Raw genomic sequence first — 246694 nt, 5'->3', positions numbered from 1 at the left:
TGTATGACTAGAGTCTTGATTCCTCAGAGAAAGCCTTGCCTAAAAGAAATGGAAACAGTGAAAAGTAGAATAGAAACAGATAATTGAGAGATCAGCTGACTGATGGATCTGGTGAAGATGAATAAGCTACAATATAATGAACAAAAGCTAGATTTGTTCTTTTGTGACAGCTTTGACCACATTGTTATGCCAATTAATTGCATTAGTGGTGGTGATAACATCTATCAATCATGTAATTCAACACCCATTTGTGATGGCTATTAGGGCAGTTCGTTTTGTGTATAATATCTTGTATGCTTATAGATATTCAAGCTGGTACTTTTGGCTGTGGATACTTTTAGGTCAAGTAATGAATTTTATGTGACAGTAGAACCTACATGTCCTGGTGCCTGAAGTGCATATAGTAATTGCGGTTACAACATCAGCATCTCCCACATCGGCTGGAACAAATATTCCAGGTGTAGTATCTACAAGCACAATAATTACACGCTTGCCAATGTGCCCACTCTCTCATATAATTTGGACAATAACCTATAACCTAGGTGAATGAATAAGCACCTACCTAGCCATTTAAAACAAACTGCTTGAGATTCTCAACCAGTAGGTTTCAGAAAATAAGGGTATACCTACCAATTAATTCCCTATAAACTAGTAATTCTCAATTCTGGATGCACATTAAAACCATCTGGCAGAATTTTTAAACCATAAGTTGCATGCTCTCCATCTCCAAAGGTTATGGTTTAATTTGCTTGAGTTGGCATTTGGGGATCAGAATCTTTTGAAAAGCTCCTTTGATGATTCTGTTCTGTGTAAACTAGTATAAAAAAAAAAAACAGAATCCATACAATAAACTAGTGTAGTGTTCTTAGAATGTGGTCCTTGGACCAGAACCAGCAGAATTGCCTGGAAATTTGTTAGAAATGCACATGTTGTGGTCCCACCTTGCCTTGACAGAGCCAGAAGCACTGGGTGCAAGCCCTTCAGTGACTTCACATAAGCTGATGTTTGAGAACCGCTGCACTAGTGAAATGCTTTGATTTTTTTTTTTTTTTGAAAAACACAAAATGAACTGCCCTAGTAGCCATCACAAATGGCTGATGAATTACATGACTGATAAATGTTATCACCATCACTAATGCAATTAATTGGCATAACAATGTGATCAAAGTTGTCACAAAAGAACAAATATATCTTTTGTTAACAATACTGTAGGCCGGGCGCTGTGGCTCAACAGGCTAATCCTCCGCCTTGCGGCTCCGGCACACCGGGTTCTAGTCCCGGTCGGGGCGCCGGATTCTATCCCGGTTGCCCCTCTTCCAGGCCAGCTCTCTGCTATGGCCCAGGAAGGCAGTGGAGGATGGCCCAAGTGCTTGGGCCCTGCACCTGCATGGGAGACCAGGATAAGCACCTGGCTCCTGCCATCGGATCAGCGCGATGCGCCGGCTGCAGCGGCCATTGGAGGGTGAACCAACAGCAAAAAGGAAGACCTTTCTCTCTGTCTCTCTCTCTCTCTGTCTCTCACTATCCACTCTGCCTGTCAAAAAAAAAAAAAAAAAAAAAAAAAAAAACAAAAAAAACCAACAGTATTGTAGTGTCCTCTTTTTCCTGGTTTTAAAATATTTATTTATTTATTTATTTGAAAGTTAGAATTACACAGAGAGAGAAGAGAGGCAGAGAGAAAGAGGGCTCTTTCATCTGCTAGTTCACTCCCCAATTGGCCATAATGGCTGGAGAGGCAAGGATCTGAAGCCAGGAGCCAGGGGCTTTTTCCAGGTCTCCCACAGGGGTGTAGGGGCCCAAGAACTCGGGCCATCCTCCACTGCTTTCCCAGGCCATAGCAGAGAGCTGGATCGGAAGTGGAGCAGCCAGGACTAGAACCAGTGCCTATATGGGATGCCGACACTATAGCCGGCAGCTTTACTCAGTATGCCGCAGCGCTGGCCCCTGATGGGGTTTTAGCAAGCATCATTTTATTTCTACTAACGAGTGACAAAGACAATTATTACAAATAAGCTGGAGAAGAACTCTGTGGTCTGATGCTATTAGTTGCCTTTGTACAGAAGAAATTAGTTGTCCTGAGGCTAATGCTTGATGCATTTCCATGAGAATTAAATTTTTTTTTCCAGAAGGGCTAAAATTTAGCCACGTGGCTGTTTGGCTAATAATACTTTATCAGACATCTTTTTCTTCCCGCTCTTTTTCTCTACTTCTTTCCCTTTGTTCTTTCCTCCTCTCCCCCTCAGCCCCGCCCCTTGCCTTAAGAAGTGACAGTAGAAAGTTCTGCCTTTGAGATCAGAAAGATAGAGACTATTTGCCATGCAGTTACCATTTTCAGTACTCATCATTCCCTTGTGGAGTTCGTTTTTAATTTCTCTTCAGCTGAAAAGGCTTCCTTTAACACAGATGTACTGTGAGTCTGAGGGTGACGGCTTCCTTCAACTTCTCTGTGCGTGAAATGTCTTTTCTCCACCTTCATGTTTGGAAGATATTTTCACTGAGTATATCAGTGCTTTTCAGATAAAGAGTAAATAGGATACACGGAGAGATATATAAGAGGAGATTTATTATAGGAAATTGCTCACAAGATTATGGAGGCTGAGAAGTCCCATGACATGCTACCCACAAACTAGAGAACCAGGAAAGCCAGGGTGTAGTTCCATCTACAGGGGCATAGTTCCATCTAAATTTAGGAACATAGTGATTCTTCCCATCCTACCCTTCCTTCCACCTGCACTCCCATCCATCTTCCTCCTCCCTCTCCTATTCTCATTTGCATTTTTTTACTAAGATCTATTTTCAATTAACTTTATACACACAAAATGAGTCTTACACTAAGTATTCAACAAATAGTACGAAAAAAATGTTCCTCAACAGTCGAGACAAAGGCTGTTCAGTTATTGCATCTCAAAGTGTCAATTTCAATTCTATAGATTACTTTTTTTAAAAGAGATTTATTTATTTATTTATTTGAAAGGCAAAGTTAGAGAGAGGTAGAGGCAGAGAGAGAGAGAGAGAGAGAGAGAGAGAAAGAGAGAGAGAGAGACAGAGAGAGGTCTTCCTTCTTCTTGTTCACACCACGAATGGCAGCAATGGCTGGAGCTGGGCTGATCTGAAGCCAGGAGCCAGGAGCTTCTTCCAGGTCTCCAACGTGGGTGCAGGGGCCCAAGGACTTGGGTCATCTTCTACTGCTTTCCCAGGCCATAGCAGAGAGCTAGATCAGAAGTGGAGAAGCCGGAACTCAAATAGGCTCCCACATGGGATGCTAGCACTGCAGGTGATGACTTTACTTACTATGCCACAACGCTAACCCCTAGATAATCTTTTAGGTACTTTATTAGTTACCACAGATCAGGGAGATCATATGGTATTTGTCTTTTTGGGAATGGATCATTTCAGTAAGTACAATGTTTTCCAGTTGCATACATTTTGTTGCAAATGACAGAAATTCATTGTTTTTTACCACTGTGTAGTATTTCATAGGGTGTATATCCCATAATTTCTTTATCCAGTTTTCAGTTGATGGGCATTTTGGTTGATTCCATTTCTTAGCTATTGTGTACTAAGCTACAATAAACATGGGAGTGCAGGCAACTAATTTCATTTCTCTTGAGTAAATTCTGAGGAATGGGATGGCTGGGTCATGTGGCAGGTCTATATTCATATTTCTGAGGTATCTCCAAACTGTCTTCCATGGTGGTTTTACCAGTTTACATTCTCATCAATAGTGGATTAGGGTACCATTTTCCCCACATCCTCTCCAGCATTTGTTGTTTGTTGATTTCTGTATGAAAGCCATTCTAATGACGGGGGTGAAACCTCATTGTGTTTTTGATTTGCATTTCCCTGATGGCTAGTGATCCTGAACATTTTTTCATGTGCCTGTTTGCCACTCGGATTTCCTCTTTTGAAAAATGTCTAATTCTTCAACCATTTCCTAACTGGGTTGTTTGTTCTGTTGTTTGTTGAGTTTTTTGAGCTCTTTATAGATTCTGGTTATTAATCCTTTATCAGTTACATGGTTTGCAAATAATTTCTTCTATTCTGTCGGTTGCCTCTTCACTTTCCTGAGTGCTTCTTTTGCAGTACAGAAGCTTTTCAATTTGATGTAACCGCATTTGTTAATTTTAGCTTTGATTTCTTGTGCCTCTGGGGTCTTTTCCAAGAATTCTCTGCCTGTGCCAATGTCTTGCAGGGTTTCCCCAATGTTTTCTAATAATTTGATGGCATCAGGTCATATATTTAGGTCTTTAATCCATTTTGGATGGAATTTTGTGTAAGGTGTAAGGTAGGGGTCCTGCTTCATTCTTCTGCATGTGGAAATCCAGTTTTCCCAGCACCATTTCTTGAAGTCTGTCCTTGTTCCAGGGATTGATTTTAGTTCTTTTGCCAAAGGAAAGTTGATTGTAGATGTGTGGATTAATTTCTGGAGTTTCTATTAATACTGTTCTGTTGGTCCATCCATCTGTTTTTGTGCCAGTACCAGGCAGTTTTGCTTATAACTGCCATGGAGCATGTCTTGAAATTTAATATTGTGATGCCTTTGGCTTTATTTTTGTTATGTAAGATTGCTTTAGCTATTCAGAGTCTCCTGTGTTTCCATATTTCAGAATCGATTTTTCTATATCTGAGAAGAATGTCCTTGGTATTTTGATTGAATCTGTAAGTTGCTTTCAGTAGTAAGGATATTTTGGTATTAATTCTTCCAATCCATGAACTTGAAGATTTTTCCATTTTTTGGTGTCTTATTCTATTTATTTCTTTAGTGTTTTATAATTTTCATCATAGAGATCTTTGATGGCCTTGGTTAAATTTATTCCAAGGTATTCAATTTTTCTGTAGCTATTGTGAATGGGATTGATCTTAGAAGTTCTTTCTAAGGCATGGCATTGTTTGCTTTTTGTGTGTTGATTTTATATCCTGCTAGTTTACCAAACTCTTTTATGAGCTCCAATAGATTTTTGTTGGCGTCTTTTGGATCCCCTGTATATAGAATCATGTCATCTGCAAATAGAGATATTTTGACTTCTTACTTCCTAATTTGTGTCCCTTTGATTTATTTTTCTTGCCTAATGGCTAGCTAAAACTTCGAGATCTATATTGAATAGCAATGGTGAGAGTGGGCATCCTTTTCAGGTTCCAGATCTTAATGAGAATGCTTCCAACTTTCCCCATTCAATAGGATGCTGGCTGTGGATTTGTCATAAATTGCTTTGATTCTGTTGAGGAATGTTCCTTCTAAACCCAATTTGCTTAAGGCTTTCATCATGAAGGATGCTGTATTTTATCAAATGATTTCTCTGCATCTATGAGATAATCATACGGTTTTTGTTCTTCAGTTTGTTAATGTGATGTATATTATTGATTGATTTATGAATGTTGAACCATTCCTGAATACCAGGGATAAATCCCAGTTGGTCTAGGTGAATGATCTTTCTAATATGCTGTTGGATTCAATTGGCTTATTTTGTTGAGGATTTTTGTGTCTATATTCATCAGGGTAATTAGTCTGTTGTTCTCTTTCTCTGTTGTATCTTTTCCAGGTTTAGGAATTAAGGTGATGCTGGCTTCATTGAAAGAATTTGGGAGAATTCCCTCCCTTTCAGTTGTTTTGAATTACTTGAGAAGAACTGGAGTTAGTTCTTCTTTAAATGTTTGGCAGAATTCGGCAGTGAAGCCATCTGGATCTGGGCTTTTCTTTGTTGGGAGGGTCTTTATTACTGATTCAATATCCATCTTGGTAATGGGTCTACTTAGGTTTTCTTTGTCTTCATGGCTAAATTTAGGTAGGTTGTATGTGTCCAGGAACCTATCCATTTCTTCTAGGTTTTCCAGTTTGTTGGCATATGGCTCTTTGTAGTAATTTCTGATGATTATTTTTATTTCCGTGGTGACTATTGTTACATCTCCTTTTTCGTCTCTAATTTTGTTGATTTGGGTCTTCCCTCTCCTTTTTTTTTTTTTTTTTTGTTAGTTGGCCAATGGTGGTGTCAATTTTATTTATTTTTTCAAAAAACGAGCTCTTCATTTTGTTGATCTTTTGTATTTTTTTTGGGGGTTTCAGTTTTACTGATTTTTTTAATTTTAAACATTTCTTTTGTCCTACTAGTTTTGGGTTTGGTTTGCTGTTGTTTTTCTAGATCCTTGAGATGCATTGATAGCTCATTTATTTGATGCCTTTGCAATTTCTTGATGTAGGCACCTCTTGCTATAAACTTTCCTCTTAACACTGCTTTTGCTATATCACATAAGGTTTTTTTTTTTTTTTTTTTTTTGACAGGCAGAGTTAGACAGTGAGAGAGAGACAAAGAGAAAGGTCTTCCTTTTGCCGTTGGTTCACCCCCCAAATGGCCGCTATGGTTGGCGTGCTGTGGCTGGCGTGCTGCGCTGATCCAAAGCCAGGAGCCAGGTGCTTCCTCCTGGTCTCCCATGTGGGTGCAGGGCCCAAGGACCTGGGCCATCCTCCACTGCACTCCCGGGCCATAGCAGAGAGCTGGGCTGGAAGAGGAGCAACCAGGACAGAATCTGGTGTCCCAACTGGGACTAGAACCCAGGGTGTCGGCACCGCAGGCAGAGGATTAGCATAGTGATTCATGGCGCCGGCCATCACATAAGTTTTGATATATTGTATTGCCATCTTCATTTGTTTTCAGAACTTTTTGATTTTTCTTTTGATTTCTTCTATGACACAATGTTCATTCAGGAGCGTGTGGCACAATGTTCATTCAGGAGCATGTTGTTTAGTCTCCATGTGTTTGCTTATGTTCTAGAGATTCCTGAGTGCTGATTTCCAGCTTCTTTCCATTGTGGTCCAAGAAGATACATGGTATGATTTTGATTTTTCTTTAATTTGCTGAGACTTGCCTTATGGCCTACCATGTGGTGAATCCTAGAGAAAGTTCCATGCACTGTTGAGAAAAAAAAGTGTATTCTGTGGCTGTAGGGTAGAAAGTTTTGTAGATATCTGTTAGGTCTGTTTGGTCTATAGTGTTGATTAACTCTGCTGTTTCCTTGCTGATTTTCTTTCTTGTTAATCTGTCCATTGCTGGAAGTGGGGCATTTAAGTCCCCCATTACTACTGGAGTCTATGCCTCCCTTTAGAGTCATTAACAATTCTTTTAAATAGCCAGATGCCCTTTAATTGGGTGCTTATATGTTTATTATAGTGACATCTTTATGTTGAATCGAACCCTTAATTATTCATGCAAGACCAGTTAAAAGTACCTGACCAGGGCTGGCGCTGTGGCATAGCAGATAGAGCCGCCACCTACAGTGCCGGCATCCCATATAGGCATCGGTTCTAGTCCAGCTGCTCTTCTTCCGATCTAGCTCTCTGCTATGGCCTGGGAAAGCAGTAGAAGATGGCCCAAGTCCTTGGGCCCCTGCACCCACGTTGGAGACCTGGAAGAAGCTCCTGGCTCCTGCTTTTGGATCAGCTCATCTCTGGCCTTTGCAGTCTTTTGGGGAGTGAACCAGCGGAATGGAAGACCCCTCTCTCTCTGGCTCTACTTCTCTCTGTAACTCCGCTTTTAAATAATTAAACTAATTCTTACACCGGGTTCTAGTCCCGGTCGGGGCACCGATCCTGTCCCGGTTGCCCCTCTTCCAGGCCAGCTCTCTGCTGTGGCCAGGGAGTGCAGTGGAGGATGGCCCAAGTGCTTGGGCCCTGCACCCCATGGGAGACCAGGAGAAGCACCTGGCTCCTGCCATCGGATCAGCGCGGTGCGCCGGCCGCAGCGCGCCTACCGCGGCGGCCATTGGAGGGTGAAGCAATGGCAAAAGGAAGACCTTTCTCTCTGTCTCTCTATCACTGTCCACTCTGCCTGTCAAAAATTAAAAAAAAAAAAAAAAAAAAACAAGACACATTGCTATAGTATTGGAGTGCTGCATGTACACGTTAAAGAATGCAGAGGATTGCCAGCAATGACCAGAAGTTGGAAAGAGGCAAGATGACTGCCTACCCCTTACAAGTTTTGAAGGAACAATGGCACTGTCAACATTTTGGTATCAGGCTTCGAGCCCCTAGATTGTGAGATACATTTTATTTGCTTTATCTCATCTGGGTTCTTTTTGGTTTGTTTTTATTTGTGCAGTTATGGCAACCCTAGGAAACCAATAACCATGTGCTTTACAGATGCAGTTGATTGGAGCATTGCACAGGTCCCACTCAACCATGTTCTGAACAAACGAGTTACAAGACTCCATCAGCAGAGATATAGGAGTCAGGGGTAAAGAGGAAGGGGGGTAGGGAGAGAAAGAAAGGTAGCTCTTCCATTGACTGGTTCATTCCCCAAAAGGCCACAGCTGCCATCCAGGTCCCCCACATGGTGCAGGGGCCCAAGGACTTGGACCACTCTCTGCTGCATTCCCAGGAGCATTAGCAGGGAGCTGGATGGGAAGTGGAGCATCTAGGACTCGCATTGGCACCTCTATGGGGTTCTGGTATCACAGGCAGTGGCATAACCAAGTTGCACCACCAACATTGGCCCCTCATTTAGTTTTTGATGCGGCAGAACTAGCCCCTGAAACCAAGGAACCAAACTGAGCCCAGATGGAATTGCTAACCTCCCAACTGTGAGATAAGTAAATGGTTTTCGTTTTAAATCACTACATTTTGGAGTGTTTTATTATGCAGCAGAAAACAGATATGCTCCTTTAATAACACTTTTTCCTTAAAGTTTGTGTTTTTCCTATATTATTGCATTTACTTCATTCCCTTTTGTACTGAATTTAGCCCATCAACAGTCCTAAGTTGGCAAATATGTTCCATCATTTCTCTGAGGATATTTCATAGGTTACTTACTTCCAGGATTATTGTGATCTATTACAATTTCTTTGGAAGAGATTTGGAAATTATAATTGTTTGTAAGCCTTTTTTCTCCCTGGATAATTCTTTTTCTTTGATACACCAAATTCTCACACTGGTACATCCAGGGGTGATATATGCCCTATCTCAAGAAACATTCTTCTGGGGCTGGCGCTGTGGCATAGCAGGTAAAGCTGCCACCTGCAGTGCCGGCATCCCATATGGGCGCCAGTTTGAGTCCTGGCTGCCCCACTTCCATCCAGCTCTTTGCTATGTCCTGGGAAAGCAGTGAGAGACCCAGAAGAAACTCCAGGCTCCTGGCTTTGGATCGGCTCAGCTCCAACTGTTGGGGTTATTGAGGGAGAGAAACAAGGATAGGAAAACCTCTCTCTCTCTCTCTCTCTCTCTCTGCCTCCATCTCTGCCTTTCAAATCAATCTTTTTTTTTTTTTTTAAAGGAACTTTTTTTTTTTTCTATAGGACCTTCTGATAATTTGGCTTGGTCTAGTGGTAAAGATTCGGGACATTCATGATGGTATGAGGATAATTTAGCTCTGCCATGCTGGCTGGGGGCCACTATTGGTTCTTGTAAGAGTAGCAGGTTATTTTGTGTGATATATTTTTTTATTGAAATCTCTGTAAAGTCATCATAGCATATATAGCTTCAGCTCTGCTGTGCTGCGAATTAAGCAAGATGTCTGCCACAAATGGAAGGGAATTAGAAGGGGGAGAACAGTTTTCTCTTCCCCATGTCCAGTGGTAAGACAGTACCGGGTCACGTGTAGTGACAGATGGAGGAACCTATTCCTGGCCTATGTGTGAAAGCACCTTTGAGAATTTTCAGAAATAGCAAAATGGGGCCAGCCTTGTGGTGTAGCAGGTAAACTGCTGCCTGTGACACTGGCATCCCACATGGGTGCTGGTTCTTGTCCTGGATGCTCTACTTCCAATCCAACTCCCTGTTAATGGCCTGGCAAAAGTAATGGAAGGTGGTCAAATACCTGGTTTACTTGGATGTCAACTCCTGGCTCCTGGCTTTGGCCTGGCCCAGCCCTGGCTGTTTTAGCCATCTTGTGAGTGAACCAGTGGATGGAAGGTATCTGTCTCTCCCTCTCTATTTCTCTGTAACTCTGCCTTTCTTTTTTTTTTTTTTTTTGACAGAGTGGACAGTGAGAGAGACAGAGAGAAAGGTCTTCCTTTGCCGTTGGTTCACTCTCTAATGGCCGCCGCTGCTGGTGCGCTGCGGCCGGCGCACCGTGCTGATCCGATGGCAGGAGCCAGGTGCTTCTCCTGGTCTCCCATGGGGTGCAGGGCCCAAGCACTTGAGCCATCTTCCACTGCACTCCCGGGCCATAGCAGAGAGCTGGCCTGGAAGAGGGGCAGCCGGGACAGAATCCGGCGCCCCAACCGGGACTAGAACCCGGTGTGCTGGCACCGCAAGGTGGAAGATTAGCCTGTTGAGCCACGGCGCCGGCCTGCCTTTCAAATAAAATAAAGCTTTACCCACTACGCCACAGTGCCGCCCCTAAATTTAATCTTAATAGTTTAAGAACTGTTGAGAAGCAGTGATTTCTAGCCATGAACCATGGCCATTTGGTTATTAAATCAAATGTGAACTTAATCAGGAGAGGCCAAAATATTAGGCTTAACTTGTAAGTGGTGTTTTGAAAAGTGCCCAAGGCCAGAATTTTTTGTTTTCTCATGTATGTAAGAACGTTGGTTATTTTGCCTTATTAACATTTTTAGCAAAATTTCCTTCATAAATAATGCAGTGGTAAACCAGTTTTTGCAAGGATCTAAAGATTATAATCTCTAAAACTGTGGAGTCCTAAAATAAAAGAAAAAAGTAAGTAGGGAATGTGACTATGTGCACATAAACCTCAGTGAGCTTCAGCCTGGAAATGCCACACATTTGGGGGGCATTTTTTTAAGACTTTATTTATTTATTTGAAAGTTAAGAGTTACACAGAGAGAGGAGAGGCAGAGAGAGAGAGAGAGTTCGTTCTTCCATCCGATGGTTCACTCCCCAATTGGCCGCAATGGCCACAGCTGCGCCAATCCAAAGCCAGGAGCCAGGAGCCTCCTCTGTGTCTCCCATGCAGGTGTAGGGGCCCAAGAACTTGGGCCATCTCCACTGCTTTCCCAGGCCGAAGCAGAGAGATGGATCGGAAGAGGAGCAGCCAGGACTAGAACCAGCGCCCATATGGGATGCCGGTGCTGCAGGTGGAAGATTAACCTACTGTGCCACAGCGCTGGCCCCGGGCATATTCTTCTGAAATCAGTTTATTTTATTTTATTTTTTAAGATTTTATTTATCTATTTGACAGCAGAGTTACAGACAGTGAGAGAGGCAGAGAGAAAGGTCCTCCCTCCATTGGTTCACTCCCCAAGTGGCCGCAACGGCCGGAGCTGCGCCAATCCAAATCCAGGAGCCAGGTGCTTCCTCCCAGTCTCCCACGCGAGTGCAGGGCCCCAAGCACTTGGGCCATCTTCTACTGCTTTCCCAGGCCATAGCAGACAGATGGACTGGAAAAGGAGCAACTGGGACCAGAACCAGCACCCACATGGGATGTCGGCGGCACAGGCGGAGGATTAACCTAGTGTGCTATGGCATTGGCCCCTGAAATCAGTTTATGATACATGTGGGAGGTTAAAGCTTTGACATGTTTGCTCAATTTATTAATGTCATTTATATGCATTTATACTTTGTGCATGTAACACATAACAAAGCAAGATGCCTAGTACTGAGATTGCTGGACTGGAAGGAAGGAGACAGGGTATGCCACTAACAAATAAAGAAGCATAGGCAAGTCATTTAACCTCTTTGACTCACAGTTTTTTCAACTGTAATAGTGATAGTTGGTGTAGTGGGTAAGGCAGCTGCCTTGGATGCTGGCATCCCATCTGGGTGCTGGTTCATGTCCCAGCTGCTCCACTTCCAATCCAGCTCCCTGCTAATAGCTTGGGAAAAGCAGTCGAAGATGGCCCAAGTGCTTGGGCCCCTGCCATCCATGTGGGAGACATGGCTGAAGCTCCTGGCTTCAGCCTGGTCCAGCCCTGGCTGTTCAGGCCATCTGGGGAGTGAACCAGCAGATGGAAGATCTCTTTGTCTCTCTCTCTGTAACCCTTTCAACTAAATAAATAAATCTTTTTTTTTTTTTTTAAGTGAGAGTTTAACACATTTACTTCTGATGCACTGTTCAACTTTAATGTGGTTAAAATAGAAACTAAATAATTTTTTCAGACAGATAAACTAGGTTTTGAGTTCAAAAGCACAAACCCTATCTTAGATTTGTACTCCCCAAGGAGCACATTGTAATTCCTTGGCCATAGCAGGTAGTTAAGGGAACAACTGTCAGGTGGGCATTTGGCCTGCTGCTTAAGCTGCCAGCTGGGAAGCCCATTCCCAAATCAGAGCGCCTGGGTTTGAATCCTGGCTTTGCTCCCCATCCAGCTTCTTGCTAATGTTGCATCCTGGAAGGCAGCAGGTGAAGGTTCACGTTCTTAGGTCTCTCACCCTTGGAGGAGACCTGGATTGAGTTCTCGGTTCTCAACTCAGTCTGTCTGAGCCAACAGTGTTGCAGGCATTTTGGTAAGTGAGTTAGTGGATGGGAGCTCTGCCTCTCTCAATAAGTAAGTGAATACACAAATAAATAAAGCCCCAAACTCTTGATTACATTTAAATTGTTTCTGTGATTGGTATCTCAGATAAGTGGACAGAGTTATTCCAAAGGTTCAACTTTACTACTAGACGCTCAAAATATACATTTTAAGTCAGATCAATCAGGTTTAAACATCAAGGACAGAAAGTTCGTCTATGTGTTCCCTTCAAAGCCTCAAATTTCCTTCCACTGAAGGTGATCAAAGAACTATCTCTGGATTATAGTTATTTTATTTGCTTGCTTTTCCAAGCAAACATTTTAATATTAAATTATGAGTTATTTTCAAAATCCATCATTAATCATCATGTTTTTCTATTTCTTACTACCCAAACCTACCTCACGTGAGTGTGGGCATTTAGCCGAGTGTTTAAGGAGCCAGTGAAGACCCATATAGGTCACATTGGAGTACTTGGCTTTGATACCAGGTTCTGGCTCCCAGCGCCAGCTTCCCGCTCATGTGGCCCCTTGGTGTAACGCAGACCCAGGGATGGCTCAAGTGATTAGGTTCCTGTCAACCATGTGGGAGACTTGGGTTGCGTTCCCAGTTCCTCTGCTGCTTTTACCCAGCTCTAGTCATTGTGGGTATTTGGGTAACAAACCAGAGAATGGGAGCTGTCTCTCTCTGCCTCTCTTTGAAGCAAAACAAATAGAAAATTTAAAAAATCCAAAAAGCAAAAAATAAGGGAAAAAATAGACAATGGGTTCCTGGATGAGCAAAATAGCCTGGTTCCTGAGTTTCTCTGAATGTGACTTTTAACTAGCTTTTGAGATACTACATTTCATGAAGAAAAAGTTGAAAGCGTGATCCTGTTTCATTTATACTAGTTGTCTTGGGTTTTCTATATTACAATTAGACATGAATTCAAATAGCTACAGAGATTATACTCATTTAACATCACTATGGTATATGTTCCATGGAGAACTCATGGTTAATAACTTAGGAGGGCATTTTTCAGACACATAGCATGGGATGAAAAAGGTGATGTACTTTTTGTAACTTTTAAAGGCAGGACTTAGAATATGAAACACTCAAGAGATTACAAGCAGGAAAAAGGGAGCAGGGAAACAAAAATTCATGTGCCCCCTCTACAGTCATGGAACTCCTACAGCAACACATACAATAGAAACACATGACTTTACTCATTCACACTTTATGCTTCTTTTTAATAGAAATTAAATTAGTCACAACGTACATAATGTAGTGTTTTCCAGGCTAGTAGCTTTTCAACATTCACCATTGAGTCTCACGGGAAACTGTTATGCAGCAACATGATGTGGCTTGGTGAGTGAACAGTGTCAGTATCAGCTGTACTTAACAGCAGACAGCAGGGTTTGGGATTACTCTGTAGCTAACAACGTGGAAAAATAAAAAGAAACACACACCCAAAATAGTATCAACATGCATTATTAGGCCAACAGTCACAGTGAACCCAACCCACACAGATTTCCTCTGAGTACACATGGACAGGGATGACTTCATCGCGATCCAAAGCCGTAGTAGTAAGGTTCATCAGGGCGGAAGCCGTAAGCTGTGGCAGGGCGTCCAAGGATGCCAACTGGTTGGCCAAAGCCATCCATTCCAAGGCTGAAAAGAGAAAAAGACACGATAAGGAATGTTTTGCATGGCATATCCACAATGCGGGTCGAGTAATAGGCCTGGAATTTTACACCTCCAAGAATCTCTTCCACAGCAGCAACAGTGACTTGTGGGATATTGTTTACCTTTTTTCTTCTTTAATATAACAATTAAAATGTTTTTAGTAAAAGATTTACTTTAAAATGTATGTTAAAAATGCCAGAAACTTCAGTCAGCATATAGTGTTCCAAACAAAGTAGAAGAATCAGGTCAGAAAAAGTTTTACTTAATAAATATATGACTATATATGCCAAAAGATGAAAAGATTTTACATGCTAGAAATGATCAGTAATACAGTGCTACGGAATGGTAAAATTAAAGCTGTAGTGAAGTGAGTTTTGCTATTTATATTAAGATCTCTATATGAAGATGTAGGAGTAATCCAGTATTAGGAAAGACATGCAATTTCAATTTTAGTAGTGAGCCCTTACCCAGGGCCAAATCATACCAGGAACCCATGGCTGAAAGAACGAGACAAGGAATTCTAAAACACTTGACAATTAGCCAGATTTGATTTTCAAATCCTTCTTCTGGTTCCTTAATAAAAAATGTTAAACATTATATATTTCTATTGAAAGACAGCAAGTCAATTATACATTTTTTTTCAATTTGTTAAAAGAAAATAATTGAAGCCTGAAGATAAGTTACAGTTGGAAGGAGAGCTTGAAGCCTAGATATGCTTTATGATTATTACAAAAATTATTCTTTGGTCTGTTAATAATTCAATTAGAAGAAAATTTATTCTCCAAAGCACTTCTGAAGGATCAAGAAATTATCCAGCATTTAGAAAAACAATCAAGTAATTAATTTTGCCAGGCAAATATGACAGCTGTGACATGACATGCTCATGCATAGCTCATGCAGCGAATGCCAGTGAGCTTGATTTCCAATCAAAGGAAACCACTTATAACGCAGAAATGTAAGCTCTGAAAAAAAAATATATTCAAAAGATTGATGCTATTTGAGATTATGCTAGATAAGTAGATGGAAATATACTTTTTACTAGAAGAAAATCTCAATAGATTTTTAAAAAATTACTTCCTCTCACACTCATAGTGAAATTGACACATATAGAAAAATTAACTACTAATATTTTATGGGGTTTGTGTGTGTGTGTGTGTGTGTGTATTTAGGACAAAAGAGTAAAGAATCAAAATACATATAGGGCATATTGTTCATGTGGATCTACTTCTCAGGGGACTAGAATTTCTGTAAAGTGAGTTTTAGGCTAGCATTTGTAGTGAATGACCATGAACAAATCAATTTTTGAGCTCCTTCTATAGCAAAATCTCTGTGTCTATACTTTTTCAGTTGGCTGAAATTTTTAAGTCTGCTTTTTTTTTTTTAAAGTGCTGCAATACAAGCATTTCTTCCTACTTTAGCCCTGTTGAAAGAGAGATTAAATTTGTGATGAAGGGAAATATTATTCCAGAGGCAGTTAAAATGATGTTTCAGTAATTAGTGGAGTCAATGAACTATTCATTGATAATATACACTCATATCACTTTAAAAGTAGAGGAAAAGTTGGATGTTGTGAACTTTTCTCCTGATGCACTAAGGCTGGAAAATACTCATGCATCTAACAACTCTGATTTACATACGGGTTGATTATACAGCTGTGGATCTCAATGTGTTCTTCCTGCATCTTTCTACCCATTAACTGCCTTCAGCCATTGCTCACATTTTTTGCACCTACTCTGAGTCCAAACAGGAGTTCGACTTGGGTTAAACTTTCAAGTGAATTTTGTCCTTGTTTCTCCATCTAGAGGCTACAGGGAGATCTCTTTCAAGGATCTGGAAACAAGAGGCACGTAGCGGGTCAGTGAAGAAATACGCAAAGGCATCTTTGGAACGGAGGCCCTTCCAGCATTGTCAGTGAAACTCCATCTAAACGTGATCTTCAGAAGGGATTGTCAGCCATGCTGGCACAGAACAAGAATCTTCTCAGCTGCAGTGTTGGTAGGGGCAACACAAGCAACACTTGGTTGGTGATGTGGCTGCCCTGTCACAGGTCAGGAATATCTGACCTTGTTGGCAAGTCTGTTCTGAGTGACAGAGAATTAGCAGGATCTCAGAGTCTGAGGTCATTTTATGCTCAAATTTCACCTCTCTCTCTCCCCCTCTCATTTCTATAACTAATGGCAAACTTCTTTCTGATCATTGTTCTCCCATATGGTTTCCCAATGTCTAAGCTTAGACATTACCCAATCTGCCAAATGTTGGTCTTTATCATTGTAAATTAACAAATAATCTCCTTCCCCCCCCCCCCTTCCAAATTAAATCACTCACACTATTGTTAAGATTCTGCAACTCTAAGTCAATGAAAGTTAAGAAAACTCTTGGACACTGAGTCTGAGTTTGGGAATCTGCAGGTCTGACAGTTTTAGACTATGTGGTAAAGTTGTACTCATATAGTCAATAGCTCACCCAGAGACATCTGTATTACGCTGTGCAGGATATCATTTAATTCTTTGGACTTTCATATACATCATTTGGGAAAATTTTAAGGGAGAAAATTTTAAGGGAGCTCTTTAAATGAACTTTTGTGGAATTAACCATCACACATCACAGATGAACTTGTTGTTTAAAGAATACTTAAAAAACATAGTGACCAATTTGGAGGGCACTATGACATAAGCCCTGGGTCCTTTTGTATTATGAAAATTACTATATCTAATTAATATCCTTTTAATTAAATTCATGCTGAAACAGTAGTTGGATTCTTTCGTAGCTCTTCCTTGATTCTTTCTAAAATAGTGGGAAAATTGGGCTTTCCCTGATAACAAACCCTAGAGACAGACAGTCCTCTGGAAAATGTGGATACTTTATGAAGTAGTCTTGCTAATGCTAAGTATTGTTCAAAATTCAGAGAGCCTGATCCTAAGTTTTCCTTTAAACAGAAGTGCACAGATTCACTGTATATATATATATATATATATATATATATATATATATATATATTTTTTTTTTTTTTTGTGGAAGGGGAGAGGAATCAGGAACATTAAAGAGCAACAAAAATTGTGATTGTGCTTTTCTGATCCAGAAAGACCTTAAAAGGTATCACAGGCATTGGTACGGACTCTGGACTCTGAACCAAGAGAAAACCAAGCTGCGCTATGCTGTATCTGCTCTCGCTCTGTGTGGCCGCTTTGCTTCAGATAAGGAGATTGTGAGGTTGGCTATTCCTATGGAATTTAATCCAAGTGGGCGGCCTTGTGTGTGTCTTCGTATGCACATACACTCCCAACCTACATAAAAAGTTACGCATTTATCTCTATATTAGCATATGCCACATTTCTTTTTTCTTTACAGGACCAGTTGCTTAGTGTCCATTAACTTTTATTCCTAATGTATCGATAACATATTTTGGATCTTTCAATTACCAAAATATGATATCTTTTTCTGAAAATACATAATTCTAGTCCAAAGAAAAGGATTATTGTTTGTTATGAAAGATAACTAGGAATGGTAAGGCCAACAAATCAATCTACTATTGAGCTTTATGCTCAATAATGCAGAATAATGATTCTGGAAAACGTAGGAAGGGAAAGGAGGAATTCTCTAAAAGTGAAAAATTACTCTCAGAATTCGATGACAAACATAAAACCACACTCACAATTTGTTTTTAAACGGCTTCGTTTAAAAATCCAATTAAGCATTCAGCAAGCAGAATGAACTTTATATCTACAAGACTCCAAATACATTTTTAAGGAGCATTCACTAAACTTCTGCACTTGAGATGACTCAGAGAGGGCGACAGGAGGAATCTGAAAATGGCAAGTGACGCTTCACATGCAGCACATTCCAAGGCAATGGCAGCCAGAAAGGCACCTCGGGCCCTCAGGCTCTCATTCCATTGCTGTGCCAGAGCTGACATTCCTGTAGGAAGGGAAGAAAATCACCTACCTCTGGCTGCTTGGGAGGCTTAATTAGTGCATGTTTGTAAAGCACTTTGAAATCCTTGGATGAAAAGTGCTGCATAAGTGAAAAGTATCATCATTATTTTATTAAGATTAAATAAAACCAACACATTTTTCTTCACTTAAATTCCTAAGTCAGCAATATGAATGAAGAGCAAATAATGAATTTATTAGTGGATGCTACAAAAAAAGATAAATTAAAGACACATTTTTTATAGGCTCAAAGAATCTTGGAAATACTTTTAGAAATAATTATGTATATATTTCTGCTCATAACATCCTCAACACGTCTATCTGGCTCTCATCTGAATCTCCAGAAAAGGAGTGCTCACTGCTTTGTCAAGGCATTTCATTCCATTTATAGATATGTCAAACTCTCGAAGGCTCTTTATTATCTTGATCTGATATTCAATACAGTTAGTCTTAGAATTACCTCGCAGAAACATACAAAAAGACTAATTCTTTTTTTTTTTATTTTAAATGCCATGTAACACTTGCACATTTTTATGGGGCACTGTGTCATATTTCAACACATGAATGCAGATCAATCAGCACCCCAATTCTCTTATCTTTTAAGTTTGCAGCATACCAGTTACTCCCTTCCAGTTCTTTACACAGTATGCTATTGTGAACTATACTTATACAACTGAGCTGCAGAACATCAGAACTTACTACTTCTATCTAACTGTGACTTGGCACCTATTATCCAACCTCTCCCTAGTAAGTTCACATTGACACTTTATTAAATGTCTACACAGACGAGAGAACATTCGGTATTTGTCTTTCTGTGTCTGGTTCATTTCACTTAATATAATGATCTCCAGTTCCATCCATTTTGCTGCAAATGTCACAAATGTCAGGATTTCTTTCTTTTTACGAGCTATGCCACAATACCAGCCTTGATTTCTTCCTTTTTTTATGACTGAATCATCTCCCATTGTGCATATACACTGCATTTTCTTTATTCATTCATCCATCAGTGGACCCGTATTTTGATTCCTTATCTTGGCTGTTGTGAATAGTGTTGTAATGAACATGGGAGTGCAGAGATCTCTTTGATAGGCTCTCTTCATTTCATTTGACCATATACCCAGCTGGGTCACATGGCAGGCCTACTGTTAGCTTTCTCTCTATGTCTTGAAGTGTCATTCCCCATGGGTTTTTTTTTTCAGGTCTTATATTTAGATCTTTGATCCATTTTTAGCTGATTTTTGAGGAAGGTGGGATGTGGCATATTTCTTAGTTTAACCATCTGCATAAGGTCTACGGCCATACCACCCTGATCTCAGAAGTTGAGCAGGGTTGGGCCTGGTTAGTACTTGGATGGGAGACCATCTGCATATGGATTTCGAGTTTTCCCAGCCCTGTGTATTGAAAATACAGCACTTTCTCCAGTGGCTTTACAACTTTGTCGAGAATCAGTTGGCTGCAGGTGCATGACTCACTTCCGGAGTTTCTATCTGTTCCATTAGTCTATGTGATGTCTTAAATGCCAGGACCATGCTGTTTTCAATAGCTTTGCAGTATGTCTTGAAATTAGGCATTATAATGCCTCCAGCTTTGTTTTTATTTACTTATTTTTTTGTTCAAGACTTCTTTTTCTTTTTGGGGCCTTTTGTACTTCCCTATGAATTTTAATATTTTCTTTTTTATTTATTTATTTATTTTTTGACAGGCAGAGTGGACAGTAAGAGAGAGACAGAGAGAAAGGTCTTCCTTTTGCCATTGGTTCACCCTCCAATGGCCGCCGCGGTAGGCGCGCTGCGGCCGGCGCACCGCGCTGATCCGATGGCAGGAGCCAGGTGCTTCTCCTGGTCTCCCATGGGGTGCAGGGCCCAAGTACTTGGGCCGTCCTCCACTGCACTCCGTGGCCACAGCAGAGAGCTGGCCTGGATGAGGGGCAACAGGGACAGGGTCGGTGCCCCGACCCGGACTAGAACCCGGTGTGCTGGAGCCTAGTGAGCCGTGGCGCCGGCCATTCCCTATGAATTTTAAGAATGAATTCTGTGATTCTGTGATGAATGTCACTGGTATCTGATGAAGACTGCATTCAATACAAAAACTAATTTGTGTAATATAGATATTGAATAATATTAATTCTTCTAATCCCTAAAAATGAGTGGTCTTTCAATTTTTGCGTCTTCCTTATTTCATCAATGGTTTACACTTTTCATTATAGAATTTTTCACTTCCTCAGTTAAATTTATTCCAAGGTATTTTATTTTTTAAAGCTATTGTGAATGGGAATGTCTGTATAATTTCTTTCTCTATAAGTGCATTGCTGGTATATATAAATGCTACTGATTTTTCCTTAGGTTTACTTATTTATTTATTTGAAAGAGTTACAGAGAGACAGAGGAATGGACAAAGAGGAAGAGATCTTCCATCTACTGCTCACTTCCCAAACAGCCAAGGCTGGGCCAGCCTGAAGCCAGGAGCCAGGAACTCCATCTTGGTCTCCCACATCGGTGGCAGGAACCCAAGTACTTGTGCCTTCTTCCAGTGCTTTTCCAGGTGTATTATCAGGGAGCTGGATTGGAAGCAGAGTAGCCGGGACTTGAACCAGCACTCTGAAATGGGAGGACGGCGAGGCTTAACCTGAACCTGCTGCACAAGAATGTCACCTCCACTACTGACTTTGCATGTTGATTTTGTATACCATGATTTTACTGAATTCATTTATCAGTTCTTCTAATTTTTCGTTGATATGACTGTTTTATAACTGTTGCTCACACAATTCTTATGATATGATCAAAAATATTTACCATCTGCTCTCTAAAATTACTTTGATTTTCTAGTGTTTACCTTAAAATGAAGAATCTGAAATTAACATGATACTTACAATGTAGTCAGAAGCCAGCAGAACGTAATGAGATATTATGTTTCTCTCTATTAATGTAGGCTAAAACTATATTGATCTTAAATAAAATGTTAAGTCATCATCATCACAAAATCAACTAACACTGTGTGAATATACAGGTACACAAATTTTACTTGCAAGTATCATGTTAAATTTCATCTTTAGTTTGTATCTATCTTTTGAGATTTAATTCTTAAGACAAAATCCTCTATGACTACTTTATTTATAAATATGGAATAGTTATTAACTACCCCTTCTTTGTGACTCATAAATACCAAAGGCCAGATTCTTAGCATTATCAAGTGAAAGGACTTAACATGAGCTAGCTCTCATGGGAGGAAACTTCCCAAGATATCAGAGAGCAGCATGAAATGATTTGTTAATAAATTTCTGGAACATTTCTCTCTTTTCATCAATTTCTCCAATATACTGAACACAGAAGAAAAAATCAGTGCATTTATTTTTCTAAGTAGATTATAAATGATAATCAAAGTAACTTCAGCTTAAGTATGACTTTTCATGAAAAATTTCAGTTTATGTAAAAGTTATTTGTTGTACATTCATCAATCTACCTATCCATCCACTCATCCATATAGTACACACATTTACTGAATTCCTACACTACTAAAAAGTTTTAAGTAAGTATAGTTTTTAGGGTCAATATAACAAAAAGACATTGTGGTGTAAGGCAACGATAGTAAGACATGGCCTCTATCAAAGAAGGAGGCACTTTTCTCTGAAACGAGGAGAGAGCTTCCACTTTGATTATGGCCTTGTCTAGATAATGTCGGAATTTGTGAACACAAGAGGCTTCCATAGTTTTAGCATCTCATGACAAGAGCCTCAGGTGATCACTGATGTCATAAATAAGAGTGTCAGCTGTTAAATCAACAGGAGTCACTGTGCACTTGCTTCCCATGTAGGACCTCTGTCCTTAATGTGTTGTACTATGAGAATTAACGGTAAAACTAGTCTTCAAACAGTACTTTATACTTTGTGTGTTTGTGTGGGTGCAAATTATTGAAATCTTTACTTAGTATAGAGTTGACCTTCTGTATATAAAGATAATTAAAAATGAATGTTAATGAAGAATGGGATGGGAGAGGGAGTAGGAGATGGGATGGTTTGTGGGTGGGAGGGTGGTTATGAGGGGAAGAACTGCTATAATCCAAAAGTTGTACTTTTGAAATTTATATTTATTAAATAAAAGTTTTCTATAAAAAAGACATGGCCCCTGAATATAAGCTTTGGAGGCAGAGAATATGGAATGAATATTCTGATAACAATATGAGGGTGAAGTACCCCACTATCTGCACCAATTTCTACAAAACAATCTTGGCAGATAAAGTCTTCATAGAAGATACTTTGATTTTAATGTTTCTGTTACTTCCTGGAATTCTATTTTATTATCTTCCTCTTTGTAACATAACCACCATGAAGGGTAAGGACTGTCTTATTCATTGCTATATACCTGACATTGAATCTGACAGAGAGTGGGCATTCAAACAGTGTTTGAATGTACAAAGCTAAGAATCCTAACAAGGAGCGAATTCTTGACAGTGAAGCAACCTGAGTAAGACAGAGAAGGGGGTTAAGAATAGCAAATGGTTTTCAAGGATAAAGTCTTAGGGTCGTGATGTAGCAAATGGCAGGAGATGGCATTAGAAGAAGAGGCAAAGGTTAAGCACTGAAACTCTTCCTATGCCATGCTAACAACTATATGCTTCTGGAGCGCTGTCAGCAGTTTTTAAGAGAATGAGCTGATTCTGTGGTTTAGAGAGAGAACTGTGGCAGGAAGGGCATTGAGAGGCAAAAGCATGGAAAACATTTAAGAGACTATTACAGCTGCCCGAATGTTATGCAATGAGAGCCTACAGAAGGACATGGAAGAAATAACAATAGAATGCTACATTTCACAACAAAGAGATTATCTTTTCTCTTTTGAAATGGGTCTTTAATTCTTCTAGACTGGTTAAGCTCAGAATTAAGGGGAAGAATTTAAAAATTCATTGGAAGCTTTTAAGGTAACAGTAGGATTGAAACAATTTTTATCCTTTTAATAATGAAATACGTCCATCAATTAACTAGGGGACTGTGGTATACCACGTAGATGAAATCAGATTGTAGGAGACGCTTGCCTCTATGTTTAATAGGAACAGCTGGACTAATGTGGAAGCAGAAAACACTATCTTAATGAAATTCTTATAGTAAGAAAAGAAGTGTAGATCAAGTGCCTATAAAGTAATACCAAACCCTTGTAAAATGATGCATTATTAAATTGAAATCAGAATGCTTGTCATTTATAGGACAGCCACTAGATGGCGACCTTGTCTTACCACTGAGTACCACGCAAGGCTTACATTGATAGAATGTGGTTTCCATGGCTTTTTCAGATAACCAATGTTCTCTTTTTCTATAAGTGAAATAATTTGATTAGAACTAAATATAAATGACCATCAGCTATATACAAAAATATTTTGTTATTGTGGGGAATAGGTTAAAAGATGCTGATTGTCTTGGACATTGAGAACTATATTAAAGATGCATATTAAAGTACTATAATTATAGCGTAGCTTCTAAAAGTTTCATTGAACTGATCAACAATGGCATCTTGTTTCTGTAAATTTATACATCTTAAGTATACATGTATTTTACATTGCTCAAAGGAATTACTTATTGATTTGGACTTGAACCTTTGTATTTTTGAGAAAATGAAATCGAAGAACACAGTTAAGTATTCTTTTAGTGTGTTTCACTAATACATATCAAATTGAGCTGTCATTTTCCATTTTAGTTTTCTTTATTCTTAATCTCAAAAATGCCCAAATTTCTTTTATTGTGGTAATCTAAATGGCTGAAGCATCTTAAAATCACATTTTTATTAAAATCAAACTAAGTATTTTTCCAAAAATTAAGGGCAAAATACACATATTATTTAAAGTACTTATCTGAAGGTTATTGAAAAAATATTTTTAAAGGATACCCATCAAATATAAGCTTGGGAACAGAGCCTTTCAATGTACTGTATTGAGATGCTTCAGATAAAAACTAATTTGTATTAATGATGAGGCATATGTAAAATAGCCTCTGATTTATTCCAAATGTTGAAGAAATTACATTCCACTGACTCTAATCTGATTCAATTTGTACTGCTCTTCTTAACCACCTTAATCTGTTTAACCCATCTGCAGAGTCTACTTAATGATATTTTTATGAGATGTTACAGCTGATACTTTTCTCATACTATGTCATCATCACATTAAGTTTTCTATTAAAATTTATTTAACTTATTTATTCCACTTTAGAGTCAATCCTCCTGGATTTCATATATACAAATTTAGGAACATAGTGATTCTTCCCATTCTACCTCCTTCTCGCTTATACTCCTGTCCTTTTCTCTCCTCCCACTCCCATTCCCATCCTTATTTTTTTACAAAGATCTATTTTCAGTTAACTTTACGCTCATAAGACTAATCCTATACTAAGGAGAGAGTTCAACAAATAGTATGAAAGCAAAACAAAACAAGCAAACAAATAAAAAACATTCTTTCATTAATTCTATTTCTTGGGTGTCTTAACACTTTTCTTGTGTCTGATTCTCCTACAAGATGGCCCTTTCTTTTGTAATTTTTAGTTATGAATACAATTTCAGTATCCCCCCCCCCCCCTCATTTCAGTTGGCACTGAGCTGTGGAAGTATTTCTACAGAGAGGTTCTGACCTTGACTAAAACACACTTCAAAATTCTGGGGAGATCATCTCACTGCACGGGGATAATCACAATGGCAGTTTCCTGGTGTGGATTCCCTGAATTAGCTGCTCAGTATGAATTCTGAACGTATTCATCTGCACGGTACAAGCGTGTGGTTTCTCTCACAGGTGACCACCCTCTACCACCTTGGGCCTTGGGGCCAAAGACAAATTTTCTGGGCTGAGAATTAAAATCACCTAGTCCTCTTTTCAACTTTTAAGGGAAAAAAAGGAAGCCTTTAAGTTACAGGCTTTACATAGGGAATTCAGTTCCATTTTCCTGTTCTATATCAACTACAATACTCCTGTTAGTGGCTCTTTTTCTTTTCTTTGGCATATGGAGTGTTCCCTATCTTCCTTATGAGGTCTTTCATTTTGCCCACCACCTCCACATACCTATATAGAAAGGGGTTCTTCCAAGTTAACTTATGTACCACAGTGCTGGAAGTTCTTGCCATTTTACTCTTATTTCTTTACTCTGTACATCCAAGAAAAAATTATAAATATGCATTCTTGTGATTTAAAACTAGCTTTCTTGAAGATACAATTATTTGAAAGAAATAACTGAAGCAATTACAATTTTTATTTCTCCTTATTTGTAGCTATTAGCAACAAAATAATACTCTCGTAGGCGTCTAATAGAACTTGTCAGATGTGATTATCAAGCTGAAGTGAATATTTACTCAAACCTATAATGATATCAGGCTTTTTATGGCAATGCTTAATGAAGGCATACCATCTAGTCATCTTTAACTTATATTTCTTCAATTAAGTATAAGAACATTTTAAAACTGGCAGTTCTGTAGTATCAAGCAATGCTTCATTTCACACCACCAAATGTTCAGGGAACTTACTGAGTGGCTTAAATAACCCCTGGGTCAATAAACTGAGTCATTAGCACCTCTTTTAAATAATTGTTTGTCTGTTACTGGTTCAACATTTATATAATCTGTCATAATACCTTGGTTTTTGAAGGTACAAAAATTACTGCTGTAGGCTTAAAGCAGAGCATATCTTAAGTAGCAATATTTTCTCAGTGATAGTTTAACCATACTGTCTGGTACTGAGTGAGTTAAAGCCTGAACACCACAACTAATTACTATGTAATGCTAACCTTAGTTGCTGGTTCATTTTGAGACTCTTTAAAATATGAACTGTGTATTTTACCCCTATGCACTCTCTTAATGATTTGTTTTTTTAGACTGAAATCACTTCCAGCCATCAGTTATACTCTTGGTCTCTACATATGCACTTCTCCAAGCACAAATATTTCTTTTTCCTATTGGTCTGCCAGCCCTGTCAGAGCAAATTTCACTTTAAACTAAATGCTATGATACTTAAAACCTCTTGGATTACTCAGGCTGCTAGTGTGATCTATGACCTTCCAAGAATGACAGCTGAACTTTCCAATTTGCTTATACTGCTTGGGGAACTCGAAAGCACATGCCAAAAAGGAAAATGTTTCTGATGTTGAACAGAGAGGCGAGTTCTTGTTGGAGGTGGGGGCAGGAGACTATTAAGTACTGAAAAATACTAATAAGAAATGAAAAGAAACTAAACATGCTGTAAAGTCTAAGACCTCAAACATAATTCAAAAGTTAATGCTAGTACTAAAAATTCTTGAGCTGGACTAACAGGTTAAAATATGAATAATGACCTTTAGTTACTGTAATTTAAGCACCAACCAGAATCTTGAAGTTATAATACACCACCGAAATAACAAGTTTAAGAAATGGAATGGAATCCAACACTGTCCTGAGTACTTACTATACAAAATGGGCTCTATCAACTCTCCATCTCCATGGAACAGACTGAAATCTGACTAATGAACAAAGTCAGAGACAGCATGATCAACCCATATGCATGCTACCTCCATTGAAATAATGCCCTTCTCTCTTAAACACAGATTGTAATGTTAGATTCCTTTAAAAAGATCACGTCTCCAATGCCCTTAAATATTTGGGGAATATTCTGTTGTAGTTTGGAAACTTTTCACTTTCTCTCACTACCTTACACGAGAGGTAGACAAACGTATGTCCCTAAAAAATTTTTTTGATGAAAATTTTACCAAAGGATGGTTTAAGCTTCAAATTTATTCCTGACTAGTTGTTTCAACATTTTTTGGGTTACATAACAGACAAACTATGCTTTGTTCATAAAAATCAAATAGTTAATACATAAAATTTTTTTGTGTCTAAGTGTATTTTTCTAAAATTCAGGGCATAAATATGCTTAATAGAAATATATATACGCTTAATTTTATTTTCATTTCATTTGAAAGGGGGTAGAGAGATTGCATGACAGTGAGTGAAGAAAGCAAGAGAGAGAAATGACAGGGATCTTCCATCCACTGGTCCACTCGCCAAATGCCTGCAACAACCAGGAGCCAGAAACTCAAGCCAGGTTTCCCACATGGGTGGCAGAGACCCAAGTATTTGAGCCATCAATTTGCTGCCTCTGAAGGGAGGCATTAAAAAGAAACTGGATTGGAAGTGGAGGAGCCAGGACTTGAACCAGACACTCTAATATGGGATACCAGTGTCCCAAGCAATGACTTAACTGCTGAGCCAAATGATCACCCCAGAAATTATATTTATACTTTAAAAATGCATGCTTTATAATAGCTAAGCATGAAAGTTTGAAAATATGATTCTAGATAACTTTAGAATTGAAAATATACATACTGGGAAGTGTTATTTGAAATTTTTTAACCAATAGTTCAGTAATTTCAGTAATAAATACAAGTCAGACAAGTATTTCAGTTACTCAGTGACCTCTAAAACATTTAGGATCTCAGAATACTATAAAGCATACTGGCATTGCTAAATGCACTAAAACAGGCACTAAGGTAAATCTGCATCTATCTCATAAGCTTTCGTGGTCCTGAAGAATACATTTAAATATTACATTATGGCTATCTTAAAAAAGATAAATTCATTTTTTTGCTTAGGTAAAGCTACTTATAGATTGTTGTATTACAAGTCTTCTATTGATGAAACAATATATTGCTGCTTTATCTTCCAATAATAGACTAAGCACTCTGGGCGGACACTTGGGTTGATACCAAGCAAATTCAGTGTAGGCTGGAATGTAAAGTATAGGATTCTGACAACTGTTTTTCTGAATTGTACCCTGTCAATTTTAAATTAAAATGATTTTCCAAGTAGTATTAGGAAATAATACACTTGTTTTCGACATTTCCCTCCTTAATTTAAGGACTGGCAATTAAACTTATTAAATTCAGCAAAACTCAAGAACAAACTTATCAACCAACAACTCATGAACTTTATTAAAGTTAGTGGGGGTACAATGACCTCAAAGGTAGAATATCTGGATGAGATTTCTGTCTCTACTGATAGAATTTGTCACAGTCTGCATCTAACTTTATTTGTCATGATTTCTTTTTCTGTAAACAATGGCTATCCCTTTTAACATGACTATACCCTGAGGTTGTATTTTCAAGACTCTTATAAGAATAATACACTCTTTTAAGTATATATTTAGTTTTGTTATTGTTATGACATGAATACCATGTAGCCTTCCCTAAAAATGCTTAGGAAATTCTGGCTTCTGCCATGCAATGTAGGCATCTAAGAGGTACTCTATCATACTTGGCATGCTTCTTGTGCATGCTTTCTGTTTGTCTTTACAGGACTCTTACATAATTCATAGAGATTTATGCCTGCACACTGGCATTCTAATTGCTGTTGCACTAAAATTATGCCACAGCCAATCATACCTTGCTTTTCCATAGTGAGACTGGACTGCTTATACAAATAAGGTTTTTCAATCAAAACCTTTCAGACTCTATGTCATGCTTGATGTAAATGATACAACTTCTTTAGGCATGAAACACTAGGAGCATCTCTTTATATTCTTTTTCATCTTACTTTGTATTCAGTGAGCCTATTTTTAAAGAAGTAAACCAAAGGTAAAGTTTTTAGTATCTCACGCAAATCACCACTTCCCACACTGCACACATTCCTGTGCTCAGGTTTTCTTAGAAAAGTGTACAGGTCATGAAAACTTTTAGGGTAGGATATTTTCACTCTGTGGTGTTCGCTGTCTTGGGGTTGTGCCAATCTGACAATCTGGGACTTAGAAGCAAATCCGGGCAATTATGAGAATTCCTCAGGGAGAAGGGAATACACCATGCATTTCTGGGATCATCTGGGTTTGGGCAGTATTCCAAACCAGCTTCTAGGTGTATCCACATTGTTTCAAGAGTACAGGGCAAGGAACAAATTGATTCAATTTGACGAAACTTCGATTCCCACTTGCTGATAGCAAAGAGCACCTCCCCTTACCTCAGATTTTGAGGTAAAAAAGGCAAGATGCAACTATAAGAAATAGTTCCATTTTTCTCCATACTGTATACAGAGAATCAGATAAGTTAATCAGCTCCATATTTGTAAAGGCCTTGAAACCTAAAAATCTTTTCTAAGAAAGCTCTTAGGAATTCTTATTTATTTATCACCTCAAAAGAGATCTCAGCATGAAGTCTGAACACCCATGTAAATACAGTTTTATGGGGTTTCCTGCATCACTTTGGAAAGATGTAGTTTAAAAATGTGCTTGCTTTACTGTGTTCACAGAAGCCTTTTGTCGTCCTTTCACTTTGGAAGGGCTCTGAATCAGCCACTTGAGATTGCCCACAAAAATCTGGAGTTCTTTCTAAGACTACTTTGCTTTTTAATTTCTGATAGGCCAATATGAAAGTATTTTGGTTGTGGGAGGAAAACAGTTTCTGAAAAAGTGGGATGTATCAACTTTAGATACATTTTTTTCTAAAGCTAAACAAAACAAAACATATACACAAATATTTTATATAACATGACATGGAGTGCTGACTTGATATCTACAAGAGAGATATTCACAAAATCATTGATTATGTTTCTGTGAAATTGTATTAAAAACACCAAGATCTTTTATCAAGGGCACAAGAAAGCATTTGTTGATTGTAATTCTCTAGTCTGAAATGAAACCAGAGAAATATGTAACTTTCACTTAAAGGCCAATGTAGATATCAATACATTATATATATATATATCCATAATTAACTTTAAAAATAGAAGTATGAAGTTTAGAAAAATCAAATACAAAACAAAGTAGCATTTGGAAATAAATTCCACCACAGAAAGCCACATTTGTCCCTTTGAAGTAGGTCTGAGTTCCAGCTCATTCATGGAGGCACTACAGATATAAGATTATATTAATCTTTTTAACTCTATTATTATTAATCTATTAATAATATCTATTATCAAATGGCCAAAAATTGAAGTTTATAATTTATAAAAATGAGAAAACAATGCATTTAAACAAATTCATTGCAATCTATAACTCTTCCAATGAACAGTTTTAAGAATTTATTAATAACTATGTTAGTGTTAAAGAAAATTTGAAGACTAGAATGTTTTGTCACTTGTTCCCCTGGGAATATGTAGGTGTGTTTGTATGTATCTATCATGAAAAGTCAGTTCCTACTCAGTGAATCTTTCACTCATGAGTTGGGAGGCAAAGAAAATAAACAATGTCTGTATTCCTGTGAACAGTTGGTCTTTCTACTTTTTACTTGCTGAACATTATGGTTAGTGGTGCATTAATCCTGTGATTGTAGAGTGAACTGAAAGTATCTTATTGCAAAGATTAAATGAAGAAAAAAAGAAAGGGGGGGATACAGAGGGGAAGTATGGTTAAAAAAATAAGTATTTACATCAAATTCTGATAGGATGGCTCTCCCCAAACCTCACAATTATTCAAGTTACATTTTGTAGGCCACTGATGTATTTCTGAAAAGGCAATATCTCTATTACAAAGTCACAGCAGGCTGTTCTCTGGACTAATCCCTTCAGCCTGCTTATTGTTATAACAGAGTAAACTAAACTCTAGTGAATTATCAGACCAGAAAAGTACACTGCTTTATGAAATCTCTTCTCTTTTGAGAGTAATAAAAAGTACAATGTTTTACTAAACAGCCTGTCTATAATTCAGAGTTTTTCTTTGTCAAATATCAAATGGTTTAGCTTAAAATGCAAAAAACTTGTATTTATTTACTTTTTTTCTAAGAAAATTCACCTACTTCATCTGATTATATTTTTTCCTACAAGAAAATATTAAAGGTCTATAGTTTTTGTGACAGAAGTAAACTATGAATGACAACATTCCAGATGGCATGCTCTCCAAAAAAGGTAGATGGGTTCATTATTAGGGATGTGGAAAAAAAAAAGAAAAAAATAGAAAAATTCTGTTTCCTCTAAAAGTTAAAAGACAATTCAGGAATGTTTAGGATGTATTGGGAATATGTGTGTGTCTCTGTGTGTGTGTGTGTATACTCATTTATATGTGAATAAGATTGCTCTGGTGCAAAAAAAATTGGAATCCAAGCACACTAGTATGGATATATACATACAAGATGTGGAATAACACAAAAATGGGCAGAAACAGGTAAAAAACCATTGGGCAATGTTCTTAGTATTAATTGCTTTTCTAAGCCTCATAATACTATTATTTTTAAATATATATAAAAAAAAGAAAGTTGGAGTAAAAAGTAGGATGCCGCAAATCATCTCAAAAAATTCTTTGTTATCTCTGAATTATAAGATTCTCAAAGAGAAAGGGAGGGGCCGGCACTATGGTGTAGAAGGTTAAGCATCTGCCTGTGTCACCATCATCCCATATGGGCACTGGTTCAAATCCTGACTGCTCCACTTCCTATCAAGTTCCCTGTGGATTGCTTGGGAAAGCAGTAGAAGATGACCCAAGTGCTTGGGCCCCTGCACTCACGTGGGAGACCCCGAAGAAGCTCCTGGCTTCTGGCTTCATCTCAGTTCAACTCTGGCCAGTGTGGCCATTTGGGGAGTGAACCAGTGGCTGGAAGATCTCTTTCTCTCTCTCTGTCTCTTCCTCTCTCTGTCTGTAACTCTCCCTCTCAAGTAAGTTAAAAAAAAAAAAAAAAGAGCAAGGGAGTATTTCTTATTGTTTTCTATATCTCTATATCTCACCCAGTGATAACTAAAAAGGTTATGAATAAATGAAATTTCAAGTGTAAAAGAAATTGTTAAACGCTTTACCTTGATTATAAGTTAAATATTAACTCTTTATCATGATTATATGATTACTTTATGTTCTATAAAGTTGATTTTAAATTAAATAAGTGACTTTAAGCAAAATTTAAAAGGGTATTTTGGAAATAAGAGCAGCAGCAACAACAAAAAATCCCCAAAAGCATATATGGTATAGTCGGATCTATCACTTATCAACAGGTCATAAGTTACAATCTGGTAACAGGAAGGGAACAAGATCAAGAAAATCTTTCATTCATTTTTAAGTATGGGGTAGGATTTGTTGCTATATAACTTAACTACCTGTCAGCAAAAATTAATAATATTCTAATTATAGCACCATCCTGTAAAAACAGTTTTAAAAACAGAAAATTCTCCCTGATGTTTAAGGATGGAGCTATGCCTCCAGAAAAACAAAACATGAAAAAAGATTTACAGCAAGTCAGCAATGAGATTGACTACACCTGAAATTATGTGACTTCTAAACATACATTCTGCTCATTTTTCTGTACAAAAAGTTTATGTTCCAAACATATTATCACTGAAGGATAATCATTATTTTGCAATTCTGGCCAGCTGACTATTGGTATTACTAATAAGAATTTTAAATGTAATAATAATCTGTCTTCCTTTGTTGTGGTGAACCTGTGATGCTTTCTTTCAGCTAGATGAAATTGGATGTACCTTTAATGCAGTTTTATATACTTGCAATTTATAATATTGGGACATTATAAGAATTTCCTTTGGAAAGAAAGAAAAATTTTTCTATCATACCAGACTGTGCAGTACAGACAAGTGTTTCTCAGTATACTTATTTAGATACATAGTATTATAATACAAGTGTATTATGAGTCTTAACTGGATCTTAATTTTGAAGATAAGCATATACATATATATATAATAATTCAAAAGGCAGTTTTTAATCTTATCTAGGTTATTAAAAATTTCCCATGTGGCACATGGGAAATTTATAAGTATATAATACCATAATACTATATAATACTATGTGCAGAATATATAATACATATAGGTCTTGATTATGTACTTAATGCTATGCATTATTCATTTGAAAAGATGATACTTAAATAGTAAAGACTGGAGCTGGTGCTGTGGTGCAATGAGGTAGCCCACCACCTTTGGCACTGGCATCCCATGTGCACACCAGTTGGAGTCATGGCTGGCTGCTCCACTTCCCATCCTGTTCCCTGGGAAGGCAGTGGAAGATGGCCCACGTGCTTGGGCTCCTGCAACCATGTGGGAGACCCAAAAGAAGCTCCTGGCTCCTGGCTTTGGGTCAGCCCAGCTCCAGCCATTGTGGCCATCTGGGGAGTGAACCAGCAGATGGAAGACCTCTCTCTCTGTCTGTAACTTTGCCTCTCAAAGAGATAAATAAATCTTTAAAAGATAGTAGAAAATAAATCTAAATTAAGAAATCATGAAAGACAGTTTGCATTAAAAATAAAATACATCACATGCAATGGAGTAAGACATATCTGTGTCTGAATACTGGCTCTGCCTTCATAAATTATTTGTTAAACAAATATCAATTGAGAAGCTAGTAGTGTATGCCAGGTACTGTGGATACAGCTTTGACTAGGATAGTAAAGTTCTTGCTCTTTTAGAGACAAAGGAGGAAGATAATTGAACATAAATACATAAATAAGTAAATAAAGAAAACATTTGTAGGAGATGAGGCTATCGACCATGGTTAAGGAATCTGTATTTTATTCTAAGATTGCAAGAAGTCATTAAAGACATGTAAGAGACCTTATCTGATTTACATGATCTGACTTATCATGAAGGATGCTGTGGAGAAAAAAATGGAGTACAGAAGGAAGGCAAGTGCAGAAGCAAAGAAGCAAAAGCAGGTTCAGCTGACAGGCGGTGGTGGTCTGAATGGGAGTACTGATGTGGAAATGGAAAGAAATGGCCATGAGACATGGTCTAGAGATGAAAACAAGACTTGCAGATGGTTTGTACACTGACGAGAGGATGATGAGGAGGAGAAGGGAGGAATCAAGGAAGATTCAAAGTTATGGTCTGAATTACTAAGTGGGTGGTAGTGATGTTTATTGAAGTGGGAAGATTAGGGAGGAATCTATTTAAATGTGGTTAATAAAAAGTTAAGTTTGATAATTTAAACATTCAGCAAGACATGTCTAGTACTCAGAGAAGTTTCAGCTAAAAAGTATAAGCTTACATACGGTACTTTGAGTCATGGGACCTGCAAGATATCCTACAGGTGACAGAGTTACAAAAGAGGATTCCACATCCCCCCCCCCCTCCGGGGTCCCATAAAGGATATATAGAGAGAACAGGGCTAAAGACCTCAAGTAACTAGCATCTGAAGGTGGCAAAGTGACAGAAGAGCCAATAAAGATTATTGGGAAAGAATGGAAAAGGGCTTAGGAGGAGTATCAGCAAAATTCGGTATTTTGAGAGCTGAAAGAAGAAGCTAGGCCTAAACAACTGTGTGGAACAAATTTGAGAGTTAAAGAGAAGAAGGTCCACTGGATTCGGCAAAATAAAGACGAATGGCGATTTTGACAGAACTGGAGAAGATGGAAAGTGAATGGCAGTCCTCTGAGAAGTTTTGTGTGGAGGAAAGTGGCAGTAGCTGGAATGTAAGGTGCAGCCACAGAGAGTTTAACTCTGGAGATTCCCAATCATGTATATATGCTGCCAGGAATGTCCAGTAGAAGGTAAGGAGTGACGACATGAAAGAAATCCTTGAGAAGGCAGGAAGGGAAGGGGGCTGGGAGTCCAGAGTGAACAGAGACTGATGGACTTGGATAAATGGACCCATCCTTCAAAAGGGAAGAAAGAAACGTGGGTAATCAGAAGAGAAGTTTATGGACTGGGAGGACAACTCAGGCTCGTGGCTAAGAGCTCTGGTTTTCTTAATAACTCAGTCTCGTTATTGATCAACATATCTCAGATTGTAGAGAGATTCAAAACCATTTAGGGAATAATATTTTAAATATTGTAATTTGAATAAAGACTAAGTCCAAATGGCATTCAAGCCTGTATTGCTTCTACTCCTTTCCAATAATTTCATTTAAAAATGTACTGGACTGTTCATATTCCAAAAACAAACTCTTTTAAGCAGTTTCACTTGTTTAAGACAACAAGATTTTTTGTTTTTGTTTTAAGAACAACACCAAACTTAAAAAAAAATCAATGGTTACTGTGTGCACTGTTTACTGTGTGAGGATTTTCAAGTCCAAAATTTTGGGCTAAATCTGTATTTATGTAAGACTAAATCTATACTTACATAACTTAAATTTAAGTTGCATAAAAAAATCATGGGACCAGTGCTGTGGTGTAGCAGGCAAAGCCTCTGTCTGCAGTTCTGGCATCCCATATGGATGCCAATTCGAGTCCCAGCTGCTCCACTGCCCATCCAGGTCCCTACTAATGGACCTGGGAAAGCAGCAGGATATGGCCCAAGTAGTTGGGCTCCTGCTCCCACGTTGGGGACCAGTAAGATGCTCCTGGCTTTGGACTGGCCCAGCTCTGGCCACTGCAGCCATTTGGGGCATGGACAAGCAGATGGAAAATATTCTTTCTTCCCACCTCCCACCCCTACTCTGTAACTCTGCCTTTCAAATAAGTAAATAAATCTTAAAAAAATATATCAAACCACAGATCAGGTGCCCAGATACGGTTAAAATTGTTTTAAGCTTCATCTTTTTTTCCTCTCCATGCAAATTATGATGTTACAGTTTAAGTAGCTGTAGATAAGCTTATGTGTTTTTTTTTTTTTATTTGCTTGGACACCTTTATCCATTTATTTTGCAACAGCTTTCATGAGGTATAACTTAAATATGACTAAATTCACTCACTTTAAGTGTACAATTCAATGATTGTTAGTAAACTATCAGAACTGTGTCATCAACACCAGTTCAATTTTACATTTCCTTCATGGAAAAGACCTCTTGTACTCATCATCGTCTCATTTTAAATTTTTCTGGATTTTCCATTTAGCCATACCTCTCATATTCAAAGATACTGCATAGTGTTGGAATTTACTTCCAAAAATCTGTATGAAAGATGAATTGTATCCAGTTTCATTTAACAGTATAATTGATGTTTGGCCTTAGTTCTATCACTATTTTATGTCCTATTTATTTTTATGTCTCATATACTCTCATATATTTGTAAATAAAATATCTACTCTTGGGGCTACTGCTGTGATGTAGTAGGCTAAGCCTCTGCTTGCGGCATCAGCATCCCATATGAGTACTGGTTTATGTCTCAGCTGTTCCTCTTTCGATCTAGCTCTGCTAATGGTCTGGGAAAGCAGTGGAAGACGGCCTAAGTGCTTGACACCTGCACCTGTGTGAAAGGCCCAGAAGATGGCTCCTGGCTTTGGATTGGCCTGGCTCTGGCCATTGGGGCCATTTGGGGAGTGAAGCAGCAACTGGAAGACCTTTCTCTATGTCTCTCCCTCTCTCTGTAGCTCTACCTCTCAAATAAATAAATAAAAAATCTTAAAATAAAACTAATCTTGTTATGTGATCTGTTTAAAAATTTATTTGAAAGATAGAGAGACAGAGACAGACAGAAATTGCTCATCCTCTGGTTCACTGCCCATAAACACACAACAGTCAGGGCTAGGCCAGGTAGAAACTAAGAGCCAGGAACTCAGTATGGGTGTAAGTGGCAGAGGCCCTCCTACTGGAGCCATCACCTGTTGTCTCCCAAGGTACACATTAGCCGGAAGCTGGAATCAGGAGTAGAGCTGGGACTTGAACCAGGCACTCCAGTACAGATGTGGGTTTCACAAGGGGTGCCTTAACCCCAGTTAAGCTTATTTGAAAACAAGAATTCTAGGAGTATAGGTTAGAATTTTAAAGCTCTACATTTTTACATTACCTTTAATACTTTCTGAAAAGGCCTAAGTAGTGAGTGCTGCACCTCTCCCTCCTTTAGAAACTTCAGGGCACTCCTCTGTCTTGCCCTCCTTTCTTACTGGTCTGACAACTAGCACTTTCCCAAAAGTGGATCTTCTATCTTATCAGGAGATCTGACAGTACTATCTTCAGTTCAGAAGCATTCTTTTGAATTCTCAATATACTTTTTTAAAAAACGATTTTATTTATTTATTTGAGAATCAGAGTTACACAGAGGGAGAGACAGAGAGAGAGGTCTTACATCCCAAATGGCCAGGAGCCAGGACCTTCTTCCGGGTCTCCCACCCAGGTGCAGGGACCCTAGCACTTGGGCCATCCTCCACTGCTTTCCCAGGCCACAAGCAGAGAGCTGGATCAGGAGAGGAGCAGCTGGGACTTGAACTGGCACCCACATGGGATGCCAGCACTGCAGGCGGAGGCTCACCTTACTACCCCACAGTGCCAACCCTTCAATATACTTTTAGTTACTATTTTTATGGAAGTTATATAAATAAGTATATAGGTTTTATTGTTGACTTGTCCCACATTTTGATTTTTCATCAGAGTAGAAATGATTTATTCTGTGAACGCAGATGGCTATCATAGTAATTGTGACTTCAATGGTGAAAAACTAGGAACTGATTTATTTTATATATTTTATAATATTTCATATCTGCAAATATACAGATGATCCATGTAAACATTTAACAAAATAAATTCATCAATAACCATCATCTAAAATGGCCTACTGAGAATGAATTTCTTTTTTTTTCAGTGTGTGTGTTGGCAGCCATTTTATTTTTAAATTTTATTTTATTTTTAAATTTTATCCAGTGGTGGAGGAGGGAACAGAGAGACAGAGACAGAGAGATCATGAGAGAATTTTCATCTGTTGGTTGGTTTATTCCTCAGATCCCTGAAACGGCCAGGGCTGGATAGGGCTGAAGCCAGAAGCCTGGAACTCAATTCAGGTCTATCATGTAGGGGCAGGGACCAAGTACTTAATCCATAACCTGCTGACTCCCAGCGTGTGCATCAGCAGGAAGCTGGATCAGAAATGCTGCTTGGGGGCTGGTGCCATGGCCTGCGGCACTGGCATCCCATGTGGGCGCCAGTTCTAGTCCCCGCTGCTCCTCTTCCCATCCAGCACTCTGCTGTGTCCTGGGAATGCAGCAGAAGATGGCCCAAGTCCTTGGGCCCCTGCACCCGTGTGGGAGACCTGGAAGAAGCACCTGGCTCCTGGTTTCAGATCCGTGCAGCTACAGCCATTGCAGCCCTCTGGGGAGTGAACCAGTGGACGGAAGACCTTTCTGTCTCTCCCTCTCATTATCTGTAACTTTATCTCTCAAATAAATAAATAAAATCTTAAAAAAAAAAAAAAAAAAGAAATGCTGCTGGGACTGAAACCCAAGGACTTTAATATGGGGGATATGAGATGAGGTATCCCAAGTGGTAACTTAGTAACTGTGCCAACCAAAAAATAAGGCAGAAGAATTATAAAACGTGGGGGCCGGTGCTGTGGCATAGGGAGTAAAGCCGCTGCCTGCAGAGCCAGCATCCCATAGTCCCAGCTGCTCCACTTCTGATCCAGCTCTCTGCTATGGCCTGGGAAAGTAGTAAAAGATGGCCTAAGTCCTTGGGCCTCTGCACCCACATGGGAGACTGGGAAGAAGCTCTTGGCTCCTGGCTTCAGATTGGCACAACTCCAGCCATTGCAGCCATCTGGGGAGTGAACCAGTGGATGGAAGATCTCTCTTTCTCTCTCTCCCCCAACTCTGCTTCTCTGTAACTCTGCCTTTCAAATAAATAAATAAATAAATCTTAAAAAAAGAGAAAATATGTAAGTAATATAAAATTAACATATATTAATACTGAATCAAACCATGTCTTAACTGAGAGACTTCATTATAAACAAAAAGTAATGATATATGGGATTTTATTATACTTCACTATGAGCCATGCATATATTAAGGTATAAAATTCAAGTTATTTACATTTTTTTGAGATTCCATTGATTTGTTCAATAGATATTTATAATATTTCTTCTATGTGTAAGGACCCATTTATAATATGTTCAGTGGATGTTAATTATGTTTTTAACTTCCAAAGAAAAAAAAGTTATTTTTAACTTCAAAGATTGCACTTACAAGGTGGAGATCAAGATTTTCAAAATTCTTCAAATTCCTTTAAGTAGTATGATATAGTCTCTGTAATCAAATGTGAAGAATAGGGGGCATTGTGCTGCACAGGTTAGGCTGCAGCTTGGGAGGCCTACATTCCAGGCTGGAATGCCAGTTGCTGTCCCAGCACCTCTTGCTTCTTATCTAGCTTCCTGCTAATGCATTCTGGGAGGCAGTACATGATGGCTCGAGTGTTTGGGCCCCTGCCACCCATGTGGGAGACCTTGATGGAGCCCTGGGCTCCTGGCTTTGGCCTGGCCCAGACCTTGCTTTTGTGGCCATTTAGGAAGTGAACCAGCTAATGGGAGATTCTCTCTCTCTGCCTTTCAAGTAGATGAAAATAAATAAACATTCTTTACCAAAGTAAATCATAGTATTCTGACTCATTAAATAAACTCAGGAAATACAGATTTATGTTGAAACTAAACACACAACATAACCAGGGAAACAAACTATTTTATTTAAGGATAAAGGCTTGGTCTTTTAAAAGCATTAAACAGATCCAATTTGAATCTTAATGGCAGTATTCATGCATGTCCACAAGCTCTCTCCAGTCCCACCCCAGGCACACCTCCTCTTAGTTTATTAACATTCTAAATCTTTTTCCAGGTTTGGCCTTGCAACCACTTGACATGATAAAGTAGGTCACTTGAAAAGGAAGAAAGCCCAATAAAATGAATTACGAAGACAACAAGATTAAACTGATTGTACTGTTTTCATACATCCTAGCAGAAATTCTGCAAATATGTAGTTGGCTGTGGTTTGGCATTTAACAGCATGTGATCAGTAAGGAGGAGGAAATTTTATTCTCATTAACTGTTGCAGATTTACTGCAGTGAAAAAGGGCTATGTAACCCGAGATGTGACAGTACAGAAAGATCAAAGCCATGGACTGGAAACTAAATAAACCCTCTGGCTACTTCCTGCAAGGAAAATTCACTTTGGCAATGTAAAACAGAGCCCAGTTAAAAACTACTCTCAGTTTTATGAGCTGTCCTAGCAGCTCAAGTGGTTTGGATCGGCTGAGTGTAGAACATTATATTTCCTTGTTTTTGTCTTAGATACTTCTATAAGCAGTTTTATGGATGTCCCCTCCCCCTCTTTAAAAACACAACAACAAAAAACTCTTTTCTTTTGGCTGAAAATGAGAAGGTAAGCACTAAACTTATTAAAGTGGGTAGGTCTTCATTTGCACATTCCTTTCTCATTTACTACAGCTTAATATTTTTCCCTCTTAGATTTATTTGGCAATATAAATTTACTTTAATAATTCATCTACAATCTGTACAATTCCTATTCAAAATAAGTGCAAATCAGTTTATAGTGCCCATAAGGCTTATATCAGGGGCTGAGTTATTTGTAATAGCACATCTGGAAGGACTGTGGGCAATATAGAGAATACAGGAATTAATATAATATTTAAAACCTATATGCCCTAGGTTTCAATTTTTTAAACACTTTCCGAAAAAAATATCTAGGGAGTAGTGTTTGACCTAGTGGTTAAGATGCAGTTAAGACACCTGCATCTCGTATCAGAGTGCCTAGGTTAAAGTTCTGGTTCCAACTCCCCATTCTAGTTTTGTGCTAATGCAAACCATGGGAGCCAACAGCTCATGGATTAGGTACCTGGGTCCCCTGCCACCCACATGGGAAACCTGGGTTGAGTTTCTGGTTCTCAGCTTTGGTCCAGCCCAGCCTAGCCTTGTCAGTTGCATTTGGGGAGTGAATCCACAGAGGGGAGTTCCCTTGTTGGTGGGTCTGTCTCTCGCTCTCTATCTGCCTCTCAAATAATAATAATGAATAATGATAATAAAACAAATGAAAACAGAAAAAGTTGTAGCTTAATACTTTTAATATAAGAAAATTTTAACAATTGTTCGTAAATACTTAAATCATACTGTTAAACCAAAACACAGATATGGTAGAATAAACTACCTTCAATTAGGAAATATTCTTGAGTTAGAGTAAGCTCAATAATTACTGAATCTAAACTTTAAGGAGATGAGAGATTACATACTCTATTTTTCTCACATTTTTGGAAAATGTAGAGGGGCTTATCAATCAATTACATGCATATGAAAGTGAGACTTTGTAATAGTAATTTGCATTTTATCCTTTAAAGTCATTTTCCCTTTTAAATAAATACATTTCCTAGATCAAATATGGCATAAGAGCAGTTGTCTTCATTCAAAGACCTTTTATTTTCTTTCAATTTAATTTGCAACTAATTTTAATGTCTGCACAGACAATAAAAATATAATACCCATGAGAAATGCATGAACTTTAACATTAGATAATCACTCTTAAATGGTGGTGATATAATTAACTTCCTACTTAAAACTGGACTAACTCTGATGTCATTTTTTCTAGTACAAAGCTACACTGTAATTAATATGTAAATACTTATATAGGCCCCAGTCTTATTTGGATTAGCTTTTCTATTTACAGACTCAGGCTGAATTTCTTCTCTTATTTTAAAATCCTAATAAAGTGACAATAAATTTTATTTTCTTTAGTATCATCTTTGATAGCTAATGCATAACCCTCCAAAAACTGTGCTCAGATTACCAGATTTAAAAACACTAACTTGATGTGGGCAATTCTGTCATCAACTTCTCTTGTTTCTAAATTTCCAGAGGACAGTAAATCACTTAAAATATTCTTCCAAAGTGAGGACTATGAGTTCTCCAGGATAAAACATCTTCCCACGTTTCCAGATTCTAAGCTTTGATATTTGGCTCATATTTCTACATTTCAGTAAAGTTTACAATTTGCTAATGCTGATGTGTGATAATCTAATAAAATCTGACCGTAATGGGTTATAGGCCCAATTTACTAATAAAACCTAATTCAATTCTCTTTGGGAAACGCAAATCATTAGTGTCTAAGCAGTAGAACTGATTTTCCACAACTTTTTGATACTAGAAAGAAGTTGTCTCTATAAAACATCTAAACAAATGGACTAATACATATAATAAACCCAAGAGAATTCATTTGCAGCATAAAACAATAACATCATGTCTGTAAAAAAACACATTGGTTAATTAGGTGAACAAATGATCTGCACAAGGCATTTACCCCTTTAGACTGAGATTATCCCACCCATTTCATTCTCATTTTTAGACAACTGGATTCAATCTGTAGAGAATTTAGTGGGCTAAAGAGAATTTAAAGGTAGTGGACTAATTATTTAATGTGTTAATAAACTCTCAGCAGCTTGCCTCCAAGCAAATTTAAAGCATCATTTTGCAGTAAAAACATGTCAGATGTATTAAAGCAAAAGAGGTAAACAATATGTTGTATTGCACAAGACCGTCATATCTTACTCTGTGTTTTAATACTTATTCTAAAATTTCATTGACAGATTTATATATTACTTGTCATCTGAAGGTGGTAATGGTGCAACAGTAAGCCTACCAGCTCTTAACCATACTTAAAGGCTTCACTATTTATTAGCTACCTGGTTTTAGGTTAGTCCCGTTAAAATTTCTGCATCTTAACTTCCACATTAATTAAAATAGGGGCAATACTATTCTGTGTCTTATCTATCTCATGCATTTGTTGTCAATCAGATGAGATACATGAAGGTACAAATGCTAGATAAATGCTGGTTATGAGTCTTTGTGTACTGTACTGAAATTTTGACAAAATGTCTTGTTTTATTATTTGAAACTTTTAGAAGGCCCTAAGACACTCTATCTTCTCAAATAAGAAGTAATTTGCACAATCAGGATGGGAGTATTCAGAAAGAAAAATGAGATTCCATGAATAGGACTGTGTTAGCAAGATTGTTAACAGTGCAAAAAGTTTTTACTGGTCTTGGTTTGATTTTCTCATCAGAACCCTGTTGTTACACAGCCACTGCCACACTTGTCCTTCTGATTTTATTATTTCAGAAGTTTCAGAACAAAATGACTGCTTTATTATTTTAGGTATACTTTTACTTGAGATACAGTATTATTTCTTATGGATGGTTTTTTCATTTCAAGAAATTTTACCATAAATTTTTGTTTTATTATTACTGATGAAGGAGGGAACAACTTAAAATGATTCCTAGTGGTCAGATGTTGTATTTATTACTGGGCTTGAAATAAATATTTATAGTTGAGGGGGCTTCAAAGTTTGTGAAAAATGGGATTAAAAGGCATGTTTTCCATGAACTTTTTAAAGCCTCCTCGTTTTAAAAAATTCTGTCACTTGGATAATGGAATATAACTTATAATAAAAATCCGCACAGATCTGATATTTTTAAATCAAATTATATACCTACTTGAAACAGAGAAACTTTTTAAAGTAAACAACATGTTGTCTTCTTACCCAAATCTGCTGTTGTTACAAAGAGGTTTTACTATATGTGTTTTAATCACTATTTAATAAAATTCTATTTAAACTGAGAAGGAACACTTGCAAATATCTCAAACTAGATCTAGCTAAGAACAAATATTAGGGATCCATATAAATGCACATATCAAGAAAAAAAAAACAAAATCTGTAACAGTACCTTACATACACAAGGCATTCTATGAGTTTTTATTTTTTAATATTATAATAATTTAATAGGCTTGTCAAAATGAAAACATGTTTAACATGGTAACAGTAAATAAAGAGATCTTTTATCATGTTTTAACACATGGAAATGAATATGAATGGAACAATCAAATATTCTTAACCATACTGCCTACTTTCAGTTAGTAGAATTACAGATGTGGCAGTTCTGTATCCAACTTAATGCTACCAAAATATCAGATATGAATAACATTTTTGTAAGAAAAGACTTTTCAATAAGGAAGAAGAAAACTAAAAGGTCTCTGTGGCCAACACTTCAAGTGGAGAATTTTATGTAAATGAATATTTACTGTTAAATATATCTATTTTGACCTATGTACAGGGTTACTTAAAGAACACTACTTTAATGCATTCTAATATGAGGGTAAAATATTGTGGCACGAAAGCAGGTGGTGAAAACAACATTTAATCCACAGATACATATAACTTACTATACTTGATGTATCTATTTTCTTTGACACATAAAAAATTTTTATCTATTACTTTATAAAATTCTTAGAAATGAAATTATGATATTAAAGGAAGTGAACAATTTAAGGCTCTTGCTCCATATCCCCAAATTCCTTTCATAAATTTTTATCACTTTAAATTCTCACAAGTTCATAAGAGTACCTCTTTGCTCCAATATGTGGGTATTAGCAATAAAAAGTCCCTGGCAATTGATACATAAAAATACTATCCGGCTGCTTTCTTTTATAACTACTATGTCTAGAAAAATTACTAAAGTCAGTTATTTTAAAAGAAGGCTTTGTGAAGTATGTTCTCACTGAGAAGTAACAGAAAAAGAAATCCATAAATAACAAAAAGCTACCATTATCTTTGCTGTAAATTTAATACCATAATAAGTAAAGCTGTGTTTTAGCTAAAGATTATCTTTAAATAATTTCTTAGGTATTTACCAGTTATTTTGGTTTTTACAAACCTGAGGAAAATAATTGTTCTAAATATCTATCAAAGCAAATATTTCTGGGAGTTCTTTTCACTTTTTTTTACCCTTCCATGTAATTTCTATACTTACTGACATAGTAATGAAGGCCCAGTAAAACTTAAATTATTAAAACAAATAATAGAGTTTGGATGATCAATTGAAAGTTGATAAAGGAGTTATCAAAGAAGGGATTTTGTAGGCATATTTAGTTTCCTCTCAATATAAAATAATTTTTGCTTCGGCAAATTAAGGGTTTAACATGGAAAACAGTTTAATTTTTCTTTAACTCCTATCATGTAGTTTTGGTAGTAACATATAAACTACACAATGCTTTTTAGACAGAGAACATGAAATTTTGAGGTTGCTTTTCTCAAAAATAATCAAGTAAACTAAATAGCTGAATATAGTTAAAGTGGCCTTACAGCTAAAGAATTAAGCCTAACTTTTACATGTAGAATTCATATCTTACGAATATTCATACATTAAAAATGGTGTAAAATATTTCTTATATGTTAAAGAAATAATTTTGTTACTTCTACTTAATATGATTTTTAAAGTGCAGATAACATTTTAACTATGATTTAAATTTTGAAAAAAATGACAGAGATCAGAAGGTATATATATATATATATGTGTGTTTGTGTGTGTATATACTAACGTATTCTAAGAAAGAAAAAAAGACAGTATTCTAAGAAAGAAAAAAAGACAGGCTATAATATACTCCTTGAAATATACACATAGAAAATGAAAGTCTAGAAATCAGATGGCTCAGATAATGCACACATCTAGTTCATCTTTGACCTTACTGAAATGGTCAGTCAATGACATCATTGTGCCAACCACAAAGGCTTCAAGCTCTCAGAAAAATATTTTTCAAAGCCCCAAGGAAACCTAAGCAGTCTCTGCAATTTTTTTTCCAGTTTATGAAAATTGGATTCCTATAAAAGAAAAATGGACCATTTTTACTGCAACAAAAACTGATTTGTAAAAGCTGGAAGCAGTTTAAAAATACTCTTAACATGAGGTTCTTGTTAGTCTTGAAAAGTAAGAGTTATAATAAAAAAAAGGTCCAAAAATATGGCGTGGATATATGGTATATAACAGGGAAAAAAAAAAAAGCTAGCCTTGCTCCTATTATTTTTAATTAGCTTCAATAATAAGTTCCACTTTACTTTCTAACACCAGTTCAGATCTGGGGAGGGGAAGATTTACATTTGACACTCTGGGATTGGCAACTCCACAGCTAATGCCTTGGAGCCCTAATGCATTTTGCATTAGCTCTAAATGTCGGGAAATCCTGGCGCCAAGAAGTTCAAACCAATAGTGACACATGTCTAAAATCCAGGATTCGCTGTCCAACTGCCAGTATCTATTTTATCAAACATCTAGTCTCTCCTGTACAACAGGAGAGATGAGTTTTACAGTTTTCACTGTTTCCAATTTAACTGCCTTGCTATATTAGAAAAATGTAGGCATTCAGATTAAGAAAGACCCCTGACTTGAATTTTAAGAAAAATACCACTTTGGACGGCTCAAACACTTCTCTAAATCTGGCTTTGTTCCTCTGATTTTAACACATTTGTCCTGGTACTAAACTGCCATCTTAGAAAAAAATAAAAAAAATTTTTGAACAATTAAAAATCCCCTCATATCATACAAATTAGAAATTTATTCCTTACTTGGCAGGAGTTTGGGATAATATACTTTGCATGAATATAAGCAAGCTGAAATGTGGTGCAAACCATTGAAATCTTTACTTAATTTATACTAAACTGATCTTCTGTATATAAAGAGAATTGAAAATGAATCTTGATGTGAATGGAAGGGGAGAGGGAGCAGGAAAGGGGAGGGTTGTGGGTGGGAGGGAAGTTATGGTGGGGGGGAAGCCATTATAATCCATAAGCTGTACTTTGGAAATTTATATTCATTAAATAAAAGTTAAAAAAAAAATACAACAAAGACCAAAGTACCCTAAGAGCTGGCTGAGGAGTAAGCCACTTGGCAGTGTCATATTGTTTCATGTTTCACCCACACACTAATGTCACTCAAATCACTGAAAGCATTAGGAATGATAAAAATTCACCTTTTATATATTTATTTTCATTTTTTTCCCAGATAACTTGACAGTACTTATTTATCAAAGGTACATGATAAAGAAGTAGGGAAAGAATTTATAAGTTATCTGGACCATTCCCTTATTTAAAAAAAAAAATACTCTCAAAATAGATAATGGTCCCTCTTTTCAAGGGTATTTAGAGAGTCAGCTTTTTCAATATTTAAAATTCACTTTAGATTTTATTTTTTTCACAGTTAACCCGAAATTTTCACAGTGTCCATTAAGTCTGCTTATTGTCATCTTCTCAGTAGAGATTAATGAGTTCGACAACTCCTCTTCAATGGACTTGTATTCCTTGAAAAAAAATCCCAATTTTTAATAAGTTAAAATAAAAACTAAAAAAATGTTTTGAGTCAATGTATTTAACCTAACAGGTTTAGATTTACTTACTGGATATCAGAAGGTGAAAAGTAGCCACAAGTGTAAAATTTCACGTCTAGGATATTATGCAGCAAAAATCATCATACCAAAATAAGAGAATAAGTATGTAACAATTCTAAAATACCTAAACGTTTCTGCAGAATTAAAAACTATGCCAGACTTACGATCCATGGTTTGTTACCATCAAAGAGCACAGAAGTCCTATTAAAGGAAGAATCGTAACCAACCAAAAATTACTGAATAAAAGGAAAAAGTAAATGATTCCAGAGTTGGTCAATAAAAAATGCAGAAAAGCACAACTATGAATTTTTTGGCTATACGGTATATTCTGTATGTCTGCTGATACAATTAAGATTCTATTTCCATTTAATCTATTGGGCACAAAAATTTGAAGAAGTTCATTGTAAATTATTTCCTCTGGAAATGAAAAAGGGATACAGTGATCTGCTTAAGACCTGATAAAGTATAAAAGACAAGGCACAAAAGACTTTCTCAGGGAAGTTCTTAAATGGTAAACAATTCACAAATCAAAATAATTATGATATCATTCTTTTGATTTGAAAAATAGTCTATAATAAGTTTTATTAACTAACCCTCAAGTCAAAATTACTATATATGTCCTTTATGAGGAAAATACATTATTTAAATATTTTTATCCTTGAAAAGGAACTAAAGGTTCAAAGGTGAAATGATTCTCTCAAAATAATTGCTGAATCAAGCTTGCAAAATCATTATTTTGTATATTTTAGTGAAAATGTTTAGTTTCTTAAAATTCTATAAAAATGGAAAGAATAGCCTCAAGTACGTATTACATGATTAATAGCAGTCTGCTTGCTTTATATTGGCAGTGTCTGCAGGAGATACAAAGACAATGTACAAAACCTTTGTTTAAATAATTATAGCAAATATAGCCAGAAGCATCAGAAGTAATCAAAAGTCATATGTTTTCTAGTATTTAACCATGTTTGGTTTTTATTTCTTAAGGCAAGGAATTTCTTACTATGACAACCCAGTACACCAATGAAACTATTTCCGAAGTTCTATTATTTACTTAAGTTTATTACAGAACAATGTACTATGTATTTCATGTAATACTCGCATGATTTTCCATCATGTCCTTAAACTTTGGATAATGTTCTTTAGTTAAGTATGAAATCAAGTTAGTGGGTTGCAAACTGCATTTTGAAAATGAAATATATTAGAAAAAAAATCATTGTGCATTATAGGCAGCTAAGAGTTAGAACCCATTTAAGAAATTTTTTTTATGTGTACAGGTAGTTATATGTATATAAACAAATATGTATGTGTGTAGTAGGCTGCAATATGAAAGATATTTCTTTTCAATGTGGACTGTAGTCAAAAGAGCTTAAAAGTCACTGTATTATGTCTTGTTTCCTCCAAATTGGGGTGGAAAGAACACAGGCTTTAGTGACATAGATCTGAGATAAAATATTTTCTTAACTTATGTGAGTTACTGAAACCTTGAATTTTTAGATTCTTGATTTCTTCTGTAATATGGAAACAATAATATTTGTTTAAAAACGTTGCTCTTCAGGTTAAAATAAATGAGTAATGAAACATTTTATAAAATAGATGATCAATAATGGTTGTAGAATTATTATAATTATTATTAGTTTAAAAATTTCTTGTCAGCTTTCAGATTTATAATAATATTGGTCACAATTATATTGTTCATTTAAAAAATATTTAAACACATCTCCCAAATAGAAAATCACCTGTGTGATGAAAAGTAGAATTTTAGAAGAGGAAATTACATAAATAACTTAAAGAAAAATATATAAGTTTAAAATAATAATAATTCACCAAATTCACAGTCAGCCTAACTTAAAATACTACAACTCTAGGAATGATATAAGGAGGAAATTACTGTTTACGCTTTCTGGCAAGATTTTTAAGATATATGATACCATTAGTAAATGAGGCTGAGTACCTGCTCTGGATAACTTTATTATAACTGTACTACAATGCTGGCCTGTCAGATTATTTCCTTCAATATTTCACTTGAATGACATCTACAAAGGAAAAGTCATCAAAGTAGCAACTTTTTAAAACAGTGAAGTCTGAAAACTGTTAAAATACATGTCTTATGTTCTCATTTTGTTACTCAGTTGGCTTTGGGATGTAGTCAGGAAACAATCTGCTCACTAATTTGGCACAAGTATTGCCTGCTTCCATAGACAGCCCCTATTTCCCAAAGCGATGACGTGTATTATTTTCAGACCTGTGATCTCTGTTTATTTTTACATAGAAAATATGACTTTATAAATTAATTTAAAATCAAACAAACATGTTATTGAACAGAGCAAAGTCTCTTTTTCCTCCTTGATGAAAAATATAGAGAAATGGGGAGTGAAGAGAATTCTAACTTTTCAAATATAAAAGAAACAACATACATTAGATTTGCCTTGGGAGACTGTTTACCTGCCAGGAAATGAATGCTGCCCAACCACATCTCCATTTTGAAGATGAAAATCACTGAAGAAATCTGGACTTATGGCTCCTTCAGAGGCAATTAATCCATCTAGAAAGAAAGAAAATGGTAACTAGTGAAATATATTTGCAGAGAATAAAGGAAGCAATCTTTTCTTGCAACACAGTGAGAAAACAGCCTGTATATTTAACCTGAAAAGAAATATGTTACCACGACATGCTTTTCTCTCTGGGAGTAAGAAGACCAGGTGTTACTTTAGTATTTTGTTCACAACAATTGAACACGTATTGAATATCTACTATGTTCTAGATTTTTTTCCTTACTGTAGAGATTACAGATTGCTTTCAAGGGGTTTGCAATTTTGTGGAGAAGAAAGATGGCAAAAACAAGGAGGTGAGGCAGAGTAGGAAGGGATAGTAAAGATGATCTAGGCCAAAAAAACACACGAATAAAGGAAGCAGGCATTAAATACAGTGTTGGCAGAGAGCAATACGTACATATATTGAACATTTTATACCTAGATACTGTCATTTGTGTGCTGTGATTACTTTTAAAAACAGGTTTATTTATTTATTTGAAAGGTACAGAGAAGGAGGGAGAGAAAGAGAGGAGGGGAGGGAGAGAGAAAGAGAATACAGAGAGAGAGAGATAGAGATAGAGAGAGAGAGAGAGAGAGAGAGAGAGAGAGAGAGAGAGAGAGAGACTGCATCCAAATGGCCATTACAGCCAGGGCTGGTTCATGCTGAAGCCAGGAGCCAGGAGCTTCATCTGGGTTTCCCACGTAGGTGGCCAGCCTAAGCACTTGGGTCTTTTGCTGCTTTCCCAGGAGCATTAGCAGAGAACTAGATCGAAAGTGGAGCAGTTAGGACATGAAACAGTGTCCACATGTGATGCCAATGTGGCTGGCAGTGGCGGCTTAATCTGCTACACCACAATGCCAATTCCAAAATAACTGAACTTCTAAATAAGTAATACACGACAATTCAGGTGCCAAACATTAAAACATACACATAAACTTATATTAGAAATCTCCATAAATATAAACTCCCTGTGTTCTTAAAAGGGTATTCTGCACATAACTTAAATACTTCTTTGTGACTTGATCTTCATCACAAATATCAAATATCAAATCACAAATATCAAATACAGTCATGCGCTAGGCCTAGGGTTATCAGATATATGAGAACTTGACTAAGCATGCTAAATGGCTCTATGCTACTATGCTTATGGATTCTTTTTCTTTGCTTATGAAATACTTCTTTTCCTAAATCTAAGTCTTTGTTATTACCTTTTGCTTAGTAAAAATTATTTATTTTAGAGGAAAGAGAAAGAGAAAAAGAGATGTGTATACAGAGGTTGTATCACCAGGAAGCGGGAGTCAGGTATCAAACCCAGGAACTCCAATAAGGGATGTGGGCATCTTAACTGGTATCTTAATTGCTGGGCCAAATGCTTGAACTGTCTTTGGTTGATTTTGGAGTGATATTATTTTCTCATATATGCTAATCTAAGAGCCTAGATAACTTATTTTTGATAGAATGATGAATAAGTTTAGAATATAAAGGACCTGAGGAAAAAAGATCTAAGTTATGGCTTCAGCACTATCCCATGAGTGCAAATGAGTGCATGAGTGACCTTTTATATAACGACTTGGGTAGCTCTGAGGTCTTTCAACATTTTTTTTTTCTGAAAGTACATCTAGTTGTTGAGTGACCTCTAGATAAATGTTGGCTATGTCACCCTCACCACATTTAAAATGTTGGCATGCAGGAGGCAAATTTATTTAGTCACCAGTGATTATTTTATACCTAGCACATTAATGAAAATACTGTGCTAAGCTCTGTAGAAAATATATAAAATGATATTATATAATCTGTCTTTAAGATGTAATTATATAATTTATTCATAAACAGATAAACAGGAATAGAATAGTGAATGAGTGGGGAAAATAGTGAAAGTACTGAGGGATTACTGTACTCTGTAGGGCTTGGAAGGTCTCACTTAAGGAAAGGAAGCAGCATTTGATTTACATTTTGAAAGACAGGTAGGATTTAAATGATAAAATCCATTTGAAGAGTAAGAGAATTAAAAATTGAGTGAATGGCAAAACTAAGTAATAAAGTTGGCAAATGAGTAAGTGAGATAATTTACAGTTCCACAAACTCCTGTAATACTCATTTGGTACATACTCATATATCCATTTGTTACATATCACATTAATAATTTGTATTATTATTTAACTGCTGAATTGTTAATGGAGACCCTTGGTATCTGTCTTCTTTATTAAATTTAAAATACTTAAGAGAGAACTTGAGTTTCCACTAAAAGTGTCAGTAGTATTTAGTCCAGTTTTTATGTCCACTAGAAGTTAAAGATTCTATAAATTGAAAGCAGATAGACACTGAAAATTTACAAAACAATGAAATAATGGGAAATGTCAATACACCATAGATTAAGAAAAAAGCAGATGAAAGAAACCAATTTTATGTGGATCTAAGGTTCTATTAAAGTGTAGCTAAAATTAACAAAGCTAACATTACAAAAATCAGTAAGTTCTTCTGTTGAACTAAAATCAAATAATTGAGGATCAAGGTTTAGGGAAACTGCCAATTTTAGAGGAACAAAGCTAAGTAAAATGCCAAAATTACACCATACTTTGAAAATGAATGCAAAATATTCAGCATAGCAGCTGAAGAAAAGATATCAACTGTAAGAATACAGTATTTCAGATATAAATACCACCAAATGAAAAGATGGGTCGATTATGTTAAAAAAATGAAAAGATGAGTCAATTATGTTAAAAAGTTTATGTTTATAAAATGTGACCCAATGAAGTGAGCCAGATTAGGAAGACTATACCAAAAACTGAACAAATTATCAACTTCTTATTTTTGATTCAGTGCTCCATTGACTTCAATGGCAACAGTGAGTACCAAAAAGATAAACAGAATTCAGGGAAACTGAATTCAGGAAATGACCAGACTATCATCAAATAGAGATCAAGCTAAAAATCCCCGAGTTTAAAAATTCAGTTAGGAATTTAAAAAACCCAGAACCCAACTAGTTTAATAATACAATAAACCTAATAAAATGTGAATTTAAAAATAAATTTATACCTTTAAAGCTCATTTTCTATAATCTGTCACTGCAGCTGACTCAGTAACCTGCATGGCTCGACAGAAGTTATGTAGTTCTGACACCAGCAAGCTTTCTGCACTAGCATGAGGTATGTAAGTTAAGCCCTCACCTCAAGTACCTCAGCTTCTTAAAAAATATTCATTTATTTCTCAGAATCATGCATCCAAAATTACTTCTTTTTAGATAAATATTAAAAAATAATCCTGATTACAAATTCAAGGTGAATTTAGGAGAATCCTTCTTAAGCTCCAACTCCATCCTTGGTCTTTCAAAGACAGCAACAAGGAACCGAAGAATTTCATGGCCAGAGAAGAGAGAGAAAACAGAGCACTCTGTATGCTATACAGTATTATATACATTTTGGATATTAGATTTTATGAGGTTGTCAGGGCATAGTTATGTTAACCCATCTTTCTGAGATGATTCAAATAATGATAAAGAGTTACAAACACAAAAAATGATGAAATCATAGCAAATTTGTTTTTATCATAGGTAACATCAACTTTCTGATTTCCAAGAGCCAGATATAAATATAAACACTGTGAATCAAAGTAAAAAAAAAAACCACAAAATTTTACTATTTCCTGGTATGTGAAGGCACTTCAAAAAGTTCATGGGAAAATAAAAGATAAGCTTATTTTGATGCAAATATTTTTCAAATCCATGTATAGTTTTGTGTAATATTAACTTCTATTAACTTTCTGAAGCACCCTCACATTGACACTGAAAAAAAACTTTATTTTTATTTCCTAAATGAAAATACAATATTGGGTTCTTTGATGAACTAGCCAAAAGTGAAAATGTAGCTTGTAGGAGAAAATGGATGTCAATAATATAGAAAATGAAAAAAAGAAATGACTAACATAAATCTCATTTGGTTATACCTGATAAAACATATCACAGAAATACAAGGTAAATGAACATTTTATTATTAAGAATGCTTCTGAGACAGAAACAAATCATTGTAAGCGTTATATACCAGGAGTTTATTAACATACCAAGAGTATGATTCACCACAATCAATGAAGAATAAAAAGTATAGTGTTATTTAGAAATGTGCAGTAGCAATATAGCTTTATAAGTTTTCATGTAGTTTCTTTATGGGTAAAAGCATTAAAGGAAACATTAATTTTCAGTAATTTCAGATTCTAAGGAAAAAAATACTATAACTAAAGGAGATGCTAGTTTCTTATTTCAGTTGACAACAATAAGATTTTTTTAAAAGCAAGAGAGGAACACATACGTTTTGACTGATATTTGATAGTTTGAAAATATATAGGAATATTAACAATTAGGAAGCAGCAAATGCCATTTTACTTTAAAATAAGAGTTAAGTACTGAGAATCATGGATCATTTAGTTGAACCTTTGTGGTGGAAAAGCTACAAAGCCTGCTTTAGGGGCCAGCACAGTGATATAGTAGGTAAAACTTCTGCCTGTGGAGCTGGCATCCCATATGTGCGCCGATTCAAGTCCCAGCTGCTCCACTTTCCATCCAGCTCCCTGCTAGTGGCCTGGGAAAGCAGAATAGGTTGGCCCAGTTGCCTGGGCTCTTGTACCCACACAGGAGACCCAGATGAAGTTGCTGGTTCCTGGCTTCGGTCTAGCTCAGTTCCGGCTTTTGTGGCCACTTGGGGAGCAAACCAGCAGATGGAAGACCTCTCTGTCTCTTTCCCTCTCTGTCTATAACTCTGCCTCTTGAATAAATAAATAAATCTTTTAAAAAAATCTGTTTTATCAGAAGTAATCTGACCTAGTGGCTTTCATGGAGACCTAGTGGCTTAATACAATGTTTCAACAAGCATTCACCAAATATGCAATGTTATAAATTCATCTGTTTCTGAAGATACAATTGCACATGATAAAAGAGGCTGACATTACTTTTAGATTTCCATGAGATATACTGAAAAATGCTATAGAAATTCATTTGGTCCTAGATTATTCATAGAAAATGAAGTTGGTAAAATATTTAATAAACTAAAAGAGAAAAAGTTTACAATGAGAACCATATCTTTAAACTCATTGTATGTAGTATCCACATATCACCAGGTTTACAGGTGTTAAAAAAATCATAAGGATATCTAATGATAATATTTTACTTCTCAAATACTTAAATTTATTTTCCAATACCTATTGCCTCTTCCAAATTTTGGTATATAAACTATACATGATTTAGATTTCTCATGGAAGTATGAATTATATAATTATAAAGTATCTTTATGAAAAATATGATTTAAGAGGTTAATTTAAATGTGTTAATTTGGAAACGTGGCCTAACTTTTTAGAAATTTGTTCTGAAATTTAAAAATTCATTTATGTACCTATTTATTTTGAGAGGTAGAGAGAGTATTAGTAAAATGGTGCAGTCTTGTCTATGGTGCAGTCTATACCCTGGACACCGTCCTAGGCTCTAGTTACCACCGCCATTGCTGGAAGCCAAGTGACTACATGGCTCAACCACAGGTGTCAGCTCCACTCCCACCCTGATGAGATTCACTGCTCCTACTTCCCCGCCCGCCCCTCCCTCCCCCAGCAAAGGTTTAGCAGGACCTTTTCCTGAACACGTGGCTCTCTCTCTGTCTCTCTCTCTTATGCTCTCCTTCTCCCTTCCTGTTTTCCCTCTTCACTCCTTCCCTCGGTCTGTCAGGTTTCTCCACCAATAAACCTTACTCTGGTGTTTGGTGTGTTTTGTGACGGCCTTACAAAAGAGAGAGAGAGAGAGAGAGAGAGAGAGAGGGAGGCAGGGAGAGAGTCATCCCATCTCTAGGTTCCTTCCCCAAACGCCCACAAGGAGCCAAGTCAGGCGGAAGTCTGGAGTCTGGAACTCAGTCCAGTTCTCCCATATGAGTGGCAGGGACCCAACTACTTGAGTCATGACTGCTGCCTCCCAGAGTCTGCATTAGCAAGGAAGTTGGAGTCAGAAGCTGGAGTTGGGACTCAAACCTAGTACTCTGGTGTATGGTGCAGGCATTTCAAGCAGCTATGCCAAATGCCTGTCACTGTTCTGAAATTTTAATCTTAATAACACAACAAATTTGATTGCTGAGGTGGTTAATAGTAGTATTTGGTTTTAGAAATTGGCAACTGATTCACACTGAGAGGTGGCTATCAATCTTCAAAGCAAGAAACATGATTCTAAAAATATTATGATCTCTATTAACAAAAATTTAGATCACATATATTTTACATATTTTACTTCATGAATACAGAATATGCAAGGAACAGCTGCTTGCCATTACTGAACTAAGAAATTCTGGTTGGTTGAAATTAATGATATTCTCCATCTGGTTTGAAACACAAGGCACCATTTCATAACTACTGTGAAGTTCAGTCAGGAAGAAATCTATTTGATTTTCAAAGTAAAGCATAAATTTTCCATGATTCAAGTACAGTATCTACATCAAATATAAAGTAATATATAGTATCCATGGGAAATGTGCACAATAAAATTATGAAAACACATGAATGAATATGTGAATGGTATTACTAATGTGTTTACAGTGATAATATGTAATAATTTATGCAAACATCTAATCACTGATTACACACAAACTGTTGTGATAAAATGAGATAAAATATTTAGAAAACGTCTATTGAGAACATTTAACACACTGTAGGAATACAAATAGAAAAAACAAAAAGTAACTAATTCAGATACAATTAATATTTTTTGAAAAATTTCCTGCCTGCTAGAGAGATCCTAGGTAGAAATTCCTTCCTTCTTCTCTTTAACTAAGTGGCTTTAATAAATTTAATAAATACTGGTAACAGAGAAAAACATAAAGAGCCAGAATATGAAAAATTTACCAATTTCTGTGCCAAACTCATCCCTGGAAAAAGGCAGTGTGACAGAATCAACAAGGTTATATAATACATGAAAGACTCATATAAATATTAAATTTTACCTTAAATACATTAGCAGAATTTAGATGGCAAACAAGATTGCTATAAAATGTCTACATCTTCTCAACAGTCAGAAAATAGAGTTTAGTAATTTGAAACTAAAGCAAAATCATGACAAAATTAAACTGTTATGATTAAATACATTGGAAAATAAAACATAATAGTTTATACATTTTAATAACTGCAGAACAGAAAAAAATAGAAACAATTTCTCAACAGAAGTCAGGATCCTGAAGACATCAGTTTAAATTAAACATTTTAGAAAGTAATGAACTTCTAGCAGTAATTAATTTTCCTGGCCACGGACTTTTTTATAGAGATGCATCAAAGGTTAACTTGGAAAACAGTAGTAAGTTAATAAGTTAGCTTGTTGAATATATATGTTACATCTGAAATCATTAGCAACAGGCCACTTTCATACTAAGGAATCATTTACAAAGCAGGAGTGTGTGCAAGCTGAGAACAAAACCCTATTTATAGCACATGGACACATTGTTTATTATTGCTTCGGTCATCACCTTACCTGAGCTGTAGAAAAGGTCAGGTCGTTCGAGAATATCTCCTTCATGGATGTATGGCTCAATTCGATCGTCACCATACAAATACTGCTCACTTTCATCCATCTGACGACTCTCCACCATCTCTAGCCACTGAGAGTTATGCCAGCGAAACTTTTCACTCTGAATTTTCTTAGCCCATTCTTCATCATATTCCTATGGAAAACAAATAGTCAACAGTTAAAACTGTTACTGTCCAGACTTTCTGCCTTGGAACTCAGCAGCACTTGAAGAAAATTTTGAGGACTTTAATTTGGGTTAAAGGGAGTGTTAAAAAATTGCTCATAACTAATAAAAAACAATTAAATACATTTTTTAAAAATTTATTTGACAGGTAGAGTTATAGACAATGAGAGAGAGAGAACAGAGAAAGGTCTTCCTTCTGTTGGTTCACTCCCCAAATGGCTGCTACAGCCGGTGCTGCGCCGATCTGAAGCCAGGAGCCAGGTTCCTCCTCCTGGTCTCCCATGTGGGTGTAGGGGCCCAAGCACTTAGGCAATCCTCCACTGCCTTCCTGGGCCACAGCAGAGAGCCGGACTGGAAGAGAAGCAACCGGGACTAGAACCCGACGCCCATATGCAATGCCAGCACTGCAGGCAGAGGATTAACCAAGTGAGCCATGGTGCTGGCCCTTAAATACATATATTAAGGATGTATCTGGATTATTGATCAACAATGGCAATGCAAACATCAGAGAAATTTAAATTTCATAAAGTCTTACTTAAATATTAATTATTTCCAGAATTTCAGTAAGCGATCAGACTTCAGATTCCAAAGATTCCTATGGCTATAATTACTTGTGGCACTAATGACAACATGTGGTTAGCATTCAGATGATCTCTTTTGCTATGTCTTAGTATAGATAAACAGTAGGGGGCAGAATCACCAATAAAGTATTTCCTTTGACTGCTGAAATGGTTTACCACAGAAAATAGCATAATTTAATTTAGTTTGGTTTTTCAATTACACAATAATGATGTTTTCTTATTTAGTGATACAGCATGAGCATCTCTAACCTGAAAATCCAAAATCCAAAATGTTCCGAAATCTGAGACATGTTGAGAATGAACATGATACTCAAAAATCTTGGACTTCAGATCATTTCAAAAACATTTATTTATTTGAAAGGGAGAATTACAGAGAGGGACAGACAGACACACACACACACACACACAGAATATCTTTGATCCACTGGTTCATTCCGTAGATAGCTGCAACCAGGAGCCAGGAACTCCATCTGAATCTCCCACATGGGTGGCAGGGGTCCAAACACCTAGATCATTTTTTGCTAGTTTTTAAGGCACATTAGTAGGGGGCTGAATTGGAAGTGGAGCAGCCAGGACTCGGACAAGCACTGATACAGGATGCAGGCATTGTAGGTGGCAGCTCCATCCCCTGTGACACGATGATGGCCCTGACTTTAGACCATTTTGGATTTTGGATTAGGTTTGCTGATCTGGTAAAGTCTATGAAAATATTCCAAAATGCAAAACAAAACAAAAGCCAAAACCCCTAAAATCTGAAGCACTTCTAGTCATAAACTTTTCAGATAAGGGATCTTGAACCTCTATTTCTTTAAATGTCTGTGTTGTGATCACACAATCCTTAGAAGCAAGACTGACTTTTTCCTTGACAAACGCATCTGTAACACCTGTCACAGAAAAAGCTCTTGGTAAATGTCATTGAAGAACAAATAGATCACTTAAATCTATAGTAGTACCTATGGCCTTACCTTTCCCATAGGCTGTGGCTACTTCTGACTAATATGAGCACTTTACAGTTAGCAATAGTACAAAGGTGGGAAAAAAGTGTCACATATTTGACATCCTAATTCTAGGGTTCTTGGTTTTAAATTCCTCTGTCATATTGTGTACTGTGTGGTTGTAACCGCTGTAAAAGAGAGTCAGAGGGATGCCAGGCAACAGCACTGTCAAGATGATCACAGTAACTGAGAGATGGATCCAATATACATTTTAGTCAAATGTTGAATAACTTTTAGTCTAAGCTAAGATTCAAGTAAAAAATCATTACCATAGAATAAATGTCTGGGGTATTATAATTTTCTCACTAAAATTTTAAAGTTCAATTTTAAGTAGCATAACTTAAAAGAGTTTATCAATAAATCTCTAAATACTGTCAGCTGTTAGACTGCATGTTCTACATTGGCACAGTTTTCAAAACAGTTAGATGGTCTCTTTTAACTGAGGTTGGTGAAAGTAGAAAATATATATATTTTTTGGCCATGGTCATGCTAATGGAAATTCTTCCAAGAAATTAATTAGACTTTCCTTCTTTTAGTTCTATTCTTCTATTAGTTTTTCTTTTGGTTCTACTCTTCTTTTAGTTCTATTCTTCTATTTAATTCTATTCTTCTATTAGTTGTCTATATATTTATAACTTAATTAGTTAAAACTAAATTAGAGTAAGAGCTGTTATTATTGCATTTTTACTTTAATAAAACATTTGTTATTCAGCTTAGAGAATTTCAATACTTAAACCATGGAAGATCTTTTTATTTATTTATATTTATTTATTAGAAAGGCAGAATTACAGAGAGGCAGAGAGAGAGAGAGAGAGAGAGAGAGAGAGAAGGCTTCCATCTGCTGGTTCACTCCCCAAATGGCTGCAACAGCCGGAGCTGAACTGATCTGAAGCCAGGAGCCAGGAGCCAGGAGCCTCTTCCGGGTCTCCCATGCGGGTGCTGGGGCCCAAGCACTTGGGCTATCTTCTACTGCTTTCCCAGGCCACAGCAGACAGCTGAGTCGGAAATGGAGCAGCTGGGACTCGAACAGGTGCCCATATGGGATGCTGGCAGTGCACACCAGGGCTTTAACCCCCAACACCACAGTGCTAGCTCCTCCCCCCATCTCACTCCCCAGGGAAGATCTTTATCCCCAGCTGCATCTACAATGTTAACTATATAAAGTGACTATTCAGATATAAACAAAACCAAATGCAGATCTTGTTTTTTTTTTTTTTTTTTTTTTGACAGGCAGAGTGGACAGTGAGAGAGAGAGAGACAGACAGAGAGAAAGGTCTTCCTTTTTGCCGTTGGTTCACCCTCCAATGGCCGCTGCGGCCGGCGCATCTCGCTGATCCGAAGCCAGGAACCAGGTGCTTCTCCTGGTCTCCCATACGGGTGCAGGGCCCAAGGATTTGGGCCATCCTCCACTGCCTTCCCGGGCCATAGCAGAGAGCTGGCCTGGAAGAGGGGCAACCGGGATAGAATCCAGCGCCCCGACCGGGACTAGAACCTGGTGTGCCGGCGCCGCAAGGCGGAGGATTAGCCTGTTAAGCCACAGTGCCGGCCCCCAGATCTTGTTTTTATTTTTGTGGTCACTGATTAGATCTGATAGTAATTAAACCAATCATCTAATCACTGATCACACACAGACTGCTGTGATAAAACTAGAGCGTAAACATAAAGCACTTAGAAAATTTATATTGAGAACACTTAATAAATGTTAGCCGTTATTGTTTATTAGTTCAAGTAACAGCTTTCTGAAACAGGTACTATAATTACTGCCATTTTACAAATAAGAAAATGAGGCCCAGAACACTAGAGTAACTTGATCTAGGACATACAGCTGGTTCTATTACAGCAGTTCATACCTTGGGCCAGCAATGTGGAAGACATAGTTAAATGGAGGATAAATGAAGATTTGTCAGGGTCACTAAAAATGGACTCTTCACTGAATGAGATTATACCAAATGACCTCTAAGGTCAACTTTCAGCTCTAAGATTTTGTGAATGAGTTGAACTGTTGACTAAGCAGTGATAGGGAGGCATTAGCTGCTGGTCTGGTAAGTGTAACACTGTATTCTCAGTCATGTTTTCTCTGACCTGGTCACATTCAGGAGTGTAGTAGGAAAGAGGGAGTTGAAAATAATAAGCACCAACATGCTGTTACAAGCAGTTTTGTGGGTGACAGATTTTGGTGGTTCACTCTGGGTTTGCAAAATGAAATAAAATATTGTGATGCCTAATTATGTGACAGCACTGTGATCAGTTTCAAAGTAATTTAGCCTAAATGCTTGATTTAATGAACCTTTTTAAAATTCATGTCTTCAAAAGTACAGATTTTGGTTCTGTATGTGACTTGATAGATGCTCAGTTAAAAAGATCTGTAAGAAGATATTATTGTTACATTTGAAATGGCCACAAATTTACAAAAGTATCCTGACAGTATAAAGAATGAACTTACTTATAGCCATTTTTTCACTATTTAATACACAAGCAAAAAGCAAAACTGTATTTTAGGCAAGAATTTAGGCAAGAAAAATTGGCTTTTCTTCTTAAAGAGAACTTAGTTACAGGTGACTAAGACTCCAAGAATATGCCTTGTAATATTAGCAATCACAATAAGGCCACATTAAATACTAGTACTAATTTGAGTGTTATTATTTCTTTTAAGAATAGCTGCTTGTTTCACTTGGCTCAAAAGGCATAAAACTATCTTTGGTGGGGAGCTGGAAGATGGGCACTGTGGCACAGTGGGTTAAGCCATGGCTTGGGAGATCTGCATCTCATACCAGAGTGCCTAGGACTGAGTCCTGCCACTGCCTCTGATCCAGCTTCCTGCTCAGGCGCACCCTGGGAGAAACAGGTTAGTGGCTCAAGCACCTCGGTCCCTGTCAGTTACTCAGAGAACTAAATGATGTTCTAGGCTCCTGGCTTCAGCCTGGCCCAGTCCTGGCTGTTGTGGGCATTTGGGGAGTGAACCAGCGGATGGAAGGTCTCTCTTTACATCTGTCACTCTGCCTTTCAAATAAATACAAACAAATAAACTTTAAAAGTAACTTTTCATTTTAGTAGATTTATAAATCTGAATTATCTGAAAAAGTATTCATGGAAGGTAACAGAAGCACACAGATATCTAGTATAAGAATAGGAATTAAAATTCATTCAAATGTCAAAGCCATATGAAATATGAAGTTTGCTATTTCAGTAACAGTAAAAATTACTTCCTAATAATACTTGTGAAATGTTACATAGTAGTAACATTAAAAAAAGGCTTAAAGTTAATATCCATAAAGTGTATTTAAGCCTAGTAAGTAATGCTCAACAGAAAACATTCCTGCTTACTCAGTTACCATTTTACACTATCTTGTGAGATTTTATTACATTAATTTAGCAGCAACAAAAAAAAATCAATAAATATAGATATGCATAACAAAGATGTTACATCACAAACATGTTTCTAACTTAAGCCTTATCACCCTATATGCTCATAGCAATAACCATTTTTTCTTAATTTTTAAAAAATATATTTGAAAGGCATAGTGATAGTGAGTGAGAGGAGGAAGCGAGAGAAAGAGAGAGAGAGAGCAAGCGAGCGATGGAACACAGTGAGAGAGAGAAAGATTTTCCATCTGCTAATTCAATCTGCAAATTGTAGGACTAGGCCAGGCAAAACCAGGATCCAGGAACTCCATCCAGGTCTCCCACATGAGTGGCAGAGACCCATGTACTTAGGCTATCATGTGCTGCTTTCCCAGGAGTATAGGGAAGTGGATCAGAGGCAGAGCAGTGGAAACTCAAACCAGTGCTCTGATATAGGATGCTGGCATTCCAAGCAGTGGCATAACCTGCTATGCCATAATGCCAGCCTCAGCGATATTCTTATTAATGAACTTAGACATAGAAGCTTAAGGTTGTTTTCCTTTAGGAAAGAAAAACACTATCTATTTAATAAAAGTCCAAAAGTCCAAAATCCAAACACACACCAAAAATATTCATGAGCATCCATGGCTAACTTTTGATGACCTCTTGGTAAAACTGATTTTCTAACCTAGTTAGTAAAAGTACAGAATCAGGCCGGCACTGTGGCTTAACAGGCTAATCCTCCGCCTTGTGGTGCCGGCACACCAGGTTCTAGTCCCGGTCGGGGTGTCGGATTCTATCCCGGTTGCCCCTCTTCCAGGCCAGCTCTCTGCTATGGCCCGGGAAGGCAGTGGAGGATGGCCCAAATCTTGGGCCCTGCACCTGCATGGGAGACCAGGAGAAGCACCTGGCTCCTGGCTTCGGATCAGCGAGATGCGCCGGCCGCAGCGGCCATTGGAGGGTGAACCAACGGCAAAAAGGAAGACCTTACTCTCTGTCTCTCTCTCTCACTGTCCACTCTGCCTGTCAAAAAAAAAAAAAAAGAAGAAATGGCAAAAACTTTAACATAACACTATCAAGGCCTTAAAAGGAGGAGGAGGTGGGGGAGGGGGAGGGGAAGAAGAAGAAGAAGGAGAAGAAGAAGAAAGGGACACACACACACAATCTTCCATTTGCTGGTTCACTCCCCAAATGGCTGTAATGGCTGGGGCTGGAGCTGGGTCAGGCCAAAGCCAAGAGCTAGAAGCTTCTTCCAGGTCTCCCATGTGGGTGGGAGAACTTGGACCATCTTCTGCTTTCCAAGGCACATTAGCAGGGAGCTGGATCAGAAGTAGAGCAGCTGGGACTTGAGCTGGTGTCCATATGGGATGCTGGTAATGCAGACAGTGGCTTAACCTGCTGTGTCACAACACCAACCCCTAATGACTTTCTTAATTCCAATATTAATGACAAGTGTTGTAAAATATTTTAGAATATGAATCATTAAAATTTAGAGATTGAATATGAAACATTAAGGTATGAAAGGTTTACAACAAGTTCATGGAAGGGGGCTGGCATTCTGGTGTAGTGAGTAAGGCCACTACCTCTGACACAGGCATCCCAAATGGGCACTGTTTTGTGTCTTGGCTGCTCCACTTCCCATCCAGCTCCCTGTTAATGGCCTGGGAAGCTAATGGTTTGGGTACCTATCACATGGGAGACTCAGATGAAGCTCCTGGCTCCTGGTTTTAGTCTGGCTCAGCCCTGCCTGTTCCAACCAATTGGGGAGTGAACCAGCAGATGACGACCTCTCTCTTTGTCTCTCCCCCTCTCTCTATAATTTACTTTAAAATAAATAAATAAATTTTTAAATAAAGTTTGTGGAAATGGATGTTATGAAAAACTATGCATCTGGGGTCAATGCTGTGTCGCAGCGGGTTAAAGCCCTGGCCTGCAGTGCTGGCATCCCATATGGGCTTCAGTTTGAGTCCCAGCTGCTCCACTTCCGATCCAGCTCTCTGCTATGGCCTGGGAAAGCAGTGGAGGATGGCCCAAGTCCTTGGACCTCTGCACCTGTGTGGGGGACCCAGAAGAAGTTCCTGGCTCCTGGCTTTTGATCAGTTCAGCTGTAGCCATTGCAGTCATTTGGGGAGTGAACTAGCAGACAGAAGACCTCTCTCTCTGGCTTCACCTCTCTCTATAACTCTACCTTTCAAATAAATAAAATAAATCTTTAAAAAAATGCACAATTTCAAAAATGTTTTTGTAGAAAAATAAACCTATTTTTAATTTCATTTTTCCATGAACTTTTTGAAGTACTCTTTTATTCTTAGCTCTTTCTCTGCCATCTCCAAGCTGCACGGAGGCAGGGACTCAGGTTTGTTCAGAATTCAGCTTTTTTCATTACATACACCCATGGCTGAGGACAGCATTGCTGCTGGAGCTGCAATGAAAGTTATCACTGCTTTACAGGAGGTGCCCTTCATCCATCATGACCTACAACATGGACTCTGTGAAGCTGCCAATGTCTTAGACAAGAGCCAATTCACCACGGTGTGCTGGCATCCAACTGTGATGAGTCTATCTACGCCAACCTGGTGGAGGCCTTCTGTGCTGAACACCTCCTAAGCAACCTATAAGGCCTCTGTAAAGTCCCTGTAAAATTGACAGAGAGAAAAACTCCTATGTAAGTGGTTGGTTGCAGTTGTGTAGTGGTGAAGAACCTTGGCAAAGAATCTAAGGCCCAAGAGTCCTCACATGCAAGCAATGAACACATCTAAAAAAACTGCTTATGTAAAAAAATAAAAAAAAAACCCACAATATTTGTGCCATAAAAATTTGCTCTAGTATGTGGTGGTGTAGCTTTGGGTTTTCAAATGTTTACCAAATAAAATATCTTAGCTGAAATATTCCTGGAGGAATACAATATTCGTTTAAATATTTTAATTTCCTTTTCTTTAGTAGTAGACATTACTCAGAGTCAAACAGTAGCAGTGTTTTCCTCTATGATGAAGGCCACTGATCTCAAAGTTTCTGAAAAGGTTTTCAAGATTTTCTTGAAAATCAAATGCTTTAGCTTTTGGCCTGGATAGTGGCTCCAAAACTTTCAGATTTCAGGAAAAGTTCAGAAGTACATTTTGGATACTAATCAACTGCCATCTACTATTATTGTTTTATCCATTTTAACAGTAAAAATGTGAGGAGGGAATCCCAAAAATAAAGATGTATTTTCCAAGAGAAATCAGATTAGGCCTTATATCCCATCTTCCTTATCCCCATAAGCACAAACATTTTTCCTTCTAAAAATTTTTTTCTTCTAAAACATTTTCCCTCTCCCATTTCAATGAAAGCCAGAAGAAACTTTATTATATTGCAACAAACCATCATTCCAGAATCTCTAGCCTCAGCTACATTCTATTTATATTCTGGGTCTACTCAATGAATATGGTTTAAGTCATAGCAAAGTCATAGTTTCGTTGCATCTCAGAGTCTGAATTTGTAGATACTGATAATTCAGTGTGGTATAACACTAAGGATGCAGCTTAGAAGTCAGGAGTTTAGTTTCCATTTCTCACTTGGGTATTAACTGAAGAATACAACTTTCAAATGGTATTTTACTGTTTCATCTCTGTCTCAAATTTCATTGGTAAAATAAAACAATCTAAGACTTAGCCTTATGATTCGCTTCATTACTTCATAAGGTTGTAGATATAACCATCTCAAGTAACTGAAAAACACAGGTAGTAGACAAATTTCTTTTAAAAAATTAAATAGTAACTCCAGATGAATATCAGTGTCAACATTTTAAATAAATTCAATATATACCAATTAAAATAAACTCTCTCTAACACCCCTCTCTTCTAATCTCTGTTCTTCTCTTATACCCTGCCCCCATACCAGGAAATAACTATGAGAATTCACAGCTCAATCACAACCAAGATATATTATTGGACCCTAACAAGCTTTTCTGGAAATACTCTAGGGATATAGTTGTTTTTTTCTTCATTTTTGAAATACTTCTTTTTATAAGCAGTTGCACCCTCATGTTCTGGCTTTGAGACTTGAGTTTACACCATCTTTAAAGGAAAATGTATTTCTTCTTTTATTTTCTTCTCTTAGCTCCCAACATTAGGATCTTATTGCACTTAGCAGTTCCAATAAATTCTATAAATTCAATAAATTTACAATAGCAAAAAAGCATCATGAAAGACTATGGTTTGATATTACATGGAATGTGCCATCCTTTTTGAAGTTCTACATCATTTTACTACTTAACCAGTGAAACATTATGAAGCCTTAACCAGCCTATTATCAGAGCCTGTTCACTATCAGGAAAACTCTTTGTCACTGGTTTCCGTCACACCTTGTATCTGATTAACACACTATAGGATAACATAGAGCTACATAGATCTGCTTTGTGTTCTGACATAACTGATATAAAACAGATTTTCCTTGCTGCTTTAATGTGGCAGCCCCCTAATTGAGGCTGTAATATGGTTTATTTAATACAATTTTCATACTAAATTAAAGCAGGTCTAGAGTAATTTAGTTGCTCATTAAGATTGAGGTGGTAGTGGCTAAAAAGATGCTTTTTATATCTCGGAAAATATTTCTGTCAGTGATACATATACACAGATATACACATGTTTAAACACAAACATAGTCAAGTAATTGATTTTTATGCACATACTATTTCTCAACAGAATTGTCCTGAGTGTTGACCTTTAGTCTTGATTATGGCATTTTCTAACCAGACCTCTAAGTACAATTATCTCCTCAAACAACCTCTGCTTAAAGCAATGGGGAGGCTAACCTGTGCAAAATCATTCTACATATCATGCCAAGTCAGACCACAAATTAAAAAGATAAAACTAAAAGAAAGTAAGAAATCATGAATTTTCTCATTCATACTACGCTTGAGATCTCCTAAGTCGAACTGCTAACAATTAAAAAAAAAGCAACACATATAGGAAAAAGTGAACATATTCACATTCATGTATATATAAATTCATAAGTGTGTATTTGAGTTCTAAGAATCTGGAAAAATATCCTAAATTCCTGCTCTTTGTTTCTGCAACATAAAAATAAATAACAAAAGATGGTAACCAAGCTTCTCTCACTGAACTCCATTTGACTGCATGGAATTAAAAAAATCAAACGTATACTAAGAAATTAAAATTTACCAAGACTGTAAAAGAATTTTCTGTCAACAATTCACTTGAAAAAGCCATGTTCTGTGTCCACACCCAAACAACAGACCAATAAAAAGTGTCTACTATCTACTCATTTTACCAATTCGTGCTTTTGAAAGCCTGAATTCTAATCCTAACCCTAACCTTAGCACTATAAAACATTCTCTATTACTTTCTTTCTTTTTTTTTAAACTTTTGTTTAATGAATATAAATTTCCAAAGTACAGCTTATGGATTACAATGGCTTCCCCCCCCCCATAACTTCCCTCCCACCCACAACCCTCCCCTTTCCCACTCCCTCTCCCTTTCCATTCACATCAAGATTCATTTTCAATTCTCTTTATATACAGAAAATCAGTTTAGTATATATTAAGTAAAGATTTCAACAGTTTGCACCCACATAGCAACATAAAGTGAAAAATACTGTTGGAGTACTAGTTATAGCATTAAATCACAATGTACAGCACATTAAAGACAGAGATCCTACATGATATTTTTAAAAAATTGATTAAATTTCTATGCAATTTCCAATTTAAAACCAAGTTTTTTTTTTTTCATTTTCAATTATCTTTATATACAGAAGATCGATTCAGTATATACTAAGTAAAGATTTCATCAGTTTGCACCCACACAGAAACATAAAGTATAAAAATACTGTTTCAGTACTAGTTATAGCATCATGTCACATTGGACAACACATTAAGGACAGATCCCACATGAGACGTAAGTACACAGTGACTCCTGTTGCTGACTTAACAATTTGACACTCTTGTTTATGGCGTCAGTAATCTCCCTAGGCTCTAGTCATGAGTTGCTGAGGCTATGGAAGCCTTTAGGGTTCGCTGACTTCGATCTTATTCCGACAGGGTCATAGTCAAAGTGGGAATTCTCTCCTCCCTTCAGAGAAAGGTACCTCCTTCTTTGATGGCCCCGTTCTTTCCACTGGGATCTCACTCGCAGAGATCTTTCATTTAGGTCTTCCTTTCTTTTTTTTTCCAGAGTGTCTTGGCTTTCCATGCCTAAAATACTCTCATGGGCTCTTCAGCCAGATTGGAATGCCTTAAGGGCTGATTCTGAGGCCAGAGTGCTATTTAGGACATCTGCCATTCTATGAGTCTGCTGTGTATCCTGCTTCCTATGTTGGATCGTTCTCTCCCTTTTTGATTCTATCAGTTAGTATTAGCAGACACTAGTCTTGTTTGTGTGATCCCTTTGACTCTTAGACCTATCAGTGTGATCAATTGTGAACTGAAGTTGATCACTTGGACTAGTGAGATGGCATTGGTACATGCCACCTTGATGGGATTGTCTATTACTTTCTTTTCAAGATATGGTAAGATAGTTTTTATAGTGTTCTCTATGACTGGGGACATTATAAATAAATCGAGATTTTCTGTCTCATACAACTGTTCCTGATAGTGAGGAGCATCGATGACAGATGCTACTTTTAATTTATACTTGTTGATCTAATTTTAATTAACTGTTCTTATTGACTATGATTTTATCTGACCTTGGCTGAAGACAACATCTTATTTCCCAAGTTTAAAGTACTAGAGCTAGGCATTAATTCAAAGTTATTAAAACATACACTCTCCTCATGATTAATATTAGAGTTACTAAAAACTGAGGTTACTAAAAAAGCAATTCAAATCAATTGGCAATCTACAAAAAGAGTTAAAGATTTTAAAAGCTATTATTAAAAATGCTATATTGGTCTATTATGCTATGTTATATGTGTGTACATATTGTATGTCCACATGGGGAAATTTTATTAAAAGTCCTATTTTAAATGGCTTATAGATAAGATTGTCCATAAATTTAAGCTGCTAAAATCAATCAAAGATACATTTTAATTTGAGTGACCTGAATCTGTGTATCATATGTTTTAAACTTGTTGGTAAAAAGAAACTAAAAACATTTTATATGGTTGTGCTTAAGTTTGCTGGTTAAACAAACTACACCATGTTAGATATTTAAGAGGTGTTTTCAAATACATGATTCTTAAAATTTATAGAAGGCATTGGACCTTCTGGTAAATGTTTTCTTAAGTTGTTATCTAATGGTTAAAACGGTTTGCTAAGTATTCATGTGATATTGCTATTGTCAGCAAGCGATCTAGGACTTGCTCCCTCATTTCTCTATTCTAAGCCCAACTTGTTCTTTCATTTCTCTATTCTCTTCAAGATAGGAAACTAAATCTATTATGAAGGAATCTGTAGGACGCACAATTTAATCTTTAGACCTTATAAAAGAGATGGCTAACATTTTTCTGTAATAGCATACCCAAAATAAGAACTTAAATAATAATCTCATAGCTAGATTCACTTCGCCATCAGCAAAGTATACAGTAAGTAGAAAAAACCTCCCTTTCAGACCAAAGGGAAAGAAAGTTTTAAAGTGAGAATATAATTTTCCTCAAGGGCATTGTCTACCTTAGAAAAACTACTACAGAACATGCCTGTGACTATAGACTTGTAGTTCAGGCCACCGAAGATTAGAGATGGGACACGGGCACTCCCTTGACTTGCATCCTCTGGTCTGCTTTAACACAAACCAGGAGGAAAAGAAAGCTAGGCATCAGAAGCAATGGGTGGCAAGCCTATTAATGGCTGATCTATACAGTGATCTGCCCTCAAGGAGACCCAACAGGCCAGTCCACTGCAGTGGCTTTCAATGTGGTAAGCCTGGGCTTCAGCAGAAGTCAGCTTGTGAAGAGCCCTGGCAGCTCTGCCAAAAGTTGGATCACTGGAAATGGACCTGCCCTGGAGTCGAAGGATGCCCAGGTCAGAGCCACAGATCTTATTGGCTCTAAGCTGAAAAGCCCTTCACTCAGCCCAACTTCCAAAGTGACCACTGCAGCTGAGGGTGTGGTCAAGTAGGGTCAGCAACATTGCAGGCAGAACTGTAAATTTCTTGTTAGAGATGCCCCCTGCCTTTACCTGGCCAGCTCTCCTCCCAGGCCAGCCAAGTAATGAAAGTCAACAGAGTGCCTTCCCCTAGGAGGTTCACACCTCCCTTAGGATATACCCCATGTGAAGAGATAGATAGGTCTGGGCCTCTTAACTTACAAGGCCTAAAGCCCACCAGATTATTATCAAGCCCCTTCTATCAGGTTCTATTTGCCTCTCAATCAGAAAACTTAATTGTAGCTTAGACAGCACCTTTCTTAGCTCCTCTAAGAATGACTCTGTCCTTTGTTCTAGACCCTGTCTAGTGTACTTGGGCCTCATTCCTTTGTAATCATAACCTCTACTCTACCACCAATGGCTCTACTCCCAACCTGTGTGTACTGATGGTCCTCTTCCCCACTTAATGCTGTATAATTGTTCAAACCTGGTTAATGCCACTCTTAGGATCATTGGTTACTATTCTCACTCTGTCTTTTATGACCTTCTCTAAATATGATCAGAGTCGGCAAACTTGGAAGGCTTCCATAGCCTTGGCAACTCATGACGAGAGCCTAGGGTGGTTACTGGCGCCATAAACTAGAGTGTCAATTTGTTGCGTCAACAACAGGAGCCACTGTGCACTTGCTCCTCATGTGGGATCTCTGTCCTTAATGTGCTGTACATTTTGATTTGATGCTATAACTAGTACTCAAACAGTATGTTTCACTTTGTGTGTCTATGTGGGTGCAAACTGTTGAAACCTTTATACTAAATTGATCTTCTGTATATAAAGAGAATTGAAAATGAATCTTGATGCAAATGGAAGGGGAGAGGGAGTGGGAGAGGGGAGGGTTGCGGGTGGGAGGGAAGTTATGGGAGGGGAAAGCCACTGTAATCCATAAGCTGTACACTGGAAATTTATATTCATTAAATAAAAGTTTAAAAAAAAAAAAAAAAAAAGAAGGGCTCCCATTCAAAATCTTGGTGATACAAACCTATGACTGCACCAATTAAACATTGGCCTGTCTCAATTCCCCTCAGATATGGAACAAGATAAGGATGTCCACTTTCACTGCTCTTATTCAATACAGTACTGGAAGTTTTAGCAAGCACAATTAGGGAGGAAAAAGAAAGAAATGGCATCAAAATTGTAAAAGAAGTCAAATTATTCATGCTTGCAGATGACATGATGTAAAAAAAAAGTAGCTTTTTTGTATGCTAATAATGAACTCACAGAGAAATCAAGAAAAAAATTTCATTCACAACAGCAACAAAAATAAAATATTTAGGAATAAATTTAAGAAATCTCTACAATGAAAACTGTCAAACACTGATGAAAGAAATCATCAAGGAAAAAAAAAAAAACAGAAATGTATTCCTTGCTCACGGATTGGTAGAATCAATGTCATTTTTTTTTTTTTTTTTGACAGGCAGAGTTAGACAGTGAGAGAGAGAAAGAGAGAAAGGTCTTCCTTCACCCCCAAATGGTCACTACGGCCGGCGCGCTGTGCCAATCTATAGCCAGGAGGCAGGCGCTTCCTCCTGGTCTCCCATCATGGGAGACATAGAGACAGAGAGAAAGGTCTTCCATTTCCGTTGGTTCACCCCCCAAAGGCCGCTGCGGACAGCACACCGCGGTGATCTGAAGCCAGGAGCCAGGTGCTTCTCCTGGTCTCCCATGCGGGTTCAGGGCCCATGGACTTTGGGCCATCCTCCCCTGCACTCCCCAGCCACAGCAGAGAGCTGGCCTGGAAGAGGGGCAACCGGGACAGAATCTGGCACCCCGACCAGGACTAGAACCCGTTGTGCCGGTGCCGCAGGCGGAGGATTAGCCTATTGAGCTGCGGCACCGGCCAATCAAATCTTAAAATGTCAATTTCACTCATATATGTTATCTTTTTTTTTGTACTCTGTTACCACAGATCAGGGAAAACATGATATTTGTCTTTTTTATGTCACTTAGTACAATGGTTTCCAGTTGCATCCATTTTGTTGCAAAAGACAAGATTTCATTTTTTAAAAATTATTATTATTATTATTTTGGACAGGCAGAGTGGATAGTGAGAGACAGAGAGAAAGGTCTTCCTTTTTGCCATTGGTTCACCCTCCAATGGCTGCTGCGGCCGGCACATCTCGCTGATCCGAAGCCAGGAGCCAGGTGCTTCTCCTGGTCTCCCATGCAGGTGCAGGGCCCAAGGATTTGGGCCATCCTCCACTGCCTTCCCGGGCCATAGCAGAGAGCTGGCCTGGAAGAGGGGCAACCAGGATAGAATCTGGTGCCCCAACTGGGACTAGAACCCAGTGTGCCGGCGCCGCAAGGCAGAGGATTAGCCTGTTAAGCCACGGCGCCGGCCAATTTCATTCTTTTTTATGGCTGAGTAATATTCCAGTGTGTTTGTGTGTGTGTAATCACATTTTATTTTTTATTCTGTCATCAGTTGATGGGTATTTGGGTTGATTCCATATCTTAGCTATTGTGAATTGAGCTGCAATAAACATGGGGGTGCAGATAACTTTCATATTCTGATTTCATTTTGTTTGGGTAAATTCACAGGAGTGGGATGGCTGGGTCATACAGCAGATCTATTTTCAGATTTGAGGAATCTCTATACTAATTTCCATAGGATTATACTAGCGCACATTCCCACCACAGTTGATTAGGGTACCTTTTCTCCCACATCTGGCCAGCATTTATTATTTTTTGATTTCTACATAATAGCCATTCTACCTGGGGTGAAATGATACCTCAATGTGGTTTTATTTGCATTTTCCTGATGACTAGTGAGCACTTTCTCATGTGTCTTTCAGCCATTTGAATTTCATCCTTTGCAAAATGCCTGTTCAAGTCCTTTGCTCATTTCTTAGCTGGATTGTTTCTTTTATTGTTGTTGAGTTTCTTGAGCTCTTTATAAATTCTGAATCTTAATCTCTTAATAGTTGCATAGTTTGCAAATATTTTCTCCAATCCTGTCGGTTTCCTTTTTAAACTTCTTATTCAGTAAGTATTAAGCCTTTTTACTGTATTGTAAATTCAAAATATGCTATCTCAAAAGCTAAAAAAAAGACAGAAAGAGGGTGGAAGGAAGGGAATATCATTATGTTCTTAGAATTATATCTAGGCCGGCACAGTGGCTCACTTGGCTAATCCTCGACCTGCAGCACCGGCACCCTGGGTTCTAGTCCCAGATGGGGCACCGAGTACTAGTCCCGGTTGCTCCTCTTCCAGTCCAGCTTTCTGCTGTGGCCCGGGAAGGCAGTGGAGGATGGCCCAAGTGTTTGGGTCCCTGCACCCGCATGGGAGACCAGGAGGAAGTACCCAGCTCCTGGCATCGGCTGGGCGCAGTGCCAGCCATGGTGGCCATTCGGGGAGTGAACCAATGGAAGGAAGACCTTTCTTTCTGTCTCTCTCTCACTGTCTGTAACTCTCTCTCTAACTTTGCCTGGCAAAAAAAAAGAATTATATCTACAAATCACATCAAATCTATTAAAAACTAATTAAAATTTAAAAATAAGCAAAAATAGCATTTTTGAAAACATTAAACCAATTTTAATAACAAATTTTGTTATTAATTTTTATCAAATTTTTATTAACATAGTATGATAACTAAAAAAATTAACATATTAATTAATAAAATTTTATTATAACATCTTATTAATTAACATCTTAATAAATTTTATTGCTTAACATATTAATAAAATTTTATAAATTTATATTTATATTTAAATTTATATTATGAATTTATATTTCTAAATTTTTATTAATTAACATATTAAACAAATGAAACAAACAAAAACAACAGATATCAGTCTTTTACTATGGAATCCACTCTTTTCCTGTAAACACTTGCAGATACATTGTTCCATTACTACAGAATATCTTACTGATAGGGCCATTTGGTAGTATTGCTCCTCAGAGGCCAATCCATGTTTCAGTGAGAGCCTTGGTGTTCTCTAGAGTCTAGATTGTAAACTTATTCTAGGGTCTTTGTGTTTTGTACTCCGAATGTCTGTCTTAGTGTTCTAAACAGAGAATTAAGATGTTTTAAATGATTGGCAACCCAGATATGTCAGGGGAGGGATATGTTTATCAATAAGGAAGGAATTTTTGAGTTTCTCACACATTTCACACAAAGCTGAGGAAGTACTAAAGAATAAAAACCGAATTGGGTTTTCAGAAGCTCTCTAGATTAGATGTATAGGTTCTGTTCTTCCTTTCATGATTCCCAAGGCTTGGAAGAGAAAAGGCAATGGTCAACTTCCTTACTATCCCCTTGGAAGATTAAGTAGCTAGGCTTCTCTCTACTTGCCCCCCTGTTCCTCTCCATGCCCACATATCATCCCCTGACTCACCAAGCTACAAGTTACCTAGTCACAATGCAACTAGTTGTTAAGGACACAGAGACTGCATCACATAATACATGTTTAGTAATCCTATTTAGCACACAGAATACTACCACTACACATCTGTTTCAATTCAACTTCAATTGGGGGCTGGGGCCTAACTGCATTAAATGAATCATCACTAGTGTTACACTTGCCTAATTCTGGGATAAGACCTTTACTGAAGAAGTCATATTTCCCTAACAGTTATAGGCATGCAGTTTTTCTTGGTATTTATTCTATATTGTCTGTCTTGCATGGCAAAAATTTTATTTCCTTAAAGAAAAGTCACTTTGAGTTACAAACATTCCCATTCTCTCTTTACATTTTAGATTTTATTATAAAATATAGTGATTTTGACAATAAGAGGAAATCGAAATCTAGAGGTAAAAAGCCTTAAGAGATCATTTACACTGTCCCTATGCAGGTTTCTTACAAACTTCTTAAAAGTTTATTTAGTCGTTACAAATGCTAGCTAGACAGACTTTCACATTCTCGCTTGATAGTCTTTTTCTAGTTTTTAACCATTTTTGCTGTGTCTGATCAAAGGTTCTTTTGCTTCAAATTAAGTCAATTTCCTCTCGTTTTACTCTTTGAAAAAAGGTTCAGGACAAACAATTAGCACCCTCAGGTGTGATCTGTAATAGAGTCTGGGCTCAAAAATCCCAAGCCTGGTGGCTATTTTCCAAGTGGAACTGAGAAACTGTTCTCTATGTGCTGATGTATTAAATGGTTCACACTTCCAATGTCTCCCAAGAATGCTCAGCAAGTTAGGAGTATAATTTTGGTCTGACAATTTATAAATTGAGTCCAAATCCAAGTAAATCACCATAGACTCAGAATCTATAGATAATCTAACAGATAAGGCTTTCCAAATTATAGAGACAGGTTCCTATTTCCTATTTAAAGGTCCTAATCAAGGCCTTTCAGTTAATTGTCTTGTTCAGTTAATGGGTATGAAGTAGAAAGTGGCAAATTCAGCCATTTTGCAGGACAACTTCAAATCTAAACTGTAAGTAGTAACATGTCTGGCCAAAATACATTCTCCAAATATCTTCCAACAGTTAAATTCCAGACACTAAGTGGGAAGTCTTCCAATGTCATTTAAATAATTAAAATAACAAGAAAATTATATAGATACTTAATTTTCCCAAGGAAGGTAATGTTGGTCAAGATATATAATCTATGTATAAACTCAACTATGTTTGAACTGTGGTCTAGATTAAACAAAAACACACTGAATGATCATCACATGATAGATGCTTTAAATATATTTTCTTGAATCATTAAAATAACTCTTACTTCAAAAGTGTTATTGTAAACAGAATCTTCAACTAGTTGACTGAGTTGCCTGATAATATTCAGCAGGTAGGCAGAATTAGAATTAGTTGTATTTGGGATGTAATACTCTATTAGATCAAGTTGCCACTTTATCAAGACAAAGGATTGACTCTAGTACCAGAATCCCTACTCAACAAAGAAGAGAAAAATATTTGTGGATATACAACCTTTCCTTCTGTCTAGAGAAAATCAATATAGATGCCTACTGTCTAGCTAAAATGGAATCATAGCCTTGATCCTTAAAGAAACAGAACAGTGGAAAGGTAAAGAAACATTCTTCCAGCAGCATGTGGGATGTTTCCACTGCCTGGTGTCTTTGTATCAGCTGTAACAGATTCTGTTCTAAGAAACAGCCATGAACATCATTCAGTTGGGCACCACAAAAGTTGCAAATGACATGAATCTTCCACATGTGGACATCTTTAAATATTCTCAGTTTGGATTTTCTAAATAACTTTTTTAGACTAATGTTTCTAGAAGTGTGAAACAATCCATAAATTATTTGGTATCATATCCAATACATACTTTATAAATCCACTGCAGAGAATCAAAGAGAGTTTAGATGAACCAAATCTGTCAACTTACTTGTTCAGATTTTTGTTTTTAATACTAACTCAAGCGATCAGTTAGCTTCTTAGGAGCCCATGTATACATAGCCAACTGTAGTTTTTTTTTTTTTTTTTTTTGACAGAGTTAGACAGTGAGAGAGAGACAGAGAAAGGCCTTCCTTTTTCCGTTGGTTCACCCCCCAAATGGCTGCTATGGCCAGCACGCTGTGCCGATCTGAAGCCAGGAGCCAGGTGCTTCCTCCTGGTCTCCCATGCAGGTACAGGGCGCAAACACTTGGGCCATCCTCCACTGCCCTCCCGGGCCACAGCAGAGAGCTGGACTGGAAGAGGAGCAACCGGGACAGAATCTGACACCCTGACAGGGACTAGAACCTGGGGTGCCGGCACTGCAGGTGGAGGATTAGCCAAGTTAGCCATGGCGCCGGCCAATAGCCAGCTGTTAAACTACCAGTTTTGTTATATTAATTCTTCTCCTTAGAAGTCCTCATGTTAACAAAGCACTTTGTGATAAAATCTAACACAATTTTCTTTGTGACTTTACATTTAAACATTTTTTAAAATTAATTAATTTTAGAGGCAGAGAGGAAGAAGGAGTGGGAGAGAGATTCTATCTGCTGGTTCACTAATGAAATGCCTGCAATGGTCAAGATTGGGTTGAGTTGAGGCTGAGAGTTGATAACTCAATCTAGGTCTTTTATATGGGTGGCAATGACCCAACTACTTGAGCTGTCTCTGCTGCCTCCCAGGGTACACATTATCAGGAAGCTGGAATCTGAAGCTGGAACCCAGTCACTGCTATGTGTGACCTCAGACTTTTTTTTTTTTAATTTTTTTTTTTTTTTTTGGACAGGCAGAGTGGATAGTGAGAGAGAGAGAGAGACAGAGAGAAAGGTCTTCTTTTTTGCCGTTGGTTCACCCTCCAATGGCCGCTGCGGCCGGCGCATCTCGCTGATCCGAAGTCAGGAGCCAGGTGCTTCTCCTGGTCTCCCATGCAGGTGCAGGACCCAAGGACTTGGGCCATCCTCCACTGCCTTCCCGGGCCATAGCAGAGAGCTAGCCTGGAAGAGGGGCAACCGGGATAGAATCCGGCGCCCCAACCGGGACTAGAACCCGGTGTGCCAGCACCGCATGGCGGAGGATTAGCCTGTTAAGCCACGGCGCCGGCCGACCTCGGACTTATTAACTGGTGATTTAAATGCTGGACCAAATGCCTGCCTGTGACATTACATTTTGATGCTTACTAGGATTTTTAAGTACTTCCAAGGAAGATAGGATCAACAAAGCAAAAGGAAGACTGAAAATTCTCACTGTATTTTAAAGAAATGAAGGGCAGGATTACTTTAGTAAGCCCTTCACCGCAGCAACAGAAGAAGCCAGAATTAGCAAAGGTTGGAAGGAAGATGGGAAAAGTGAAGAAATAAAGTAAAACACATTAAAAAAATCCGGTTCTAGAAAGGAGAGAGTGTGAACAGCATGCAGAACAGAAAGAAGACACAGGATAGGGATGGCTCAAGTTTGAAAAGAGACTTAAGGGGCAGGTGTCTGGTGCACAGGTTAAGTTGCTGTCTAGAATGCCTGCATATCACTTTAAAGGGCCTTGTTTAAGTCCCAGATCCTCGGCTTCTGATCCAGCTTCCTGCTAATGTCCACACTGGCAGGCAGCAGATGATGGCTAATGCATATGGATGGAGATCCAGGATCCTGGTTTGAGATTCGCCCAGCTCTGGCTGTGGCGTGTATTGGAGGAGGGAACCAGTGGATGGAAGATCTCTCTGTCTTTCTGCCTTTCACATAAAATGAAAAGAAATGGGAGGCCGGCACTGTGGTGTAGCAGGTGAAGCCGCTGCCTGCTAGTGCCAGCATCCCATGTGGGCCCCGATTCAAGTCCAAGCTGTTCCATTTTGGATCTAGCTCTCTGCTGTGGCCTGGGAGGGCAGTGGAGGATGGCTCAAGTCCTTGGGCCTCTGTACCCACATGGGAGACCTGGAGGAGGCTCCTGGCTTCAGATCTGCACAGTTCCCGCCATTGCGGCCATCTGGGGAGTGGGCCAGCAGATGGAGAACCTCTCTCTCTCTCTGCCTCTCTGTGACTATGCCTTTTTTTTTTTGTATTTTTTTAACTTTTATTTAGTAAATATAAATTTCCAAAGTACAGTTTATGGATTACAATGGCTTCCCCCCCCCCCCCATAACTTCCCTCCTACTCCTACCCCTCCCATCTCCCGCACCCTCTCCCATTCCATTCACATCAAGATTCTTTTTTTTTTTTTTTTTTTATAGGCAGAGTGGACAGTGAGAGAGAGAGAGACCGAGAGAGAAAGGTCTTCCTTTGCCGTTGGTTCACCCTCCAATGGCCACTGCAGCTGGTGTGCTGTGGCCGGCACACCGTGCAGATCCGAAGCCAGGAGCCAGGTGCTTCTCCTGGTCTCCCATGCGGGTGCAGGGCCCAAGCACTTGGGCCATCCTCCACTGCACTTCCGGGCCACAGCAGAGAGCTGGCCTGGAAGAGGGGCAACTGGGACAGAATCCGGCAGCCCGACCGGGACTAGAACCCGGTATGCCGGCGCCGCAGGCAGAGGATTAGCCTATTGAGCCGTGGTGCCGGCCAAGACTCATTTTCAATTATCTTTATATACAGAAGATTGATTCAGTATATTTTAAGTAAAGATTTCATCAGTTTGCATCCACACAGAACATAAAGTGTAAAATACTGTTTCAGTACTAGTTATAGCATCATGTCACATTGGACAACACATTAAGGACAGAGATTCCACATGAGACGTAAGTACACAGTGACTCCTGTTGCTGACTTAACAATTTGACACTCTTATTTATGGCGTCAGTAATCTCCCTAGGCTCTAGTCATGAGTTGCCAAGGCTATGGAAGCCTTTAGGGTTCGCCTTCTTCGATCTTATTCAGACAAGGTCACAGTCAAAGTGGAAATTCTCTCCTCCCTTCAGAGAAAGGTACCTCTTTCTTTGATGGCCCCGTTCTTTCTACTGGGATCTCACTCACAGAGATCTTTCATTTAGGTCTTCCTTTCTTTTTTTTTCCAGAGTGTCTTGGCTTTCCATGCTTAAAATACTCTCGTGGTCTCGTGGTCTCATGGTCTCTTCAGCCAGATTGGAATGCCTTAAGGGCTGATTCTGAGGCCAGAGTGCTGTTTAGGACATCTGCCATTCTATGAGTCTGCTGTGTATCCCACTTCCCATGTTGGATCATTCTCTCCCTTTTTTATTCTATCAGTTAGTTTATTCTATCACTAATCTTGTTGGACTATGCCTTTCAAATAAATAAATCTTTAGAAAATACTGAAAAGAATGTTTTTTAAAATATTTTTTAAAGGAAGAGACTTGAACTCAGAGTTTAGAAATAACAATAAAATTGTTTTAAATTTTATAACCAATATATTCATATTATATATAAACTTTCTCTTTTTTAAAATTTTATTTATTTGAAAAGTAGAGTTACACAGCAAGAATATATCTTTCATCTGCTAGTTCAATCCCCAAATGGCTGGATCAGGCCAAAGCCAGGAGCCAAGGGCATCCTCTGAGTCTCCCACTTGGGGACAGGGGCCAAGTACTCAGGCCATCCTCTGTCACCTTCTTAGGCACACCAGAAGGCAGCTGGATGAGAACTGGAGTAGCCAGGACCGAGATGGTGCCAATATGGGATGCCAGCACCATAGGCAGCAGCTCCACCTGCCACGCCAAATGCTTGTCTCCTAATTTTCTTAATATTATGGCTGAGCTGGCATTTTGGAACCATCATTAACTTACCTTGTAACCAAAGACACCAACTCAGTAAATCTAAATATATCATCTCCCATATGCCTGTCCTCAAAAGAAGGTAGATAAAAAGTATACTAAAGGTAATTTATAACATATGGACAACTCCTAACTTCATTGTTTAAAGTAAGATAATAGCAATAGAACTTTAAGAAGTTTCTTAGTTTGTATTATATTCCTCATATACAACACAGTAATTTATTAGGAAATAATACATGAACCATGATATTGAGCTCTAGGAGTATGAAATAGTCTATATTCCTAAGCTCTGTGACTAGAAGTCTACATGTATAAAATATTTTGGGACAGCAAGTATTTAATACAGGCATTTTCATTATTCTTGGAGATCAAAGCTAAAATGTCAATGTTACCATTTAGTTCCAAACTAGGAATAAGGTACTTAGTCAAATCTAAAAAGCAGATGATAGCAAAATTAATTTCTGAACTAGCAAATGGGAAATTGACAAGAAGTTCCTGATGGTTAATGTCCAGGTTCATAAGAAAATCACTGGAAAAAATGCCAGCTTAATCATTTCCAATGAACCTGTTAATTTATTAAAAATGTTATTCTGACCTATTTAAAAGTCTGTTATTTCAAAAAATAATTATATTATTTATTTGAAAGGCATACAGAGTATGACAGAAAGATTTGCCAATTTCTGGTTCATTCCACAAATGCCCACAACAGCCAGGGGCTGGGCCACATTGGAGCCAGGAGCCACAAACTCAATCCAGGTTTCTCACTGGGTATCAGGGGCACAGCAACTACAGCTGCCACCTGTGCCTCTCAGGGTGCATGTTAGGACTCCGTACACAGGAGTAGAGCTGGGACTCTAACCAGGCACTCTCATATGGGTTGCAGGTGTCCCAAAAGACATGCTAACCACTAGGCCAAACACCGGATCAAAGTTAGAATTTAAAACTACTGAATAGGCTACAGTCAGTGAAGCTACTTTTTAAAAGGTGAACCCAAATCCAGTACAATGAAGGGAGCAAAGTATACACCATAGGTGAAAACAATACTCAAAATAATCTAGTATCAGGAATATCCCTGGTGTAAGGCCTACATCCAAGCAGAAGAAGATGATGGGCAGCATAACTTCTGGAGAGACGTCGGCAGGGTTATAAAGTTTCCAATTTCAGACTTAGATTATCTCCTCTGTCTGTATCCCTCTACTCATGTATTTTTCAAAACCTCTGAAGTCATGATTGACATATGACACATTACTCTTACACAACTTATAAAACAAGTCTATGTAAGTTGCAAAAATTATCAAATATCTAAAAATAGATGACACAACATTTATTTTAATGACCAAAATGCAAAGTTGATCGTATGAGTTTTGACAAAAATGTCACCAAAATTGCTGTTCCTATACAATAATTTCTCAGAAAAACAAGTGTAGATCAGACTTAAACTCGGAATATGCATAAAACCTCTTTAAGGAATTTATATTTGAAAGTCAAAGGATTGAGTGTTTTTAAAGTAAATTTAATATTATCGGATTTCCTGAACCTTCCCAAAATATAAAGTTATGTTTATACTCAATGATAGCTTAAAGTAAGTTTATAATTTCTTTATCCCCCCAACTGAAATCTTATACTTTATGAAGAAAAGATAATTACTTACCGCTATAATATCTAATGTATTATCACAGACCTTTCGGATTTCATTATTTTTATCATGCATCAGGTCTATGAGATATGCTGGAGCCTCTGAATAAAAATAGTTAAAGACACAAATTGCATTTTAGATTTTGGATGTTCAATTACATTAGAAATCCCCACATCTCTCTAATTTTAATTTCTAAATTGAAATTTGACTTTACGTTTTAAAATGAAGTCATTGATGCAAGATGAGAAGAAACTTATTTCATTGGTTTCACGAAACAGGAATAGGAGACACAAAAGAGAAAAATCTAGATACAAATAAGTAAATTGTTTTTTCTTCTATTGAATTCTTTAATTGGTGGAGGGTTAATCTTATGATTATAAAAAAAAACTGAAAGTATGTCATTATAAAAATTAAAAGAAAGAATAAGAAAGGAAGGAAGGAGGGAGAGAAGACTGGCAAGAGGGAGAGTAGGGTAGGAGGGATCACTATGCTCCTAAATCTGTATATATGAAAGACATGAAATGTGTCATCTGCTATAAATAAATAAAAAAGGCCATATTCTTGAAAATGTACAAATAATTGAAGAAGGAGCTCTAGAGTTGTATCGTTACTAAAGCTTTCTTGATCTATTTTTGCCTTCCTTCATTATGAAAGGAAATTAATTCAGATGAATAGTGGAGTGGATTCAAAAAAGGTAATAAACAGGGAATAGGTCAACATATTGTAAATTTTATATAAGCAATGTTTTTTTTTTAAAGCAACAAGTAAAATAATGATTAGTTTTGAGATGTTATAAAAATGTTATAAAAGTGAGGTGAAATTATTGTGCTAGTAACATGAAATACAGATCAATGGGATGTGTGAGCTGCAAGAGATTTTGGAGATATAAAATACTTAGCATATAGTTGGTAGCTGCATTAAGAATAGCCCTAGGAAGCTCTGATACTTAAATTATGTTCATGACAAAGAATTTCTGGTAAGCTTGTTAAATTTCCTTGAACCATAACCTGACAAGTTAATAGATTCTTCTCATTACAGATTTGGGGTCAACAGCGTTAATGGAAAATAGTTGTCTTCTATGTTTATTCCAAAGTTTGGTGTGTTTTTAACATTATTTCCACATTTGCAAGACAAAAAGCACAAAGATGCAACTTTAGGAATATGTGAAATGTCATTATCTAATGTAAACATTGAAAGGATACGTGTTTCCTTGATTATAACATCTCTGGTGGCTTGGTGGAAAACCATCTGGTAGAACACATAAATTATCTGACACACAAATTCATCATCTTCTTGTTGAGCTAAACGAAAGGAAACACAATTTCGAATGAAAAAATATTACATTTACATACCAATTGAAAAACATTGAGGGGAGTCCTGGAGAAGGAAGAAAAACTGAAATAGAGAAACAAGTACATTTAGTTTAAATTAGTTATAAGATTCAGCAACATACTATCTATGTCTAAGGTGTTCATTTTAAATTATATAACCACGATCAGTCCAGAAGTTTCATAAATTCTGCTGTAGATTTGTCAGTTATGTTTCTTTGAAATACAAAGAAAAATATGAAGGAATATCATTTATGAATAGGAGTATCATTTATGAGTTGCTGGGTAACTATTTGAAATAGGTTCTATCAAAACATCAGCGAGAACCCAGGAAGAACTGAGACAAGACTGGTGAAAGGGAACAGAAACAGGGTTTCTCTATGATCTTTATCAATAGATATAAAGAAATGGATTAAATTAGCTTCTGTTCTAATGTAAAACAGTAACACTTAGCACCAATGGATTTTTTTGTTTACATAAGTCTTTTTTTGAAAAATTCTAACTTATGAAATAAATATGGTCCTATTTTGTCTCACAATGTTGATTTCACATGAGAAAGGAATCACATCTTTTAAATCCTAAGCTTTTGGTAGAAACTGGACTATTTATATAAAGGCATTTAATTTTATTGAATAAGGCCGGCACTGCAGCTCCTTTGGCTAATCCTCCGCCTGCAGTCGGGGCGCCGGATTCTGTCCCGGTTGCTCCTCTTCCAGTCCAGCTCTCTGCTGTGGCCCAGGAAGGCAGTGGAGGATGGCCCAAGTGCTTGGGCCCTGCACCCGCATGGGAGACCAGGAGGAAGCACCTGGCTCCTGGCTTCGGACTGGCGCAGCACACTGGCCGTAGCGGCCATTTGGGGGGTGAACCAACGGAAAAAGGAAGACCTTTCTCTCTGTCTCTCTAACTCTGCCTGCAAAAAAAAAAAAAAATTATTGAATAAAGTTCACAAAAATTAAGCTTTACAAAAGGCATAAAATAATAAGCATTTTAGTTTCAATCTAATTGTAAAAAGTGTTATGTAATTATAAAAGCTAAGAATAATATAACTGACTAGTTGATATTCATTGATTAATACATAGCACCAAAGGCTAATTACTTATAGAATCCAATTTTATGAACTGATAATAAAATTGGATCACAAATAGTGTATTTTGCTATCAATTCTTGGCAACAGTTCATTGACATATAAGAAACAGATTTCCAGGTCAACACAGTATTTATCTAGTTCTGAGGAGAAAACTCTGGGCTTCTTAACATCCAATCTACCTCAAATGATCTCCTTCACTAACTCACCAAAGCAGTATTCTCCAAAAATACATGGACTCAAATTATATTTTTTACTTTTTTAATTTAATTTACTTTCGAAATTATTAACATGTAATACTTATACATCTTCTTGGAATGCAGGGCAATTTTTCAATATACGCAGGCAACATCCCCACATTCCTATCCTTCCTCCATGTCTGGAGTCTGCTAGCTCCTCTTGTCCAATTTTTTAATACAATATACAGTACTTTGTTGTGAATTATAACTGCCCCCCATGCTATAGAATACTAAAACCTATTATTTCTATTTAAGCATATTTTAGTAGCCTTTACCTCATCTTCCTCCCTCCAACCTTCCTGTTCTCGTTTAGTCACTACTCTAAGTTCAGATTAACTTTTTTTAAGCTTCTGCATATGAAAGAACTTGTTGTATTTGTCTATTATTTCACTTAACATAATCATTATCTTCCATCCATCCCGTTGTAAATATTCAGGATTTCCTTTTTTAATGGGTAATATTCCAATGTGTATTATATACCATATTTTACTTTTCCTTTCGGATGATGGGTTCAGTGTATACGTAGGCTGTTTCCATATCTTGGCTGTTGAAAATAGTGATGCATTAAACATGTGAGTGATTTCATACACATACACACACACACACATTCACACATACCCAGAATTTGAATGGTTGGTTCATGTGGTAGACGTTTCTTGAGGAACCTCCAAACTGTTCTCCATAATGGATGTACTAATTTGCATTCCCATCAACAATGTTTGTCAATTTTGTTATTTTTTGTCTTTCTAATGATAGCCATTTTAACTGGAGTGAGATGATACCTCATTGTGTTTTTTATTTTCATTTCCCTGATGGCTATGATATTGACCACTTTTGCATGTGTTTGTTGGTCACCTGTATTTCTTCTCCATTTTTTAATTATATTGTCCGAGTTTAAGTTTTTTGAGTTCCTTATACATTCTTTTTAAGAATTATTTATTTATTTGAAAGTCAGAGTTACAGATACACACACATACATAGAGAGAGAGAGAGAGAGAGAGAATCTTTCATATGCTGGCTCACTCCCCAGATGGCCACAATGGCTGGGAGTGGGCCAGCCCAAAGTTAGGAGGCAGGAGGTTTTCCTGGGTCTCTCACGTGGGTCAGGAGCTCAAGCACATAGGCCACTTTCTGCTGCTTTTCCCTGGCTGTTATTAGGGAGCTAGATCAGAAGTGGAGCAGGTAGGCCTCAAACCAGTGAGCAGATATGGTATTTTTCCATTCACTGGTTCATTCTGCAGATGGCTGCAAACAGCTGGGACTGGGCCAAGGACCAGTAAATTCATCTGGGTCTCCCACTTGGGTGGCAGGGGTTCAAGTACTTGGGCCATCATCCTCTGCTTTTCCAGGTACATAGCAAGGACCTGTTTCAGAAGTAAAGCAGCCAGAACCTTTCTCTCTGTCTCTCTCTCACTATCTATATCTCTACCTGTCAAATAAATTAAAAAAAAAAAAAAAAAAGTAAAGCAGCCAGGTCTCAAACCAGCACTCAGATATGGGATGCCAGTGTCTTAAGAGGCAAATTAACTGCTATGCCACAACACTGGCCCTATAGTTCCTTAATAATCTTGATATAATCCTTTGTCAGATGAATACTTTGCAAATATTTACTCCCATTCTGTTGGTTGTCTGTTCACTTTGCTGTTCTTTTGCTGTGCAGTAGCTTCTTACTTTCATATAATCTCATTTGTTTTGCTTTGCTTTTGTTGCCTGTGCCTTTGGTTTCTTATCCAAAAAATTATTTCCTATATCAACATATTAAAGTATTTTCCCTATGTTTTCTTCTAGTAGTTTTATGGTTTCAGGTCTTATACTTAAGTTTTATCCATTTTGAACTGACTTTTTTTGTCCATACAACTGAAAAAATGTACAGATTCAATGTAGTTCCTATCAAAATACTCATCAAAGAAGTATGAAAAAAAATCCTAAATTTCATATGGAAACACAAAGTCCCTGAATAGCCTTAGCATTTTTGAGCTAAAAAGACAAAACTGTTGGCATCACTACATCACATTTCAAAACATACTACGGAGCTATAGTAACCAAATCAACATGCTACCAGAATGAAAACAGACAACATAGAATAATGGAAGACTAGCAACTCAAGAACTGAATCCACACATCTACGGCCAACTGCCTCTTGACCAAGTAACCAGAAGCACATGATGCAGAAAAGACTTAAATGGTGGTGGGAAAACTGGATATCCACATGCAGAAGATGAAACTTGACCCCCTACTCTTCTTTTTTTTTTTTTAACATGAACAAAACAGATGACTACATTTAGAAGATTTCCAAAGAGAATTTTTTCTAGGGAAGAATATTGTGCCATATATGTCCTAGGAGATTTAAGGAATTCGTAATACCCTAGAATTAAATCTCAATCCCAAGATCATTGTCTAATTAAAAATCTTCCCATTATCCCTGTTACTCTCTTGGTATAGTGCTTCCTCATTCAACACAAGTGTTTTAGTCTTGAAAATTTATATATTTCTTAAAGAGAGTATTATATAGCTTGTGGGTATGATAATTTCATGTTGGACAACATCAAAAAATAATAAAAGCATCGTGAACTGGCTCTGGCAGCTCACTGTCAGCTCTGTTGATTAAATCATTGTGGACAGTAATTCCTGGACACAAGTCATTTTGCTCCAACTTTGTGCAACTTTTCATTCCTACTCTGTCAACTACATAGACTCTCTTCTAATTACTGTTAATCTGAAAATGTCTGGCTGTGACATGGGTGTACCAATTAAACACATATATACCACAATTCTGAGAAGGAATGCTTATATGGGTGCCTTATTTCTAGATGATTAAAGTTCTACACATCAAATTATAAAAGGACTCTAAGAAGAAAAATGTGCAAACGTCTTAAGTAGGCACTTGATTTTAATGGCCATAAATAAATGGTCACTAAATACAAACACGTGCTTGACTTCATTAGTCATCAGGGAAATACAAAATCAAACCACAGTGAGGCACCACTACAGGAAGGCTGCAATTAAAGAGACTAATGACACCCCAAAGCTGGTGGTGATGTAGAATCACTGCAACTTTTTTTTACATTATAGGTAGGACTGAAACTTGGCACAACTACACTGGAAAATAGATTTACACAATTTACAAAAAATAAACATAGGCCAACATTATGTCCCAGCAATTCTACTCCTAGGTATATATCTAATATAAATGAGTACATATGTTCACCAAATGAAAGGTTTATGAATGTTCATTGGAGCATTATTTAAAACACACTTTCTCCTCCCCTGAAAACTCTACTATTTATCAATAGATAAATGATAAATAGTGGTAAATTTGTACAAATGCAGCAATGAAAATGAACAAATTTCTATATACCAAACAGATGAATCTCAAAATATAATGTAGGACAAAATGAATCATATTTCACTTATCTAAAGTTCGAAATCAAGTCAAACAAATATGTTGCTGATAAAACAGAGGTAGTAATGACTGGGAGAAGAAGGAGGGGGTACTTTTAGGATGCTGGTGATGTTTCATTTCTTTATGTGGCTGATAACAGCACAGGTGTGCTCACTCTGAAAACATACTGAGGCATGCATATTTAACTTGTATATTTTTCTGTGTGTTATATTTAAAGAGTTATTAAAATTAATACAGAATGCATATACATATTATACAAGATACAGAAAGGACTGAGATGAGTATGTTCTTTGATATATCACATTAGCATATAAACATTTTATTTATTTTTCATTTTATTTGCAAGGCAGAGAGAGACAGGCAGAGAGACAAAATCTTCTATCTTTTGGTTCATTCTCCAAATGCCCACAATAGACAGCAATGGGCCAGGCCAAAGCCAGGAGCCTAGAATTCAAACTAGGTCTTCCAGCAAGGGTGGCTGAGACCTAAATAACTGTACCATCATCTGTTGCCTCCCAGAATGCATGTTAATAAGCAGCATGGTATGTGTAGTAGCCTGGACTTGAACTAGGCACTACCATTATGGGATGTGGGCATCCAAAGTGGGGACTTAACTACTGCACCAAATACCAGATTCCATTAGTTACTTTTAGTAAACATTTTTTTTTTCACAAACACATAAGAATGTACATGTTTATGGGGTACTATAAGAATGTTTCAATGCATGTTTACATTGTGTGATATCCAATCATGGTAGGTAAATATATCCAGCTTATCATTTAATCTTTATGGTAAAAACAGTCAAAATCCTATTTTCTAGGTTTTTTTAACAGAGAATTATATAATATATTAGCATTACCTATATTCACCCTACTGGGAAAACAGAACTCCAGAACTTTATTAGATACTTTTAATGAGTAAGATCCTAGAGAGGCCAGCGCCGCAGTTCACTTGGCTAATCCTCCGCCTGCAGTGCCGGTACCCTGGGTTCTAGTCCCGGTTGGGTCGCCGGATTCTGTCCCGGTTGCTCCTCTTCCAGTCTAGCTCTCTGCCATGGCCCGGAAAGGCAGTGGAGGACGGCCCAAGTGCTTGGGCCCTGCACCCACATGGGAGACCAGGAGGAAGCACCTGGCTCCTGGCTTTGGATCGGCGCAGCACGCCGGCCGTAGCAGCCATTTGAGGCGTGAACCAACGGAAAGGAAGACCTTTCTCTCTGTCTCTCTCTCTCTCACTATCTAACTCTGCCTGTAAAAAAAGAAAAAAAATATCCTAGAGAACTTGTACCTCATACAATAATATTAGACCCAGATAGCTTTTGTATGCCATATGAAGAATAATGAGCCCTGGCCACTGAAGAGAAATACAAATATAAGGGGAAGATTCTAGGCCTGCACTGTCAAATATTGTAGACAGAAACCACTGCAGCTAATTAAGTTAAAAACTCAGTTACACTTCAAGTATGCAACAGCTGTATGTGGGGGCTGGTACCGTGGGTAAAGCCAATGCCTGCCCTGCCAGCATTCCATATAGGTGCAGGTTTGAGTCTCAGCTGCTCCATTTCCTATCCAGCTCTCTGCTAATGCACCTGGGAAAGCAGTGGAGGATTGCCCAAGTTCTTGGGCCCAGGGCACCCAGGTGGGTGACCCAGAAGAAGTCCTGGCTCCTGGCTTCAGATTGGAAGAGCCCCAACTGTTTTTGTTGTTGTTGTTGTTGTTGCCATTTGGGGAGTGAACCAGCATATGGAAGATCTCTCTCTCTCTTCCCTTCTGTCTCTGTAACTCTACCTTTCAAATAAATAAATAAATCTTTAAAGAAGAAACAACTGTATGTATTGGTTAGTACAGACACTGACATTTTCATCATCCCAGAAAATTCAGAGGAGAACATCTTCTGGAACTCGAAAGAAATAATGATGTTTGGAATATGCTTCCAGGTGAACTGTCCTACTAAGAAACAATATATAAAAAGCATGCTTTGCATAAGATAGGAGATTCAACTCAAATCAACAAAATGTTTAACAGAAAGAAGAAATGATAGACTCTCAACTGTTTAAGGCTAGTGAAAGGAGGGCAGAATCTGTAAAATTGGTGACAAATTACTTTTTTAACTTTTTAAACTTTGCAACCTGAAGTTCTTTGATATTATTCCATCTAATCCCTAATAATGAAATATTTAATTCCTTTTTCTTAACTATATAGATTTCTACAATTGATGAAACAAAATAAATAACATTTCATGATTGCAGATTCTGCATTTTATAGTTAAAAATGTAAACAACCTGCTTACACATCAACATGAAAATGAATCAAGTTACCATTTAGCAATTCAATGAGTGCAGGGATTATCCCAGACTTAGCTAGCAAGGCAGCACAGGAGTCGTCCATGGACACGGTTCCGATCATTATCACCACTTCTAAAACAAGGTCATCCTCCGCAGCACCTGGTGAAGTCAACACGCGGAAAAGTGTCACTGAAGTGTCGAGTCCCAAATCTACTGAAGTTACCAATGTTCATTGTGCAGAAATGAGACTAGAAGCTATTAAATTAGTTCCTGGGAATTCTTGAGACACTTCTTAACTGTTATTTTCCAAATTTCCATTTTCTTTTTTTAATTTTATTTCTTTTTTTAATTTAATAAATATAAATTTACAAAGTACAACTTTTGCATTGTTGTGGCTTTTCCCCCCATAACTTCCCTCCTAAATTTCCATTTTCATAGATGACAGTTTATGACGGTGAGTAGCAGTCAGGAAAAACAGAAATAATTCCTTGAAAATGCACTGAATGACAATGTAGACACAGAAATTAAGACTCACTTAAATGCTTCAAATAGTTTTGATTGTGTGTGTGTGTATAAAAGTTAAAAGTTAAAAAAGCAAGAAAGGTAGGATAGGGAAGGGAAATTAATATTAAGAAAACATATATATTAGCAAAAAGAGAAGAGAACATACACATAAAAAGAGACCCAGTGACCACTGTCTGGGAGAACACAGGTGAGGGAAGAAAATGCTTTGCCTAGTGTAATAGGTACATAACACTGTTCTAGCAACCTTAACCACAACAGAACAAAACGATATAGTGATTATGCAAAAGTAAAATACTCAGCACAAACCGGGTTTTAGTTTATCCTTCAGATATGGAACCAATTTGTACTCCTTAAGAACCAATTCCCAATCCAAGTCTGGAATGGTCAAATTTGCAAGAGTTCCCAAACATTCAATCACAAACTCCTCCTCTTCATCATTAGAGATCTGGGCTGCAAGGTCCCCAACATAATCCTGAATAAAACAGAATTTCAATATAAATTTAAAGCATTATGTGTTAGAAATAATTTGATAATTTAAACCCTAGGAAAAAATAAATATCAAATATCAAATGTGGTTACCTTATTTTAATAATCTTGACTCAAATTTTTAACAGAGACTGTGATGAACTGGCTTAAGGCAAGAAGACTGTAGGGTGTATAGGATTAGGGGTAGGGATCACAAAACAAAAATAGCAACATTAAAACATGGGTTGAGATATCCAAGACCTACACTTGGGAGGAAGTTCATAACAGAAGAGTCAAATAGGGTCATGAATTAACATTTTATAAGAGACCAGTAAATGTTATTTTCTCAAATGTAGCAATTTAAAACTTAAATTTCCAATCTATTTGAATAGATAGAAAGCCAACAAACTATACTTACAATGAACAAATTTTTAGTTGGTCCATCATGCTGGGAAATGTTTCTAATCATTTTCATCAGTAATGGATCTTTGAACTTCAGGGCCCTCTTCATGAGCATCTTCAGCCCATTTCCTGAAACAGAAAACAGAAAATTCCCCCAATGAAGGTCAACTTAAGTTTAATATTTGTCTACTTCTTAAAACAAACCATTTTATATCCAATAAAATGCATAAATCTCAAGTGTACAATCTGATTAATTTAGATAACTATATTCACTATATCCACATATCAACATACGGAATACTTCCTTTCACTTCAGAAAGTCCCCCTTGAGTCCCTTCTCAATCAACCCTATTCCCCAGGTAAAATCACTTCTTCTTTTCACTTCCTCTTCTTCATATCTTTTCTTCTTAAAGATAGATTAGTTTTGTGTGTTCTAGAACTTTGTGTAAATACAATCATATTTTTTGTGTCTTAAATATCTACCACAAATTTAAAATACATACTACTGACCCAGAAAAACTGTACTTTTAGGAATTTATCCTAAGAATATAAAAATGGAAGCATGTAAAGATTCAGAGAAATTATAATCACTGTAACACTGTTTGTAAAACACGATATGTAGCAACAAACTAAATATCCAAAATTGGCAAACTCCCTTAATGGACTATTTCATAGCTATTAATAATCATGCTTCAGAAATGTACTTAATCACATGAAGTGATGTTCAAGATATCTCACAACATGTAGAAAGAGAATCACATTTTTATTTATACATACACAAAAGCTTTATACCATACTTTTACCTATGGTTATTCCCAGATGGTAAGAATAAGTTTTTTAAGCTTTTTCCTCTTTCCTTATTTGTATTTTTATAAGAAAAAAAACTACTGAACAAACTCTGAAACACCATATTCTACAGTAAGCCATTTTACGAAGATATTATAGTAACAATAACCTAGAATACCTGTATGTTATCACCTTAGATTTTTTTCAACTTTTATTTAATAAATGTAAATTTCCAAAGTACAACTTTCCATTATAGCGGCTTTCCTCCTATAACCTCCCACTCACAACCATCCCATCTCCCACTCCCTCTCCCATCCCATGTTTCATCAAGATTCATTTTCAATTATCTTTTTTTCCCTTTATTTTCTTGAAAGATTTTTTTTACTTTTACTTAATAAATATAAATTTCCAAAGTACAGTTTATGGATTACAATGGCTCCCCTCCCACCATAACTTCTCTCCCACCCACAACCTTCCAATCTCCCGCTCCCTCTCCCATTCCATTCAAATCAAGATTCATTTACAATTATCTTTATATACAGAATATCAATTTAGTATATATTAAGATTTTGAGTACTAGTTATAGCGTTAATTCACATTGTACAACACATTAAGGGCAGAGATCCTACATGAGGAGTAAGTGTACAGTGACTCCTGTTGTTGACTTAGCAAACTGACACTCTTGTTTATGGCGTCAGTAATCACCCTAGGCTCCTGTCATGAGTTGCCAAGGCTATGGAAGCATTTTGACTTTGCCGACTCCAATCTTATTTAAACGAGGTCATAGTCAAAGTGGAAGTTCTCTCCTCCCTTCAGAGAAAGGTACCTCCTTCTTTGATGGCTTGTTCTTTTCACTGGGATCTCACAGATATCTTTCATTTAGGTCCTCTTTTTTTTTTTTTTTTTTTTTTTTTCCAGAGTGTCTTGGCGTTCCATGCCTAAAATACTCTCATGGGCTCTTCAGCCAGATCGGAATGCCTTAAGGGCTGATTCTGAGGCCAGAGTGCTGTTTAGGACATCTTCCATTCTATGAGTCTGCTGTGTATCCCACTTCCCATGTTGGATTGTTCTCTCCTTTTCGATTCTATCAGTTAGTATTAGCAGACACTAGTCTTGTTTATGTGATCCCATTGACAATCTTATCATTATGATCAGTTATGAACTGAAGTTGATCACTTGGACTAGTGAGATGGCATTGGTACATGCCACCTTGATGGGATTGAATTGGAATCCCCTGGCATGTTTCTAGCTCTACCATTAGGGTAAGTCCGAGAGAGCACGTATCCCCTTAGATGGTAATAAGACTGTTCTGCAATAGGCCATTCTGTAATAGACTATTCATTCTATCTAGGATTTTTAAAAAATAAAACTTTCTGGACAGGTGCTGTGGTACAGCAGGCTAACCCACTGCTTGCAGCCCCTGCAACCTATATGGGTGCCAGTTCAAGTTCCAGCTGCTACACTTCCTGATCCAACTCCCTGTCAACTGCCTGGGAAAGCAGCAGAGGATAGCCCAAGTGCTTGGACCCCAGATGAAGCTTCTGGCTCCTGCCTTCAACCTAGCCTGGTCATTGTGACCATTTGGGGAGTGAATCAGTGGATGGAAGATGGATCTCTCTTTATTTCTCCCTCTAACTATGCAACTATGCCTTTCAAATAATTAAATCAATCTTTTTTTTTTTTTTTTTTTTGGACAGGCAGAGTGCAAAGTGAGAGAGAGAGAGAGAGAAAGGTCTTCCTTCCGTTGGTTCACTCCCCAAATTGCTGCCATGGCCGGCGCTGCACCGATCCGAAGCTAGGAGCCAGGTGCTTCCTCCTGGTCTCCCATGCGGGTGCAGGGCCCAAGGACCTGGGCCATCCTCCACTGCACTCCCGGGGCCACAGCAGAGAGCTGGTCTGGAAGAAGAGCAACCAGGACAGAATCTGGCGCCCTGACCGGGACTAGAACCTGGTGTGCCGGCGCCGCAGGCGGAGGATTAGCCTATTGAGCTGCGGCGTTGGCCCAAATAAATAAATCTTAGACAAAATTCAGCTTATAAGTGTTTTATAAAATGTTTCTGAAGGATAACTGTCCTCATTCATGATGCAAGACTATTCTATCTGAAGTTTAAGGATTATAACTATTTAAAAAGGATTTATAAACTCACTGTAATTCATTATTTTTATGATTAAAAATTATTAACATAAAGAGAACAGATTTCTTATATTTCATAGGTACAGAACTAAGACAACCATTCTTTTCATACCTCTTTCTCTCCTTCCCTCAATCCCCCTCCTTCTTTATTTTTTCTTTAATTTTTACAAGAACATATTTTGAATTTACCTCATAATCACAGATTTAATGTAACACTAACCATAATATTCCCCAAGTAAAAAGTAGAAAGATCCATTACTACACAGGAGTATAGATAAGGGCTAAAACAATAATCAAATCATAAGATGTTTGTTTTATCCTTATAAATTTTTTGTATTCTATTTTAAGTAGCACATATCAGAGAAAATATATATTTGTCTTTTGGGACTGGCTTATTTTGCTAAGCACAATGGTTTCCAGTTGCATCTATTTTGTTGCAAAAGACAGGATTTAATTCCTTTTTTGTGGCTAAGTAGTATTCTATAGTGTATATATACCACATTTTCCTTATCCAGTCATGAGTTGATGGACATTTGGGTTGATTCCACACCTTAGCTATTGGGAAGTGAGCTGCATAAACATGGGCTTACAAATAAGTCTTTCATATGCTGATTTCATGTTGTTTTGGGTAAATTCCCAGGAGTAGGATGGGTGAGTCATATGGTAGTACTAGTTTCAGATCCGAGGAATCTCCATTCTGTCTTCCATAACAGTTTTATTAGTTTCTGTATGCCAGTTATCGTATCCTGAAGAGATTACCTATGAAAATCAAAAGTACTAACCTTCGCAGATAAGTTGTACATTCCTCTTATTAGCAGCAAGATTAATGCAGAAAGAAATGAGCTCCAAGTCAATTCGTTCATCTGAACATTCAAAGAGCATCTTCATTAACTATCAAGAAGCACAGGGCATATTTTACTCAAAAAATAAAAATAAAAACGAAAACCAGAAAACAGTATCTTACAATGTGTTAGACTGTACATTGGAAACAATGTAATATACACATAAAACTGGCAGGCTTTCATTGTTCAATATCTGAATGAATAGTTAATGAGGTACTAGTGCTCTGTATGAAATATAAAGTTTCAACTGACAGCTCTAAGAGAAATATTAGAAAGAAAACAATTGATGCAAAGGTCACATAATGCAGGAAATAATACGATTCTTCTGAAAGTGAAAATTAAAAGAAAGTGAAGATGACTAAAATAAGGGAAACGGTACTGAGAAATTAAGTAAAAGCCAGATCAGTCTAGGCTGTGGAATACATATTAAAGATTTTGGGCTTTACCCTAAGGATAAGTAGGAAATTTTAGGATAACGTCTGTGTCTGAGATTTGGACAGGGTAGCAAATACACTAAAAAGAGGACAAGAAACTGCAGGAAACCATATAGAAGGTAAGAAGGAAAGTCCAGGTGAAATCATGGCACGCAAGGACCAGCTAGGGGAATGGGGATACTGATATAAGGATTTATTAGAGACGAACTTAGGAAAGGGAATCAAAATGAGACTTAAAAATTGATTAGACTTCTGATGCCTAGCTTTCTTTTCCTCCTGGTTTTTGTTAAAGCAGACCAGAGGATGCAACTAGGCATCAGAAGCAATGGGTGGCAGGCCTATTAATGGCTTATCTGTACAGTGATCTGCCCTTAAGGAGACCCAACAGGCCAGTCCACTGCAGTGGCTTTCAACGTGGTAAGCCTGGGCTTCAGCAGAAGTCAGCTTGTGAAGAGCCCTGGCAGCTCTGCCAAGAGTTGGATCACTGGAAATGGACCTGCCCTGGAGTCGAAGGATGCCCAGGTCAGAGCCACAGATCTTATTGGCTCTAAGCTGAAAAGCCCTTCACTCAGCCCAACTTCCAAAGTGACCACTGCAGCTGAGGGGATGGTCAAGTAGGGTCAGCAACATTGCAGGCAGAACTGTAAATTTCTTGTTAGAGATGCCACCTGCCTTTACCCGGCCAGCTCTCCTCCCAGGCCAGCTAAGTAATGAAAGTCAACAGAGTGCCTTCCCCTAGGAGGTTCACACCTCCCTTAGGATGTACCCCATATGAAGAGATAAATAGGTCTGGGCCTCCTAACTTACAAGGCCTAAAGCCCAACAGATTATTATCAAGCCCCTTCTATCAGGTTCTATTTGCCTCTCAGTCAGAAAACTTAATTGTAGCTTAGACAGCACCTTTCTTAGCTCCTCTAATAATGACTCTGTCCTTTGTTCTAGACCCTGTCTAGTGCACTTGGGTCTCATTCCTTTGTAATCATAACCTCTACTTTACCACCAATGGCTTTACTCCCAACCTGTGTGTACTGATGGTCCTCTTCCCCACTTAATGCTGTATAGTTGTTCAGACCTGGTTAATGCCACTCTTAGGATCATTGGTTACTATCCTCACCCTGTCTTTTATGACCTTGTCTAAATATGATCAGAGTCGGCGAACTTGGAAGGCTTCCATAGCCTTGGCAACTCATGACAGGAGCCTAGGGTGGTAACTGGCGCCCTAAACTAGAGTGTCAATTTGTTGGGTCAACAACAGGAGTCACTGTGCACTTGCTCCTCATGTGGCATCTCTGTCCTTAATGTGCTGTACATTGTGATTTAATGCTATAACTAGTACTCAAACAGTATGTTCACTTTGTGTTTCTATGTGGGTGCAAACTGTTGAAATATTTACTTAATATATACTAAATTGAGCTTCTGTATATAAAGAGAACTGAAAATGAATCTTGATGTGAATGAAAGCGGAGAGGGAGCGGGAGAGGGGAGGGTTGTGGGTGGGAGGGAAGTTATGGGAGGGGGAAGCCTTTGTAATCCATAAGCTGTACATTGGAAATTTATATTCATTAAATAAAAGTTAAAAAAAATGATTAGACATTGTGGGTAAAGGAGAGAAGGAATAAGAAGACTCCCAGGATTCTGCACTGAGCAGCTGCATGGATGGTGATGTTAATAACTATGAAGGAAAAAATAGAGAAAATCTTAAGGGAAAGACGGTTATTTTGTACTTTAGATATGTTGACTTAAACTGCATAGGTGGTAAGTCGAATGTAGATGGTCAGTAGGAAGTTATGGCTGCAGGACTGAGTTTAGAAGATGCCTGGACTAGAGGTATAAATTTGGAGACTGTCATATATGGTTGATAGCTACAGGCTAGATTCAATAATTTGGACATGGTGTGATTAGAGCAAAGAACTCTAATGATAAGCAAAACGGAAGGAGGCTCTGAAAGCAGTATTCAAAAAGGTAAGAAGGAAAAGGTGGGCCACCTCTGTCATTTAGCAGTAATCTAGATTTGTCATGTTGAGGACAGCTGTTATAATAAATGGGAAGTGAAGAAGTTTTATGCCATATTCTGGAAAAGCTAGTTTTCTCTTTCTGATCTATCACCAATTAACTTAGCATATATTAAATAAAGATTTTGTTTTCTTAAGTTGCCAGCAACATGTTGAAGTTATTCCTGTTATTTATAACCTAAAATTTTCTTTTTAGAATAACATGCCTTCATGAAGCCAATACAGTGACCCCCTCCAGATATATTTTAGAGCCCATTCTGTTAAATCTTGTTTTTATTACTCTCTGTTAGTTCCAGATGACTTTTGAGTTTCAAAAAGGATACACAGTCAACACATAAAACTCATATTTCTATGAGTTAACAATGAACAACTGGAAATCAAAATTAAAAACACAGTACCACTCCAATAAAATGCACTGATCTGTTTGCTGAAAACTACAAAACTGTAGCAGGTGAATGGTGATCAGACCCCTTCCCAGAGGGCAGTTCTTCAACCACAAATTTTGCCACTACTGGAATCTCTTGGTAAAGGATCATAAACACTGAATAGTGCTACAAAATAAAAAGATTCTATGGCAGGATAAAATACTTTTAATTTACTGGATATATGTAGTTAAATTTCACCACCTATCTGCCATTATAAATAAAATCTCCAATAAAAATTAAATTACAAATAACTCAAAGTGTAGAAGGCATTCTTCTAAGTATGTTTTTTATACTGTAATTCAAAACCTACTATACATTTCTTCTATATCTTTTCTGATAAAATGTTACATTCAAGGAATGCTTTAAAAGAAAGCAAAACACTTATTGATAGCAAATAATTACTTTAAATTAACTCTTGTAGTATTAAATTGCCCTTTAAAAATGGGGTTACAGGTGGTTTATTTAGAAGGTGAGTATTTTATAAAAAGTAATTTCCAAATTAGATATTGTGCAGAAATAATCAGGCATAGGGTTTTTCAAAAAATAATGGATGTTTTAAAAACTTACCCAACACCACCCTAAAGTCAAAGGAAATTAGGAATAAATAAATAAATTCAAGTGGAATGCACTGATATAGAATTATTTTTTCATAAGAAAGAGAAACACTTCAGTTTTAAATAAAGAATTCAAACTTAAAAAATAGTTTAGTTCAAACTCTACATGTAACATTATATCTTTAATTTGATTGCTACCCATGGCACTTCAAAAGTAAGTGTAATTGCTGACAACTAGGAAATATTAAAACTAGATTTGTTCTATTTTAACTATATCCATTGTCATCTTTTACTAATTTAACAGGAAGGCACTAAAAAGGCTTCAGCCTGTGCAATGAAGAGGCAATAGTGTTCAATCAGACAAGTCCCATATTGGGTATCAGATACCAGAGACTCATGACTGAAATCACTGTGTCTAGACTCTCTGGCACCTGACTTCACTTATTTACCAGTGACCAGAGGCCAACCCCCACAGCTCTCTGTGTTCACATACACCTCCACCACCCCCACTCCCCTACCCAAACATCTTTGAATGATTATGCCAGAACTGTGCATGCCTCAGGAATCTCTTCTGACTGGCTACTCCCTAACTCTCCTGTTTGAAGTGATGCTCTGGTTTCTGAACTTCAGCAGATAATGGCAGGCAAGAGCAAAGGGGGCTGTCAGAAAGGACGTTTACCAGCATTCAGCTAAAAAGAAGCATGCAGATCAAAGACAGGCCAAATAGGACAACTACGGTGGAAAACATGTGGATCACTATGAAGACTCTCGCACACTGTTCTCGGGTTAAAATATTAAATAACACCATGACGTCACTACCTAACCATGTCTGTTGATTGGTCATTCTCTTACCATTAAATATTTTTATATGCATCTGGATGGCATTTGCACCTATTTAAACAAAACATGCATCTTACAGGTTTAAATAACAATGAACTGTTAATGTGCATTTTAAACTATTATTAGAATACAACCATTAACTCCTGGTTATCCCCAACTATGCATACCTGGAACAATCCACCCACTGAGACCATTAGAATAATGTATAAAAAATGACATGGGCCGCCCCCAAATTTTGCAGAATAGTAACATAATAGGGGCAGAAAATTAGAGTACATTGGATAATTACAGGCAACAACGTACAAAGAAAGGAAAGCAATATAATATTGGGAGAGATTATGAGGCATGTGGTATACATAATCATTTATTTTGCATGTTAAATTTTTTCTAAAAAGCAAACTCTAATTATAGGCTTATTTTATAAAACACATAAAGGGAAAGCAGCATTTAAACTGAACTATGAATGGTTCCAAATGATGAGTAAGACTCAATATTTCACTAAGAGTACCTTACTTTTGTACAGTGATTTACAGTTTATAAAGCTCCTCTATATGTTACCTAATATCATAAAAAATATGACCATACTAAACATTTTTTTGTCACTGAAAAATGTTAATTACTATTAAGCCACTGATTTCCTACCTTCAAATTTTAGGCTTCTCTTTGAAAAATTCTTGAAGTCCTTTACTAAACAAAAATCATTGTGCATACTCTCAAAGAGAACAGGATATTACACTAATTCTAAGATGTCCCAACTTTGGATATGGCTTTGATAAGCAGATTAATCAGTTACTTTCACAAATGAGGTTAAAGCTTTCCAAGAATTATAAACCTTATTTTGAGTAGACAGGATCTCTGAAAGGACTGTATTTTTTAATCTGCAAAGGTAATTTGAAAATTTCATTTACTTGCTAATTTACTTTCCATGATTCTTTCATTTTGTAGTGAGCCTGTTACTGAGTGGCAGTAAAACTATGTCAACTTTTCCCTAACTAAGTCAAAATTGGATACCATTAAAAATGTATAAGATATAGGCTGGATGGCACTTAAGGAACATATATATGCTATAATATCATTTTTGGTTTTCTCAAGATATATCCTCCTACTAAAAAGCTGCAGGATATTTATAATATAATTTGGTAACATAACCTCATCATTACCACAAGAGCTACAATTTGAAAAAGGAAAAGAGAAAAGTTAAAGCTAAAACACAATTCCCTCAATGACTTTTGGAAAATTTTGTTCATGAAATGTAGATCATCAATGTTTTGAAAACTCTACAGAAGATATTTGATTTTAGAAAACTGGCAAGGAAACATGCATAAGTATTCTGCAAAGGTTTGGGAGAGGTTTCTGTAAAGTTTTAATTAGCAATAATAACAATGTCCAAAAAGTAATCCAAACAAGCTCCTTTAATCTTGATTCAGTTATTTTAAATAAAACAGTAGGATAACTACAAGTTCCAAATTCAACATAACAAGCTTTTTTTTTTTTTTGCCCCTTTTTGGTTTGCATTTAATTTTTCTTTTATGTAATGTTATTCTCTATAAAATCTGAATCTGGATAAAAACAGTCAATCTCAGCAAGAATATTATTCTTTTTTGGCTGCTTTCCAATTCATATCCTGTAGTCAATGAAGTTCTGACACTAAATGGGATCAGCAAAGGAACACTCTTTGAAACTGCAAGGCAGAAACCTTAGAACATATGGCGTGAGACTGTAGTAAATCACCTGTAATCTCCCTTTGACATGGCTACTCTTTTATTGAAAACTTGTTTGACAAAGAGTTTGATTACACTTTGCATTGGCTACAGCCTGACATGCGTTATCTCTATAAGAAGCCCTGCTTTGTCAGTTAAGATGTGCAGCATAGTTTTAGGGATGTCTATTTCCTATAAACAAGCATAAAGAGTTTATCTCATAATATGAAATTATCCTTTAGAGTGTATCAATTTTTCAATTGTTTGTAAATAACAATGTTAAAATCCTGGAATAGCAAATTCAATTTAGTGCTTTCTCACTAATTTGGAATATAGAGAAGGACAGACAATTAGAGTCTATACAAGAGAAGTTATGTGTACTTTTACTATGTATTATTTTTCAAATAACACACATTCAGTAGTTCATCTTAGCTAACAAGGAATTGTCTACGAGGAGTCTTAAGACAAATTATTTAAGTATGACAGTATATTCTTCAAAAGTGCTTTTAAAAGTGTTATTTTTATTGTATATTTTGTTATACATGTTGCAATTTTTACTTTTTATATATTTAGATAACTATTTTATAAAAAGTAATGTAACACTAAAAAGCAGCCCAACCACTGTTTCAATGATTAAATATTCAAATTGGCTGAATATTGTTTAATGGTATAATAGTGTTTCTATGAATGTATATTCCCTAAGGGTAAAAGAAGAAACAAACATACATTATATATATATATGGTTAGAGAAGAGTGCTATGAAGAAGATAAAATAATTTTGGTGAAATGTTTTCCTATCAGAAATGCAAACAAGTTAAAACAATTAAACATAAACAAAATCAAAAGGCAACTAATAAACTTGGGATATATTCGTAACGTGACAGAAGGTTAAGGTATAGTTATTATACACATTGATCTTATTTATCAGTAGTAAAAACTTTAACATGCTAATAGTACAACTGAAATTTTTTTTTTTTTTGACAGGCAGAGTGGACAGAGAGAGAGAGAGAGACAGAGAGAAAGGTCTTCCTTTGCCGTTGGTTCACCCTCCAATGGCCGCCCAGCTGGCGCGCTGCGGCCCGCGCACCGCGCTGATCTGAAGGCAGGAGCCAGGTGCTTCTCTTGGTTTCCCATGGGGTGCAGGGCCCAAGCACTTGGACCATCCTCCACTGCCTTCCCGGGCCATAGCAGAGGGCTGGCCTGGAAGAGGGGCAACCGGGACAGAATCTGGCGCCCCGACCGGGGCTAGAACCCGGTGTGCCAGCGCCGCAAGGCAGAGGATTAGCCTGTTGAGCCGCGGCGCCGGCCGTACAATTGAATTTTTAAAAATATGAGTAATAAACATAAAATGTTCAGCCTCATCAATATTTATGAAAATGCAAATAAAAACAATGAAATATATTTAGAGAAATGACAATATCCAGTGATGTTAAAACTGAAATGCTAGTTGGTAATATAAACTTATGCCTTCTTTTTTTTTTTTTTTTGAGAGGCATAGTTAGAGAGAGAGGGAGACAGAGAGAAAGATCTTCCTTTTCCATTGGTTCACCCCCCAAGTGGCCACTATGGCTGGCGCGTTGCGGCCTGCGCTGTGCGCCGATCCGAAGCCAGGAGCCAGATGCTTCCTCCTGGTCTCCCAGGCAGGTGCCATCCTCCACTGCCCTCCCGGGCCACAGCAGAGAGCTGAACTGGAAGAGGAGCAACCGGGACAGAATCCGGCGCCCCGACCAGGACTAGAACCCGGGGTGCTGGCGCCGCAGGCAGAGGATTAACCTAGTGAGTCACGGCGACGGCCAACTTATGCCTTCTTAAAAGGTTATTTAGCTAATTGTGTCCGAGACAAAAGTATTCTTGCCTTTTAAGCTGGTTATTACACATTTTTGGAATTCAAGCTATAGAAAAATAGGTAAGCTATTATAATAAATGTTTATGCCACATAATTACATTATTTTCATTTGCTTAATTTGTTTACATATGTTTTAATGTAATAAACTGGAAAAAATGCAAACATACTATTTTTAACAATTTTAAGTTATGTTATACTGAAGCAACAGAATATTATATAACCACTAGAAATAAATTTTAAAGAATGTTCAATAATGAGTGTTTTTATGATCTACCAAGTAAATAAAGCAATATATAAAATTATAATTGCAATATTATCCCAATGTGTTTTTTAGCCTTTCAGTACGTAGAAGGAAGTATTCCAAAATGTTAAACAGCTATCTCTGGTTTGGGATAACAGAAACATATTTCCATTTTCCTAAGGAAAACACCTGAAAAGTCAAGAGAAAACAGTAAAATGTGCATATTTCTTAAATGCTTTGCTCAGAACACCTAACCCTCTTACCTGTGGTATACAGTCAGTGTATGCAAACATTGATTTAAAGCGGTCATCCATGCTTATGTGGTACAGAACACACATTGCTATTTGTTTGTAGTTTTCATTGCCTAAAAATAAAAATCATGGAGAAGGTGATATGTACACATGATATAACATATTCAAATTAATGCATTAAAATTTTTTAACTACTGAAGCAAATCTTTATGTAACCTTAACTTGCAAAATATTTTGAGTCCCCTATTTCAAATCCAAAGTCTACAGCACGTTATTTTTATCTGTGAAACACCACTGATTCCCAAGACAATTGCTATTGTACATGATATATTTCTCAAAAAAATTAATCACAATTCAATGAATTAATCACTGTCTGTAGTCAAATATAAAGTAGATTGGTTCATTGGTCTCTCTGCTCTCACTTTTTTATTAAAATATGTGACTGTCAGTGATGAAGTATAGAGACAGCAAACAAAAAAAAAAGTGCATTTGATTCCTATGTATCAGAAACTAGAGAAATACAAGGATACAAAAAGTAAAAAAGTATTTATAATAGAAAAAATTACTTGACAATAAAATACTAAAGGTTATAAACAAAGTATGGGAGGGGCTGGAACTGTGGCATAGTAGGTAAAGCTGCTGCCTGCAGTGCTGGCATCCCATATGGGTGCCAGTTTGAGTCCTGGTTGCTCCACTTTGGATTCAGCTTTCTGCGATGGCCTCGGAAAACAGTGGAAGATGGCCCAAGTCCTTGGACCCCTGCACCCACATGGGAAGACCTGGAGGAAGCTCCTGGCTCCTGGCTTTGGATCTGCACAAGCTCTACCCATTGCAGCCAATTGGTGAGTGAATCAACGGATTGAAGATCATCAACGGATTGAAGACCTCTCTCTCTCTGCCTCTCCTTCTCTCTCTCCGTAAATAAATAAATAAATAAATCTTTAAAAAAAAGTATGGGAATGTTTCAGAACTACTTTTTTTTAAACCTTAAAAAATATTTACTTGCATTTGAAAAGCATTCACACACACACACACACACACGCAGAGAGAGAGAGAGAGATCTCTGTTTGCTGATTCAATTCTCAAGTGTTTGCAACAACCAGGCTGAATCCAGGAGCCCAGAACTCAATTTGTTCTTCTATATGGATGGCAGGGCCCCAAGTATTTCAGCAATCTGCTGCCTCCTAGGGTGTACATTAGCAGGAAGCTGAAATTGGAAGTGGAGCCATACCTGGAATCCAGGCACTCTGATAAGCCATGTTGGCTTCCCCAAGTGGCGTCTTACCACTGCACCAAATATCCACCTCATTACAGAGTTTCTGAGGTAAGATTATTCTAGTCTTATATACTTTGGAACTAAAAAACAAAAAGACAATGACATTGTAGATTTGGAAAATAAAATGGGACTTTTAAAGTAATGTAATTTAATTCTTCTACTTGCTCTCAGATAAGCAATATTGTTATGGTCTATTTATGATGTCAAAGTCAGTGACAAAACTAGAGCTAGAAAAATTTTCTTAAAAGTTTTACCTTAAAAAAGTAATATGCCTTTTGAAAATTCTGGGCTATGAGAAAACCTTGAAAATATTTGGAGCTAAAAAACAAATCAAGCATTCAAAGTGAATTTAGTGATAAACAATGTAATAAAATGATGCACTAAAAATATTTTACAATATATTCTAACATATTCAGTACTTTCATCTTGTGTGTACCATAGTACAAAATTATTAAAATGCTTATAAGTTTTTTTATAAAAAATTATGTACTTATTTATCTGAAAGGTAGAGAGAGAGGGGGGGAGAGAGAGAGAGAGAGAGAGAGAGATACCAATCTTCATTCTCCAAATTCCCCAATTGACCCCAATGGCTGGGACTAAACAAGTCTGAAGTCAAATGCCAGAACTCCAGGGGCTGGTGCTGTGGCACAGTGGGTTAACGCCCTTGCCGGAAGCGCCGGCATCCCATATGGGCGCCGATTCGAGACCGGGCTGCTCCACTTCTGATTCAGCTCTCTGCGATGGCCTGGGAAAGCAGCAGAAGATGGCCCACGTCCTTGGGCCCCTGCACCAGCATAAGAGACCGCAAGAAGCTCCTGGCTCTTGGCTTCGGATCAGTGCAGCTGGCCATTGCGGCCACCTGGGTAGTGAACCAGCAGATGGAAGACCTCTCTCTCTCTCTCTGTCTCTCCTCTCTCTGTGTAACTCTGACTTTAAAAACAAAAAAAATCCAGAACTCCGTCATGGTCTCCCATGTGGGTAGCAGAGGTCCAAGTACTTGACCATCTTTTGCTGCTTTCCCAAGTGCACTAACAGCTGGATCTGAAGCAGAGTAGCCCAGACTTGAATCAGTGCTCTGATATGGAATGCCAGAGTCACAAGCAGTGGCTTAACCATCTGTGCCACAATGCCTGCCTTGTGCTTAGTGTTCTTTAAAAATATTGTTTCACTGAATTTTTCCTGTATCAGTTATATCTTCCCACGGTAGCTAAAAATTCTTTAGAGGATCTAAACTTTGGTATTCTTACAAGGTTTAGCACAGACTTGGAAGTTGCTCAATCAATATCTGCTGTGCTTTTAATTTTTAAATATGAAAACTGATAAAATAAACATTTGATGAAAGATAAAAATTGTTAGTTCTAAAGGAGTTTCAGCTTTCAGGAATGTTTTAAGGCATGTTAAGGGTCTTTAAAAAATTATTTTTTATTTTCAATTTTAATTGAGAGGCAGAAGAGACACAGACAGAAAGAGATATCTTCCATTTACTGCTTCTCTTTCCAAATGCCTGCAACAGCTGAGGCTAGGCCAGATAGAGGCCAATATCCTGGAATTTACCAGTGGGTGGCAGAAACCCAAACACTTAGGCCATCACCTGCTGCCTCTCAGGGAACTAAAAATGGAAGCAGAAGCAGGGTGTGAACCCAGCTACTCCAATAAGGGATGTGGGTATCCCAAGTGGCATCTTAAAAACTGTGCAAAATATCCACCCCAGGAATCTTCTAAAAGTAAGTAACAAAAACAAACAAAAAAAGGTGACCTTTAAGGAACCCAGAGGCCCAGGCAATCAAAGCCAAAATTAACAAATGAGATTACATCAAATTAAGAAGCTTCTGTACAGCAAAACAAACACTTAGGAAAGTGAAGAGGCAACTGACAGAATGGGAGAAATTATTTGCAAACAATACAACTGATATAGGATTAATACCTAGAATATGTAAAGAGATCAAGAAACTCCACAACAACAAAATAAACAATCCACTTACAAAATGAGCAAAGGACTTAAACACATTTTTCAAAAGAGGAAATCCAAATAGTCAACAGACATATGAAAAAATGCTCAGGATCACTAACCATCAGAGAAATTGTAATCAAAAGAACAATCAGGTTTCACCTCACCCCAGTTAGAATGGTTTTCAAATAGAAATCAACAAACAACAAATGCTGGCAAGGATGTGGGGAAAAAGGTACCCTAATCCACTGTTGGTGGATGAAGACAGTTTGGAGATACATCAGAAGCTTGAATATAGATCTACCATATGTCCCAGCCATCCCACTCCTGGGAATTTACCCATGGGAAATGAAATCAGAAAATAAAAGCATTATCTGCACCCTCTGTTTATTGCAGCTCAATCATAATAGCTAAGACATGGAATCAACCTAAATGTGTGTCACCAAAGAGTGGATAAAGAAATTATGGGAATACTCTATGGAATACTACACAGCAGTAAAACAAAAACACACTAAAATCTGGTCATTTGCATCAAAATTGATGAATCTGGAAAACATCATACTTAGTGAAATAAGCCAGTCCCAAAGGGACAAAAACCATAAGTTCTCCCTGATCTGTGACAAGCAATAGAGCACCTAAAAGGAAATTTGTAGAAGTGAAATTGACACTTTGAGAAGCAATGACTTGAACACCGCTTGTTTTGGCTGTAGAGGAACAATTTTTTTCCTTAATGGAGAATGGGACTGGGAATGGGAGAGGGAGGAGGATGTGGGGTGGGAGGGTGGGTATGGTGGGAAGAATTACTATATTCCTATAGTTGCATTTATGAAATTTGTACTAATTAAATAAAAGGTTTCTTTGGGGAAAAAAAGGTGAACCTTTACCTCCCAACTTTGTAGTTCCTTATCATCAGATATATTTTAATCTAATATATAAATTAAAGGAAAGCAAGGACTTTATTTAACTACATTATCTCCAATCATAAGAATGGCAACCATAAGAAAGTAGTTACTTAATAAATAACTGTTGCTTGGCCAAGAATGATAATTTATTAAGTATTTGTCATATATCAAGAGCCATTCTAAACAGACCACATGGCACCTATTCTTCAAACCAATCTGTCAAAGAGGTGTTAAGATTTTTATGTTTCAAATGAGGAACCTAAAGCTTAGGAAAAAAATAACTTGCCAAACAACCTTGTAAGTGGTTGAGCAGGGATTTAAACATGGGTCTCCACCAGGTTTTTGAATAAACATTTTAACATCAAAAGGTGCTTTTCTAAGTAACTTATTATCTTATGGTATAAAAGACTTATATACACTGATATATATTAGAATAAAACAGCTTCAAAAATAGAATTCTTGGGGTTGGCGCTGTGGCACAGCAGGTTTAGTCATTGGTTCAACTCCTGGCTGCTCCATTTCTGACTCAGCTCTCTGCTGATGCACCTGGGAAAGTAGTGGAAGAATGCCCAAGTCCCTGGGCCCCTCTACCTATGTGGGAGACCCAGAAGAAGCCCCTGATCCTGGCATTGGCCTGGCCATTGCAGCCATTTGGTGGGTTAACCAATGGAGGGAAGATCTCTTTCTCCTTCTCTCTCTAACTCTACCTTTCAAATAAATATACACATTTTTCAAATAAGTAGAATTCTTTTTAATCCAGACACTGAAATTATGCATCTTTTAGAATGGTTTTGCCAAATCCCGTTTCCTTTTGCTCACAACAACAAAATTCCTTGGGGTCAAACAAAAACAACTAAATATTTTATGTTTATCAGATGAAACACTTATAAGCATTTTCACTTAAACTAAGATCTATGAATTCACTAATTCCGCTACTTATAATGTACCATATGCAGGGAACACATCTTATAAGTGAAATAATATTTACTTATCTATTTTCTACCTTTTTTCTTTATACCATTAAAGTTTATAGGAAATTTGTAGAATAGAGTCAAATCAAATCACATAAGGTAAAGTTCTGGTCACTTCTACTGTTTGAGGAACTTTAATACACAATTTATGGGGAAGAGAGAAACTGAATGAGAGAGAGAAGCTATAAGGGTAACAACTACTGACTTAAGTGCAAAGATAAAATAACACTGGAGAAAGTAATACTTAAAATTGTAAGATGTATACTAGGAGGTCAGAAATACAAGGAGTGGCTGCAGAAAATATAATATTTATACCGATTATTTAGGTGTGAATATTTTGCCTGGAGAGAAATAAAATGCAAAAATTGTGAAATTACTTCCAGTAAGAGAAAATTAGAAACAAACTAGGTGGTCTTAAACTCAGCATTTTATTCTTGAGATCAAAGCAATCTAAATGTAAGAAATTCATAAATTTTAATGTTAGATTGTAATAAATCACATTTCTGCACTTGTTGAAGGCACACTTATTTTTCTACCTCAAAGCATACTCATATAGGTTTTCATGATATGCAGGTGAAAATGCTAAATTCCAACTCTATACACCAAGTAATAGGCTTCCTTTAGATTTTAGTCAGGCAGTACTTTATAGTATTGAGCTTCTCCCTACCCCTCTATCATCACCCTGGGACTAAGATATTTTGAAATCTTTTCAAATGATGCCTGAAAACAAATACATTCTGAAGGTAGGTTTCCCTTTTCTTGCCATTACATTCTTTCATTGAGCTGTGGGTATGGTTTGATCCTACTTAAGCATTTTCTCTATTGCAATGGATTCCAAGTCATGATGCAACTTACTACATAGTAAAAGAAACAGATATCCAGCCGGCGCTCCGGCTCACTTGGCTAATCCTCCGCCTGCAGCGCTGGTGCCCCGGGTTCTAGTCCCGGTTGCTCCTCTTCCAGTCCAGCTCTCTGCTGTGGCCTGGGAGGGCAGTGGAGGATGGCCCAGGTCCTTGGGCCCTGCACCTGCCTGGGAGACCAGGAGAAGCACCTGGCTCCTGGCTTCGAACTGGCACAGTGCGCCGGCCGCAGCGGCCATTTGGGGGGTGAACCAATGGAAGGAAGACCTTTCTCTCTCTCTCTCACTGTCTAACTCTGCCTGTCCAAAAAAAAAAAAAAAAAAAAAAAGAGAGAGAGAGAGAGAGAGAAAGAAACAGACATCAATATTAAAAACAGAAGATTCTCTCCACAGTAAAGTAAACCATCAAACATTAAAATAATGTGGGGCTAGGAATGAAAAAACTCTATGGTCCAGGAGAGTCTGCTGCTGGTGTCAGAAGTCTAGAAAACAGTGTCCTGAGATAGTGCGATATTCCTGTAAGGTAACAGAAAGAAACACCGCATTTGGGGCCAGCACTGTGGCATAGTGGTAAAGCTGCCTCCTGCTGTGCCGGCATCCCATATGGGCTCTGGTTCGAGTCCCGGCTGCTCTACTTTCGATCCAGCTCGCTGCTATGGCCTGGGAAAGCAGTAGAAGATGGCCCAAGCCCTTGGGCCCCTGTACCCATGTGGGAGACCAGGAAGAAGCTCCTGGCTACTGGCTCCGGATCAACACAGCTCCAGCAGTTGTGGCTAACTGGGGAGTGAACCAGTGGATGGAAGACCTCTCTCTGCCTCTTCTTGTCTCTCTGTGTGACTCTGACTTTCAAATAAATAGATAAATCTTAAAAAGAAAAATAAACACTGCATTTTGAGATACGCACTCCATTAAAAGGATAACAAGAAAAGCCCTCTATAATTAATGATTTATGTAGCTTCTAAAAGGCTAACTCAGGATAAAGGTATATGCTACAAAAGAAAGTAGGAAACAGTCATGAATTAGGAAAAAATTCTAAGAAGTAGAAGAATAAGTTTCAGATATAATAATTATACTCCTCTTACACAGAAAATTATTTTTTATTTCTTATTTTTTTAAACTTTTATTTAATGCATATAAATTTCCAAAGTACAGCTTATGGCTTTCCCACCCATAACTTCCCTCCCACCCACAACCCTCCCCTCTCCCAATCCTTCTCCCATCCCATTCTTCATCAAGATTCATTTTCAATTCTCTTTATATACAGAAGATCAGTTTAGTATATATTAAGTAAAGATTTCAACAGTTTGCACCCACATAGAAACACAAAGTGAAAAATACTGTTTGAGTACTAGTTATAGCGTTAAATCATAATGTACAGCACATTAAGGACAGAGATCCTACATGAAGAGTAAGTGCAAAGTGACTCCTGTTGTTGACTTAACCATTTGACACTCTTGTTTATGGCATCAGTAATCACCCTAGGCTCTTGTCATGAGTTGCCAAAGCTATGGAAGCCTTCCAAGTTCACCGACTCTTATCATATTCAGACAAGGTCATAGTCAAAGTGGAAGTTCTCTCCTCCCTTCAGAGAAAGGTACCTCCTTCTTTGATGACCTGTTCTTTCCACTGGGATCTCACTCGCGGAGATCTTTCGTTTAATTTTTTTTTTTTTTTTTTTGACAGAGTGTCTTGGCGTTCCATGCCTGAAATACTCTCATGGGCTTTCAGCCAGATCCGAATGCCTTAAGGGCTGATTCTGAGGCCAGAGTGCTGTTTAGGACATCCGCCATTCTATGAGTCTGCTATGTATCCCGCTTCCCATGTTGGATCATTCTCTCCCTTTTTTGTTCTATCAGTTAGTATTTTCAGACACTAGTATTGTTTATGTGATCCCTTTGATTCTTAGTCCTATCATTATGATCAACTGTGAACAGAAATTGATCAAATGGTCTAGTGAGATGGCATTGGTACATGCAACCTTGATGGGACTGAATTGGAATCCCCTGGTATGTTTCTACCTCTACCGTTTGGGGCAAGTCAGCTTGAGCATGTCCCAAATTGTACATCTCTTCCTTCTCTTATTCCCACTTTTATATTTAACAGCGATCACTTTTCAGTTAAGTTTCAACACTTAAGAATAACTACACAGAAAAATTAAACGTGTAGTTTCAAAAAGTAGGATAATTCATTCTGGAGCCAGTCCTAATTCTCTTCACGTGTTTCCTCTTTGTCCTTTTCTCTTCACACCAGGGTCAAAAGTGAAAGCCCCTTTAGTTCTCCCACACTTTCCCAATTCTTTCTCAATTTGTGGCTCCTCTAATAAAAACCCTCTAAATATGTCTCCAGTTTCCCATAATCTTTACCTAAAATGATCAGAATATCCAAAAGTTTGCTGAAAATGGAAGGACCTGAAGGAAATAAGTTCTAGGGGCACAGGTTATAGACAATCTAATACCACAGTTCTTTAAGATAAAGGGAAAGAGGCTAAAAAATTGTATTTTTCCCATGTGTGTGTCATGTTCAGTACACATTTTCTCATTTAGCCCTAACAATTAAAAAGGCAGATGTTGTCTCTGATTAAAAGATGAGGCAATGACATTCACTCACATGACTTTTTCAACAAGAAAAGCAGCTATGAATTTGGTGCTCAAACTTAGCTCTGAGTATAAAGCTCCTGCATGTACTTTTTACCAAGCCTACCAGGAGGCAACACAAAGTATGAAAGAATTCATTCCAAATAAATATAAGTTATTGCCACCATTCTGTAAGTCAAAGTATAGGAAGGCGAGACCTCCCCTAATGTTGACTCTGTAGGATATGGAATTCTTGTGGAACAGAGTGAGAAAATTGATAGTGGAGGAGAAGGACATGAAAGGCAGAAATGCACTGAGATATTTCTGTGCCCAGATACAGTAGGTTTCGATGGATCAAGGAACTTCAGGATAGTGCCAAACTCCTAAGCAGTTCTGGGTAGTAGACATCTAACAGCCTATGTTCTGAAACTTACTCACTAAATTGGACAATAACTGCAATCACTTAATGATTTTATGAGAAAAATGAAGTGCTAGAAGCTTAAAAGTAAAAATAAGGGAGTAGACAGCAGCAGTGTAACATTGTGATTATTAGGCTGTGGAAGCAGAGTCTCAGGTTAACTATTGGCTCTGCCATTCATTATTAGCTCCAAGGCTTTGTGAATGTTAGTTAAATCCTGTGCTTTAGTTTCTTTTGAAAAATAGGATGATAACTGTACCTATCTCAAAAGGTTGCTGTGGGAAAATTAAGTGAGAGAATCCTGTTAATTATCACTGATTCTGAAACATATTAAAACCAATTCAATAAATATCATGTTATTATTGACATGGATATTTTTCTTTACCAATAGAACAGTATTATCCCCTGTTCATAATATACATGCTGCTTTGTATTTTGCTATCCTCAAGTTTAGAACTGTAGTTAGAACTGAGGCAGAGAAGCTAGCAAGACTTCTTTGAGATGAGATAGAGACAGGGCTCAGTGGTATATTCTGAACCTGTGACTGAGCTACTTGTCTCACTCTAATCATTTTGCTATAAAGCTGCACTATCCCCAAAATAAGAGCTTAGAGGAGTCGTTTTATGCCCAGGCTCCACTTAGTGACCTGTCATCATTCTCTCATTCTCATGCAGTTATAAGTTGCTCAATGAAAACAAAGAAAATCTTGAGGAAAGAAACGGACTCTCCTTTTCTTAACTCTCTTTTCTTATTTCTTAAGCTTTCACCCACCTCCACACACACATTGTGAATCTCTTCTTTTTGGCTTCCTTATTTTTTTTTTTTTAAAGATTTATTTATTTGAAAGTCAGAATTACATAGAGAGAGGTCCAGTCATCTGATGGTTCACTCCTCAATTGGCTGCAACGGCCAGAGCTGCACCGATCCGTGGCCAGGAGCCAGGAGCTTCGGCTGGGTCTCCCACACAGGTGCAGAGGCCCAAGAACTTGGGCCATCTTCCACTGCTTTCCCAGGCCATAGCAGAGAGCTGGATCATAAGTGGAGCAGCCGAGGTCTTGAATCGGTACCCATACAGGATGCCGTCGCTTCAAGCCAGGGTGTTAACCCGCTGCGCCACAGCGCGGGCCCCTCGGCTTCCTTGCTTGTAACAGAGATTACTTTCATTCCAAGAGTAGGGAATGGAAATGGAGGTAATAGGTTACCAAGTAGAAGAGACACAGAGAGAAGTCTGAGAACACTACAGACAAGTCTCATAATTAGTTACCTTACTTCATTTACTTTTAAACCACACGTCCCAGAGAAATATATCCTATATGAGCCGAGGTGTTTCCCCAATGTTTGAACTGAGTAGAAGTGAACAAAAGAAACTGAAATACAACTAGCACTGCTCCAGAAACATATTTTTTTTCCTTGAGGAAAGTGTGTGGAAGTAGGTGATGACAGATCTAAGGGACTATCATATTCAGAGGTCTACCTAACCAAAATTGCTGATTTGTACTCTGTATTTTGTCTGACACACAGAATTCAAATAACTGACTTGCATATACCTATAAAACTAATTTCCCCTTTTTATATTTAATTAGGAAGTGAAAAAAGATATAAGCTAGCATTTTCCCTTTTATTCTGAAAATGTATTTTATAAATGGCCTTGTTACCCATTACTGCTTTAATGATTCTAGTTCAAACACTACTGTTACAAATCATACATTTCCTTTTTCCTCTAAAGAAATGCAATATATGTATGAAGACTATAGCATATAAATTACAAGTATGTTATTCATTGAATTAGGAATGACTGGTGTAGCCCACAGCTTTAAGATATTTAGCAGATATCTGAGAGATACAAAAAACTGACAAAGTATTTTAGGAAAAAAGCAAACACATTCGGTGGGGGCAGAATATGTCAGGCAATAACCTGAATTTCTCTTTTCAAACACAGCTACACAGAGAGTAAAGGCTCTTTGGTAGCCAACATTTGATTATTGCCTACAGGCTAATTTGCAGATCATATAGTAATAAACAACCATTAGAGAGAACAAACGGTCCAAGTAAAATTAAGAGCTTATCCGTTACTATAAGCTAATGGTCTTCTTCATTCACTGGAAGAAAGGATACCGAGTTCTTAAACAATACACCTTAAGAAAAAAATCTCATGAATCCTTGTATGAAATGAGCTTTGGAGGGGATGATTTTCCCTTAAGAATTCATGACTAGAAGCCATAAACTCTAGCTAAGCAGCTATGATTCCTTCACATCCCACAAACGGCAGGCATTTCAAAAGGGCTCCTTTAAGACTTCTACACACATCAATTATTCCTTAATGGCATCCCAAGTAAAAACAGGCTGCCAACAGTCGGGATGCTGGCACAGCACCAAAGGCTCTGTGAATTTTGAGCAGAACAGTGAAAAGATGGAATATTTTGAGCACTAGGTTCTTAATGAATGGAAGTGGATTAGTCAAATCTGTTCAAGTAATAAGGGCACGGTGGAGAAAAATGGCCTTGTCATTATGATTCCTTTGGTATTTGTGGTAATAAACATGAATCACGATGAACTCACTGACTATTAAATACAGAGGTCATAAGTACTTCGATAGGATTTCCACAGGAATTCACCGTTAATTAGCTAGATCATTATTTGAAAGTGTTACTGAATTATCTTAGCATTTGTACAGCCATTCCCCCAAAATTGGTCATTCCCAGCTGAGGGCAGTTAATGCCTTAACAAACTGGTCATTAACTCTAATAACTGATTTTGTGGGAATTATTGTACTTAGAAAGCACATTCTAGGGTTTATAAGAAACGTTGCCTTTTTTTTTTTTCCTTTTTAAAGAAATTTACAGCTGTAGTTCAGTGGGAGCAGCTGAAGGAGAAAAAAAATCAGCTTTGTGGGTTGCTCTCACAATCGATTTTCTGCCGATTAAAAGGCAAAACATGGTGATAGGTTTTGAATTTTAAAATGTCTTCAGTTTTTTTTTCATCTCTGAAGTTATTAGTAAAAACACCATTAAGCTACTAATTTTGTAAGACACTTGGGATTTTCCATTCACAGTTCAGTCAAGCAGAAATATGAGTTTTGAACACCAGAACTCAAAGCCAAATTTCCGCTTCAGCAGTAGACCCAGCCCAACAGTTTGTGAAAACAGAGTGAGAACACAAGTTATGGGTCACATTATTAGCCAGATTCTCATTCCCTTATGCACCCCATGTCTTTGTTCAAAGTAGAGTACTTGCTTTGAAGTCAGAAAGCCTTCATGCAAAGATAAGAGAAGTGGGAATATAAGCACACCTATATTAGAATAGACCACCATTAAGGTGATATATTACCCTAGAAAATATATATGACTACAATATGCTTCAAAAATCACAGGTGTCTTTAAGTTTACTAGGGAGTGAGAACCCTTAAAGCCCTATCAATACAGTATAATTAAAATGAAATGGGCAAAACCCACCATTTAAAAGACAATTTCAACAATAACTCACAATATATGTTGACTGTATCAAAATATACTAAACACATATTAAGTTATATTCAAATATCTTTGATAAATGTTTCCAATGTTTCCATATGCTTTTATCCTTAACTTATTAGAGCATATACTGCAATTACAGACCCAGTACAATTAGGTAGTTTAAAAGAATGTTGACTGATCCAATCTTTAAGATTACAACTACACTAGATGATCTTTTTTTATAACGGATTTGTCTTCAGTCAAATCTAATAACTTGAGATGAACGGAGAAAAATCAATAGTTTTTAACCAAGGGTTAAGGGGGAAGCAGGCCAGATTTTATAGGTTATAATGGTCAATGTGAAAACATCAAATATAACAGCAACTTTGTGTTATGATGATGCACAGATAAGTGGTTTTTGTATCCAATTACTTAATTCTATTATGAGAAACTGAAATTATAAATCTACTATTAAAGTCTCTACATTAAATGCTATTCACTAAATGAGTAATACCCGGCAATGAATCAATTTTCATTCTTTTTAAATGAGTACAACCGTGCTTTCAGCTATGCAGCTTATTTTTCAGCATGTCCTTAATTATTTTATCACCTCATCTGTAGAATTCTTTTATTACACTCAAAATATACTATAATATATTTGTAATAAACCTTACAAAATATGCATGGTTGGGGTACAGATGATAAGGGACAAAATAAAATCCTTAACAATGAGTGCTTTCTAGCCATAGGTCCACATCATTGACTTAATATGCTTTAGTCAAATTTTACCATCTAGGAATGGAGACACCCCAGGCAATATTCACACACATAGTATTGGAACCAGCTGGTGATAGAAGAATCTTAAGAAAAAAGGCTTTTTGATTTAATTGGGAAAACAGGAGGAAGCATAAATTTTACTGCCATTAATAACTTCAAGCAATCTTGATACGACTCTGCCTCACCCTGACGGCAAGACATGTGCTTTTTGTTAAAGTGTTTGCCACATCTGACCTCTATTGTTTGCTCACTTGATCAGGTAAGAAAATGTAAGTTTATTTATAGGATAAATGAGGCCTATTAAAATTGAGAAACAGTGTAGTAGTCTATGAGGAACTGCCTTCTAAAACAGATGTGTGAAATTCCATAACAGTTTGGTAATAAACAGTCCAAACCAAGTTAGTTTTTTAAAAATCTACTTTGTTTCATTAAAAACAAATAACCATTAAGGGAACCTAGGTTCAAAAAATGCAAAATACCTCTGTACTTGGTTAATATATTATTGTTTCTAGTTTTTAATAAACAAGTCAGAAAAGGCCATTTAGAATACTGTTCTCAAAATTAAGACATTTTATGATGCTGCTGATACATTAAAATTATGCCAATTAACATATAATAAAAAATGATTTTAACATTGTGGGAGAAATTCAAAGGCGTTCAGAACTTAACTTTGTCGATTTTCTTTTAAGGACATCTGACAGAATGGTCAAAGGAAATAACCCTTAATTTCTATGTGATCAAAGTTAAGAGTCCAACAGTATCTGTTCAGGCAATCTCCAACAATAAGGGAAATCAGACTTGTCTAAAGCGGAAGAAATCAAGCATTTATCACTTAACTCTTGACCTGGTCTGATTCCCTACATGCTGATGAAATCTTTCTACAGTCTTTAAAATGCCCTGAAACCCAGATTACCTAAATATGATCTAGACAAAAATGAATCAAGTGCCATTCTTAACTCTCAAAGCCAATTCAGGGAATGCACAGAGTATAGAAACATTTATATCAATTTGGAACACCTTACAAACTCTAATTTGTCTTTCAATGAAGACAATATGGCCTAATATTACTCTGACTAAAAATCTGAGCCTTTTTGCAATGATGTGTGTGAACTTGTGAAATAGATATGACATGTGCTATTGAATTTAGGAATCCCAATTTTCCTGCCATCACCATTAAAGTTAGTTTCTGCACACATTATCCATGCAAATAAGCACGGATTTACAACTGGAATGTGGATCAGATTTAAATTACAACTCAAACCATGAAGCCAGTAATATTCAGTATCATGCACATATCACCAATCAGAGTGGCTCTGGTGATTAAATTTAAGGAAGGCTATGTTTTAAGAAAGATATTTGAGCTATTTAATTTTTTTAGTTAAATTACATATAGGTTCATGAATTATATGTGAAAGTTTTTATTACAAGTTAAGTGCTTGATGGATATTTATTATAAATCTTGATTTATAGCTATTACAATATTATAAATATTCAAAAACTTAGTAACTACTAATTCCTCAGTTCTTAAGAAAATATTCTCATTTCTGTTTATAAATGAGGTAAAGGAGTATTCAAGTCTGGGTAATCTGTGACACTGGGTTCAACACCTTTTGGATTTTCAAATACTTCTAATGAATAGTTTGCTAATCTAAGATTAAACCTGTCATTTCATCTATTTGAACATGTTTCTCATACTACCTGTTGTGGAGGGCCAGGGTTTTATTTTTCCCTTCCCATGTGTCAAGTACCAATACTTTAGTAAAATATAATATAAATGAGATTAAACAAAAGCTAAACAAAATAGAAGCCACTTTTTAACTTACATTCAGGAGACAAAATCTTATTTGGTCAAACTGCTGTACACGTCTAAATGCTTACTTTCAATTTCTGGACTTAATCATTACAGGCTAGCAACAAACAGCACAAATAGACCACAAATTGTTCTGTGGGCCATGCTTTGTCACTTTATTAGAAGACTGCTGCTGCAGCCAGCTTTGTTGCACAGCTGGTGACAGCTGCCACCTGTGACACTGGCATCAGAGTGTCAGCTTGAGTCCTGGCTGCTCTGCTTCCTATCTCCTGGCAAATGCATCTGGGAAGGCAGTGGAAGATAGTTCAAGTACTTGGGCCACTGCCATCCATGGGGGAAATCTAGATGGAAGTTCCTGGTTGCTGCAGCCATTTGGAGAGTGAAAAGTGGATAGAAGATCTCTTTCTCTGCCTTACTCTGCCTTTTAAATAAATAAAACAAATCTTTTATTTTTTTTTTTTAAAGACCACTGTCCGAGGGGGCGGAGCCAAGATGGCGGATAGTGAGGACGTGCGCCATTAGTCTGCGAAAATAAAGTTTCATAAAAGTGGAATTACTGTAGCCTTAGGAAAAGACTCAAGAAAAAAACTGCAGAGGAAACGCTTCCGGATCTAGTGGATGTGACACAGAGGATCTACAGAGAGCCCACTGCGTGGAAACCCAACCGCGGGAACTGAGCCGCAGAGTCTCGCCAGCGCGGGAACCAGAGGAAGACAAAAGCCTCAGAAACTCTCCTCTTCCCGCCTCCGCCTGCAGCTCTACTATACTACAGATAAAGGATTGATAACCAGAATCTACAAAGAAATCAAGAAAATCCACAACAACTAAACAAACAACCCACTTAAGAGATGGGCCAAGGACCTCAATAGACATTTTTCGAAAGAGGAAATCCAAATGGCCAACAGACACATGAAAAAATGTTCAAGATCACTAGCAATCAGAGAAATGCAAATCAAAACCACAATGAGGTTCCATCTCACCCCGGTGAGAATGGCTCACATTCAGAAATCTACCAACAACAGATGCTGGAGAGGATGTGGGGAAAAAGGGACACTAACCCACTGTTGGTGGGAATGCAAACTGGTTAAGCCACTATGGAAGTCTGTCTGGAGATTCCTCAGAAACCTGAACATAACCCTACCATACAACCCAGCCATCCCACTCCTTGGAATTTACCCAAAGGAAATTAATTTGGCAAATAAAAAAGCCATCTGCACATTAATGTTTATTGCAGCTCAATTCACAATAGCTAAGACCTGGAACCAACCCAAATGCCCATCAACAGTAGACTGGATAAAGAAATTATGGGACATGTACTCCATAGAATACTATACAGCAGTAAGAAACAACGAAACCCAGTCATTTGCAACAAGATGGAGCAATCTGGAAAACATCATGCTGAGTGAATTAAGCCAGTCCCAAAGAGAAAAATATCATTTGTTTTCCCTGATCGGTGACAACTGAGCGCCAAAGGGGAAACCTGTTAAGTGAAATGGACACTATAAGCAACAATGAACTGATCAGCTCCTGTCCTGACTTTAGATGTACAATGTATCCTTTTTAGTATTTGTTGTTGTTGTTCTAGTACTATTGGTTGAACTCAGTAATTAACACACAATTATTCTTAGGTGTTTAAATTTTAACTGAAAAGTGATCCCTGTTAAATCTAAGAGTGGAAAAAGAGAGGGAGGAGATGAACAATTTGGAACATGCTCAATCGGACTGGCCACAAATGGTGGAGTTAGAAATGTGCCAGGGGATTCCAACACAATCCCATCAAGATGGCATGTACCAATGCCATCGCACTAGTCCAAGTGATCAATTTCAGCTCACAATTGATAGCTCTGATAGGTCTAAGAGTCAAAGAGATCACACAAACAAGACAAGTATCTGCTAATACTAACTGATAGAATCAAAAAGGGAGAGAAAGATCCAACATGGGAAGCGGGATACACAGCAGACTCATAGAATGGCAGATGTCCTAAACAACACTCTGGCCTCAGAATCAGCCCTCAAGGCATTCGGATCTGGCGGAAGAGCCCATGAGAGTATAGCAGGCATGGAAAGCCAAGATACCATGGAAAAAAAAAAAAAAAGACCTAAATGAATGATCTCTGTGAGTGAGATCCCAGTGGAAAGAACGGGGCCATCAAAGAAGGAGGTACCCTTCTCCGAAGGGAGGAGAGAACTTCCACTTTGACTATGACCCTATCGGAATAAGATCAAAGTCAGCGAACTCTAAAGGCTTCCATAGCCCTGGCAACTCATGACTAGAGCCTAGGGAGATTACTGACGCCATGAACAGGAGTGTCAAATTGTTAAATCAGCAACAGGAGTCGCTGTGTACTTACACCCCATGTGGGGTCTGTCCCTAATGTGTCGTCTAAAGCGAAGTGATGCTATAACTAGTACTGAAACAGTATTTTTATACTTTGCGTTTCTGTGTGGGCACAAACTGATGAGGTCTTTACTAATTATATACTGAATTGATCTTCTGTATATAAAGAGAATTGGAAATGAAAAAAAACAACTTGGTGTTAAAATGGAAATGGCATAGAAAATTAATTAATTTGAAAAAAAATTATGTAGGATCTCTGTCTTTAATGTGCTGTACATTGCTATTTAATGCTATAATTAGTAATCCAATGGTAGTTTTTTCACTTTATGTTGCTATATGGGCAAAATGTTGAAATCTTTACCTAATATATACTAAACTGATCTTCTGTATATAAAGAGAATTGAAAATGAATCTTTACATGAATGGAAGGGGAAAGGGAGCGGGAGGGGGGAGGGTTGCGGGCGGGAGGGAAGTTATGGGAGGGGGGAAGCCATTGTAACCCATAAGCTATACTTTGGAAATTTATATTCATTAAATAAAAGTTTAATAAAAAAAAAAAAGACCACTGTCCGAATAACACAATTCACTAAAGAAAGATGTAGAAAGTAAAATTAGGGTGCTCGATATTTCAAACAAACCCTTTATAACCAGGCTTGGAAATACTGAAAATTGTGAAAACTGTTTTCTGAGTCCCTGATCCCTCATTCAGGAACTGTTAGCTCTCTGAAGTCTTTCTTTTCCTTTTCCTCTTGTGTCATGACTAACAGCTGAACAGGGCTTTACAGTTACGGCAAATACATGTTTATTCTGTCACCTGATTTCCATATCAATTCTGTGAGACAGGTCCTACTTTATTCCCTTATTTCCCAAATAAGATTAAAGGTTCACTAAAGATCAAAGACCAACTGATTTACCAAAAGTCACTCAGCTAATAAAGAGTGAGGAGAAGGCTCAAGTTAAGCTCTTCTGCCATTCACTCCTTTCATGTATTTCTTTCATACACTCATTCATTTTACAAACCACCAAATACAGAGGACCTACAATGTCTTAGGCCTTTCAAGGCCTCGTTCTAGGCATCAGGTATTTAAAAGTGAATAAAACTGATACAACTCCATATTTTCATATAGTTTGTAGTATTTGGAGCCTATAGGATGGTGGCACTAGTACACAGGCAGCACACAGAAAATAAGCAAAGTGGTTGTATTCTGTGGTGATTAACATGAAAAAGAGAATTTCAAAAGTCAGGGTTTAAAATTTATTTTAGTAGAGCCAACAAGGAGCAAAGCCTGAAGTGGGGAGGGAATAGGCCAGGTAAACAACTGGGGAAGAACATTCTGAGCAGAAGAAACAGGAAGCACAAAATCCTGAAACTCCTGAGACTGGTGTGTCACCTGCTGAGGTCAAACCACAGCAAGGAAGCCGGTGTGTCCTTGGAAAGAAGGAGCGAGTGCGGGGTGCTGGGGGATGCAGTTCACAGGTGAGGAGACACGGCAGAATAGAAGTCCTTGTAGGCCATTTAGCAGTGCTGGCACTTTCTCTAAGTGAGATGGGAAGGTACTGAAGAGTTCTGAGCAGAGTTAAAAATCTGTTACGAGATTTTACGAGACTGGAAGCACAAAGATCAGTAGCATGCTACTAAATTAAATCAGGAAAGAGATGATGGTGGCTGGCACCAGAGTGACAGCAGTCACATTTAGAGGACACTGCTGACTGGATGACCTGGCAGACTCTATATAAAGTATGAAGAAAAGACAGGAGTCAGGCACAACTCTCTCAGTTATGGAGTGTGCCATTTCCTGAGATGTGGAAGACTGAAGACAACAGATTTAGTTACGGGCTGGGAGAAGATCGGGAGTTTAATTTTGAACATGTTAAATCTCAGACACTAATAAGACATTAAACTGGTATTGTTTGGAGTCAGGGAATCACAGATGAGGCTGGGATTATGCATCTTTAATTTTGGGAGTCATAGCATAGACAGAGTATCTGAAAGGAACAGATGCAATAATACAGGGATTAAGGACAGATAGTGAAAAGGTCTTAGGACAAAATTCTAGGGTGCATTCTGCTGCTTAGAGATTGAAGAGGTGAAAGGGAAACAGAAAAAGAGATTGAGAAAGACTGGGAACATACACATAAGGAAACGCATGAGTACTGTACCCCACAAAACAAATGAAAAAGTTAAAGGAAGATAGAACCACAGTAAATGCTGCTTACAGGCGGAGTAATAGGAACACCAGGACTTGGTCACTGGAATTTGACCACAGCAGTGTGAAGGGGTGTGGGTATGAGAGGCATGGGTGAGAATGAAGAGTCTGGAAAGATTGAAAAGTCTGCAGAACAATGGGGGAGGGAGAGAGGGAGAGAGGAGAGAGGAGACAAAGTAGAAGGGAGAAGGAGAGAGAGAATTGGAGGGGGGAAGGGGAATCAATGTATTTAAAAAGGAGGAGGAAACTGCAGACAGTAATGAAGAAAACTCTTCTAAGATGAAATGGGAAGAGAAGAAATGGTATGACAGCTGGAAGGTAACAGAAGTTAGAGTTAATGTTTCTTAAGATGTTAGACACAGTAGCGTATTTGTATGATGATGGGAATGATCCAGTAGAGATGGAATAATTAAGATACAAGATGGAAAGCAGAACTGCTACAGCAAGAAACTTGAGGGGAGAGGCATTAGACAGGAGGGAGAATGGCCAGTGGTAAAAGTATGGACTTCATAATAACGGGAGAGAAGGCAAAGCACAGATGCAAATGCACAAGGGGCAACTGTGACAACAGGAGCTTAGGCAAATTTTCTTCTGACTATTTCAACTTTCTCAGTAAAATAGGAAGCAAGCAAGTGAGGTATGAGTGGGCACAAGGGCAGAGATATTAGACTTGTGATGAGAACTTCTCACCTAGCAGGTGAGAATGACCACACTAAAAAAAATGTATGTAACTGTTGGACAACATGACAATATATGTATTACTCAGAATGTGCTGTATGCTGCCATCCCTCTGTACCTGGGCCTTCCATCTGCATCCTCCCACACCATGCAATACCTCCCTGACTCTTTCAGAAAACACCAAAGAGGGGGTTGGCACCGTGGCTCACTTGGTTAATCCTCCGCCTGCGGCACCGGCATCCCATGTGGGTGCTGGGTTCTAGTCTCGGCTGCTCCCCTTCCAGTCCAGCTCTCTGCTGTGGCCCCGGAAGGAAGTGGAGGATGGCCCAAGTGCTTTGGCCCCTGCACCCGCATGGGAGACCAGGAAGAAGCACCTGGCTCCTGGCTTCGGATCGGCACAGTGCCGGCCGTATGGCCATTTGGGGAGTAAACCAATGGAAGGAAGACCTTTCTCTCTTTCTTTCTCTCTCTTTCTCTCTCTCTCTCTCTCTCTCTCTCTCTCTCTCTCTCACTAACTCCACTTGTCAAAGAAAAAAAAATATAAGAAAACAGCAAAGAGGACTGAGAAAGGGGATTCTATTAACGTCTAAAAATAAGAGAAAGAGGGTTATCCTCAGGCAATGGATGGATTTGCATCCTATCTAGAATCAAATACAAAATTAAGAAAATACAGTTTATTCAAACAAAACATGTTTTCTAGGTTGATTTGAGCTGTTAACTGGAGATTCCTGGTATATTATTATTTCCAGGAGTATTAGTATTCAGTAGGAATTAAAACCTGTAAGGAAATGTTATAACACATTAGTTTTCAAAGTATAGTTCAAGGAACCCTGAAGAGGATCCACAAAGTTACATATTTTTATAACTATTCTATTACAATATTTTCCTTTCTTAAAAAAGATTTCATTTGTTTATTTGAGAGGCAGAGTTACAGACAGAGAGAGGGAGAGACAGAGAGAAAGATCTTCCATCCACTGATTCACTCCCCAAATGGCTGCAACGGTCAGAGCTGGGCCCATCCGAAGCCAGGAGCTTCTTTCTGGTCTCCCACATGGGTACAGGGGCATAAGCACTTGGGCCATTTTCTACTGCCTTCCCAGGCCATGGAAGAGAGTTGATCAGAAGAGGAACAGCCAGGACATTAACCAGCGCCCATATGGGATGCCAGTACAGCAGGCGGAGGCTTAACCTACTATGCACAGCTAGTGCCCCCAATATTTTCCTTTTTAAAAACTTTTTGTCTCATATGTATGCAGTTTAGTTTTCTAAGAGGTACATGATAAATGACATCCCAACAGATTGCTAAGAGCAATATAAGAGCCAGCTGTTGTCTGTTAAGCTTAATTGACTTTAAAAGGATTCACAAAATGTAAAATAACATCACTCCTTTTTTTGTTTTTGGGAAATAGTTATTTTCATAAAAACATTTCTATTAACATGTGCCAGGTTTAGTTATTTACAAATATTTGATTATGACTGGCTTTGAGTCCTTGATTCCAGTTTTCTGCTAATGCACAATATGGGAGGCAAGAGGTTATGGTTCAATTACTTGGATCCCTGCCATCCACATGAGAAACCTGGATTGAGTTCTGGGCTCCTGGCTTTGGCCCATCCCAGTCCTGGCTATTGTGAGCACTTGGGGAGTAGAACCAGCAAATAAATTAAAGACCTCTTTCTGTCTCTGTCTTACAAATAGATAAAAATAAACGAACCTTTAAAAATTAAGATACAAATGAGTAAATATTTAAACATTTTCTTAGTTTTGATTATGAATAAATATCCAGAAATATGCCTGTAAATAAAAAGTTCTTTGAAGTCCTCAATAATAATGTTTTTAAAGATTTATTTGAAAGGCAGAATGACAGAGAGAAAGGTAGAGACCAAAAGTGGTCTTCTATCCACTGATTCATTTCTCAAATAGCAACAGCCAGGGTGAGGTTAGGTCAAGGCTGGGAGCCTGGAACTCCATCTGGGTCTACCACATGGATGGCAGGGGCCCAAATACTTGGGCCATCTTCTGCTGCTTTCCCAGGTGCATTAGCAGACAGTTCAATGAGAAGTAGAGCAGTTACAATTTGTACTGGTGTTCATATGGGATGTCAGCGTCACATCCAGTGACTTCACCAGTTGTGCCACAAGGCTAGCCCCTTTAATAATTTTGAAACTATTAAGGGGTCTTGAGACCAAAAAGTTTAAAAATTAGTGCTTTAACAATTGAATTCCTATTCTCAATCGCCTAATGGACTGGGAAGAATTACATAATTCATAGGAAGCCATAATTCATATGAAGCCACCTAGTCAGTCTAATCATTAGGTGGGCTGTGCCTGTTCTATTTTATTTATTTATTTATTTGACATAGAATAAGAGACAGATTATGGAGATTTTCTGTCTACTGGTTCACTCCCCAAATGGTTGTAACAGACCAGGCTCAGTCAGGCTGAAGCCAGGAGCCAGGAATTCCATCTGGGTCTCCCAAGTAGGCGGCAATGACTCAAGTACTTAGCCACCTTCTGCTGCTTTCCCAGGGACACTATCAGGAAGCTGTATTGAAGTGGAGCAGCCAGGACTTGAACCTGTACTTTCATATGGGATGTTGGCATTGCAAGCAGCAGCTTTTCCCACTGTGCCACAATGCCAGCCTCTACTTTAAAAAAAAAATTATTTGTAGTTTTAAAAGTGTAAAAATTTGGGGCCAGCGCTGTGGCGCAGTGGGTTAATGCCCTGGCCTGAAGCGCCGGCATCCCATATGGGTGCTGGTTCGAGACCCAGCTGCTCCACTTCTGATCCATCTCTCTGCTGTGGCCTAGGATAGTAGTAGAAGATGGCCCAAGAGCTTGGGCCCCTGCATCCGCGTGGAAGACCTGGAAGAGGCTCCTGGCTCCTGGCTTCTGGCTTCGGATTGGTGTAGTTGACTGCCATTAAGGCCAATTGGGGAGTGAACCATTGGATGGAAGACCTCTCTCTCTGCCTCTCCTCTCTCTCTGTGTAACTCTGACTTTCAAATAAATAAATAATTCTTTAAAAAAAAAGTGTAAAAATTTATAATATTAAGGATGGTACTTACACACTTTGAAAGGTTAATTCCTTTGGGTTTGATTTCCTTTGAAAATTAACATTTTAAAAGTTGACTTATACACTGATGGTGGGAGTGGTATAGTCACTATGAAAAATACTATAGAGATTCCATAAAAGACAGGAAATAGAATCATCAAATAATCTAGCAGTCCCACTACTGGATATACATCCAAGAGACTTGAAATCATTATATGAAAGAGATACCTGCACTCCCAAATTATTATGCCACTGTTAAAAATAGCCAATATATGGAACCAACCAAAGTGTCCATTATCAGATGAATGTATAAAAAAAACATGGCATATAAACACAATGGAATATTATCCAGCCCTAAAAAGAGAGTGAACTCCTGTCCATTGAAGCAAAATGTAACTGGAGGACATCATGTTATATAAAATAAGCCTGACACAGAAAGACAAATACTGTTAGGTTCTTTCTTACATGTGGAAAGTGAAAAAACTCAGTTTGAACACAGAATAGTGATTACCAGAATCTGGAAGGAATAGGAGGAGCATAAAAGGAGTCTGGATAACAGTTGCCAAATCAAAGTTAGATTGAGTGAGTTCCTATTATTAGACAGCACAGTGGGGTGATTATAGTCACAAAAACCTGTCATATATTTATTAGCAAGTAAAAGGAGCTCCAAGGCTCCAATCATAAAGTAATGTCAAAGAAGGGGAAATGCTGATTACTCTGATGTGATCAGTGCACACTGTATGTGTGTACTGAAATGTCACACTGTAGCCAGAAATACGTTTATTTTTTATTAAATTGTTTATTTTTAATTAAAAATTTTAAAAAAGGAAAAAAGTTGAAATGAAGACATTACTCAATTTAAAATGTACACCAATATCAACAGAAAAAAAAAAAACTGTAAAGAAATGCAAAACTGTCCAAAAGAGTTAACGAATGAAATCTGTCAGTTCTTTTTTTTTAAATGAATTGTGTTTTCTGTAAAACACTGCCTCTATCAATACATGTCATTTAAAAATTATACAGGAACTGATAACCAGACCCTTCCAAAGAATACATTAAATTGCATATTCATGCTTGCTTCTGAACTAGCAGCATCTCCCTGAATATCAAATAATCCTCAGTTTATGAAACACCCAAAATGGAAACTGAGAGATGTAACAAAATATCTGTCTGATGCATCAGACAAAAAGCTAAGAAATTCTGGTTTTTCAAGTTTCTTTTGAAACATTATCAGTTCATTCTCCAGGGTACTGAAGAATACACTATGACAAGGAATTTCCTTGCCATCCCCCAAACCAGGATATTCTGACATAAGGAAGCACTCTTGAGACACATCAGGGTCAAATGGCTTAAGGACTTTTGACAAAGGTATACTTTTTTGACAATCTGATTCTAAGACAAGCCAAAAAAATCTTTAAACACTTTAAAAAAGTTAACTCAACACCATACAAAATCAGAACCGACAGTATTTAACAATTCGATAAGTAAAGCCAAGTTTCCTAGGTCCAATGCAATTTGCATATGATCAAATTTACTGAAACCTCTGGCTGTGATGGATCCCAGATATAAGAAACTATGTGTCAAATCTAGGAATGACAGACTAAAAGACTTATAACTGATAGTGAACTAAGCCAAAGTTAAAGTTAGCATCCTTGTATAATTTCAGGAGAACATGTCAAAAAACAAAATTAGAAATAAATAATTTGGTAATATTTACAAAAAGGAAACAAAGGAGTATTTAGATATAAGGTTTTCCATTGAGCCAGTTATAATTTTTGAAACATTTTGCAACATTATGCCTCTTTTCCTCTATACTTAGGAAAGCACCAAATCATTCAAACAACTAATTTCAGGATGAAAGGAGACAGAAAATTTTAAATAATGATGTCTAATATTCCTTACTAATTCCTTTATGTGTCCCTAATTTCAAACAAAAAAGCTAAATTCAAAATCCTTAAATGCTTTATATGATAAAACAATACTAAAATGATTTTGGTACCATTTAATAACAGTTCCTTCATAGTGTCACATGGCAAAAGAGCTGAGCTGTAACAAGCTTCTCCTCTGCCCTTAGTGATTATTTAAATCAGAAAGCAGTCTTCAATTATGTATTTTCAGTTTGTCCTTTACTTAAATTTTGAAGAATGTTATTTGCAACTAACATCAGTCTCACAACAGCAGGGGTCGCAATGTACTAGTTAAAAGTTTCAGGAAACAGAGAAGGGGATTAGCTGTTCATATCACAGATTTATTACAGTCCAAAAGATTCACAATTCATTGTACTCTAGTTAAAATAATCCGTGATTAGCTATAAAAAGATTTTTTTCAATTATGGAGTCCCCAAATAATAGTAAAGAAAACCTACTTAAAATCTGATAGCATTTCTAGAAACATTAAAAACCTCTTCTGAAAAGTTCTACCACAAGTATTGCCCTATAAAAGTGCTCCTGAGTTTCTGCATCTTTTAAAAATATGTAACTTCTATCTACATAGTGGATAATTCTTTAATTCAGACATTAATCTCTCAAACTAAGCACAAGTTAAACATTGAGTTTACTTCCGAAAATAACCTAATTTGGATTATCTACTACGCAACATTATTAAAAATGAATTAAAAATAAAATAACATTTAAAGATATTCAGCATACACAGTGACATTTCTAAAGGGAAAGAAGTCCAATCATTCTCTCTGGTAGTTTAATGTTTTTTAGCTGAACATCAAGTCAATCAAGTGATGTAAAATCAGTAATAACTAGCATTAAAAAAGGGAAGAAAGTAAAAAATATGGATCACACATAGAAAAGTACTGTTTCATGAACATTTTGCTTCATTACATATGCTAAAATACCTAATATATACCACAAATAATATATAATGTATATTGACATACACACATATGGATATACATAGAAATATATACATCACATTTGGAGTTGGGTTACAATATAAAATATAACTTATTATGGACTGGGGGTAAATGTTTCAAAATCATTGCCACAGATGAATCTTTCTAATCCCTTCAAAATCTATGTCCTCTTTAATGTCTTCTTCCTATATCTTTTTGTAAGCATAGTGGCCAGAGATAAGAGGTATTAAATGTATCACTGAATTACTGAATTGAGAAATTTAGTTTACTGTTAGGAGTTGATGTAGTTTTCTACACATGTAACATATAAATTAACATATATAAAAATGACCAGTCTGTTAATACTGGCAACTTAGTTACACACTAAATGCAGTTTCTTTGAACATAGCAAAGCACAACCATCAAGCAACCTATCTGGTTTCTTCAATCAAAAGAAATGTTACAGGCCAAACAATAAAGCTCGAGAACATTACTAGGAACAGGGTCCTTGAGGGCATTCATTTGGAATTAATTTTTTAGAAAACATACAATTCAAATAAGTTCAGTTGTCAGTTTCCATGACCACAGGAGATTAGAAATATATCATTAGAGTAGAGGAAAATTGCTGCCATAGAAATTCTGCTAGTATAGAAGCAATGAGAAGTGACAGTAGTCAAAGATGAGGAAGACAGAAAAATTATATCTAAGAATTGAAAATACATTGTGTTCTGGGGCTATTTAGCAAAAGGAAATCTTTTAGCACAATAATTTTACAGCCTGGTGTAGTGGATTATCCCAGAATTGCAAATTTGAATAAATGATAATAAAAACAGTAACAGTGGGGCTGGCACTGTTTGCATAGCATGTAAAACCGCTGCCCACAGTACTGTCATCCCTTTGGGTGCCAGTTCAAGTCCCAGCTGCTCCATTTCTGAATCAATTCTCTGCAATGGCCTGGGAAAGCAGTGGATGATGGCCCAGGTCCTTGGGCCCCTGAACCCACGAGGGAAGACCCAGAGGAAGCTCCCGGCTCCTGGCTTCGGATTGGCAAAGCTCTGGCCATTGCAGCCAACTGGGGAGTGAACCAGCAGATTGAAGACCTCTCTCTGTCTCTCCTTCTCTCTCTGTGTAACTCTGACTTTCAAATAAATAAATAAATCTTAAAAAAACAAACAAACAAACAAACAAAAAAAACAGTAACTGCTACATACACAAACACAAACAGCAAGTGAACTCAGGTATTCTGGCTCCAAAGCCCTTACTTTTAACCACTATACTATACTATTTCTTAATAAAATGTTAAATTATATCACGAGTATTACATTTAAGAAAATTTTACAATACAAAGATGACACTGATTTTGTATAGACCTTCTGCTATAGACTGAATGCTATGTCCCTTAAAAATTCACATGCTGAAACTTAATCCTCAGTGTGATGATATTTGGTGTTGGTGTCTTTGAGGGGTTATTACATCATGAGGGCAGAGCCCTTATGGGTTTAGTGTTCTTATAAAAGATACCTCATGGAGTTTCCTTGCTGCTTTTGCCACGAGAGAATACAGTAAGAAGACAGCTGTCTATGAACTAGGAAGCAGGCAGGTCCTCACCAGATACAAAATCTGCTGCTGCCTGGACATGAACTTCCCAGCCTCCGCAACTGTGAGAAATTAACTTTTGTATTAAAAGGCCCTGTGTATCTACATTCTGTTAAGGCAACCTGAATCAACTAAGACACCTTTATAAGAAATAATAAATACCCTTAATGGGTATTTAACTTATCAAAAAGATTCATTCCTAGGTATCTGGGTTTTTTGGTATCCTATGTATTTTAACAATAATTTCATACATTTATAATTTTCTACCATATCTCATTTAACTATTTCCTATTAATGTGTTCCATTATTATCCACACACTAGAAATGACACAATTGATGTATATGTTAAGTAACCACACAATACCACATAGCTGATACCTAAAATAACATTCAGTCATGCAGTATGACTTTGCAATTCTAGTTTTAACCAATGTACTCTGTGCTACTAACCTTGCTGGATGGACTATGTATGGTAGGATTTGCTGTGATGTTTTAAGTAAGAGATTTTGGTAATTTTAGAAATCCAGCTAAAATTCAGAAAAATTAAAAAATGGCTGTCACGATCATTTGGTTGCTTGTTCACTAATGTTCTACTTTTACTTCTTCAGGGATCTGCCCACCACCTTGAGGTTAGGCATGACCATGTGACTTGCTTTTATAAGCTGGATGCAAGCAAATATGGTATTTGTCACTTCAGAGTAAAAGCCTTCCCTGTTTTCCTTTACCTAGTACCATGGGTACCCGACTGATGCTAACATGGACCAGCGCTCCTTAGTCATTAGAATGAACACATAAAATAAGGATACAATAAACCCCTATTGTTGTTTAAGTCATTGAGATCTTAGGTTTGCTTTTTAAAAATCACAGCCTTGTGCTCTTGACTAATGCATATTAACAGAATGAGATTTTTTTATCCTGGAAAGTGATGAATTAAAGGACCATTCTGGTTCCATGATAAAATAGAGATGCCTATAATTTACAAAATAGCTATGTTCCAAAAGTTCATTTTGAATCAGTACTTGGAATGTGGAATTTTTTTTCCATAGACTCACCTTAAGAGGGCTTGCAGAAGCTTATTTAACCAATAATTCAAATAAAAAAACCCAGATAAATAGTGCATTAAAATAATTAAATTAAAAGAACATGAAATAAGCAAATAGATATGAACTTTTTTTATTTATTTGAAAGAGTTACAGAGAGAGGTAGAGACACAGAGAGAGGTCTTCCATCCGATGGTTCACTCCCCAGATGACCACAGCGGCCGGAGCTGTGCCCATCCGAAGCCAGGAGTCAGGAGCTTCTTCCGGGTCTTCCCATGCAGGTGCAGGGGCCCAAGGACTTGGGCCATCCTCTACTGCTATCCCAGGCCATAGCAGAGAGCTGGATCAGAAGAGGAGTAGACGGGACTAGAACCAGCGCCCATATGGGATGCTGGCACTTCAGTCTAGGGCTTTAACCTGCTGCGCCACAGCTCCGGCCCCAAATGTAAACTTACAGATACTATGAACTCTTTAAGAAATTTTGAAGTATTTCATAGAAGTTAGAGGCACAGTTGTTAGTACATTTTCATTTCTCTTCAAAATGTACATTTTCCCCTTTCCTTGATCTAGAATATCAGTAGATATTCTCTTTTGCCTACTGTGTATGATTGTTTCCATGACTTATAAATATTATGAAAAGGAGGAACTAAAGAACATTACTAAGCATAAGATGGAAACATGTGAAAGAAAAGGGATTGCCTAAGTTGAAATTTCAATGACTTGTGAGCAACAATACAGAGGGTTAAAAAGACAGCATGATGACATATTGAATCCTTACTTACAAAAGAATGACCTTAGAGCTTACTTGTTAGTCCTCAGATAGATCAAAAGCTGTCATGTATTTATAAATGAATATTGGTTCCTTACATGACAGAGAAGCTGAGCTGTAACCAATTTCCTCCTTGCTATTAATAATTATGAAGTCACATTACCTTTTCTTAGATTTTTTTCCAATTTATTCTCCAAGAAAATTTTTGTGAATACTTTTATGTGGAATGTTATTTGGCCATTTATTTATTTTACTTAGAAAGGTACTTAGAAAGGTAAGCCAAGAAGTTATTAAGACAGGGCTAACCATAAATATCTAAGAGTCATTTTGGTTTCATTCAATTTTTACAGATAAACTAAAAAAAAGATATGGAAACTTAAGATCATTTATCTTTAGTTATGTAAAGTTAGAATAATATTAACTTTCTACTCTTCTAGCATAGCAAAACTTGATGCCCTAGGAATCCACATTTCAAAGAAAATAATGAAACAGCACCGAGAAAGAATGACTTAAAAGGAGATAGAAAGGGGTCGGCACTGTGGTGTAGTGACCTAAGCCTCTGCCTGCTATGTTGGCATCCTGTATGGGCACTGGTTCAAGTCCTGGCTGTTCCTCTTCAAATCCAGATCTCTGCTATGGCCTGGGAAAGCAGAAGATGGCCCAAGTGCTTGGACCCCTGCACCCAAGTGGGATGGGAGACCCAAAGAAGCTGCTGGCTTCAGATAGGCTTCATATTATCTTGTATTGGCCTAGGAAGTGAATCATCAAATGAAAGACTTCTCTGTAACTCTCTCAAATAAATAAATAAAATCTTTTTTTTTTTTTAAAAAAAGGACTAAGTCTTCAAACAGTACTTTATACTTTGTGTGTCTGTGTGGATGCAAAATGTTGAACTTTACTTAGTATACAGTTATAGAGTTGATCTTCTGTATATAAAGAGAATTAAAAATGAATCTTAATGAAGAATGGGAAGGGAGAGGGAGTAGGAGATGGGATGGTTTGCGGGGGGTGGTGGTTATGAGGGGAAGAACTGCTATAATCCAAAAGTTTACTTTTGAAACATATTTATTAAATATAAGTTTTCTATAAAAAAGGGAGGTAAAAACCTATCAGCTGCTCTCCTTACTCAGAGCTTACTCATTTCTCCACAGCCAGAAGAGTCCAATACTATTATTATTTCTCAGTGAGCCCAAGTTGGCTGTATTTTATATATTTGTTAAAGATAAGTGTATTTCTCTCACGGTTATGTCTCCTTTACAGGGTTCATCTTTCAACTTTTACCCACTTACTGGAATTTTTAACAATCTTTTAACTTTCACCTCCCCTGAGCTCTAGACCAACGGTTCTATCTACCCACTAAGTTTCTTAGGCTGTCTAGATGTTTCTGAACTAAATCCACATTGACATCCATGAACTACTTCCTTCATACTTCTCTATTTCTGTTCCTGATGCTAGTGATCTGTCATTGATTCTTTTTTTTTTTTTTTTTTTTGACAGGCAGAGTGGACAGTGACAGAGAGAGACAGAGAAAGGTCTTCCTTTTCCATTGGTTCACCCTCCAATGGCTGCTACAGCTGGCGCACTGCGGCCGGCGCACCACGCTGATCCGAAGCCAGGAGCCAGGTGCTTCTCCTGGTCTCCCATGCGGGTGCAGGGCCCAAGCACTTGGGCCATCCTCCACTGCACTCCCCAGCCACAGCAGAGAGCTGGACTGGAAGAGGAGCAACTGGGACAGAATCCAGCGCCCCGACCGGGACTAGAACCCGGTGTGCCGGTGCCGCAGGCGGAGGATTAGCCTATTGAGCCGCGGCGCTGGCCTGTCATTGATTCTATGACATCTTTTTCTATCATTTACCATATCTAAATAGTAACTATGTCATATTCATTCTACCTATATCTCTTTTGCCCTTTCTGTCAAATATTTTGCATATTATATCTGCTCTAATTGAGGTTTTTTTTTTTTTTTTACTTCTTGTCTTGCCTACTATAACAAGACATTACTCTCATCTTTAGAGTCTAGTTCTTACCTAGTCAATAGAATAATGTTAGTTTCCCTAAAGCACAGTTCTTATCATAATTCACCCAGTGAAAGAACCCACAATGATTCCTACCATTGGTTGTATTACATATCTTTTAAGCAATGCTTTATGTTCATAATACTACTTAAGAGCACAAACCCATTTTTTCTCCAAGACCAACCCTAATTTTTCTTAGTCTTATTAATATGCTCAAGTTGAAATGGGAATTTCTTGCTCCTCATCTCACCCAGCTCCATCTATTCTTTAATGTTGATAGATATATTGGAAATAACTTTCTACAGCCTCTTTATATATATATATATATATATATATATATATATATATATATATACTACTTTGTTAAATGCCAGTTTTCAACAACCATTGCAAATGGCACCTTATCTATAAAGTGCTAACACAGCAACATTCTCCATTTGAATTCCAATATATCTGCAGTCTCTTTATTGTTTATCATAGTGGTTTGCCATAATAGGCTGTCAACATTTTACTGAGCTAATCTTAATTGAACTGCACAGATAAGGAAGTAAAAATAAAGTTATGTAGTTTGTAAAAAAAAAAAATTACTATATATGAGAAGGATTCTTGTAACTCAGAGAAAGATGCACTGGCAACACTTAACATAATATCTATTTTATATCAAACAATTATGTTAATGATGCTGGTAACTAACACTAATTAAGAAAATATTATGTGTTCAGGTACTGTTTTAAGCACTCTGCATGCAATACGTCATTTAATCTCCCAAAGAATTCCAAACTGGGTTAGGTGTTTTACCTAACAGTGAAGACATCACTTAGGATATCTGCATCCCATGTTGAACTATCTGGATTCAGTTCCCAGATCTAGCTTCTCATTCCAGCTTTCTGCTAACGCACAGCCTAGGAGGCAGCAGTGACAACTCAAAGAGTTAGGTTCTTGCCACCCACAAAGGAAACTTGGATTGTTTCCAGTTCCCAGCTTCAATTCCCCTGGCCATTGGAGGCATTTGGACAGTGAACCAGCAAACAGGAGTTCTTTCCACCTGTCTCTAAGACTCACAAAAAACTAGCCTTAAAAGACAAAAAACCCCTGTAAGTTGTATATAATTATTATCCCCATTTTAGAGACAAGAAATCAGTATTACATGTTTAGAAGTAAGCAGTGTGACAATTCTAGGAAGATTTCTTGAATTTAGAAGACATTAAAGAAATATTATTTTCCACACTGGGTTTTTATATCTTTTATTTCCAAATTTGCTACTTGTTAATAGATTGTAAAGTGAGTATCATGTGAATAATTTCTCAAAAATCTCTTCTTTTAAAAATTTGTTTAAAAGGTATAGTTACAGAAGGAGAGACAGAGAATCTTCTATCTGGCCAGGACAAAGCCAGGAGTTTCATCTGGGTCTCCTATGTGGGTGGCAGGGGCACAAGCAGTTGGGTCATCTTTTACTGCTTCCACGGGCATATTAGCAGGGCAGTGGATTGGAAACTGAGCAGCTGGGACAAGAACCGGTGTCCATATGGGATGCCAGTGTCACAAGTGGCAGCTTAACCCATTATGCCACGATACTGGCCCCTAAAAAAATCTCTTAAATAATCTGTTTCATCATATATTATAAGGCTAATATTTCCATAAGTGGATAACTGATACTAAACAAATGAAATAGACCATGAATTCTTCAGGAAAATAACCATAACTTAATCATATCCATACACTGAGATTCTGACCTTATATTTGATACAAAATTATGTCAGACTTACGATAAATGGTTGGGGCCAGTGTTGTGGTGAAGTAGGTTAAGCTGCTGCCTACAACACTGGGACACCATATCAGAGCACTGGTTGAAGTCCCTGCTGCTCCACTTCTGACCCAGTTTCTTATGCTAATGCAACTGGGAAAGCAGTAGAAGATGGCCCATGTGCTTGGGCCTCTGCCAGCCACATGGGAGACTTGGATGGAATTCTTGGCTCCTGGTTTCAGCCTGACTCATCCCCAACCATGGGAGCCACTTGGAGAGTGAACCAGCGAATGGAAGATCTCTTTTTCTCTGTTTCCCGATCTGTCACTCTGGCTTTCAAATAAATAAAAACAAATCTTTTTTTAAAAAGATAAATGGTCACATGAATTAAATTCAAGGCCAATCAATTTTACTTTTAAAGTTTGCTTTTCTCCTCCCTAAATTTCTGCATTGCTTTGGCTCTCCAAAATGAATTTTCAAAGTGTTCCTCAGTAGAGTATTTTCTAAAATGTATAGTAAGATTTTTGTACAATAGCTGAATAAGTGGAGAAAGTTGCAAAAAAGAATGATATTATACTACTATACTACTACTACTATCTATAATATATATAGATATATAGATATATATAGATATATAATATCAAAATATGAGTAAAAATGTGCTTTCTGGTTAATAAAGGCAATGGTATTGTATGCAGAGGAGAAACACAAGTAAACAGGCCCTTAGGGATCCAGCAACTTGTTTACGTTCTTAGCTTCATTATAGCTCAACAAGAGTTCTTCAGAAAGTTCATGGAAAATGCATTTATGAAAAGGCTATGGATTAAAAAACTTTTTTATACCCAAACTTATCTTTTAAATCAATTTCCAAAAATTTTTCAAAGCACTCTTATAATGTAAAGCATGTTGGAGATTGGCAGGGACCTGTAAAGACAGACAACAGGGGCTCTGGCATTGTGGTATAGAGGGTAGAGTCGCCACCTGCAATGTCAGCATCCCATATGGGCACCACTTCAGGTCCTGGCTGCTCTATCTTTGATCCAGTTCCCTGCTGATGGCCTGGGAAAAGCAGCTGAAGACGTGCAATATGCTTCGGCCTCTACTAACGCATGGGAGATCCGGATGAAGCTCCTGGCCTCTGATCTCTGCCTGGCTTAAGCCATTATAGCCATTTGGGGAGAGAACCAGTAAATCGAAGATCTCTCTCTGTCTGTCTCTCCCTCTCTGTAACTCTGACTTTCAAATAAATAAATACATCTTAAAAAAAAAAAAGAGTGGGTAGACTGTCATGAGTTTTTAATGCTCCGCTGAGAAAATTAACATTACTTTCAGGACACAGAAGTGTTAACACTCTTCTTTTTTTCAAAATAAAAATTTATGTAAATCTGCTGGTTTACTGCCCAAATTGCTGCAATGCAGGACCTGGGCCAGGCTGAAGCCAGGAGTTTGGAACTGCAAGTGGGTCCCTCACATGGATGCAGAGCCTCAAGCACTTGGGCCATCTTCTGCTCCTTTCCTAGGTGCATTAGCAGGGAGCCGGATTGGAAGTGGCACAGCCAGGATTTGAACTGGCTCCGGTATCACATGCTAATGTTGCAGAAGGAAGCTTAAACTGCTATGCCAAAATCCTGCCCCCAGAAGTTTTAACTCTTGAACTCATCCTTAATACAGATATACTTTCTAGTAGCTAAAACAAAGTAACTTACTAGAAACTGAATCCTCCAATACAATATTTTCTAGCTCATGCTATATGAAACTACCGCTTTTTATTCATTGACAAAAAGTTTCCACAAATTTATGTACTTGTAAGCAGTACTTTAAAAGTATGGTAGAATATAAGAATTTAAATGATATTACTTTTTAAAATTAAATACTGGATAGAAAGTATGTTTTCTTTCTTGTTGCTCTGGTTGTACTTACATAGTTTAATTTTGGTGCAACATGTGGAAATAAAGACAAAAGCTTAAAACTTCCTGTTCCATTTTATTCCACAACACCATGAAAGTCCTGACAGAAGTCATTTTTTCTTTTATTCTGCTTATTTTTAGAATTCAGTTCCCAATAAAAGAACATATACAGAATGTTTTATGTTCAGCAAGCTTTTCAACACAAAGCTCAATTTTCCAGTGATGCTGGAAATTCCAACCAACACTGTCATAAATTTTTAAACACATACCTAGGAGTGCAGTGAGCTTAGGAAGCAGTCCAACTTGTACCATCTTATTCCTCAGTCCTGTGTCAAAGGAGAGGTTTAGTAAAAGCCGGAGAGTTATATTCAGCAGATCTTCATGCTCACAAGGTATCATTTTTACGAGTTTTTCAACAATATCCATTTCCACCTAGGTACGATAATACAAATACAGTGAAGTTTTGTTGCATAGTAAGACAAAAAGATCACAAATGCTTCTCTGTCTTTAACATGTATTGATTTTAAAAGTAATTGTGTTAATTTTATACTATTTCAGTCTATAATCTTTCCTTGCATTAAACTTTTGAGAAGAAAATATATACCCCCACATCATCTCCATCTTTCCTCATTTAATGGCATCAATAGGAAGAACAATTATATCAGATCCTTGAAAACACTGTGTTACTAAATACTACCCAGTAAGTACTGGACTCTGCTAGATCAGGTAAGATCTCACCCTGGCCTTCAAGGATTCCTCAGTCTATAAAGTGGGTGGAGAAAAAATAAATAATGAAAACACAATGGGAAGGAAGTTGAATATAGAAAGGGTTCTGGATTCAATGTGGAAAGAAGTGCTCAGAAAGCAATTAACCTACCTAGAAAAAAAGAAGACTTTAAATTAGGAATCAAGTCTTTAAAAATTAGTAAACATTAGTTTTCTCGTTAAAATAGGCATTGACAACCCAGGTTGTGGAAAAGGCCAATGGATAGGCATTTAGGAATAACAGGCTTATTTGGGCAATTGCAAGTGCCTGGCTATGATGCATAGTATAAAATATATGCTGGGGATTGGCAGAAATTTAATTACAGAACTTCAACTATCCTAAAGGCTTTTAATGCTCTGCTAATAAGTTAAACATTATCCTATAGGTGGTAGAGTGCCCTTAATGATATGAAGTCCAATTGGTGATAATGGTCAGACTAGTTCCTACATGAGGAACACTCCTGAATTCGATGTTCCCAGAGACCAGCCAAATGCCAACCCTGTAAAGAGGCTTGTTTAAGAACAGTATCAGGCCCCTTTTCAGCAGTCAATAAGATGAACATAGATATCATTAACCAAGACCCAATAAATGGAAAAACAGGCCTAGGATAATGAAAACAACTGATTATCTAGCTCTGATGTTTAATTTGAGGCGATATTCAGTGGATATTTGGGCAACTTATAAAACTTAGAGGATGCCGGTTCCACAGTTCACTAGGCTAATCCTCTGCCTGCGGCACTGGCACCCCGGGTTCTAGTCCCAGCTGGGGTGCCAGATTCTGTCCCGGTCTCTCCTCTTCCAGTCCAGCTCTCTGCTGTGGCCCAGGAAGGCAGTGGAGGATGGCCCAAGTGAGTGGGCCCTGCACCCGCATGGGAGACCAGGAGGAAGCAGCTGGCTCCTGGCTTCGGATCGGTGCAGCGCACTGGCCGCAGTGCGCCAGCCGTGGCGGCCATTTGGGGGGGTGAACCAATGGAAAAGGAAGACCTTTCTCTTTCTCTCTCTCTCTCTCACTGTCTAACTCTGCCTGTCAAACAAAACAAAACAAAACAAAAAAAACTTAGAGGAGAATCTGGGCTAACTACAGTAGTTGAAACTCTGGGACATAAGTCAGCAAACCAGAGCTAGTGGGCCTGCCATCTGTTTTCATAGAATCTATGAGCTAAGAATGGTTTTTGGCTTTTACATTTTTAAATGGCTGGAAAACAATCAAGTGAAAAATAGTAATTCATGATACATAAAAATTCAAATTTCAGTTCCCATAAACAAGATTTTATTGAAACACTACCATGTCCACTTGTTTGTAGACTATCAATGGCTGCTTTCATGCCACAACAGCAAAGGAGAGTCACTGTGACAGAGGGCAAATTACCTGGACAGCCTGACATATTGACTATTGGGCACTTTGGAGAAAATATTTGCTGAGTCCATGCTTCAAAATATTATAAAACTGCATCAAGAGAACTTGTTTTAGAGTGAGAAATCACAAAAGACAGAACTCATTTGGTAATGGAAACCCTGTATTCAGAACTTTTCAGGTAGCAATCAGAAAAATTTGGTTATAGAAACATCTAGTATGTTTTAGTTACAAAGCTAAACAAGAGAGAAATTATATATAAATTCATATTCTTTGGATCATTACCTAAACTTATGGATATTCTCACTCAATTTTATTGGAGATCTAAAACATGCTTATAACATCCTTTTTATGTCTTTATTACAATCTTTCACTGACATGAAAATCATAATAAAGCATGATATACTTTTTTCATTTTATTCAATGAATGAAAATAAAGTTTTTTAAAAAATAGTTAAATTTGGGCTGGTGCTGTGGTGCAGTGGTTTAAAGCCTTGGCCTGAAGCGCCAGCATCCCATATGGGCATCAGTTCTAGTCCTGGCTGCTCTTCTTCCGATCCAGCTCTCTGCTATGGCCAGGGAAAGCAGTAGAAGATGGCCCAAGTCCTTGGGCCCCTGCACCCATGTGGGAGACCCAGAAGAAGCTCCTGGCTCCTGACTTCGGATCTGCCCAGCTCCAGCCATTGTGGCCATTTGGAGAGTAAACCTCTTTCTTTCTCTCTGTCTCTACCTCTCTCTGTAACTCTTTCAAATAAATAAAAATAAATCTTAAAAAAAAGTTAATTGACAAACCAACACCTTCTTTTTTTCCTTCAGACATATATCTACACTCTAGAATCACACTGCAGCCATATGTTAGAGCTCTTCCTCAGAGTACAATGCAATCTTTAAAGAGTTCCAAAAATCAAACATGAAACTAAAAATCAGTTCTTTGAAAACATCAAAACATTTGATAAACCATGCCCTAGAAAAAAAAAAAAGAGAAGAAAAAATGACCAATATTCAAAACTGAAAACAGGGAATATCACTTCAGGTATTCTAACAAGGAAATAAGTAGCAAAAATTTTATACCCATACATTCAACAAAATAAACAAATTCTTTGAGAGAAACAAACTACAGAGCTCATAAAAATAATAAAAATAACAAATAATAAAAATAATGAAAAAATAATCGGGGCTGGCACTGTGGCTCAGCAGGTAAAAGCTGTGGCATCCCATAAGGGTGCTGGTTTGAGTCCTGGCTGCCCCACTTTCAATCCAGCTCCCTGCTAATGCACCTGGGAAAGCAGTTGAGGGTGGCACACATGCTTGGACCTCTGCACCCACACGGGACACCCTGAAGAAGCTTCTGGCTCCCAATTGCAGTCTGGCCCACCCCTGGCTTTTGTGGTCATTTGAGGGAGTGGATCAGTGGATGGAAGCTCTCTCTGTCTTTCCTTTTCTCTCTCTGTAATCTGCTTTTCAAATCAATAAATCTTTAAAAGAAATAATCAAATGGTCCTCTATCAAAGCAATTCACAGGAAGAAAATCTCAGGCCCAGATTAGTTTTTTACTAGTGCATTCTATTACACATTTAAGTTTAAATAAACAGTAATTCTACACAGATTCTTCCAGAAAAACTTGAAGATGGAAGTCATTCTGAGCACACAGATACTCTAATAATGAAGTTGGATTAAGATTCTAGAAGAAAAGGGCCGGCGCCGCGGCTCACTAGGCTAATCCTCCGCCTTGCGGCGCTGGCACACCGGGTTCTAGTCCCGGTCAGGGCACCGATCCTGTCCCGGTTGCCCCTCTTCCAGGCCAGCTCTCTGCTGTGGCCAGGGAGTGCAGTGGAGGATGGCCCAAGTGCTTGGGCCCTGCACCCCATGGGAGACAGGAGAAGCACCTGGCTCCTGCCATCGGATCAGCGCGTTGCGCCGGCAGCAGCGCGCCTACCGCGGCGGCCATTGGAGGGTGAACCAACGGCAAAGGAAGACCTTTCTCTCTGTCTCTCTCTCTCTCTTACTGTCCACTCTGCCTGTCAAAAATTTAAAAAAAAAAAGATTCTAGAAGAAAAGAAATATTGGTCTAAAATAGACCAATAATGCCTCATATACAGACATAAAAATTCCCAATAATAATTAATCAAATCTAAGTACAAGGTGGTTATCTATTTTTCAATGCAAGATAGATTCAACAGTCAAAGTCAATCAGCAGGGGGTGGTAATGTGATGCAGTGGGTTAAGCTGCTGCCTGTGACAAAAGAATCCCATTTTGAGTCCAGGCTACTCCACTTCTGACCCAGCTTCCTGTTACTGTGCCTGGAAAGATAGCAAAGGATAGCTAAGTACTTGAGTTCCTGCTACGCATGCGGGAGACCCAGGTGGACTTTCAGGCTCCTGGCTTTGGTCTGGACCAGCCTCAGCTGTTGTGGCTACCTGGGGAGTAAACAGTGCAATGAAGACAGGATCTTTCTCTCTCTGTTTCTCCACCCTGCACCCCTCTCTGGCTCTCTACTCTTCAATAACTAAAATAAATATTTAACAAAAGAAATGAAATAGACTAATTGATGATACAATGTACTTGGAAAGTAAAGAAATATAGAAAAGTCAATAATTTGGAATAACAATGTTGCAGGCCCCATGCTGCTTTATTTTAGGACTTAGTATAAGACTCCAGTAATCTAGAGAAAGATGTACCAGTGAGAGTTCAGACACGTATATTAATGGAACAGAAGACACAACACAGAAATAAAACCATATTACATGGCCACCTGATTTTTAACAAAGGTACGAAAATAATTTCAATGAGTACAATGGATATTTAATTGAGAAAGTAAAGTCTTCAACAAAAGGTGCCAGAACAATTCAACATCCTGGTTGAAAAATATGAATCTTAGTTTACAATTTGTCTCACTTACAAAAATAATTCATAACTAACAGACCACAGACTGAAACGGCCACCAGAACACTGCCATAACACTTCTTAAAGATTACATAGAACAAAATTCTTTCCTAACTTGAGTTCACAAACACAACCTACTAAAAACTTTTTTCATGCCAGATTTCATAAAAGTTAAAACCTTCTGCTCTTCAAAAGAGAATGAAAAGACAGGCCACAGAAAAGGAGAAAATACCCACAAAACATCTAACTGATAAAGACTCATATCTAAAATACGAAAAGAACTCTCAAAAGTAAAGTAAGAATATAGGAACCCAAGCAACATATATCCTTCTCTGTTGTTCCTCTTAAAATTATATTTTAATAGGATTTACTTCCTTTCTGTTATATTTGTAACATTGTTATTTTAATATAATTACTGTTAATATTATATAAATTTTGATTCAATTTAAATAATTTATTGAAAAGTTTTTAGATACACAAAATTTCCCTTAAAATGTTTGTTTGAAAAGTAAGGTCAATATTAGTTCACATTAGTAGTAAGAAGAACATTTTATTTAAATAAATAATATAAACTCACAAATAGATCAGCTATCTTCCTCTCCCTTTTTTAAAACAAAATTTTCACAGGCCTCAGCTGTTACTAATTATATTAATATTTTTCTTTTGAAAAGTCAACAGAATTATATATACACTAGTTGTTACTGAAAAACTTAATAACAAAATAACCTGGAGAGTTTGTTATTAATTGTATTTCATGGCATAGAATGGAATGTGAAATATGTGCCATTAGTCAATCAGATGTTAAACACTAGACTTGTATTTATTTAATCCAGTCTTCTAGGGATGTCTGGTTGATAAAAACCCAATCCTAGGAGCTAAATTTAGTTATTGTCTCAACATAAAATGAATATTTTCTCAATTCTATTTCTGCAACATGGGATTTATATTTTTTTAAGTAAACATTCAATACAAAGTGACAGATTATCAATAGTCTATGAGCAAGTTAATTTCAGCCTTTAAATATACCTTTTTCAATGTTGCTGGAAGTCAATATTTAAAAATTGCTTTGGGTTTTCTGGCTAAATATGTCTTAAAAAAAGACTTGCAAGATTTTTGTCCTGGTGTAGAGAAAAAGTATATGAAGCTAATCACTTAGAGATCTGTTTCCTTAAGCAAATTGCTTAATGTCTCTGATCCTCTGCTATGATATCTGAAAAATCGAGAGGCTAAATTCACTGAACCTAACCATAGATATCAGATGCAAGTCATGTTCTAAAAATCCTTATTTTATAAGATGCCTTTAGATAAATGTATTTCTTCCACAATCAAAGATGAAATGCATACCATCTATAGTAAAAATATGACCAACAGAACGTTTTAGGACTTTGGATGAATAATTTTTCTGAACTCCAGATTTTCCTCCTTAATAAAAAAATGAGGTTTGAAAATTTGTATCTTCTAACTCTATGAACTTACCTGAATAGAATTTTCAATAGCAATCTTGAGATCTTTTTCATAGCATGAGCACATATGGAGTACATTATTTAAATACAAATCCAGTACATACATAGTAGATAGATGCCTATGGCAAGTCAGTTTGAATTATGAGAATATACTAAAGGTAAAAATCTAAACACATAAATGAAGAACACACTTAACACCTAACCACTCAGCAGAATATATATCAGCATGTCATCAAATTCTTTTTAAATGTAAAGTAAGTGAAAACAAAACAGAATAGATATATATTTTGATTAATCTTGAGCATATAATGAATAATAATAATTGTATACTAATGACAAAAGTAACAGATACTAAATATATGGGGATAAAATAAAATTGAATTTATTAAAGAATAAGAATTCAAGGTACTTATTAAATCTGGTAAATCAATCTCAGGTTTTCAATAAGTACGGAATGTTATTAAATATAACTTAAGGTACTTTGTAGTTCATTTTGAAGGAAAGTATTTTGAAGGAAAAAAAAGAGTAGACAGAATAATATACATTTAGATTATCTAAAGAATTCACTTATACCAATAATACTCAAATAATGGCCCATAGTTATAAAAATGGTCTTCAGTGGAATTAAACTCAGTGACCCAATAATTCCTTCTCCAGGAATTTACTCCAAGAAAATAATGAGAAATATAGACAAAGATGTATGCACACATATATGCACTGAAATGTTATTTCTTTCTAATAGCTAAAGTTAAATATCTGAAAACAAGGTATAGTTACTGTGTGAGATATTTAAATAACATTATAATCAACAAAGACTTTATGACATGGAAAAAAGCAGGTAAGAATTTTTATTCTATGGAAGTATGTATATATATACACCTGTCTATCTTGTATATTCCATCTACAGAGAAGGAAATAATATATGTTCAACCAGTATTTCCCAAAGACCACTGAATCAACATAATAAAAATACAGACGGTCAGGAGTTTAATATAGTAATTCAAGTAAGAAGTAAGCAAAGATGACATGAACTAATTCAATGATTTGGGTAACAGAAAGAGAAAGAACTTCAAGAGATATTTATGGAAGCAGGATGAACCAACTTGAATAGTAGGTGACAAACAGACTGGGCTAAACTGTAACTCCAATTTTAGTATATGTGCTGCCGAATTGAGCACTAAACTGTAATTCCACAGACTGATATGAGAAATGCAGGCAGCAAAACAATTTAAGGAAAAATTAAAAGGTCATTTGACCCTGAAGTATATTTTTAAGTTTAAGCCACTTTATATATGTTATGCTCAATGTGGTGAGATCTATTCTATACAATATACTAGAAAGGATTTTCATTGAGAAACTTAATTATCTGTAATGCTAACATAGAATATATTTCCTAATAAAGTCATTGTAGTTAGTCACTACAATTGCAAAATATTCATTCAGAATGATCTCAGTAGGGGGATAAAATGTTTACTTTTTATCAAAATAATTCTAAATTAAAATGGCTAACAGATTGTTTCAAGAAGGAGGTAGGCAAGTTACCATATCATTTTTGTTCTCCATAAAAATGCTGAGTTTCTTCAAGAATGACACGACTAGAATAAGCAGCTCAAAATTGTCCCGATCAAGAGCCTTCACCAACATGTGAACTATGTTCTTGTTCCTCATCTTCAGTTCTGTACGAGTATCCTCAGCAAGATTGAGAAGCAAATAAAGAGCAACTGGAAAAGCAAAGTAGATGAGAGTTAAATTATTGATATAGTGAAGTAAAAATTTAAAAAATCATCTCAGGGGTGACAAATACAATTTTAGAATTGTCACTGGTTAGTAATTATCTCATTAGAAAACTTAAGTGTATTATCAAATAAGGTATATATATATTATATAAAACAAAAGTACAAATAATATTTATAAAATAGTATGATGCTGAGGACGCCATAATCAAAACAAGACAATGAATCCTACCCTCTTGAAATTTATAAATGAACAGTTATCAAATGACAACTAAAGGTAGATAAGTCAGAAAATAATAATAGACAGGGTAAATATTTTTTATACATATAGAAAACAGGAAAGATTTTATAAAACTTTAACAACTAAGACCTGCTATGTTAAAAGAGCTATAATGCAAAATATATAGTATACCTAAACTAAATTTGAGGACACTAAAATAGTTTTTCACATTCAAACCAATTTTCTATTAGTCATTATAAGAAAAGGCCATATGAAATTTAGCAATACAATTGTTACACCAGAGTTGAGGTTATGTCTACTAGTTCTAATTACAATTTCTTTGAGATCTCTGAAATGAAAATACTTAGGTCCTTAAAGGATACTCAAATGACTTCTCTTTTGACAGTGAACATTATTTAAGATAATGTTTTCCATTTTGTCTCTATTGAAAGGAAGATTCAGAGTTACACTGAAAGGTTTCTGTCAGAATTATGTAGCCTGGGGTGGGCATTTAGTGCAGTGGTTAAGATATTAAGGTAGGGTTTGGGATTGCCCTTCTCTGGTATTACAATGTGTCGGTTCAAGTCTTGAATTCACTTCTAATCCCATCTTCCTGTTAATGCACACCTGGGAAAGCAGTAGGTAATAGCTTAAGTACCTGGATGCCTGCCACCCATGTGGTAGACCCAGGCTAAGTTCTGGGCTCCTGGCTTTGGCTTGGCCCAACTCTGCCACAAAAATTATGGGGTTTTGGGGTATAAATCAGTGGATGGAAGATTTCTCTCTATTTCTCTATTGCTGTCTCTCCACTTTCCAGATAAGATAACGATAAATAAAAAATTTAAGAAGACTTATATAACCTATTATGGTCAACATAGCTTTTTGCCCTCTTATGCCCTTGATATTCAACTCATTATTTTTGTATTTCATTTATTAAATTATTGTAAACCATCTCTATACTTTAATGAAAAGAACTAGGAAATGCATACATTTTTACATGCATAAATAGAAGTATATAAGTTTTTTAATTTAACAAATATTTGAGGTAGAAAAGTAAATCACATTTATTAAGTACCTACTATATTCCAAGTAATATACTAGTTGATTTGTGAATGATAACCCATTTCAGTACTAAAAAAATTTTTTTAGGAAAGCAGTATCACAAAAATTGTATAGATGAGGGAACCTCAGATTCAGATCAACTGAGTAAGTTGTTCTATCCACACAGCTAGACAAAATTCAAGCCCACCCCAAAGTTGATAATTTATATTACTGCATTATGCTACTTTCTATGCAAGATACTGTTAGCAGGTTCTAAAGCTGGGTTGAAAAGGCATATGAAGCAGACTTGTACTTACAGTCATGTTTAGACACAGTAGGTTAAATATTGTTCTTCCAAAACTTATGTCTGCTCAAAACCTTAGAATATGTCCTTATTTGGAAGTAGGGTCATTGTAGATGAAATTAGTTATGGAGAGGTGATAAAGGATTAGGGTGGATCCTGAGTCCAATGACTGGTGTCCTAATAAGAGGACAGGACATAACAGAGACAGATACAGTGGAAAGAAGACCACATGGAAGCAGAGGCAGACACTGCAGTGATGCAGCCATAAGCTAAGAAGCACCAACAATTGCTGGAAGCCACCAAAAAGTTAGGAAATGACAAGGATGCATTCCCTTTCCCAGCCATCAAGAGAGAAAATGGTCCTGATGAAACCTTGAATTTGACCTTCCAGTCTCCAAAACTGACAGAATAAATTTCCGTTGCACTTGCTTTGCAGTCATTTGTTATAGTAGCCCGAGAAAATTAATACAACACAGCAACACAAACTACATTTCAAACCTTCACCAGAAACAACAACCAAAAGCAGACTAAAGTTCAAAAAAAAAAAAAAAAGGTATTCAAACATTGGACTTCAGACAATGAAAGACAGTGATTCCTGAGAGATAAGAAACAAATAAGCTGGCCGTATGATTGCTCAGAATATTATTGCCTATAGACTTTCCAGGTCACAAAACAAGGAGAAGAATGCAGGCAGAACCTGAGAGAATCACTGAGTTAAGGAGATGGAGCCAAGAGTCCAGGGAAGTCAAGGAAGTTTGAGTTCACAGAAAAAGCACTGGAGAGGAGAGAACTGATCAAAGAGAACTTTGGGGTTCTAGAGAGGGCTCTCTTGAATACTGAGCATAGTACTGATTGGCAGATGGATGTCAGGAATCTGAGACTGAGAATAGAATAAAATGAGAGGATTGGAAAAAAAATCAAACTTGATTCCTCACAAGGCTGGAAACAATGACTATTTCTACCCATCATACTGGAAGTTTCACAATTTAAGAAGCAATAGTTACAGTCCTCAGAAAGCTCAGTAGCGAGAAATAATCAGCTTTATGGTAAATGCTGCTCATAGGGGCTGGTGTTGTGGCGTAGCAGGTTAAGTTGCAGCCTGAGACACTGGCATCCCATACTGGGTGATTCGAGTCCCAGCTACTCCACTTCTGATTCAGTTCCCTCCTAATATACCCTGGCAAGCAGAGGAGGATGAGCCAAGTACATGGGCCCCTGCACCCATGTGAGAGACTCAGAAGAAGCTCCTGGCTCCTGGCTTTGGCTTGGCCCAATTTTGGCTGTTGAGGCCATTTGAGGAGTGAACTAGCAGATGGAAGATCTCTCTCTGTCTCTCCCTCTCTGCCTTTCAATTACATAAAATAAATCTTTAAAAAAAAGTGCTGCTCATGTACAGACTAAAATACTATAAACTATAGGTTCAAGATCCCAACAGATCAAACTATTTCCAGGTACTTCAGCTGTATCCCAAAATAAAGCTCATTCATAGGGATAAAAATATCTAGTATCAAACAATAAAACTTCACACTGTTGGGAAGTTAATCAAATATTATAAAACATCCAAAGAAATCGAGGAAGAAGAAACACATAAGAAGGGCAAATCACTGACAAATCTGTCCTTTAAGAAATATTAAAGGAATTCTCTCAGGCAGAAAGAAAATCACACCAGAGAGTAACATGAATATACACAAAGGAGTAGGATCAGTGGAAATGGTAAGTAATATATAAGATTTCTGATCATTTAAATATCTTTAAGATAAAAGTATTTATTAAAAATGCATTATATGGTTTATAAATATGTTTAATTACATATATAATAATATATGACATAATATAATAAATACATAATACTACTACTACCATAAAGATAGGGAGGGAAAATCATTCTAACACTAAAGAATTAGGATGAAATGGATTATGGCCTAAGGGTTCAGTTTCCTGTGTCCCTTATCAGAGTGACTACGTTCACCAGACCCCAGCTAACCGCTAATATACACCCTGAGAGGCAAAGGTGATACCTCAACTGATTAGGTTCCTGTTACCCAAGTAGGGACCTGGATAGAACTCCAGGTTCCCAGTTTCAGCCCCAGCCAAGGGCTGTTGTGTGTATTTGGGACGCAAAAAAGCAAATGAGAGTTCTGTTTCTTTCTCTGCCTCTCAAATAATTTAAAAAAGAATTGGAACATATCATTTGAAAACAGACTTAACTTAGGACCGATGTCATAAGATGTATACTTGAAGGTAGACAATCACAATTAAACATGTGCAACATGAATTAAAACAATCAACAAAGAGTTATAACTAAGTCAACAATGAAGATAAAATGGAATTTTAAAAATCCTCAATCTACAAGGCAGACAAGGAAAAATCAAGGTGAAAAAGACATGCACACTGGGTCAGAGTTGTAGCACAGAGGGTTAATTCTCTGGTTTCAACACCAGCATCCCATATCTCCCATATCAGAGACTGCTGGTGTCAGTTACAGCTGGTTTCATTTCTGATCTATCTCCCTCCTAATGCACCTGGGAGAGCAAGGGATGATGGCCTAAGACTTGGGTCCCTGCTACCCACATAGGAAACTTGGATAGTTCCTGGCTCCTGGATTTGGCCTGTCGCAGACCTGGTTGCTGTGGCCATCTGGGAAGTAAACCAGCAGTTGGACGACTCTCTCTCTCTCTGCCTTTCTAATAAACAAATCTTTAAAAAAAAAAAAAAAAAAAGGAACACACACACACACAAAATCAAGACTCAACTTTATAGTGTTTATAGAAATAGCTTTAATATAAACATGTAAATAAAGAATATGGATAAATATGTACTAGTTGTAAGAAAGCAGAAGTGGCTGACTCAATCCAAGACAAAGTAGATTTCAGATAAAAGATTACCAGGCATAATGAAGATCTTTTCATGGTAACCACAATTTACCAAGAGCACACTGCAATCCAACATCTTTAAGACCCCAAGAACAGAGCTTCAACATACATGGAGCAACAGATTTTCAGGAGAAATAGCAGATAAATTCCTACATCTTGAAAGGTTTTAATAATACTCTCAAAAATTAATAGAAAACAATCAATAAGATATAAAGATTTGCATATTACTATTAGCCTACTTCATCTCAATGCCATTTACAGAATATACTACTGAACAATGGCTAAAATAGTCATGTGTGCATGCAACCTTTACTAAGACCATATTCTAAGTCATAAAACCAGTCTCAATAGATTCAGAAATATTAAAGCCATAATATATGCTCTGATGACAATGGAAATAAATAAACGTTAATACCAAACATGATTGGAAAACAGAAATAATCTGGAAAATATCCAATTATTTGGAAACAGAGTAACTCCCTTCTAAATAACCTGTGGGTCAAAGAAAAATATAAATATTTGGAAAGTATTTTTAACTGAGTTAAAATGAAAATCAAAACAGAATTTATCAGAATCTATATACATGGAATGCTGTCAAAGCAGTGCTTAAAGGAAAATTTATAGCATTAAACATCTTATGATAAAACAAAGGTCTTGAATGAATGATCTCAGCTTCCACTTAAAAAAAAAAACAAAATAAGAGCAAATTGAACTCCAACTGAACAAAAGAAATACTAAAGATCAGAGTAGACATCAATGAAATAAAACTACAAATATACAGAGCATCAATCAGACAATAGCAGATTGAATTAGCAGCAACATACAGATTGTTAAACTGCAATCAGAAACTCAAAACTTTTTTAAAAGAGCACTAGAATTCCAACATAAGAAATGCTTAGGGATAAATCTGACAAAAGATATGAAATATTTGTAGTCTGAAAACAATGCAATATTGGTATGAGAAATTAAAAGGATTAGAAAGTCCAAAAATCGGCATAAACATATATGGATAAAGGTTTTTGACAAAGAAACTAATTCAATAGGTAAAGAACAGTCTTTTCAGCAAATAGTATTTGAATAATTGGAATAGACTTGCAAAAAAAAGAAGAAATTTGATCCCTCACAACACATGCAAAATTAACCCAAAATGTATAATAGACCTAACTGCAAACAGTCAGGCTATAAAACTTCTAGAAGAAAACATAAGAGAAAATCATAAGCTTCTGTTAGGAAAAGACTTTTTACATATAATAGGAAAGTCATGATTCATAAAACACTAAATGAGATGTATTTCACAATAATTAAATACTCTTCAAAAGATATTGTTAGGAGATGAAAAGACAAATCACAGACTGGGAAAACTTTTAGCAAATATCATATCTGATAAAATCTTGTATCAAAAATATATAATGTATATATATTTAATATATATACATAAACATACAATATGCTAATTAAAAATAGGTAGAAGACACAAAAGAAACACTTCAACCAATACAAAGAGATGGAAGACAAGCACATGAAAAGATGTCCACCACACTTGATCACTAGGGAAATTCAAATCCAAACCACAGTAAAACACCAATGCATACATTTTAGATTAGCTAAAATGAGCAAGATTGACCCTACCAAACACTGGCAAAGATGTTAAACAGCTATAACTCTCATTCACTGAGTAGGAATGTAAACCAATGTAGAAAACCACTAGCCGGCACTGTGGCTCAACAGGCTAATCCTCCACCTAGCAGCGCCGGCACATCATGTTCTAGTCCCAGTCGGGGCGCCGGATTCTGTCCCGGTTGCCCCTCTTCCAGGCCAGCTCTCTGCTATGGCCCGGGAGTGCAGTGGAGGATGGCTCAAGTGCTTGGGTCCTGCACCCCATGGGAGACCAGGATAAGTAGCTGGCTCCTGCCTTCGGATCAGCGCTATGCACTGGCTGCGGCGTGCCAGCCGTGCCAGCCATTGGAGGGTGAACCAACAGCAAAAGGAAGACCTTTGTCTCGACTCTCTCTCACTATCCACTCTGCCTGTCAAAAAAAAAAAAAGAGAAAAGAAAAGAAAAGAAAACCACTAGGCAGCTTCTTACAAAAATAACCATATATCTTTTTTTGTGATCCAGTAATTCCATGACCAGGTAATTAACCAAATGGAAAGAAAGCTAATTAAGCCTTGTAGACAATGTCCAATTAAGACTTGTAGACAAATGTTCACAGCAGCATTTTAATCACCAAAACCCTGAAAATATTCAAAATGACCATCCACAAGAGAATAAAAAAACCATACAATAAAAAAGACTGACCTACTGATAATTGAAACAGCAAATATAAATCTGTTGTATTGAAAGAAGACATACAAAAAAGAATGCATGCTGTATCATCCCATCTATATAATACTCTAAAAAAGGAAAACCAATCGAAAGCAACAGAAAACAGATCACTGATAACTTAGCATGAAGGAGAGGGGGAAGGAAATGAAAAAGGTTACAAAAATGCCCATGGAAACTGTGAGCAACAGATATATCCTTTAGTTCAATTTGGTCATTGACTCATGGTTATTAATATGTTGAAATTTATGGAACTGTAAATATTAACTTCTATAGTTTATTACCCATCAAAAAAGACATTCAATATTTGGATAATACAAGATTTATAAGGAGCTAAGCTTAAAATTTTACACATTAAAAATCAACTTAGGGGCTGATGCTGTAGAATAGTGGGTAAAGTTGCTGCCTACTGCACAGGCATCCCACATGGGTGCTGGTTCGAGTCCTGGCTGCTCCACTTTCAATCCAGATCTCTGCTATGGCCTGGGAAAGCTGTAGAGGATGGTCCAAGTCCTTGGACCTCTGCACCCACATGGGAGACCTGGAAGAAGCTCCAGGCTCCTGGCTTCGGATTAGCCCAGCTCCAGCCTTTGCAACCATTTGGGAGAGTGAACCAGCGAATGGAAGACCTACCTCTCTGTCTCTCTCTCTCTCTGCCTCTACCTCTCTGTAACTCTGCCTTTAAAAAAAAAAAGGGAGCGGGAAAGGGGAGGGTTGCGGGCGGGAGGGAAGTTATGGGAGGGGGGAAGCCATTGTAACCCATAAGCTATACTTTGGAAATTTATATTCATTAAATAAAAGTTTAATAAAAAAAATAAAATAAATGAATAAATAAATCTTTAAAAAAATAAACTTAGAGCTTTGAAATTCTGACATGAAATGAACTAATTTCTGGAGATCTGATGCATTTTAGATAACAAATATAGTTCATAAGTCGATATGGGTAATATCTATTATTTCCTAGACTATTTTAACACTAACTTTTGAAAATCCGGATTTTTTACAACAGGCTAGGCTGAATTATCAACTTCAAATATTTAAAAAAATAGGGTTGTTAAAAATACTACTAACTTAAGAAATGAAAACATTTTGGAAGTTAGCAAATATTTTCAGATATTAAGTTAATCAAATGATCAATGAAGAAAAGTAAATCTCAATAGCCAAGCACAAATCATGTTGAGGGAAATAAGCCAGAGATAGAAAGAAAAATACTGCACATTCTCCCTTGTATGTGGGAGCTAAAAAAAAAAAATAACAACACAAAAAACTCCATCTGATCACAGAATGTTGATTACCAGAGGCTGAGAGGAGCACAGGAGAAAAAAGGAGTTTGGATATTAAAAAATTAAGGGAAGCCAGGTACAATTCATTAACTGTGAAAAAGATAGTAATATGAGAGTTTATGAGAAAATGAGGTGAAGAGTATCTTGGACCTCTTTGTATAACTACCCCACAATTTTTGTTTTGGAAATTTATAAAATAAGTTAGGATGTGAGACACAAAAATTATTATTAAAAGAGTCACATACTGGATTGAAATTACATTATGAGTTAAGTGGGAAAATGCTGTGGAATAAAATTTTGTTATATATATTCAAGACAGAAGAATTTGTAGCATATTAAGATTTATAGAATTTTCAGTTATTCTGGTATTGGCTTTATGACAAAAAAAGGAGTAAAACTAATGTATTGAGAGTAAGCATTTTGTTGCTTTTCTCACTAGTTAGGAAATCATACCTCGTAACAGCTGTTCTTGTTTTACCACAAGCCCTTGGTATTTTTTAAAGGTTTTTTCATACTCCTTTCTCAAGGTTTGGTTTTCAGGGTCTTCATCAAGTAAACAGCTTGAAGTTAAGGCTCAAACATACTAACTGAAGCAAAGAAAATATACTGAAATAATAGCATTAATATATTTTATATGCAATTTCATATAATTATATCCTCTAATGAACAGTTTAGAATGTTCATCTCTATTGTGTTACAATAGGATTTTTTAGGAATCTTAGGATTAACTTGGAATACTTGCATGAGCAAATGTTTGAACGTCACCATATACCTGAATTTCCAGAAACTGTACACACAAATATTTTATGTAGGTTGCCAAGCATTTAATTTTCAACAGATTACCAAGTGGGTCCCATGAACCAAAGTGATTATTTGCTATAAGAGAGTGATTCTCTGATTCCACCACAGACAGATGCCCAGAATATTTAAAAGACGTTTAGCACTCTCTTCTGACTAGAGATGCTAAGAAAGAAACAGCTGAAGGAATAAGATCCACTTTTTCCACAAATGGGAGTTAAGAAATTCATAAAACTCTGCAGAATAGGATAATGTTTTCACATTTTAAAAGACATTAACAAAATTTGGGTTCAAAGGAAAGATAAACAGCATGGTGTGCTGATCTGTACAACATATCGTGTTAATACAGATATAAATAAGCCAGGGCCTGTGACCTAGAAGAATTAAGTTGTAGAAGTAATATGATAAATGTTTTCATATAGGGAGGACTTGTGATGCCGCAGAAATATCCTTACTCAACATTGCTTCAGTATCTTTATTCTACATTGCTTCAGTGTACAAAAGTAGAACCAAGGGATAGAAGTTACTGGGAAATAAGCAAAATAAGGTTATAACAAATAGAATGCCAAATGATTTAACATCAATGGGTATATAAACATCCTTTAGGGAAGGTACAGAAAAGATTCCCAAATTGTGAGATAGATTAAAACTGGTAATTTTAAAAACTCCTTTTATGAGTTCTGTCATTTTATAGACCTCTCAAATTTGAATTTATTTAAAAAAAACTATTTTTGGACTTACCTAGGAAAATAGAACTTTAAGTTCATCATCAGATTTGTACCTATTCTAATCAAAGTTACTTTAGTACTTAGATGGAAGTATACAAGCAACAATGGTGAGCCATGCTTCGGTTAACCAAAGGATCTTAGTGCACATTACGGTGCAGGCACTAAGAGGTTCACTGATTCAGTTATCCAGTACCACTATAACCTTTTCTACATCATTAGTCACTACGGTGAAGAGACAAAAGGTAAAAGTATAATGTCAAACTATATTCACTCTGATGGTTTTAATGTTATCTTAACCGTCAACACACTTTTACATTGTTTCCAAGTAATGTGATCAGCAATTTAAAAAAAAAAAAGAATGTAAAGAACAAAATGCCACTCTAAAAGGATATCAGCTTTCTTCTTCTTAGAAAGTTCTTCTTGCCAAAGCTCGTGTCTTTTTAATTCATGATCAATAATATTCATACATAGAGCTCCGATTTTATAGTGAGTGATAAGTCCGTGAAACTGAGAAAAACTTTAAAGAAGAGATTTTAAAAGAATACATCTTGTGGGAAATTTGTTTTCAATAAACACTGGGATAAGCCATGAAGAAAATGAATTTGATATACATATTTCAATAAATGAATATATTAATAGCATCCTAGGAAGATGTGAAATTTAAGATTACCATTTCTGAATTATTTTTAAGGAATTAAATACTTTTTTAAAATTAATTACCCATATTAACTACTCAGATATTCTCAAAATAAATTTTCAGACTACTAACAAAATACTATAACAATACTAGATATACATTGTATAAAATGGACACCAGAGAATAAATTAAATAGAATATACTATAAAGTATTAGCCATCAGGGTTTATATATCTCCTAGATGATTACTTATCAAAGTATTTCTTTAATAAATATTTAATTGCTAATACCAGTATATTTTAGAATAGAGGCAAGCAACTTTCTACAAATTGGCTAGAACCTTTTCACAATGTCTTAACAAACATCTTCTTTCTTAATCATATTGTATAAAAAATAAATATACAAATGATGTGTTTGCACTATATGTATATAAGAAACAAGGACATTTACTGAGCACTTAACTCTGAGTCAAGCTTCAAGTATTTTATTTTTAGTTTATTTTTATTTTTTTGAAAGGTAGAAAGACAGAGACAGAGACAGCTACAAAGAGATCTTCTATCTGATGATTCACTTCCTGGATGAAAAAGACAGGGCTAGATAAGGTGGAAGCCAGGAGACATGAACTCAAACTTGGTCTCCCATGAGGGTTGCAGGGACTTCCATCACCTGCTGCCTCCCTGGGTGCTGAGCAGGAAACTGGATAGGAAGTGGAGTGAGACTCAGGCACTCAGACATGGGAGGCAGGCGTCCTAAGCAATACCTTAATTATTGTGCCAAACACCTGCCCCTAATCAATGTTATCTTAATTCTTAATTCATTTAAACTTAAAAACTTTCCAAAGGGGTAAAATCTTAGCCACAAAGAAAGTGAAGGACAGAAAAGTAACCAAGATGACACAGCAGAGCTTAGACTCAAATTCAGACAGCCTGCTTCCACAGCCCACGCTCTAAAACTATGTGTGTTTGTGGGTATATACTATGCATGGGTAAATGCAGAATGAACAAAAGCATAACAGAGAACAAAACAGAGGATGGAAAATAAGAATTCAGAGGCAGAACACAAACATGCAGAAAGAGTGACAGAACCAGTGATCTACAAACTGAATCAATAGCACACAGACAGCAAGACAGATTAGTCTTATTATTTAATATTTTTATACTTACCTAGAAAAGCAAAAGAATATGTAAATAATGTTTGTGGCTAATTCAACACTTTGCTTCCAGTCTTCTCTCAGGACTCTTGCTAATGCACCAAGGGCAGTTTCTAAAGAAAAAGGAGACATACAAAAATGATCATTAGCATTGTCGCTGGTGGAAAGGGTGTCCGGTTTTAAATGTCTACTTATTAATAAATAACAGTGCTAAGGTGGAACTGGGACAAAAAAGTAGGATGCTTCTTTCCAATACGGAAAGCTTTTTAAAAAAAACTAAAATATAATTTTACTTAAAAACTCATAATGTGGCTTCAAGTCTATACTGTAAAAAATAATTTAGACAAAGTAACACAATATGTATATCATGGGTGGCAAAAAATAATAAATACAGTATCACTGGTTTTCATTTCTAGCTGTAAGCTTAGTACTGTGATGCTGACTCTTTTTTAAACATCTTATTTAACACATTTAATAATAAGGAAATAAACCAGGGTGAGTCTAGCAAAAATAATGAGCAGCTTAGCAACCAAGGAAATCTGCATTCAGAAAAATAAGACTAGTATTTCAGCATCACAGGACAACATACATAAATAAAACAAAAATCTTTCACAAAATTAGCTCCTGAGAATGTTAACAGGCATCTCTGCTGGATTTTTATGTAGAGGAAAGTAAATTAATGAGTGACTTAATGAAAGTTACCCTATAGTAAATAAATATGAAGTAATGAGACTGGTTTCAAATTGGTAGTGTTAAATGGCTTGCTAGTCCTTAAAAATAAAACATATAACATATAATATATAATAAAATATAAATTATGGAAATAATTCAACTGTCTTTAATAGTTACTGAGGATTTACTATACTTGCTGTAATGAACTATCAGTATTTATTATGGTAATGAAAATATTCCATTTATTTGAACTTTCTTGTCTTTTACATTTTGGAACAACAAGAATAAACTTGTTAGTTATTAATTCACTTAGTAAATAATTTTTTAGCAAACTAAAAATATCTTGGAACAGCATTTCACAATGTGCTTACATTCACAATGGCGAGCACTGGAATAGTTCATAATTTGAACAAAAATTATTCTGGAATAAATAGGTAGGCAATGCATATTAACATGCAAAAGCTCCAGGAAGTGCTATTTAATGAAGTATCTCTGTTAAATTCTGCTCAATCCAATAATTCCCCAAATACTTGACTACTACAACCAAAAGAAATATTATTTTTCAAAAATCTGTTTTACATAGAAATAATATTCTATAGTGTCATGTTCTTAGGCACAGGTTTAGTTTCAGTGACCTAACTACTAAGTTTTACTCATTTTTTTTATAGCAGAGAAATGTTTCCATAAAAATATAGCTGCAGGAATCACACATAAGTTATCAATACAAAGTCAAAAGAAAACAAAGTTATATAAAAATAATTCAAAACAATCCAAATTAATATACATGTTGAATGCCAGAGGAATCAAAATTCCATTAATTGTCACAAAATAGTTTTGCTGGTTACAGAATTCCTCATTGACAAGAATAAGAGAGGGAGGAGATGTACATTTTTGGGCCATGCTCATTCAGACTTGCCCCAAATAGTGGAGTTAGAATTGTGCCAGGGGATTCCAATACAATCCCATCAAGGTGGCATGTACCAACGCCATCTCACTAGTCCAAGTGATCAATTTCAGTTCACAATTGATCACACTGATAGGTCTAAGAGTCAAAGGAATCACACAAACAAGACTAGTGTCTGCTAACACTAACTGATAGAATCAAAAAGGGAGAGAACGATCCAACATGGGAAGCAGGATACACAGCAGACTCATAGAACGGCAGATGTCCTAAATAGCACTCTGGCCTCAGAATCAGCCCTTAAGGCATTCCAATCTGGCTGAAGAGCCCATGAGAGTATTTCAGGCATGGAAAACCAAGACACTCTGGAAAAAAACAAAAACAAAACAAAACAAACAAACAAAAAAAAACCTAAATGAAAGATCTCTGTGAGTGAGATCCCAGTGGAAAGTATGGGCCATCAAAGAAGGAGATACCTTTCTCTGAAGGGAGGAGAGAACTTCCACTTTGACTATGACCCTGTCGGAATAAGATCAAAGTTGGTGAACCCTAAAGGCTTCCATAGCCTTGGCAACTCATGACTAGAGCCTAGAGAGATTACTGACGCCATAAACAAGAGTGTCAAATTGTTAAGTCAACAACAGGAGTCACTGTGTACTTACTTCTCATGTGGGATCTGTCCTTAATGTGCTGTCCAATGTGAAGTAATGCTATAACTAGTACTGAAACAGTATTTTACACTTTGTGTTTTGGTGTGGGTGCAAACTGATGAAATCTTTACTTAATATATACTAACTCAATCTTCTGTATATAAAGATAATTGAAAATGAATCTTGATGTAAATGGAATGGGAGAGGGAGCGGGAGATGGGAGGGGTGCGAGTGGGAGGGAAATTATGGGGGGGGGGAGCCATTGTAATCCATAAACTGTACTTTGGAAATTTATATTTACTAAATTAAAAAAAAAAGAATTTTTTGCACCTGTATTTAGCACTTTGAATATGTTGTCCCACTACCTTCATGACCTCGTGGTTTTTGATGTTCAGCCGACTATTGATCTTACTGAGACTCCAGGGTACAGGTTAGGTTAATTGTTTCTGCTTCCACATTCTCTTTACCTTTTGCTAGTTTGACAAAAATCTGTTATCTTTGATTTTGTCTTAGTTGGAGTTTATTGAGTCTCCAGGTTCAGTTCCTGGTTTCAGTTTCCTGCTAATACAGAACCTGAGGCACAACAGTGATTGCTCATATGGTTGGGTTTTAGCCATTCATGTGGGAAACATGGGTGAGTTCCAGGCTCCCAGTTTTGGCCTAGTCCAGTAATTGTGGGAATTTGGGGAGTGAACCAGCAAGATGGGAGATCTCTATGTCTTGTCTTTCTCTCAAAACAGTACTTTTTAAAAAGAGAGATCTGACAAACAGACAGAAAGATGCATACTAGATAAAAATTACTTCTTTCATACTTACTTTTAGTGAAAGTATGTCAGCAAACTTTGTATTCAGAATAATTCTATTAGTGGCATTACTGAGAAAAAGGTTACAAGAACGTCCACCTCCTTTTTCTTTACTACCAAACACTACTTGTTAATTTGACACCTGGTGTCAAATTCAAACTACATGAAATACAAAATTTAACAGCTTTTGCTGTGCTAAGAAATGGAAATCCTAACTTAATAAAAATATTTATGTATATGTGTGTATATATATTATATACATGCTACAAAAATGTCATGGGCTGGCATTGTAGTACATTTGGTTAAGCTGCTGCCTGTGATGACTGCCTGTGATCATATGACTGCCAGGTTCGAGTCTGGCTGCTCCATTTCTGATCCAGCTCCCAGCTAATGCACCTGGGAAGGAAGTAGAAGATGGCCTGATGATTTGGGATCCTGCCACCCATGCAGGAAACCCAGATGGAGCTCTAGGCTACTGGTTTCAGCTTGGCTCAGTCTGGCTGTCTTGGCCATCTGGGAAATGAGCTAATGTGTTTGTGTGTTTTTTGTTTTTTGGTTTTTTTTTGGTATGTGTGTATGTGTGTGTGTGCGCGTGTGCTTATGTGTTTGTCTCTCTTTTTCTTCCCTCCCTCCCTCTATTTTTTTCTCTCTCTCTCTGTAACTCTGCCTTTCAAGTAAATAAATCTTTTTTAAAAAGTCAAAAGTTTGGCACTGTATTTTAATACAAAGAATAAAAATGTTTTTCAGAGTAAAAGAATGAAGAGATAGAGAATCATTAATGCTAGATTTTCCTCATTTAATGGAAAGATTTGTGAATTCTCCAGAGAATATTTAAATGTTTAAATGTAATAAGGAGCTAGAAAACTCATGCAATCTAAAGTTTGATATAAACTTTAAATTGTTCTTCTATTATAATAAATTTTAAAATGTTTTATATTTTTTCTACATTTAACACTTAAAGTTATAAATCACCATTCAGTAGTAGCTCTTCCAAGTTATCTGGATTTCGAGCAAGTTGCAGGATCAAAGCAGAACCTCGAACCTTGTCAGGAATATCTTCATATAGTAATTCAATGTATTCATCCATGTCATTAATGTTAGCAACTTCATCAATCTGAAACAAAGAAGAGGCAGGACATACTCAACAATAATGCTCCACAGATCCAAGATGAGAGAAATGATAGTTTGTGATCAGCATACTGCCTTTTATAAAAACAGACAAATTTGCAAAGAACCTATAGCAGTTATCTTTTTATAAAGGAGAATATTAGCTTTTAGGGTACAAAGACTCTAATTCAAAAGTATAAACCATATAATAAAATGGAGCATGTGTAAACTCTAAAATTTGTTTATCAATATAAACTATCTCACATATAATTCAAAGTAACTTGAATCCATTACAATATATTTAACAATATTACAAAATATATTGCAATATTCAATTATGCTTCAAAGTACAACCACTATTTTTGTTCTTATCAGTTAAATACTGACTTGTACCTTTTTCAGGTCTTCTAACTTCAACAAGTTTTAAAAACTCTACTCTGATTAATGTAATTGAATACATTATTTTTGGCAAAAGGCAATTTCATAATCAGTACTCTAATAGATCAGAATACATACAGTCTTACCTCCATTCCTTCAAAAGGAGGTGGATCTTTAGGTTTGCTTGATTTTTCTTTTTTTTCTGTAAGAAGATATTTTTTTAATCAAGAGAATTAGGTTTTTAGAGTTTTGGGGTAATTATTACGCACCTCAGTTTTACTCTAGCTAAGCTTGGAATATTAAGAACTATTTTATTAAATCTGTTTTCAGTGTATGAAAAATGCTCATCTATAATCCATCTTTTCTAATGAGAATAAAATCAATAACTAATATTCAATTTATGTTAGAAATTTAACTTCTTCCTTGGTTAACTTTTGGAGTACACAGATACACTTGCCAACAGAAGACAAAGGAGTCAATTTTAAGAATCCCTTCTTTTTCTTCTTAATTCAAGTTCAAGTTGGGAAAGGAAAATTAATAAAGAAAAGAAAATGATATGACCTGGATAAATTAAAAACTAAAGTGAAAACTGAAAAATAATTGACTGATAAATTTATAACCTAATTTTTTTAAAGGTTTATTTTATTTATTTTGAAAGTCAGAATGACATTAAGACAGAGGTTTGCATTTGCTTGGTCACTTCCCAGACAGCTGCAACAGCCAGAGCTGTGCCAGGTCAAAGCCAGGAGCCAGGAGTTTCATCTGAGCCTCCTACATGGGTGAGAGGTTCAAATGGTCATCTTCCACTGCTTTCCCAGGCCATTGGCAGGGAGCTGGATCAGAAGTGGAGCAGCCAGGACATAAATTGGTGCCCATATTGGTGATGGCACTGCATACGGAGGCTTTACTCACTATGCTATAATACCGACCCCAAAATCTATATGTGCTAATTTAATCCTCATTTATTTCTTTTTTTTTATTATTTTTTATTTTTTAACTTTTATTTAATGAATATAAATTTCCAGTGTACAGCTTATGAATTACAATGACTTCCCCCTCCCATAACTTCCCTCCCACCCACAACCCTCCCCTCTCCCGCTCCCTCTCCCCTACAGTCACATCAAGATTCATTTTCAATTCTCTTTATATACAGAAGATCAATTTAGTATAAAGATTTCAACAGTTTGCACCCACATAGAAACACAAAGTGAAACATACTGTTTGAGTACTAGTTATAGCATTAAATCAAAATGTACAGCACATTAAGGACAGAGATCCCACATGAGGAGCAAGTGCACAGTGGCTCTTGTTGTTGACCCAACAAATTGACACTCTAGTTTATGGCGCCAGTAACCACCCTAGGCTCTTGTCATGAGTTGCCAAGGCTATGGAAGCCTTCCAAGTTTGCCGACTCTGATCATATTTAGACAAGGTCATAAAAGACAGAGTGAGGATAGTAACCAATGATCCTAAGAGTGGCATTTACCAGGTTTGAACAATTATACAGCATTAAGTGGGGAAGAGGACCATCAGTACACACAGGTTGGGAGTAGAGCCATTGGTGGTAGAGTAGAGGTTATCATTACAAAGGAATGAGGCCCAAGTGCACTAGACAGGGTCTAGAACAAAGGACAGAGTCATTATTAGAGGAGCTAAGAAAGGTGCTGTCTAAGCTACAATTAAGTTTTCTGATTGAGAGGCAAATAGAACCTGATAGAAGGGGCTTGATAATAATCTGGTGGGCTTTAGGCCTTGTAAGTTAAGAGGCCCAGACCTATCTATCTCTTCACATGGGGTATATCCTAAGGGAGGTGTGAACCTCCTAGGGGAAGGCACTCTGTTGACTTACATTACTTGGCTGGCCTGGGAGGAGAGCTGGCCAGGTAAAGGCAGGGGGCATCTCTAACAAGAAATTTACAGTTCTGCCTGCAATGTTGCTGACCCTACTTGACCATACCCTCAGCTGCGGTGGTCACTTTGGAAGTTGGGCTGAGTGAAGGGCTTTTCAGCTTAGAGCCAATAAGATCTGTGGCTCTGACCTGGGCATCCTTCGACTCCAGGGCAGGTCCATTTCCAGTGATCCAACTCTTGGCAGAGCTGCCAGGGCTCTTCACAAGCTGACTTCTGCTGAAGCCCATGCTTACCACATTGAAAGCCACTGCAGTGGACTGGCCTGTTGGGTCTCCTTGAGGGCAGATCACTGTACAGATCAGCCATTAATAGGCCTGCCACCCATTGCTTCTGATGCCTAGCTTTCTTTTCCTCCTGGTTTGTGTTAAAGCAGGCCAGAGGATGCAAGTCAAGGGAGTGCCTGTATCCCATCTCTAATCTTCAGTGGCCTGAACTACAAGTCTATAGTCACAGGCATGTTCTGTAGAAGTTTTTCTAAGGTAGACAATGCCCATGAGGAAAATTATATTCTCACTTTAAAACTTTCTTTCCCTTTGGTCTGAAAGGGAGGTTTTTTCTACTTACTGTATACTTCGCTGATGGCGAAGTGAATCTAGCTATGAGATTATTATTTAAGTTCTTATTTTGGCTATGCTATTACAGAAAAATGTTAGCCATCTCTTTTATAAGGTCTAAAGATTAAATTGTGCGTCCTACAGATTCCTTCATAATAGAATTAGTTTCCTACCTTGAAGAGAATAGAGAAATGAAAGAATAAGTTGGGCTTAGAATAGAGAAATGAGGGAGCAAGTCCTAGATCGCTTGCTGACAATAGCAATGTTACCTGAATACTTAGCAAACCGTTTCAACCATTAGATTACAACTTAAGAAAACATTTACCAGAAGGTCCAATGCCTTCTATAAATTTTAAGAATCATGTATTTGAAAACACCTCTTAAATATCTAACATGGTGTAGTTTGTTTAGCCAGTAAACTTAAGCACAACCATCTAAAATGTTTTTAGTTTCTTTCTACCAACAAGTTTAAAACATATGATACACAGATTCAGGTCACACGAATTAAAATGTATCTTTGATTGATTTTAGCAGCTTAAATTTATGGACAATCTTATCTATAAGCCATTTAAAATAAAACTCTTAATAAAATTTCCTATGTGGACATACAATATGTACACACATATAACATAGCATAATAGACCAATATAGCAATTCTAATAATAGCTTTTAAAATCTTTAACTCTTTTTGTAGATTGCCAATTGATTTGAATTGCTTTTTGTTTTTAGATTACTTTAACACATTGCTTTAACAGAGCATCAGAGTTTAATTCTATGACAAAGAGAAATTTTGCTTTCTGTGATTTTTTGCTGTGAGGTTTCCTTCCTTTACCTTCTTTCATATTGGTGACCATGTTTCTGTGTTTCTGTGTGTAACACATCTTTAAGCATCTTTTGCAGGGCAGGATGAGTGGCAACAAATTCTTTCAGTTTCTGTTTGCTATGAAAAGTCTTAATTTCACCTTCATTCAGAAATGAGAGCTTTGCAGGATATAATATTCTGGGCTGGCAGTTTTTCTCTCTTAGTACCTGGGCTATATCTCGCCATTCCCTTCTAGCTTGTAGGGTTTCTGATGAGAAGTCTGCTGTGAGTCTAATTGGAGATCCTCTGAGAGTGATCTGACGTTTCTCTCTTGCACCTTTTAGAATCTTTTCTTTATGTTTCACTGTGGTGAGTTTGATTACGATGTGTCGTGGTGAGGATCTCTTTTGGTCATGTTTATTAGGGGTTCTATAAGCTTCCTGTACTAAGATGCCTCTGTCCTTCTCCAAACCTGGGAAATTTTCTGCTAGTATCTCACTGAAAATGCCTTCTAATCCTTTCTTCCTCTCCATGCCTTCAGGAACTCCTAGGACCCGAATATTAGGTTTTTTAATAGTATCCTGTAGATTCCCGACAATATTTTTTAGATTTCTAATTTCTTCTTCTTTTCTTTGGTTTGCCTGTTTCCTTTCCTGTTCTCTGTCTTCTAAGTCTGATATTCTCTCTTCTGCTTTGCCCATTCTGTTTTTAAGGCTCTCTAATGTGTTTGTCATTTGATCTATTGAGTTCTTCATTTCAGTGTGGTTTTTTGTCACTATCACAGTTTCATGTTCTACTAGTTGTTTCATTTCATTTTGATTCCTCCTTAATATTTCATTTTCATGAGAGAGATTTTCTATCTTGTCCATTAAGGATTTCTGTAGTTCAAGAATTTGTTTTTGAGAACTTCTTAATGTTCTTATCAATTTTTTGAAATCCGTATCTTGCATTTCTTCGATCTCATCATCTTCATAATCTTGAATTGGGGTGTCTTTTTCATTTGGGGGCGTCATAGTGTCTTCCTTGTTCTTGTTACCTCGGTTTTTGCGTTTGTTGTGTGGCATGTTGGAGATATTTGGTTTCTTCACTGTGGTGTTTTTTCTTGTTACACTATGGCTCTATATTAAGTGGACTGTCTGCTTTCGGTGGAGCCTTAGAGGCTTGAGATAAGTGTGGACTGAGAGCTGGGTTTGGTTCCTCAGGGTTAAGGGTGTGTCAAAGATGACACTCCCAGGTTAGGCGTGGTAAATCTCTTTCTTTTTTTTTTTTGCTTCAAAAGGGAAGTAATTCCGCACAGCTGAATGTAATTGGAGGTAGTTAGCAGGTAAATGATATACCCACAGGAGCCAGAGATCGGAAGCTCTTTCCCAAGGACCACACAGGGAATCTCTGCTGCCCTCGTTGTGGGCTCCAATTCTCCTGCAGTCTCCCACTGGATTGCCAAGTTAGATCCTAATCTCCTGTTATTTCACCCCTCCCCCCAGAGTCAGGTTTTTCTGCTAGGCTCAGGGCCGGTGCAGACCTGAGGTCGCCCTGCTTATGACGTATGTCCAAAATGGCGCCTGCTCTTTGTCTTGCTCGCCTTTGAGGGGTGAGCGGAGAGAAACTCGTGTCCGTATCGGTTACTTTTTTTTTTTCCCCTCTCTCTCTTCTAGTTAGCCTGGTGAACTTTTCCCCACGGAGTTTCAAGCCTCGTTCCCTCTAGTCTCCTCTTTCTGCTTGCCCGCTGGTGTCTCAGGCTATTGAGATTTGGCTCACCTCGCGTTCCAGCGCTGGTGCGTTTAGTCTGCCGCTGGTGTCCCGAACTTGGGCTCCCACGCTCTCCACGCAGGTCCACTGTGAATCACTAGTTCCAGAAGAATTTCCGCTGCTGTTTCTTCCCCTACTCTTCCTTGACCCTGCAGTATCTCCACTTTTATTAACCTGTGTGTCTTGCTGAACTATCAATGTGCTCCTTCCTATTCCGCCATCTTGCCGCTCTCCCATTTATTTCTAAATATAGTCACATCCAAAGGCATTGAACATGCTGCCATTAAATTATATTGAATTAATTGGTGAATAGTATAATTTTATTTTCTAACATAATAACATTGGTTTGCTCTGAAAATTCAATGAAAGGGTTTTCACTAGTTTAAAGAAATTCATATTTCTCTATAAATGCATTCAGAATTACATTAAAATGGTACTAGGAAATGTCACAGTTGACTACATTATGCGACATAAGTATATACAAAGTTTAAGGACTATCGGGTTTACTTACTTTAAATTTATTTGAAGACACTATCACTCATCATTCATAGGCACGTCAAAATATCACAAAATATTTGCTTATAATAAAAATATTCCTTTACATTTCCTGACCTAGATAGCACTCACTATCAACAATTAACAAGTATAAATGAAGTGTAAGCTAAGTGAGCAGAAGGAATCAAGTTCAAAATGACTAATTTTGCTTTTAAATAAATTTACAGCCATTCAACTTATCCAACACATATACAATGATAATATGATATGTATTAATAAGCATTATATTGGGGACTAATAAAATGATGATATGTACTAAGTATTATATTGGAGACTAATATATACAATAAGTATTAAGTATTATATTAGGGACTAAATTTGCATACATATCATGCACAAATTATTTTATTTTCTGTAAAAGAAGAGAGGGCTTAACTAATTTGACAAAAGTCCAAGTTGCTGGCCTTGTGCCGTAGCAGATAAGGATGCCACCTGTGACACCTATATCCCATATGGACACCAGTTTATGTCCTGGCTGTTCTATTTTCCATTCATCTTCCTGCTGATGGCCTGGAAAGAGCAGTGGAAGATGACTCAAGCATTTGGTCCCTGTTACCCATGTGCGAGACTCAGATAAGACTGATGGCTCCTGGTTTCAGGTTGGCCCAGCTGTGGATGTTGCAGCCATTTGAAGAGTGAACCAGTGAATCAAAGATCTGTCTCTCTCTCTATGTAACTCTGACTTTCAAATAAATAATCTTTAAAAGTAAATCCAAACAAAATCTCCTTTCATTTCCCCTCTACTTACCACAATCAAAATCTGAGCAATGGCGTGATATTTGAAGAGCACAGTATTTCAGAAACCATCAATGTTGAAAGATATGTACGCTTAGTAAATATTGTAAAATGGAATAACTGGGCATTCGATAATATGGAACAACTTTTCATTTAAGTGGTTTTGTTTTTTCATTTAGATTACTTGACGATGTCTTCTCTAAGTAATCATTTTCTCAGCTCCATCATCTTAATAGATTGGAATTCAGGATAGGTGAATGGCAATAGACACACTGAAAAATGACAATGTGCTATTTTCCTAAGAAATATTCATACAAATTCTATCTTTATGACCACCTAAAGCATATATTTTTAACTTTTAAATACTTAATCCATTGAAATTATAAATCAAATGTAATTTAAAAATTTTGAACACAAAATTTTAGATGGATCAAGGAAACAGGTTTGTCGATTCCAAATTTTCTCACTTCTTCACTTTTCTCACTTTCTTCACTGTCTACTTTCATTATTCTAGAATCAGTAAAACAGACATTTGTTTTTTTATTAATATTTCAGTTAAATGTACAGATATAAAGTGAAATAAAATTAGAGCATTTTATGTGGAAGCATCTAATATAAAGGCTGGCATACTGGAAACAAATATTTTTGCTTATTACTTCATTTGCTCACTTACAACATGGGTAAAAGAAATATCCTACCTAACTTTCAAAAGTGTCAAAGTACAAACTATAGTCAACTACTCTGGTTTTGCATTAAAGTAAGAATTCTTCTTCTTACCTTTTCCTGACAATGAGTCACGGCGGTTCTGTAGATAGTACAACAGCTGTTCTACCTCATTGAGTTTTGAAGGATGAATGAGCTTACATTCTTCAACTACCTTCCGTGCCAGGGAAGTTATATCTGTGTTGGCATTGAGACTCTTTAGACGTATGCTGCAAGTATATCAGAGTTTTCCAACTCAGTATTATAAAAGTAGGTGATAGCTTCAACAATACTACTTTAAAATTATTTGGAGATTATAAATTATTATAGAGTCTACCTGTAGCTGGCTACAGACTTACTAAAATATAATAAACTATTAGATATAGTTAGGCTTAGAAAATAAAAAACAATGATTTTCTTGGAGCTGGACAACAAAAATAAGACAAGGAACATAAAATTTCTTTCTGACACTCCAGGTAGTACAGCATATATAAATTTCTGACAAAAATATATAGTCTTCAGTCATTTTTGGATATGAAAATTCATACTGCCACAAATTTTCTTGACCATATCTACAATTCTTTTCTTCAGTAAGGACAAGACAAAATATTGACACTTTCAGATTCAGTTGCTCTGGTGGTAACTATACAGAAAGTAGAACAGAAAAAAAAAAAGTGAAATGTATTTTAAAGCCTATATGAGGAATGCTGAGGAACAAATGAATGTATTTTATACTTAGGCTAGAGCATTAAAAATAATAATAAACAATCCCTTCCTTCTTTTTAAATTTAAGCCAGGGGAATTACTGGGAACTCCACAAGAAAAGAGTCTTCAAAGCCTGAAAACAATTGTCCATTTACATGGAACCATAGCACCAGGGAGAGTCATGAAGACATACAATTAGGTTCAGAGTGAAGAGTCAAACTGGTGACAAAAAATTACAGATGTTTCCATGCAAGCCCTACATCCAAAAGGAGAAACAAGAAAATTGCCACTACATATCATTGTTTCTTGGTGAGGATGGCCAAGTTTTGTGGGGATGACATCTAAGCTTAGAGGGAGTAGGGATGGAAATCGCAGAGAATTTGTCCTGTACTCAGCATCTGTGAAACCATTATTCAGATGTAGATGGTATCTCCTAAAACCAGTCCAGTAATTTAGATATTATTCCCAACTATTTAGTCAACCCCAAATCTTGTTCTCCTGGCATTCTATAAGCTACCTAGCAGCCTTTAATAAATTATTTTTTCCTTAATTTGCTAGATTGGATTCTAATGTTTGTAGCAAGAACATTAGCGATATCCTGCCCCTATATTTAATCTATTATATTTTTATATAGTTTTAGCTGCAAATCACAAACAGAGAGGATGCATTCAGAGAAAACTCTGAAAAAGACTTCCCCATGTTTAGCTGTAACAAGGAAATGGTAAATTTTGAGTTTCTATAAATTTTGAGTTTCATGATTAAGAACAGGCAAAATAGAGAATTTCTAAACATATTTTGAAATGTTTTATTAAGCTACGTTGGGGCAGTTTTAGGTTTGCATAAAAAATACAGAGTTATCATTTAGAACTCTCCCCTCCAACACATACACGGTTTCTATTTTTTATTATTACCTTTCTACAACGGTGTAGTGACTTTGTTGTAACTGATGGATAAATATTGATACAGCAGTTCTAACTAAAGCTCACATTTTACACTCAGCTTCACTCTGTGCGTTCTATAGTACTATGACTCTTGATTATGCATAGTCATATATCTACCACTATAGTATTACATGGAATCTCACTGTCCTTTATGCCCTGTAATCGACCTCCTCCTTCCTCTGAATCCTTGGTCATCTTTAATCTCTTTACTATATTTATAGTTTTGCCTCTTCCAGAATTACCATATGGTTGGAAACATGTAGCATATAGCTTTTCCAGACTGGCTTCTTTCACTTAAAAATATGCATGTAGGTTCCTCCATGCCTTCTTAATTGCTTGGCAATTGTTTCTTGACAGCTCATTTTTTTTAATCACTGAATAATGATTGTATGCGTACACCAGTTTATCCATTCACCTACTGTTGTTTGCTTCCTATTATTAGCAATTATGAATAAAGCTGTGATAATATTCAACAGCATATTTTGTGTAAGTTTTCAACTTGCTTTGGGTAGATAACTAAAAGCACAACTGCTGGAACTGTGTGATAAGCCCACGTTTAGCTTTATTAAGAAACTGCTGGGCTCAGTGCTGTGGCATAGTAGTAGGCTGAGCATCTGCCTGCTGCGCTAGCATCCCATATGGGTGCTGTTTCGAGTCCTGCTGCTCCATGTACGATCCAGCTCTCTGCTGATGGCCTGGGTAAGCAATAGAGGAAGGCCCAAGTTCTTGGGCCCCTGCACCTGCGTGGGAGAGCTAGAGGAAGCTCCTAGTTCCTGGCTTCAGATTGGCCCAGCTCTGGCCACAGTAGCCATTTGGGGAGTGAATCAGCAGATGGAAGAAAGACCTCTCTCTGTATCTCTCCCTCTCTCTCAAGTAAATGAATAAATGTTGGGAAAAAAGAAAGAAAAAAAAAACTGCCAAATGTCTTCCAAAATGTATACCTTTTTGCATTCATACCAGCTATTAGAGTTCCTGTTGCTCCACACACTTGGCAGCATTTGGTATTGTCAGATTTTAACCATTCTAATAGTACAGTGGTATCTTGTTGCTTTAACATAAATGAGATTTTCAATCTCTTTAAGGATCTGTTTTCTACCAACACTTAAATTGGCAATCTGATAAATCTTTCTATTCAAGGTAATAGATTTCTTCTTTTAGTGTGCAATCTCTCACCAAAATATCTGACTTATTATAAAAGGCCAGGAAAAATATGTAGAAGAATTCTTCAGAAAATTTTAGCTGTCTGTTTGATTATTCTTATAATCCATATATATAAAATCTTCATTAAAACACCCTGTGACTATTAAGAATACCAGAAACTCATTTTAAAAAGCACTCAAACTATTTTTGGACTACAACCAACAGTTTCTCATACTGAAATCATAAGGAAACAGGAAGTATGTTGAGGATGGGCTTGAATGCTACTTTGCCTGAAAACTGGAGAATGAAATATAAATCTCTCAGATCTAGGTCATACTACACTGACTACTCCACTTTATGAGAGTTTCACCTTATACCTAACTCAACATACGTGAGATTTTCTTCCACCTTCCCGCTGATAAAACCTCTGTGTCAGCAAATCATATTTTCCTTTTGGTCCCACAATATGATTCCTCTACAAATCTTGTGCAGCCAGGGTTGAGTATCACAAGGTTGGGTTACTCAGATTTTTTTCCCTTACTAAGCCTTAAATCCACTTATTCTAGCCACAGTCGGTAGTAACTCTTTCCAGGTGGCTAACTCCTATGAATGCATCCCTTGTCTAGACAGTGTACAGATCTTCAAATAATAACAATATTCTCATTGAATTCTAGCTGAATGAGGCTACTGAATGCATCCTTAAGAACTAAAAATGAAATTCCTCTCCAAAATATAAATGAGTAAAGTTCTGAAGGCAAACACCATCATCTGCCAGCTTTTCATTGGATGTTATATGGAACTTTTTCACATGAAAATCTTCAGATTTTCATGCATTCTCAAAATGTACAAAACTCAAGCAGCAATCACGAGCACAAATCAAAGATAGATATTATGTGAGAACATAAAAAAGTGTGAGCATGTAAGTTAGAATCCACATTAGGTATGTGTTCTATGCATGTGCATTTCTATAATTTAGTGTATTATCAAGGATTCAGTTAGCTTTATTCATAATTTAGTCTCCTTCTAACCCCCAAAGAAGACAAATTAAGAGATCCCTGTAAGATATTCGGGCAGCTCCTTTTTGAAGGCTGCTATGTACGATTTCTCTATTACAACTCTATTTAAATTTGGGCCTAATAATGTCGGTGTAGGTGGCTGCTTTTTGTGTATTGTAGATAATTAGCAACACCTGACCTCTATACATTGGATGCCAATGATACCTTTCTAGTTTTTCTGATCAAAACTGTGTTCAGGCATTACCAAATGTTCACTGTAGGAAAAATCTGTCCCAGTTGAGAATCATCCCTATGTACTTAAAAAGCAGTGTTTTCTAGTATGCTGTACAGAACTATATGTACTCCTAGCAGCCTAAATATTTTTAATACCGTGAACACACAGAATAGATATTCCTTCTAACTAATCCTTAAATCAAAAATTTTTTTATGAAGGAAAGAGGGTTGAGGGAGAATATTAGGTGATCTCAGACTCTCTACTTCTACAAACTATGGAAGAAAGGCCAGATAATAATTTGAACTGCAGCTAATCATAAAGACTAGTTCTCAAGGGACTCCTAAAACTACTTTAAAAGCAGGAAGTAAGGTGTGTAAACTACTGGATACCTAAGACTCTTGGATGAATTCAACTTCTGTGCACATTTGGGAATTTCTGAAAATCATACCACTTCCTGCACTTTCTGGTAAGAAAGAACACAGGTCCCCAGAAATATAAATTTCCCAAATAAATTGAAAAATTTCCACATAAACATATCTTTTACCACTAATTTCACAAGATAATTTACATTCTTCTGTAACATAACTGATGTAAATATCTATAATTTAGCATAAATAGAATTTTTAGTTGATTTCACAAGTTAATATATGTTCTATTTCATGTATTTACTAAGTGGGATAATTAAGAATAGATATTTTTCAGTAGGTTCTCACAATGCTTTATATCTTCTAGAATATCATCACCATATTTATAATTTAATATATTCTCTCCTTCACTAAGATGAACTATATGTAAAGCAATGTCATAATCAGTTATCACCCATGCAAATTAAAATAATATCAGCTTGTATAAAATGTTTAAGGTAACTACTTAGACTTACATTTTTTGGCATTCCTTTCGTTCTCCCAACATGGGATCCCCCATTTCTCCAAGAATGGTAGCTTCCACTTCATATTGAACAATGAGTGCTTTTTCTGATGGATGTACATCAATATTACCTCCTTTAACTTTCCTGTAATACAAAACAAAAACAAGCACAAGCAATGAGTCACAAAATGTCCATAATTTTTTATCTATTTTCTAGTTCTAAAACACATAAGCTCAATCAGCATATGCATTTGAATCAGATTTACTATTTTTTTAAAAAAAATATTTATTTGAAAGGCAGAGCTAGACAGAGAGGGAAGGAGACACAGATAGATCCCTGTCTGCTGTTCACTCCCCAAATGGTCACTATGGCCTGGGCTGGGCCAGACCAAAGCCAGGAGCCAGGAGCTTCATGCTGGTCTCCCACCTGGGTGCAGGGCACAAGTACTTGGACCATCTTCTGCTGCTTTACCAGGCACATTAGCAGGAAGCTGGATCTGAAGTAGAGCAACCAAGTTTCGAACCAGCACCTACACAGGATGCCAGTGTTGCAAGGTGGTGGCTTAACTAGCTGAGCCACAGTGCTGCCCCCCAATTTAGTCTTGACTTGGGACAGTAACCCTTTTTCCCAGCTTTGTTCAGTACAAATAATTGTTAGTTCTGCAGAAAGAACTTTCACAGCTTTTCCTGGGAAAAAAGAGATTTACCCAAAAACTCTACATAAGAAATTAAAACATAAATAAGAATGATGTGACTTACATAAATTAAAATACAAAATATATTAGCTATCATATAATGTAATTATATGAACTGTAGCATAGTAAGTTAAAATCATTCCTTGATGACACTCAAATTATAAAACAAAGTGTACTTAAAATGTTATATACTATTTATAGTTATGTATCTCAAATTAATTTCAATAATAGTTTCCATAAAAAGTTGTTCAAGCAGTTGTTTTAGTGCAAAAAATTTTGAAATCTATAGTTTTTTCATAATATGCAAGAATATGCATATTATGCATGTGTATGGACTTCAGAATTTTTTTTTTTTTTTTTACTTTTTTTTGACAGGCAGAATTAGACAGAGAGAGAGACAGAGAGAAAGGTCTTCCTTTTCCATTGGTTCACCCCCCAAATGGCCGCTATGGCCAGCGCACTGCAGCCGGGGCGCTGTGCTGATCCGAAGCCAGGAGCCAGGTGCTTCCTCCTGGTCTCCCATGCGGGTACAGGACCCAAGCACCTGGGCCATCCTCCTCTGCCTTCCCAGGCCACAGCAGAGAGCTGGACTGGAAGAGGAGCAACTGGGACAGAATCCAGCACCCCAACCGGGACTAGAACCCGGTGTGCCAGCGCCGCAGGTGGAAGATTAGCCAAGTGAGCCATGGTGCTGGCCTGGACTTCAGAATTTTTATACCATAATAAACTTGTTTCTTAATTCCATTTTCCATGAATTTCTTGAGGTACTCTAGTATATATTCTTTGCCTAAGACTCTTTCACAAAATGATACATTAACCATTACCTGTCATTTGGCTATTTTAGAAGATGACAAGATGAGTTGTACTACATGAGAGTAAGCAACAAAACTAACAACATTTCCCATTCTTATTCATAGTTAGCAATCTAGCTGGGGGGGGGGGGGGGAGGTGTCTCCTAGCCTGATAAGAAGGACAACACTTTAAATTTATTTTAATTCTATAATAAGAAACAGCAAGATTTTCCCTCAGTTAGGAATAATACTTTGACATGATGCATATTTCCAATATAATTTTTAAATGATCTATTTACCAGAATTCTCTATGGTAAGAGGATGGATTTGGAGTCAACATTATACTAGTAAAATAAGCCAGTTACAAAAAGACAAACACCATATGTTTTCCCTGATCTGTGGTAACTAATAGAATACAAAAAATGTAAATGAGGTAAATTGACATTTTAAGAATGATTATTGTTTATTTTTACAGCCCTTGTTTCTACTGTTGAGGAACAGTGTTGCTTTTTTTTTTTTTTTTTACTATTTATTCAATTCTTTATTTAGTGGAGGGCTAATCTTATGATTATAAAACAAACTGAAAGAACATCATTCTAAAACTTGAAGAAAGGAAGGAGGAGGGAGGGTGGGAGCACTAATGGGAGGGTGGGTAGGTGGGAAGTATCACTATGCTCCTAAATCTTTATTTATATATATATATATATTTTTTGACAGGCAGAGTGGATAGTGAGAGAGAGAGAGACAGAGAGAAAGGGCTTCCTTTTTGCCGTTGGTTCACCCTCCAATGGCCGCTGCGGATGGCACATCTCGCTGATCCGAAGCCAGGAGCCAGGTGCTTCTCCTGGTCTCCCATGCGGGTGCAGGGCCCAAGGGCTTGGGCCATCCTCCACTGCCTTCCCAGGCCATAGCAGAGAGCTGGCCTGGAAGAGGGGCAACCAAGATAGAATCCGGCGCCCCAACCGGGACTAGAACCTGGTGTGCCAGCGCCGCAAGGCAGAGGATTAGCCTGTTGAGCCACGGCGCCGGCCTCAATCTTTATATATTAAATACATGAATTTCATTCACATTATATACATTTTAAAATTGTAAATAAACTAAATAAATAAAAATATTACCCAAAACAATTTATTAAATCTTGTTCCCTCAAAAATAGTTAAATTTGGAGGTAGAGTAGGAAATTAAATATACCAAAGCAAAAAGTTGGAGTAGGACAGCAAGTAAACAGATAGTAATATGTGCACAAAAGACAAAACTTATAAAGGATGAAAGCAGTCAGAAACCAAGAAGGTCAGTAACAACCAATTTGGAAATCAGATAGACAAACACTAAACAAGATGGTCCAGATTCCAAAAGGCAAGGAAAAAGGATTTAATTTCAAGCTGTCAGTCAAAAACTAAAGAAATCACAGAAATCAAAAGAACTAAGGAGAACTGAAAAAACAGATATAATGTAGCATGATGGAACTACTTTAATTATAAAGCAAACTGGTTTTTGCTTCCTGAAAAACAGGAATTGATAAGTTGAAATTCTTATCTGGGAGGTAACTGTATTCAGAAAAAAAGGTATAAGGACAAAATAGAATTGCAGACCAGAGTAGCTCCCAAAGACCACATATTACCAACTTGGAGAAAAGCCCAATTCTTGCCCTTTCTCCCATGTTAAATAATTCCAAAAACCCTCATCATTTCTTTTTAGTTTTTGTTTACTTTTCCATGTATTTGTGTTTTACAGAAGTAAGTTAATTAAAATTTACTCATCACAAAACAACTTAGGGTTATTATAGGAAAAATAAAACACAGAAATTGGAAATGAGACTCAAAAATTTACAAGAAATCATTTAATACTATTTAAGCAATCCAATTAGTTCTATCTCTATATAAAATAATATTTTAAAAGAATGACAGCTTTAGAATTTCTCTGTAGAAAATGTTTAAGGGTAGCAACTTAGTAGGAATGAAACTAAATTTAAATAGTCCTGTATATAGGATTGATAAAAAAATTTCATACAACAATGTGGACTGGGGATTGACAGAGATTGTAGAAGGGGTAACTCTCTAGTGCCCTTTCACACCACCACTGATACACATACAACAAACTATATTATACATGCTAGTCAGCAATATACTTTGAAAACAGTATCTGGTGACTTTAAGAGAATATTTTGCTTTTAGAATTTTATAAATTCACATTCCAGGAATTCTATTTGTTGAATTCCTCGATTTTTTTCTAACAAATTATTATTTATTTGAGAGGCAGAGAGAACCAGAAAAGGACAGAGAGATAGAGAGACAGAGACAAGAGAGCGCCCACTCTGGTTCGTTCCCAAATGTCCACAATGGACCCCAGGGTAGAAACCAGCAGTCAGGAAGTCAAACAAGGTCTCCCACAAGGGTGGCAGGGACCTAGCTACTTGAACCTTCACCTACTATCTCCCAGGGTCACCCTGGTAGGAAGCTGCAGTTGGCACCTGGAGCCAGAAATCAAACCAAGGCACTCTGAAATGGGTTGTGAGCAAATTAGTTGGCATTTTAACTGCTGGGCCAAACGCCTGGCCTCTATTTTCTTACATGCACAAGAAAACTGGAATCAAAAATATGCAAAAACTGACTTAGAAACAGATTTTTTAAGTCAATAAGAAGTCATACTTCGGGGATGGCGCTGTGGCGCAGCGGGTTAAAGCCCTGGCCTGAAGCGCCAGCATCCCATATGGGCACTGTTCGAGACCCGGCTGTTCCGCTTCTGATCCAGCTCTCTGCTGTGGCCTGGGAAAGCAGTAGAAGATGGCCCAAGTCCTTGGGCCCCTGCATCCACATGGGAGACCAGGAAGAAGCTCCTGGCTCCTGGCTTCGGATCAGCACAGCTCTAGCCATTGCGGCCAATTGGGGAGTGAGCCAGCAACGGAAGACTTATATCCCCTCCCCCCCCCCCCCTTTGTGTAACTCTAACTTTCAAATAAATAAATACATCTTTAAAAAAAAAAAACAAAAAAAGAAGCCATACTTCATAAAGTAATGTAAAACACACCTATATTTGCATTGCTAAATTGTCACTTTTAGGCAAAGCATTCTTAATTGCTCACTGCTGGAGAGTATCATGATTCTAGACCTCATGTGGTTATTAATATTACTATGATCTCTATCATGGAAAATAAAAGCTGACAAAGATGGTGTCACATATTCATCATCTATTTTATAAAGGAACAAAAATGAAGTTCTTTTCGCTACACGTCAAAAATTATTACCATCAAAAGGATTTGTTGCAAATTGTCCTATCAAATAATAAAGTAAATTAACAGTTATAGCTTACAGCATTAAACAAGTGACAAAAATACTATAAGAAATATTGAGACTATCTCTATGAGGGTACTTCAAAAAGTCTATGGGAAAATGAAATTAAAATGTTAAAATTGAAACCTATGCAGTTTCCCATAGGAATTTTCCATGAACTTTCTGAAGATCCTTGTACACACTCTGTGGCAGGATAGCTCAGCATCAATTTCCTGTATAATTTCACAAATATTCAATATGTAACTGTTTATAATTGCAACTGGCAGCCTAGTACACACATGCATCTTGCAATTAGTGGCTTATTAATATGGTACAATAGACTAAAGAGCAAGTATATTCAATGCTGTTATGTCTGACCTACTACTAGACCTGACCATGGTAGAAGCTAGAAGGGCAAACTGAAAATCTACCAAATTTATCCAACCTTACTTTAATGGAATTACTATTGAGACCTACATTTTTTTTAAATGGGTCAAATGCTAAATCAGGAGGCAACATCTGAAAACCAGGACTGTTAAGGACAGAGCAGCAAAAATGATGACCCTAACCAAAACTGATCCTCCGTTGCCTGCTCAAAGATGTTCGCTGTATTTATTCATTGCAAACACGTGCAACTGTCTCAAACACACATACACACAAACACACACACACATCTTCACTTGAAAGATCCTCCCATAAAACTGCTTTTGCTTATTGTCTTTAAAATTCCTATTTTTTAATAGTTGCTCTGATTATTCCATTCACAGGTGAAAATAATCCAATTAGATTTCAATTTCTACTTTACTTCTATTCTATTTTTTTAAAAGATTTATTTATTTATTTGAAAGTGAGAGTTACAGAGAGACAAAGAGGTCCTCCATCTGCTGATTTGCTCCCCAACTGGCTGCAATGGCCGGAGCTGCGCCAATCCGAAGCCAGGAGTCAAGAGCTTGCGCCACCCTCCACTGCTTTCCCAGGCCCCAGCGGAGAGCTGGATCAGGAGTGGAGCAGTCGGGATACCAACTGGCGCCCGTATGAGATGCTGGCACTGCAGGCGGTGGCTCAACCCTCTACGCTGCAGCACCGCCCCTCCACCTCTATTTTACTAAATGAGTTCTCTGATCAAGGTTGTCAATTTTCTCCATGTTGCTAAATGTTTAGGTTTGATTTCCACTTTTGGTTTTTAATTTACTTGTAAATTATTTTTGTGTTTTGTGGGACAGAAATACAATTTTAACTTTTTTCCACAGAAATAACCAATCCTATTGGCACCCTCTACAGTGCCTTTTAAAATCATTTTGTTTATTTTGGCACAAGTCATAATTAAGTACATTTTGCTTCAGGAACCAGTACATATACTTCACACACATACAGATCACACAAATGAAACACTTCACAAAATAATACCCATTCTTACCATGTGAAATGTATTATGTTCACAACCCACTGACACACTATGACCTACAGCTTGGATACAACAACTAATTTATTAAATAGTCTTCTTTAACATTCATTTGTAATGATTCCTCTTTCATATACTAAAAACATATTACATATGTCTCTACTTCTAGGCTTTATTTTTTTCAATTGTCTATTGATCTATTCTCATATCAATACATAAGGAAAACATCCCTTGCCTAGGTGTTCAATTCTTCCCTGTATTGTAGGACCTTTCAAAATTGTGACTGAAATTCAGTAAAATCGCATTTGAGCTATTAATGGTATATCACAATAGACTATTTAAGGCACCTATCCATGAGAATGGTAAACTTAAGTTTTAATTTTCTTTCAAGTGAAATTATATGATTTTTTTCTAGAAAGGCATATCCATCTTTGTTAGATTTATTTATAAGTACCTAATATTGCTAACTGCTTTTGTAAACATCTTTTTCCTAACTAATTTTTTTAAAGATTTATTTATTTGACAGATAGAGTTACAGACAGTGAGAGAGAGACAGAGAGAAAGGTCTTCCTTCCGTTGGTTCACTCCCTAAATGGCTGCAATGGCCAAAGTTGTGCTGATCCGAAGCCAGGAGCTTCTTCCTGGTCTCCCATGCGGGTGCAGGGGCCCAAACACTTGGGCCATTTTCTACTGCTTTCCCAGGCCACAGCAGAGAGCTGGACTGGAAGAGGAGCAACCAGGACTAGAACTGGGGCCCATATGGAATGCCAGTGCCACAGGAGGAGGATTAACCTACTGAGCCATGGAGCCAGCCCCTTTCTAACTAAATTTTTAAATCACCATATCAAAATTCAATTTTATGGCTGGCGCCACAGCTTAATAGGCTAATCCTCTGCCTGCAGCAACGGCACACTAGGTTCTAGTCCCGGTCGGGGTGCCGGATTCTGTCCCGGTTGCTCCTCTTCCAGTCTAGCCCTCTGCTGTGGCCTGGGAGTGCAGTGGAGGATGGCCCAAGTCCTTGGGCCCTGCACATGGGAGACCAGGAGAAGCACCTGGCTCCTGGCTTCGGATCAGTGTGGTGTGTCGCTGCAGCGCGTTGGCTGCAGTGGCCATTAGGGGGTGAAGCAACGGAAAAGGAAGACCTTTCTCTCTGTCTCTCTTTCTCACTGTCCACTCTGCCTGTCAAAAAAAAATTAAATTTTACATTGAGATGTTATGTCCAGCCACTGTACCTTAAAACTTTGATATTAACGCCAACATTTTGAATATTATTATAGAATTATATATATATTTATATAACTTGTCAACAGGTAAGTTTTATTTCTTCTATTGCTATGTTTCTACCATTCTTTTTTTTTAAGATTTAAAAGTATTAATTAGAATCAAGGACTTCCAGCCAGAGCAGTGTGGAGGGGGTCTTCCAAGGGAGGAAAACCCAAAGGGGACTGGTGGCAGTCAGCATTAAGTACAATTTCAAAGGGAAAAAAAAAAAAAAAAAAAAAAAACTTGACAATTAGATTGGCATTCAGTTACCAGGAGGGGACAAAAAAACCATCAAAATACCCCATTTACAATTCTCCATCCTGTCTTCTACCATTCTTTTTTATTGTTTTAAGATTTACTTACTTATTTGAAAGTCACAGTTGGGGGGAAGGATGGGTAGGAAGGAGGGAGGGAGGAAGAAAGAGAAAGAGAGCAAGATCTTCCATCGCTGGTTCACTCCCCAGATGGCTGCTATGGCCGGAGCTGAGCTGATTCAGAGACAGGAGTCAGGAGCTTCTTCCAGGTTTACCACATGTGTGCAGGGGCCCAAACACTTGGGCCATCTTCTGCTGCTTTCCCAGGCACATTAGCAGGGAGCCAGATCACCAGTGGAGCAGTCAGAACACAAAACAGTGCCCATAAGGGATGCCAACATTGCAGGCATTGGCTTAACCCTCAATACCACAATGGCAGCCCCCATTCTTTTTCTTATTATTTTGTTAGGATCCCCAATAAAATGTAGAGACAGTTATAACAGGCATCCTTAGCTCATTCTTGATGTTAAAGGAAATGCTCCTACAATTTCATCATTAAGTACATTAATACTGTAATTCCATTTTAGTTCTGGCTTGAGTTTTCTTTGATCCTGAATGTGCACTGAACGTCATAAATGTTCTCTTGGGGTGGGTGGTTGGCCTAAAGGTTAAGATGCCAACTGGGACACCTGCATCCCATATCAGAGTGCTGAGGTTCAAGTCCAGGCTCTGTTCTTCATTTCAGCTCCTTGCTAATGTGTGCCCTGGGAGGCAGCAAGTGACACTTCAAGTGGTTGTGTCCCTGCCCACCCATGGGGGGAGATTTGGAATCAATTATTGGCTTCTATCTTTGGCCCCTGGCCTGGAGTCACTGTAAGCATTTTGGGTATCAGTCAGCAAATGGGAGTGCTTGCTTGCTCTCTCTCACACACACACAAATCAATTAATTACAAAAATGCTTTTCTATATCCATGGAACCACCATATGTTGTTCTTTATTCCATTAATGTACTGGATCAAATTCATTAAATTACACCATATGCAAATTCTTTATGTTAGAATTATCATATGCATTATATCAACATATGTTAGAAGTCTACAAAAAAATTACAGTATCTGCTTTAAAGGTATATGTATTGGGGCTGGTATTGTGTACAGCAAATAAAGCCACCTCCTGCAATGCTGGCATCCCATATGGGAGCCAGTTTGAGTCCCAGCCACTCCCCTTCCGATCCAGCTCTCTGTTATGGCCTGGAAAAGCAGTACAAGATGGCCCAAGTCCTTGTGCCCCTGCACCCATAAAGGAGACTCGGAAAAGCTCCTGGCTCCTGGCTTCGAATTTGCCCAGTTTTAGCAGTTGCAGCCATTTGGAGAGTGAACCAGTGGATGGAAGACCTCTCTCTCTCTCTCTCTCTCTCTCTCTCTCTCGCTCCCGCTCCCACCCTCCCTTTCTCTACCTCTCTGTAACTCTGCCTTTCAAATAATAAATAAATACATCTTTTAAAGAGAGGTATATGTGTCTTACTTTTTAAAGATACATTTATTTGAGAGGCAAAAAGGAGAAAGAGTTTTCATTCACCGAGTCATTCCTCAAATGTCCACAGCAACCAGGGCTAGGCCAGGCCAAAGCCTGGAACCTGAAACTACATCTGAAACTCCCATGTGAGTGGCAGAAACCCAAGCACTTGAGTCATCACCTGCTTCCTCTAGGCACATTAGCTGGAAGCTGTTTCAGAAGTGGGGAGAACTCAATCCCAACTCAGTCTCTGATATGTGATGTGGACATCTTTGTTGCAAAGCCTACCCTGGAAGGCTATACACTTTAAATAAGGTTATTTTACCTTTTATATTAACCCAATATTTACAATTCCTGATACATTTCATATTGGTTATACCAAAATAAATTCTTTGTATTTCTATAACTAAAATAAATCTTAGGAGGATTAGAAATGACATGTATGCACATATCTATTTCAAGGCATAGGAAAACGAGGCAGAAAAAGTTAGAGTGACAAGATCCAGACTGAAAGGAAAATGAACAGAGGAAAGGCCTGAATTTGAGGTTGCTTTTCCTGATAAGTGCTACCTACTGAGAAGCTGGCTGAGTGGCTGAGTCTTTCAATAGTTACAAGTGGCTACTGATGGCCAGTGCCGTGGCTCAATAGGCTAATGCTCCACCTGTGGCACCAGCACACCGGGTTCTAGTCCCAGTCAGGGTGCCAGATTCTGTCCCGGTTGCTCCTCTTCCAGTGCAGCTCTCTGCTGTGGCCTGGGAGTGCAGTGGAGGATGGCCCAAGTCCTTGCACCCGCATGGGAGACCAGGAGAGGCACCTGGCTCCTGGCTTCGGATCAGCGCGGTGCACCAGCCGCAGCAGCCATTGAGGAGTGACCCAACGGAAAAGGAAGACCTTTCTCCCTGTCTCTCTCTCACTGCCCACTCTGCCTGTAAACAAACAAACAAACAAAAAGCCAAGTGGCTACAGGTAAAAAATTTGGAGTCCAGGATGCTCTAAAAAGCAGTGGCTCTCGTAAAGCTCCAACTTTTAAATTGGAAACAAGAGAACTACATCCTATGAGTAATTTCAAAGAGATGTAGGCTAGTCTCTGATAAGACCAAAAACCCAGTTTAATATATCCGATTACCTGCAAATTAATTAAGATGACTGTAGATTTTCAGTACCCCCTACTCCTGTTATAAACAAACAAATCCTCTCTGAATAAAGAAAACATCATCCTAGACCTCTAATGATTACGTACGCACTCATATTCATATATGATACTCAAAAGTAAGCCCTTTATGCTTAATTTTAAAAAACTTTCAGAAATAATTGTTTTAGAGTTAAAATACAATAACCAAAATTAAGAACTTAATGAAGATTTAACAGTAGATTAGACACAGTTAAAGAGAGAATTTGTGATAAGAAAAATAAGTCAGAATAAGACAGAGACAAAAGTTTGGAAAACACAAAAGAGAATATAATTGAGAAATGCACACTGAGTTATTACAATATATGAAATCCTAGAAGGAGAGATGAGTGAGAATGGGGACAGAAGCAAAATATCAAGAGATAACCCGGGCTGGCACTGTGGCGTAGTGGGTAAATCCTCCACCTGCAGGGCTGGCATCCCATATAGGCACCAGTTTGAGTCTTGGCTGCTCCATTTCCAATCCAGCTCTCTGCTATGGCCTGGGAAAGCAGTACAAGATGGCCCAAGTCCTTGGGCCCCTGCAACCGAGCAGGAGACCTAGAAGAAACTCTTGGCTCCAGGCATCAGATCGGCATAGCTCTGGCCATTGTGGCCAGTGGGGGAGTAAACCAGTGGATGGAAAGACCTCTCTCTGCCTCTGCCTCTATAATTCTTCCTTTCAAATAAATAAATAAATTTTTTATTTAAAAAAAAAAAAAAGATAGCTAAGTAATATCAGTGAAAGTAGAAGAGTAGGGACCTCTAGAGGCTTACACTTAAGAGCAACACTTAAAAAATTTGGTCAAAATTGTCTAATCAACCTCATTGGAACTCTGAAAGATAATCAAAGTTTGCTAACCAGGTGAATGTTTCATCAGGAGAAAGGTTAGAGAAACAGGACAGGAGATCATTGTGGTGTTTTCAGTTACTCTAGGTACCACTCCACTCTCCAGTGCAGTGTCAGTCTTAAAGATAAAAGTCCATATTCCCACTGTAGGTAACTGATTCCAGAGGAAGCTAAGTGGAGCTTGTTTCCAGGGAATTTTATTTGTATATTTTGAACTCAACTGAGGTTTCCTTTAGAGTCTACTTCAAAGGGATTCCAATTATTTAGCCTAATTTGGAACACTAACAGGAGAGTACACCTATGCAATCACCAAAATAAGTGAGAGCCAACCACACAAGCTGCTGCCCCCTGAGCAAACAAAAATAGTTGGATCAATTGTTAAAAAAAAATGCCTTATCAGAAATATTGAAGGGAGTGCTTTATCTTGATGTGAGACTAAGCAGTGACACAAAGCTAAATGAAAAAATAAAAATCACTGGTAAAGGTAACTACATAGGCAAATATGAAAGCCAGTATTACTACATTTTAGGTTTGTAACTCTTCTTTTTCTCCTATCTGTGATGGTAACTAAATGAAGAGGGAGGGATGAGGATACAGAGGGGCAGAGTTTTTGTACACTATTGAAGCTATGTTAGTATTAAATCAAAGAAGGCTATTATAAACTTCAGGTGTTAATTACAATACCCAAGAAAATTATGGCATGTGTTTTGTTTGACCCAGCTATTACTGAGATGCAGAAAAGGCATTTCATATAACCCAATACAATTTCATGATAAAAATGTTCAATATATTAAAAATAGAAGAAAACTTCCTCAACATGATAAAGAGCAAATTTAAAACAAATATACAGCTAATATTTTACTCAAAGGTGAAAGAATAAAAGTTTTCATGCCCAAATTAGGAATAAGGCATGGATGTCCATTTTTACCACTTCTGTTTAACATAGCACTGGAAGTTCAAGCCAAAGAAATGATGTGAGAAAAAAAATAAAGATGTCCAGATTAAAAAGAAGTAAGTTCACCTCCATATACAGATGACATGCTTTTATTTGTAGAAGATCCTAGAAAATATACAAAATAAGAGAGCTGTGGCACAGTGGTTTAAGTTGCCACTTGTGATGCCAACATTCAATATCAGAGTGCCTATTCAAGTCTCTGCTGGTCTGCTTCTGGTTCAGCTCCCTACTAATGTGCATGTTCCTGGGAAGGCAACAGGCGATGGCCCAATTAGTTGGGCCCCTACTACCGACGTCAGAGAGCCAGTTGGAGTTCCTGGCTCCTAGCTTCAGCCTGGCCTAGTCCTAGCTGTTGTGGTCATTTGGGGAGTGAAGCAGCAGATGGAAGCTTCTCTGCAATCCTGCTTTTCAATAAATGAATAAATCTTTTTCAAAAACACAAAAAATAAATTAAAAAATGTTGCAGAAGAAAAGCTCAGCACACAAAATATTCAATTGTATTTCTATATACAAGCAAGGAAAATATGAAAATAAAAAAAAATTCCATTTACAATAGCAACACAAATAAAATAATTAGGAATAAATTTAACCAAGGAGGTACAACACTTGATAACAAACACTACAAAATATTGCTGGAAGAAATTAATAAGAGTTAAACACATGGAAAGACATCCATGCTTAAGGTATGCAGCAAAGATGGCAATATCCCCAAAATCATCTATAGACTCAATACAATCCCTGTCAAAATCCTAATGGCTTATTTTCTTAGCAAATGGAAAAGCCAACCTAAATTCATATGGAAATACAGGAAACCCTAGGTAATTAAAACAATATTGTAAAAGAACAACAAAGTTGGAAGACTCACGCCCCAATTTCAAACTTTACTACAAAATTTCAGTAATCAACACAGGTACTATCAAAAGAATGGACAAATCAATGAAACAGAATTGAGAGTACAGGAATAATCCCCTACATCCATTGTCAATTAAGTTTCAACCAAGGATGCCCAAGCTGTTCGTGGAGGGAAAGAATAGTTTCTTTAACAAATGGTGTTAGGGCTAGTGGATATCCACATGTAAAAGAAGGACTTTGGGCCACCAGCAAATACAATAATTTACATAAAATGGATCAAATACATAAATTTAAGAGCTTAAACTATACAATTCTGAGAAGAAAACAATATGGGAAAATCTTAATGACCTTGGATTTGGCAACATTTTCTTAAATAATGATGCCAAAAGCAAGAACAATGAAAATAATAAATTAACTATACCAAACTAAAAACTTCTGCATATGAAAAGAAACTATCAAGAAAGTGATACAAAATGGGACAAAATATCTGTAAATGACTATCTGATAAGGGTCTAGTATCCAGATTATATGAAGAACTCTTTTCCCTAATGAAGAAAGGTAAATAACGAAGAAGCAAATATAAAGCAGCTCAAAGTTATTTGTAAGGAGGGAAATGAAAATCAAACCAAAATAAGGTATTACTTTACACTCACTAGCATGGCCATGATCATATTACAAACCAACCAACCCCAAAAATATCAAGTTGGTGTGGATGTGGAGAAACTAGAACCCTCATACAATGACAGTGGAAATGTATGGTGCTGTCACAGTAGAAAACATTTTCATGGTTCCTCAATAAATTAAACATAGAATTACCATAGGAACCAACAATTCTATTGTTAGATATAACAAAAGATTGAAAATAGATATTTAAGCAAAAACTTCTAGAGTAACACACGAGGCAGCTTTTCCCAATAAATAAGTGGAAAAAAACCTAAAGTACATTAACAGATGAACAATGGATAACAAAAGTGCTATAACCATACAACAAATTATTATTCAGCTATAAAAAAGAATGAAGTATTGATACATGCTCAAACAGAGAAACCATAATTACACTGTTTGAAAAGCTTGGCACAAAAGCCACATACTTACTTCATAGAGCAATTATAAATAGAGTATCAGTATATTATTTCTGATAATATGTAATTTCAAGTCTCTATTACCCACTACAGTATAAATGTTATAAAGGCAGGAAGATTATATCTCATTCACCAAATATGTTTATAATTTGGCCGAATGACTTTTACATGGTAGGATAGCAAATAACTACCGAATGAATGAATGTCATTCACTGTAAAAATCCTTCAGTGTGGGGCTGGTGCTGTGGCATAGTAGTCTAAGCTTCCTCCTGTGGCACTGGTATCCCATATGGGCACTGTTAGTGTCCCAGCTGCTGCTCTTCTGATTCAGCTCTCTGCATTTGCCTGGGAAGGCAAAAGAAGATGGCCCAAGTGCTTGGGCCCCTGCACCCTTGTGGGAGACCCAAAGAAAGCTCCTAGATTCTGGCTTTGGATTGGCCCAGCTCTGGCCATTGCAGCCACTTGGGGAGTGAAGCAGCAGATGGAAGACCTTTCTGTCTCTCCCTCTGTCTGTAACTAACTCTCAAATAAATAAATAAAATCTTAAAAAAAAAAATCCTTCATATTATCCGTAGTGAATTTTTTTTTAAATTTATTTTTTTATTTGAAAGTCAGAGTTACACAGAGAGAGGAGATGCAGAGAGAGAGGTCTTCCATCCAATGGTTCACTACCCAACTGGCCACCTCAGCTGGAGCTGCGCTGATCCGAAGCCAGGAGCCAGAAGCTTCTTCCGAGTCTCCCACTCGGGTGCAGGAGCCCAAGCACTTGGGCCATCTTGTATTTCCTTCCCAGGCCATAGCAGAGAGCTGGATTAGAAGTGGAGCAGCCGGGTCTGGAACCAGCACCCATATGAGATGCAGGTGCTTCAGGCCAGGGCAATAACCAGCTGTGCCACAGCCCCAGCCCCTTCCCAGTGCACCTGTAATACAGTCACAATTCTTTATTAAAACTCATAAGTCCAATATGTTTTGGGCCACATTTCTTTCTAGTCTCACTCTTATTTCATTTAATAACCTACATTTCAGGCCATGCTGGGGATACAATGAGAAGCAGAGTACATAGTACCTTACCCCTCCGAAGTCTATACAGAGACAAGAAGGAAATACAAACAATGAAGCTGTTAGACTGAGGGGAAACTATTAGGTATTATTAGAACCTAAACAGGTGTTATCTCCATTAGCCAGCTTTACATCACTTTAACAAATAACTAAGACAAACTACTTATGAAGGAGTTTTATTTTATTTTTTTGCCAGGCAGAGTTAGGCAGTGAGAGAGAGACAGAGAGAAAGATCTTCCTTCCGTTGGTTCACTCCCCTAATGGCCGCCTTGGCCGGTGCTGCACCAATCCACAGCCAGGAGCCGGGTACTTCCTGGCCATCCTCCACTGCCCTCCCAGGCCACAGCAGAGAGCTGGACTGGAAGAGGAGCAACCGGGACTAGTACCCAGTGCCTCAACCAGGATTAGAACCCAGGGTGCTGGCGCCGCAGGCAGAGGATTAGCCTAGTGAGCCATGGCGCCAGCTGGAAGTTTTATTTTAGTTTACAGTTTTGGAGGTTCACAGTTCACGATGAAGTGAGCCCCATTGGTTTGGCCAGCAAGTGAGTTCAGAGGATGGCAATGGAAGAGTATGTGCAGGGCAAACCAGCAAACAGACACAGGAAGCATGCTTGTTTGTCTATGTATTTGTGGTCTCTCCTTGTAAAGTCAGCATGATTTGCTCTTGTGGGGTCCCCCACCAAGCACCCTAATCCAATCACTTCCCAAAGGGCTGACCTTTAGACACCATAATTGGATTAGGTTTCTACCTTTAATCCATTAACATAAGACTTTGAGGACCAAGCCTTAACACATGGGCCTTTCGGGAACAACAAAAGTAATGTTCAAACCATAGCAGATCTGACATGGATTGTTGGATGGGAAAGGGAGGGTCAAGGATGTTTTCTGGAATAAGTGACATTCAAACAAAAACAGAACAGACAAAAAGTTAGCTGGCTAATGGGCAATTTCTAGGCAAACACTAAAGTACACAGGGATTCCAAAGATGTTATTTCTGTGAGGTTCAAATATGGAATTACTGGTGGGGAGGAAAGAAGGGTAGGGGAAGATGAGAGATAAAAGTGAAAATGTTGGTGCTCTTACTGTAAGAGTAGTGGAAAGCCATTAGAGTTTTAAGAGGGAGCCAAGAAAAATACCCCAAAACAACAACAAAAAAGCCACTATCTGTAACTGCATATTTAACTGCATATATATCTTAGTGAGGATAGAAACTGTCTATTTAGCCAGTTACCAGAACAATGCCAGGCATATACTAGGTATTTATTTTTAGGTATTTTTTTTTGTTTTTTTTTTATTTTTTTATTTTTATTTTTTTTATTTTTGACAGGCAGAGTGGACAGTGAGAGAGAGAGAAAGACAGAGAGAAAGGTCTTCCTTTGCCGTTGGTTCACCCTCTAATGGCCGCTGCGGTAGCGCGCTGCGGCCGGCGCACCGCGCTGTTACGATGGCAGGAGCCAGGTGCTTCTCCTGGTCTCCCATGGGGTGCAGAGCCCAAACACTTGGGCCATCCTCCACTGCACTCCCTGGCCACAGCAGAGAGCTGGCCTGGAAGAGGGGCAACCGGGACAGGATCGGTGCCCCGACCGGGACTAGAACCCGGTGTGCCGGCGCCGCAAGGCGGAGGATTAGCCTGTTGAGCCACGGCGCCAGCTATTTTTAGGTATTTATACTAAGTATTTATTCAGTGTTATCAAATAAAAAATCTAATTGGTATCAGAACAAAAAACCCAAGATTTCTGATTCATAATATTTATGCTACACATGTAAGCATATGAATACAAATATTACATATATATGCATGAAGAGGTTAGAAATTCCTAACGAGCAGTTAAGCCAACAAAATTAATTAAAACTGAAATGAATCACTTAGATTGAAACCATATTGTTAACTTATCAAAAATAAAACATGTAATCATTATTAAAGAACCAATGTCAAAATAGCAAATTCTGCTAGACATCATAAACTCTTTCCATCAGGCCTTGACTATGTGTCAGCTGTACATTTCTAATCTGAAAGCAGACCAACATAAACTTGTTTTTTATGTAACCAAAATTTGATGAAATTGAGAAATGTAACTTTTCAACTTTCCAGATACTGATCTGATTTTACTTCAAATATTACAGTGACTAGTTTAATTTTTTAAACTCTAGATAAATGGCTTTAAAACTAACATGTTGAGAATTATAAGACACAATACACCTATGTGTCCATACTAGTACAATAATCCTACAAAAAAGTATCTCTACCACAACTGTATCACATGAAAACAGCTAATGATATATAAGCAGCTCTTTGCTATAGAACAATCTGGAATTTAAAGTGGAAATGCAATTTATTTTCCTTCATCAGAAAAAATGAATACTGATTATTTGTTATGATTACAGATTCACCTAAAATTGTTATTGATAAAAAATTGCTACTGATGAAAATTACATAGTCATTTAAAAACTGTTATTGGCTATTTATCTGCCAGGTTCAAAGGTATTTATATTACATAAGAAACATAGGCAATAAATCCCTCAATGTTGCAGATAACACAGTTGATTTATTCTACAATTCTCCGAATCCTTTTTAAGAACTTACTAACGCTTATATTGCTTTCTGTGATGAGCAGAGCCCTGCAGTGCCAGGAGGAATACAGTCACTAAAAGTATACTGTGAGTTTAAATAATACCACCAACTTACAGGCACGTTTTATTTTTTAAAACTTTTTTCATATTTTTTCCTTGTATCCCTCAGAAGGTGAACTGTCCCATTTTCAGATGAGAAAACTGTGTTGACAAGAATACACGTGACTTTTCCAGGGTATTTACTAAATCCGTAACAAGGGCATTACTAAAAATGGTGAGTCCAAATTAAGATTCTTCCTATTGGATCCTGCTAATTTTCCTAGTCCAGTGAGAGTTTGCTTCATCAGGGGTGGTCTCACCTTTGGCAAGAGTCAAATTATCCCAACAGGCTACCATTTTCTTTAGAGTAATTTATACTACAGATAAACTAAAAATGGCCTGCTCCTCATCAAGCTCCTTAAAACTCTAGCAACTATGAACCTCCCTCAAAGATTCTATTGTATCAATGACAGTCCATTGGGTATGATGCACAAGGAAGACAGCAGCAGGCCGCAGAGCAACATCTAAGGCGGCCCTCAGGGAAGTAAAAGCCACCACTGCTTTCCCTTCATCACTGCAAACCCCGCAGCGGTGAACCCCAAACGGGGGCAGGGAGCGGAGGCACCCCCAACTTCCCCCGGGGGGGCAGGGAGCGGAGGCACCCCCAACTTCCCCCGGGGGGCAGGGAGCGGAGGCACCCCCAGGCTCCCCCCGGGGGGGCAGGGAGCGGAGGCACCCCCAGACTCCCCCCGGGGGCTCCCCTGGGCTGTAATCTACTAGGGGGGAACAGCGTGTGGGGGTGGGGGAGGAGGATGCACCTCACCTCGCCCACCCCTCCGTAAGCCCCCGACCCGCCTCTCAACGTGTCGAGGCCCCGCCGGGCAGGTAGAGGTTCGAGGCTAGCACCCTGCAAGGCTCTCTCCTGCACCCCATGCACCGTCCCCCTGCCTCTCCCGGCCTCCCGCTTCCTCGTCTGAACGCCTGTGCCCAGGGACATCCCCCAGCCTAACCGACGTGAAGCACCATCCTCAGGGACGGAGCCTAGGGGAGTCGTCACCTTTTGAGGTATCTGGCGTCCTCCCCTTGCATGGCGGCGGCGACGGCGGCGTGGGGAGGGGAAGGGGAATCTGAGAGGCCGACGGGGCTATTTCCGGGGACGGTGGCCAAAGTACCCTCACACCCCAAAGCGCTGACAGTCCTGAGGCCTGCAAGGCGGGGCAGCCGCGGCGCTGTGGTTACCACGGTGAGGCCGCCGGCTCCTCCCACAGCTCCCGGGTTCCCAAAACCCGGAGGCTGCCCAGACCCGCCCAGAGCCGCCTCTGCCAGGCCCTGCTCAAGGCGCATGCGCCCGCTCCGCCGCACACGCTTGCGCAGGCTCAGTCCGAGGGGCTGGCCCCTGCGACTAATCTGACGCACCCGGGAACACAGGGAAGGTTTTGGTGCTGACTGAGCGTCTGTGATTAAGGAGTGGCTCCCGGATCACCGCCCCCTGGAGGATAGGAAGGGAAAGAACCGTGCCAGTTGGCCGAGCTGGAGTTTCGTGGAAAGGAGAGGAGAATCCGTTAACCTCGTCACCAGCAAAGGCGGTAGAGCAGGGCAAGCTGTGGTGAATAGCTGTAAAGTGAGAGTTCTGCCTTGGGGCACTGTGGCATTGACCTTGCGGAGCTGGGAGCGGTGGAGACAATGTGATTACCCTGCACTGGAAACGCGGCGGACCTGTCCCTGCCACTGGAACGCACTCCATCTCCCCCTTCACAAAAGCGGCTCCTGAAGTGGGGAGGCCTCCGCTAACTCACCCTTCAGAATTGATTCTGGTGAGGCAGGCCGTCGGGGTTGGCCAAGGCGGAGCGAAGGAAGGACCGCGACAAGCCCACGAGCTCTGCTTGAGCAGTTCGCAGGGGCTCAGTGTCCGCGGATGGATGACTGTGCAGAAAGTCTCCACTGCCTGCCCTCCCCGTAACCCGTCACTAGCTCTGTGTTTGCTGTGCCCTTGAGACGTGTACACGCTGGTTCTGCCCAGTTAGTCCCTATCCTTCGTGTGTAAAATACCATGTGATACCTTGTGTACACGAGTACATTGGCAGGTGCAGCTCATAACCTACAGAAGACCCCTGCTCTCCACCCGTCCACACCGGCTAGACTCTAGAATGGTACTCACTATTCTACAAGGGGAGAAATTTTTGAGCTAATTTTGATTCCTTCCTCTGTATATTCCTTCCTCTCAATACTGTTACGAAATTATACCTTATCTTCTTTAAGATTCAAGGGAGAAGAATCTTCTCCCTTCTCACTTCTTTCTACTATTCTTTTGTTGTTGTTGAATTTTTAGTTCTGATTTCCGTGGATTTCTTAGGATTTTTACTTTTAATTTATTTTTAAGGATTTTTTTTTTTTTTGACAGGCAGAGTGGATAGTGAGAGAGAGACAGAGAGAAAGGTCTTCCTTTGCCGTTGGTTCACCCTGCAATGGCCGCACTGATCCGATGGCAGGAGCCAGGTGCTTCTCCTGGTCTCCCATGGGGTGCAGGGCCCAAGCACTTGGGCCATCCTCCACTGCACTCCTGGGCCACAGCAGAGAGCTGGCCTGGAAGAGGGGCAACCGGGACAGAATCTGGCGCCCCGACCGGGACTAGAACCCTGTGTGCCGGCACCGCTAGGCAGAGGATTAGCCTATTGAGCCACGGCGCCGGCCTATTTTTAAGGAATTTATTAATGCATTAGATCCTCAACATCACAGCAAATGCATGATAATTACTACAACGTAGTTCTCATAATGTTAATGCACTGTTAATACAAAGAGAACACATTCAATGTAGTTCACAGATAAAATTCTAAAATAAAATGACATTTCCTTCTTTTCACTCTCCTTCTCTCCCTTCTTCCTTCCTTCCTTTTTTTCCTTCTTACCTCCTTTCTTCTTTTCTGATTTTTGAGATAACATATTTTTGATTTATATTATAGTCAAAGGCTTAATGCTCCACTAAATAAAGAGTTCAACAAGTAAAAAGACCATAATTCAACAGGAATATAGGCAAGGGCTATAAACAATAATCAAATAGAAAGATGTCCATTTCACTTATATATAGTAAATTTGTAAATAATCAGAGATCATTAAAACTTTATCTATTACTCTCCTAACCACATCCTACCCATATATAGTATAACAATTCGTTGGTAAGTGGACTTTATATATTCTGTGTTTTCCCACGTAATCAATTTGCAGATTGATATAACCTATCATTTATGACATCTTTAACAAGAGTATACCAGGAACCTTATTTGGCGGTAAGATACACATTAAAAGATATTGTATTATAAAATGCATTATTGCAATGTGTGTCCCTCAAGATCAGAGAATTTTTTTTCACTTCTGTATCCTCAGAGCAGCATCTAGCCTGCAGATATAATTGGATAAATATTTGCTGTTGAAAAAAAGTGTGCCTGATCTTGACAAAATAACAGCCAACAACAACAAAACCAAAGGAAACCTTTGGCAGAAAGGAGGAGAGAGCTGAAAACTAGACAATAAAAAGATTAAATTGAATTGATAATTGACTAGAGAAACAATCTGTAGTAGGAAAATTATAACATGAGCCTGGAACCTCTTATGCTTGAAAGTAAGGAAATACTCCCAGACTAATGAGATTGTATAAAAAAAAAAAATCTTTGAGATTTTTTGATCATAAAAGGAAGAATTACTGTGATTGATTAAAAAATGGAGTCCATATTGATGCTCAATCAAATAAAACAGAAAAAAAGTAATCCACTTTCATTGGTGGCAACTGCTACATTAAAACTTTAACCAAATCCTGTAAATTGGGAAAGGAAAGAATTAAGCATTTATCCCAACTCCTTTGAAAATAAGCTAAAATTCATTTCTTTCACAAGGAAAAGCTTTAAAAAAAAAAACCAGAAAATGCTTGCTAGTAATGGAGAAAAGAATTCTATTTTGCAAGTCTAAAATAAATAATGGATTCAACTAAGCCTTGCTTATTTAAAGTAATTTAAAATATGGCAAAGTTTTACACAACAGATGACTTGATAATTGTAAAAGGAAAAAAATGTTATGTTACAGCGAGATCTGGCTGTCAGCATTTAACCAAACAAGCAAACTTTGTGTAACTAGTGGTCGTACTATCTGGTTGTATATGTAATAGGGAGCATGAAAGATTACTTATGCAATTTTTGTGTCAAAGATTAACCTGGATATAATCAAACTGTTAGATCCAACATCCGTTATCAAGTAAAGTTGATGATCATGAGAGTGGGAAACATATTCAATTATAAATCAAGATGCATCATAACAAAGATAATTGCAAGGTATAGTATTGGAATAAGAATAGAACACCAACTGAGACAAAAAAAGAGAACCAGACCCATGTACATATGTAAGCTTGAAATATGAAAGAAGTGATTTTTCAGTTCATAGTAGAAAATGAATTTTCAATAAATGCTTATGGGACAACTGGTTATGCACATATAAAAATTAAATTGGATTCCTACCTCATGCTATTTACAAAGCTTAATTCTTTTTTTAACTTTTATTTAATAAATATAAATTTCCAAAGTACAGTTTTTGGATTACAGTGGCTTTTTCCCCCCATAACCTCCCTCCCACCCACAACCATCCCAAATCCTGCTCCCTCTCCCATCCCATTCACATCAAGATTCATTTTCAATTATCTTTTATACAGACCAATTTAGTATATACTAAGTAAAGATTCTTACATGGGGAGTAAGTGCACAGTGACTTAATTCTAAATTGACATTTAATTGTGAAAACATTTTATGAGGGCCTCGATGCATTCTGGGAAAGCAGCAGCACCAGGTCCAAGATGGCGGCCAGCAGGAGGCTGATGAAGGAGCTTGAAGAGATCCGCAAATGTGGAATGAAAAACTTCCGTAACATCCAGGTTGATGAAGTTAATTTATTGACTTGGCAAGGGCTTATTGTTCCTGACAACCCTCCATATGACAAGGGAGCCTTCAGAATCGAAATCAACTTTCCAGCAGAGTACCCATTCAAACCACCGAAGATCACATTTAAAACAAAAATCTATCACCCAAACATTGATGAAAAGGGGCAGGTCTGTCTGCCTGTAATTAGTGCTGAAAACTGGAAGCCAGCAACCAAAACCGACCAAGTAATCCAGTCCCTCATAGCACTGGTGAACGACCCCCAGCCCGAGCACCTGCTTCGGGCTGACGTAGCTGAAGAATACTCTAAGGACCGTAAAAAATTCTGTAAGAATGCTGAAGAGTTTACAAAGAAATATGGGGAGAAGCGACCTGTGGACTAAAGTCTGCCACGGATGATTCCAGCCAATGTGAGCAGAGACCCCGAGCAGTGCCCTCAGACACCCCGCAAAGCAGGACTCTGTGGAAAATTGACACGTGCCACCACCTGGCATCTGCTCGTGGCAGTTACTAACTTTCTACAGTTTTCTTAATCAAAAGCGGTCTAGGTAAAAAAAAAAATTATGATATTTAGATACAAATACAGATGATTATTATTATTATGCTCTTAAATCAAGGATGAACTTTTAAAAGACAATACATAAAATGCAAAAGCTAAAATATTGATACATTCCCTAATTAAAACAGTAGCATTTCTTATCAATTAAAGAAAATAAACAAAATGAAAAGACAAGTCAGAAATGATTTAATCTTTTTACATAACACAAAAATGAACAAAGTGTTAATATAAAGATCATAAGAGCTTTTATAAGAAAAAGAAAAAAGAAAAAACCCATACAACCCAATGGGGAAATGGGCAAAAATAAAAGCACTAGGAATGCAAGAGAAAAGCAAAACATGAAAATAGGCTCAACCCTCAATAGTAACCAGTTATATGAAAATTAAGACCATAAAAAGCCATTAGTTTACATGTATCAGAGTAGAAAAATAAATCTGACAATACCAGGTGCTGGTGAAAATATGAACCTCACCTGTTAGAATGATTCTCATACAGAAATTAACAAACAAAAAAGCTGGCTAGGATGTGGCGTAAAGGGCACCCTCACCCACTGTTGGTGGGAATGTAAACTGACTGTGGAAGATAGTATAGAGATATCTCAGAAATCTGAATATAGACCTACCCTATGACCCAGCCATCCCACTCCTGGGAATTTATCCAAAGAATGAAATCTGCATATGAAAGAATGATCTGGACTCCCATGTTCATCTCAGCTCAATTTAGAATAGCTAAGATATGGAATCAACTCAGATGTCCATCAGACTGAATAAAGAAATTATGGTATATATAGATAGATAGATACATGTATAATGGTATATAATATATATATATAATGGAATACTATACAGTGGTAAAAAATGAAATCTCATTTATAACAAAATGGATGCAACCGGAAACCATTATACTTAGTGAAATAGCCATTCACAGAAAGACAAATACCAAATGGTCTCTCTGACCTGTGGTAATAGAGTACCTAAACTATAATCTGTAGGAGCAAAATTGACACCTTGAGATGCAATGAATTTGAATAGCCCTTGTCTTGACTGATGAGGAAGGTTTTCTTTTTTTGTTGTTCTTCTTTTCTTTCTTCCTCATACTATTCAATGAACTCTACTTAGTGTAGAGTTAATCTTATAAGTATAAAATTAACTGAAAGTAGATTTTTGTAAAAAAGAAGAACAGAAAAGGGAGAGGGAGGAGGAAGAAGGGTGGGAGTGTGGGTAGGAGGAAGGGGGGAAGAGTCACCATGTTCCCAAATCTGTATGTATTAAATGCATGAATTTTGTATTCTTTAAATAATAAAAAAGGAAATATAGAATAGCTGACCAACCACTTCAGGAGTGCAGTCTAACACGAGCTCCAGGAGACCTGTCACCAACCTGAAGTCTGAGAAGCACTACCTTGGAGATCATTCAATCACCTCATTTTCTAGGGCTGGAAATTGACCAATCCCACAGCAGAACCAAATTTCAGTTCCAGGTCTCAATTCAGCTGTGTAAACTTTGGTACTCTCAAACTCCTCTGGGTCTTCGTTTCCATACAAATATTAGTAAAATTGGAATACTCAAAAAAATGAAATTTTCTGAAGTATAGAACTAGAAAATTTCAACACATATGCACAATAAGGCTTGTTGAAGAGTTCTTGGAATATCATTGCTCGTGATAGAAAAACTGAAAAACAATTCCAGAGTACAGTAGAACAGGTAGACACATTTAAATATTCACACAATATAAAATTATGCATGAGAAAGTAAATGATTTAGAACTACACATAAAGTATGAATATTAGAAGCATTTTTTGAGTGAAAAAAGCACACTATGAATGATTATGTACAGCATGATGCTTTTTTAAAAAAATTGCAATGTAATTTACACACAATAATGTGTAATCTTCTTGATGTATATTTCTGTCAGTTTTAACAAACACAAAAATCATGTAGTTATCTTCAAAACCAAAACAACACTCCAGCTTCCTCCAGAAATCCCTTGTGTTCATTTTCAGGTAGTGTGATGTTCACATTATGGAAACACTACTGGTTTTTGTTTACTTTGTATCTTTCAACTTTACTGAATTTGTTCTCACTTCTTTTTCTGTCTGAGTTTTCTATATATTAGATCCTGTCTTCTACAGAGAAAATGCAACTTCTTTCTTCCTGGTTTGGATGACTTTTATTTCTTTCTCTTATCAGGACTCTAGTACCACCTCGACAGAAGTGGTAGAAGTGTGCGTCCTTGGCTTCTGTCAACAGGAAAAGCTTTCAGTTTTCACCATTCTGTACTGCTTGCTGTGGACTTTATGTTCAGAAAATTTCCTCTGTTCTTTGTTGAGAGTTTCTTTTCTGAAAGGGTGTTGTACTTAGCCAAGCCTTCTTTCTACATCTATTGTGATGATCATATGACTTTTGTCTTTATTCTGCTGATGTGGTAGATCATGTTAATTGCTCTCTGTATTTTGAATCATTCATGCTTTTCAGTGATAAATACCACTTGGTCATGGTATTTAAACCTTTTGATGTGTTATTGAATTCAATTTGTATATATTGTGGAGGATTTTTGCATTTATAATTGGGTTATTGATTTATAATCTTCCTTTTTTGTTGTTGTAGTCTCTTTATATGCTTTTGGTTTCAGGGCAAAGTTGGCCTCATTAAATAAGGTTGGTCACAGTTCCTCCTCAACAATTTTTTGAAAGAAATCGAGGGGGATTGTCATTAAATCTTTTAAAAATGTTGAGTGGAATTTGCCAGAAAAGTCATCTGATCCCAGCTTTTATCTATTGTGATTTTTTATTACTATTTCAAGATTCAATCTTCTTACTATAGATTTGACTTTCTGTTTTTCATTATTCAGTCTTGATAAGATGTAGGTTTCTGGGAATTTAATAATTTATTCTAGGTTATTTTATTTCTTGGAACAATTTTTCATAGTAGTCTCATTATATTTTGATTTCTGTGGCATCAGTTGTAATGTGTTCGCTTTCATTTTTAAAATTCATTTAAGTGACAAACAGAAAGTGTGTGTGTATGTGTATGTGTATGTGTGTGAGAGAGAGAGACAGAGAGAGAGAGAGAGAGAGAGAGAGAGAGAGAGAATTCTCATAATAGCTGGGTCAGGCCAAAGATGGGAGCCAGAAATTCAATCTAGATATCCCACATGGGCATCTAGAACCCAACCACTTGGGCCATCACCTGCTGCCTCCCATGGTCCACACTAGCAGGAAACTGGCACTGAAAGTAGAGCTGGGACTCAAATCCAAGCACTCCAAAATGGGGTGTGGGGAATGAAGTAGGCAGGCATATAGGCTAAAACTGATTAGGTTTGTGAGCTGGAAGACCATGCCTTCGCCACACCCCTGTGTGCCCTCACACCCTACCTGGTACCTTCACCACACCCCTGTGTGCCCTCACGCCGCTACCTGGCCACACCTGAGTGATCACTGGCCAATCAGGTTAATTAACCACTCCTCTTTGGAAATGGGTTAAAAGCCTGGGACACGCTGTGTCCTGCCTTCTCTTCCTTCCCCTGGCCTCTTGCCAGAAGGGGGCTAGCTGTAGCCCTGTGCCTCCAGGGTGAGTGGCCTTTGGGCCACCCACCCTAGCTTCCTGGCCTAGATGCTCCTCCATGTGGCTGGTTCCTGGTGCTCGGTATGAACCCAGATTTACCCCTCTCTCTTAAATAAAGCTCTCACTCTCCTATGAATCTTTCGCACTAAATAAAAGCCTAAAATGTACCATGCTACCTCGTTTATTTATGCCAGTATTTAAAATTCTTCTCTAAATATTAGGCAAGAACCCTCTCAGGCTTATTAATATTGGGGATCTATTAATAAGCATATGGTGATATCGTATGACACCCCAAATTTCGATAACATATGTGGTGCCCAGATGGGACTTCTGGGGAACTTTAAGAGGCCACATTTTTGTTTATATTTTAGGGGGTCATTTCCAATATTAGGTGTCTTAACTACCTTAACTAGCATCTTCCACTAAGCCAAACGCTTGCCCCTCTTCTTTCAGTGTTTTATTTATTTGGGTGCTTTTTCTTCTTAACCTAGTTAAATATTCATCAATTTGTTTATCTTTTTTTTTTTTTTTTTTTTTTACAGGCACAGTTAGACAGTGAGAGAGAGAGAAAGGTCTTCCTTTTTGCGTTGGTTCACCCCGCAAATGGCCGCTATCACTGGCACGCTTCGTTATCCAAAGCCAGGAGCCAGGTGCTTCCTCCTGGTCTCCCACACAGGTGCAGGCACCCAAGCACTTGGACCATCCTCCACTGCCCTCCCGGGCCACAGCAGAGAGCTGGACTGTAGGAGGAGCAACCAGGATAGAACCAGAGCCCCAAATGGGACTAGAACCTGGGATGCCGGCGCCTCAGGCGGAGGATTAGCCTAGTGAGATGCGGTGCCGGCCCTCTGTTTTATTGATTATTTTCTATTTTCTGTTTTGTTTTTGCTCTGATCTCAGCATTTTTAAGCATTTTTTCTTTGATTTACTTTTTTGCATTGCTCTTAGCCAAAAGCCTGGGAAGCAATTATTATTATTATTTTTTGAGTTTTGACTATCATACCTTTTGGATGAATTTCTTTGAGCTTGCACTGGAATTTGTTCAAGTTCTTTTTTTAAAAAATATTTATTTATTTGAAGGCAGAGTAACAGAAGAGGAGGAAGAGAGAGAGGGAGGGAGAGGGAGAAGAGAGGGAGGGAGGGAGCGGGAGAGAAATGAGAATGAATTTTCATCTGCTGGTTCTACCCAAATGAATGCAATGGCTGGGGCTGGACCCGGCTGAAGCTAGGAGCTTGGGATGCCATCCTGGTCTCCCACGTGCGTAGCAATGACCCAAGCACATGGATCATCTTTCATTGCTTTCCCAGACGCATTAGCAGCAGAAGCAGAAGCAGCCAGACTCAAACTAGTGCTCTGATGTGCGATGCTGATGTCACAGACAAGTTCATAGTCAAAGTGGAAGTTCTCTCCTCCCTTCAGAGAAAGGTACCTCCTTTTTTTTTTCTTTTGCAGGGGAAAGCAAAAAAGTGCTTTCCTCTGCAAAAAAAAAAAAATAAAAAATAAAAAACTTCCACTTTGACTATGAACTTGTCTGAATAAGATTGAAGTTGGTGAACTCAAAAGGCTTCCATAGCCTTGGCAACTCATGACTAGAGCCTAGGGTGATTACTGATGCCATAAACAAGAGTGTCAATTTGTTGTCAACAACAGGGGTCACTGTGCACTTACTCCTCATGTAGGATCTCTGTCCTTAATGTGTTGTTCAATGTGAATTAATGCTATAACTAGTACTGTAACAGTATTTTACACTTTATGTTTCTGTGTGGGTGCAAACTGTTGAAATCTTTACTTAATATAAACTAAATTGATCTTCTGTATATAAAGATAATTGAAGATAAATCTTGAAGTGAATGGAATGGGAGAGGGAGCTGGAGATGGGAGGGTTGTGGGTGGGAGGGAAGTTATGGGGGGGAAAGCCATTGTCATCCATAAGCTGTACTTTGGAAATTTATATATATTAAATAAAAGTTAAAAAAATGACAATCGCTTTAAGTAACCATGACCACAGAATCAGCCCTTAAGGCTTCCTGGTCTGGCTGAAAAGCCTGTGAGAGCATTTCAGGCATGGAAAGCCAAGACACTATGGCAAAAAATGTTCTACAGGAAGCATCTCTGTGTGTTGAGACCCCAGTGGAAAGGAGTGGCCATTAAAGAAGGATGTACTTTTCTCTAAAGGGAGCAGAGAACTTCCACTTTGCTTATGGCCTCATGCAAATACTGAGGCTTCCATAGCCTAGGTAGCTCATGTCAAGAGCCTTGGGTGGTCACTGATGTCATACATAAGAGTGTTAGTTGTTAAATTAACAGCAGGAGTCATGGTGCACTTTCTATGCAGGATCTCTGTCCTCAATGAGTTGTATTGAGAGTTAACTGTAAAACCAGTTCTCAAAGAGTTGTGTGTGTGTGTGTGTGTGTGTGAAAATTTTTTTGAAATCTTTACCTAGTATAGAGTTGATCTATATACAAAGTTAATTGAAAATGAATCTTAATGGAGAATGGGATAGGGAAAAGGAGAATGAGAGTGTGAGTGGGCGGGCTGATATGATGGGAAGAATAACTATATTGCTAAAGTTGTACTTATGAAATTTGTATTCCTTAAAAAATAAACTTAAAATTAAATAAAAAATCCTTGACTTCACTGATTCTTTCACTTTGTGCAATCTGTTGTTGAGCCCATTCACTGAAACTTTTGTTTTTTCACATTCAGGTCTAAAATATCCATTTGATTCTTCTTTACATCTGCTGTTCCTTTGCTGAGATTCCATGTTTTCATTTGTTCCCGCCTGTTCATAATTTCTTAGTGAAGGATTTTTATAATGTCTGCTTTTAAACATTGTGAGATAATTCCAACATCTGTGTCATTTTAGTTTTAGCATCTGTTGAGAGTTTCCTGGTTCTTGTTATGATACATGATTTTTGAGTTTTGTATATTATGTTATGAGATGCTGCATCTTATTTAAATCTGCTTTATCATGCTTTCTCTGATACACGTCACACTCTGGGATGGAGGGTACCACCTTGCTACTACCACGTGGGGGTAATGTTCTGAATTCCCCACTCAGCCTTCTTTGACGTCCCCCAGGGGCAGGTGTGCCTCATTATTACTCCCCATGTGGCCTCCACTGACACTATGGTTGTAGAAGGCCTTATTACACCTGATGGTTGTAAAAGATCTGTTGGGGAAAAGGACCTAACTGGGAGATGGTGGAAATTTAGGCACTCTACATGGCTTTTGCTGTTGGGTTTTTTCCTCCACTATGTTTGAGTGGAGAGGGGAAGATATTATTTCAGTATGTTGTTCTCTTTTGTCTGCTTGCGCCTTTCCTATTCCTTTGATTGAAAACAGAGGCTTTCTTGGGACACTTTTGTCTGTTCCTGTTGACTTTTCTCATTTATTGGCTTCTCTAGCACCCAGCATGGGATATATGATGGGAAAAATACACAGGGAACATAATATTATATTTTTCCTTGAGTCTTGAAACCCCTGACTGGTCTGCCTTCTTCTATTCACCTTTCGGAGTTTTTTTTTAAATTTTAAATTAATTTTTTTAAATAACGTTCAGGAATTTATCAAATATTGCTGGGAGTAACAAAGAGAAATCTCCCTCTTCCATCATAGTATTGAACTGAATGTTGTTTCAATTAAAATTTTTAAAATATTGATTTATTTGAAAGACAATGAGGGAGAGATTGAGAGAGAAGTGAGAGACCTTCCAGTTCACTCCCTAAGTGGTTGCAACAGCCAGAATGTCCCAGGCAAAAGCCAGAAGCCAGAAACTGGTCTCCCACGTGGAAGGTAGATGGCCCAACTACTTGGGCTATTTCTGCTGCCTTCTTGGGTGCATCGTCAGGGAGCTGGCATTGCAAGCAGAGGACTAAGCTGCTGTGCCACAAAGTCAGCCCTCAATTTTTTATAAAGGCACCAAATTAACTCAATAGGAAAAATACAGTCTTTTAACAAAAGGTGCTAGGACAGCTGGAGATGCATGCAAAAAAGAATGAGCCTCAACCCTTGCTTTATACTACATACAGAAGTTAACTAATGAAGTCATTGATTAAGCATAAAACCTAAAATTGTAATACTTCTAGAAAAAAGCATAAGAAAAGTGAGAACGAAGTGTTAACAATTTTTTTAGATATAATACACAAGGAAGCAACCATAAAATTAAAAAAAAAAATGAATTGATGTCACCAAATCTTAAAACTTCCTGTTGAAAGGCACACTAAGAAAATGAAAGGGTAAATACTGGACTGTGAGAAAGAATTTGCCATAAATATACCTGACAAAGGAATTTTATTTACAATTTAAAAGACATGTTACAAGTTAGTGACAAGAAAACAGCCTATTCAAAATTTAGCAAAAGATTTGTACAGACACACCATGAAGGGAGTTATCTGGGGGCCAGTGTTGTGCTGCAGCAGGTTAAGCTGCTGCCTGTGACACCAGCAACAGCATCCCAGATGGGCGCCAGTTTGAATCCTAGAAGCTCCATTTATGTTCCATCTCCTTGCTAAAGCACCTGAGATGACAGTAGATAATGGCCCAAGTATTTGGCTCCCTGCACCCACATAGGAAACCCAGATGAAGTTCCTGGCTCCTGGCTTCCGCCTGGCCCAGCCCTGGCAGTTTCAGCCCTTTAAGGAATGAATTGACATATGGAATATCTTAATCTCTCTCTCCCTCTTTCTGTCTGTCTGCCTTTCAAGTAAGTTAATTTTTTCTTTTAATAAAACAAGGAGATACATGGATAGGTAATGAGTTTATGATGATTCAATTTTTAGTTTTCAAGGAAACAGAAGCTTATATGACAATGAGATGCACTGTACATATGTATTGGCTTTCTACTGCTGCTGTAAACAAATTCCAAATTTAATTGCTTAAAATACAATTTTATTATGATACTGTGAATCAGAAGTCTACAATGGGTCTTCTGGATAATCCTTTCTAGAATCCTTTCTAGAGGCTCTAGAAGAAATCCATTTCCTTGCCCTCTTCAACTTGTAGGGGTCATCCATGTGACCTCTTTCCTCCATCTTTAAAGTTAGGATCTTGACTGAAGTGTTACTGAGTCCTTGTGCTACTGCCATCTTGCTGGTCTTCCCTCTCTCATCACATCACTGTATGCCTAGAAGCAAGGAAGGAAGCCACGAGCTGGGAATTCAATCCATGTCTCCTATGTGGGTGGCAGAAAACCAATCACTTGAACCATCACTGCAGTCTTCCAGGATCTTCGTTGTGGGAAGCTGGAGTTAGGAGTTGGAGCCAAGAATTGAACCCAGCACTCTGATGTGGGATGCATGTGCCCTTACTGATAAATACTCACTCCTAGGTTTTCCATTTTTAGGGACTTATAAGGACCCACATGAATAATTCATGACAATTTTCCCTTGTTAAGGTAGACATTTATCTTCAGTTGCATCTGTAAGTACTTTTTGCCATGTAAGGCAATATACTTACAGATTCCAGGGATAGAATGTGAACATCTTTATTTTGGAGGGGAGATTATTATGTCTTTCACAAGACGATGATTAATATTAAATTTGCACACAATACTAAGTATTGAAGAGAATATGGAGCAACTGGTGTTGTTAATAGTGCTTGTGAGAATGCACAATAGTACAACCATTTTAGAAAACACTTGGACAGTTTTTCAACAGTTAAATATGCATTTACCACATGAATTGTAATTCTTATCCTATATATTAACCCAAAATAAGGAAAACATTTGTCCAAAATATTTGTGGCAGTTTTATTTATAGTGACAGAAAACTTTAAACAACCCAAATGTCTATTAACATGTCAATTGATACAAATGGTGGATATTCACACAATGTCTAGTACTCAACATTATAAAAGAAAACCAACATATGCAACAAAATAAGTGACTCTACTGAAATTTTTGATGAAAGAAGCATATGGTTTGATTTCATTTATAAGAAACTCTTGAATAGAAACAAACATGTTGATCTATTATGACATAAAGCAGACAGTAGTTAGCTTGTGCCAGGGAAGGGGGTAGATAGACTGCAGCTCACTGGAGGAAACTCGGATAATGGCTACTCTGGTGGATACATTTATTGCATTCATCTTATTGTGTATAAATTATTCTGCAATGTGATTATTTTAAAAGTAACAAGACAGAAACCAGTAAACCACATAGATAAACATAGCAAGGGGCTGGCGTTGTGGTGCAGCAGATTAAGCCTCAACCCACGATGCCTGCATCCTATATGGGTGCCACTTCTGATCCAGCTCCCTGCTAATGTGCCTAGGAAACCAGTGGAGAATGGCCCATGTCCTTGTGCCTGCACCCACTTGGGAGACCTAGAAGAAGCTCCAGGCTCTTGGTTTTAGCATGGCCCAGTCCCAACCATTGCAGGCATTTTGGGAGTAAATCAGCCGAAGGAAGAAATTTCTCTCTCCCTCTCTCTCTCCCTCTACCTCGTCCTCCTCCTCCTCTCTGTGACTCTGCCTATCAAATAAATAAAAAATAAATCTTTAAAAAACAATCAAAAAGCAAATTTTTGAATAATAAAGGAAAATTACATGTGCAGTAGAAAGTGATGAAAAGAGAACATTTTTTAAAAAACAAGCCTAAGAGATAGGAAGGATAGCATAATGAGCCAAGAACCTTTTATAAGGCTTTTAGAAGAAGGAATAAAGAGAATAGGAAAAAGTCAATATTTAGGGACTTTAATGAGTTAATCAAGGATGTAAATTCTAAGCAAGATAATTAAAATAAATCTATTCTTAAGGGTAATAATATATTGAATGAAGGGATGCTGAAGATTCAGAGATTTCAGAAGCCATCATCTAGGAAATACCATCTTCTGAGAGCTAGATGAGAAAAAACTGCAGCAGCCCATGTCACCAGTGATATTGCCTGAGGGAGAGCCTTGCGGACCATCCCAACTTTGAATCTGGCCAGGAGTGTTAGCAGGGAACAGGATACCCACCTATCCCCATGAAGGGAGAACACATTTCTCTCTCCCCATACCCCCACAAAGGCACCCCCAACTAGAATGAAGAGGGTGCCATCCTAACAATGCGAGTTCAGGCTGTGGCAGCTCATGTGTGCATGTGTGACTAGGAGATTTTATCAGAGGGATAAATCAGTGATTCCCACTGACTTAGTCTGGCCTGGAAGGTTGGCAGGGGGCTGGGCACCCACTTAGGACTGTGAGGCATTCTCCCACTCTAGCATAGGGGCCCACACTCAAACTGGCAAGGCAGAGCACCAACAAGCTGCTGGCTCTGGGAATGCTCTCTGTGTAGGGGGTAGGCTCACATGGCTAAGATCCCTTGAACTCTGAGATTGGGGAAAACCTGTGTGAATTCTGTGACTGCACAATAGGGTGTAAGGTGGAGCTGGGTCTCTGGCACCACTGGGTCTGGCTTCAGAGGTTCAAGAGTTCCCTTTGTGCGTGGGGTGGGTCATTGCAGAGGGTTCCATGCTCACGTGGAGGACCACTCAGATCTTTTGTGTAGTTCTTGCACCTGTATGGATGAGGTTTGTAGCTACTGTGGGTTAATCCTAGGCATTGATCACTTTGCCAGAGAGTAGGTGAGGGTGTGATATGCCAGCTGATGTGATCATACACTTCTGGCTGCTGACAATAGAGATCTACCACTTCCAGATTGGGTGTCATCCTGCACTCTTGCTCCACCCTGGAGCTCTGACCAGAGCTTCCTGACTCCACCCCACACATGCTTCTTTATGTCCACTGAAGGAGCAGACATGCCACTAAGCCACAGAGGCATAGTTCAAAGATAAAAGCCATCAGAGGGGAAAAACAAGCATTTCCACAAATGCCTAAAAATAAGCACATAAATATAAGAAATGAGAACAAGGAAGACAATATGACTCTCTAAAAGGAACAAAACAGCACTTCAGTACCTGATTCCACTGTTGGTGAGAATGTAAACTAGTACAACCATTATGGAAGACAGTTTGAGATTCCTCAGAGATACGAAATAGATCTACCATATGACCCAGCCATCCCACTCCTGGGAATTTACCCAAATGACATGAAATCTGCATATGAAAGAAGGCATTATCTGTACCCTCATGTTTATTGCAGCTCAATTCACAATAGCTAAGATATGGAATCAATCCAGATGTCGATCATCTGATGACTTGATAAAGAAAATATGGTATGTATACACCATGGAATACTACTCAGCCATAAAAAGAATGACGTCCTGTCTTTTACAACAAAATGAATTTAACTGGAAAACATTATGCTTAGTGAAATAAGCCAATCTCAAAAAGACAAATAGCATATGTTTTCACTTATGCATGGCAGCTAATATAGAATACAAAAAATTGTATAGGAATGAAATGGACATTTTCTGATATGATTGTCAGTTTTGGCCCTTGTTTATACTCCTGTGGAACTGTGGTCTTCTTAACTTTTACTTGTTGAATATTATGGTTACTGGTGAATTAAGTCTGTGAATTTTGAGTAGATAAAAATTATGTCTTGGTAAAACCTGATGAAAGGAAGAGACGAGAGGGAGGGAAGGGAAGGGATGGAAGTGTTGTTGTCTCCTTAGAACTGTACCTATGAAATCTGTTCTGTTTATATTAATAATAAAAATAAGTCATCATCATGCTTGGATAATTCTATATGTATTAATTTTGCCCACTTATTATTTTGCTTTTATTCCCATCTCCCAAATAGATTATGAATTTATAAGATGAGAATTCAATCCCATTCTGCACTTGAAACAGTCTTGGGTGAGGCTGTGATTTAAGAACACAAATTCTGGAATCAGAAGTGGATTACAGGACCAAAGAGCCCTAGGTTATTATTATTTCAATCTCATCTTTTTATTTGTCATTCTTGAATATTGAACCAGCCACAGTGATGTGCTTCAAAAGGTATTGAGGGTGCCGGCGCTGTGGTGTAGTAGGCTAAGCCTCCGCCTATGATGCTGGCTGGCATCCTGTATGGGTGCTGGTTCTAAACCTGGCTACTCCTCTTCCAATCCAGCTCTCCACTATGGGCTGGGATAGCAGTGAAAGATGGCCTAAGTCCTTGGGCCCCTGCACCTGTGTGGGAGACGGGGAAAAAGCTTCTGGCTCTTGGCTTCAGATCAGTCCAGTTCTGGCTGCTTGGCCATTGTGGGGAATGAACTAGCAGATGGAAGATCTTCTCTCTCCTTCAAATAAGTAAATAAAATATTTTAAAAAATGTATTGAGGGAGCAGGCCTTTAGGCTAGCATTGAGACAATGGTTAAGATACTAGCATCTGGGGGCTGATGTTGTGTTGCAGTGGGTATCCCATATAGAAAACTAGGTTCAATTCTGGCTACTCCACTTCTGATCCAGCTCCCTGATAATGTGTCTGGGAAGGCCGCAGAAGATGGCAAGTACTTGACACCCTTGACACCAGTGTGGAAGATCTGAATGGAATGCCAGGTTCCTGGCTTGCCTGGCCCAGCACAGCCCTGACACTTGCAAGCCGTATGTGGAATAAACCAGAAGGTGGAAGATCATTTTCTCTGTTTCCCTCTCCACTTGTCACTTTGTCTTTCAAATAAATAAAATCAATCTTGTTTTTGGATTTATTTTTATTTATTTGAAAGGAAGAGTTGAGAGAGCGTTAGAGAGAGAGAGGGAGAGATCTTTCATATTCCATCTGCTGGTTCACTCCCCAGATGACGCAATGGCTGCACTGGGCCAGGCCAACGCCAGGAGCCAGGGGCTTCATCTGGGTCTTCCACATGGGTGCAGGGGCCCAAAGGACTTGGGCCATCCTCTGCTGTTTTCCTAGGTGCAACATAGGGAGCTGGATCAGAAGTGGAATAGCTGGGACTCAAACCAGCGTCCATATGGGATGCTGGCACTGCAGCCACATTCCATAATGGAGTTCCTGATTTTGATATCTAGCTTCAAGTCCTAACTCCAGCTACATTGCCAAGGCAGACTTGGGGAAGCAGCAATGGTGGCTCAAGTAGCTGGATTACTGACACCCATGTGGGAAACTTTGATCCAGCTCTAGCTGTTGAGAGCATCTGGGGGAGTGAACCAATGGAGGCAAGTACTCCTCTTTTTCTCTCTTCCCAACTAACTAAATAAGTATTGAGAAAAGTGGTTGTTGCCTCACAGTCTTACATTGGAAAGGGGAGAAAAAGTATAAGATGCTACAACCACTTATGACAGAACAATTTACATACAAATAATCCCAGAGATACACCAATGTGCTAAGGATGGTTTCTGGAGGACTTTGGAGCTGGGCTGAATTGCAATGGGAAACTTTATGTTAAATACCACACTTTGATCCTCCAAGCAAAACTCACTTCCTTCTAGAAGATTTTTTCTAAGCTCTAGGCATAGAGAAGTGCCTTCTATATTCTTCCACTGCATATACTGCACTTTATATGTCTTTACATGTCTACTCTAGTAAGAGTGATTGAAAAGGTATAATATTACAGATTTCCAATTACATTTAAAATCATAGAATTTGGCTCATAGTAATCACTCAACAAATAGCAACAGCTGCCGTGCCAAATATGGTTACCACCTTTAAGGATCACATAAACTAGTTGCCAGGTACATAAACAAACAATTGCTGAATGTATTGATATATGTCTTACTGTTGTCACCAAGGAAAGTAGTCCACTCACATAAAGGATAGAGGCTCAGAGTGAGACTCACAACAAATGGAGACAATTTGTTTGGCAGAAGCATGGTAGGGATATTCTAGGGAGAGGCAATGGTCTATTCAAAGTCACAAAAGCAGGCCGGCGCCGGGGCTCAATAGGCTAATCCTCCGCCTTGCAGCACCGGCACACCGGGTTCTAGTCCCGGTCGGGGCACCGATCCTGTCCCGGTTGCCTCTCTTCCAGGCCAGCTCTCTGCTGTGGCCAGGGAGTGCAGTGGAGGATGGCCCAAGTCCATGGGCCCTGCACCCCATGGGAGACCAGGAGAAGCACCTGGCTCCTGCCATCGGATCAGCGCTGTGCGCCGGCAGCAGCGCGCCTACCACGGCGGCCATTGGAGGGTGAACCAATGGCAAAAAGGAAGAGCTTTCTCTCTATCTCTCTCTCTCACTGTCCACTCTGCCTGTTAAATAAATAAATAAATAAAAAACAAAGTCACAAAAGCATAAAACATGCAGCACATGGAGCATGTCTGTAACTGAAAGTATTTTCAGATAAAGAATTAGTTTGGAGTAGATTTATGAAAAAGATATTTGTAAAAACCAGCAAGGCCAAGATCATGGAGAGCTTGGTATAAGAGAGCAGGATGTTTGGATGTTTCTTGCAGGTATAGAGAGCCATGAAAGAGTTTTAATAAGAATGTCATATGTTGAGATTAATTGTTTTTAGTGGTATTAATTTATCCTTTATCCACATAGCAATAGAAAGCAAAAGTTTGCATGTGTGCTAAATGTGTCCATGACAGCATCAAGTGTGCTTTCTCATCAAAGAGTAGAAAATTGTTGTGAAAGTGTTTATTGAAGGTACAACCGCAGAGTCAGAAAGCTAAATTTTAAAAAAATGAAGTTTTGAATAATTTAAAAAAGTCAAAAGCCTTTCAAAAATAATAGCATTATTAGTAATTCTTCAAATGTGGCTCTTCTAAATTTCAACCCTTAGTTGCATTAACAGACCACAGGAAATTCTTACCTTGTGACTGCCTTTGGTATGTCATCAAATGGCCACTGTGGTCCAAACAGTCCACATCCACTAGTTAGTAATGCAGTCATTTTCCCGCTTTCAAATTAGAGCTCAACGTCGCACATCTTAATGCAAAGGAGATTTCAGTTAAAAGGACTCTTTAAAATACATCCTCTTCTGTTTTCAACTGCTATGACATAAGAAACAACTGTGACATCATCCAAGGGTTATGATAGGGTGGGAAGTGGCCTACTAGGATATTGGATAATGAATTCCTGTGCTTTTCTCCTTCCTTAGATTCTCTTACATATTGAATAACACTTTGAGAAAATAGTATTGTGATGTATCAATCCAATGATTCTTAAATACATACAGTCAAAAGAATGTATTATCCTATATAAATAGATGTATGTGAGTAGATTCGTATATGTGGATTTATTCATATATGTTTAAGTGGAGGCTCTTAGCCAGACAGCATAACTACTTTTCTGTGTGTGTTCCTTTGGAGAAATGTGCATGGCTTGCTAAGAGAGAATGAAGACCTGAGTGTGTCTGGCCAGTCCAGATGTATTAATTAATTTAGTTAACTGTTATGAATAGGTCTTGCTCAAGACTTGGATATGTAAAAGTGATTAAACATAGTTCCTGACAAGAAGAATTATATATAAATCTACTAGAGATACAAAGTGAACAAGTGAATGAAATTAAATGTAATATACTCTGTTGTAAAGCTATAATACATCTCTATAATAATCAATAAATCTTAGTAATCATTAATAAATCTATTTAGTACAAGTCACTTAATATCTATTCAGTATAAAACACTCTCTCAAGAACTGAGACTGGAAGAATAATATAGAGACCTTACCCTAAAGGAGTTAAAATTCTATGAATAGGCAGAAGGGAACAAGTTGTGTCTTAGCTATGTTTCCCACACATCTACATCCCAAATCTCTTTTGTTTTTTAAATACCTTAATCCTGTTAAAGTATTCTTACCTATTAATTTTATTCTTGTAAAGAAGAGGTCATATCATTTCTTTGATTTATTGTTTTAATTCCATAATCTCTCACAATGATAGGAATTTCACTTGAGTTAGAGATATAAATATGGTCTTTCATTCAATACACATTGGTTTACTTTATATTATGTGCTCCAGGCACAATTCAGATGTAAGTAGAAGCCTCAAGATCATCCAACAGGGTGAGATAAACTCAGGCACTGGCTATATTAGCATCCAGGTGTTAGCAGAATTAGCTGTTGAGAGCTGGGCAGCACAGGGCAACAACTGCTTCACACTGCCCCTGGAGGAGTCCAAAGTGAATGGATCACCAAGGAGTGCTCTCTCCTCTCCTCTTTAAAGAAAGGCATCGCCATAACGTCAGCTTTTGTGACATAACCTCTGGGTCATTAGGAACAGAATCAGGGCTTCCAGTTCATTCCGGATTAGTTCCTAGCAACTGCCGCTTGGCAGTAGTAAAAGTCCATGCTTTCAGGGCTGAATATGTTACATTCCAACTGGTGACACAATTCCAGCGTTTAAGTATGGATCTGAAATGAATACCTGTCATTTTAAAATTCGACTTTAAGACTTTTATTTTGCTTTCCCTCTTTCCCGTTGCTCGTCTACAACTTTCTCCTTTCTTTCCTTCCTTCATTGCTCACTTCCTCCCAGCTTCTCTCTTTGCTTTCCATGTACAAATGTTGTAGAAATGACTGCATATGGAAAAGGGTTGCTTTCAATTTTGTAACTTTACCTCTCTTTGATGTTTGTTATTTGCTCTTGAATTCTTTTTATCTCTTTCTTCATTTCTTAATAACTTAATTTTTCTTTTGGCTTTCTATTTTCAATATTTATTTTTGCATTTATTCACACATGTTCTAGTGTAGGTTGCATTTTTAAGCCATTTTAAAAGTATAATTCTTTTTTTAAAAACATTTATTTATTTGAAAGACTTGGGGAGAGAGAGAGAGAGAAGTCTTCCATTTGCTGGCTCACTCCCCAAATGGCCTCAAGAGCTGCAACTGGACCCATCCAAAGCCAGGAGCCAGGAGCTTCTTCCAGATCTCCCATGTGGGTACAGGGACCCAAGGACTTGGACTATCTTCTACTGCTTTCCCAGGCCACCGCAGAGAGTTAAATTAGAAATGGAGCAGCCAGGACTTGAACCGGTTCCCATATGGGATGCCAGCACTGCAGGTGGTGGCTTTACCCACTATACTACAGTGCTGGCTCCTTAAATGTATAATTCTGTCTTGAGTTATCTCAGCTTATTTCTTCATTTTTGTTTTTTACTTATGTTATTCTTTCACATTTCACATAATTTGATTAATTGAATTATTAATAATTTTTGTTGGCCACCGCCCTGGCTCAATAGGCTAATCCTCCGCCTGCGGTGCTGGCACACCGTGTTCTAGTCCTGGTCGGGGCGCTGGATTCTGTCCTGGTTGCCCCTCTTCCAGGCCAGCTCTCTGCTATGGCCCAGGAGTGCAGTGGAGGATGGCCCAAGTGCTTGAGCCCTGCACCCCATGGGAGACCAGGAGAAGTACCTGGCTCCTAGATTCGGATGAGTGCGGTGCGCAGGCTGCAGTGGCCATTGAGGGGTGAACCAATGGAAAAGGAAGACCTTTCTCTCTGTCTCTCTCGCTGTCCACTCTGCATGTCAAAAAAAAAAAATAATTTTTGTCCTTTTTAAATACTACATTGCAATTTTGCTCTCATGTTTTTCTGGTATGATTTCATTGTGATTATATTAAATTTGAGTTCAACATACTGTGTTTGTTTTTGTGAAATTAGTTTTCCTGAACTTTTAGAAAGCAATAGCGTTTTTGACTTTATAGATGCTCCCTTTCTGGAGTGTGCATATATTGTTTATAAAACAGCATATTGGGGTGAGCATCGTTGCTCAGCAGGTTAAGCCATTGCTTGGGCTACCTGAATCCCACTTCTGGTCCAGCTTCCTGCTAATGTGCTCTGGGAGGCAGTAGCTGATAGCCCAAGTTCGTGGGCTCCTATCACCCACCTAAGAGACTTTATGGAGCCGCTAGCTCCTGGTTGCAATCTGTCCTAGCCAGGGCTGTTGCAGGAATTTGGAGAGTGAACTAGAGGATGAAAGATCTGTCTCCCTCTGTCTCTGTCACTCCACTTTTCAATAAATGAATGAATAAATAAAACCTTTCTTAAAAAATAGCATCTTGCTTTCTGAGAGTTCTTGGCTCTCTATCTTCTCTCCTTTGTCTGCTCTCTCTTTCTTGCTACATTATACTCCTAGAACTCCTCAATGTGGAGCCTCTGCTGAAAGGAAGCATTGTTGGGTCAGGATTTGGGGTTCCTGGACAATGTTATAGAACATCACGGGAGTGCTTTGCACTTGCACGCTGCAGGAGTGAAGCAGACCCTGCTCACTTTCAGCCACTTGTCTTACCCAGGCCCACTGCACTTCTCAAGTAATTCTCTTATTATAAGGAACATCCAGCTACTTCTCATTTCCCCTGCTTTCCACACACAGATGCCAGTGACACACAGATCTTGTGGATGTTGGAGGTTTGTCGCTTTGTGCTGTGATTTAAGATTTGTGATCTAGATTGCTGTCCAGTTTTCTTGGGTTTTTGATTTTTCTATCTAGTTACTCTCTTTTTTTTTGTTAAATGTGGTGATCTGGCAGAAAATGAAAAACTATGTCATCACTGCCATCTTCCCAGAATGCCACAACAGTTCATCTTTTTGTCGATAAGAAGCTCGAGATCTGGGAGTTACAGGTTGTTTTCTTAGGATCACACAGCCAGCCGGAGATGATACCTTTGAAAGCACCTTGATTTGTGTCTGTTATAGATAAATTAGTGGATGCTAACTCTCTCTTTCCTGCTTGTCATCCTTCTTCCCCTTCTTTCCCCTTCTTTTTAAAAAAAGATTTATCTATTTGAAAGGCAGATCTATCTAACTATATATCTACACATATATATCTATATCTATCTATCTATCTATATAGATAGATAGAGAGAGAGAGAGAGATCACCCATCTACCTCTCTCCTTCCCAAATATCCACCACAACCAGGTTAGGCTAGGCCAAAGCCTGGAGCCTGCAGCTCCATCAGGGTTTCCCAGGGTAACCAGGGGCCACAGTACTTGAGCCATCATCTGCTGCTTTTCCAGACACAATAGCAGGAAGCTGGACTGGAAGTAGAAGAGCCAGGACTCAAATCTGCACTGCTACATAGGATGCTTGTGTTGTAAGCAGCAGTTTAACCCACTGTGCCACAACACTGGCCCTAACTCTTCCCTTTCCTGCCTTCAAATCTCCTTCTCTATCCAGAGGCCAGTTAAACTCTATTCTGACTTTTCAAAACCTCTGCAAATTCATTTAATATGAATTTGCTTTTAAGCCATAATGTGGAGTCACTGGAGCTTTTAACGAAAAGAGTTAGTCAAACAAATGGAGTATGACTAAAACTTGCACAATTAACATTTTCTGCTGTTTTTGACCTCATATGCTTTTCAGATGAAATCTACAGTTATATTCTTTAATACCTGCCTCAACAATATAGCGCTTATTAAAAGTAAATTGACACCGTTTGTTTAATAAATCTATTTTTGACATTTTATATAGTCCTTTAAATGCTTTCTTTTTCATCTTCCACCACCATCCAGTAAACCACATTTGATAAAAAAGAAAATAAAATATGTACCTGGAAAACCTTGATTTCACTTTTAAACTTGAAATCTGCAGACTTGAAAGATTTTGAAATTTGCCAAATGCTCTGCTATAAAAAAAATCTTATAAAAACAACAGTTAACTATTCAGCTCTGATACACAACTCCATAAAGTCCCAAGGCCTCCTATGTAGAGTGCATGGTTCCTGATAATACTTGAATGAAACTGACTTATTCAGCAATTGAGTATACCATGAAGGCTCCAAGGAATTTATATCTGCAACTCTGTGATGTAAAAACACTCATTCACTAATTTTCCATAATCTCTTACAGAAGACCAATTAGTAATTGGCTCTTGGGGAGCAGAGTTTTGCTGAAGGTATAAAGTCATCACACAAGACCTCTGGGGTTCTACTTCAGGCCAGTTCCTGTATATAATGGTATTCCAGTTTTTAGCTCTGTAATGGATTTCCCAGGTGGTGATACACCACACAGAAAATGCCATTTCCTTATTTTTTTCTCCCCTTGAACTTCCTGTTCTTACTGTGCAGGCCTAGTTCATACTATTTGAATTTACTGATTGTGGTTTGCATAAAATTATCCTTCACTCATCTACACATATTAGATAATGGTTATTTGCCTATAAATCTAACAGGTACTGAGTTTTATTTACCCTCCTGCTCTGTGGGCACTTTCTGAACAAATGTGCAGTTGTTCCTGAAACATTTCCCTTTTTACGAGATCTGGAACTGTTTCTCCTTGTTGCTTTGTGTGCTTTTAGCAGCTTGGGGCTCCTTCTTTCATGGTGTTTACTCTGGAGCTGGTGTGAACAGAGGCTGTTGGAAATGTTAGAGTGTTAATATCCTGGAGTGTGTCTTGCTCCATGTAAAAGACTGCTTCTCTAGGCTGCTGGGAGTTGCAGCAGAAGCAGGCCTTTCCCAGCACACAGACATGCACACATAGTCACGAACGCTCACACACCTATGCTCAGCCTCTCACGCTCTCTGATTTTGCATGTGCACAACAGGGCCCGGAAACCTGACCCCATGTTGATTGGGACGTTGCTTTGCATTCATTTCCAGAATATTTGGAGCCGCACATATGTTTCTCATTAACCCTCATGTTTGATTGTTCTAAGTAATTTTTTAAAAAATTAAACAAACCTATATCAAAAATTGTCACTTTGCATTAAAGAAGCACAATTAGGGCCCTTTGGAGGAGCAAACAGAAAAGATGAAATATTTCTGCCACTTTTCTTGCATTGCCTTAAATGAGAGGGGCATTAAGACATAGCCATACATTTGAGGTTCAAGGAATTTTGAGCAGCTTTTGAACAAATCAAGCACAAAGTAGCATTACTTATACAAAGAAACTCATTTAAAGCAGAGCCCATTAATGAAATGTGATTTAAAACCATGTCTGTTTTAAATATATGTTCAGAATTAAAAGTTACTGGGTTAGAAACTGAAAGTTAAGTAAGCCGATACCTGACTATAATCACTGTAGCTTTGGAGCTACACTAATTGTTTCAATCCATGAGGGTATGATTTGGTAAATTATCATACTCAGTGTAATATACCTAGATCTAAGAGATTTTTTAAACTTTCTGAGAGTGCATTGCCAATAGTCTCAGAACTGTCCCCAGACTCAGCCCGGTACGGCTGTTGCCCTTTAAGACAAAAGGAGAAGTCTAGCTTTCACATCTGCCTGTATAGCTGAATCCACGCAGCCAGTCAAATGTCTCAAGACCCAGGCATCAGATTGGCATTGCCTGGTGACTCCTTGCTTATTCTTTCAGTTTTGCTCCCACACAGTTTCGATAGTGTTTTGTCAATTCATGAAGTTTTTTCCCCCTATGTTTCAGAACGCTGTGACATGGGAAGCCCTGGAGACCCACCCAAGGTTAACTGATTCTTTGACATAGAAAACAATTTGCAAGGGTACAGACCTTTGAAACACAAGCCAATCAATATGAGCCTATATCCCAATGATCTCCTTTACCAAACTTTCATACACCAAGATAGTACCTACCCTGTCTTAAACCACTTGAGGCCTGATGTCAGACAAGGTAGGAACCACTCCTGTAGGCCAGAGCCCGCTGATAGAATACTAATCTTGCTTGGTGCGCACAGCCTGCATCATCCATTTCTTCTCATGAAGACTCCAATACAGAATCTCCTCTGGCTGACACTGTGGCTCACTTGGCTAATCCTCCGCCTACGGCGCCAGCACCCTGGGTTCTAGTCCCAGTTGGGGCACTGGGTTCTGTCCTGGTTGTTCCTCTTCCATTCCAGCTCTCTGCTGTGTCCCGGGAGTTCAGTGGAGGATGGCCCAAGTGCTTGGGCCCTGCACCCATATGGGAGACCGGGAGGAAGTTCCTGGCTCCTGGCTTTGGATCAGCGCAGCCTGCCAGCTGCAGCGGCCATTTGGGGGGATGAACCAATGGAAGGAAGACCTTTTTTCTGTCTCTCTCTCTCTCACTGTCTAACTCTGCCTATCAAAAAAAAAAAAATCTCATCCATAACTTCCTGTTTTCTCCTTCTGAATTTTGTTAAAGATTTATTTCATTTATTTGAAAGACAGAGTTACAGAGAGAGATAGAGTCGGGGGGGGGGGGAGGGGAGAGGAGAGAGAGAGAGAGAGAGAGGTCTTCCATATGCTGGTTCACTCCCCAAATGACCACAACAGCCATAGCTGAGCTGATCCGAAGCCAGGAGCCAGGAGCTTCTTTTGGGTCCTCCATGCGGGTGCAGGGGCCCAAGAACCTGGGCCATCTACTGCTTTCCCAGGCCATAGCGGGAGAGCTGGATCGCAAGTGGAGTGGCTGGGACATGAACTGGTGCCAGTATGGGATGCCAGCACTGCAGGCTGGGGCTTTAACCTGCTGCACCACAGTGCTGGCCCCACTCTTTCTGCTTTTAACCTGACCTGGGTATCATCCCATGCAGCCCTCCTCTTGGGAATTGTCGGTGATGCAGTATATTCAATGGAATCATTTCCTGATCTGTTGGCCTTACCATGCCCGACAAAAACACTCCCCCCCCCCCCCATATGTCTCAGCACACTTTCACACCCTTTTCTATCCTGGACATCTGGCTTCTCTCCTTAGCCCCTTTTGTTTCCTATTCTTAACCACCATTCTGACACTGGGCTGCTGTTGATGTCCCTAGAGGGTGCTTTATGATGAGGTATCCTCTTGTAAAACTCTAACTTCAAAAGAGTCTTTTTGGATTAGGAGTGTTTAGGCCTCATCTTACGTCTGGTCTTTTTTGTAAAGATGTTCCATCCTGTTCCTTCAGGGGGAGATGAGCCTAACACAGAAGGTACTGCTCCTGCTGGCTCTGTTACTAGCTCAGACCTACAGTTATTCTTACTCACTAATCATGCTTCAGATCTCAATTCCTCCATGAAATAAAAAACATTGTGTCAAATCATTCCTGTCCTTTCTAATATTCTCTCTCCAGCTTGTTGACCCAACCGTCTCCTTCCCATCCATCCACATCTTGCCAATCCTTCAATCCTTTACAAAGTCTTCTGCAATAATACCCACTTGCTGAATTTGATTATATTTAATCAGACATTTAGTCATTTATTGTCTTTTCCTCTCCATTTCACATATATTTTTCTTATCTAGTTGGAGTACTAGATTTTAAAATACCTGGCACTGTAAGAGAAGCTTGGAATTTAGAGTCACAGAATTTAGTATATGTGTTACTTATAAACTGCAGTAGGCTGCTCAGGCTGCCATAATAAAATATGACCATTTGAGTGGTTTCAACAGCAGAAATTTATTTTGTCATTGTTTTTGAGGCTAAAAACCCCAGATCAAGGCCTAGCAGTGTTGTTGGTGAAGAGCTTTCTGCCTGGCTTGTAGAAGGCTGATTTATCACTGTGTTCTCTTATGTCTTTTCCTAGGTGTGCATGGGGAGAGAGAGAGAGAGAGAGAGCGAGAGCAATAGAGAACGAATGAGCGCTCTCTGGTGTTTCTTACAAGGACACTAACCCAATAGAATAGGGCCCCATCCTTATAACCATGCTAACCCTAGAGGTCCTTTCCCTAAATACACCCACAGTGTGTTTAAGACTTCAACATATGGAATGGTGGTGGGGGAGGAATACAAACATTCTAAGTAACTATTACAATAGTTTGATATTTGAAAAAAATTAAAAATATCTTGACATTTGAAAAAGAGGATAATGCTGCCCAGACTTTTTTCTCAACCGCTAACAAAGAGCTGAACCATATTAAACACTCAAGAGTAAGCCTTACACTGAATTTTAAATAAATAATTTTATTATGTGTATTTATGAAATTTATATCATGGGACAGTAAGTTAAATTTATATCATCTGTGACTCTGGAGATAAGTTTTTGGGCATCAAGAGTTGAATATTGGCCGCTAGAAAGGCTTAATGCTTTTTGAAGCTAGTTCTTTCCATTTCCACTGCAATAAAGATGAAGCAGCAAAGCTACAATATCAAATTTTCTTTCTCTCAAGAAAGAAATCTTTTGTAAAGCAAAGAGAAATTTAACTCATCATACTATCAACCTATAGCTTCACACAGTGTGTAAATCTCAGTGTTATACAGAAAGGCACATTACAAATATTCATCATGATTAGAGCTCACTTTTATTTCACTGGGTGTTTAAGCACTTCCTTTTAAATAAATTCTATCTTGTCCATTCTGTGTCTATTAGTCTATGGCTCTTAAATCTTTCCAGAAGAAACAAGCTCCTTACTGATGAATATTGGGTTGGCAGCTCAAATAGCCTCCCAAGGTTACTTCTTAGAATTTCAAGCTAGTGATACAGTCCTTCCAGTCTCCATGGATCTTTTTTTTTTTTAAGATTTATTTGTTTATTATTTGTAATGCAGAGTTAGAGACAAGCAGAGAGAGAGACAGAGAGACAGAGACAGAGAGACAGAGAGCGAGCGAGAGAGAGAGGTCTTCCATTCTCTAGTTTCTCCCCAAATGGCTGCAATGGCTGGAGCTTGGCCCATCAGAAGCCAGGAGCATCTATGCTGTCCTACGTGGGTGTCCAGGCCCAAACAGTGGGGCCATTTTCTGCTTTCCCAGACCATAGCAGAGAGCTGCTTCCATTGATCTTTTTTTTTTTTTTTGACAGGCAGAGTTAGACAGTGAGAGAGAGACAGAGACAGAGAGAAAGGTCTTCCTTTGCCATTGGTTCACCCTCCAATGGCTGCTGTGGCGCACCGCACTGATCCAAAGCCAGGAGCCAGGTGCTTCTCCTGGTCTCCCATGCGGGTGCAGGGCCCAAGGACTTGGGCCATCCTCCACTGCACTCCCGGGCCATAGCAGAGAGCTGGCCTGGAAGAGGGGCAACCGGGACAGAATCAGCACCTCGACAGTGACTAGAACCTGGTGTGCCGGTGCCGCAGGCGGAGGATTAGCCTATTGAGCTGCGACGCTGGCCTCCATTGATCTTTTAAAACAGTATTTCCTGAACGCTGCCACCAGCTATCACCACCTCTTTCTTTAATCCCAAATTTCTTTTTGTTTTCTTTCTCCTCTGTTCCTGGTTAAGTTCTCATCATGACCCAGGACAAACACATTATGTTTTTTTCTAAACATCCTCTTCTACGTGGATTGCTATTCATGGTTAATAGCATTGTGTTTTATGTTGTTAACCAAGTTAAAAAACTTGAAATGATTGTTGATTCCTTCTTTTTTCACATCCCTCACATGTAATCTCATCCAATCATGATGATTTATTCTCTGTATTTGCTTCTGATTTCATTAATTCATTCAACAAAAATTTATTGAGAGCTTTTTATGTGACAGGCACCAGGAATTTGATGGTGAATAAGACTGACCTCATTGGCTTTATAGTCCAGTGGAAATAAATTTTCTCTGAATGGGAAAATGCTGGGAATTCTGAGCTCCTGGTAGTGAGGGGATGTCATGGCAAAGAAACTTCTGAGGGAATGGCAGGTGCAAAGAAATGATTTCTATCAGTGAACTGGAACAAACCTCAACAATGACTCTGTGTCCTACATGGTCTCCAGTCTCTCTCCCGTCTAATGAATGCTGTGTTGTTGATGGACATTTCTTCCCATAACACAGAATGATTATTATACTCGTTTAAGAACTCTTGATGGATTCTCATTACCTATAGAACAAAGACCAAACTCAGCAGGTCAGACTGCCTCACCTGGTATACCTTGTTTGGTATATCTCTAGTCACTCTATGTTACTTACTATTTACTTCCCCAAGTAAAAATACATTTTAAGCCTCCTTGAAAATTCTTCTCCCTACATTGCTTATTTGATGAACTCATTTTTTTTTTAAAGATTTACTTATTTATTTGAAAGGCAAAGTTACCCAGAGAGATAAGGAGAGGCAGAGAGAGAGAGAGAGAGAGAGAGCAAGAGAGAGAGAGAGGTCTTCCATCTGTTGGTTCACTCTCCATTTGGCCACAATGGCCAGAGTTTCACCAATCCAGAGCCAGAGGCCTGGAGCTTCTTCTGGGTCTCCTATGAGGGTGCAGGGGCCCAAGGACCTGGGCCATCTTCTACTGCTTTCCCAGGCCACAGCAGAGAGCTGGATCGGAAGTGGAGCAGCCGGGACATGAACCGGTGCCCACATGGGATGCCGGCACTGCAGGCAGTGCTGGCTTTACCCGCTACGCCACAGCACTGGCCTCAATGAACTCATTTTAGATTCAGCTTTAATGTTAGTGTTCTGAAAACTTTCTTGACCTTCCAACTTCTCAAATGAAAGTAATTGCTCTTTGTCTTTGATTTTATAACTTGTTTTAGCTCATGTTATTTATATGACTGCCTCCCTCACTAGACTATATATTTCTAAAGCCCACTAATATTTTATTTTAAATGTTTTTCTAGCTCTGAAAACAGTGTCTTAAATATTGTAGGTACTCAGTAAATATGTACAAAATTAAGTTGAATTCACTTTTTCACAAACATTTTTTTTCTCTTCTCACTGAGATCAAAGCACTTGACCCCTTTTTGTTTTTTTCTCTTTCCTATTTTTGGATCCCCTTTATTCATTAAACTCAGGCCTTGCATTTAACCAATAAAGTTGTTTAATAAACATGCAACTATTTGTGGAGTACACTTAGAGTGACTCATAACTTACAAAATCATTCTCAAATATGCAGTTAATAGGAAAGTGATGAATTTTTAATAAAAACTTGACTATAAGCATACACATTTCTTTTTGCAGATACTGACATCCTAAAATTGACTCTTGAAATTTAAAATATTTTTTTGGCAGATATTTGGCTTAGTGATTAAGATCGCACATGGGATAGGTGCATCCCATAGGAAAGTACCCAGTTCTATATCTGATTCCAGCTTCCTGCCAATGTGCACCCTGAGGGCAACAGGTGATGGCTCAAGCACTCAGGTCCCTGCCGCCCACACACTGGAGACATCAATTGAGTTCCTGACTCCTGGCTTCAGTATGGCCCTGTCTTGACTCTTGTGGGAATTTGAGAAATGAAGCAGCACATGGAAAATCTCTCTCTTTTCTCTCTCTCTCTCTTACTCTCTCTCTCTCTCTCATATATATATATATATATATATATATACATATATATGTATATATATAATTTTTAAATAAATAAAAAAAATTTAAAAATAATAATAATTTTGTAATTGACCTCTCCAACTGCTCCTTTTCTGAAATTTTCCCTATTTACTAGTTTAATAGTTTATTTATTGAACTAACTAAATAAATATAGTGTTAAGGTTAAAACAGTTTTTGAGAGGCAGAGAGAGAGGGCAGAGCAAGAGATTCTATCCACTGGTTCACTCCCCAAATGCCATCAATGACTGGGGCTAGAGGTGGGCCTGGCTGAAGATGGGAGCCGTGGACTCAACCCTGGGCTCCCATGTGAGTGGCAGGAACCCAATTACTTGAGCCACTGTTGTTGCCTCCCAGGGTTTGCAGTAGCAGAAAGCTGGGGTCAGAGCTGAGGGTGGCTATTGAACCTAGACATTCCTTTATGGAATACAGTTGTCTTAGCTAACATGTCATCCTCTAGGTCAAAAACATAACTCTGTAGTGCTCAATTTGGTTCAGAATTGTTTACCAACAACTTTGCTGGCAAAAGTGTCAGGATCATCTAACAAAACAACTATTATTGACAAGTAAGCAGTAATCTGAATTTCTTCATATTTTAGCATCCTTTGCATGCTAACTATTTGGTGCATTTTTTTCTCCATATGAAGGATGTTGCATTTCAACTATGCATTTGTGTTGTTTTCTCTGTCTAGAGTATCCTTCCCACTTTACTCTACTTTAAGAACCAGCTTTATCATTGTCTCCCCTGTGAAATATTCCCCAGACTCCTGATAGGGATACCTAGAGATCAATTTTTATCTTTATCAAAGCACATGTCACATTATGTTGAAATTATTCTTTTATCATCTATCTTTCCCCATTGAGTGCAACTGTGGAAAAGATTCACATTTGCTAATTTTTTTATTCTAGAATTCCTGACACATTGTACTCAGTAAATTTTCATTAACTTTACTGACTTTTGATGCTTAATACATTTTATATGACAAGTGTATTTTCAAGGCTAGCACCAGGAAGAAATGTAAAGGCTGTCTATTGTATTCTTTTACTATAATACCGTTTCTTAATGTTTAGTACATGTTTCATTTTGCTCAAACTTTCCAATGGTTAAAATTCTTCTCTCATAGTTAAAATATGTCTGGAATAGTCATTAACTTGAAGATGTTATGAAGGACATTCAAAAGGAATTAATTGTGTAATTTTAGACACCAAGACATCTGAGTGTGGAAGATTTATTTTGATGGTCACAGGGCCTTCTGGTTCTGGTTAAGTTGTGCTAAATATGCCATTATCTGCTACTTTGCTTTGCTGCTACCATTAAGAAATTTTGAAACTTAATAGACTTATTCACTTTGAGATTTCCAAAACTTCCTACATGACCAAAGCTATCTCTATCAGAGTTTCCCACAAGGGTGGCAGTAGCCCAAATGCTCACCAGCTTCTACTGCCTTCCCAGGAACTGAACTGGAAGTGGAGTGGCTGAGACTCAAATCAGCATTCTGATATGTGGTGCTGGCTTTGCGAGCAGTAGCTTAACCTGTTATGCCACAACATCAGCCCCAACACATTGATTTCTTTATCAATTCAATGCTTACTCTTTACGATGTTAATTATACAGATTTCTGCCCCAGCTCTGCAAACTCAGTTATGAGAATAGTGCTTAGATTTCTATAGTTAGCAGTCACCATCCAAAGACTTTTCCAGCTTGACACATTACCTTCTGGGTCTCCTCACCTTATGATTTCTTTTCTCATATTTAAAAAATTTTGATTGATATAAAGAGATCATACCTCACGCATTTCATATACAATTCCAAGAAGACAACTATATTTCCCTCCTCCTTTCCTCAATTCCTTTCCTCCCTTCATTTCTTTGTAAACAATTATTTCAAAAACATAATTTCAGTCCACTCCACAATCACAAACTCAATGTACCACTAACCATAATATTCAACAAGGAAAAAAAATAGAAAGTCCACAGTTCTACAGTAGTATAAACAAGGGCTAAAAATGACAATCAAATCTCAAGATGTCTGTTTCATTCCTATATGTTTTTTCATATTCTAAATTATCTACTACATGTCAGAGAAAACATGATATTTTTTCCTTTTGAGACTGGCTTATTTCACTAAGCATAATGGTTTCCAGATGTATCCACTTAGTTGAAAAAGATAGGATTTCATCCTTTTTTATGGCCGACCAGTATTCCATAGTGTCTACATACCACATTTTGTTTATCCAGTCATCAGTTGATGTACATCTGGGTTGATTCCATGTCTTTGATATTGTGGATTGAGCTTCAATAAACATGGATGTACAGATAACACTTTCACATGCCAATTTCATTTCATTTGAGTAAATTCCCAGTAGTGGGATGGCTAGGTCATACAGTAAATCTATTTTCAGATTTCTGAGGAATCTTCATAGTGTTTTCCACTAGTTTACATTCCCACCAACAGTGCATTAGAATGCCTTATCCCACACAGCCTCACCAGCATTAATATTTTTTGATTTTTGAATTATAGCCATTTCTACCTGGGGTGAGGTGAAACCTCATTGTGCTTTTATATTAGCATTTCCCTCATAGTTAGTGATCCTGAGCATTTTTGAAAAATGCCTGTTCTTTTCTTTTGCCCATTTCTTAGCTAGATTGTTTGTTTTGTTGTTGTTGAGCTTCTTGAGCTCTTTATAGAGCCTGAATGTTAACCTTTTATCAGTTGCATAGTTTGAAAACATTTTCTCCCATCTATCAGTTGCTGCTTCATATTGATGAGTATTTCCTTTGCAGCACAGAAGCTTCTTAGCTTTATGTAATTCCATTTGTCTATTTTGGCTTTGATTGCTTGTGCTTCTGGGATGTTTTCCAAGTCTTTTCCCAGGGTCTGGCGCTGTGGTGTAGTGGGTAAAGCCACCACCTGCAATGCTGGCATCCCATGTGGAGCGGGTTTGAGTCCCCTCCTGGCACCTGGCTTTGGATCAGCTCAGTTCTGGCCATTGCAGCCAATTGGGGAGTGAACCAGCAGATGGAAAACCTTTCTCTCTCTGTCTTTTTGTCTCTGTCTCTCTCTCCTGACTCTGCCTCTCTAACAAGTAAATAATTATTTTTAAAAAAGAAGTCTTTGCCTATGCCAGTGTCATGTAGAGTTTCCCCAATGTTTTCCTCTAGTAATTTGATGGTATCTAGCCATCTGTTGATCTGTTGTGAGTTGATTTTAGTATAAGGTGTAAGGTAGGGGTCTTGTTTCATGTTTTTGCTTGCATAGATCTCATTTTCCCAGCACTGTTTGTTGAAGAGACTGTCCTTTCTCCAGGGATTGATTTTAGTTCATTTGTCATTTATTAATTAGTTGATGCTATGTGGATTAATTTCTGGGATTTAAATTCTGTTCCATTGGTGCCAGGCTGTTTTGACTATAACTGCCTTGTGCTATAGCTTGAAATCCATTATTGTGATGCCTCTGGATTTGTTTTTCTTTAAGATTGCTTTAGCTATTTGGGGTCTCTCATGTTTCCATATGAATTTTAGCATTTTTTTCTAGATCTGAGAATGTCCTTGGTATTTTGATTAGGATTGTACTGAATCTGTAAATTGCTTTCAGTAGTATGGATAATTTGATATTAGTTCTTCCAATCCACTAACATAGAAGATTCCATTTTTGGTGTCTTCTATTTATTTCTTTAATGTGTTGTGTTTTCATTGTGGAGATCTTTCACATCTTTGGTTAAATTTTTTCCAAGGCATTTACATTTTTGTAGCTTTTGTGAATGATACTGATCTTATGAGTTCTTTCTCAGCCAGTGTATATAAAGGGTATTGATTTTTGTGTTGTAATTTCTTTGAGGGTGGGCCAGGAGGTCAGTATCCAGGAGCTTCTTCCAGGATTCCCACATGGGTGCAGGGGCCCAAGCAGTTGAGCCATCCTTTTTGATTTCCCAGGCCATTAGCATAAAGCTGGATCAGAAGTGGAGCAGCCATGGGGCCGGCGCTGTGGCGCAGTAGGTTAATCCTCTGCCTATGGCGCTGGCATCCCATATGGGTGCCAGTTCTAGTCCTGGCTGCTCCACTTCTGATCCAGCTCTCTGCTGTGGTCTGGGAAATCAGTAAAAGATGGCCCAAATGCTTGGGTCCCTGCACCTGTGTGGGAGACTCGGAGGAAGCTCCTGGCTCCTGACTTCAGATCACCTCAGCTCCAGCTTTTCTGGATCTGGGGAGTGAACCAGTGGATGGAAGACCTTTCTCTCTCTCCCTCTCACTTTCTGTAACTCTACTTCTCAAGTAAATAAACTCTTTAAAAAATAAAAGAAGTGGAGCAGCTAGGACTCAGACTGGCACCCATATGAGATGCCAGTGCTACAGGTGGTGACTTAACCTGCTACACCACCGTGCTGGCCCCCAAAACTTTTTAATTTTAAAATGTTAATTATTTTTAGTTGAAAATAGTAATTGTGAATATTTATGGGTACAATATGATGTGCTGATCAATGCACATGTTATAGAAATATTTAATCAGGTTAAATACCTATCACTTTGCCAACTTGTTTTTTAAAAGAATGTGTTTTCACTGTTCTATATCTTGGCCTATCTACTTATATCTTACTGTCTCTGGATTTCTCTTCTATTTCCTTTCTCCTTTTAAAATATTGACTCATCCTTCAGTGTACACCCTGTGGGGAAAATATTTTTGACTTTCAAATTAGAATTTCTTCATCTTCTATGTTCTCTCAACACTTGTGCCTACATTTCAGATTTTAGTGGATATTACAGCTTGTAATATCCTTGTCTGTATCTCCTATAGTATGAATTCTTTGAGATAAGTGAAGGTATCTTTCTTATCCTTGCATCTCCTTCTCATACCATTTCAGATTCTAGAAATGTGAAGCAGTTTGCCTTATGCTCAACAGAGGGTTGCTATAATAAAGTCTGAAAATTAAATGAACCAATATGTGTTGAACACTAAAATAAAGTTATATACCTAGAATTAGTATTTCTTTCTAAGCCAATTGGCCCACATTTGCTCACTGTTTTACCTATGCTAATGGTGTTAGTCAAGTGAATTGTACATGTCATTGTAACCATAAGATGAAACTGACCACTCAAGATTGAAGCTGGATAACAGTGGAGAAAATACAGGCATTAACTGGGTCAGGTGGTTAATTGGTTGATTTAAATGCTCCGCAAAAATTTTTTATTTTTAAATTTGTTTTAATTTATTTGTAAAACAGAGTAATGTGGGGAGTGATAAAGACAGAGAGAGAGAAAGAGAGAGAGAGAGAGAGAGAGAGATCTTTCCTTTGTTGGGGAACTCTCCAAATGGCTGCAACATCTTGGCCAGGCCCAAAGCTAGGAGCCTGGAACTCCATCTGGATCTCCTACATGGGTATCAAGGGCCCAAGTATTTTGGCCATCTTCCAGTGCACTATCAGATGCATTAGCAGGGAGCTGGGCTGGAACTGGCATTCTGATATGGGATACCTACTTTGCAAGTGCCAGCTTAATCTACTGAACCACATTACTGGCTCCTTTCCTCAACTTCTGAATGATTGGTTGACCTAAAGATCACAGCTTCTAAAATCAGTGATACTTGTGTTATTAATGACTAGCCTTTGCAGAAAATTATAGACAAAATAGATGCTGACCATGGTGCTGAAGAGTTAGACTACATGTAATGGGCTCTTAGATGCATGGCCTTATCACAAAATCACAATGTGCCAATATATCACAAATATAATTTATTTCTTAGATTTTATTTTGATGTGTGCCTATATAAAATACTATGAAAGCTCACAACTCTTAAGATCAATCCTAACTAATATTTCTCAACACAGAGTAGATTAATGTGCAAGAAAAAAACACCAATAATCATTCATGAAAGGCAGTTCACTGATGAAAATCAGGTTTATCATACAGACATTTATCCTTTGACAGGATTTTGTCATAATTTTTGGCAAATATATAGAAGTAAATATATGAGGATACTATTATAAAACTGTCATTCATACACTATGAGAACTCTGCTTATAATCATTAAAACAAAGTACAGTAGAATTTATGATAAACCTCTCATAGTAATAATCCACAAATACTCTAACAACTTCAAATATAAAGCCCTATATATATATTATTGAAAGGCAAAATTTCCAATAAAATTTTATTGAAAGTCACTTATCAAATCTAAAAAAAAGCATGGTGGGAATTTTTTTTGTATCTAAAGTCAGTTCTGCTTAGATTGCTCTAGTGTGGAGGCTTTCAATTCCATTAGTGTGCTAATGACTGTGAACTTTACATTGAACACTGTGAATTCCAAAATTATAAACAATATCTCAATATTGTGCTCTGCTTGTGTATCTCTACTTGTGCAACACTACGTCAAACTCCTGAGGTTTTCTCACAATCTGTGCTTCTGATATCCCTTTCTGTTGCTAAGAGAAACTCAATCCTCCCCAGTACTTTGGTTCCCAAACCTTGAACTAATTCTTGATTCTTTTCTTTTGCTTCTTGCATCTACTCTGTTATAAGCATACTATGAACTTTTCCTTCATCCTGTATCAGGAATCAGATGACTTCCCACTACTGCACTATTAATAACATGGCTCAAGACCCCATCATGTCTATTTTCTAAAATTTATTTTATTTATTTGAAAGGCACAGTTACAGAGAGAGGGAGAGAGGGAGAGAGAAAGAGAGAGAGAGAGAAAGAGAGAGAGAGAGAGAGAGTCTTCCATCCACTGGTTCACTCCCCAAACGGCCACAATGATTGGGGATGGGCCAAGCCGAAGCCAGGAGCTAGGAACTTGTGCCAGGTCTTCTATGTGGGTGCAGAGGCCCAAGGACTTGGGCCATCCTCTTGTGCTTTTCCAGGCACATTACAGGGAGCTGGATTGGAAGTGGAGCAGCTGGAACCCAAACTGGTGCCCATATGTGAGCCAGTGCTGCAGGATGGGGCTTTAACTCGCTAAGCCACAGCGTTGCCAACTCAACCCTACCCCATCATGTCTTAACTGGATGAATGCACTGGTTTTCTCACAGCTGTACTTCAGTTTATCCTTTTCATCTTATCTATTTTAAGTCATTAGCTGGAATCATCTGTTACTCCTCTCATAACCCTTCAGAGAAAACTCTGATGCCTAATTTTATGCATGATTTTTGCTGGGCCAGATTGCCCAGACAGCTGATCAAACATTATTTCAGAGATTTTTATCAGAGTGTTTTGGTATATGACTAATATTTAAACTGAAGGACTTTGAGTAAAAAGCTTTAGCTTCCATAATGTGGGTGAGCCTCACCTAATCAGTAAGGATGAATTGAACAAAAGACTGTTCTCACCCCAGCAACCAAGAAACAACTGTGCCAGAAAACAGTATTCAGACTTGACCTGTAACCTTGGTATTCCTTGGGTTTCCATCCTACTGGTCTTTAACTTGCCAGGCTCCATAATCATATAAGTCAACTTGTTAAACTCTCTCTCTCTCTCTCTCTCTCTCTCTCTCTCTCACACACACACACACACACACACACACCTTCCACCTGCTTGTTCACTCCCCAAATGGCTACAACAGCCACACTAGACCAGGATAAAGCTAGGAGCAAGGAATTCCTTCCAGTTTTTCCACGTGGATGTCAAGGATTCAAATACTTGAATCTTTATCCACTGCTTGGCAGGCCCATTAACAAGGAGCTGGATAGGAAGCCGAGTTGCTTGGACTCAAACTGGTGATCCCCTGTGGGATGCAGGCATCTTTAATTTTGTTTTTATTTTTCCAATATGTCTGTTTATCTAAGTTCTCAAAATTATTGACACAAAATATGAATTTTAGGTGCTTCATTGTTTCTACAGTTTTGTCCATTTTTAACTCCTGGCACACTGTGAAATTTATGTCTTTTTTTCCTTTGTCAGTATTTGCAGAAATTTGACTAATTAATCTTTTAAATTTCAGCTACTGTTCTATAGGTTATTTCTGTTGTTTCTTTAGCTTTGATTATATTAATTTCTCTTTTTATCTGTAATTTTCCTCTATTATGTGTGGCACATTTAGCTCATTTTTTAAACAAAATTATTTATTTATTTGATAGAGTTACACACAAAGAGAAGGGGAGAGAGAGATGTCTTCCATCCACTGGTTCATTCCCCAAATGGCCACAATGGCCAGAGCTGTGTCAATCCGAAGCCAGGAACCAGGAGCTTCTTTTGGGTCTCCCAAGCGGGTGCAGGGGCCCAAGGACTTGAGCTATCTTCTACTGTTTTCCCAGGTCATAGCAGAGAGCTGGATCGGAAGTGGAGCAGCTGGGTCTCGAACCAGCGGCCATATGGGATGCTGGCACTGCAGGCAGCAGCTTTACCTGCTATGCCACGGCGCCGGCCCTGCTCATTATTTTTTAATTTTTTCATAGTATATTTAAGTGAAGTTATTAATCACATGCTCTATGGCCCATCATCCAATACTCTTGCTGTCAAATGTACTTCAGAAGTGAGTGTCACTCTTACAGTGGCAATATGAAATATTTACTGTATATTATAAAAATATCCAGTGGAGCCTATGTGTTCTAATACTCTAAGATAAAAAGGAATATAGTTAGTTCCATATCAGATCAGGTAAGGTTGGTGTCAAATTTTAAAAATTCGGCCGGCGCCGGGGTCACTAGGCTAATCCTCCACCTTGCGGCGCCAGCACACTGGGTTCTAGTCCCGGTCGGGGCACTGATCCTGTCCCGGTTGCCCCTCTTCCAGGCCAGCTCTCTGTTGTGGCCAGGGAATGCAGTGGAGGATGGCCCAAGTCCTTGGGCCCTGCACCCCATGGGAGACCAGGAGAAGCACCTGGCTCCTGCCATCAGATCAGCGTGGTGTGCCGGCCGCTGCAGCTGCAGTGGCCATTGGAGGGTGAACCAACAGCAAAAGGAAGACCTTTCTCTCTGTCTCTCTCTCACTGTCCACTCTGCCTGTCAAAAAAAAAATTTTTTTTAAATTTGTCTTTAAAGTTTTTTGATAATTCAGAATTACAAATGAGGGATTGTGCAACATATTGCTTTAGCTTTGTTTCTCAATGAATTTGTTGTTATTTAATCCCAAACATATGCTGATTTTCAAAATGGCTTACTTCTTCATTCATAATGTTGGTGAAATAAATTATTTAGTTTCCAAATTTATGGAGTTTGGAAATGATTTTTCAGTTTTGGGGGTATAGCACAAAGGCATGCACAGTGTTTAAGCATAGCATTCAATTGATGTTTACAAATGCTTATAGTTGTATCAACCACATTCGCATCAACCTAGAATATTCTAATCATGTCAGAAAGTTCCTTTGTGCTTCTTCCCATTCAATTCCCTCTCTAGAATCAAGCACTTATCAAATTTCTACCACTATAACTTTATTTTGACAATTTCATGTAGGTAGAGTCAAAACATATATACTTTCTGTTTCTTCTTTCTTCTTTATGCATGTTATTGATGGAGCAGAACTTCCCCCTTACTGAGTAGTATTCTGTTGAATGTACTAAATCTGTTTTATGGGTATTAGTGCTAGAACAGGGTTTTTGTGGACTTAATGTTTTCATTTTTCTGGGTTAAAGAATCAGTGGCAGTATTGCTGTGTTCATAGTAGATTCATATTTCACATTTCAAGAAATTGCCAACTTTTTACAAAAATTATATAATTTTGCATTTCCAATAACGATGCATTAACTTTCCAGTTGCTCTTCCTCATCCTCAAGTTTTAATGTTGTAAACTATTTTCTTTTAGAGATTCTTATATAAAAGCCACAGCTTCACTGTGATTTTAATTTACATTTCCCTGATCAATAGTGATGTTGAGGATGGTCTCTTATCATATATACCACTTTTGTGTCTTCTTTTGTTAAATGTTTGTTCAAGTCTTTGCCTTTTTTGTTTATTGCTCTCTTTTTATTATTGAATTGTGTTTTCATATATTCTGGATATGGTTTTTTTGTAGATATATGTGAATATTTTCTCCAAGTGAATGCCTTGATTTTTTATTTATTTTTTCAAATATTTCAAAGGTCAGAAGCATTTTTTAAAAATTTATTTGACAGGTAGAGTTATAGACAGTGAGAGAGAGAGAGAGAGAAAGGTCTTCCTTCCATTGGTTCACTCCCCAAATGGCCGCTACAGCCAGCGCTGCGCCTATCCGAAGCCAGGAGCCAGGTGCTTCTTCCTGGTCTCCCATGTGGGTGCAGGGGCCCAAGCACTTGGGCCATCCTTCACTGCCCTCCCGGGTCACAGCAGAGAGCTGGACTGGAAGAGAAGCAACTGGGACTAGAACCCGAAGCCCATATGGGATGCTGGAGCCACAGGTGGAGGATTAACCAAGTGAGCCCCAGCGCCGGCCCATCAGAAGCATTTTAAAAGTTGACAAATCACAATTTATTAATTTTCTCTTTGTAGTTCATACTTTTTTTTTTTTTTTCGACAGGCAGAGTTAGACAGTGAGAGAGAGAGAGACAGAGAGAAAGGTCTTCCTTTTCCGTTGGTTCACCCCCCAAATGGCTGCTGCAGTTGGCACTGCGCCGATCCGAAGCCAGGAGCCAGGTGCTTCCTCCTGGTCTCCCATGTTGGGGCAGGGCCCAAGCACTTGGGCCATCCTCCACTGCCTTCCCGGGCCACAGCAGAGAGCTGGACTGGAAGAGGGGCAACCGGGACAGAATCTGGTGTCCCGACCAGGACTAGAACCTGGTGTGCTGGCACCGCAGGTGGAGGATTAGCCTAGTGAGCCACTGCACCAGCCCATACTTCCTTTCTCTACTTTAAGCAATGTTTGCCTACAAAGATCATAAATATATTTCCTGGTATTTTCTTCTGGAAATGTTATGGTTTTAGCTTTTACATAGTTCTGTGATCTATCTTTTATCAGTTTTTGTGTATGGTATGAGATAAAGGCCAAAGTTCATATTTTTTTGTTTATATCTAGTTATTCCAACACCATTGAAGATACTTTTTATTCTTTTTAATTAAAGATTTATTTGTTTATTTGAAAGGCAGAGTTACAGAGAGAGCACAAGAGAGAGAAGAGAGAGACATAGAGAAAGGTTTTCCAACTGCTGACTCACTCCCCAGATGGCTATAAGGCCAATTTGAAGGCAGGAGCTGCTTTTGGATATCCCACATGGGTCTGGGGCCCAAGGACTTGGACTATGCTCTGCTGTTTTCCCAGGTGCATTATCAGGAAGCTGGAGCAACTGGAACTCAAACTAACACCAAATGGGTGCCAATGCTGCAGACAGTGGCTTAACCTGCTATGCCACAGTGCTGGCCCTGATATATTTTTTTATTCTTAATTGAGTTATTTTGGTGCATTTGTGATACTTGTGAAAATAATTGTTTTATTTTATTAATAATTAATAATTTTATTTTATTAATGATTGGGTTTATTTTAGAAGATTCTATTCTGTCTCATATTCATTCTTTCACCAGTAATATGCTGTGTTGATTACTGTACCTTAAAATATGTTTTGAAATTGGATAATAAAAGGTATCCACTATTGTTCTTTGTTCTCAAGATTGTTTTGACTCTTTTAGATCCTTAGATTTTCATATACACATGAAGAACACCTTGTCAATATATAAAAAGCCTGTTGGAATCTTGATTGAGGCTGTCTTGAGTCTAGACCAGAATGTTGGGGTGAAGGGAATGGATTGACAGCTTTGTTGTATGCATAGTTAATATTGTTTGATCTATTTAGATCTGCTTTAATATCTTACAATACTTTATACTTTTGAATGGAGAGATTTTACTTAACTTTCTCTAAAATTATATTAAAGAATTTTATATTTCTTGATGTTATCATAAATGATACAGTTTATATTTTTTCTAATTGCTACTATATAGAAGTACAACTGATTTTTATTGACTGTATTGTAAAATATTGTTAAAATCACTAAGTCTAGTAATTTTTATTTTTTATTTTTATTTTTGACATGCAGAGTGGACAGTGAGAGAGAGAAACAGAAAGGTCTTCCTTTGCCGTTGGTTCACCTTCAGCGCACCACACTGATCCGAAGGCAGGAGCCAGGTGCTTATCCTGGTCTCCCTTGCAGGTGCAGGACCCAAGCACTTGGGCCATCCTCCACTGCACTCCCTGGCCACAGCAGAGAGCTGGACAGGAAGAGGAGCGACCGGGACAGAATCTGGCGCTCCAACCGGGACTAGAACCTGGGGTGCCAGTGCCGCAGGTGGAAGATTAACCTAGTCAGCCATGGCACCGGCTGTAAGTCTAGTAATTTTTTTAAAAAATTTCAAAATTTTTGATATAATCATATCATCTCCAAATAAAAACTACTTTTTCACACTTTCTCTGATTTTATTCCTTTGTCTTATTTTACAAGCTAGGTTCTCTAGTATAAATTTCAATGGAAGAAATTTGAGTGGAAATCTTTATTCTACTCTATTTAAGGAGCAATAATTTACAATTAAGTATAATATTAACAGGAAAATTGGGGGGTCCTCTTTCTTTAAAATTTCTTTATTTATCTGAAGGGAAGAGAGAGAGAGAGAGCACACACATACAGGAGGAGAGAGAGGGAGAGGGAGAGTGAGTGAGCAAACAAACTTCCATATGTTGGTTAATTCCTCAAATGGCCAAAACAGCCAGGTCTGGCCCAGATGAAGCCAGGAACTGGGAACCATTTTGTTCTCCCATGTGGGTGGCAGGACCCAGGGATTTCGGTTACCTTCTACTGCCTTCCAGGCACATAAGCAGAAATCTGGATCCCAAGAAGAAAATGCGGAACTCGTGCTGGCGCTCAGATGTGGGATAACAGCTTTGCAGGCAGAGGCTTAACCTGTTGCACCACAACTCAAGTCCTTTGGGTGCTTTTCATAAGGTTGCAGAAGTTTCTTTCTAGTATTTGGTTACTGAAAGATTTTATCACAAATACATGAAATACTTTTTCTGTATCTGTTGAAATGATATTATGATTTTTCCTCTTTAATTGGGTGATTGTTTTGAGTAATTTCCAAATGTTAAATAAACTTTGCATTCTGGGGCCAAATACATTTAGTTATGGTGTATTATGCTTTTGATGCATTGCTGTACTCAACTTTTTGTTAAGGACTTTTGCATCTATGTTCATAAGGCATATTGGCCTACAGTATTCCATTTTCTTTTCTTTGTTTGGTTTTAGTATCAGGATAATAATAACCTCACAAATTTAATTGTCAAATGCCCCCTACTCCTCTGCTTTTGAAATATTTGTATTATATCTCCCTAAATATTTGCCAGAATTCACCAGTCCATTCTTCTGGTTTATTCAATGATTCTTTGTGGTGTTCAGTTTGCTGGTATTGAAAGCATTCTTTATCTTCAGCATCACATTTTTTTTTCATTTCTAGATTCTTCAGTTGACTGTAATATTCATCTCTGCTAAACTTTCTCATTTGTTCATAGAGGTTGCTCTTTTTGCTATACGCTAAAAACATCTTCATCATAATTATTTTTGTCAGTATCTGATAATTCCAACATCTGGGCTGTCTCTGAGTTTATTCCATTTTTATCATTTCACAATCAGTCATATTTTTCTTTTTTTTCCCAAATCTTAACAATTGTTGACTCAGCGCAGGAAACTGAGCAACAGTGCAGAAGATAATGAGGTAAGCAACGTTCACCTCTGAAAAGGGCAGCCTTCTTCCCTGAGGTCATTGGTTACAAAACCGGATTAAACCAGTCTGTAATTGAGCCGGTCAGGATTTGTGATTGTTTTATTGTTATGATGATAATATTTTACAAACTCATGGAAAATGGAGTGAGAAGATACATTTATCTTAGTGCAACAAAAAATCATGTATAATTTTCTTCAGAGTATTATTTTTTAAGAACTTTTTGAAGTCTCCTCTTATGTTTAGGGCACCATAGGCTGGCTTCAGCTTTTTCTAGGAGTGATGGTTGCTGTATTGTATTTATTGTGAGTTCCTGTGTTAGGTAGGAAGTCAGTTATGAGCTTATGTGTGTGCGACATAAAGGCCTAAAGAGAAGACATCTATGTCCAGCATATGCTGCATCTCAAGGTCATCCCGATGGTGTTTCAGGGGCAGCCCAGTATTCACATCCTGCCCTGCCCCCTTCCACCTGATAACCTGCCAGGTGGAGGTCCCCACCCCTTCTGCCTGACACATCTTCCACAATCTCCCAGGTACAGCCCAGTACATCTCAAACACCCTGCTCCCTTCCTCCAGTCTGATAACATTTGCATCCATAAAGTCCTTTGTTTCAGACCTTCAAAAGAAAACTCAGATAGAAGTTTTTCTATTTACATCCAAAAAGCCCTTTGTTCCAAGAGGAGCAGAGGTGGGGAAGCAAGACCCATCTCCTTAAAAACCCCCAGCCTCAACCATGGACTGCGCACTCAGCCCTCTGCCTCTCTGCTGAGCTGCCCGTCTGCCTGGCCAGGTGTAATCTCTCCACCCAACCATGTAACCTCGCTCCTCCCCCCCCCCCACCAGTCCGAGCGACTGGGAACCCTCTCAGGTCCTTTCTGGAGAGGTGCCCATCCGTCCTTACGGATGTCCCTATCCTAATAAACCTTGCTATTTTACCTTCCACTGCTCTCTGTCTCACGCCTGAATTCTTTCTTGCGCGAAGAACCCTGCAATTTCTCCAGTAACACCTGGAGTGCCAGACATACCCCTGAGTACTCTGCTCTGGCCTCAGAATCTAGGACGACAGTCCTGGCTCAGTGCTCCCTCGCCCCCTCCATTCTCACCCCCTGACAGCTGACTGCTGTTGCCCAGTGTTTGGTGCAGGGCTTTAAATGTACGTGGAGTGCCGGAAAGGTGTTTCCATCTCTGCCTTCACACGTAAGCAGCCCCTGCTTATAAAAGCCTCAGAAGGGATCACTCTCAGCTCTCCATTTCCTCCCAGGGTCAGACAACTGTTATCTCAGTGCTGAGTTGAGTCTACAGCTTGTAAGTTTTCTCTCAGTTCTCCTGCTCTGCCCTCGTGCTTAGCCACGCCCCCAACAAACTGCGCCTTAGTAGAAGTCTCATCCAATTCTCCTGCTCTACCCTCAGTCTTTTTCTTTTTCTTTTCTTTTCTTCTTTTTTTTTTTTTGACAGGCAGAGTGGATAGTGAGAGAGAGAGACAGAGAGAAAGGTCTTCCTTTTTGCCGTTGGTTCACCCTCCAATGGCCGCTGCGGCTGGCACATCTCGCTGATCCGAAGCCAGGAGCCAGGTGCTTCTCCTGGTCTCCCATGCAGGTGCAGAGTCCAAAGACTTGGGCCATCCTCCACTGCCTTCCCGGGCCATAGCAGAGAGCTGGCCTGGAAGAGGGGCAACCAGGACAGAATCCGGTGCCCCGACCGGAACTAGAACCTGGTGTGCCAGTGCCGCAAGGCGGAGGATTAGCCTGTTAAGCCACGGCGCCTCAGTCTTTTTCATGAGTTCTTAGTTCAGGACAAAGTAAAAAGAGCTGATGAATTCTTTGCACTGTGCTGTGTCTGAGGCTGTTGGGATTCTGCATGTCCATGCCATCTCACATGTAGCCCCTTGACATTGTGAACATTTTCTCCTTACTCATGGCTATGGGTAACTGCTTAAACTCCAGCTGCTCTGTCAGGTGCAAAACAGTCCTGTGTTGTCTCTCATGCAGGGAGCTTGTCCCTCTTCAGATTTTAGTTCATTAGGTTGCCTTATTGCATCAGATCAAGTTTTCTTTTCTTTCTTTTTTTTTTTTTTTTGCAGGCAGAGTTAGACAGTGAGAAAGAGAGAGAGAGACAGAGACAGAGAGAAAGGTCTTCCTTTTTCCGTTGGTTCACCCCCCAAGTGGCCGCTATAGTGGGTGCGTTGTGGCTGGCGCAATGCGCTGATCCGAAGCCAGGAGCCAGGTGCTTCTCCTGGTCTCCCATGCGGGTGCAGGGCCCAAGGACCTGGGCCATCCTCCACTGCACTCCCGGGCCACAGCAGAGAGATGGACTGGAAGAGGAGCAACCGGGACAGAATCCGGCACCCCGACCAGGACTAGAACCTGGAGTGCCGGCGCCGCAGGTGGAGGATTAGCCTAGTGAGCTGTGGCGCCAGCCCAAGATCAAGTTTCTATTTAGCTAATCCTTACTTAACATTTAAATTTTAGCTCAACCTTCATTTTCTAAGTGACAGCTTCCCTGAGTTTCTAGATTGTAAAATATCTTCTTTTCCCTCCATAGTTTGTGCCTTCCTCGTATGCTAATAACACCGATCACACTTTTACTTTGACAGTGTTTGTGGTTTTCTTGAAGGCAGAGAGTCCTTAACTCACTGCTGTATATCCCAAACATTATCACACACAGCATCTTTCATTTTGGCTCCTTTGCTGTTGTTTTCCCAAGAAGGGGTGAGAAGAGCTCTTTAAGAGGGAACAGAGAATTATGCAAGTCTTCTCCCCCTTAAGCCAGTATACTATCGAATTGCTTCTCTTCTTTTGTTTTCTTAATTTGCTCAATTGTTATTAAACAAAATGGGGCAGAGATCCAATACGGAATCCCTGAAGTCAAATACTGTATGAACGTTTCAATATTAATCAATGGGAATTTAATCAGGCAAGAATTACTTCATCCAGTTTGCAATGGTGCTGATATTTAAAGGGACTGTGAAGTATCCAGAGACCTAATATTCTTTGTTTTCAAAATTCCAACTTGAAGTTAGATTTATAAACACTTTGGGAGTTCTGAGAGTCATACTCTTTTTTTTCTGTTCTTTTTTTAAAAAATACTTATTTATCTGATAAGCAGGGTGAGAGAGAGAGAGAGAGAGAGAGAGATCCATCTTTCATTTGCTGGTTTACTCCCCAGATGGCTGCAACAGCCAGGGCTGGACTGGGCTGGGCTGAGCAGAAGCCGGGAGCCTGGAGTTTCATCTAGGTCTCCCACGTGCGTGCAGGGATCCATGTACTTGGGCCATCTTCTGCTGATTTCCCAGGCACATTAGCAGAGAGCTGGATCAGAAGTGGAGCAGCTGCGATTCAAACCTGTGCCCATATGAGATGCTGGCATTGCAGGCAGCAGCATAACCCACTGCACCACAATTCTGCCCCCCAAAACAGCTATGCTTTCTACCCTTAAGGTAAACTCAGGAAATTCCTCTGAGACCTGCTGTTCCTGTGTTTTCTTTCCAAACTTTTCTTTGGACTCCTTCTGTGAAATCTCTCCTCTGACTTTGGAATGGAGGTGTGGAGAGCTGAAGAGGGTCTCTGTATTTAAGAGTCGCCAACCACAGTTTTCTTATCTTAGGTGCAAAGTTTAATTTGTTTATGGTCAAGAACTCACATAATTCATTCAGTCCTATAGTTGATAAACATGATTTGACTACCACCACTTTTAAAGTAATAGTTCATCAATATTGGTAGAGGAACACCACTGTAGGAGAGAAGTTTATACCATATAGCTTCATTCATCAGAAATAGTGTCCTGGATTCTCAAGCAAATCTCCCAAACAAACGGGGCAACCACAGGTCAAGTTAGGTTACAAGCTGGCCTGAGACACAGGTTAACTTCAGGGAAGTCACAGAAAGTCAGCAATTCAGACGATCTGATATTTCCAGGCCAAAGTTAGGAACATCAACAATGAGTGTCAGCCAGGCAGGGAGAAGACCACAAAGAATCAGAACACAAGGTAGTTAAGCTGGAGTGTAAGCTGAGGTTAGAAACACCGTTGTGAGTATCAGGATGGAAACTGCTGATTCAGGTTTCCAGTCAAGGACTGTGCAGAGTAGAAGTAGGTCACCCGTTAGACCAAGGGCACCTCGGAACAATGAAATACTTGGCTTCCCTAGGGAGTAGACTATCTTCCCTTGTCCTGCTTTGTTTCCAATCTGCCTATTTCCGTGAAGCTTCATGGAAAAGAAATAGAAGGTCATCCATGACCTGCCCGTCTTACGCTCCGCATCCTATGTATAGTTGTTACACTGGTGAACTATATCCTCGCTCCCTATGGGCCTTACATTGCTCCCATCATCTTCAACCAGAGAGCAGATGTGTTCCAATGATAAACTGCAGTAAGCAATTTATCAGCTTTTTTTTCTGAATAATAGTCTGACACAATTTCTGGACATTTTTTGCTTTTAGGCATTGACTTCCTTGCACCAGTAAATGAAGATTTAGGCTTCTTGTGCTCCTGTCTTGTTTTCTCTCTTCATTTCTCTCAGTTTTTGAGATGCCATGTCAAATACTAATATCATATGTTTGGCTAAGTTCCTATTAAATATTTATAATATAATGAGTATATGGATGGGATTCATAATTATGACTTGAAGTTATTATAGCTGTTACATATTTTATTCTTTTATAACTTTTGATTTTCCCTAGAATGAAGAAATACCTCCTTTCTTATTTCTTTGTTTTCTATTCCTCTATCACAAATTCATCCCTGCACTCTGTTAGTATCTTTCCACTGCGTTCAGTGTATCAGGTAACCCGTGCGGTTCCTCCTGGAGGCCTCTGTACTGGTCCTCCAGACTGCACTGGTAATTCCTGGAAAAGCTGTGTGCCTACACTGCCGAGATTTCTTTTCACTGCATGCTGGGAATGTTTTTCTCCTTTGATGATGAATTCCGTATTTTCCTGGATCCCCTAGGTTCACAATACCATATGTCCCAAGGTCTGTTTATAAATCAGCATATTCTACCCTTTAATTTTCATAGCAAGTTTCAAGCTTCAAGGTTCTGCTAATTTTTTCCCTCCATGCTGACTAATGGAATTCCAAACCTTAGCCTTAAACACTTCACATTTTCTTTTTCTTTTTTTTTGCCAGGCAGAATTAGACAGTGAGAGAGAGAGCCAGAGAGAGAGAGTTATAGACAGTGAGACAGAGACAGAGAGAAAGGTCTTCCTTCCATTGATTCACTCCCGTAATGGCTGCTACAGCCGGCGCTGTGCTGATCCGAAGCCAGGAGCTGGGTGCTTCCTCTCGGTCTCCCATGTGGGTGCAGGGACCCAAGCACTTGGGCCATCCTCCTCTGCCCTCCTGGGCCACAGCAGAAAGCTGGACTGGAAGAGGAGCAACCAGGACTAGTACCTGGCGCCCCGGCCGGGACTAGAACCCGGGGTGCCAGCGCCGCAGGCGGAGGATTAGCCAAGTGAGACACGGCGACGGCCCTTCACATTTTCTTAACAGCTGGTGAAATAAATCCGAGAAAAATCAAAAGAGGAAAATACTTCCTCATTTTTTACAATTGCATAAAGTAGATTGTCTTCTGCATCATAAAACTTACCATGATATAATAGTAATTTGAAAAAGTTTGTAGAAAGATCAATTTTACTCTCCTGGCTAGGTTTAAGATATACATAAAAATATATTTGCCATTGTTACTTATGTAAAACTCTTTTTGAAAGGATCATTTATTTGTACAAAGGAGTCTTTCATCTAGCAGACATTAGAATTTGTTAATATGTTCTGTGAAAAGCAATAGATAGACTACTTATAAAATCTACAGATCCGGTTTGCTGTCAGGTTAATCATTTGTTTCTCTGGCAACAATGCTTGAATGGAATATATTTTTGCAAAAATTTATAAGCATGTCTGAAGTTTAATTGTTGAGCTAAGATAGAATTATGAGTGAAAACAAATCCGTGATTATTGTGTCTTTATTCAAACAAAACTCTAAGGATTTTGTCTCATTTAGAATTCTCACTCTCCGCTTCCTTTTGGTTTCACTCTTCTTTTGGTGTAGCATGTTCTTCACTATTGCCCTGGGCAATGGTGCCTGGGAGGTCATCTTGGTGCCTTCTAGATAGTTTGGTTGTTTCACAGAATTTTCGTATTGAAATAATACTTTCTCAGAACCTTGAAGCTCTCCTCTGCTGCCTGTGGCTGCCTCTTTTGCCATCTGGAGGTCAGTGATGGTGAGTGTTAGCACCCTCATTTCTCATGTGCACAGCCATGAAAACCTTGACTGATCTGCCTGCTTCCGTGTTTGCCTTGCTACAGTCCATTCTCAGCACAGCAGCAGGGAGACTCTATAAAAAGTCAGACTGCATTATTCCTGTACTCAAAGCCTTACTGGGACGCCTGGCCTCACTGGTAGGCCTATGATGTCCATCAGCCCTCAAGGCCGGGCATGTTGTGAGTCCTGTTATTTCCCTGGTCTTATCTCCATCTTTCTCCCTCGTTTACTCTGCAGCAGACACACTGGCCTCCCAGCTGTCTCAGGACATGCCAGGTGTGCTACCACCCTAGAGACTTTGCCTGGCTCTTTTGGCCAGAAGGCTCTTCATCCAGACATCTGCAACCTGGACACTCAACTGCTTTGAAGAGTTTGCCTGAAACACACATTCTTAAAGGGAGCTGTCCTGATTTCCCTGTTAAAAATCACATGTCCTCTTCTCCTAGCACTCCAATTCTCCGTTATCCTGCAGTACTTTTTCTTTTCTTTTTTAAAGATTTATTTATTTGAAAGTCGGAGTTACACCGAGATAGAAGGAGAGGCAGAGAGAGAGAGAGAGAGAAGAGAAGTCTTCCATCTACTGGTTCACTCCCCAATTGACCGCAACAACCGGAGCTGTGCCAATCCAAAGCCAGGAGCCAGGAGCCAGGAGCCTCCTCCAAGTCTCCCACGCGGGTGCAGGGGCCCAAGGACCTGGGCCATCTTCTACTGCTTTCCCAGGCCATAGCAGAGAGCTGGATCGGAAGTGGAGCAGCCGAGACTAGAACTGGCGCCCATATGGGATGCTGGCACTGCAGGTGGCGGCTTTACCCACTATGCCACAGAGTCGGCCCCATTATTTTTTCTTTTTCTATGGCACTTGCTTCTAACAAACCGTGTTGTTTATGTTTTTATTTTGTTTGTTATAAAAACATTAGGAGGGCAGAGGTCTTTGTTTATTTGGTCTCTGATATAGCAGAACAAAATTAGTGCACAATGTTTGAATGAATACTTGAATGAATAACTTGAGAAGCAGTTATTATATCATTGTAGATATAATGTGACAGAGACTTGAAATTTTAGTCATATTTGTGATGCAAAGGTTGCTTACACTAATTTTTCATCATTCTACTGCTTCCATCTGTTTTGCACATTGTAGGTAGAATGATCATTTCAAAATGTAAACATGGTGATGTCAGGCCCATCTCTACCCTTCTTCCTTTTTGCTTAAGACTCCCCAAAAGGCTTTCTATGTTTTTAGAATTAAGACAGAATGCTTTGAAATATTTAATAAAGTTCTGCGTGGATTGCTTCTTGTCTAAGCCATTAGGTTTTTGCACAAGTGGCTCTCTCTTGTTCGAACTCTCTTCTTGCCTTTTTTTTTTTGTTTGTTTGTTTAGCTTAATTAAGTCCAGGAGCAAAGCTATATTCTAATAGGTTGGTGGGGGCATGCTGGAAAAAGAGCCAGGACGGGGACTTCAGTCAAGCCCTTTGATTTGTTGGAGAACAAGCACTAAAAATTATAATAATAAAAGACACTGTTCATTTATACTGCTTCTTCTAGTATCTTTTCATCCTAGACTTAACAGCCATTATGTCAATTAATTACCTCT

General features: G+C 38.0%; 2 protein-coding genes and 1 pseudogene across 4 annotated transcripts; 2 read left to right on the top strand and 1 right to left on the bottom strand.

The window, feature by feature from the left end:
• Positions 1 to 13853: 13853 nt before the first annotated feature.
• On the bottom strand, positions 13854 to 193645 carry KIFAP3 (kinesin associated protein 3). 3 transcript variants are annotated; one of them, XM_062192740.1, is made up of 21 exons: positions 193416 to 193645; positions 174606 to 174737; positions 169785 to 169939; positions 162848 to 162903; positions 162189 to 162330; positions 158204 to 158303; positions 156796 to 156920; positions 155331 to 155429; positions 146643 to 146821; positions 138903 to 139065; positions 103469 to 103569; positions 95094 to 95202; positions 91408 to 91520; positions 90831 to 90996; positions 90033 to 90158; positions 82867 to 82965; positions 81680 to 81765; positions 56772 to 56961; positions 49199 to 49298; positions 18007 to 18075; positions 13962 to 14049 (listed from the first exon to the last, which is right to left on the bottom strand). In XM_062192740.1, the coding sequence occupies exons 1-20, from the start codon at positions 193445 to 193447 to the stop codon at positions 18030 to 18032; spliced, it is 2319 nt and encodes a 772-aa protein (XP_062048724.1). In that variant the 5' UTR covers positions 193448 to 193645; the 3' UTR covers positions 13962 to 14049; positions 18007 to 18029. The 3 variants fall into 3 exon arrangements, with proteins under 3 accessions (XP_062048723.1, XP_062048724.1, XP_062048726.1); XM_062192739.1 differs by lacking the exon at positions 18007 to 18075 and having other exon boundaries at positions 13854 to 14049; XM_062192742.1 differs by lacking the exons at positions 13962 to 14049; positions 18007 to 18075 and adding an exon at positions 46553 to 46669.
• LOC133760517 (small ribosomal subunit protein eS12-like) lies at positions 64304 to 64668 on the top strand (annotated as a pseudogene).
• Positions 193646 to 197158: 3513 nt separating the features above from the next.
• Positions 197159 to 197747, top strand: LOC133761111 (ubiquitin-conjugating enzyme E2 L3-like). The gene has a single exon (XM_062193775.1). The coding sequence runs from the start codon at positions 197193 to 197195 to the stop codon at positions 197655 to 197657; it is 465 nt and encodes a 154-aa protein (XP_062049759.1). The 5' UTR covers positions 197159 to 197192; the 3' UTR covers positions 197658 to 197747.
• Positions 197748 to 246694: the final 48947 nt, after the last annotated feature.

Source organism: Lepus europaeus, chromosome 5 (genome assembly GCF_033115175.1).
Source record: "Lepus europaeus isolate LE1 chromosome 5, mLepTim1.pri, whole genome shotgun sequence".
NCBI lineage: Eukaryota > Metazoa > Chordata > Mammalia > Lagomorpha > Leporidae > Lepus > Lepus europaeus.
The sequence above is the reverse complement of the archived record's forward strand: the minus strand, read 5'-3'. Positions and strand labels throughout refer to the sequence as shown.

Bases quoted from the DNA above. Each gene is read 5' to 3' on its own strand.
- LOC133761111 (XM_062193775.1), top strand. From the start codon at position 197,193: ATGGCGGCCAGCAGGAGGCTGATGAAGGAGCTTGAAGAGATCCGCAAA.
- KIFAP3 (XM_062192739.1), bottom strand. From the start codon at position 193,447: ATGCAAGGGGAGGACGCCAGATACCTCAAAAG. The intron at 103,570-138,902 runs GTATGTGTTTAA...TTTTATTTTTAG, and splicing joins TAAGCTCACTGCACTCCTAG to GCAATGAAAACTACAAACAA. The intron at 49,299-56,771 runs GTAAGGTGATGA...CTTTCTTTCTAG, and splicing joins TGACCTTTTCTACAGCTCAG to ATGGATTAATTGCCTCTGAA.